The 288358-nt window shown below is 43.3% G+C and overlaps 3 protein-coding genes and 3 long non-coding RNA genes across 6 annotated transcripts; 5 read left to right on the forward strand and 1 right to left on the reverse strand.

Moving 5' to 3' along the window:
• The first annotated feature begins 62221 nt into the window (after positions 1 to 62221).
• On the forward strand, positions 62222 to 210839 carry LOC140103580 (uncharacterized). The gene is made up of 5 exons (XR_011850139.1): positions 62222 to 62349; positions 67143 to 67240; positions 80705 to 82073; positions 127104 to 127153; positions 210773 to 210839. It is a non-coding gene; the product is annotated as an uncharacterized lncRNA (long non-coding RNA).
• On the forward strand, positions 83172 to 89541 carry LOC140103579 (uncharacterized). The gene is made up of 2 exons (XR_011850138.1): positions 83172 to 87371; positions 87815 to 89541. It is a non-coding gene; the product is annotated as an uncharacterized lncRNA (long non-coding RNA).
• LOC140104791 (uncharacterized) lies at positions 105071 to 105714 on the reverse strand. Its single transcript, XR_011850411.1, has 3 exons — positions 105570 to 105714; positions 105353 to 105420; positions 105071 to 105252 (listed from the first exon to the last, which is right to left on the reverse strand). It is a non-coding gene; the product is annotated as an uncharacterized lncRNA (long non-coding RNA).
• Positions 127409 to 140290, forward strand: LOC140104609 (ranaspumin-like). The gene is made up of 15 exons (XM_072128228.1): positions 127409 to 127415; positions 127539 to 127642; positions 128767 to 128823; positions 128925 to 128981; positions 129990 to 130046; positions 130738 to 130803; positions 132186 to 132233; positions 132503 to 132547; positions 132894 to 132941; positions 133902 to 133946; positions 135848 to 135898; positions 136618 to 136686; positions 138565 to 138612; positions 139047 to 139126; positions 140124 to 140290. Exons 1-14 carry the CDS (start codon positions 127409 to 127411, stop codon positions 139086 to 139088), a joined length of 744 nt encoding a protein of 247 aa, XP_071984329.1. The 3' UTR covers positions 139089 to 139126; positions 140124 to 140290.
• A 205-nt stretch (positions 210840 to 211044) lies between the features above and the next one.
• LOC140105225 (ranaspumin-like) lies at positions 211045 to 224565 on the forward strand. The gene is made up of 15 exons (XM_072129175.1): positions 211045 to 211053; positions 212149 to 212181; positions 212273 to 212329; positions 213353 to 213409; positions 214417 to 214473; positions 215089 to 215154; positions 216528 to 216575; positions 216845 to 216889; positions 217235 to 217282; positions 218228 to 218272; positions 220126 to 220176; positions 220894 to 220962; positions 222840 to 222887; positions 223322 to 223401; positions 224399 to 224565. The coding sequence occupies exons 1-14, from the start codon at positions 211045 to 211047 to the stop codon at positions 223361 to 223363; spliced, it is 675 nt and encodes a 224-aa protein (XP_071985276.1). The 3' UTR covers positions 223364 to 223401; positions 224399 to 224565.
• Positions 224566 to 268962: 44397 nt separating this feature from the next.
• LOC140105226 (ranaspumin-like) lies at positions 268963 to 282512 on the forward strand. The gene is made up of 15 exons (XM_072129176.1): positions 268963 to 268971; positions 270067 to 270099; positions 270191 to 270247; positions 271208 to 271264; positions 272278 to 272334; positions 273046 to 273111; positions 274485 to 274532; positions 274802 to 274846; positions 275192 to 275239; positions 276213 to 276257; positions 278110 to 278160; positions 278879 to 278947; positions 280825 to 280872; positions 281269 to 281348; positions 282346 to 282512. Exons 1-14 carry the CDS (start codon positions 268963 to 268965, stop codon positions 281308 to 281310), a joined length of 675 nt encoding a protein of 224 aa, XP_071985277.1. The 3' UTR covers positions 281311 to 281348; positions 282346 to 282512.
• Positions 282513 to 288358: the final 5846 nt, after the last annotated feature.

Raw genomic sequence — 288358 nt, forward strand, 5'->3', positions numbered from 1 at the left:
TGTAGGATAACAGCTGACCATGCTTGGGGCGTCCTGCCAGACGTTTGAAAAAATGCCGGCTGGTGATTTTTCACCTTTTCGGGCGTCTGCTAGGGGTCTTGGAGTGTGGGAGGTTGTTTGAGTATTATTAAAATTTATTGATCCCGACAATTAGAGAAAAATGACTATGAAAAAGTGTTACAATGTCTCTGGTACCTGCTTTCTGGCATTTAAAGGGTTAACAAAAGGGTGGGGGCTGTTGGAGCTGTGTTTTGTTTTGTGAAGAACTGACATGTCTAAGGCCTTGCCTGAATGCTGTGTCTGTCTTATCTACGAGAGAGACAGTGACCTTGATGTTCACAGAAAACTGAATTTCTCCATATTGAGTTGCTTGGAATCTGTGTTCTGTTATCTCGTGGTTTACAGGCTAGTGAGAATATTTACAATTGGAAGGGGTAGATCGCTGCATTTAGAGTTCTCCCTGACAATCTAAAAAAGACTTGAAGGAATTTATTTGATTGTGGAACAAGAATACAGTATGATGTGATGTCCTCCTGTGTAACCCATGAACAGACTAAGCAAGAACGAGCCCCCCAACTGTATTACAGAGCCTATGACTGACTTTTGTTCCTTTTTGATTAACAACCAACACAAGTGTACCTGGATTTTGTTGAGATGTTGGAGTCTGGCCAGAACTTTATAGGAAGCACAGAACACTGGGCTGGAGATGTGGTGGAGGGACTCTGACACATTGACGTACAGAGGGAATAGAGGATGTTTCACAGACCACGCCAAAGTCTCAACTGACCAACCCAAGTGGGTGTTGCAGGGAGGTGACATTACTGTAGTGAGTGGCGAAGACGGCCCCAACAGGGCGGGATAGGAGGGTGGTAATGGACAGGGATGTCAACGAGAACAGCCCCCCCAAACAGAGTTATCGCCTTTCATTGTAGAACTCCCCCCTGCTAGCCCGATGATGATTTTAACCCATTTCCGGTCAAGAAGAAGACCCAGAAAGAACAGCCTGATGCATGTAGGATGGTCCATGACCTCCAAGCTGCCAATGAATGTACTGAAGCCCAGTGGTCCCTAGCCCAAACTGGCAGCAGTCCCCGATAGTGACATATTATTCACTGTTATTGATTTGGCAAATGTTTTCCTCTCTATGCCCCTACATAAAGATTGCCAGTACCTATTTGCCTTTACCAGTTCAGTATTCCAGTATATCTGGTGCAGATTCCCACAAGGGTGGGGGGTAAAACTCACCCAGCCAATACCCAAGGCCCTACAGGGAGTAGACTGGCAGACTAGCCCCTTACTGGATGTTCTCCTTTTCAGTATGCGGAGGACCTACTGTTTTTGTTTGCCAGGATGCATTTATTGACCATATGTGTTTTCTGTTCCAGAAGGGTTGCAAGGTTTCCAGAGACAAACTCCAGTACTGCCAGGAGAAGGTGGTCTTCCTAGGCCACTGCTTCTCAGCCACAGGCAGACACCTGACAGAGGAAAGAAAGCTGGCAGTCCAGAATGTGCCCCTGTCCTGAGGCCCTAAGCCTATTTACATGTTTCTAGCACTGGCCAGCTCCTGCAGGCCTGGGAAAAGGTCTTCTGGCTCCAGCCCAATGCTGCCCCTTTCTGACTGAATTGCCTCTTCCCCATTTGCCCTTAGTCAGGAGGCAATTGATGCATTCCATAGCCCTAAGCTGGCAAATCCTGTCTGCCCCGGCCCTAAACACATCCTATTGAATCAGACCTTTTATTTTATTTTGCACAGAGTATCTAGGCCACAGGTGTCCTAGCCCAGGAACATGGTGGCCTCCTCAGTGGCCCACTATTAGGCCCGGTTAGACTCAGTCGTGAGGGGAGCCCCTCAGCAGCCAGCAATCTGCTCAGCAAGGCCAGTGAGTTGATCCTAGACCCTAGATCACTTAGTTACAGTGTGAACCCCACATACCTTGCACAATGTCCTCACCCAAGTACAGCCCAAGCATCTGAGCAAAGGCCAGACAGCTCAGACTCCAGTGTGCACTCCTGATGCCCCAGGATACACTCATAAGGTGCACAGCTCTGAATCCTTCATTCTATCGCCAGTCTGCCAGGATTCAGAGAGGGAGGGAGAGAAGGGTGATTAACCCAGATGTTGAGTTTTTTCTCATAGATGGCTCCAGGTCTGCAGGAGAAGATGGTTCTACACTGGATATACAGTGGTCAGTGGCGCACCTGAGGTAGTACAAGCACAACCACTCCCTCCACAGGTCAGTGCAGCAGTTGGTTGAGTGATGGCACTCAGGGAAGCGCTACAGCTGGTGGAAGGGAAAAGGGCAAACATCTATACTGAAGGTATAGTTCTGGGGTCTAAACACGACTATGAACCCTTATGGAAGGCTAGAGATTTCCTCACCTCTGCAGGAACCCTCTTTAAGCATGGCACGCTGTTAAAGAGCTCATGGATGCTCTCTTACTTCCACAAGAGTTGGGGATAATAAAAGTAAAAGCACACGCAATTTGGTAACTCCACAAGCCAAGGACAAGTATGTGGCTGACGGGATGGCGAAGGCAGCTGCACAGATGGACCCAGAGACTGTCCTGAAGCCTCAGCGGTGAGTTCTGAGCTAAAAGTTTGATCCACAGGTGTTCCAGTCCCTGGTTGCCCGAGAGTCATCAGAAGTGAAGGAGGTGTGGAGGAAAGCTGGAGCCCAGATGCCGATGGGACCTGGATGCTGGGAGAGAGGGTGTGCCTGCCCGGAGCCCTGTACCCGACAGTAAGTCAAGTAGCCCATGGACATACACATATCCAAAATGGCCATGCTAGCGCTCATAAACTGCAAGTGGTTTGCCCGGGCATTACTAAACCTTTCACTAGACTAGTGAAAGCCTTTATAGTCTGTGCCCGCCACAACCCGGGTAAGGTGGTAAAGACCCCACAGAAGGTGACACCCAAGCTGCTGTATCCCTTCCAGAGACTGCAGATGGATTTTATCCAGCTACCAAAAAGTGGTACGTAGGAATACGTGCTTGTGTGCATTGATCTCTTTCCAGGGTGGCCAGAAGCTTCTCCCATGACCAAGGCTACTGCCAAAGCTGCAGCCAAGAAGGTGGTGAGTGAGATTTTTCTGCAGGTTTGGACTTCCAGAGACCATAGAGTCCGGTCGCAGAACCCATTTCACTGGACAGGTAAAGACTGAAACCTTGTACCTCCTGGGTGTAGAACAGACCCTGCACACCCCTTGCCCTTCCCAAGTTGCTGGTGCGTTTGAGATACTTTAAACGGCACTCTTAAGTTAGAGATTAGAGATGAGCGAACATACTCGTCCGAGCTTGATGCTCGTTCGAGCATTAGCGTACTCGAAACTGCTCGTTGCTCGGACGAATACTTTGCCCGCTCGAGAAAATGGCATCTCCCGCCGTTTTGCTTTTTGGCGGCCAGAAACAGAGCCAATCACAAGCCAAGAGACTCTGCACTCCACCCAGCATGACGTGGTACCCTTACACGTCGATAGCAGTGGTTGGCTGGCCAGATCAGGTGACCCTGGAATAGACTAGCCCCTGCCTGCGCTGCTCGGATCATTCTGTGTCTGGATGCCGCTAGGGAGAGAGATGCTGCTGGTCAGGGAAAGCGTTAGGGTGTTCTATTAGAATAGTGTTAGGCAGGAGTGATTCTACAAGAACCCAACAGCCCTTCTTAGGGCTACAATAACGTTATACTTTTTTTTTTTTTATTTGCTTGTGGCTGGGCTTGCTGGCACTAGTAGTGCAGCTCGTACCATATTGTGAAGAATTTGCAGGGGGACTTGCTACCGTTGTGTTTAGCTCTTAGTGACACGCATATCCACCTCAAACACCAAAGTGGGACAATTTATTAGGGGTTTGAGTAGAATTAGGCAGAGTCTGCTGATTTTTTTTTTTTTTAGCTGTATTTCATTTTATAGCTCAAACTCCTCTTGCAAAGCAGTGTGCTCTCATTGTAGGCTACAAAATAGCCATAGGAGAACCCCAACGGCTTACTTAGGCCTACAATAGCGTTATATTTTCCTTTTTTTTGTTTGCTTGTGGCTGGGCTTGCTGGCATTAGTAGTGCAGCTAGTACCATACTGTGAGGAATTTGCTGGGAGACCTGCGACCGTTGTGTTTAGCTCTTAGTGACACACATATCCACCTCAAACACCAAAGTGGGACAATTTATTAGGGGTTTGAGTAGAATTAGGCAGAGTCTGCTGATTTTTTTTTTTTTAGCTGTATTTCATTTTATAGCTCAAACTCCTCTTGCAAAGCAGTGTGCTCTCATTGTAGGCTACAAAATAGCCATAGGAGAACCCCAACGGCTTACTTAGGCCTACAATAGCGTTATATTTTCCTTTTTTTTGTTTGCTTGTGGCTGGGCTTGCTGGCATTAGTAGTGCAGCTAGTACCATACTGTGAGGAATTTGCTGGGAGACCTGCGACCGTTGTGTTTAGCTCTTAGTGACACCCATATCCACCTCAAACACCGAAGTGGGACAATTTATTAGGGGTTTCAGTAGAATTAGGCAGAGTCTGCTGATTTTTTTTTTTTTTTAGCTGTATTTCATTTTATAGCTCAAACTCCTCTTGCAAAGCAGTGTGCTCTCATTGTAGGCTACAAAATAGCCATAGGAGAACCCCAACGGCTTACTTAGGCCTACAATAGCGTTATATTTTCCTTTTTTTGTTTGCTTGTGGCTGGGCTTGCTGGCACTAGTAGTGCAGCTAGTACCATACTGTGAGGAATTTGCTGGGAGACCTGCGACCGTTGTGTTTAGCTCTTAGTGACACGCATATCCACCTCAAACACCGAAGTGGAACAATTTATTAGGAGTTTGATTAGAATTAGGCAGAGTCTGCTGATTTTTTTTTTTTTTACCTTTATTTCATTTTATAGCTCAAACTCATCTTGCAAAGCACAAAATCCAGTTGTGTGCTGTCAGTGTAGGTTAGAAACTAGCCATAGCAATAGGATAGCATCGTTTTGTTAAAAAAAAATAAAAAACTAAAAAAAAATAAACACAAATTTTTTTTTTTTTTGAAGTTTACACTTTAATTTGGAAAATGTTTAACCCGAGGGCTAGGGGTAGAGGACGAGGGCGTGGACGTGGGCGTCCAACTACTGCAGGGGTCAGAAGCCGTGGTCCTGGGCGGGGTGAGACACCACCTGCTGATGGGGGAGCAGGGGAACGCCGCAGAGGTACACTCCCTAGGTTCATCATGTCTCAAGTTACTGGGACTTGTGGTAGACCACTGTTGAGGCCAGAACAGTGCGAAGAGGTGATGTCGTGGATTGCGGACAATGCTTCTAGCCATTTGTCCACCAGTCAGTCTTCCACGCAGTCCACCCATGTCACCGAAATCGGCACTCCTCCAGCTCCTCCACCTCAGCCTCCTTCCCCCCAGTCTGCCCCCTCCCACCAAAATTTGGCATTTGCACCGGCATACTCTGAGGAACTGTTTTCTGGACCCTTCCCACAGTCACAAACCACTTGTCCTGCTGCTGCTGAGCTATTTTCCGATGCCCAGGTTTTCCACCAGTCGCAGTCTGTGGGTGATGACATTATTCACATAGTGGAAGAAGTGTGTAAAGAGGTGTCGGACGATGAGGAGACACGGTTGTCAGACAGTGGTGAAGTTGTTGTCAGGGCAGGAAGTCCGAGGGGGGAGCAGACTGAGGGATCGGAGGATGATGAGGTGACAGACCCAAGCTGGGTTGATAGGCCGGGTGAACACAGTGCTTCTGAGACGGAGGCGAGTGCTATAGCAAAACAGGTTGGAAGAGGCAGTGGTGGGGCCAGACGGAGAGGCAGGGCCAGAGCTGGTGCATCAGCGCCAAATGATGCCCGTAGTCAAGCTCCCGTGGCGAGGGCTAGATTTTCAGAAGTCTGGAGGTTCTTTAAAGAAACACCGGATGACCGACGGACTGTGGTGTGCAACCTTTGCCAAACCAGGATCAGCAGGGGTTCCACCACTACTAGCTTAACTACCACCAGTATGCGCAGGCATCTGAATGCTAAACACCCCACTCAATGGCACCAAGCCCGTTCACCTCCGGCCGGGCACACCACTGCTCCTTCCCCTGTGTCATCTGCTAGTCAGCCCCCTGCCCAGGACCCCGGCCCAAACACCTCCCGTGCGAAAACGCCATCTTCGCCTCCACGATCCTCCACAGCATCCACCAGCGTTCAGCTCTCCATACCCCAGACGCTGGAGCGCAAAAGGAGGTATAGCGCAACCCACCCACACGCCCAAGCCCTCAACGTCCACATCTCCAAGTTGCTTAGCCTGGAGATGCTGCCCTATAGGCTGGTAGAGACCGAGGCCTTTCGAAACCTCATGGCGGAGGCCGCCCCTCGGTATTCGGTCCCCAGCCGCCACTACTTTTCCCGATGTGCCGTCCCAGCCCTGCACAAGCACGTGCAGAGAACATCCTGCCCTGACCAACGCCGTTTCTGACAAGGTCCACCTGACCACAGACACGTGGACGAGTGCTGCCGGGCAGGGCCACTATATATCGCTGACGGCACATTGGGTTAACTTGGTGGAGGCTGCGACCGAGTCTGACCCTGGGGCTGGTCATATACTGCCGAGGATTGCGGGGCCTACCTCGGTCCAGGTCTCAAAGGCCTACTATGCCTCCTCCTCCTCCCACCCCTCCTCCACCTCCTCCTCTGAATTACCATCCGTGGGCATGGCGCCATCAGTCGGTAGCTCTAGGCACAGCAGCAGTGCCATCGCTAAGCGACAGCAGGCGGTGCTCAAACTGCTGAGCCTAGGCGATAAAAGGCACACCGCCCAAGAGTTATTACAGGGCATCACGGCGCAGACTGATCTGTGGCTGGCACCGCTGAACCTGAAGCCAGGCATGGTTGTGTGTGACAACGGCCGTAACCTGGTGGCGGCTCTGCAACTCGGCAGACTGACACATGTGCCATGCCTGGCCCATGTGTTAAATCTCATAGTTCAGCGTTTCCTCAAGACATACCCCAATCTGTCTGATTTGCTCACGAAGGTGCGCCGCATCTGATGCTGCCATTCTCAGGGCAGTGCAGCGCCGCCTCCAACTGCCCGCTCACCGACTGTTGTGCGACGTGCCCACGAGGTGGAATTCAACACTAACCATGTTATCCAGAGTTTACCAGCAGCGCAGAGCGATTGTAGACTGCCAGATGTCAACTTCCACCAGAACTGGTAGTCAGGTCAGTCAGCTTCCTCAAGTCTACAATGAGGAGTGGACGTGGATGTCTGATATCTGTCAGGTGCTGAGTAACTTTGAGGAGTCAACACAGATGGTCAGTGGTGATGCCGCCATCATCAGCCTCACCATCCCGCTGCTTGGCCTGTTGAAAAACTCTCTGGTCAGCATGAAGTCGGAAGCTTTGCGCTCGTCACAAGAGACGGGGGAAGAAGATTCCCTTGTTGATAGCCAAAGCACCCTTAGGTCTGTTTCTCAGTGCATATCGGAGGAGGTGGAGGAGGATGAGGAGGAAGAGGAGGAGAATGTTGGCGAGACAGAAGAGGGGACCATTGTTCAGTCCTTCACTGTTCAGCGTGTATGGGCAGAAGAAGAGGAGTTGGAGGAGGAGGAAATGGACAGTCAGGCCAGTGAGGGGAGTGAATTCTTGCGCGTTGGGACTCTGGCGCATATGGCAGATTTCATGCTAAGCTGCCTATCCCGTGACCCTCGCGTTCAAAGAATTTATTCCAGCACCGATTACTGGGTATTCACTCTCCTGGACCCACGGTACAAGCAAAATCTTTCCACTCTCATCCCTGGAGAGGAAAGGAGTGTGAGAATGCATGAATACCAGCAGGCCCTGGTGCACAAGCTGAAACAGTATTTCCCTTCTGACAGCGCTAGCGGCAGAGGGCGTACTTCTGCGGGACAAGTAGCGAGGGAGAGTAGGCGACCAGGCAGCTTGTCCAGCACTGGCAGGGGTACGCTTTACAAGGCCTTTGCCAGTTTTATGTCACCCCAGCAAGACACTGTCACCTGTCCCCAGTCTCGGCAGAGTAGGGCTGATCTTTACAGAAAGATGGTGAGGGAGTATATAGCTGACCATACCATCGTCCTAAATGATCACACAGCTCCCTACAACTACTGGGTTTCAAAGCTGGACATGTGGCACGAACTGGCGCTGTACGCCTTGGAGGTTCTTGCCTGCCCTGCCGCTAGCGTGTTGTCCGAGCGGGTTTTCAGTGCAGCTGGTGGCATCATCACCGATAAGCGTACACGCCTGTCGAGTGACAGCGCTGACAGGCTGACGCTTATCAAGATGAATAAAGCCTGGATTTCTCCGCATTTCCATTCTCCACCAGGTGAAAGAAGCTGAACCTGAATAATGTATGCACTCCTCCTCCTCATTGTCCTCCTTCTCCTCCTCTTTGTACACTAAAGCAGAGGAAACTGGCTATTTTTTTGCCAGGGCCAACTGGCTCTGGCTATAGTACTCTATGTATTTAATTTTTCTGGAGGGCCAACTACCCTGTCCTCTGTTTTAAACAATTTTTGGCAGTGCCACATACAGGCACTCAATCTATGTAATTTTTCTGGAGGACCAGCTACCTGCTCCTCTGGTTTGAAAACTTTTTTGGACTGCCACATACAGGTACTCAATTTATTTAATCTTTTTGGAGGACCAGCTACCTGCTCCTCTGGTTTGAAAACTTTTTTGGACTGCCACATACAGGCACTCAATCTATGTAATTTTTCTGGAGGACCAGCTACCTGCTCCTCTGGTTTGAAAACTTTTTTGGACTGCCACATACAGGCACTCAATCTATGTAATTTTTCTGTAGGACCAGCTACCTGCTCCTCTGGTTTGAAAACTTTTTTGGACTGCCACATACAGGCACTATCCAAATTAAATTGTCTCCATAGCAGCCTCCACACGTCGTCTTTTTAGCTGCCTTCACACGTTGTCTCCATTGCTACCTCCACACGTCATCGCCATAGCTGCCTCCAAAAGTAGTCCATATAGCTGCCTCCATACATGGTCCCCTTATCAAACGAGCTGTGTCAGGCAGAATTTTGGATTGTTTTCATGGCTTCCATGTTAACTTTGTCACCACCCTGCTGTGTAATCCACAAAATATACTGGCAAACTTTTATCATTTACCAATATTATTTCAGCGCTTCTTGCGCATCTGTTTACATTTCCCTCACCCGCCAGAACCCAAACTTATAAGAACGCTACTACACTTGATCTTATACAAAAGGTTCTTAGAAGTGCTGTTTGGGGAGTAGCCTAGAGACAGGGGCTTGGATTGGCGAAAGCTCGCCTGGCAGCGGAGCGCCAGCTCCATCCCAAGATCCAACTAACATAGTTTTACCTGCAGCACCTTTAATCTACTACTAGTTCACTGCCTCCATACATGGTCCCCTTATCAAACATGCTGTGTCAGGCAGAATTTTGGGTTGTTTTCATGGCTTCCACATCAAACTTGTTAACTTTGTCGCCACCCTGCTGTGTAATCCACAAAATATACTGGCAAACTTTTATCATTTACCAATATTATTTCAGCGCTTCTTGCGCATCTGTTTACATTCCCCTCACCCGCCATATCCTAAACTTATAAGAACGCTACTACACTTGATCTTATACAAAAGGTTCTTAGAAGTGCTGTTTGGGGAGTAGCCTAGAGACAGGGGCTTGGATTGGCGAAAGCTCGCCTGGCAGCGGAGCGCCAGCTCCATCCCAAGATCCAACTAACATAGTTTTACCTGCAGCACCTTTAATCTACTACTAGTTCACTGCCTCCACACATGGTCCCCTTATCAAACGAGCTGTGTCAGGCAGAATTTTGGGTTGTTTTCATGGCTTCCACATCAAACTTGTTAACTTTGTCGCCACCCTGCTGTGTAATCCACAAAATATACTGGCAAACTTTTATCATTTACCAATATTATTTCAGCGCTTCTTGCGCATCTGTTTACATTCCCCTCACCCGCCAGAACCCAAACTTATAAGAACGCTACTACACTTGATCTTATACAAAAGGTTCTTAGAAGTGCTGTTTGGGGAGTAGCCTAGAGACAGGGGCTTGGATTGGCGAAAGCTCGCCTGGCAGCGGAGCGCCAGCTCCATCCCAAGATCCAACTAACATAGTTTTACCTGCAGCACCTTTAATCTACTACTAGTTCACTGCCTCCATACATGGTCCCCTTATCAAACATGCTGTGTCAGGCAGAATTTTGGGTTGTTTTCATGGCTTCCACATCAAACTTGTTAACTTTGTCGCCACCCTGCTGTGTAATCCACAAAATATACTGGCAAACTTTTATCATTTACCAATATTATTTCAGCGCTTCTTGCGCATCTGTTTACATTCCCCTCACCCGCCATATCCTAAACTTATAAGAACGCTACTACACTTGATCTTATACAAAAGGTTCTTAGAAGTGCTGTTTGGGGAGTAGCCTAGAGACAGGGGCTTGGATTGGCGAAAGCTCGCCTGGCAGCGGAGCGCCAGCTCCATCCCAAGATCCAACTAACATAGTTTTACCTGCAGCACCTTTAATCTACTACTAGTTCACTGCCTCCATACATGGTCCCCTTATCAAACAAGCTGTGTCAGGCAGAATTTTGGGTTGTTTTCATGGCTTCCACATCAAACTTGTTAACTTTGTCGCCACCCTGCTGTGTAATCCACAAAATATACTGGCAAACTTTTATCATTTACCAATATTATTTCAGCGCTTCTTGCGCATCTGTTTACATTCCCCTCACCCGCCATATCCTAAACTTATAAGAACGCTACTACACTTGATCTTATACAAAAGGTTCTTAGAAGTGCTGTTTGGGGAGTAGCCTAGAGACAGGGGCTTGGATTGGCGAAAGCTCGCCTGGCAGCGGAGCGCCAGCTCCATCCCAAGATCCAACTAACATAGTTTTAACTGCAGCACCTTTAATCTACTACTAGTTTACTGCCTCCATACATGGTCCCCTTATCAAACGAGCTGTGTCAGGCAGAATTTTGGGTTGTTTTCATGGCTTCCACATCAAACTTGTTAACTTTGTCGCCACCCTGCTGTGTAATCCACAAAATATACTGGCAAACTTTTATCATTTACCAATATTATTTCAGCGCTTCTTGCGCATCTGTTTACATTCCCCTCACCCGCCATATCCTAAACTTATAAGAACGCTACTACACTTGATCTTATACAAAAGGTTCTTAGAAGTGCTGTTTGGGGAGTAGCCTAGAGACAGGGGCTTGGATTGGCGAAAGCTCGCCTGGCAGCGGAGCGCCAGCTCCATCCCAAGATCCAACTAACATAGTTTTAACTGCAGCACCTTTAATCTACTACTAGTTTACTGCCTCCATACATGGTCCCCTTATCAAACGAGCTGTGTCAGGCAGAATTTTGGGTTGTTTTCATGGCTTCCACATCAAACTTGTTAACTTTGTCGCCACCCTGCTGTGTAATCCACAAAATATACTGGCAAACTTTTATCATTTACCAATATTATTTCAGCGCTTCTTGCGCATCTGTTTACATTCCCCTCACCCGCCATATCCTAAACTTATAAGAACGCTACTACACTTGATCTTATACAAAAGGTTCTTAGAAGTGCTGTTTGGGGAGTAGCCTAGAGACAGGGGCTTGGATTGGCGAAAGCTCGCCTGGCAGCGGAGCGCCAGCTCCATCCCAAGATCCAACTAACATAGTTTTAACTGCAGCACCTTTAATCTACTACTAGTTTACTGCCTCCATACATGGTCCCCTTATCAAACGAGCTGTGTCAGGCAGAATTTTGGGTTGTTTTCATGGCTTCCACATCAAACTTGTTAACTTTGTCGCCACCCTGCTGTGTAATCCACAAAATATACTGGCAAACTTTTATCATTTACCGATATTATTTGAGCGCTTCTTGCTCACCTCCTTTGGTTCCTCTCTGCCACCCATTGGTTTTAAGCCTGAGTCCATTTGGGGTATGTTGCCAAGTCACTCTCTAGCCTGCCGCTGCTGCCGCTGCCTCTGCATAGTCCCCTATAGTGTCAGGGTCAATTATTGGATGTTTTAGATGCTATCTAGCCTCATTCGGTCACTCTGTCACTGCCATGCTGTTGCCCATACTTTTGGCATAATGGTGCGATTAAGCAGCCTCAGAGGCATCCATGCATGCTGCCCCTGCTGTTTCCTGTCCATTTCCGTGGTGTTTCCATCCTTTTCTGAGGTTCCCAGGTGCTTGGCCAAGCTTCCCTGTGCAGATCCTTGGTTTCCTTGAAAAATGCTCGAGTCTCCCATTGACTTCAATGGGGCTTGTTATTCGAGACGAGCACTCGAGCATCTGGAAAAGTTCGTCTCGAATAACGAGTACCCGAGCATTTTAGTGCTCGCTCATCTCTAATCGAAACCTTAAAAAGTTTTGGGGACGGGTCTTCCTCCTCCTCTGCGCTAGAATTAGATCTGGTCAGGTAGATTTCAGCTATAGCCTCCGCTAGTATTATGGTGCAGGCGATCATAAATATAGTGTATAGGTCAACAAAACCTTCCATAAAACTGGTGATAAATCTGCCCCAATATGTCTAACATTGTGAAACTGCCAATAATATCCAAGTTGGATTAATCAAAGCAGATGGTCTAAATACATACCTTGGTACTGCCACTTTTACTAGCCATGAGGATTGAGGTTCCAAAATCTCTAACAACACAATATACAGGACAGTGCCCGGATCACATTGATGTCATCTTATATTCTGGAAAGTCAGCATTATACCAAAAAGGAGGGAGTGGAACAATCTCCTGTAGTCCTGTCCTGGATAACAGGCTGTTAGTAGCTGTTGGACCTCTTGTATTTCCTTATGATAATTTTCCTATAAGCAGCCAGTACCCATGACATAATGCCAGCAAGTTACAGCGATACCAGAGGAACCTACCTGCAATCTAACATATCCTGGAGCAGTCTGACTAATGATCAGGGAATATGTCGTGTGCAGGTTGAGTTTCAGCATAATTCGCTGCTGTTCCCTTTTATCCCAGAGCGTTTTGGCAGACTGCCACCCACACACCAGTAAAACCAGAGTCCTAAGGCCATCAGATGTTTCAGCGTTTGTTCACATTTTTGGAAAACTTTAATGATCTATTTTTTAATGAAAACTAAACTCTTTCATTTGTATCTCTGCCTCATGTGCTTTACTTTCAGATTACAATAAAGTCTCCTATCAGAAAGCTGCTTTCAGTTTTTACCACTGACTTTAAGAATATGAAAGATGCATCTGTCAAAAATTAATCCATCAAAAAAATGGGAAAGCAGTCAAAAAGTCTAATTGCTTGAAATGTGAATGGAGTCTTGTATGTAGGGCGAGGACTACACCAAGGTTATAGTCATGTAACTGTAACCTTGATTGTGCGTTATCCAATACAATTCTATCAATCTATGAATTAATCTGGATCTAATAGGAATTTCTTTACAGTCAAGTGTAAAAATATTAAAAACTATATATCTTATTATTTCGGAAGTTTTTGTAGCTATCAATTGCTCTAATTCCCCACTGAACAACATTGTTGAAAACTATACAATGGGGGTCATTTACTAAGGGCCCGAATCACTATTTTTCGGCGTGTTTCCCAAATATTATCGATTTGCTCCGGTTTTTCCTGAATTGCCCCAGGGTTTTTGGTGCACGCGATCAGATTGAGGCGCATCGGCGCCAGCATGCATGCAACGGAAATGGGGGGCGTGGCTGTTGCAAAACCTGACGGATTCGGAAAAACTGCGCTTACCTACACCTAGAATAGTGAACTCCGGCGAACTCTGGCAGACTTCAGCGCAGCGGCGACACCTAGTGGACATCGGGCGCACTACCTTAGTGAATCGCCAGAAGACCCCAATCCTCGACGTATAACGCGCCACTGGATCGCGACAGGACCGGGTAAGTAAATGTGCCCCAATATATCCACTTTCATAGTTTACATTCCATAGAAATACAAATTCTATATCTGAATCACCCAGTAAGGGCCATGCTGTTCAATCACATTTAAAGGAAAAACTTACAAGCAATTTGAACAATTCACGAGCCACATCCTCCAGAGTCTTTCCAGCTGCTGCTAAGGGGAAATACATTTCTGAAAATATTACACAGTAGAAAAGTGGCTTCTATTTATTATTTTTAAATCTGACAGAAGTATGTCCTCAAAAGCTTAAAATTAAAAGGTATATTAAGCATTTTGAATAATTTGAGTAACTGTATATAAACATGTAACATATATAAGCAGCCACTTACATTTTCTATGAAGATAAGTGGATGGGTAATCCAGAAAGAAGGGATCATTTATCCCAATTGTCACATCCCAGAAGAATAATAGTATCAATTTACAGTGATAGAGCAGGAAGCACAAGGAAGAACTCTCCCTGCTCTGACTACAACGTGTGTGAGCCTGTACTAGGGAAGAAATGCACTAATGCTTCTCTTCTGCTGCTCCTGAGGGGTCCACCGTGGGTATAGGGGAATAAATGATAGCCAAGTATGGCAGAAGCAGACCTTGCACTTCCCTTCATCTAGCTCACTTTCCAAAAGGCCTGGAAGTGGATGATGGGAGGGGCGATGGTCTGAATTCTTGGCCCTCAGCCAGAGCACAGCAGAGGAGCAAAAGTGGATCAGGCCTGCTCCTCCCCTTCGTTTAGAGTACAAGAGAGTACTCACAAGTCCTTCCTTACTTCTAGCACCTCGGCCTGCTACCATGTAGAGGGTATAGGTGCAGGCCGCTTAGGAAACATTAGGATGTAGAATTGATTGGTGGTTTGGTTTGGGTGGTGATGCACCCAGAATGCCCTAATGGGGATCCACCATTGACCATCTCCCACAGCCATATATATAAGTAGTTGGAGCAGATGTCAGGCCTGTACACCAATTCTTCATTCTTAATGTTTTGATGGCATTTGACCTCATTTAACATCTGTTCTGTTGGCTTTCCAATTTTCTTTCTGTGAATTAAGTATACAGGCAGTCCCCGGGTTACATACAAGATAGGGTCTGGAGGTTTGTTCTTAAGTTGAATTTGTATGTAAGTCGAAACTGTATATTTTATAATTGAAGTTCTAGACAAATTTTTCTTTTGTCCCAGTGACAATTGGAGTTGAAACATTTTTGCTGTAATTGGACCAATGATTATCAATAAAGCTTCATTATAGACACCTTACAGCTGATCATTACAGCCTGGGACTATAGTAAAGCATCCAGAGAGCTTCACCAGAGGTCACAGTGGGCAGAGGGGTCCGTCTGTAACTAGGGGTCGTCTGTAAGTCGGTTGTCCTTAAGTAGGGGACCGCCTGTATTCTGTACTTTTAAACTGTATTCATCATTTTATAAGTGGAATCTCCTCCAGTCATATCTATACTTTCCATTTTATTTATCTTGAGATGTTAATGCAGAAGTGCACGTAGTCTTAAATATCTGTTAACTTACTAATGTCTGATCCTCAAAAATATTAAGAATTACATCCAAAGCACAACCGGAACATTTCTAGTAAGAGATTAGAAGAAAAGAGAACCTTTTATTTAGATCATCAGCTACAAACAATATGTTCTATGTCATATAACATCATTTATTATGTGCAGTAAACTATGTGGAACAGGGTTGTTTTTTTAGGAAACTGTGTTTTATACCAGTGTCAGGTATTGTATAATGTCATTGCCATCCTTAACTTGTATCACTATGACCCTGCACTGTGATAAATACAATAAAAATTAAAATCAATGAAATATGGTTCAGTCAGGGATTACTGGAACTGTTACACCTGGATATATAGTAAGTTTCTAACTAATACTCATAAATTATTTTTAATAAGCAAATTATACCCTAATAAATTATAACTGGGAGATATTACATTCACTAAACAACATCTATAATGGGAAATAGGAAACCATCCTAATCCTATAGCATCCCATGGTCTGTCCTGTCCTTTCAGTAGCTGATAAATATCATGACACTACTGATGGAGGGGAACGGAAAATTAAGATGGGACTTCCAGACATTTCTCTACAAATCTTTCCAAGAGAATTTAGCGCTGTTCCTTACTTATACCCTCTAAGGACTGTAACAGGAATTTGCATTTCCCAAATTATGAGAAATACATACAGTGCTGCAATAGAAAATAAGATGCTTCACTGCATAAGCCACCAAAAATATTAGAAACATAAAGCTCTACTGCAGAAATATCTATCAGTGTCCATTGGAACTTGACAAATGTCTAACCTCTCTCGCTATGTAAGCAATCTAGTGTAATTGTATGACTATATATGTACAATTTACAGCACATGTTCTTAAACAATGGCAATGTCATATCTTACCATACTGTGTGTAAGTTCTTTGGTAGCTGCCCTAAATTTATCTTCATTTCGTGGGATCTGTGGGTTAACAATTAGGAAAAAATAAAAATATGTACAATTATACAATTAACTAACACATTCTTTATTGATATTGATGATTGGCAAATATAATTTACTTACCTTTCCCTTGTAGATACACATACAAATTGCAAGATTTACAGTGAAAGCTGGAGCATGCTAGATAAGAAGAGACAATAGAAATATATCAGTCACTGTAGATCAGAACTACAAACCAGATCTAATACATATATTAATATTTTTATATTAAACAATGTGAGCTTTTCATCATTGTGGTTACAAAATGCTTATTACATCAACGGTGAACAAAGAGTTGTTATAGAGCACAAATAAATGCCTTCCCAACTGGACTATATGTGGCAGATAGCAGCGCGCCAGTCTGTGGAGCTGATGCCCGGTTATGCTCCTGCTTTCCTCAGCAACAGGGGCAGATTAAGACTGTCATGGGCCTTGTACAATGGGAATATTAAAGCTCCTATAAGCCCTAAATTAGCTTTATACATATAGTAGTAGATTCAAGCTTCTTATAGATTGGAGGATGTGTCCCTTCTGCCTGCTTTCAATACGCGGTTTCGGGACTTTTGGAGTACCTTAAAAGGTCTTGAAATGTCTGCTTATATTGAAATCATGAACAGATGTATAAGGATTTCATGGGTGAAGGTCCTTCTCAGTATAAAATTTGGTGGGTGCTTTGGGTGGCCATGGACCCCCTAGAAGGCTTGGGCCCCAGGCTGTCGACCAAATCACCTATTTTATAATCCACTACTGCTCAGCAATCACAGAGTATAAGCTTCAGGGTTTTTTTCTGCCTCTTTTACCAACAGTCTGGGTGTTTTCCTTGAGACATGATTGACTCAGGTCCTCATATAAGCACCTGGATCACAGGCAAGTGTTGTACTATAATGGCACAACATCAGTACAGGTATATGTAGAGGTCTTGCGGGCTGAGCTCTCTCCATACAGGGCAGGTGTTTGCTGTAAATTGCAGCAAACACCAAGGGGTAAATTTAAATCCTTATGGCGCATGAACACCACCATATTGGTTACAGTCAAGGGACAGCTATAAGTTACTACTTCAGCTGGAAGACAGCTAACCTTAACCTACCAGAGATAGTCGCTTGGAGCTTTGTCGGATAACTACCATATACTGCATATACTTCAGTATTGCAGTCTAAGGTAGAAGTGATCAAAACCCTAAAAGTTAAAGTGCCCTTGGAGGACAAATAGTAAAAAAGTAAAAGTTTACTTTTTTTTTTAAATAACAACAACCTAAAAATTAAAATCCCCTTTCTTTCACTAGAACACATATAAGTCCTGATCTATCAATGTTTCTACCTGACAGTGAAGCTTCTAACAGAAAATAGCATTCAAATCTCTGAACCGCCACTTTTTTGCTACGTCGCAGTATGAAATAGTCATTGGCATCAGAGGTTGGCAAAATTAAGAAATTATTTTTGTACAATAAGGGTAAAAATTTTTTAAATCTAATAAAATATATTAATACAGGCAGTCCCCGGGTTACATACAAGATAGGGTCTGTAGGTTTGTTCTTAAGTTGAATTTGTATGTAAGTCGGAACTGTATATTTTATCATTGTAATCCCAGCCAGAACTTTTTTGGTCTCTGTGACAATTGGATTTTAAAAATGTTGGGTTGTCATAAGAACCAGGATTAACAATAAAGCTTCATTGACACCTCTGATAACTGTTACAGCTGATCATTGTAGCCTAGGACTAAAGTACAGTAAATTACCAACATCCAGAGGTCTGTTTGTAACTAGGGGTCGTATGTAAGTCGAGTGTTCTTAAGTAGAGAACCGCCTGTAGTTATATAAACTTCATTTCCCTGTGATTGTAATGATCGAAGGAATAAACAGAAAGGGGGTCATTTACTAAGGGCCCGATTCACGTTTTCCCGACGTGTTACCTGAATATTTCTGATTTGCGCCGATTTTTCCTGTATTGCCCCGGGTTTTTGGCGCACGCGATCGGATTGTGGCGCATCGGCGCCGGCATGCACGCGACGGAAATCGGGGGGGCGTGGCCGTACGAAAACCCGACGGATTCGGAGAAACCGCCGCATTTTTTTAAAAAAAGGGTTGCGGGACACGCACTTAACTTCACCAAGTATAGGATCGTGAACTCTGGCGGGCCTCGGCGGACTTCAGCGCAGCAGCGATACCTGGTGGACGTCGGAGGAACTGCCTTAGTGAAACGCCGGAAGAGAATGCGCCGCTGGATCGCGAATGGGCCGGGTAAGTAAATCTGCCCCAAAGTGTCATTTGGAATGAAAAGTAAAGACCATAAATACAAATCCCACAAGAAAATGGCACAAATCATTTTTTTTTGCCAACTTCAACTTATTTGGAATATTTTTCCCAGTCCATGGTGTTAAGGAGGTCGCACTGGTTTCGGACGCCATCTTGACTACTGTCCGCCACCTTAGATACAGCGGCCACCTTGGGGGGAGGGGTATGCTGCCCTTTTTAATTCAGCTATTTTTCTCATTTAAACTGCTGTTTGCCTTTTCACAATATCCTTGGCATTTCTTACCGTCCTTCGGGCCTCTGTATTCTTGTTATTTATTTTGGTTATGAAGAAGCTTCTAGGAGCCATTGTGTAGATAAGCATGGATGTAAACAAGGCTTAGTCATTTTTCCCAGAATGTGCTGGTAAAAATACATAATGGCCAATAGAATCTAAGTCCTTATCAACACCCCAAATGCTGATCTCTATGTGCTAAAATATAGCTGTATCTGTTTGAAATAAACAGTTTGATTTAAGTGCATCGGAAGACCGACTGTGTCTTGCATTTACTCTGTCAGCTCGCTGCCGGCAGCTATCTCATCCTCCCTCAAAGGGTTAATTAGGACTCACCTTACAAAAGTCAAGAGGGCTGTTGGGGCCCTGCATAAAATATCCCTAACAATGGCCTGGAATATCAAATACAGTCACTAGAAAGTACAATTGTTTAACATAAAAAAACAAGCCCTGTACATGGAAATATAAAAAATATGGATTTTTGAAGGTGCAGAACAAAAAAAAAGAAACAAAAACTAGAAAAAAAAAGTCTTTAAGGGGTTAAACTTGCACAAGCTGAGCTGCTGAAAGCCTATGTTCAGGCCCCAGCAGCTATTTTATGTGCACATATACCTGTGATTTCCTTTCCTAATAATTTTTTGCCTGCTTTACCTTGACCCTATTGCCCTTGTACATAAATATTTCTGTACTTTGGTGATTATTATTACTTTTTTGCTGCTGCAGAACGCCGGTTATTTAGACGAGGAGCTGCGCGCCGAAGATGACATGGTAGGCGGAGGAAAGAGGCTACTGGGGCGTGGAGTAGCCGCGACAGTAGCCTCATGTCCGGCTAATCCACGCCCCAGTAGCCGCTTAAAAAATTTGCATACCCGCGGATTAAAGTTTACTAAAGGATAGCAGGGAATTGAGGATTAGCCCAAAAAAGGGCTATCCTCACGTCTCATTCATCCACCTACCACCCGTTCTACCTTTATAGGTAGAATCGTGGTGGTAGGTTCCTTTAAGTATAAGTCTAGGGTGGGAAAAGCATTTGTCACAGCCTCCAAACATTATATAGCCAGCCAGCCCCCTGCCACAGTATATAGCCAGCAGTCATTGTCCACAGTTTATAGCCAGCAAGCCCCTACCCCCAGTATATAGCCAGCAGCCACTGTCTCCAGTATATAGCCAGCAAACCCCTGACCCCAGTATACAGCCAGCTGGCCCCGTCCCTCAGTATACAGCCAGCTGGCCCTTGCCCCCTAGCATTTAGCCTGACAGCACCTGCCTCCTAGTATACAGCCAGCAGCCCCTGCCCCCAAGTATATAGCATGCAGCCCCTGCCCCACTATATAGCAATTAAAACCCTGTATATAGCCTGCAGCCCCTGCCCCCACTATATAGCCATTTATTCCCAGTATATAGGCTGCAGCACCTGCCCCCAGTATACAGCCTGCAGACCCTTCCCACCAGTACAGGCGGTCCCCTACATAAGAACACTCAACTTACATACGACCCCTAGTTACAAACAGACCTCTGGATATTAGTAATTTATTGTACTTTAGTCCTAGGCTACAATAAACAGCTATAACAGTTATCAAATGTGTCTGTAATGAAGCTTTAGTGTTAATCCTGGTTCTTGTGCCAACCTAACATTTTTTAAATCCAATTGTTACATGGACCAATAAAATTCTGTCTGGGGTTACAGTTATAAAATATACAGTTCCAACTTACATGCAAACTCAACTTAACGACAAACCTACAGAGCCTATCTTGTACGTAACCCGGGGACTGTCTGTACTAAAGTATATATAGTAATTGCCCATCACTGAGAGCCGGGCAGCTGTTTTGCTTTTCATCAAAATTTCATCCATCGCTGTGGATAAAAATGTTTAATTCTTAATCTATGTAATGATTGCTAAGTGCATTTTTAACCTTTCCTTTCCATTTATAACATGTTTTTTTCTAGTGCAAGAAGGAGCTGAAAGCCTTGGGGAGTTGAAAGAAACTACATGAATTATTAGAGGACTGGAAAGATTTTTGAATAAATATACTGGTTTGTCTTTAATCCTGCATCATGTCATTAGGCTTCCTAAAAGTCATGCTTGATGTTAAGGTGTTGCCCAGCAAGATAGTCGAGAGTCAATGCTTTGTCCCATTCTGGAAAACCTATTTGCATGTTTCCTGGAATCCCACAGTAGAGAATCCATGGTTGTAAGGCTGCATTTAGACAAACGTATATCTGCTCAGCTATGGGCGGGTGGGCATACGTCCACCACGATGGAGAAAAGGAGGGGTGTCCTCTCTCCATAGAAATGCACAGCATACGGCCATGCATACGGGGACATGTCCTATCTTTACCCTGTGTACGGAGCAGTGCTGAGTCGCACGTGTGTGGCACTGTATCACTCCATGTGGCTATTTCCGTCTATGGGGGATGTATATACAGCCGCAAGTTTGCAGACGTATATATGTCCCTAATAGGCTGGCAATGGGAGCGGCAGATGAGAGGAGGAGCATGACGTGTGCGACGTGCTGATGCACGAGGCAACGACGCCGGACTAAGGGCTTACGGTGGGCTGGAACATCGCCTCTCCGTTGCGGATGGCCGACACCGGATGAGCTGGGACCACAGCAACTTGTGCCGGGTACTGCGAGCTATTTGAGGAGCGTTGTGAGGACGGAGTAGCGGGCACAAACTGCTGCTGATGCGCGGTGGAAGCGTTGGAGCCCTCGTTGAAGGAGAAACGCCAGGTGATTGAAAGTGATGTGGATAGGTTGGAGGCCGGACCGGGCGAGGAAAAACATTCTGCGTTCTGTCAGGGGAGAGCTGTGCTTAAGTGCATAGTGTCTCCCTCACAGTGGAATCGCCGAGGTCAAACACAACAATTGGAAGTGCTCATGGTAAGCCTCCAGGGATAGACATCACCATAAGGATGGCCTGAATTGCGTCTTTACGGCTCCAGGAGGGGTAAGATCATGAGATGCTAATGTGCTCCCCTGCTCCGCTTTATTACACAACACTCTAACCCCGCTTTATTGTGACATCATTGTCACAGTGTGCTTAATCCCACTAATCTGAGAACTGTCCTGGTGTGATCCGAGACATTTTTTATGGTGTATTTGGTGGATATGCCGTGCTGTACTGGCTTGCATTAACAACGCTAACAACGCTGCCGCAACTCGTCTACATAATTGGCTAATCTGACTACATCGTGTGTTGTTCAAAACCACTAACCCGAGAACTGCCCTATTGAGAATTGAGTCATTTCTATATGTTATGCTCAATGGGTATGCTATGCTGTAGGGGTCTGTACTAACAACGCTCGGCTGCCGCAATCTCTCTACATAACTATTTAACTTGGATATACTGTGTGCTGCTTAATCTCACTAACCCGAGAACTGTCTTATTGAGAACTGAGACATGCTGCATGGTATGGTCGGTGGATATACGGTGCCGTACTGAATTAAAAACACCCTGATGTTGTAATCCTGCTGCATAACCGGCTAACCTGGCTACACTGTTTGTTGCTTAAATCGTATTAACCTGGATGGCCTATCGATAACTGCTGTTTTCTATACTGCGTGCCTGCTGAATCCTGCTCCGCTCTGTTATAGAAATCGTGTTATATTGTGATATCATTGCAAGAGTGTGTTTAACCTCACAAACTCGAGAACTGCTTTCCTGAGAAATGAGACATTTTGCATTATCATATGTATCATATGCTAGGTGATTATACTGTGTTGTATTGGTCGGTACTAATAACGCCTGGCTGCTGCAACCCTTCCTATATAACTGTTTAAATTGCCTAAACTAGCTTCACTGTGTAGTGTTCAAGCCCACTAATCTGAGGATTGCCCTACTGAGAACTGAGACATCTTGTATGTGTAAAACTCCCTAGGTGAATATGGGAAGTAAAAGACAAAATAAAGCAGGAATGAAGAGCAGATTATCAGAAGGGGGACTTTCCCCGGGAGCTAAATCAAAAGAGGGGAAGTTAGATAAATTCCTGCAATCTCCTGGGGTAACGAAAGATAAAGGGAATAAGATGGAAGAAAAACGGAAAAGTGGGGGTCCCTCGGAAAATCCTCAAGCTAAATCTATGTCAGGCCAGGAATCAACTGGTGTAGAGGATTCGATAGGTGGTGAAGAGCCCCTGTCTCTCAAGGATATCTCAGCCCAGATAGCACAATGTACATTGGCAGTAGGCGAGGTACTGAAGGAGATAGGGGGTATGAAAACCAAAATAGATGACATTGGCACTGAAATAAGTGCACTTAACGGCAGAATAGGTGAAGCAGAAACTAGAATAAGCAGTGTAGAAGATACAGTTGTTGAAATGGGAAAAAGGGTTAAAAAACTGGAGAAAGCAGAACAGTTAGTTCAACAAAAGCTGTTAGATCTCGAGAATAGATCAAGGAGAAACAACCTAAGAATAGTTGGGTTCCCGGAAGGGGTAGAAGGAGAGGAGGTGGTGGACTTTGTGTCCAAATGGCTGGAAAAAAATTTCTCGGAGGAGATACGTACCAGGGCATTCATGGTAGATAGAGCACATAGAGTGCCCTTTCAGACGCGAGTAGTGGGTGGGCCTCCTAGGAGTATCCTGGTGCGTCTCCTATCCCCAAGGGATCGGGATAATATTCTCAAGAGTTTGAGGAAAGTAGGGAAATTGGAATACAATTCATCCCCAATCATGATATTCCCAGACTATCCTCAAGAAATTCAGAAAAAAAGGGCCACCTATGTAGACCTTAAAAAGAGGTTGAGGAGTAGAGGGGTCCTCTACTCCTTGATGTATCCGGCAAAACTCAAGGTCATTCACGAAGGAAAAACCTTTTTTTTTGAGAACCCGATGGAGGCTAATGAATGGGCAGAGAGAGTCCTTAAAATTTAATATTAGGAGAGGCGGCCCATTAGTAGCTCTGGTCCGGCAGAGGTAGTGCTCTGGGATGAACTCAGGAAGGAAAAGTCCTGGGTATTGGGGGAGGGGAAACAGGGGTGGGAAGGGAGGGAAACGACTGGTGAACCTAGAACCTAGTGTAATGTTATATGATCCTATGCTCCTATGACCAAGCTACTCTCGTGGAATGTGCGAGGCCTGAATAATAGGACTAAAAATAGAGCAGTATTTGACCTGTGTGCATCGTACCAACCGGATGTTATATGTATTCAGGAGACTCACTTACTGAAGGAAACAACATATAAGGTAAAGAGGGCCTGGCTGAGTCATTATTTTCACTCAACCTTCTCTGCCTATGCACGAGGAGTTAGTTTAATGATAAATAAACGAGCAGGGTTCCATGAATTTTGGTCAAAAGTGGATCCACAGGGCAGATATGTAATTTTGCATTGCTTACTGAACGGGCAGGAAGTAGTGGTAGTGGGAATTTACCTGCCTCCATCTGCCCCTGTGGATGTACTTATTGAAGTATGGAACCAGATTGATGAGCTTAATAATATTCCAATATACTGGATGGGCGACTTTAATAAGGTGATGAATGAGAACGATCGAGTACAAAAAGGATCTAACCAGCGTGATAGTCATATTACAAAATTTGGTAGAACAATAGAAGAGTTAGGCCTGCGGGATGTATGGAGGGAGAGATTCCCGACTAGACAGTGCTATACATGCTACTCTAAAACACACAGCACTCTCTCAAGAATTGATCTAATTCTAGTAAATGAGAGGGGATATGGTCTTATTGATAAGGTGGATATAGGAGCAAGGGGATTGTCAGACCATTCCCCCATGTCATTGCTGTTGACTAATGGTGATAATACCGGGATTACATTTTATAAAATTAAACCTTTTCTGTTTGACTTGGTCAAGGGGGAAAGTAAAATACGTGAGGATATAGAGATCTTTTTGAAGAACTGGAAGGGGGAGCAAGATCAAAGAGTAAGTTGGGACGCACTGAAGGCATACTTGAGGGGCTCGGTACAGGGCTGTGTGAATTATTTTAAAAAAAAGGGAAAGGTAAATCTTGCCCAGGCTGAATTAAGGGTGCAGGAAATGGAGAAAAACTTTTTAGCAGACCCTACTGAAGAAAACAATAACCAATGGTTAGAGGCTCAGGAATATTTGAGACTATTATGTATGGAAAAGGCATCATTGATATTAAAAGGACAAACTCGGAGAATGATAGGGGGCAAATACACCTCAATGAAGAGAGTGGCATCCCTAATTAAAAATCAGACCCCTAAACAAATAATTAGTACCATAAAAGCAAGAGATGGGAAATTACTAAGAACTCAAGCAGATATTCGAAATGAATTTATGGAGTATTTTAAGGAGGTATATTCATCCGAACTTAGTATAGGGGAAGATAAAATTGAAGAGGAGCTGGCTAATATCCCAATGCCAAATATAACACTGGAAGAGGCAGCGATGCTGGACGGCCCAATCTCTCTCTCTGAACTAAGGGGTGCACTAAATAACTTATCTAAGGGTAAAGCGGTGGGGTCAGATGGAATCCCCCCAGAGGTGTATATGCAATTCTCTGATCTGCTCTTGCCGACCCTGTTGGAGGTATTTAATATTTCCCATAAAAAAAATAGGCTACCAGACTCAATGAGAGAGGCCCTTATCACCCTGATCTTGAAAGAGGGGAAAAATGCCCAGGAGCTTGAAGCATATCGACCGATCTCCCTGCTGAATACTGATTATAAGCTATTGGCAAAAATTTTAGCTAATCGGTTACAGAAGGTAATACCGGGTGTGGTGCATGAAGATCAGACAGGGTTTATGGCAGGGAGATCGGTTCGAAATAACATCTTAAAAACTTGGTGGAATATACAGACTCCATGTGAGAGAAAGGGCAGGAGGATGTTGGTCTCATTGGACGCGGTCAAAGCTTTTGACCGCGTCGAATGGGAGTACATCTGGGCTGTCCTTAAAAGGATGGGATTTGGCCCTCAGTATATTAGATGGGTCAGAGTTTTATATAGCGGGGCCGTAGCGAGAGTAAGCATTAGTGGGAGGGCCTCAGCTCCACTGAGTCTACATAGGGGAACAAGGCAAGGGTGCCCCCTGTCCCCCTTGTTGTTCGCGGTGGCACTGGAGCCCCTGGCTTGTAAATTAAGAGACAAGGGGGTGTTAAGAGGGTTCGTTAGAGGCCCGAATGAAGATAGATTGAATCTATATGCGGATGACATGCTCCTGTTTTTGGATCACTCAGGAAACATGCTCCAGACCGTAACTGACCTTATTGGTGAGCACGGTACTTTATCTGGTATAGCCATTAATTGGAGCAAATCCTCATGTCTCTTGTTGGATGACACTGAGGGGGAAATTCTCAAAACTGCGCAACTGAACAGGGTCTATGAAATGAAGTACCTCGGCATAGTGATTAGTAAGAACTTGAAGGACTATCTTAAATTGAATGTGTGGCCCATGTTGAATAAAATAAGACAAAAAATAGAAATATGGAAGAAAATGAACTTGCCACTGGCAGCTAGGCTGGTTATCTGTAAAATGGTAATATTGCCTCAGGTATTGTTTGTTTATCAGAATAGCCCAATAGTAATAATGAAAAAAGGCTCTAGGCTGCTCGAGAATCTTTTGAGGGATCTGGTTTGGGGGGGAAAACGGGCACGAATTAGTCTTAAGAAACTATACGCACCAATTGAGAGAGGGGGATTGGCCCTTCCCGAATTTAATAAATATTTTATTGCTACACAATTACAAAATATTATGGATTGTGATATTATGAAAATTAGGCACACACTTGGTAGGGAGTATAATTTTTTGGAGGGATATAATATATGGAGTGTGCTAGAGTCAAGAGTGTTGGCGAAGGAAGAATTTAAAGAACAATATCCACTGTTCACACTGATGCACTGGGTATGGGAAAAAATTAAGTTAGATTTAGGATGGGAGAGTTTTATAAAAGAAACCCCATTATGGGGAAATGGGGAATGGACACTAGCCCCACTGGATGGGTTAAGATTTTGGGGTGAAAAAGGGGTGAAATATGTGCACCAGATAATACACGAAAATAGATTTAAAACATTAGCAGAAATGACACAGGAATTCGAGCTGGAGGATAGGGATTGGCTACGATATGCCCAACTTAGGTCTGCCTTCAGTTCGTCCTTAACAAGAGTAAGCTTTAGGGAGACACGACATCCGATCTTGCACACGGTGAGGTTACAAAAAAACTCTAAAGGTTTGGTATCAAAATTATGTAAGGGTTTGGACAGCGACAAAATAGAGGGAAATGCACTATATTGTTATGAGAAATGGAAAAAGGACTTGCCGGATCTATCAATAGAGGAATGGAATGACTCATTGTGTATGATAAAGCGCTCAACCAAAAATCTGTCATATAGGATATCTCAAATATTTTTGGTGCATAGGGTGCACTATACACCAAAGTTGTTAAATAAATTTTGTAAATCGAGGAAAGAGAGATGCCCAAGGTGTGAGCTTGTGGATGCAGATTTAATACATATGATATGGAGGTGCCCAAAATTAGAACGATACTGGGAAACCATAATAGAGGGCATAAGAATGCTCAGTGGTTGCAGTGTCCCATATAGTGCTAAAAATTGTATCTTGGGAACAGAAATTGGGCTAAGTGGTACAAGGAAGGGCAAACGAGAGGCCCTGGAAGGGCTGTTAATGGCACGTAAAGTGATATTGTATAATTGGAAAAACAAAGACCCACCTAGGTCTCAAGTGTGGCGAACTAGAATGGATCATATGAGAACACTTGATGCTGAGGAAGCTCTGGAGAAATAAGAAGTGTATATAGGAATAGAGGAATTAGGGAAAGAGAGTATAGACAGGGGTTAACTAGGTTTCGCCAGTCGTTGGGGAGGGGGGGAGGGAGAAGTAGTGGGATATAATAATTAAAAAATGTATATATTTATATGTATTTGTGAAAGATTAATAATGTATTTTCATAATGAGCTGTTAAGGATTCTTATAATAGGTGTATATGGAAAATGTAAAAAGAATTTGCACCTGATGGAATGAAGTGTACTCCTATTGTTATAGTGTGTTGAAATATTAAAAACTCTTTTAAATAAAAAAAAAAAAAGGCTGGCAATGGGAGCACGGCGCGGCACCATACCGCTCCGTACAGGGGGAAAAGATAGGACATGTCCTCTCTTTTCCCATGTCACGGCACTGTGCACCGTGTATCTCTTTGCGAAGGGGAGGTAGTCAACCATCCTCCCCTCCATGGTGCTGGACATTTGTCCGCCCGGCTACGGTCCGGCGGACAGACGTTTTTGTAAATGCGCCCTAAGTCTCCACATGCCTGTAAGGCGGCCTTAATTGGCAAAGTGTCTAAGCAGAACTTTTACTTCCCTGACCAGGACTGGAAAGCGAAGTTCAAAACTATCTCATGTAGTTTGGACCTGAAAGAGAACGATATACACTCACCGGCCACTTTATTAGGTACACCATGCTAGTAACGGGCTGGACCCCCTTTTGCCTTCAGAACTGCCTCAATTCTTCATGGCATAGATTCAACAAGGTGCTGGAAGCATTCCTCAGAGATTTTGGTCCATATTGACATGATGGCATCACACAGTTGCCGCAGATTTGTCGGCTGCACATCCATGATGCGAATCTCCCGTTCCACCACATCCCAAAGATGCTCTATTGGATTGAGATCTGGTGACTGTGGAGGCCATTTGAGTACAGTGACCTCATTGTCATGTTCAAGAAACCAGTCTGAGATGATTCCAGCTTAATGACATGGCACATTATCCTGCTGAAAGTAGCCATCAGATGTTGGGTACATTGTGGTCATAAAGGGATGGATATGGTCAGCAACAATACTCAGGTAGGCTGTGGCGTTGCAACAATGCTCAATTGTCATCCGATTGTCGCAGCAGAAATCGAGACTCATCAGACCAGGCAACGTTTTCCAATCTTCTACTGTCCAATTTCGATGAGCTTGTGCAAATTGTAGCCTCAGTTTCCTGTTCTTAGCTGAAAGGAGTGGCCTTCTGCTGCTGTAGCCCATCTGCCTCAAATTTCGACGTACTGTGCGTTCAGAGATGCTCTTCTGCCTACCTTGGTTGTGACGGGTGGCGATTTGAGTCACTGTTGCCTTTCTATCAGCTCAAACCAGTCTGCCCATTCTCCTCTGACCTCTGGCATCAACAAGGCATTTCCGCCCACAGAACTGCCGCTCACTGGATGTTTTTTCTTTTTTGGACCATTCTCTGTAAACCCTAGAGATGGTTGTGCGTGAAAATCCCAGTAGATCAGCAGTTTCTGAAATACTCAGACCAGCCCTTCTGGCACCAACAACCATGCCACGTTCAAAGGCACTCAAATCACCTTTCTTCCCCATACTGATGCTCGGTTTGAACTGCAGGAGATTGTCTTGACCATGTCTACATGCCTAAATGCACTGAGTTGCCGATTGGCTGATTGTGATTGGCTGATTAGAAATTAAGTGTTAACGAGCAGTTGGACAGGTGTACCTAATAAAGTGGCCGGTGAGTGTATATGTAACGTCATCCCTCCTGACGAAGCCGTTTGGTGAAACGCGCGTCGAGGTGACTCCTGGGCTGAAAGTTCTCACTGTTGGCCGGCATAAATCTTTCCCCCCCTTAAAAAAGGTAAAACATGACTACGGCATTGTGCTTCTCTGAGATTAAGGTCATGTCTGAAAGATTTAGAAATGAGAAACACCCAAAACACTAAAAACTCTTGTTGTAAATAGATTAATCGTTGTGGCCGGGCAAACAATGGTGCAATACCTACTACTCCTACCCACCAGCCAGGATCCGTCATGCCCTGTGCATAGTTTTTAACATCTTTTCTTTTTCCTTTTTACCCCCTTTTTTTGTACCTACCTACACTTTTCTCAATACAAGAGAAGGGCATTGTTAAAAATGTGAACCATTAATGCAATTGAATTGACATGGTGTATTTTATCAGAATTTTTGAATAAAACTTGGATTTTTTAGCACTCTACAGCCATCTAGTGGTGTTACTGAGTAGGTGCGGCCGGAAGGACAAAATATGGTATAAAGTCTTTCTACATTGATAGACATATATGTGTCTGTGAGAGGACAATTTTTTGATGAAAATATGTAACAGGAGGACTTGAAAGATAACATGTGGGAAAGATGGACAGATCTGAAAAAGACTTGTGGCAGACCTAAAAGGAAGAGAATAGGTGGAATAGCAAAGAAACAATGAAAGAAGATCAGATCTTAGAACAACTGGAGCAAATCCGGAACAGGACTTCACATGCCCACTCAGTATATAGTTAGCTCCTGCACGTGACCACTCAGTATATAGAAAGCCCCTGTACGTGCCCACTCAGTATATAGATAACACCTGCACGTGCCCATTCAGTATATAGAAAGTCCCTGCATGTGCCACTCAGTATATAGATAGCCCCTGCATGTGCCACTCAGTATATAGATAGCCCCTGCATGTGCACACTCAGTATATAGATAGCACCTGTACATGCCCACCCAGTATATAGATAGCCTCTGCATGTGCCCACCCAGTATATAGATAGCCCCTGTGCGTGCCCTCTCAGTATATAGATAGCCCCACCAGTCCACAATCAGCCCCCCCAGTTCACAGCAGATGTCAACCCCAAAATGTCAACCCCGGACGCCCCCTTTAGTGAAATGTCCACCCCAGATGCCCCCCTTTAATGAAACGTCCTGTCAAATGCCCCTTTAATGAAATGTCAACCCCCAGATGCCCCCTTTAATGAAATGTCCACCCCATATGCCCCCTTTATTGAAATTTCCTGCTAGATGTCCCCTTTAATGAAATTCCAACCCCAGATGCCCCTCTTTAATGAAATGTCTTTCCAGATGCCCCCTTTAATGAAATGTCAACCCTAGATGCCCCCCTTTAATGAAATGTCTTGACAGACGCCCCCTTTAATGAAATGTCAACCCCAGGTGCCCCCTTTTGGCTTCTATTCCCCGGCCCCGCTGTTCCATCTTCTCCTCGCAGCTCCGTCTTCTGCTCTTCCGGTCTGGGCGCATCACTAAGACGCGGCGGTGTTGTGGCAGCGGGGCGTCATAGTGCAAGGGCCCGCGCAGCGCATACAATATGATGTTAGGCGGCCACGACACTGATGCGCCCGGGCCGGAAGAGCAGAAGACGGAGCCGCGGGACTGGGGAGAAGAAGCCGGAAGAGTACAGGTTTTTTTCCTTATATAGGGCCAGGGCTTTGGGGGTTTAATGGGTACTGTGAGCCCTTTGGGCCCCCTGTTTCATAGGAAAATGAGCGGGCCCTTGAGCACAGTCCCACTAGAACATAATGATGGTCCTGATGACTGGAGCCACATATTGTAATAGATTCTAAATAAGAATTACTGTTCCTTCAGCATATGGAAATACTAGTGACTCCCTAACATTTCCTGACAAATGTAATACTGAAGTATCACTAATATTAACATTAACACAGAGTCAGTAGCACAACTCCTTTTCTCTGTACTGTACACAATATTTCCATTTACTATCTCTAGTCATGCATTCACCTATTGATTTTTCCAAAATACTCCCAGATTATATATCTCTATCTCACCATGTTGTTACTTAATATAACATTAGGTTGTAACTTTGTTTATTATTATTATCAATTTTGTTTTAATTATTATTTCCTTTGTCTATTTTATTTATTTTATACATTTACCCATCTTTTCATTCTTTTTCTTCTCTACGGTATATATCTTGTTAGAATAGGAGGATGCACTTCCTCTACATCCAAAATGATGGTACCCAAAATCTTTTCCCACAGGTACAAAACCTCTCTCAAAATTTGTCTGCCCATATTTTAATGGTGTTTTATCGTTTTCAAAGATATCTCATAAAACGCATAAAATGTAACCTCACTTTCTATTTTGGTGCCATAGGAGCCTACATCCCGTATTTTGCAGACTTCCAGGGGGTCAGGGGTGGGTGTCAGTGGTTTGAGTGGAGTGTGGATGTCCTTGGAACACCAATCCAATCACTGACATTGCAGTGGTGTACATAGAGAAGTCCTGCATACTGAAATGGGTCCATAATTCCTGAAGGACACAGGATGCCACAGAAAAACCCAAGATCTTCTGCTGGCAGGTCAAATGATCTAAAGCTCCTATGGGCACAAGAAAAAGTTTACCTGGGTACAATAAGTACAGCATGGGTGGTTTCTTATTAGTGGTCAGCCCCTTTAAGTGGAGCACATTTAACTGTGGGCCATTATGGGTGTGGCCATTATTATGGGTGTGGGTGTGGCCATTATGTTATCTTGTAGGGCACCCCCAACAATGATTCCATTAAATTTTGAATCACTCTGTGGGAGACAAATGGGGGAATTTATTAGGCCTTTCAAACTCAAATTTTTTTCCTTTCTGCGCCTCATGCACCTAAATTATGAATGGTTGGCGCCATAATATTGGTGTTTATCCGACACGTTTTTTGGAGCTTTTTCATGCCACTGAAAATTATGGAAAGTTTCTAGCGCCACCCTGTGCCAAAAACAATAAATGGCCCTCAAAGTTTTGGGCAATCTGTTTTGATTTTATCTGCTTTTATTTGTCGACACTCTCGGGCACATTTTCTGCAGTCTATACTATGTGCAGTTTGCCGCTGTATAGTGCAGGGTGCACCAGATTCAGGATTTCTGGCCCTCGTTCTTCATGAATCTGGTGCCCTCTGCACACCTTCGACAGTGTGCACCACTTTTTTTGGTGCACCATTAAAATGGGCCGTGCAACACATTTCTGTTGCACTTTGCATGTTAAATCTGGTGCACGGTCCAACTGAGCTCCGGAACACCCCCTTCAGTGCAGAAATTTGTGTTGCATGAAGAATAGTGCAGCTCTGCCACAAAACGGTCATGTGTGACATAAATATGGCACAGGCACTTATTAAATACCCATGAAGCATTTTTCACTGTAAGTCCGACAGAAAACTGGACCTTAGTATAAGGTGTTGTTGGGCTGTTGACAAACATGGACACTTTCTTTCTTTCAAAAACAGCTTGGGTGCTCAGTAATGTGGGATTGCACCTAAACTCTGTTCCTTTCTATACAGCTGAAATGCACTCCCACCACAAAACACAGTTTTGTGGACATGCTTTTTAACCCCTTTTTGACCGGGTAGTATATAGGAAGCAATGGACAGACCTATTGGTGTAGCGAATGTGGCACCTGGGACAGCAGCAGACACAGAATATTTAATAACAACAGAAAACCTTTACTAAAGGGATCAAAACAGAAGCCATAGGCTAAGGATATCTCAGCCAAAAACTCTGCAGTGTTCAGAAGGGAATAAAATATAGATATGTATTCTATCTTTGGCTGTATCTGATCAGTACTGACCGTTATGACTTAAAAAACATAAACTGACTTACCCATCCACACTTATCCGCTGACTAAAAACTATATCACGAAACCTTATTGCAACCAGAATCCACTGGTAAGACTCAGAGACAGCTTTAGGAGGCCTTTATATCTACCTGGTTGGGGCATGGGTTATTTATCTAGTCTTCCTATAGGTCACAATACCCACCTAGACCCTGAATTGGTTCTTTGCTTCAACTGAGCCACCATTAATAGGACTTGTCTGCAAGATTCTTACACTTATGCCTTGAATTTTGATTTATTAAGGTTTGAATAATTGTACTATCCACTGTTACTTCAATGGACAAGAAGGAACCAATGCACTATGTGTATCTTGCTCTTTTGTATCTATTTCCAATCCCTTGTGATATTTTTAACTTGGAAATGAGTAAAAATTACATATTAGGCAATGGGCACACGGAATACTTCACCGTGCGCTATATATTACTATGAAGAGGGGCGGGGTGAGCGGCGCTCATACCCTCCTCCTCTCCCCAGCACCGATGTATGCCCGCTGTACTACTACATTGTGTGAATGTAGCCTTAGTTAGCAAATAACCTTTATATTATATAACCTCTCCTTGACTTAAAGAATAAATGGACTGAAAACTACTGTATACCGGATTCTCAAATTAAGTTTCTTTATGTTCATTCTTTACTCCAGATTTTATTCTTGTGTTGAAGATTTGGATACATATATATATAGAGCTCATACACAGCCACATCAAGCCTCTATTCTGTATGGAGCTACAACGAAGGTACACGAGACTTCTAATGTACTTGTTCTGAATTTGACTTTTTTTTCTAATAGATTCTGTGAATATGGCAGAAAGTAAAAAAAAAATACTTTTTAATTTTTTTTATGAGTTTTCTTAGTTACAAACCCCTAAAGCAAGTAAGACGTCTACTATATTTATTTTGTAAAGAGTAGTTTGTAGGAGTAGTTACACACAAAGAAACGGCTCTGATGGAAGAGGAAAGAAAAGACCAAAGCCCCAGGAAGATATGAAAAAACACAGCATCCAGGAGTACAATGTCCCAAGCAACTTTCACAGGGAACAAACATTAATAAAGGATTAAAAAATCACCTCTGACATGTTACAGATTGTAAATCAGAATATGGTTTAGTTTATCCAGAAGTCACTACTGTGATATGGTCAGTCTACAGCCCGGTCAGTGCATTGTGTCAGTGTTACAGGACAGGACAGCCCTGTGTATATGGACTATCAGTCAGTAATGAGATATATAAGAGAATAATGTGCAGGAGTGATGTATAATCAGCAGCAGAGCAGTGTGTTCTGCTAGTCTATTGTCTAACCTCACAGGGATTTAGTCACAACTAGTCATTCACATCCGTGCTGAACATAGTGGGTGAGGGTAACCGGATTTCAGCAAAAATTCAGGTTTGGCCACACACAGAAAAACTGGTTGGTGGGCAACCAACATTTAGCCCCTGATGGCGCCATTACAGTCAGGAGAGAGCTAGGAGAGAGATAGGGGGCGGCTGCAGCTGGAGGGACAGTGAGGGACAGAGTTTAGGTTTAATAATTGCCATTTTGAGGGAAGGTGGGCAGAGAGGACTGTGAGAGGCAGATGATAATTACATTCGTATAGTGCAAAAGTGCAGTCATAGTGATAACTGCATCTGTATATTAATAATAATAATAATAATAATCTTTATTTATATAGCGCCATCAAATTCCGTAGCGCTTTACAAATCATATTGCTAGATTGCTGGGATACTGGTAGCTACATCCATATATTGGTAAAATACAGTAATAGTGATAACTGCATCTGCTGATTTCTAAAGTACAGAGTCAGTGATAACTACATCTGTATATTGGGAAAGTGCAGAGTCAGTGATAACAAGTAGCTGCATTGGTTACTATGAGAAAAAACTTGCCCTTCCTCATAAAAGACAAGGCGGCACATTTACTAAGGTGCTTGCTCCAGTTTTCTGTCAGACTTTGCATCTTCTTTTAAGTGCAAACTACTTGCACCGGTATTGAAGAAGCGTCTGCACCACATTTTTGTCGCACACAACAGTTTTCTGGCGCGGCTGCAATCTTCTTCATGCAACACGAATTTCTACACTGATGGGGGCGTTTCGGTGCTCGTTCACACTGTGCACCAGATTTATCATGCAAAGTCTGACAAAAATGTGTGGCTCATCCCTTGTTAAATGTGCACCAAAAACAAAGTGGTGCACCCTGTCAGAGCAGTGCAGAGAGTGTCAGATTCATGAAGAACAGGCACCAGAAACCCCGAATCTGCCGTCCTCTGCACACTACACAGGCAAACTGCACATAGCACAGACTGCACTGTTCTCAGTAAATGTGGACCAAGGCAATTTGCGCATCAGTTCTGGCATGTCTACATAATTGGCTTGGAAGCTTTGCACCATCAAGTAGATGGTAAGGCAAGGGATGTCTTACATCTTGGCTTGGCCTAAGGCTGCTACTCAGTTCTGCCCATTGTCACACAGCATCTTACCAAGGTTTAGTGACATGGGAACAAAACTTTCTATAAATAGTTTGTGTAAATAGTTTGTGTTCTTTGAAAAATCTCATTTTTTTATTAAAGATTCTGCATTTTAAATAGTGTCTGTTGATCCTGGTAGTTACTCTGACTGCCATATTTGGGGTTGGGCAGGAAATTTTGCCTACTTCAGCTGCTATGTGGTCTTTTATCCAGACAAAAGAGTTTCGGCATGGCCTGCTGCCCTTCCCCCAGGGCTGTGCTGATATTGGTGGTGCTAGCTCTGCACTGACTGGATGAGATGTCAGAAGAGGAGGCAGTGAAGTAGGAGCAGGAGGCAACAGGATGATGAGTGATGTCTGCCAATCCTGGGTCGTGGAAAAAGTGCGCCAAATGCTTTCTTTCTCTGGCCAACCGCCACTATATTCGTTGTATCATAGTATATTAGGCCGGAAAAAGACGCAAGTCCATCAAGTCCAACCTTTAAGAATTAAATAAATGTTTTATCCCCATAACCCGTGATATTTTTTCTCTCCAGAAAGGCATCCAGGCCCCTCTTGAACATGTACATAGAGTCCACCATAACAACCTCCTGTGGCAGAGAGTTCCACAGTCTCACTGCTCGTACAGTAAAGAACCTTTGTCTATGTTGATGGTAGAGCCGCCTCTCCTCTAGGCGTAGAGGATGTGCATCGTAATGAGGTCTACTCTCAGTCGTCTTTTTTTTAAACTGAATAATCGTTAGAGAGGACAGTTTTTTGGTGGAATCATTTTATGTACCAACCTTTTATGCGGCATTGTGTCAAATGCCTTTGAAAAGTCCAGCTATACAACATCCACAGCGTCCCCTAGATGCAGTCTGGAACTTACTTCCTCGTAGAAGCCAATGAGATTAGTCTGACAGGAACGATCTCTCATAAACCTATGCTGATACTGGGTTATAAGGTTATGACAAAGTGAGATACTCCAGGATAGCATCTCTAACAAACCCCTCAAATATTTTCCCTACCACAGAAGTTAGACTCACAGGTCTGTAGTTTCCAGGATCGCTTTTTGATCCTTTTTTGTATATTGATACCACATTTGCTATGCTTTGTTTGTGAGACTTTTTATTCCACCAATCTTATTCCATCCCCCCATCCTCCCCCATGGACTATGACTCTTCCCAGCCCCCTTTCTATCCTGTCTTTTTGCACTGCACAAGTGTAGTTGCCCTCCCCCCAAGTCTCTAGTTTAAACACTCCTCCAACCGTTTAGCCATTTTTTCCCCCAATACAGCTGCACCCTCCCCATTGAGGTGCATCCCATCCCTACTGTAGAGCCTGTAGCCGACAGAAAACTCAAACCAGTTCTAATTTAGAGCATGTGATGCAGTGAGATGTCAAAGAAGGAGGTAGGTTTTCATATGCATTACACGCTACAAAGAAAACCTCTTCCCCTGCGTCCATGTTCTTGGTTCACTTCTAAGCAGATATAATGCCAGACCGGGCTTATATCTAACAGAATTAGGTGCAAGCTAAACACTGTAGGAACCCTGTTTCTCAGTGGCTAAAGGAAAGGGTCTTTTAGCCTTCCAGGGTTGTGGACAAGAGTTGTGTCAAACCTGCAATTTATGGTGACAACTCTAACTCCATTTCTATGAATTCTGAAATCAATAGTTAATTGACCTTGCTCCATGACTGCTCCGTGATTTGTGACTGTGAGATGGCCCCACTGTTTTAAAAGGGGTGGAGATAGAGGGCTCTGCACATTCAATAGAAGTGGAGGGGGTTGAATACAATCTAATGAAACTTAGGACACTGTTTCTGATTTAACTTTTCAATGCCTCAACTTCATGTGGCCTCTCTATTCTATTCTGTGGCCTGCAGGAATATGCTGCAAACACTGGTGCGTCCTTCACCAGAGGACGTTGTAGCAGGCAGGGATGTAAAAAGTCCTTTCCCTGCAGCAACAGCTCCATCACCACCAGCAGCAGTACCACGGCCACATTCCCAAAACCAGACCCCACATCGATGAGCTTTCTCAGGCAACCTAATGCCACAAGGAATGGAGCCAGGATGTATTTGCATAGGCTGCTTTGTATAATACATCAGTATGGCAGTGTATTAATTTGAACAAGTGAGCAGATGATCACTTGTACATGTCCCAGAGGGGGACAAAAACGTGTAAAAAACAGTAAAAAAAAAAAGTTTGATATTGTAAGAGATTTTTATCTAGGGCTTAAATTGCTCTTACTGCAGTTGCAAGGTGACTTTCTAATTAACCCTTTATAGCCAAAAATGGCTCCCCGGTATCGGGACAAGAGCACACACTAAGACACACCAGTCTCTTAGAAAATGCAGAATCTCCGTGTTTATTAGTGCGCAGCCGCATATTATAAAACATAAAAGCATCAGCATTGGGCGTGTAAAGGTGATAGAATACTGCAATGTTATTGGCCATAATGAATATACCAGAACATCCTCTAAGACATTCTTCCAAACTATAAACTATAAACCATTTCTTTCAAAGACCTTGTTCTAATACAAACAGAATGTTTATATTATCCCAGCTACAAAATGTACCAAGAATGGCTCCTAAAGCTTCTTGCTAACCAAAACAAGATAAGGGGAAGAAAAAGGGCTGAAGGACAACTATCTCTAACAAGTGTCAAGGAGAAGCTGGCAAACTAGCAAGCAGGTATCAAAATGGCTGAATCACGACATGGCTGACTGTGGTCATCATAACCCCGGGATTAGACTAAAATGGCGTCCATTTGGTTCGTTTGGTCCAAAATGGCATCTTGTAGAGGAATATATCTTTAACAATAAAAATAAAATTTAATACAAAATAAAAGTCCCCTAAATGCCCCATATAGCGTAAAACTCCCAAACACAAAAAAAGGGAAAATCACCATACAAACAGCACATATTGGGTATAGCCACGTCCGTAAAAACCCGAACAATAAAATAAAATAATTACTGAACCTGTGCCTTAAAAAAATTAAAATTAATTATGACTTTTGTGCATCCAACCTAACAAAAAACACCATAAAAAGTGATCAAAAAGTCACATTTACCCCTGTATAATACCAATAAAAAGTACAACTCGTCCTGCAAAAAATAATCCCCAAAACAGCTCTATCAAAAATAATAAAAATGTCACGCAACTTAGAAGTTGCAAAATCAAGAGATTTTTCTCTCCAACTGAGGTTTTAATCTGTAGAACATATCAAATATAAAACGCTATATAAATGGTATATCACCATAACTGTACTGACCCATAGAACATATGTAGCATTTTATCTATGCTATTTGGTGTATAAAACACAAAAAACACATAAAAATCAATTTCTGAATAGATTTTTTATTTTGCAATCCTTGAGGGGTTTAGTTTTTAAATTAGGTTAACTCTTTGGAGATTCTTACTGCTCTATGTATTAGGGGCTCATTAAATGGGACATAGCACCTGAAATCTGTTCCAGCAAAATCCGCTAATAGACGCTCCATCCAAGCCCTGCAGTGTGCCGGTACAGCACTTTGTGATCACATGGATCACATGGAATATTACTACATTCAGGAGAAACTGGGTAATAAACTAAGGGGTGTAATTACTTCTTTAACCCCTTCTAAAAATACTAAATTTGGGGGCCAAATCAAGGTTTTTTGGAAAAAGATTTCCACTTACACAAACCAATGTAAATACTTTCTATAAAATATCTCTGGTGGTAAAAAGCACAAAATAAACCTTTAGAAATCCCTGAGTGTTGCAGTTTCCAAAGTAGGATAATTTATAGAGGGTTCACTGTTCTTGTAGCTCAGGAACTTTTCAAAAATATAATGGCACCTGAAAATGTCCTCAAAATCTGCCCCCAAAAAGCTCAATGGCTCCTTCCGTTCTGCACCTGCTTTGAGCCCCTAAAGTAGTTTATATTTACATGTGGGGTATTGCCGTACTCGTAAGAATCTGCGCAACAAAATCTGAGATGTGTTTTCTTATTTTAAACTGCATGAACATGTAAATTTTATTGTCAAAATTTTTTAATTCCAAATAGAACCTACATATTGTTTCAAATCTTGTGAGATGCTTCAAGTGTTAACAAACTTTATAAGAGCATTTTTGACTAGTTTAAGGGGTGCAGTTTTAAAAATGGGTCGATTTGTGGGGAGTTTCTAATAAATGGAACTTTGAAAACCCTTACGAAGATTCTAAAAATATTGAATCTGAAATGTACCTAAAAATTTTGAAAATCACTTCACTAAGTCTATAGATTGGTAAAGTTACATTTTTTTTAGCATTTCAATCCCCTCTGTGTTAACAAAGAATATATCCTTAGTTTTAGTTTTCAGAAATGTGTGTTACAATTGACAATATATCAGGAGGACCACATCAAGCAGGGATGAGCACACGGGGGGGATTTCTTTCTATATTTTGTAGCTGCTCAGGTCCAATTTTGGGCAAAGTTCAGGAATTCTGCTGGCTTTACATTTTTGACTTAGTTTCTATAGATAAGTTTTGAATTTTTTTGAACTATTACAGCAAAACTCTAGGTCATTGTTCCATTGGTATAGTTACTTTAGGTATCAATTTCTGCAGAACAAACTTGTGATCTTCACCGTTAAAATTTTAGTTTTTATTGAAGTTTTTGTGAAGTAAAGTAGACAGAAAACGCTGATGGCAGCATGTTCGTCATTGTAAATTATGAAATGTATTGTGTAACCCTTTACTGCCACACCTGTTTGAGCCGTAATGACCAAGTTAGTGGTTTATTTTCTTTTTGAGTCAATGTCTACTACAAATTCACATTAATTTGTTTATTACAAATGAGGTCTTGTTTTTGGTGAATAAATTAAAGTTTTTAAAGGCACTATTTAATAACACAACCGGTCATCAGCTGCTCCAGGATCTGAAGTCCTGCAATCTTTGTTATAAAATTCTGTTGTAAAAAAGGCAAAACATCAGAAGAAGGCCCCTCAATGGCCAATATAAAAGCCCAATAGGACAGTTATTAAAAAAAGTTGGTTTCTATGAAACCAATCAGAATTAACTTCAATGTAAGTATACTCAATGTAAGTACTCTGATTTATAATGGCGGCATATACCATGGTCCTATGCCAATATTATACCCCCTAGGATTCACCTAAAGTCCCAGGGTAGAAGAAAATGTTACAAAATATTAATCTCATCAATTCATCAATTTTCCCAAAATTTGAGAAGGTAGGATTGAAGTAGGGTATAAGAGGGCCACAGCAGTAAGTGTCAGGTTCTGGTTTGGATGGTTGTCATTAGGACACTACATATACAGTATATATATATATATATATATATATTTCATTCAATTATGCTATTTATAGGGAGTGGTGATGAAAGGAGACATAGGGATAATAGGGATATCCATGGGTGAGAGCAGACTATTGTCCTTTATTGTCCAGGGTAAAAAAACAGGTAAAAATGTTTAAATGTTTTTATAATATAAAATAAAATTCTATTTAAACTATAAATCACCCCTCTATTACTCTTAAATATTTAAAATATTTTTAAGTTAATAAATTTAAAAAGTGTGTGAAAACGCACAAGTGAGGGAAATTGATTAAAAAGTAAAACGTACTCCATAAAATCATATCACAAAAGGGAATAAGTCAGTTTGGTCCCTGGGTATAAAGATGAAAATGTTACATCTTTAAGAGTGAGATACAAAATGATTTAAAGAAAATGGTTTTCATGGTTTAACATTCGCAAAGCAAGAAAATATATAAGTAAATGTGATATTGTTGGAATCTAGATAGTTGTATTTGTGTTACACACTGTCAGAGGGGCTAAGTACCTACCTGTATATATTCTCCATATGTCTGTATTGTTTTATTAAATCTCTGAATTTCAAAAGAATAAATTGGCTTTAACATTTAACTATGTACTGATACATACTTACTGATGTATTAGCGAACCGTCACATTTAAGACACATCTAAACCCCAAAATCTGCATTGCATGGAATGTAAGCCCCAAACCTAGACCTTAAGACATTAAATTGACTCTTAATTTAGCAAATTGTATTCAAATTTAGATAATTGTGTCACAGAATAAGGACACGTATGTCCTCTATGTGACACGTTGTTCCTCTATATGACACGTGTGTCCTCTATAACACTGTTCATATGGGAACACGTGTCTGATGTTCTCAGGAAGAGGTCACATCAGTGCAGAGCAAACATCTCATCATTTATTCCTGGCAATCCAACAGTCACTTCCAAAAGGAACAAACCCAATAATAAAATGCAAATAACAAGAGGAACAGTAAACAGTCTCCATCTTCCACTATGTGACACCTGGAGCCTGGAGGGATCTTAGTTCAGGAAATTAACTTCTTTGGTGGAAAGTTTTTTCGGCTTCTTGCATCAGTCTTCGATCATTATTCCAGGTGCTTAGCTTTTTCAGTCATACTATATGGCAGTGATGGAGAACCTTATAGAGACCGAGTGCCCAAACTACAACCCACTTATTTATCGCAAAGTGCCAGCATGACAATTTAAGCAGTAATTTATTGCTACCTGTTCTACCACAACTTTCAATCATTTCTACCTTTAGAAGCCATTAATACAGTTGAAAGATGGAGGGCAAATTTGCACTTTCATTGTAGCTTCTTGTAAGGGTCCCCCAGTTTATGAAAAAACGTGGGGTCAGCAGGAGCTGTACAGATAATAAGCCCCTTTCTACAAGTTCTGCCTCTTCCCAAGATACCAAGATACCAAGAATGTGTTGCTTTAAAATAGTCCTGAGTGGAGCATTTCTTGAGTTGCAACTGCAGGATAATTCTTTGAGTCCTATCTGAACTCCTTGCTACTAGACCTGCTACTGTTATATGAGAGATCACTGCTATGGATGAGATTGCTAATGTATCATTTCTCCTTTTGATAATTGCAGCACGCTGAATGCTATTCTAATAGCAATAGAAAAGACATTTCCTGTATTCCTATATTCCTGTACTGTAGTGTAATGATCCCTTAAAACAAAACTACCAACTGTGGTTTGTTCACCCCTGGTTTAGAATAATAAACAAATTATGTATTTTATTTAACTTGCCCTGTCACTAGACATTAGAGTACAATGGCTGACTGCTGTTATCTCTTTGTGTACTTCTCCTCATGCTGCCATTTAGGATTTCATCTTGGTTTGGGAATATGCTATATCTGTATAATCAATCTTTCTTTTCCACTCACCGAAGTAAATAAATTACAAGAGATAGGGGTATGGGAATATAAGGGGATTCATAGGGTGGGGCAAGTAGTATCCGATGGAGTGGAGAAGAGCTTTGAGCAGCTACGGGAGGAACATCAGTTGCCACATAACATGTTCTATAGATATCTCCAGTTAAGGCATGCCCTGGATACTTAAATGAAAAGTACCCCATTGATAATTAAAAACCATTTAGTCATTAACACTTTGATCTCCCAAGGAAATGGTAGGGGAATAATATCGCTTATATATAGACAACTACTAGATGAATACCATAAAAAATTCCCGTTAACAATCCGATCTAAATGGGAAGCCGATATTGGGCCCATATCAGACGAACAATGGACCTCCATTCTAGCTTGGACACCAGATCTGTCCCCAAGCGAGAAACATAGACTCTCACAGTTATTCCTATGCCACAGAACATATAAGACGCCGGTGTGGTTATGCAGAATTGGCATTAGGGGGGATGATTGTTGACCCAGATGTGGTAGAGATGGGGCACATTTGCTCCACATGATGTGGGAGTGTCCTGAACTGGGCACCTTCTGGAAGGCGGTACTGGGTCTTGTGAAAAAGGTATATGATGTGCAGATCCCTGCCACTCCTATGGTTTGCATTCTGGGTTGGGTAGATGAGGTAACAGATGAAAGGGGACCTCAACTGGGCATTGCCCGTATGCTGTATCAAGCGAGAAAACTGAACTGGCCGAAAAGCGATTTGAGAAAATATGGGGGCCCTGGCTTGATTCATCTGTGCACCTGCGCAGGAACCCGTTTCACACTTTGTAAGACACGGTTTAGAAAATATGGTGTAATTATTGCAAGCAGAAAATGGCTGTCATGAGCCTTATTGATGTGATTGTCATTAGAGGTCATGGATTTGGTCTGCTTTTGTGTACAAGGAGAACCCCATTACGCAATGTATAATGTATAATGTAAATTATATGTGAATAAGATCCTTTTATGCTGTACGGTCTCTGGAGGGTGGGGGGGTACCTGTTTTATGATGATTGTTGTAAACTGAAAAAAAATTTAATAAAAAAGAGTGGATTCAAAGAAAAATCTTTCTTTTCCAGACAGTTTATTCTTTCTTTTATCTTTCTATATAGATTTATGTTATATCTTCCTCAGTCCAATCCTGTTTTACCCTCAAATCTGTCCTATACCTCACTGTTAGATCTGATTTTCTCTTCCTATGAAATCAGATACATATTATTTTTGGTGGCAGATAAATGTTCTATTCCTTTCTAGTACATACATCTACCTCATTTCTATTATCTTAGTCTTTCCTTCTCTAATTTTTACCTCTGGTTTATCTGTGATGCATTTGTGCCGTGGCTGATTTATACCCAATGCTACACACAATTCTGCAGTGAAAGGGGCCTTTCAGTGCACAGTCGGACCGTTTGCCACATTTATCATGCAGTGTCTGACAGAATTGTGTTGCTTGATCTATGTTAAACATTCACCAAAAATATGGTGCTCTCTGTCAGAGCAGTGCTGAGGGTGCCAGATTCATGAAGAACAGGCACCACAATTTTAAAGTCTGGCGCACTCTGCACACTCCACAGGAAAACTGCACCTACTGTGGGTCAGTGTCTTTTCCTAAGCTAAGACAGTCAGGAAATGGTGGAGATTTTATTGTATCAGTGGTTTATAGTGGCTGTGACAGCCTGTGATGCTGCTCACTGGCTCTTAGTACCTCCTGACCCGTGATGTAGTTTTTCTGAGGTTTTCATATGCATGTCCTTTCACGTGTTTAATGTCATTTTAGCTTACATTTGTTATCATGCTGTACCCAGTATTCCTTTTCTCGCATTGTCTTTGTTATTCTATATAAAATAATTGAATAATATTATATTAAGGTCACCTTAAACTTTAGTTATTGTGAAATATTCTTCATTATCTGCCTTCTTGCAATTGCTTATGGAATAATATACGTTTGGTGTCACCTTCCCCTTTACTGTGAACTACACTGGATCTATGTGCACATAGAATAATAGTAATCTTCCCCGTCACTTACCGTGAACTACACTAAGTTATCTGCCCTGATAAAATTGCCTGTGAAATAAATGTATACTAGGGTCACCTTCCTCATTGGTTACTTTAACATCCACTGCTGTATTTTCTTTTACATGTTGCAATTCAAAATTACCGTATTTACTCGAGTATAAGCCAAGGCTAGGAAATGCATTGATCCCAGCCTGCCCCCAGTATAAAGCCAGCCAGCGCATGCCCCCCAGTATATAGCCAGATGCCCCTTATCCCCAGTATACAGCCTGCAGCCCCTGTCCCCAGTATACAGCCTGCAGCTTCCTGTCCCCAGTATACAGCCTGCAGCTTCCTGTCCCCAGTATACAGTCTGCAGTCTCCTGTCCCCTGTATAGAGCCTGCAGCCCCTGCCTCCCAGTATACTGCCTGCAACCCCCTGACCATTGTATACAGCCTTCAGCCCCCTGACCATAGTATACAGCCCACAACCCCTCTGCCCCCTAGTATACAGCCTGCAGCCTCCTGTCCCCTGTATACATCCTCCAGGCCTCTGCCCCTATTATACAGCGTGCAGCCCCTTGTCCCCTAGTATACAGCCTGCAGCCCCCTGTTCCCTGTATGCAGCCTGCAGACCCCTGTCCCCTGTATACAGCCTGCAACCCCCTGTCCCTGGTATACAGCCTGAAACCCCCTGTCCCTAGTATACAGCCTGCAGCCACTGCCTGCCAGTATACAGCCTGCAGCCCCCTGTCCCCTAGTATACAGCCTGCAGCCCCCTGTTCCCCGTATACAGCCTGCAGCCTCCTGTGCCTAGTATACAGCCTGCAGCCTCCTGTGTCTAGTATACAGTCTGAAGCCCCTTGACCCTATTTTAGAGCCTGCAGCCCCCTGTCCCTAGTATACAGCCTGCACCCCCCTGTTCCCTGTATACATCCTGCAGCCCCTGTCCCCCGTATGCAGTCTGCAGCCCCTTGTCCCTATTATAGAGCCTGCAGCCCCCTGTCCCTAGTATACAGCCTGCAGCCCCCTGTTCCCCGTATACAGCCTGCAGCCCCCTGTCCCTAGAATATAGCCTGCAGCCTCTTGTCCCCAGTATACAGCCTGCAGCCCCCTATTTCTCATATACAGCCTGCAGACCCCTATTTCTCATATACAGCCTGCAGACCCCTGTCCCTAGTATACAGCCTGCAGCCCCTGTCCCCCGTATACAGTCTGCAGCCCCTTGTCCCTATTATAGAGCCTGCAGCCCCCTGTCCCTAGTATACAGCCTGCAGCCCCTGTCCCCCGTATACAGTCTGCAGCCCCTTGTCCCTATTATAGAGCCTGCAGCCCCCTGTCCCTAGTATACAGCCAGCAGCCCCTGTCCCCCGTATACAGTCTGCAGCCCCTTGTCCCTATTATAGAGCCTGCAGCCCCCTGTCCCTAGTATACAGCCTGCAGCCCCCTGTCCCCAGTATACAGCCTGCAGCCCCTGCCCCCAGTATACAGCCTGCAGCCCCTGTCCCCCATTTACAGCCTGTAGCCCCCTGTCCCTAGTATACAGCCTACAGCCCTCTGTCCCTAGCATACAGCTCCTCACCGATGCCCAGTCTATAAGAAAAAAAAAGTGTAGCCACCTTCCGGCAACCTCCTGGTAGGTCCTTTTCTAGCCATCAATGTTCTGGCTCCGGCACCCTCTCTACGTGTGGTGCCGTTGCTCTAGTCGTGACTTCAATGTATGTGCCGATGCTGTTAAGGGGTTAATGACCAACCTAGTTGTTTATTTCCTCTTTGAGTCAATGCCCCCTGCAAAATCTAATTTAATTTTGTTTATTATAAATGAGGTCTTGTTTTTGGGGAACAAATTGGAGTTTTTAAAGGCACTATGTCAACATTTCTCAACCTGTGGGTCGCGACCCCAGAGGGGGTCGAACGACCAAAGCACAGGGGTCGCGATCCAATTACGTTTTTGCCGCGATTCGCGGCAAAAACGGAGTATAACATGTGTGATAGCTCACTGCTTGAGGACCTTCCTGCTGTATAGAGGGGAAGCTTGAGGACCTGTGGTGATGTCATCATCACATGACCCTCTTGCTCCTCCTCTATACAGACTCCCGCGGAACAGGACTGCAATGCTCACTGTGATTAGAACCTGAAGCAGCAGGGGGGGAAGCACTAGAACTGGGGGCAGGAGAAGGGGCAAAACTGGAGACAGGAGGGGGGGGGACACCAAAACTGGGGGCAGGAGGGGAAGCACTAGATCTGGGGACAGGAGAAGGGGCAAAACTGGAGGCAGCAGGGGGGGACACCAAAACTGGGGGCAGGAGAAGGGGCAAAACTGGAGACAGGAGGAGGGGGGGGGGACACCAAAACTGGGGGCAGGAGGGGAAGCACTAGATCTGGGGGCAGGAGAACGGGCAAAACTGGAGGCAGCAGGGGGGGGAAACCAAAATTGGGGGCAGGAGGGGAAGCACTAGAACTGGGGGCAGGAGAAGGGGCAAAACTGGAGGCAGGAGGGGAAGCACTAGAACTGGGGGCAGGAGAAGGGGCAAAACTGGAGGCATCAGGGGGGGCACCAAAACTGGCGGCAGGAGGGGAAGCACTAGAACTGGGGGCCGGAGAAGGGGCAAAACTGGAGGCAGCAGGGGGGGGACACCAAAACTGGGGGCAGGAGGGGAAGCACTAGAACTGGGGGCAGGAGAAGGGGCAAAACTGGAGACAGGAGGGGGGCGCACTACAACTGGGGCAGCAAATGGATGAACCAAAACTGGGGGAGGGGGGACAGTATTATAGTAGTTATATTCTTGTACATAGGGGGCAGTATTATAGTAGTTATATTCTTGTACATAGGGGGTAGTATTATAGTCGTTATATTCTTGTACATAGGGGGCGGTATTATAGTAGTTATATTCTTGTACATAGGGGGTAGTATTATAGTAGTTATATTCCTGTACATAGGGGGCAGTATTATAGTCGTTATAGTCTTGTACATAGGAGGCAGTATTATAGTAGTTATATTTTTGTACATAGGGGGCAGTATTATAGTAGTTATATTCCTGTACATAGGGGGCAGTATTATAGTCGTTATATTCTTGTACATAGGGGGCGGTATTATAGTAGTTATATTCTTGTACATAGGGGGTAGTATTATAGTAGTTATATTCCTGTACATAGGGGGCAGTATTATAGTCGTTATAGTCTTGTACATAGGAGGCAGTATTATAGTAGTTATATTTTTGTACATAGGGGGCAGTATTATAGTAGTTATATTCCTGTACATAGGGGGCAGTATTATAGTAGTTATATTCCTGTACATAGGGGGCAGTATTATAGTAGTTATATTCTTGTACATAGGGGCAGTATTATAGTAGTTATATTCCTGTACATAGGGGGCCGTATTATAGCAGTTATATTCCTGTACATAGGAAACAGTAATATAGTAGTTATATTCTTGTACATAGGGAGAAGTATTATAGTAGTTATATTCTTGTACATATTGGGCAGTATTATAGTCGTTATAGTCTTGTACATGGTTTGGGGTCACCGCAACATAAGGAACTGTATTGCGGGGTCACAGCATTAGAAAGATTGAGAACCACTGCACTATGTGATTACACAGCCAGTCATCAGCTGCTCCAGGATCCAGGGCCAGCAATATGGGTAGGCAAAGGGGGAAATTGCCCAGGGCCCCCTGAAAGGGGAGAATCTCTTCTTTCAAATGAATCTTGAATTTTGTTTCTAGGTGCCAGGGATCCAGAGATATTCAGGTTTAAAGTGAGAATATCAGGTGCCATTTTTATATATAAAAATCAATCCCAACGGCAGTTTAACAGTTAATATCTCAGTTTTCCTGACACTTAGAAACACATATTTATATTCATATAAAAGAGGAGACTCTCTTCTTTCATAAGAAAAAATAAGTGTCACAGAGCCAGAGATACAGCCCCCTGAAGTGTACCCCCCTCCAGATTCTTAGCCATCAGTCTACAGGGAGAATTTGCTGCACACAGGAGCTGCTGCACCTCACAGATAATGGAAATATTCACTTTATATGTTACTATATTCTAATAAGGAATAATATCAACTAATGTTCATGTTTTTAACCCTTCTCTATGCAGAACTATCCAAGAACACACTTGCTCTCTCATTGCCTTTTATTTTGTAATAGTTTTTTTTGTTGGGGAAATTGACTGATAGGATGAACATTTGATCCTCTTCGCCTAATGTGTCTACACCGCGACCAGAAAATGTCCATAAAGTTATATGTAACACCAAAAACACACACATGTTCTGGAATACAGTTTTTATTTCACCCCATTCTCCATTTTTACACCCATGTTATGATGTTCTCACTCAAATTCTTATAAATCGCAGAGGGTCCTGTTATTGTGCGGATAATACATGTGACTTTTATTATTAGCTTGGCTTATTGATATATAGTTATTTATTTGGGTGACCATTGTGTAAGGGAGAATACAATGATATGTGTGAGGCTCAGCGCAATTTTCTGCAGTTCCCTTTGCTGCATATTTTGGTGAATATATTGGTATCTGTATGATCTCCTCACATCTTACTGTTTTAGGACAGTTTATTTTCTTCATATAAGTATTCTGGATTTGTACATATTTTAGAGGAAATTTTGAATGTTAATTGCCAAATGCTTCGCCTGGTTGTCTGCTTTCGAAATTATATAGGTTTTATGGCGCCTTTACTTTTTATTCGGTTTTATTTCTATATTTTGCAGGTTGTGACTGTCTTAAAATTTCCAGCTGTAAAACAGATATCTAGTTATTACAGTTTTAGGGATATTATGTGGATTTATTTATGTGAACATATCTATATGGGACATTTGTGAACTCTACACATGTCCATCTATTACATTTAGGAGATGTGAAGGGAAATATTTTCTGTTTGGAACAAATTTTTTGCCATCAAAGTCAAATTTTAAGTATTTTTTATAAAATGTTTCAGTTTGAATCAAAATTGCATGAAGGCGCCTCTGTCTATAAACTGTTTGATGCAATTTTGAAAATGGGGCAAGTGTCTGCTTTCAGAAAATATTGGTCCCTGGCCTCACAGTCTAATCAACCTACGAGTAATTTTTTTGGAGTGTGGGAGGAAACCGGAGGACCCGGAGGAAACCCATGCAGAAACAGAGAGAACATACAAGCTCTTTGCAAATGTTGACCAGCGCTGCAAGGCTGTAGTGCTAACCACTGAGCCACCATGCTGCCCATCAATCTCCCTATGATCTATCTCGTGTAAAATTCTCCAAAATTACAGTTTGTTTTACCATACTAAAGGAAGCCTCTTGCTGACTGTGACTGGTCATAAAATAGTTTTATTTTGGGGCGCCACTTTTAGTTTTGCCCAGGGCCCCACTTTGTCTAGAACCGGCTATGCCAGGATCTGATGTCCTGCTATCTTTGTTATAAAGCTCTGTTGTAAAAAAAAGGTAAAACATCAGAAGAAGGCCCCTTAATGGAAAATGTAAAAGCCCAACAGGACAGTTACTTAACAAAAATGGTTTCTGTTAAGCCACTTAGGTGTCAGAATTAACTTCAATATAAGTATATACTCTGATTTATAATGGCGGCATACACCATGGTCCAACATCAATCTTATACCCCCTTGGATTCACAGAGTAGAAGAAAATGTTACAAAATATTCATCTCTCCCTGTAATCCTCTTTTTCCCCAAAGATTCTGGTTATCCTACTGCACTGTTGAAGTAGGGTATAAGAGGGTCACAGCAGTAATAGTCAGGCTCTGGTTGGGATGGCTCTCATTAGGACACTATATATTCAGACACATATAATATATATATATATATATATATATATATATATATATATATAGCAGTATATATTCAGTTAAGCTATATATAGCAGTCTGAGCTATACCCATCTCCCTGGCCACTTGATGGTGACCCAGGGAGTGGCGATGAAAGGAGACATGGGGATCTCCATGGGTGAGAGCCGACTATTGCAGTTTTATCACCAAAGGTAAAAAAAAAAAACAGGTAAACAATTTTTTTTATATTATTAAAACAATTAAATTTAAACTATAAATCACCCCTCTGTTACTTAATATTTTAAATATGTTAGTAATGAAAATTGATCAAAAAGTAAAATGTACTCCATAAAATCGTATCACAAAAGAGAATCAGTCAGTTTGGTCCTTTGGTATATAGATACGAATGTTACATCTTTTAGATGGAGATGCAAAATGATTTAAAGAAAATTGTGATTTAAAGTAAATGGGACATTGTTGGAATCTAGATCTAGTTGTATTTGTGATACACACTGTCGGAGGTGCTCAGTACCTACCTGTAGATATTCTCCATATGTCCATACTGTTTTCTTAAATCTCTGAATTTCAAAAGAAATGGTATATAAAGTGTTGCCACTGTATGCACAGCTTTGTGGATAAATTGGCTTTAACTTTTAACTATACCATGTTAGCAGGATCCCACATTTAAGAAAAAGAGACATCTACACCCCAAAATCGGCTTTGCGTGGAATTTAAGCCTAAACCCTTAAAGGGGTTTTCCCACCTGGGCATTTACATTTAATTGAATTCATTTGCCATATATAAACATTTCTTCAATTGGATGTTATTAAAAAAATGTTCCTGTATGAAGATAATATCTCATAAATGTAGTCATGTTGTCCCTTAGAATCAAGATGGCTTCCTCGGATATGACCACCTCACATTCTGGCAGCGGTGGCCAGACATGCGCTATTGTGTCCTGCCTGACCACCTGGATACAGCGATCATTACTACAGGACGGCTGTGGTGTTATGCAGTAACTCCCAGACATTTCATATACAAAAACAATTAGTTTCTTTGTGCAATCTCTCCAGCAGCGGTGGCCGTATCTGAGGAAGCTATCTCGTTTCTAAGGGACCATATGACTACATTTAAGAGTTATTATCTTCACACAGGAACATTTTTTTAATAACATCTAATTGAAGAAATGTTTATATATGGCAGATTAATGAAACAGAATGTGAATGTACAGACGAGAATACCCCTTTAACCTTAAGACACTAAAATGACTCTAAATTGTATTGTATTCAATTTTAGACAATTGTGTCACAAAATAAACTGCACAAGAAGTTAGACACAGAATAGGGACACGTAGACTTCTAAATGACACGTGGTTCCTCTATATGACACGTATGTCCTCTATAACACTGTTCATATGAGAACAGATTGTGGTGTCTGATGTTCTCAGGAAGAGGTCACATCAGTGCAGAGCAAACATCTCATCATTTTATTCCTGGCAATCCAACAGTCACTTCCAAAAAGGAACAAACCCAATAATAAAATGTAAATACTAAGTGGAACAGTAAACAGTCACCAATCTTCCACTATGTGACACCTGGTGCCTGGAGGGATCTCGGATTATTGAATTGACTTCCTTGCAGGAAGTTTTTGGCTTCTTGCATCAGTCTTCCAGGTCATCATTATTTGCATCATTAGTCCAGGTGCTTAGTTTTTTCAGTCATACTATATGGCAGTGATGGAGAACCTTTTAGAGACAGAATGCCCAAACTACAACTAACACCAACTTATTTATTGCAAAGTGCCAGCATGACAATTTAAGAAGTAATTTATTGCTACCTGTTCTACCACAACTTTCAATCATTTCTGCCTTTAGAAGCCATTAATACAATTAAAATATGGAGGGCAAATTTGCACTTTCATTGTAGCTTCTTGTAAGGGTCCCCCAGTTTAGGAAGAAATTTGGGGTCATCAGGAGCTCTACAGATAATCTGCCCCTTTCCACATGTTCTGCCTCTTCCTGCAGTCCCAAGCAACCAAGAATGTGTTGCTATAAAATATCCCGGAGAGCAGCATTTCTTGAGTTGCAACTGCAGGATATTTCTTTGAGTCCTATCTGAACTCTTTGCTGTGCTGATGGATTGGGTTCACCACCACTGCCATATGGGGAGCTACAGAAGTTCTTCTCACTACTCACCTACAAAACTAAAATAAACTTTTAAGCCAACTTCATATTAAATGTGGCCCCACATAAAGTAATATATTATAAAAAGATTTTGATTTCTCTGGAAGACCTGCTACTTATATATTAGAGATCACTGCTCTGGATGAATCTGTTAATTGAGAAAAGGATGTGGAAATGCTCACTAGTTGAAATATGGGGAGATAGTTGGGTGCAAAAGACTAGCCTTGGTGTCATCGGCAATATGCAAAAACTGAATAAAAACAACAAATGTCCTGCTACACCAAAATTTTCCAGGCAATAAAATGTTCTTGGTTATTTATTAGAGCATAATTGTTATATAAAACATCAACAATGAAAGTTCGCGGGGCCCGTGCGATATAAAGCTAAAATACAAAAAAGTATAATATATATGAATAATAAACTGTAAACAGGAGCGAAAAAATTATTGCACAATAAATTGTCACCAATGAGATTGTATCTCTGTATCATGGTAAACTTCTCCATAAAAAAAAAGGAATAATAAAAGATAAAATGTCCCAGATTAGTGTTAAAGCTGAAAGAACGAGAGACATATTTAGATTCCAAAAAACAGATGTAATCTTCTCTTAATCAGAAAAATATGTCATACCCAGTCTTTGAAGCAAGCATGTCGCGCTCCGATATGGCGTGTCTGTCTCAGTATATACTTTACCACTCGCTTCTCCGGACAAGGTTCAGAGATTGTTCACACCTGCACTGTGCAGATTCCTTGGTGTGCTGAGACCTGTAGTTCGATTCGGTTTTCCTTTCTTTGCGGATAGCCTTATTTAATCGCAGGCTGTGAATAGGCAATCAATAGGCAGATAGGTCAGAAGTAAGTACTCTTTCTTTCATTTGCAGGGAATTTCTTTAGCTTGGCGTTATTTCTAGAGATGAGCGAGCACTAAAATGCTCAGGTACTCGTTATTCGAGACGAACTTTTCCCGATGCTCGAGTGCTCGTCTCGAATAACGAGCCCCATATAAGTCAATGGGAGACTCGAGCATTTTTCAAGGGGACCAAGGCTCTGCACAGGGAAGCTTGGCCAAACACCTGGGAACTTCAGAAAAGGATGGAAACACCACGGAAATGGACAGGAAACAGCAGGGGCAGCATGCATGGATGTCTCTGAGGCTGCTTAATCGCACCATTATGCCAAAATTATGGGCAACAGCATGGCCATGACAGAGTGACAGAATGAAGCTAGATAGCATCTAAAACATCCAATAATTGACCCTGACACTATAGGGGATGGCATGCAGATGCAGCGGCAGCAGGCTAGAGAGTGTCATGGTGACATACCCTAAATGGACTCAGGCTTCAAACCAATGGGTGGCAGAGAGGAACCAAAGGAGGTGAGCAAGAAGCGCTCAAATAATATCGGTACATGATAAAAGTTTGCCAGTATATTTTGTGGATTACACAGCAGGTTGGCGACAAAGTTAACATGGAAGCCATGAAAACAACCCAAAATTCTGCCTGACACAGCTCGTTTGATAAGGGGACCATGTATGGAGGCAGTGAACTAGTAGTAGATTAAAGGTGCTGCAGTTAAAACTATGTTAGTTGGATCTTGGCATGGAGCTGGCGCTCCGCTGCCAGGCGAGCTTTCGCCAATCCAAGCCCCTGTCTCTAGGCTACTCCCCAAACAGCACTTCTAAGAACCTTTTGTATAAGATCAAGTGTAGTAGCGTTCTTATAAGTTTGGGATATGGCGGGTGAGGGGAATGTAAACAGATGCGCAAGAAGCGCTGAAATAATATCGGTAAATGATAAAAGTTTGCCAGTATATTTTGGGGATTACACAGCAGGGTGGCGACAAAGTTAACAAGTTTGATGTGGAAGCCATGAAAACAACCCAAAATTCTGCCTGACACAGCTCGTTTGATAAGGGGACCATATATGGAGGCAGTGAACTAGTAGTAGATTAAAGGTGCTGCAGTTAAAACTATGTTAGTTGGATCTTGGCATGGAGCTGGCGCTCCGCTGCCAGGCGAGCTTTCGCCAATCCAAGCCCCTCTCTCTAGGCTACTCCCCAAACAGCACTTCTAAGAACCTTTTGTATAAGATCAAGTGTAGTAGCGTTCTTATAAGTTTGGGATATGGCGGGTGAGGGGAATGTAAACAGATGCGCAAGAAGCGCTGAAATAATATCGGTAAATGATAAAAGTTTGCCAGTATATTTTGGGGATTACACAGCAGGGTGGCGACAAAGTTAACAAGTTTGATGTGGAATGCCCTGTTATAGCTCTTGGGCGGTGTGCCTTTTATCGCCTAGGCTCAGCAGTTTGAGCACCGCCTGCTGTCGCTTAGCGACGGCACTGCTGCTGTGCCTAGAGCTACCGACTGATGGCGCCATGGCCACGGATGGTAATTCGGAGGAGGAGGAGGTGGAGGAGGGGTGGGAGGAGGAGGAGGGGTGGGAGGAGGAGGAGGTATAGTAGGCCTTTGAGACCTGGACCGAGGTAGGCCCCGCAATCCTCGGCGTCGGCAGTATATGACCAGCCCCAGGGTCAGACTCGGTCCCAGCCTGCACCAAGTTAAGTGTAGTAGCGTTCTTATAAGTTTGGGATATGGCGGGTGAGGGGAATGTAAACAGATGCGCAAGAAGCGCTGAAATAATATCCCTAAATGGTAAAAGTTTGCCAGTATATTTTGTGGATAACACAGCAGGGTGGCGACAAAGTTAACAACTTTGATGTGGAATCCATGAAAACAACCCAAATTTCTGCCTGACACACCTCGTTTGATAAGGGGACGATGTATGGAGGCAGCTATATGGACGACTTTTGGAGGTAGCAATGGAGACAACGTGTGGAGGCTGCTATGGAGACAATTTAATTTGGATAGTGCCTGTATGTGGCAGTCCAAAAAAGTTTTCAAACCAGAGGAGCAGGTAGGTGGCCCTCCAGAAAAATGGAATAGATTGAGTGCCTGTATGTGGCAGTCCAAAAAAGTTTTCAAACCAGAGGAGCAGGTAGGTGGCCCTCCAGAAAAATGAAATAGATTGAGTGCCTGTATGTGGCAGTCCAAAAAAGTTTTCAAACCAGAGGAGCAGGTAGGTGGCCCTCCAGAAAAATGAAATAGATTGAGTGCCTGTATGTGGCAGTCCAAAAAAGTTTTCAAACCAGAGGAGCAGGTAGGTGGCCCTCCAGAAAAATTGAATAGATTGAGTGCCTGTATGTGGCACTCCCAAAAATTGTTTAAAACAGAGGACCAGGTAGGTGGCCCTCCAGAAAAATTAAATGCATAAAGTACTATAGCTAGAGCCAGTGGGCCCTGTCAAAAAATAGCCAGTTTCCTCTGCTTTAGTGTACAAAGAGGAGGAGAAGGAGGAAAATGAGGAGGAGGAGGAGTGCATAAATTATTCAGGTTGAGCTTCCTTCACCTGGTGGAGATTGGAAATTATGAGAAATCCAGGCTTTATTCATCTTAATAAGCGTCAGCCTGTCAGCGCTGTCAGTCGACAGGCGTGTACGCTTATCGTTGATGATGCCACCAGCTGCACTGAAAACCCGCTCGGACAAGACGCTAGCGGCAGGGCAGGCAAGAACCTCCAAGGCGTACAGCGCCAGTTCGTGCCACATGTCCAGCTTTGAAACCCAGTAGTTGTAGGGAGCTGTGTGATCATTTAGGACGATGGTATGGTCAGCTACGTACTCCCTCACCATCTTTCTGTAAAGATCAGCCCTACTCTGCCGAGACTGGGGACAGGTGACAGTGTCTTGCTGGTGTGACATAAAGCTGGCAAAAGCCTTGTAAAGCGTACCCTTGCCAGTGCTGGACAAGCTGCCTGCTCGCCTACTCTCCCTCGCTACTTGTCCCGCAGAACTACGCACTCTGCCGCTAGCGCTGTCAGAAGGGAAATACTGTTTCAGCTTGTGCACCAGGGCCTGCTGGTATTCATGCATTCTCACACTCCTTTCCTCTCCAGGGATGAGAGTGGAAAGATTTTGCTTGTACCGTGGGTCCAGGAGAGTGAATATCCAGTAATCGGTGCTGGAATAAATTCTTTGAACGCGAGGGTCACGGGATAGGCAGCCTAGCATGAAATCTGCCATATGCGCCAGAGTCCCAACTCTCAAGAATTCACTCCCCTCACTGGCCTGACTGTCCATCTCCTCCTCCTCCAACTCCTCTTCTTCTGCCCATACACGCTGAACAGTGAAGGTCTGAGCAATGCTCCCCGCTTGTGTCTCGCCAACATTCTCCTCCTCTTCCTCCTCATCCTCCTCCACCTCCTCCGATATGCGCTGAGAAACAGACCTGAGGGTGCTTTGGCTATCAACAAGGGAATCTTCTTGCCCCGTCTCTTGTGACGAGCGCAAAGCTTCCGACTTCATGCTGATCAGAGAGTTTTTCAACAGGCCAAGCAGCGGGATGGTGAGGCTGATGATGGCGGCATCGCCACTGACCATCTGTGTTGACTCCTCAAAGTTACTCAGCACCTAACAGATATCAGACATCCACGTCCACTCCTCATTGTAGACTTGAGGAAGCTGACTGACCTGACTACCAGTTCTGGTGGAAGTTGACATCTGGCAGTCTACAATCGCTCTGCGCTGCTGGTAAACTCTGGATAACATGGTTAATGTTGAATTCCACCTCGTGGGCACGTCGCACAACAGTCGGTGAGCGGGCAGTTGGAGGCGGCGCTGCGCTGCCCTGAGAGTGGCAGCATCTGTGCTGGACTTCCTGAAATGTGCACAGATGCGGCGCACCTTCGTGAGCAAATCAGACAGATTGGGGTATGTCTTGAGGAAACGCTGAACTATGAGATTTAACACATGGGCCAGGCATGGCACATGTGTCAGTCTGCCGAGTTGCAGAGCCGCCACCAGGTTACGGCCGTTGTCACACACAACCATGCCTGGCTTCAGGTTCAGCGGTGCCAGCCACAGATCAGTCTGCGCCGTGATGCCCTGTAATAGTTCTTGGGCGGTGTGCCTTTTATCGCCTAGGCTCAGCAGTTTGAGCACCGCCTGCTGTCGCTTAGCGACGGCACTGCTGCTGTGCCTAGAGCTAGCGACTGATGGCGCCATGCCCACGGATGGTAGTTCGGAGGAGGAGGTGGAGGAGGGTTGGGAGGAGGAGGAGGCATAGTAGGCCTGAAAGACCTGGACCGAGGTAGGCAGTATATGACCAGCCGCAGGGTCAGACTCGGTCCCAGCCTCCACCAAGTTAACCCAATGTGCCGTCAGCGATATATAGTGGCCCTGCCCGGCAGCACTCGTCCACGTGTCCGTGGTCAGGTGGACCTTGTCAGAAACGGCGTTGGTCAGGGAACGGATGATGTTGTCTGACACGTGCTGGTGCAGGGCTGGGACGGCACATCGGGAAAAGTAGTGGCGGCTGGGGACCAAATACCGAGGGGCGGCTGCCGCCATGAGGTTGCGAAAGGCCTCGGTCTATACTAGCCTATAGGGCAGCATCTCCAGGCTAAGCAATCTGGAGATGTGGACATTAAGGGCTTGGGCGTGCGGGTGGGTTGCACTATATTTTCTTTTCCGCTCCAGCGTCTGGGGTATGGAGAGCTGAACGCTGGTGGATGCTGTGGAGGATCGTGGAGGCGACGATGGGGTTTTTGTGCCAGGGTCCTGGACAGGGGGCTGACTATCAGCTGACACAGGGGAAGGAGCAGTGGTGTGCACGGCCGGAGGTAAACGGGCTTGGTGCCACTGATTCGGGTGTTTAGCATTCATATGCCTGCGCATACTGGTGGTAGTTAAGCTAGTAGTGGTGGAACCCCTGCTGATCCTGGTTTGGCAAAGGTTGCACACCACAGTCCATCGGTCATCCGGTGTTTCCTTAAAGAACCTCCAGACTTCTGAAAATCTAGCCCTCGCCGCGGGAGCCCTCGCCACGGGAGCTTCACTACGTGACACAGGCGCTGATGCACCTGCTCTGGCCCTGCCTCTCCGTCTAGCCCCACCACTGCCTCTTCCAACCTGTTCTAATCGAGGACTCTCCTCCGTCTCAGAAGCACTGTGTTCACCCGGCCTCTCAACCCAGCTTGGGTCTGTCACCTCATCATCCTCCGATCCCTCAGTCTGCTCCCCCCTCGGACTTCCTGCCCTGACAACAACTTCCCCACTGTCTGACAACCGTGTCTCCTCATCGTCGGACACCTCTTTACACACTTCTTCCACTACGTCAAGAAGGTCATCATCACCCACAGACTGCGACTGGTGGAAAACCTGGGCATCGGAAAATTGCTCAGCAGCAACCGGACAAGTGGTTTGTGACTGTGGGAAGGGTCCAGAATACAGTTCCTCAGAGTATGCCGGTTCAAATGGCAAATTTTCCTGAGAGGGGGCAGACTGGGGGGGAGGAGGCTGAGGTGCAGGAGCTGGAGGAGTGCCGATTTCGGTGACATGGGTGGACTGCGTGGAAGACTGACTGGTGGACAAATTGCTCGAAGCATTGTCCTGGCCTCAACAGTGCTCTACCACGAGTCCCAGTAACTTCAGACATGAACGTAGGGAGTGTAGCTCTGCGGCGTTCCCCTGCTCCCTCATCAGCAGGTGGTGTCTCACCCCGCCCAGGACCACTGCCTCTGACCCCTGCAGTAGTTGGACGCCCACGTCCCCGCCCTCGTCCCCTACCCCTAGCCCTCGGGTTAAACATTTTGAAAATGAAAGTTATAACTTTAATTTTTTTTTTACTTTTTTTTGTGTTTTTTTGTGTTTTTTTTTTTTGTGTGTGTTTTTTAGTTTTTAAAACCAAACGATGCTATCCTATTGCTATGGCTATTTTCTAGCCAAGTATGAAAGCACACTGCTATGCCAGATGAGATGACGCTGAGTTATGAACTGCAGCAAGGACAGCCCCCAGCAGATCAACCAGAAATAAAATATATATAACGCTATTGTAGGCATAAGTAAGCCGTTTGGATTCTCCTTTGGCTATTTTCTAGCCAAGTATGAAAGCACACTGATGAGATGATGCTGAGTTATGAAAAAATAAACGTAAAATAAAAAGAAACTGGCAGACTGTGCCTAATTGAAATCCAACCCCTAATAAATTTTCCCACTTCGGTCTTTGCGATGGATATGTGCGTCACTAAGCGCTAAACACAGCGGTCGCAAGTCTCACTACAAATTCCTCACAATTTGCTAGTAGATGCACTGCAGCAAGGACAGCCACCAGCAGATCAACCAGAAATAAAATATATAACGCTATTGTAGGCGTAAGTAAGCCGTTTGGATTCTCCTATGGCTATTTTCTAGCCAAGTATGAAAGCACTCTGCTATGCCAGATGAGATGACGCTGAGTTATGAAAAAATAAACGTTAAATAAAAAGTAAATGGCAGACTGTGCCTAATTGAAATCAAACCCCTAATAAATTTTCCCACTTTGGTGTTTGAGGTGGATATGTGTGTCACTAACAGCTAAACACAACGGTAGCAAGTCCCCCTGCAAATTCCTCACAATATGGTACTAGCTGCACTACTAGTGCCAGCAAGCCCAGCCACAAGCAAATAAAAAAAAAAAAAAGTATAACGTTATTGTAGCCCTAAGAAGGGCTGTTGGGTTCTTGTAGAATCACTCCTGCCTAACAGTAAGCTAATAGAACACCCTAACGCTTTCCCTGACCAGCAGCAGCTCTCTCCCTAGCGGCATCCAGACACAGAATGATCCGAGCAGCGCGGGCAGCGGCTAGTCTATCCCAGGGTCACCTGATCTGGCCAGCCAACCACTGCTATCGACGTGTAAGGGTACCACGTCATGCTGGGTGGAGTGCAGAGTCTCCTGGCTTGTGATTGGCTCTGTTTCTGGCCGCCAAAAAGCAAAACGGCGGGAGCTGCCATTTTCTCGAGCGGGCGAAGTATTCGTCCGAGCAACGAGCAGTTTCGAGTACGCTAATGCTCGAACGAGCATCAAGCTCGGACGAGCATGTTCGCTCATCTCTAGTTATTTCCCTTTCTCTTTCCAGTTTATGAATCTGTTAATGTATAATTTCTCCTTTTGATATTTGCAGCACGCTGAATGCTATTCTAATAGCAATAGAAAAGACATTTCCACTGTATTATGACACAATTTCTAATCTTTTTGTGCAAAAACTACAAAAGTGTAATGATCCTTTAAAAGAAAACTACCAACTGTGGGTTGTTAACCACTGTTTTCGAATAATAGACAAATTATTTTTATCTTTTATTAAACTTGCCCTGTCACTACATCAGAGCAAGGAGAGCAATGGCTGATGGCTGTTATCTCCTTGTGTACTTCTCCTCATGCTGCTATTTTGGGTTTCATCTTAGTTTGGGAATATGCTGTATCTGTATAATAAATCTTTCTTTTTCAGACAGTTTATTCTTCCTTTTACCTTTTTATAGAGATTTATGTTATATATTCTTCAGTCCATTCCTATTTTACCCTGGAATCTGTCCTATACCTCACTGTTACATCTGATTCTTTCTTCCTATGAAATCAGACAGATATTATTTTTGGTGGCAGATATATATTTTATTCCTCTCTAGCACATACATCTCCCTTCTCTCATCTCTTAGGCTTCTTTTTTCTGATTTTTACCTCAGGATTATAATATTTTATATCTTTGTTAAAAACTACCTCAGCTCAGATTCCTTTCCCGCCTTTTTTCTTATTGGTCAGGTCCAGTGAGCAAGGCATAACAAGAGTCACAGCTCTCCTCAGCTAAGCTTGGTTGCACCGTGCTCCAATTTTATCATTGAAAAAACTTCAGAAAGATGAACAAAATGTCGCACAGAGCAAATTGGTGCAATAAGTAAAGTGAGGTGCAAGATTACAATAATGCACAAAAGCTCAGGGCACACAACACAGCAAAAGGCATCCAGGTGTATAGTCACCAAAAATAAAGACTGATCGATTAAACTATGGCCAGTACACATCACACCAGACACAAGACTATCCCTTTCTATAGCACCACTGTCTCTACAGCCTGTGCTCTCCATGCAGACAGTGGCCCACATTTATTAAAGCCTCTGCACCATTTTTTGTCTGACTTTGCACATTCTTATCAGTGCAAACTGTTTGCACAACATTTATAAAGTGTCTATGACACATTTGTGTTGTGGCTGAACTATACCCAATGCAAAATACCACCTAGCAGCCTTGGGCCAAGACAAGATGTCAGACATCTGTTGCGTTGACATACCTCCCAACCGTCCCGCTTTTGGCGGGACTGTCACGCTTTTTAACCCCAGTCCCGCCGCCCCGGGAGGATAAGGGAATGTCACGCTATTCCCCGCATTGTCCCGGGCCAGGAGACTGAGTCCCGTCTCCTGGTCCCGGGACCAGGGTCCGACTTGCCTGGCTGAGAGTAACCGCGGTAACCGCGGTAACCGCGAGGGGGGGGGCGGGGGGTTCGGGTGGGCAGGGCACACCTGCTGGCTGCAGCACACACTACCTCTGGGGATCATCACAGCGGTGAATGTGGTCAAGGACCTTCGATGAGGTCATGACCATGTGACGCCTATGTGGGAGGAGCTACTGAAGACCCCGGTAGAGGTTGCTGCCATGCATGCCGAGGTATGTATGAGAAGTTATACAGAAGCAGTGCAAGGAGGTGAGACAGGTATATAATGTGTGGGGGGGCAGTGTGACAGGTATATAATGTGTGGGGGGGCAGTGTGACAGGTATATAATGTGTGGGGGGCAGTGTGACAGGTATATAATGTGTGTGGGGGGGCAGTGTGACAGGTATATAATGTGTGGGGGGGCAGTGTGACAGGTATATAATGTGTGGGGGGCAGTGTGACAGGTATATAATGTGTGGGGGGCAGTGTGACAGGTATATAATGTGTGGGGGGCAGTGTGACAGGTATATAATGTGTGGGGGGCAGTGTGACAGGTATATAATGTGTGGGGGGGGGCAGTGTGACAGGTATATAATGTGTGGGGGGGCAGTGTGACAGGTATATAATGTGGGGGGGCAGTGTGACAGGTATATAATGTGTGGGGGGCAGTGTGACAGGTATATAATGTGTGGGGGGGGCAGTGTGACAGGTATATAATGTGTGGGGGGGGCAGTGTGACAGGTATATAATGTGTGGGGGGGCAGTGTGACAGGTATATAATGTGTGGGGGGGGCAGTGTGACAGGTATATAATGTGTGGGGGGGCAGTGTGACAGGTATATAATGTGTGGGGGGGCAGTGTGACAGGTATATAATGTGTGGGGGGGCAGTGTGACAGGTATATAATGTGTGGGGGGGCAGTGTGACAGGTATATAATGTGTGGGGGGGCAGTGTGACAGGTATATAATGTGTGGGGGGGCAGTGTGACGGGTATATAATGTGTGGGGGGGCAGTGTGACAGGTATATAATGTGTGGGGGGGCAGTGTGACAGGTATATAATGTGTGGTGGGCAGTGTGACAGGTATATAATGTGTGGGGGGCAGTGTGACAGGTATATAATGTGTGGGGGGGCAGTGTGACAGGTATATAATGTGTGGGGGGGCAGTGTGACAGGTATATAATGTGTGGGGGGGCAGTGTGACAGGTATATAATGTGTGGGGGGCAGTGTGACAGGTATATAATGTGTGGGGGGCAGTGTGACAGGTATATAATGTGTGGGGGGCAGTGTGACAGGTATATAATGTGTGGGGGGCAGTGTGACAGGTATATAATGTGTATATATGTGATCTAGTGAAAGGGGGTTGCTTTAAAATTTTTCTTTTTTTTTCAATTTTTTTAAAAAAATGTTACCATTATTTTAGACTCTCTAATATAATATACTGGAATACTAGTGTATAGCAATATTACTGCTGATCTCTAATAGCCTCTCATCTGCTATTAGAGATCATTACACATGGCAGGCCTACTAGTCTCAATGGGACTTTAGGCTACCATGACAGCCGATCACCAAGAGTAGGAGTTTGGGAAATCAGGAGGCTGCTGGAGGAGGAGGCTGGGGACAGGAGGAGGAGGCTGGGGGACAGGAGGAGGCTGGAGCAGGCTGGGGAGCAGAAGGAGGAGGCTGGAGGACAGCAGGAAGATGGAGGATGCTCGAGGCGGCTGGGGGGCAGGAGGAGGCTGGAGGACAGGAGGAGTATGCTGGAGGAGGAGGCTGGGGGACAGGAGGAGTATGCTGGAGGAGGAGGCTGGGGGACAGGAGGAGTATGCTGGAGGAGTATGCTGGGGGACAGGAGGAGGAGGCTGGGGGACAGGAGGAGGAGGCTGGGAAATCAGGAGCAGGCTGGAGCAGAAGGAGGAGGCTGGAGCAGAAGGAGGAGGCTGGAGGACAGCAGGAAGATAGAGGATGGAGGGGCTGGGGGACAGGAGGAGGATGCTGGAGCAGGCTGGGGAACAGAAGGAGACTGGGGGACACGTGGAGGAGGCTGGAGGACAGGGGGGCTACAGGAGGAGGCTGGAGGACAGGGGGGCTACAGGAGGAGGCTGGAGGGCAGGGGGGCTACAGGAGGAGGCTGGAGGGCAGGGGGGCTACAGGAGGAGGCTGGAGGGCAGGGGGGCTACAGGAGGAGGCAGGGGGGCTACAGGAGGAGGCGACAGGAGGAGGCTGGAGGACAGGAGGAGGCTGGAGGACAGGGGGGCTACAGGAGGAGGCAGGGGGGCTACAGGAGGAGGCAGGGGGGCTACAGGAGGAGGCGACAGGGGGAGGCTGGAGGACAGGAGGAGGCTGGAGGACAGGAGGAGGCTGGAGGACAGGAGGAGGCGACAGGAGGAGGCTAGAGGACAGGAGGAGGCTAGAGGACAGGAGGAGGCTAGAGGAGGAGGCTGGAGGACAGGAGGAGGCTAGAGGACAGGAGGAGGCTACAGGAGGAGGCTGGAGGACAGGAGGAGGCTACAAGAGGAGGCTGGAGGACAGGAGGAGGCTGGAGGACAGGAGGAGGCGACAGGAGGAGGCTAGAGGACAGGAGGAGGCGACAGGAGGAGGCTAGAGGACAGGAGGAGGCGACAGGAGGAGGCTAGAGGACAGGAGGAGGCTAGAGGACAGGAGGAGGCTGGAGGACAGGAGGAGGCTAGAGGACAGGAGGAGGCTACAGGAGGAGGCTGGAGGACAGGAGGAGGCTACAAGAGGAGGCTGGAGGACAGGAGGAGGCTGGAGGACAGGAGAAGGCTGGAGGACAAGGGGATACAGGAGAAGGCTGGAGGACAAGGGGATACAGGAGGAGGCTGGAGGACAGGGGGATACAGGAGGAGGCTGGAGGACAGGGGGATACAGGAGGAGGCTGGAGGACAGGAGGCTACAGGAGGAGGACAGGGGGCTGGAGGCTACAGGAGGAGACTGGAGGACAGTCTATATGTTTTACATGTTACAGAGTTGCATTAGGGGATATTATATTGGTCCACGGGAAGGGGGGCAAATTAAGGGGCGTTGTAGCATTTGGGGACCATCAAGTCCGATATTATACTATGCTTGAGGGTGGGACAATGGGCGTGGCTTAGAAAAAGGGGAGGGGCTTTGTGTCCCTCTTTCTCTTCTCCAAAAGTTGGGAGGTATGCGTTGAGCATGAGCTCTACTTGGTGGTGTAAAGTTTTTTTCCTCATAATGCAGACATTCCAGAACTGGTGCACAAAGGGCCTTGTCTTTTATGACAGAGAGAGGAAGGGCAGGTTTTTTCCAATAACCACAAATGCAGCAACTTGTAATCACTCCGCGCTGCACTTCAGTAAAATATAGATGTAGTTATCAGTTTCAGTGCTCAGTCAGACCGTGAGCCAGATTTTACATGTAAAGTCAGACAGGAATGTTAACCCTTTGGTGTCTAAGGCATTTTATGTCTTTAGGACCAAGCACAATTTTTAAAATCTGTTGTGTGTCACTATTTGCAGTGATAAAATTAGAACGCTTTAACTTACCCAGGTGATTTTGAGATTGTTTTTTAATGATATGTTGTACTCCACATTAGTGGTATATTTTGGTTGATATGTTTTGAATTAATTTATTGAAAAGTGGTCATTTTGCTGACAATTTTGAAAAAGTATAGATTTTTTGGTTTCTAATTGTTATTCTCATTGTACAGTTAGTCCAACCACCCACATTTACTACTAATTAACATGTACCATAAATCTACTTTATGTTGGCATCGTGTTTTAAATGTTATAATATTTTATTAGGAGATTAGGTGCCTTTTTAATTGAACAGCAATTTTCCAAATTTTCATGAAAATGTAATGTTACAAGTTTGTTAACCCTTTATGTGTCTCATATAAATGAACAAGATAAAGGTTCTATTTGCAATTTTCACATTTTGACAATGAAGTTATTATTTAGCACTAAAATATATATGTTGATGCAGGATAAAAGGTAAATACCTCTCAGATTTTGTGCAGTTTCTTATTACTATGGCAATAATCCCCATGTGGATGTAAACCGCTTTATAGGCCCACAACATGGCAAAAAATAGAAGGAGCCCTATTGAGCTTTTGAAGGGAGATTACTATATATACTAGAGTATAAGCCGACCCGAGTATAAGCCGAGACCCCTAATTTTACCACCAAAAACTGGGAAAACCTATTGACTCGAGTATAAGCCACGGGTGGGAAATGCATTGGTCACAGTCTCCCAGTATATAGCCAGACAGCCCCTGCAGTATATAGCCAGCCCTCTGAAGTATACAGCCAGCCAGCCTCCAGTAGTATACAGCCAGTCCCTAGAAGTATACAGCCAGCCAGACCCCAATAGTATACAGCCAGTCCCCAGTAGTATACAGCCAGCCAGCCCCCAGTAGTATACAGCCAGCCAGCCCCCAGTAGTATACATCCAGTCCCTAGAGGTATACAGCCAGCCAGCCCCCAGTAGAATACAGCCAGCCCCCAGTAGTATACAGCCAGCCAGCCCCCAGTATTATAAAGCCAGCCCACAGTAGTATACAGCCAGCCAGCCCCCCGTAGTATATAGCCAGCCAACCAGCCCCCAGTAGTATACAGCCAGCCCCTAGTAGTATTCAGCCAGCCACCAGAAGTATACAGCCAGCCACCAGAAGTATACAGCCAGCCCACCCCCAGTAGTATACAGCGAGCCCGCCCAGCACATAAAAAACCCAAACTTTTTGCTCGTTGCAGCTCCCGATTTCTCGCCGCCACTCCTGGTGGCTCCTCCTCAGTCTTCTCTCTGCTCCATTAGCCGGCAGAGACGCTTCCTTGCGATCTGTCGGCGCAACACTATGATGCAGCGGTGTCACCGCAGATTACGTCATAGTGTTGCGCTGGGACGAGTAACGGGGCGCCGGAGTATGTAAGATTTTTTTTTCATTGACTCGTGTATAAGCTGAGGTGAGGGTTTTCAGCACATTTTTTGTGCTGAAAAACTCTTCTTACACACGAGTATATAAGGTAGGTGAAATTTGTTTTTCAGGTGCCTTGACACATTTGAAAAGTTCCTGAGGTTTCCAGAATGCTGAAACCCCCCAGAAATGACACCATTTTTGAAACTACACCCCTAAAAGAATTCAGGTATGGATATGATCAGCCTTTTGACGCTATGTTTTTTTTTTTACAGTTTTTTGTTAAAATGTAGTGAGAAAAATAAAATTGTGAAATGTTTCACAAACTCATCATTTATAGGATAGATTTCTCAGATCAGGAAAGTGAATTTTTATAGATATGCTTTATCTTCTGAGTTCAGAAATTCCCCCCAAAGTGGTATAAATATGTTCACTGCACATATGGCAGGGCCTACAAGTGAAGCAGCAACCTAAGGCTTTCAAGCACTACTATTTGAGTGATTGATTCGCCAGCCCAAAGTAATGTTTAAAGAGACTCTGGACCCCCAGAATGATGGAACCCCCCCCCCCCCAGAAATGGCACCATTTTTGAAACTAAACCTCTGAAAGAATATCTTTGGGATATTATGAGTGTGGCACTATTATGTTCTGGGGCAACAATAATAACATTATATTTGGAATCCCTCTGTGGGAGACAAAGTTGTGTTTTTGATGCTATCATCTTTTCAAACTGTGTGGAATAGCACAATATGGGCATAATAATTCAAGGTGTTGTTGGGTCACTTTCTTTCTTTCAAAAACAGCTTCTCTCCTGACCGTGGGTGCTCAGTAATGTTGGATTGCACCAAAACTTAATTCCTATTTATACAGCTGAAATGCAAACAAAACATAGTCAGAGGACGTGCTTTTAAACCCCTATTAACTGTGTAATATTTAGGAGGCTTTGGACAGACCTATTGGTGTATTGAATGTAGCACCTGGGACAGCAGCAGACACACTACATCCACGATTTTGTTAACAGGCACAGAATATTTGACAGCAGCAGAAAAGCTTTATTAACCCCTTAAGGACGTAGCCAGTTTATAGCTTAAAGGGGTATTCTCATTTCGACAAATTAATATTATTGTTTGTATGATGATAAAATATAAATTTTTCCAATATGCTTTTTGTATCAATTCCTTACAGTTTTCTAGATCTCTGCTTGCTGTCATTCTATAGAAAGCTTCTATGTTACTTCCAGTGGACAGAAATCTGACCATGATCACACAGGTGCACAGCTCGTTATAACACACGGCTCTGATTACTGTCTGTGATACTAACGAGCCGTGCACCTGTGTGATCATGGTCAGATTTCTGTCCACTGGAAGTAAACATAGAAGCTTTCTATAGAATGACAGCAAGCAGAGATCTAGAAAACTATTTGGAATTGATACAAAAAGTATATTTGAAAATTGTATAACTTTTCATTAAACAAACAATAACTTTTATTTGCTGGAATGGGAATACCCCTTTATGGCTCAGCCCCATTTTTTGTATTTTGACATGGGTCGCTGTTAGAGATGAGCGAACATGCTCGTCGGCTCGAGAAAATGGCAGCTCCCGCCGTTTTGCTTTTTGGCGGCCAGAAACAGAGCCAATCACAAGCCAGGAGACTCTGCACTCCACCCAGCATGACGTGGTACCCTTACACGTCGATAGCAGTGGTTGGCTGGCCAGATCAGGTGACCCTGGGATAGACTAGCCCCTGCCCGCGCTGCTCGGATCATTCTCTGTCTGGATGCCGCTAGGGAGAGAGCTGCTGCTGGTCAGGGAAAGCGTTAGGGTGTTCTATTAGCTTACTGTTAGGCAGGAGTGATTCTCCAAGAACCCAACAGCCCTTCTTAGGGCTACAATAACGTTCTACTTTTTTTTTTTTTTATTTGCATCTAGTACCATTTTGTGAGGAATTAGCAGGGGGACTTGCTACCGTTGTGTTTAGCTCTTAGTGGCACACATATCCACCTCAAACACCAAAGTGGGAAAATTTAGTAGGGGTTGGATTTCAATTAGGCACAGTCTGCCATTTTTCCTTTTTTATTTTACGTTTATTTTGTTTAATAACTCAGTGTCATCTCATCTGGCATAGTAGTGTGCTTTCATACTTGGCTAGAAAATAGCCATAGGAGAATCCAAACGGCTTACGCCTACAGTAGCGTTATATATTTGATTTCTGGTTGATCTGCTGGTGGCTGTACTTGCTGCAGTGCATCTACTAGCCAATTGTGAGCAATTTGTAGTGAGACTTGCGACCGCTGTGTTTTGCGCTTAGTGACGCACATATCCATTGCAAAGACCGAAGTGGGAAAATTTAGTAGGGGTTGGATTTCAATTAGGCACAGTCTGCCATTTGTCCTTTTTTATTTTACGTTTATTTTGTTTAATAACTCAGCGTCATCTCATCTGGCATAGTAGTGTGCTTTCATACTTGGCTAGAAAATAGCCATAGGAGAATCCAAACGGCTTACGCCTACAGTAGCGTTATATATTTGATTTCTGGTTGATCTGCTGGTGGCTGTACTTGCTGCAGTGCATCTACTAGCCAATTGTGAGCAATTTGTAGTGAGACTTGCGACCGCTGTGTTTTGCGCTTAGTGACGCACATATCCATTGCAAAGACCGAAGTGGGAAAATTTAGTAGGGGTTGGATTTCAATTAGGCACAGTCTGCCATTTGTCCTTTTTTATTTTACGTTTATTTTGTTTAATAACTCAGCGTCATCTCATCTGGCATAGTAGTGTGCTTTCATACTTGGCTAGAAAATAGCCATAGGAGAATCCAAACGGCTTACGCCTACAGTAGCGTTATATATTTGATTTCTGGTTGATCTGCTGGTGGCTGTACTTGCTGCAGTGCATCTACTAGCCAATTGTCAGCAATTTGTAGTGAGACTTGCGACCGCTGTGTTTTGCGCTTAGTGACGCACATATCCATTGCAAAGACCGAAGTGGGAAAATTTAGTAGGGGTTGGATTTCAATTAGGCACAGTCTGCCATTTGTCCTTTTTTATTTTACGTTTATTTTGTTTAATAACTCAGCGTCATCTCATCTGGCATAGTAGTGTGCTTTCATACTTGGCTAGAAAATAGCCATAGGAGAATCCAAACGGCTTACGCCTACAGTAGCGTTATATATTTGATTTCTGGTTGATCTGCTGGTGGCTGTACTTGCTGCAGTGCATCTACTAGCCAATTGTGAGCAATTTGTAGTGAGACTTGCGACCGCTGTGTTTTGCGCTTAGTGACGCACATATCCATTGCAAAGACCGAAGTGGGAAAATTTAGTAGGGGTTGGATTTCAATTAGGCACAGTCTGCCATTTGTCCTTTTTTATTTTACGTTTATTTTGTTTAATAACTCGGTGTCATCTCATCTGGCATAGTAGTGTGCTTTCATACTTGGCTAGAAAATAGCCATAGCAATAGGATAGCATTGTTTGGTTTTAAAAACTCAAAAACACAAAAAAAAAAAAAAAACACAAAAAAAAGTTAAAAAAAAATTAAAGCTATAACTCTCATTTTAAAAATGTTTAACCCGAGGGCTAGGGGTAGAGGACGAGGGCGGGGACGTGGGCGTCCAACTACTGCAGGGGTCAGAGGCCGTGGTCCTGGCCGGGGTGAGACACCACCTGCTTATGAGGGAGCAGGGGAACGCCGCAGAGCTACACTCCCTAGGTTCATGTCTGAAGTTACTGGGACTCGTGGTAGAGCACTGTTGAGGCCAGAACAGTGCGAACAGGTGATGTCGTGGATTGCTGACAATGCTTCGAGCAATTTGTCCACCACCAGTCAGTCTTCCACGCAGTCCACCCATGTCACCGAAATCGCCACTCCTCCAGCTCCTGCACCTCAGCCTCCTCCCCCCCAGTCTGCCCCCTCCCAGGAAAATTTGGCATTTGAACCGGCATACTCTGAGGAACTGTTTTCTGGACCCTTCCCACAGTCACAAACCACTTGTCCGGTTGCTGCTGAGCAATTTTCCGATGCCCAGGTTTTCCACCAGTCACAGTCTGTGGGTGATGATGACCTTCTTGACGTAGTGGAAGTGTGTAAAGAGGTGTCCGACGATGAGGAGACACGGTTGTCAGACAGTGGGGAAGTTGTTGTCAGGGCAGGAAGTCCGAGGGGGGAGCAGACTGAGGGATCGGAGGATGATGAGGTGACAGACCCAAGCTGGGTTGAGAGGCCGGGTGAACACAGTGCTTCTGAGACGGAGGAGAGTCCTCGACCAGAACAGGTTGGAAGAGGCAGTGGTGGGGCCAGACGGAGAGGCAGGGCCAGAGCTGGTGCATCAGCGCCAAATGCGTCAACTAGTGAAGCTCCCGTGGCGAGGGCTCTTGCGGCGAGGGCTAGATCTTCAGAAGTCTGGAGGTTCTTTAAGGAAACACCGGATGACCAACGGACTGTGGTGTGCAACATTTGCCAAACCAGGCTCAGCAGGGGTTCCACCACTACTAGCTTAACTACCACCAGTATGCGCAGGCATATGAATGCTAAACACCCCACTCAGTGGCAACAAGCCCGTTCACCTCCGGCCGTGCACACCACTGCTCCTTCCCCTGTGTCAGCTGATAGTCAGCCCCCTGCCCAGGACCCTGCCACAAAAACCCCATCGTCGCCTCCACGATCCTCCACAGCATCCACCAGCGTTCAGCTCTCCATACCCCAGACGCTGGAGCGGAAACGCAAATATAGTGCAACCCACCCGCACGCCCAAGCCCTTAATGTGCACATCTCCAGATTGCTTAGCCTGGAGATGCTGCCCTATAGGCTAGTAGAGACCGAGGCCTTTCGCAACCTCATGGCGGCGGCCGCCCCTCGGTATTCGGTCCCCAGCCGCCACTACTTTTCCCGATGTGCCGTCCCAGCCCTGCACCAGCACGTGTCAGACAACATCACCCGTGCCCTGACCAACGCCGTTTCTGACAAGGTCCACCTGACCACGGACACGTGGACGAGTGCTGCCGGGCAGGGCCACTATATATCGCTGACGGCACATTGGGTTAACTTGGTGGAGGCTGGGACCGAGTCTGACCCTGGGGCTGGTCATATACTGCCGACGCCGAGGATTGCGGGGCCTACCTCGGTCCAGGTGTTTCAGGCCTACTATGCCTCCTCCTCCTCCCACCCCTCCTCCACCTCCTCCTCCGAACTACCATCCGTGGGCACGGCGCCATCAGTCGGTAGCTCTAGGCACAGCAGCAGTGCCGTCGCTAAGCGACAGCAGGCGGTGCTCAAACTGCTGAGCCTAGGCGATAAAAGGCACACCGCCCAAGAGCTATTACAGGGCATCACGGCGCAGACTGATCTGTGGCTGGCACCGCTGAACCTGAAGCCAGGCATGGTTGTGTGTGACAACGGCCGTAACCTGGTGGCGGCTCTGCAACTCGGCAGACTGACACATGTGCCATGCCTGGCCCATGTGTTAAATCTGATAGTTCAGCGTTTCCTCAAGACATACCCCAATCTGTCAGATTTGCTCACGAAGGTGCGCCGCATCTGTGCGCATTTCAGGAAGTCCAGCACAGATGCTGCCACTCTCAGGGCAGCGCAGCGCCGCCTCCAACTGCCCGCTCACCGACTGTTGTGCGACGTGCCCACGAGGTGGAATTCAACACTGACCATGTTATCCAGAGTTTACCAGCAGCGCCGAGCCATTGTAGACTGCCAGATGTCAACTTCCACCAGAACTGGTAGTCAGGTCAGTCAGCTTCCTCAAGTCTACAATGAGGAGTGGACGTGGATGTCTGATATCTGTCAGGTGCTGAGTAACTTTGAGGAGTCAACAAAGATGGTCAGTGGCGATGCCGCCATCATCAGCCTCACCATCCCGCTGCTTGGCCTGTTGAAAAACTCTCTGATCAGCATGAAGTCGGAAGCTTTGCGCTCGTCACAAGAGACGGGGGAAGAAGATTCCCTTGTTGATAGCCAAAGCACCCTTAGGTCTGTTTCTCAGCGCATATCGGAGGAGGTGGAGGTGGAGGAGGATGAGGAGGATGAGGAGGAGAATGTTGGCGAGACACAAGAGGGGACCATTGTTGAGTCCTTTACTGTTCAGCGTGTATGGGCAGAAGAAGAGGAGTTGGAGGAGTTGGAGGAGGAGGAAATGGACAGTCAGGCCAGTGAGGGGAGTGAATTCTTACGCGTTGGTACTCTGGCGCATATGGCAGATTTCATGCTAGGCTGCCTATCCCGTGACCCTCGCGTTCAAAGAATTTATTCCAGCACCGATTACTGGGTGTTCACTCTCCTGGACCCACGGTACAAGCAAAATCTTTCCACTCTCATCCCTGCAGAGGAAAGGAGTGTGAGAATGCATGAATACCAGCAGGCCCTGGTGCACAAGCTGAAACAGTATTTCCCTTCTGACAGCGCCAGCGGCAGAGTGCGTAGTTCTGCGGGACAAGTAGCGAGGGAGAGTAGGCGAGCAGGCAGCTTGTCCAGCAGTGGCAAGGGTACGCTTTACAAGGCTTTTGCCAGCTTTATGTCACCCCAGCAAGACACTGTCACCTGTCCCCAGTCTCGGCAGAGTAGGGCTGATCTTTACAGAAAGATGGTGAGGGAGTACGTAGCTGACCATACCATCGTCCTAAATGATCACACAGCTCCCTACAACTACTGGGTTTCAAAGCTGGACATGTGGCACGAACTGGCGCTGTACGCCTTGGAGGTTCTTGCCTGCCCTGCCGCTAGCGTCTTGTCCGAGCGGGTTTTCAGTGCAGCTGGTGGCATCATCACCGATAAGCGTACACGCCTGTCGACTGACAGCGCTGACAGGCTGACGCTTATTAAGATGAATAAAGCCTGGATTTCTCATAATTTCCAATCTCCACCAGGTGAAGGAAGCTCAACCTGAATAATTGATCCACTCCTCCTCCTCCTCATTTTCCTCCTTCTCCTCCTCTTTGTACAGTAAAGCAGAGGAAACTGGCTATTTTTTGACAGGGCCCACTGGCTCTTGCTATAGTACTTTATGCATTTAATTTTTCTGGAGGGCCACCGACCCGGTCCTCTGTTTTAAACAATTTTTGGGAGTGCCACATACAGGCACTCAATCTATTCTATTTTTCTGGAGGGCCACCTACCTGCTCCTCTGGTTTGAAAACTTTTTGGGACTGCCACATACAGGCACTCAATCGATTCCATTTTTTTGGAGGGCCACCTACCTGCTCCTCTGGTTTGAAAACTTTTTGGGACTGCCACATACAGGCACTCAATCTATTCTATTTTTCTGGAGGGCCACCTACCTGCTCCTCTGGTTTGAAAACTTTTTGGGACTGCCACATACAGGCACTCAATCTATTCAATTTTTCTGGAGGGCCACCTACCTGCTCCTCTGGTTTGAAAACTTTTTGGGACTGCCACATACAGGCACTCAATCTATTCAATTTTTCTGGAGGGCCACCTACCTGCTCCTCTGGTTTGAAAACTTTTTGGGACTGCCACATACAGGCACTCAATCTATTCTATTTTTCTGGAGGGCCACCTACCTGCTCCTCTGGTTTGAAAAATTTTTGGGACTGCCACATACAGGCACTCAATCTATTCAATTTTTCTGGAGGGCCACCTACCTGCTCCTCTGGTTTGAAAACTTTTTGGGACTGCCACATACAGGCACTATCCAAATTAAATTGTCTCCATAGCAGCCTCCACACGTTGTCTCCATTGCTACCTCCAAAAGTCGTCCATATAGCTGCCTCCATACATCGTCCCTTTATCAAACGAGGTGTGTCAGGCAGAAATTTGGGTTGTTTTCATGGATTCCACATCAAAGTTGTTAACTTTGTCGCCACCCAGCTGTGTTATCCACAAAATATACTAATAAACTTTTATCATTTACCAATATTATTTCAGCGCTTCTTGCGCATCTGTTTACATTCCCCTCACCCGCCATATCCTAAACTTATAAGAACGCTACTACACTTGATCTTATACAAAAGGTTCTTAGAAGTGCTGTTTGGGGAGTAGCCTAGAGACAGGGGCTTGGATTGGCGAAAGCTCGCCTGGCAGCGGAGCGCCAACTCCATGCCAAGATCCAACTAACATAGTTTTAACTGCAGAACCTTTAATCTACTACTAGTTCACTGCCTCCATACATGGTCCCCTTATCAAACGAGCTGTGTCAGGCAGAATTTTGGGTTGTTTTCATGGCTTCCATGTTAACTTTGTCGCCACCCTGCTGTGTAATCCACAAAATATACTGGCAAACTTTTATCATGTACCGATATTATTTGAGCGCTTCTTGCTCACCTCCTTTGGTTCCTCTCTGCCACCCATTGGTTTGAAGCCTGAGTCCATTTAGGGTATGTCGCCATGCCACTCTCTAGCCTGCTGCCGCTGCCTCTGCATGCCGTCCCCTATAGTGTCAGGGTCAATTATTGCATGTTTTAGATGCTATCTAGCTTCATTCTGTCACTCTGTCATGGCCATGCTGTTGCCCATAATTTTGGCATAATGGTGCGATTAAGCAGCCTCAGAGGCATCCATGCATGCTGCCCCTGCTGTTTCCTGTCCATTTCCGTGGTGTTTCCATCCTTTTCTGAGGTTCCCAGGTGTTTGGCCAAGCTTCCCTGTGCAGAGCCTTGGTCCCCTTGAAAAATGCTCGAGTCTCCCATTGACTTCAATGGGGTTCGTTATTCGAGACGAGCACTCGAGCATCGGGAAAAGTTCGTCTCGAATAACGAGTACCCGAGCATTTTAGTGCTCGCTCATCTCTAGTCGCTGTATATGGTCATAACTTTTAAACACTGTCACTTATCAAAGCGATTATGAGATTGTTTTTTCCTCACATGTTGTACTTCATTTTAGAGGTAAATTTTGGCTGATAATTTTCGAGTTTATCAGAAACATCTTTTATGAAGATTGAGATTTTCATAGTAATTAAATAAAAATGGAGGTGATATTTAGAATGGTCCAATTTTGTCAGTTATATGTTTATTTAGCCCTAAAATTTACACATTTCCAAAAGATAAAAAAAAAACATCTTAAAATTTGTTATGCAATTTCTCCGGGTACAGAGACCCCCCCACATATGGACATTACTTGCTTTATGGGCGCACAGCAAGGCGCAGAAGGGAACGAGGACCCTGCAACTGCCAGGATTTTAGTTTTCTCATTGGCCCCTTTTGTAGGCTAATACATTTTAGTTTTTACATTATTGGGGCCATGTGACTGCATTTTTTTTGTGGGATGAGATGCCTTTTCCAGTGTTACCATTTTGGGGTTCGTATCCCTTATTGTTGAAAATTTATGAACTTTTTTTATGTTAGGGGAAGAAAAACATCAATTCTGCACTGGATTTTTTTTTTGGTGTTCACCGTATAGCCCAGTGATGGCTAACCTATGACACGCGTGTCAGTGCTGACACACGTAGCCATTTTCACTGACACACGGCTGCCTGAGAGTTAAGTTTCAACCTACATGACCAGGTGCAGGCTGAGAGATTGCACTGAGCTTCCGGCACTCCTCCCTCCTCCTCCTCCCCTGGGCCGGCCCCTCCCCATGTGTGAGCTTTGCCTAGTGTCTCCAGTCAGCACAGGTATCAGCATGGGGCACAGCAGGAGAGGTGACCCGGCCATACACCCAGGAGGCTCCTCTGCAGCTCCTGATAGTTGTGGTGGGGGGAAGATGGCATCACAGTCAGAGGTCACATCGCTGCTGCCTTGTGTGATGTCCCAGCAGCTGCCACCTCTACACTGACCATCTCCACAGCAGGGGCAAGGGAGGACAACAACTCTCATCATATAGTAAGTAAGGTCAGTGCACTGTATGATAGAAGACAGTCATCAGGGCTTGTGTGTCAGTTTTGTGATGTACAAGCCCAGACATTGCGATTCTTTTGCTCCTCACACCTTCTCCATGCCAAGAGGGCATGAGGGAGATGCAGACAGCGGCGCCTGTGCCCTCGCTATAACCTGTGAACTTTCATGACAGAAAGTTCACAGGTTACTAAGCATTTCCACACCTGTCTGATTGTAACCGATCTATTACAATGTGCGATTTGCACATAGTAATAGATGATTGGGAAAATCCCCATATACTGCCATATTGTAGTATGGCAGTACATGGTAGGATCAATCAGACAACCTACGGTTAAAGTACCCTAGAAGTTAAATAGTATACATATTTGTTATTTAAACTATAAATATCACAAAATTATGTTTTTTTTGTCAAGGTGACACACCACCCAAGTTATGCTTGGTTTTTTGGCGAATTTTGACACACCAAGTTTAAAAGGTTGCCCATCACTGGTATAGCCTATTAATCATGTTACATTTGTTCTTTAGGTCTATACGATTATGGGGGCACTTGAATATTCTTTCTTATGTTTTACTTAATTTGCCAAATAAAACCCTAATGTGGGGAAAAAATCTATCATTTTTGCATTTGCATTTTTCCAAGTGGCATAACATTGTTGCTTTTTTGGCTATGGAGCTGCTTGATGGCTTGTTTTTTGCAAGACATGTTGTACCTTGCAACAGTATCATTCTGGAGTACATATGTTTTTTTGATCAAGGTGTATTGCATTTTTTGTGGGATTAAAAAGGTAAAAATTGCAACTCCCGATTCCGGCTGAGCTCCGAGGCAGAGCACTAATAGCGGGAGCCCGCGCCGCACTAGTATGGTGCTGAGCACTAAGGGGTTAAAGGGGGGATATTGCAGAAGCCATAGGCTAAGGATATCTCATTCATAAACTCTACAGTGTTCAGAAGGGAATAAAATATAGATACCATATTTTTCGGACTATAAGGCACACCGGATAATAAGGTACATTATCAATAAAGGCCTGCTAAGACGTCTAGGTTCATATGTAAGGCACACCGGATTATAAGGAGCAGGTGGTTTCTTGGTGGCTGCTTGGGTTAGAAGGGGGGCAGTGTGGGCAGCCGATGAGTCCACTGCCCTTCTCCGATTTGCCTTCTCCCATCTCTGCCGAGTCCCCCGCTGGTAGTACTGCCGACTTCAGTCTCTCCATACTACTGCCCTGCTCCAATGCACGGAGGGAAACAATGTTGGTAATGCGGTGCCGGGGCACTTCAGGGGCCGGTGTGGGTATTGTGCCCGGTCTACAGTGCGCGCTGGTGCAGGATATTGGCAGGATATTGCTGACTTGGCCTGGAGCTCTTTTTAAACACTTCCATCTGTTTGTTGTTACATATATTAGGCGCACCAGACAATAAGGTGCAGTTTTGATTTCTGAGAAAATCATAGGATTTGTTGTGCGCTTTGTAGTCTGAAAAATACAGTAAATATTCTATCTTTGGCTGCATCTGATCAGTACTGACCACTATGACTTTAAAACATAAACCAACTTACCATTCCATACTTATCCGCTGAATAGAAACTGTCAATTATTGCAACCAGGACCCACTGCTAAGAGACGGCTTGTGGGGGCCTTTATTTATTTACCTGTGTGGGACATGGATTATAAATCTACCCTGGTTTCTATAGATTGCAATACCCACATATAGACCATGAATTAGGGCTTTGCTTCAACTAAACCACCATTAACAGGACCTGTTAGATTCTAACAATTATGACTTGCATTTTGATTTATTAAGGTTTGGATTATTATACTATCCAACGCAACAAGAAGGAACCAATGCACTATGTATATCTTTCTCTCTATTCTGTATCTATCCCTCTATTCTGTATGGAGCTACAATGAAGGTACATGAGACTTCTAATGTACTTTTTCAGCATTTGACTCTTTTTTCTAATAGACTGGAATATGCAAATATGGCAGAAAATAAAATAAGGTTTCCTTTATATGACTAGTATTATTTACTTTTTTTAAAACCAGTATTTGAGGTTACTTAGTTATAACTAGAGATGAGCGAGTATACTCGTCCGAGCTTGATGCTCGTTCGAGTATTAAGGTACTCGAAACGGCTCGTTGCTCGGACGAGTATTTCCCCTGCTCGAGATCGAGCATTTAATTAAAAAAACACAGTGAAGAACAATGAAGAATAGAATAAAAACAGTGAACACAGTGAACACAGGATCATTTAAGTGAAAAACACAGTGAAAAACACAGTGAAGATTAGATTACAGATGTTCGGCACATCTGCTTACCTGTCGGAAGATACGCGCGGAACGGTGCGAACAAAATAGTATGTGAAGAACAATATATATGTGTGAAGAACACTTTGAAGAACACAGGGAGCAGCACAGAGACACCGGGGAGCAGCACAGAGACACCGGGGAAGCGGCAGCACGGAGACATCGGGGGGCAGCACGGAGACATGGGGCAGCACGGAGACATGGGGCAGCACGGAGACATGGGGGAGCGGCACGGAGACATGGGGGAGTGGCACGGAGACATGGGGGAGCGGCACGGAGACATGGGGGAGCGGCACGGAGACATCGGGGAGCGGCACGGAGACATCGGGGAGCGGCGGCACGGAGACATGGGGCAGCGGCGCCACGGAGACATGGGGCAGCGGCGCCACGGAGACATGGGGCAGCGGCGCCACGGAGACATGGGGCAGCAGCGGCACGGAGACATGGGGCAGCAAAGGCACGGAGACATGGGGTAGCGGCGGCACGGAGACATGTGGCAGCGGCGCCACGGGGACATGGGGCAGCAAAGGCACGGAGACATGGGGTAGCGGCGGCACGGAGACATGGGGCAGCAAAGGCACGGAGACATGGGGTAGCGGCGGCACGGAGACATGTGGCAGCGGCGCCACGGGGACATGGGGCAGCGGAGGCACGGAGACATGGGGCAGCGGAGGCACGGAGACATGGGGCAGCGGAGTCACGGTGACATGGGGCAGCAAAGGCACGGATACATGGGGTAGCGGCGGCACGGAGACATGGGGCAGCAAAGGCACGGAGACATGGGGCAGCGTCAGCACGGAGACATGGGGCAGCAAAGGCACGGAGACATGGGGTAGCGGCGGCATGGAGACATGTGGCAGCGGAGTCACGGTGACATGGGGCAGCGGCGGCACGGGGACATGTGGCAGCGCCGGCACGGAGACATGTGGCAGCGGCGGCACGGGGACATGGGGCAGCGGAGTCACGGTGACATGGGGCAGCAGCGGCACGGGGACATGTGGCAGCGGCGGCACGGAGACATGTGGCAGCGGAGGCACGGGGACATGGGGCAGCGGAGTCACGGAGACATGGGGCAGCGGCAGCACGGAGAGATCGGGGAGACTTCAGTGGAAGAAGAGCAGCGGATCCCGGGACAGCGTATCTCCCGACAAGTAAGCAGATGTGCCGAACATCTGCAATCTATTCTTCACTGTGTTTTTCACTTAAATGATCCTGTGGTCACTGTTTTTATTCTATTCTTCACTGTTCTTCACATCTGCTAACTTGTCGGGAGATAATATACGCGCAAAACAGTGAAGAATAGATTGCAGATGTTTGTATACATCTACTAACTTATCAGAAGACATTCTTTTTCAGTTAATTAACACATTTTATTCCCGAACCATGGTCCCCTTGAAAAATGCTCGAGTCTCCCATTGACTTCAATGGGGCTCGTTATTCGAGACGAGCACTCGAGCATCTGGAAAAGTTCGTCTTGAATAACGAGCACTCGAGCATTTTAGTGCTCGCTCATTTGTAGTTATAACCCCTAAAAGTTAGTCCTACCAGATGTGACATTTTCATGCAAGTAAGATGTCTACTATATTTATTTTGTAGGTGTACACAGGAGTAGTTACACACAAAGAAACAGTTTGATGGAAGAGGAAAGAAAAGATCAAGGCTCCAGGAAGATATGAAAAATATAAAGCATCCAGGAGTACAAAGCCCCAAGCAACTTTCACAGGGAACAAACAATAAAGAATTAGAAAAAACCTTTATCACGTTGCAGATTGTAAATCAGAATACGGTGTAGTTTATCCAGAAGTCACTACTGTGATATGGTCAGTCTACAGCCCGGTCAGTGCATTGTGTCAGTGTTACAGGACTGGACAGCGCTGTGTATATGGACTGTCAGTCAGTAATGAGATATATAAGAGAATAATGTGCAGGAGTGATGTATAACAGCAGCAGAGCAGTGTGTTCTGCTAGCCTATTGTCTAACCTCACAGGGATTTAGTCACAACTAGTCATTCACATCCGTGCTGAACATAGTGGATTAGGGTCCCTGGATTTCAGCAAGAATTCAGGTTTGGCCACACACAAAAAATCTGATGATGATGAGCTGCCCATCAACCAGCAATTAGCCCCCGACAACCACAGCAATGCCCACCATAGGCCTGGTTGCGAGGGAGAACTGATAACTACATCCGAATCATTACATCATAGTGATAACTGCATCTGTATACAGTATTGTTACAGTGCAGGGCTCATGATAACTGCATCCATACATTGCTAAGCGCTGAATTCATTGTCAGTGATAACTACATCCGTTTATTGGTAAAATACGGAGATAGTGATAACTGCATCTGTTTATTTCTTCAGTGATTACAAGTAGCTGCCCTTCCTCTGTGTGTCATAAAAGACAAGGCCCTTTGTGCATCAGTTCTGGAATGTCTGCATTATTAGGAAGAAAACTTTACACCACCAAGTAGAGCTCATGCTCAACGCAAGGGATGTCTGACATCTTGTCTTGGCCCAAGGCTGCTACTCAGTTCTGCCCATTGTCACACAGCACCTTACCAAGGTTTAGTGACATGGGAACAAAACTTTGTGCAAATAGTTTCTATAAATAGTTAGTGTTGAAAATCTCAGTTTTTCATTATAGTTTCCACATTTTAAAGAATGTCTGTTGATCCCGGGAGTTATTCTGACTGCCATATTAGGGGTTGGGCAGGAAATTTTGCCTACTTCAGCTGCTATGTGGTCTTTCATCCAGACAAAAGAGTTTCGGCATGGCCTGCTGCCCTTCCCCCAGCTGTGCTGAAACTGGTGGTGCTAGCTCTGCACTGACTGGATGAGATGTCAGAAGAGGAGGTAGTGGAGTAGGAGCTGAAGGCAACAGGAGGCAGTGAGTGATGTCTGCCGTGTCCCCCCAGCCGCCACTAAAATAACCCAGAGTAGGTGATGCAGTGAGATATCAAAGGAGGTAGGATTTCATTTGCATTACACGCTACATAGAACGCCTTCTCTCTCATGTCCATGTTCTTGGTTTTATATACGCCACCTGTGTTCACCTCTAAGCCGGTATAATCTCGGACCAGGCTTATATCTAACAAAAGTAGGTGCAAGCTAAACACTGTAAGAGCTATGTTTTACTGCAGCTAATGGCAAGGGTTTTTCAGCCTTTTGGGGTTGTGGGAAATTGTTGTGTAATACCAGGGGTTTATGGTGACAACTCTAACTCCATTTCTATGAATTATGAAATCAGAAGTTAATTGACCTTGCTCCGTGACTGCTCTCTGACTCGTGACTGTGAGATGTCTCCTTTGCTTTGAAAGGGTTGGAGATGGAGGGCTCTGCACATTCAATAGAAGTGGACTGGGTTTGTTAAGGAGGTCGTACTGGTTTCGGACGCCATCTTGACTACTGTCCGCCATCTTAGATACAGCGGCCATGTTCCCTGACCATTGTCAAGTTAATGTCATGATTCAAACTTCATTTTATGTAACCTGTTTGCTGGCCTGTCAGCTAATACCCTTTGACATTTAATGAGAAGCCAGTCTGTCCTCGAAGCTGCATAATAATATGATTCTGGAGCCACTTATCTTCTTCTTAGTATAAACAATATCTGTGTACAAGGTCTCTGAGAACTGCGCACAATTAATTAACTTTCTTTTCCCAGAATTTGCTGATGACCAATAGCTTTGCAGTATACTATTCACGCCCCTTTGATGATTCTTCTGTTTGTTATATATTATGCATTTTCATTATTAAAGGAGAGAAGATCTTGACTAAGAGATTGACATGTCTTGGTCTCTATGTTCAATCAAGGGTTAATTAGGACTCACCTTACAAAAGTCAAGAGGGCTGTTGGGGCCCTGCATAAAAATCCCTAACAATATTTGGCGTCCTTTTCTGGGTGGGCTTAGAAGTAAACAACAACAACACCGAGGCAGCCTCCGTGAAGTGTCCCCGCCGGCTCCGTGAACAGAACTGACCAGAGAGCTCTCAGGGTAAGCTGTTTTTGTTGTCTACCTTGATATGTCACTTCTGTGTCACTGGTTGGACGGACCGGGTAAGACTGTCTCTGTGTTATGTATTTGCCACTGTTGTTCACTGTAACCTAAGCTCATAGTTTTTGGCAAAGAACCACTTTGTAAGGTGCTGGACAGAGACTGGACAGTGACGGATGGTCAGACAGTCTGTGATGTTAGCTGAAGCTGTGAGACGGGAAGTAGTAACCCTTAGATGTCTGCAATGCTAGAGTGGGAGAGTGGGAGATATTCTGTTGTGATTATCATAGTGTCTATAGTACTGTTTGACTGGTGCCAATAGGGTTGCCCATAGAGGTATAGAGCTCAATTTGTGCTCGTGCAGCGGAGACCCGCTCTGATCAAGTGTGTGTTTAGCTTTCTTTTGGGGAGTCTGAACAGCCTCGTGGGACTGTAAGAACTAGTAGTGACTTAGTAAAGAGTCGGTAAGAGAGTGGACTTGGTGTAGTCGGTGAAAGAATAGTGACAGGTCAGAGTTGACTTGGTGTAGAGTCCTCTGTGGATGTCTGGTATCTAGTTTCTTTGGGGTCGGTAAATCGAGGTGTTGGCATTCGCTGTGTCTGTGGGGACAAGTTTGGTTGTGTTGCAGTAGTAGGCATTTATGATGAGTTGTGAATTGGAATTGAGCCAAGTGCATTGCAGACAAAGAGATGTAGGTAGACAGAAGATTGGCATGATGTAAGTAGACAAAAGGTTGTTGAGTTAAGTAGGACTGATGGAAAAGTGCAAGTTGACATGATCAGACATAAGGGCTGGTAGTTTTGGGTTTGAAGTAAAAAGTATTGAAGGTTTGAAGGTTTTGGGATGTGTCAGATGATCTGATGATTGTACAAGTGAGAAAACTTTGCAAACAGACACTTATAGCCTCTGACTTTGACGGACGGACCAGGACAGAGGGACAGGAATCCTTCAGAGTGCCCAATGAAGAAAGAGACAGGCGATAAGGGACATTTCAAAGTTTTTGATGTGGAAAGAATTTGAGAAAAAGAGATTTAATTATATTTTCCTTGGAGTGAAAAATGGCCCCTGTAATCCAGACTCCACCCCTGTATCTGGTGGTTAGAGAAGATGACACGCCCTACCATTCTTCAGTGGCGGCCATCTTAAGACAGTTTATTTTTCAGTGGCGGCCATTTTAAGTTATATTCCCTTCAAGTCGATGAAAGTTGATTGCTGTTGGCAGCCATAAAAGCTGTTGTGGGGCTTTGTAGGATAACAGCTGACCATGCTTGGGCCGTCTGCTAGGGGTCTTGGAGTGTGGGAGGTTGTTTGAGTATTATTCAAATTTATTGATCCCGACAATTAGAGAAAAATTACTATGAAAAAGTGTTACAATGTCTCCGGTACCTGCTTTCTGGCATTTAAGGGGTTAACAAAAGGGTGGGGGCTGTTGGAGCTGCGTTTTGTTTTGTGAAGAACTGACATGTGCTGTGCCTTTCTTATCTACGAGAGAGACGATAGTGACCTTGATGTTCACGGAAAACTGAATTTCTCCATATTGAGTTGCTTGGAATCTGTGTTCTGTTATCTCGTGGTTTACAGGCTAGTGAGAACATTTACATTTGGGAGGGGTGGATCGCTGCGTTTGGACTTCTCCCTGACAATCTAGGAAGGACTTGAGGGAATTTGTTTGGTTGTGGAGTAGGAGTACGGTGTGATGTGGTGTCCTCCTGTGTGCCCCATGGGCGGGCTGGGCAGGATCGAGCCCCCCAACTGTATTGCAGAGCCTATGACTGACTTTTGTTCCTTTTTGATTGGAGACCATCTTAAGTGTACCTGGATTTTATTGAGACGTTGGAGTCTGGCCAGAACTTTATAGGAAGCACAGAACACTGGGCTGGAGATGTGGTGGAGGGACTCTGACACATTGACGTACAGAGGGAATAGAGGATGTTTCACAGACCACGCCGAAGTGAGATTGACAACATCTCCGGAAGTCTCAACCGGCCAACCCAAGTGGGCGTTGCGGGGAGGAGACATTACTGTAGTGAGTGGCGGAGACGGCCCCGACAGGGCAAGACAAGGGGGGGTGGTTATGGACAAGGATGTCAGCGAGAACAGCCCCCCCAAACAGAGTTATCGCCTTGCATTGTAGAACTCTCCCCTGCTAGTCCGATGATGATTTTAGCCCATTCCCGGTCAAGAAAAGACTCAGAAAGAACAGCCGGATACATGTAGGATGGTCCATGACCTCCAAGCTGCCAATGAGCTGAAGCCCAGTGGTCCCTAGCCCAAACTAGCAGCAGTCCCTGAGAGTGACATATTATTCACTGTTATTGATTTGGCAAACGTTTTCCTCTCTGTGCCCCTACATGAAGATTGCCAGGACCTATTTGCCTTTACCAGTTAAGTATTCCAGTATACCTGATGTAGATTCCCACAGGGGGGTAAAACTCACCCAGCCAGTAACCCACGGCTCTACAGGGAGTAGACTGGCAGACTAGCCCCTTACTGGATGTTCTCCTTTTAAGTATGCGGAGGACCTACTGTTTTTGTTTGCCAGGATGCATTTATTGACCTTATGTGTTTTCTGTTCCAGAAGGGTTGCAAAGTTCCCAGAGACAAACTCCGGTACTGCCAGGAGAAGGTGGTTTTCCTAGGCCACTGCTTCTCAGCCACAGGCAGATACCTCACAGAGGGAAGAAAGCTGGCAGTCCAGAATGTGCCCCTGCCCTGAGGCCCTAAGCCTCTTTACATGTTTCTAGGACTGGCCAGCTCCTGCAGGCCTGGGACAAGGTCTGCTGCCCCTTTCTGACTGAATTGCCTCTTCCCCATTTGCCCTTAGTCAGGAGGCAGTTGATGCATTCCATAGCCTTAAGCTGGCAAATCCTGTCTGCCCTGGCCCTGGGCACATGCCACTGAGCCAGACCTTTTATTTTATTTTGCACGGAGTATCTAGGAGACAGGTGTCTTAGCCCAGGAACGTGGTGGCCTCCCCAGTGACCTACTCTTAGGCCCGGTTAGACTCAGTCGTGCGGGGAGTCCCTCATGTGTTAGTAGCTGCAGCCAGCAATCTGCTCAGCAAGGCCAGTGAGCTGATCCTAGACCCTAGATCACTCGGCTACAGTGCAAACCCCACATACCTTGCACAGTGTCCTCACCCAAGTACAGCCCAAGCATCTGAGCAAAGGCCAGACAGCTCAGACTCCAGTGTGCACTCCTGATTCCCCAGGATAAACTGATAAGGTGCACAGCTCTGAATCCTTCGTTCTATCACCAGTATTCCAGGATTCAGAGAGGGAGGGAGAGAAGGGTGATTAACCCAGATGTTGAGTTTTTTCTCATAGATGGCTCCAGGTCTGCAGGAGAAGACAGACGGTTCTACACTGGATATACAGTGGTCAGTGGCGCACATGAGGTAGTACAAGCAGAACCATTCCCTCCACACAGGTCAGCGCAGGAGGTGAAGTGACGGCACTCAGGGAAGCGCTACAGCTGGTGGAAGGTAAAAGGGCAAACATCTATACCCAAGGTATAGTTCTGGGGTCTAAACACGACTATGAACCCTTATGGAAGGCTAGAGATTTCCTCACCTCTGCAGGGACCCCTGTTAAGCATGGCACGCTGGTTATAGAGCTCATGGATGCTCTCTTACTTCCACAAGAGGTGGGGATAATAAAAGGAAAAGCACACACAATTTGGTGACTCCACAAGCCAAGGGCAGGTATGTGGCTGACGGGATGGCGAAGGCAGCTGCACAGATGGAGCCCAGAGACTGTCCTGAAGTCTCAGCGGTGAGTTCTGAGCTAAAAGTTTGATCCACAGGTGTTCCAGTCCCTGGTGGCCCGAGTGTCATCAGAAGTGAAGGAAGTGTGGAGGAAAGCTGGAGCGCAGATGCCGATGGGACCTGGATGCTGGGAGAGAGGGTGTGCCTGGCAGGAGCCCTGCACCCGACAGTAAGTCAAGTAGCCTACAGACACATACACATCCAAAATGGCCATGCTAGTGCTCATAAACCATAAGTGGTTTGCCCGGGCGTTACTACCCCTGTCACTAGACTAGTGAAAGCCTGTATAGTCTGTGCCCGCCACAACCCGGGTAAGGTGGAAAAGACCCCACAGAAGGTGACACCCAAGCTGCTGTATCCCTTCCAGAGACTGCAGATGGATTTTATCCAGCTACCAAAAAGTGGTACGTAGGAGTACTTGCTTGTGTGCATTGATCTCTTTCCAGGGTGGCCAGAAGCTTCTCCCATGACCAAGGCTACTGCCAGAGCTGCAGCCAAGAAGTTGGTGAGTGAGATTTTTCAGCAGGTTTGGACTTCCAGAGACCATAGAGTCCGGTCGCAGAACCCACTTCACTGGACAGGTAAAGACCTGAAACCTTGTCCCTCCTGGGTGTAGAACAGGCCCTGCATACCCCTTACCTTTCCCAAGTTAGTGGTGGGGTTGAGAGACTAAACGGCACTCTTAAGTTAGAGATCCGGGAGGCCATGGAAGTAACAGGGAAACCATGGCGCGAGTGCTTTCCTGCTGACCATCATTCAGTTAGGACCACACCCCAACAGAAAGATGGGATTGTCCCCCTTTGAAGTACTTTTTGGCTGTGCACCCAGACTAGGCCTCTACTTTCCACAGATCCTATAGCTGACGGCAGGAAACCAAGTGGAATATGCCGCACAGTTGAGCCAGGCCTTGGAAAAGGTCAGCAAAAGTGTTTCTGATTCCTTTTTCAGATTCAGACAGAGACCTCAGGATGCATAACCTGGAGCCTGGAGACTACGTGGTGGTGAAGAGAGACACCAGAGAGAGAGAGAGAGAGTCTGGAGCCTTGCTACGATGGTCCTTTCCAAGTCCTGCTGACCAGTGCCACGTCTGTGAAGCTAGAGGGAAGTCAGCATGCTGCCACGCTTTCTATTGCAAACTTACTTATTCTTCTTGCTAGCTGGTCTCTTCTGACTGACTGTATGCTCAGGGACACCCCAACCATGACTATCACTGTATCTATAGGGGTGACCAGGATGCCCCCAGGGTAGGAGACTTTACCTACGGTTGGTGCAACACGACAATGACCTTCTTTACCATTGACAGCACAGATAACCCTGTCTTAGCAGTGTCTGATGTGTACAGGATTTGTGGGGAGAGGAGAGTCAGGTCAGGCCTAGAGGCTGGGAAGGTGAGTGTACGGTGATAAAACTTGTGCATTCCTTCCTCGTGATCCCCAGGGATAAGGTTGATCAGACACATAAGAAAAGGTAGAGAATCCCAAAGGATTCTGGAGGTCTGAGAAAGAAGCACCTAGATGACAACGTTTATATAGATACAGTGGGAGCACCAAGGGGGGTCCCAGATGAGTACAAGGCCCACAATCAGATATGGGCAGGTCTAGAGTCCATTATTCCCCAGAGAGCTATGAGCAAAGATGTTGGTTGGGTAACTGGTTTTTATTGTAATCAACATAGATTTGTGAATTATATCGGAGATGCTTCCCAAAACCGCGTGGCTTTGGACATGATCCTTGCTGAGAAGGGAGGAGTCTGTAAGATGGTGGGAGTGGCTTGTCGCATATACATCCCAGATGACATCACCCCCTATGGATCCATTACCCATGCTCGTGAAAAGATTGAAGGACTGCCCAGGGAACTCAAGAGAAACTCTGGGGTGGACACTTTGTCCTTCACTTTGTGGGTGGGGGATTTGAAGGGTTTCCTTTAAGCGGGGGTGATATTGGGGATTGTGATTTTGCTCTTGTCACTTACTGCGTGTTGTGTGGTCCCCCTCATCAAGTCCACCATGTCCCAGATGGCCGTCAGGAGAAATGCCCGGAGCGGAGGATGATGCTGCCTGTTTACAAACCTGTGAACTATGGGATCTCAGTGATGTGATTTGAGTGTGCAGGCCTGTAACCCCTGAGTGACCAGCCTCCAGGGGATCTGGTGAAGAGTTAACAAGTCCAGCAGGTAAGGGCTTAGCCTACCTGTGGGTACCTGGAGCTTGAGGAGGTCGCTCAGGATGGAGTTACAGGCCAGCAAAGCTCAAAGGGGGGAATTGTTAAGGAGGTCGCACTGGTTTCGGACGCCATCTTGACTACTGTCCGCCATCTTAGATACAGCGGCCATGTTCCCTGACCATTGTCAAGTTAATGTCATGATTCAAACTTCATTTTATGTAACCTGTTTGCTGGCCTGTCAGCTAATACCCTTTGACATTTAATGAGAAGCCAGTCTGTCCTCGAAGCTGCATAATAATATGATTCTGGAGCCACTTATCTTCTTCTTAGTATAAACAATATCTGTGTACAAGGTCTCTGAGAACTGCGCACAATTAATTAACTTTCTTTTCCCAGAATTTGCTGATGACCAATAGCTTTGCAGTATACTATTCACGCCCCTTTGATGATTCTTCTGTTTGTTATATATTATGCATTTTCATTATTAAAGGAGAGAAGATCTTGACTAAGAGATTGACAATTTGACATGTCTTGGTCTCTATGTTCAATCAAGGGTTAATTAGGACTCACCTTACAAAAGTCAAGAGAGCTGTTGGGGCCCTGCATAAAAATCCCTAACAGGTTGAAGCCAATGCGTTGGAACTTGGGACACTGTTTCTGATGGAATTTTTCAATACCTCGACTTCATGTGGCCTCTCTATTCTGATAGCTTGTGGCCTATAAGAATATGCTGCAAACACTGGTGCATCCTTCACCAGGGGAAGTTGTAGAAGGCATGGATGTAACATGTCCTCTCCCTCCAGCAACAGCTCCATCACCACCAGAACTAGTACCACGGCCATATTTCCAAACAAGACCCCACATCGATGAGCTATCTCAGGCAACCTAATGCCAAAGGGAATGGAGCCAGGAGCTGAAGGCTGTGAAGCAATTGTAGGGTTACTGCCACTAAGTTCTCATTACTTGCCTTGTGTTGCAGCTACTATAGAAAGGTTTTCTATAAATTGCATCTACCGTACATTGCTTTTTGAAACACAATATAAAGTGGAGGGGAGCTTGCCTCAATTCCATTGTGTTAACTATTTGTGAACAATGCAATTATGTGAACACAGTCTTTGACTTTGACTAAATTCAAACCTGTGTTTGCAGCTCCATTATTATCATTCATCGCTATTACTAACAACAAAAACTGAAGTCTAATAGACCTATTAATATGTCTATTGATTTCAATGGGCTTTAATTTACTTTAAGTAGTGTTCGTTTGCACCATTACCATTAGTGCCTCCATTATTTGTAGGTAAAATTTCAAGGAAATGACAGCAATATTTTTCTAATTCAAATAACTAGAGCCTAATGAAATGGTATAAACGTTTATTAAAAGACCATTAAAATAAAAAAACATTTTAACTATAGCGATAGACTGCAGTTATTGTTATTTAAAGTCCAAATGCAGGTGTGAACTGGGCCTATGTCAGATTAATTTAAACTTTTTTGAAAAAAAAATACTTTTGTAATTAAAAAAGTTTTTAAACTTGTTACCAAAGTTTGTTCCCTACAAAATAATACATTCAATTCATAAATATTTTAGCACAAATGAAAGAACTTGATATACATTGTGGTAGGGTATCAGATTTTGTGCAAGAAAGGTGTTTTTGTCCCGAAGGAAAAGCTGAGCAGGTGGCAGACCTGGGAAAGTTGGGTCTGTCTGATTAAGTTTTATTTGCATCCTGCTGGAAGTCCTGCATAACTACTTGGTGCAGGCTTCCCACAATGGCTCCACCATGGGGAAGAGACATGCTTAGGCTTTATTTTTGCCAAATTGTTTATCTTGTTTTACTGCCGAATAAAACTGGCTGAAGTCAGTTTTACCCAAATTGCACAGTGTGGACAGTGAACTTACTTGTGTGCTGGTGAATTGTGCCCGTCTACCCAAGGAGACGACGATCCCGGACCTAATTCCTTACAATATACATGATAATAATCTTTATTTATATAGCGCCATCAAAATCCACAGAACTTTCCAAATCATAGGGGACATATACAAATATAAAATTATATTACAGAGTACAATCAGTCATATGGTACAATAGGAGTGAGGTTACAGTCTATGAGTTTGAAGGAGGTGACACAACTTTTTAATTTCATTACATTTTCTCAATTCAATGAAACAGTTATTATTAGCAAACCAATGTTTTTTTTTTTTTCGTAGTTTTTGATCAGATTAAACTTAACCTGCCCTTCCTTCCACTCTCTAATTATTAATAGTCTGGCAATAAACAACTCCTTAAAATTAAAAACTGGAAAAAACTATAATGGACACTAAAAAATCAAAGTTCAGAAGGGACACCGAGGACTATGCCTTGGACCACGTATACACCTGGAATCGACATCGTATTCTTAACAATGTGAAACCGATTTTGAAGAAAAAAAATTATAAAAAGAAAAAACGTTCTGAAAGTAAAGTAAGTTTTTCGGACACTGAGATCTCATCACCTGTTACTTCAGAGGACTTTTCAGATTCTTCAGCAGGCTCGGTGCAAACGAGTAATACTGCGTCAACATCTAAAAAAGGTGCAAATAATACAAAAAATAAAAAGGCGAAACCGTCAAAAACGGAGGAGAGCGGGACGAAAGCACAAAAAATCGATATCCTCTGAGACAACAAAAGTAGAGGAAATTCCAATTTATAATTTATCCAGCTATATTTTGTCATCTGAAGAAATATCGGTTCTGTCAAAAGGTTTGGGATATTCCCCTTCTTGTAATTTTGACCTGTTTTCTACGCTTTTAGACATCAATAAGTTTGCAAGGTCTATAACCTTACGTATACAATTTGAACAGGATGTTCCGTTGGATAATGTTGTTCATGGTAATAGCAATGGTGTACATAACAATGTCAGTAGTGTACACATATCAGATAACGCAGAGTTAAGCCTTAACAAATATACTAATACTTTTTCTGATCAGTTACATATTGTTGAATTAAGACAATTGCAAAGTGAAGGCAATGTCAGTGAATTTGAATATATTGACCCTAATGTTTCTTTCAACATGCCGAATCCCTCTTTTTACCCTGTTCAATCACGTCCTGAGATATTGAACCTGTTCCAGGACAGGGTTGAACAGGAATTGGTTTCTCTACAAAATAATGTTATAAATGGTAAAGTTTCAACCAGGGGGAATCTCTCTTTTAAGATGAGAAAAGCTATCAAAGATTTGAATAACAATGAGGACCTGTTAATTCGTCAAGCGGACAAGGGGGGTGGTATTGTACTTATTAATGCAGGTCTATACAAAAAATTAAATTTGGAAATTTTGGAAGATCAATCAGTCTATAGGGAAATCTTGTATGATCCCACAAAAGATATTCAAGTCACTCTATCTAAGTTATTAGAGGAGAGGGTAAATATGGGTGCCATTTCCAGCAGGATTGCAGAATACATAAATGTTAAATTTCCTGTGATTCCCATATTCCATTCCCTCCCTAAAATACATAAAGAGAAATTCCTTCCCCCATTTAGACCCATTGTGGCAGGAATTGGATCCATTAACGAAAGATTGAGTGCTTGGGTGGACCATTTATTGCAGCCACTGGTTGTTTCTTTGCCAGGTCTATTAAAAGATACAAAACATGTCATCTCTTTGCTGGATGGTTACCCATGGAATAAGCCCACGTCCTTTTGGCTATCATGTGATGTCATAGGTCTGTATTAGAGATGAGCGAACACTAAAATGCTCGGGTACTCGTTATTCAAGACGAACTTTTCCCGATGCTCGAGTGCTCGTCTCGAATAACGAACCCCATTGAAGTCAATGGGAGACTCGAGCATTTTTCAAGGGGACCAAGGCTCTGCACAGGGAAGCTTGGCCAAACACCTGGGAACCTCAGAAAAGGATGGAAACACCACGGAAATGGACAGGAAACAGCAGGGGCAGCATGCATGGATGCCTCTGAGGCTGCCTAATCGCACCATTATGCCAAAATTATGGGCAACAGCATGGCCATGACAGAGTGACAGAATGAAGCTAGATAGCATCTAAAACATCCAATAATTGACCCTGACACTATAGGGGACGGCATGCAGAGGCAGCGGCAGCAGGCTAGAGAGTGGCATGGCGACATACCCTAATTGGACTCAGGCTTCAAACCAATGGGTGTCAGAGAGGAACCAAAGGAGGTGAGCAAGAAGCGCTCAAATAATATCGGTACATGATAAAAGTTTGCCAGTATATTTTGTGGATTACACAGCAGGGTGGCGACAAAGTTAACATGGAAGCCATGAAAACAACCCAAAATTCTGCCTGACACAGCTCGTTTGATAAGGGGACCATGTATGCTTACAGTTCATGCCAGTCGCTGCACTGGCTGCCAGTCTCCTTTCGAATACAGTTTAAAATAATAATAACCCTCATCCATAAAGCTCTGTATAATGCTGCACCCCCCTACCTCTCCTCTCTTATCTCAGTCTATCGCCCAACCCGTGCTCTTAGATCCGCCAGTGATCTTAGATTAACCTCTACCCTAGTGCGGACCTCCCACTCGCGTCTCCAAGACTTCTCTAGAGCTGCACCAATTCTATGGAATGCTCTGCCCCGGACTATCAGACTAATACCTAACCTCCAAAGTTTCAAACGTGCTCTTAAAACCCATTTCTTTAGGCAAGCCTATAACACTCATTAACTGCATGAAGTTTTAACTCTTCTACTAACCCGTCCTGTGTCGTCCTCCCATCTGTTATCCAGCAACCAACAGGCACCAGACTTCTCTGCAGTCCCATTCACCCTGGACCTGGTATATAAGATGACGGCTGAGTGGTTCAAGCGACAGCAATTCCATTTATTATATTTTTTTCTATTCCCTAAGAAGAATGGCTTGACCATTAAATATTCTTTTACCTCGTGTTACCCCATCATCTTCATAAACCGTAAGCTCTGGCGAGCAGGGACCTCACTCCTGTTGTTCCATACAAATGTTGTGCTCTGTTACATTACATTTGTATTTGTTTCCTATGATTTGTAAAGCGCTACAGAATATGATGACGCTATATAAATAAAGATTATTATTATTATTATTATGGAGGCAGTGAACTAGTAGTAGATTAAAGGTGCTGCAACTATGTTAGTTGGATCTTGGGATGGAGCTGGCGCTCTGCAGCCAGGCGAGCTTTTGCCAATCCAAGCCCCTGTCTCTAGGCTACTCCCCAAACAGCACTTCTAAGAACCTTTTGTATAAGATCAAGTGTAGTAGCGTTCTTATAAGTTTAGGATATGGCGGGTGAGGGGAATGTAAACAGATGCGCAAGAAGCGCTGAAATAATATCCCTAAATGGTAAAAGTTTGCAAGTATATTTTGTGGATTACACAGCAGGGTGGCGACAAAGTTAACAACTTTGATGTGGAATGCCCTGTAATAGCTCTTGGGCGGTGTGCCTTTTATCGCCTAGGCTCAGCAGTTTCAGCACCGCCTGCTGTCGCTTAGCGACGGCACTGCTGCTGTGCCTAGAGCTACCGACTGATGGCGCCATGCCCACGGATGGTAATTTGGAGGAGGAGGAGGTGGAGGAGGGGTGGGAGGAGGTATAGTAGGCCTTTGAGACCTGGACCGAGGTAGGCCCCGCAATTCTCTGCGTCGGCAGTATATGACCAGCCCCAGGGTCAGACTCGGTCCCAGCCTGCACCAAGTTAAGTGTAGTAGCGTTCTTATAAGTTTGGGATATGGCGGGTGAGGGGAATGTAAACAGATGCGCAAGAAGCGCATGATGCGCATGGAGCTGGCGCTCCGCTGCCAGGCGAGCTTTCGCCAATCCAAGCCCCTGTCTCTAGGCTACTCCCCAAACAGCACTTCTAAGAACCTTTTGTATAAGATCAAGTGTAGTAGCGTTCTTATAAGTTTAGGATATGCCGGGTGAGGGGAATGTAAACAGATGCGCAAGAAGCGCTGAAATAATATCCCTAAATGGTAAAAGTTTGCCAGTATATTTTGTGGATAACACAGCAGGGTGGCGACAAAGTTAACAACTTTGATGTGGAATCCATGAAAACAACCCAAATTTCTGCCTGACACACCTCGTTTGATAAAGGGACGATGTATGGAGGCAGCTATATGGACGACTTTTGGAGGTAGCAATGGAGACAACGTGTGGAGGCTGCTATGGAGACAATTTAATTTGGATAGTGCCTGTATGTGGCAGTCCCAAACATTTTTCAAACCAGAGGAGCAGGTAGGTGGCCCTCCAGTAAAATGGAATAGATTGAGTGCCTGTATGTGGCAGTCCCAAAAATTTTTCAAACCAGAGGAGCAGGTAGGTGGCCCTCCAGTAAAATGGAATAGATTGAGTGCCTGTATGTGGCAGTCCCAAAAATGTTTCAAACCAGAGGAGCAGGTAGGTGGCCCTGCAGTAAAATGGAATAGATTGAGTGCCTGTATGTGGCAGTCCCAAAAATTTTTCAAACCAGAGGAGCAGGTAGGTGGCCCTCCAGTAAAATGGAATAGATTGAGTGCCTGTATGTGGCAGTCCCAAAAATGTTTCAAACCAGAGGAGCAGGTAGGTGGCCCTGCAGTAAAATGGAATAGATTGAGTGCCTGTATGTGGCACTCACAAAAATTGTTTCAAACAGAGGACCGGGTAGGTGGCCCTCCAGAAAAATTAAATGCATGAAGTACTATAGCAAGAGCCAGTGGGCCCTGTCAAAAAATAGCCATTTTCCTCTGCTTTACTGTACAAAGAGGAGGAGAAGGAGGAAAATGAGGAGGAGGAGTGGATCAATTATTCAGGTTGAGCTTCCTTCACCTGGTGGAGATTGGAAATTCTGAGAAATCCAGCCTTTATTCATTTTAATAAGCGTCAGCCTGTCAGCGCTGTCAGTCGACAGGCGTGTACGCTTATCGGTGATGATGCCACCAGCTGCACTGAAAACCCGCTCGGACAAGACGCTAGCGGCAGGGCAGGCAAGAACCTCCAAGGCGTACAGCGCCAGTTCGTGCCACATGTCCAGCTTTGAAACCCAGTAGTTGTAGGGAGCTGTGTGATCATTTAGGACGATGGTATGGTCAGCTACGTACTCCCTCACCATCTTTCTGTAAAGATCAGCCCTACTCTGCCGAGACTGGGGACAGGTGACAGTGTCTTGCTGGGGTGACATAAAGCTGGCAAAAGCCTTGTAAAGCGTACCCTTGCCAGTGCTGGACAAGCTGCCTGCTCGCCTACTCTCCCTCGCTACTTGTCCCGCAGAACTACGCACTCTGCCGCTAGCGCTGTCAGAAGGGAAATACTGTTTCAGCTTGTGCACCAGGGCCTGCTGGTATTCATGCATTCTCACACTCCTTTCCTCTGCAGGGATGAGAGTGGGAAGATTTTGCTTGTACCGTGGGTCCAGGAGAGTGAACACCCAGTAATCGGTGCTGGAATAAATTCTTTGAACGCGAGGGTCACGGGATAGGCAGCCTAGCATGAAATCTGCCATATGCGCCAGAGTACCAACGCGTAAGAATTCACTCCCCTCACTGGCCTGACTGTCCATTTCCTCCTCCTCCAACTCCTCCAACTCCTCTTCTTCTGCCCATACACGCTGAACAGTGAAGGACTCAACAATGGTCCCCTCTTGTGTCTCGCCAACATTCTCCTCCTCTTCCTCCTCATCCTCCTCCACCTCCACCTCCTCCGATATGCGCTGAGAAACAGACCTGAGGGTGCTTTGGCTATCAACAAGGGAATATTCTTCCCCTGTCTCTTGTGACGAGCGCAAAGCTTCCGACTTCATGCTGACCAGAGAGTTTTTCAACAGGCCAAGCAGCGGGATGGTGAGGCTGATGATGGCGGCATCGCCACTGACCATCTGTGTTGACTCCTCAAAGTTACTCAGCACCTGACAGATATCAGACATCCACGTCCACTCCTCATTGTAGACTTGAGGAAGCTGACTGACCTGACTACCAGTTCTGGTGGAAGTTGACATCTGGCAGTCTACAATCGCTCTGCGCTGCTGGTAAACTCTGGATAACATGGTCAGTGTTGAATTCCACCTCGTGGGCACGTCGCACAACAGTCGGTGAGCGGGCAGTTGGAGGCGGCGCTGCGCTGCCCTGAGAGTGGCAGCATCTGGGCTGGACTTCCTGAAATGCGCACAGATGCGGCGCACCTTCGTGAGCAAATCAGACAGATTGGGGTATGTCTTGAGGAAACGCTGAACTATCAGATTTAACACATGGGCCAGGCATGGCACATGTGTCAGTCTGCCGAGTTGCAGAGCCGCCACCAGGTTACGGCCGTTGTCACACACAACCATTCCCGGCTTGAGGTTCAGCGGTGCCAGCCACAGATCAGTCTGCGCCGTGATGCCCTGTAATAGCTCTTGGGCGGTGTGCCTTTTGTCGCCTAGGCTCAGCAGTTTGAGCACCGCCTGCTGTCGCTTAGCGACGGCACTGCTGCTGTGCCTAGAGCTACCGACTGATGGCGCCGTGCCCACGGATGGTAGTTCGGAGGAGGAGGTGGAGGAGGGGTGGGAGGAGGAGGAGGCATAGTAGGCCTGAAACACCTGGACCGAGGTAGGCCCCGCAATCCTCGGCGTCGGCAGTATATGAGCAGCCCCAGGGTCAGACTCGGTCCCAGCCTCCACCAAGTTAACCCAATGTGCCGTCAGCGATATATAGTGGCCCTGCCCGGCAGCACTCGTCCATGTGTCCGTGGTCAGGTGGACCTTGTCAGAAACGGCGTTGGTCAGGGCACGGATGATGTTGTCTGACACGTGCTGGTGCAGGGCTGGGACGGCACATCGGGAAAAGTAGTGGCGGCTGGGGACCGAATACCGAGGGGCGGCCGCCGCCATGAGGTTGCGAAAGGCCTCGGTCTCTACTAGCCTATAGGGCAGCATCTCCAGGCTAAGCAATCTGGAGATGTGCACATTAAGGGCTTGGGCGTGCGGGTGGGTTGCACTATATTTGCGTTTCCGCTCCAGCGTCTGGGGTATGGAGAGCTGAACGCTGGTGGATGCTGTGGAGGATCGTGGAGGCGACGATGGGGTTTTTGTGGCAGGGTCCTGGGCAGGGGGCTGACTAGCAGCTGACACAGGGGAAGGAGCAGTGGTGTGCACGGCCGGAGGTGAACGGGCTTGTTGCCACTGAGTGGGGTGTTTAGCATTCATATGCCTGCGCATACTGGTGGTAGTTAAGCTAGTAGTGGTGGAACCCCTGCTGAGCCTGGTTTGGCAAATGTTGCACACCACAGTCCGTCGGTCATCCGGTGTTTCCTTAAAGAACCTCCAGACTTCTGAAGATCTAGCCCTCGCCGCAAGAGCCCTCGCCACGGGAGCTTCACTAGTTGACACATTTGGCGCTGATGCACCAGCTCTGGCCCTGCCTCTCCGTCTGGCCCCACCACTGCCTCTTCCAACCTGTTCTGGTCGAGGACTCTCCTCCGTCTCAGAAGCACTGTGTTCACCCGGCCTCTCAACCCAGCTTGGGTCTGTCACCTCATCATCCTCCGATCCCTCAGTCTGCTCCCCCCTCGGACTTCCTGCCCTGACAACAACTTCCCCACTGTCTGACAACCGTGTCTCCTCATCGTCGGACACCTCTTTACACACTTCCACTACGTCAAGAAGGTCATCATCACCCACAGACTGTGACTGGTGGAAAACCTGGGCATCGGAAAATTGCTCAGCAGCAACCGGACAAGTGGTTTGTGACTGTGGGAAGGGTCCAGAAAACAGTTCCTCAGAGTATGCCGGTTCAAATGCCAAATTTTCCTGGGAGGGGGCAGACTGGGGGGGAGGAGGCTGAGGTGCAGGAGCTGGAGGAGTGGCGATTTCGGTGACATGGGTGGACTGCGTGGAAGACTGACTGGTGGTGGACAAATTGCTCGAAGCATTGTCAGCAATCCACGACATCACCTGTTCGCACTGTTCTGGCCTCAACAGTGCTCTACCACGAGTCCCAGTAACTTCAGACATGAACCTAGGGAGTGTAGCTCTGCGGCGTTCCCCTGCTCCCTCATCAGCAGGTGGTGTCTCACCCCGCCCAGGACCACGGCCTCTGACCCCTGCAGTAGTTGGACGCCCACGTCCCCGCCCTCGTCCTCTACCCCTAGCCCTCGGGTTAAACATTTTTAAAATGAGAGTTATAACTTTATTTTTTTTTTAACTTTTTTTTGTTTTTTTTTGTGTTTTTTGTTTTTTTTTGTGTTTTTTGTTTTTTTTTGAGTTTTTAAAACCAAACAATGCTATCCTATTGCTATGGCTATTTTCTAGCCAAGTATCAAAGCACACTACTATGCCAGATGAGATGACACTGAGTTAGTGCCTAATTGAAATCCAACCCCTACTAAATTTTCCCACTTCGGTCTTTGCTATGGATATGTGCGTCACTAAGCGCAGAACACAGCGGTCGCAAGTCTCACTACAAATTGCTCAGAATTGGCTAGTACATGCACTGCAGAAAGTACAGCCACCAGCAGATCAACCAGAAATCAAATATATAGAACGCTACTGTAGGCGTAAGTAAGCTCTTTGTATTCTCCTATGGCTATTTTCTAGCCAAGTATCAAAGCACACTACTATGCCAGATGAGATGACACTGAGTTAGTGCCTAATTGAAATCCAACCCCTACTAAATTTTCCCACTTCGGTCTTTGCTATGGATATGTGCGTCACTAAGCGCAGAACACAGCGGTCGCAAGTCTCACTACAAATTGCTCAGAATTGGCTAGTACATGCACTGCAGAAAGTACAGCCACCAGCAGATCAACCAGAAATCAAATATATAGAACGCTACTGTAGGCGTAAGTAAGCTCTTTGTATTCTCCTATGGCTATTTTCTAGCCAAGTATCAAAGCACACTACTATGCCAGATGAGATGACACTGAGTTAGTGCCTAATTGAAATCCAACCCCTACTAAATTTTCCCACTTCGGTCTTTGCTATGGATATGTGTGCCACTAAGAGCTAAACACAACGGTAGCAAGTCCCCCTGCTAATTCCTCACAAAATGGTACTAGATGCAAATTAAAATAAAAAAAGTAGAACGTTATTGTAGCCCTAAGAAGGGCTGTTGGGTTCTTTGAGAATCACTCCTGCCTAACAGTAAGCTAATAGAACACCCTAACGCTTTCCCTGACCAGCAGCAGCTCTCTCCCTAGCGGCATCCAGACACAGAATGATCCGAGCAGCGCGGGCAGCGGCTAGTCTATCCCAGGGTCACCTGATCTGGCCAGCCAACCACTGCTATCGACGTGTAAGGGTACCACGTCATGCTGGGTGGAGTGCAGAGTCTCCTGGCTTGTGATTGGCTCTGTTTCTGGCCGCCAAAAAGCAAAACGGCGGGAGCTGCCATTTTCTCGAGCGGGCGAAGTATTCGTCCGAGCAACGAGCAGTTTCGAGTACCCTAATGCTCGACCGAGCATCAAGCTCGGACGAGCATGTTCGCTCATCTCTAGTCTGTATCCCTCTTTAGAACACTCTATGGTCCTTAAATCCTTGGCGTACCATTTAGAAAAATATAGTAAATATACCAATGAGATCCGGGAATTTTTGCTAGAATCTGTAGAGTTTTTTACTCAAAAATAATTATTTTCAATTTGACAATAGATTTTTTGTTCAAAAATGTGGTGCGGCCATGGGGGGGAGGTGTTCTCCCTCCCTGGCGAACATCTATATGTCATACTGGGAGGAAATCTTTTTGTTTTCCCCATCCAATCCGTTTCTCTCCCATATCAGGTGGTATGGTCGTTATATCGACGATCTCCTCCTGATATAGGAGGGACCGGTAAATGACATTACTCTTTTTGTGGATTTTGTTAGCAGAAATGACATGAATTTAAAGTTTACGTTTACCTATAATCATGATTCCATTAATTTCTTAGATATTAGCCTCAAAGGTACGGACCATGTGTCAATTTCCCCTTATATTAAACCTACAGCCACTAACTCTATTTTGGAGGCTACATCATGTCATCCACCTCACGTTATAAAAAATGTCCCTGTTGGGGAGCTTATAAGAACCAAAAGAAATTGTACAGACTTAGCCACATACAACACTGAAAAGGAAAATGTATGTAACAAACTTTCTAGAAGAAAGTATCCCAAATGGATGTTAGACAGGGCATGTCGTACTGTTGACGAGATTAATAGAGAGGATTTGATATATAGAACTAAACAACAGAAAAGGGATAGGCCAAAAGACAAGACATCAGTAGTGTTTTCAACCACCTACAGTAATCAATACAGAGAGGTGGTGGATATTGTACGTAAATATCTTCCATTACTGTACACAGATAACAAGGTATCAAAAGTTTTGGGAAACAAAGTGAATTTTATTTCTAGAAAAGCACCAACCCTTAACTCAATTCTTTCACCAAGTCTGTTTTCATCCAGTATTAAAAAATCAAAAGATACTTGGTTGTCCACTAAAGGCTTTTATGGATGTGGACATAACATCTGCTTATGTTGTAAATTTGCTAGTCCTTCAAAAGAATTTGTGTCTTGCAGTACAGGTTTGAGATATAAAATTTCCGGTTTCATAAATTGTAACACTTCAAATGTTATTTACACAATCATATGCAAAAGTTGTAACATTCAATATGTTGGATATACAGGAGGTCCCCTGAAAACTAGGATCAGAAAACACCTTCTAGATGCGAGAAATAGGGATGCAGTCAACATCTCTATGGCTTCTCGGCATTTTCAAGCTATGCATCATGGGGATTGTAGTTCCTTTGTTTTCATGGGCTTTGAAAAAGTATGGAAACCTGCTCGTGGTGGAGATCACAGACGGAAGTTGCTCAATCGTGAGACCTTCTGGATCTTCACTTTAGATACGAGAGTTCCCAGAGGCATGAATAAAAGGTTAGACATGATTTGCCACTATTAAGTATTTCCATTCTATTGTTAATATTTGTTCTCATATGTTTTTATGTGTATGCATTAGGCGCTATTGTTAAAAAACTGTATATTGAACATGTGAGGAAATCCACCCCATGTTTTCTCTCAAATGGTATATATTGCCTTGTATGCATCACAGAGGTAGTCATGAATAAGGATATGTGATATCCGAAACGCGTAGACCGCTATGCTGTGACATGTGTATCCCATGGCTATGATGTTCCTGTTTTATCTACTAATAAAGCCTTGAAGATTTTATTCCTGGTGTCTCCTTTAAGCTGGATCGTACAAAGAGATTTTTCCTTCTTGCTGTTCACAACTCCTTAAAATTGATGTTTCCTTGGTATTTTGAGCCCAGTAGCCCAGAGTTCTCCCCAATAGAGCTAATTATGTCTTTAAAGGGAAAGTGACCTTGGTTCTAGTAACCAGTATTATTATGGGTTTATTCCAAAAGTTCAACAGCGTTGGGCAGAACCATAAAATATGCAGAAAAGCTGCTTCATTTTTATGACAAGTTATAAATTTGCTAAGGTCTATTTAATATAGCCGGATAATAATAATAAAGTATTTAAACTGTATTGAATTCAATGGGGGTCATTTATCTTATCTCCGTTTGTTTTGGGTAGTTTTTGCCTGCCGTTTTTCTTCTGCTTCTTTATCAATCTCACTTTTTCCTTGTGTGAAATGGGGGATTTTTTTTAAAGATCTCTTTGAGAGACATTTGTTACAAATGTCTCAAAAATGTTGCACAAATGTCGCAAGTAACTTCTTTCCATTTTCTGAGTTTTCCTTAAATATAGTTTAGTCTGGAGTTTTTTGCGCCAAAAAATGTTGCAAATTTGAGACAATTTGAAATGATAAATGTCATTTGCGACATTTAGCACATCTGGAATAGAAGATAAATGTGTCTTACTGACGAAAAACAAATATCAGGCGAACATTTCAAAATGTCCCCCAAAAGGAGCAAATATTGCAATGCGCCAAAAAAAGTCTCAAAAAAGACAGAAAAAACAGGAATAAAAAAAAAGATAAATGACCCCCAATGAGTCTATGAGCATTATTAAAAGAATAGCAGAAATACTTTTGAGCACATTTTCCCATTTTCTTTTATGAGTCTATATATGAGTAAAGTTACATTTTTTGGTGATGTGAGTTTAGAAATAATTTAAATCTCCTCTGTGTTAACAAAGAATATATCCTTTATTTATATCCTGAACTTTTAGAGTAGAACCCTGGGTCATTGTTCTATTGATATAGTTACATTAGGTATCAATTTCTGCAGAACAACTTGTGATTTTCATTTGTTTATGTTTTTTTGACAGAAAAAGTTTGTGGCACCCTGTATGATATATTTTTATGTGTAACCCTTTACCGCACCTGTTTGAGCCTTCATGACCAAGCTAGTTGTCTCTGGATCTGTCTTCAGGTCCCTGCATGCTGAATCGCACACACCAATACGCCAGCAGTTTGCTGACATCATAGTGTGTACGCCGCCATTGGCACACACTATGATGTCAGCAAGCGGCTGACGTCATGGTGTGTGCGACGCAGCATGTGGAGACCCACAGCCAGAGCTGCAGAAGACAGAGGAGGATCTGCAGGGGGCATCCGAAAGCGTCTTTGGGCTGGCTATTTTACCAGGGGGCAGGGACTGGCTATATACTAGGGAGCATGTGCTGCTGGCAATATACTAGGGGGCAGGGGCTGTCTAGCTATACACTGGGGGGCATGTGCTGGTTATATACTAGGGGCAGAGGCTGGCTGCTATAATAGGAGGCTGCTGGGTATATACTAGGGGGCTTGCACTAGTTATATACTATGGGGCTGCTGGCTATATACAAGGGGGCTGCTGGATATATTTTGAGAGCTGATGGCTATATACCCAGGGGGCAGGGGCTGTTTATATACTAAGTGGCTACTATTTATATACTAGGGGGCTAATGGGTATATATAAGGGGGCTTGGGCTGGCTACATACAAGGGGGCTGCTGGCTATATACTAAGGGGCAGGGACTGGCTACATACTAGGGTGCTGCTGGCTATACAAGGGGGCTGCTGGCTATATACTGGGGGACATGGGCTGCTGGCTATAGGTTGGGGAACATGGGCTACTGGTTATATACTGGGGGAAGGGGCTGCCTGGCTATTTCCTAGGCAGCATGGGCTGCTGGCTATATACTAGGGGGCATGTGCTGCTGGCTATATACTAGGGGGCAGGGGCTGTCTGGCTATATACTGGGTGGCATGTGCTGGTTGGCTATATACTGGGTGGAGGCTGTGACTAATGCATTTCCCACCTAAGGCCTATACTCTAGTCAATATCTTTTCCCAGTTTTTTGAGTTAAAATTAGGTACCTTGTCTTATACTCAGGTCAGCTTATACTTGAGTATATCTGGAATGTGCAACACCCTCGCCACTGCAAGGCAGAGGAGTGGTTGCGAATACGTCCCACCATGTAGCTTGCAGCCTGTGTAGGGTCTGATTAGCCTCACAGCATGTCACTACATAACACAGATGAACTCTGCAGTGGTAGATCCTGCCTGGTAAGGCAGGAGTTAATTGCTTTATGTGATGTCATATTTGTCAGCCAATCACAGGTGTTATACTTTGTCTCTGTGAGCTGAGCTGTGAGCTGAGTACAAGGAAAGTGGAGGACCAATATAAAACTTAGCTTTTAATGCAAAATATCCTTAAAAATATTAAATACAAAAATAGATGTGTCAGTTACCAGTGTTCGTGAGGATGATGCCGTATAATGGGTGTAGGCACCGATGATGCAGAGTGGCACTCACAATTTTCTGGGTATATGTGGTTCTGCAGAGGTTATCCCATTGCGGGATGCCGAATGTCATGCAGAAAAGATACCGTCTGTGATAATGTATCGATGCTTAAAGAAGATGTGTGGTGCGGAAACTCCGAGAGAATGAGACAATGGTAAGAAGGGGTGGGGGGGGGGCACTCCAGGGTGTAGAGTGCGGGGTACCCTATAAGACCCTAGTATTAAAGATGAGTGGTCCCTGTCCAACCCTTCGAACCTCGCCACGGAGCCGCAGCCCTAGATGGCTGCCGCCCCGTCTGGAGCCTATCCCTACCAACGGCCCTCTGACCCTAATACAGGGGAGGGGGGAGGAGGGTGGGAAGGAGGTGTCCAGAAAAGAGTCTCTTGTGATGCAACAAGTACCCGACCTATCTAGAGGGGAAAGATAGATGTGTCCTCTATTGTGAAAATGGTGGGTATTAATGGCAATAGGCAGGTAAAAAATGTGTAGCTGCAGGGTCACATCTGGTCTTGAGAACCCTACATGTCATGTTTCGCCTCTTCAATTGGGCTCATCAGGGGCAAAAGGAGACCTGGTGGAGAGAGTCACAAAGGAGAAGCTTGTAATAACCTTCCACAGTGAGACTGCAAACCTGCATGCTAAAGCATATATAAATATAAGTATTATCTTACCAGAATAACCTGCTTCAAAAGCCTATATAGATGTCTCGGCTGAAGACAGCAAAATGGTGTTAAATAATCTGTGAACAGAGTGCATCAGGAACTTTTAGGGAAAGATGATCCATAATTGTAAACAATAGTAGACAATGTAAACAAATGTAAACAATGTAAACAAAACTAGTGGTGGTTGCAAACAGACAAGTGAAGTCTGTAGTGAGATCAATCTTACCTTGAGATAAATTAGGGCAGTGGCCGGATCAAGAGGGTCCGTTCCAAAGAATGGTTGGCATGGACCATAGGTGCCTGGACTTAGAAACGCCAGATGCTGCGCTTAGCGTCCGGCGTGGTGCCCAAGATGTCAGTGGAACACATGAGGCATAATGGAGCACTGGTGAGTGAGAGGCCCGGCCTTTTATTGAGAGGAAGCGTCATAACCACGCCCCTAAGGGGCGGGATCTGTGTGCCTAGTTTGGGCTACAGAAAGATGGCGCCCAGAGCGGACATGCGCAGTACGGGCGCAGGGGAAAACCGCGACGAAACTGGCGCAGTACGTCGCGGCGTGCGCCCAATTGAGCGCACCGCCACCCCAGGATGCGTCAATTCCTGCGCATCATCTCCCCGAGATAGGAGTCCAGGAATATAAGCGGGCAGTAAGGGGCACAGGTAGGTGACCCTTATAAGGCCAGAAATTGGCTGCAGAGAGGACTTAGTGTACAGGTGTCTTGTAAAACAGGATTTAAAAAGATACAATTGAGAACATATTTAGAATCAAAATCAAAGAATAATAGTCACATAGAGTGAGACTGGCACAACCATAAGTCAGCATGTGTAACCCATTGGGAGATAGTGCTAGTATGGGTAGATCTTTTTTGGAGATCGTAATGGGATGGGTACAATTATTGATGTGGACCAAGGTGGATCAAATAAAGCAGGCAAAGCTGAGTTGCTCGTTTAAGCCCGAGGGGGACATAGTTTTAAGGCGGTAAATCCATTGGGTCTCCTTCTGCAGAAGGATACGATCCCAGTCCCTGCCTCTAGGTGGAGGGTCCACTAGGTCAATTCCAATGAAGGTGAGTCCCTTGGTGTCACCGTGGTGTACTTCCATCATGTGTCTCGAAAGGGGTTTATCTCTCCCGTGTCTGATGTCCCCCAGGTGGTCGCCTATTCGACGACGGAATTCCCTGAAGGTTTTACCGATATATTCCTTCCCGCATATGCATGTTGCCCGGTAGATGACACCTCTAGAGTGGCAGTTGATGAACCTACGGATGTTGTAGGAAACGCCTGTCACATTGCTGGTAAAGCTACGTGCACTTTGAATTACGTTGCAGGCTATGCAGCCACTGCACCGAAAACATCCTTTGATCTCCCTGCTAAGCCAAGATGTAGGGGCAGCTGGCCGAGTGTAGTGGCTGTGGACTAACCTGTCCCTGATATTCCGACCGCGTCTAAATGTGATACTCGGGGTATCGGGTAAGTGGGAGGTAAGATCAGGGTCCATCCTGAGGATGTGCCAATGTTTTGATAGCACCTCCCTGACGTGATTCGAGGCGCTATCATAGGTGCCTATCAGACGGATAATGGAGTCCTCCTGGGGTTTGACCTTATGGACCAGGAGACTGGCACGGTTTGTGGTGAGTGCCCGTTGATAGGCTTGGCGCAGAATGTAGTCAGGATATCCGCAGTTGCGGAAGCGGGTCCTTAAGTCATTGGCTTGGTGTTTAAATTCGTGTGGAGTTGAGCAGTTCCTACGGATCCTCAGGTATTGCCCAAATGGGATACCCCTTTTAAGAGCTGGGGGATGATGAGATTCCCAGCGCAAAAGGGAGTTTGTGGCAGTGGGCTTACGGAAGATTGTGGTCTGTAGGTCGCCTGATGCTGCTTTCATAATTTGGACGTCAAGAAAGGGGAGACAGGAGGGGTGAATTTCATATGTAAAGCACAGGCCTATATTATTGTGATTAAGGTCCTGTACCAATTCTACGAATGCCTCCCTACTCCCTTCCCAGATGATAAAGACGTCATCAATGTACCTAGCCCAAAGGCTAGCGAACCCAATGCCGCGTGCCTGAGCGTCGTCGTTAAATACGCATGTGTGTTCCCACCAGCCCAGGAACAAGTTGGCATAGCTGGGGGCGCAAGCGCTCCCCATAGCTGTGCCCCTGAGCTGGTGGAACAAACGACTATTAAAGATGAAGAAATTATGCGTCAACGAGAACTCAAGTAATTGTAAAACAAACTCATTATGCATCTGGAACTGTGTCCCCCTGCCGTCCAAAAAGAATTTGACGGCCTTGAGGCCAAGTTCGTGCGGAATTGAGGTGTACAATGCTTCTACATCAATACTGGTGAGAAGACAGTGAGGAGAAATATTAAGGCCATCAATTCTCCTTAGAAGGTCAGTGGTATCGCGGGTATAGGAGGGGAGTGCAGTGACAAACAGGGCCAAAATTTTGTCAATATAAACCCCTAGGTGGTCACACAAGGATTGGACCCCTGAAACTATGGGTCGGCCCTTAAGGGGAGATGTGCCCTTATGGATTTTGGGTAACCCATAGAATGTTGCGATCCTGGGGTTTTTGGGAAGGAGAAATGAAAACTCATCTTTGGAGATAAGTTTCTTATCAAGTGCTAGGTTCAAGATGTCCCTTAGTTCCTTGAGGTAACGTTCTGTTGGGTCTGCTGAAAGGATGGCATAACTCTTCTTGTCTCTAAGTAGGGCGTCGCTGTGAGCTGAGATGTAATTGGAGGAGTAGCCACCACCTGACCAGGGGAGTAACAAGATCCCTGGGAACTTCCAGAAGAAGTTAGTCCTCTCTCAGAAGAGAGTGCAGTGTGAGGAGAGAGTTCACTCTCTCAGATTAGAGACTCAGAGGAGTCTGTGCAGTCAGCACACCAGACCAAGAGCAGGTGAGCCTAGCCCCTGCCTGAAGAGTGAAGCTAATAGCTAGTTAGTGAGGAAAGGGGTATCATCCTACCTTTAAGGGTGATACCTGAAGCACCCAGGAGAAAGCTGAAGCTTCCTATTAGGACACAGCTACCTCCCAGCCTGCCCTCTGCATCCAGGCTGGCGATCTACCTCCTGTGGCTTCCTCCACCTGCATCTCAGTACTCCACCATTCTGTTAAAGGCACGTTGCTGATGTTCCTGTCGGTTCCAATAAAGAACTGTAAGTGTTTCTGTTCAACCTCTGCCTCCGTCTGGTCCCTGCTACTCCGGCTGTCACCATCACGGGCACCCTGTCCACCACACAGAGACTCATACTCTAGACACCAAAGGGTTGCCCCAGGGAGATCCGCTATAGCAGCCTCTCCCTCATCATTTCTTGCCAACACCACCCTGCTGGAGACCTGCCAGGCTGGAGGACAGCCCTCCGGTTCCCCATACCAAGCACCGTGACACAAGCGTGCTTAGGCCGCAACCGCCAGCCACTCAGGTACTGCGGGCCCAGGCTGTCTCCAGGCCCCAAGAAAAAGGCTAGGCCCCGGTGGGGGATGTTGCAAGTGGCGTCACGATCACAGGATATATACTTCTGTGCCTTATCCTGGCACTAAAGACTGTACTTTATTAAGAAACTATTGTACTGCCTAACCCTGCTGCCATTCGGGTATAGGCCCAAGTGACTTTGTGTGTTTCACATTGAACTGTATTACTGCTGCCACGTGCTGTCGAGCTCCGCTCCAGCACTCAAGAGGTTAAACCCTGCAAAGAACTTTGTCAGCTCTGCTACATCCGGCGCTGCTGCGCCTGAAGCATTTTACCTCAGAGGCGTGTGGCGCAGCAAGTATTTCCATCCCGCCAAATCCTCGCCAGAGTCGTCACTAGGCTCCACCCCCTGCGCGAGTGGCGCGAAGCACCGTGGAGGAGGAGCTGGAGCGTGTGCGGCCGGCAACGAAGAGGGTTAATCGGCCATCTTGGATTTCGGTGCAGGCCGCGCCTGGAGCCGGCCTGCAGAGTGCGCCTCATCCGGAGTTCCGGCGCACGTGTCCTGCGACTGGAGGAGAACACCGCTGAGCATCACCGTGCCCCTGCTGCCTGCCGGACATCGGGAACGGAGACCTTCGTGCACCGCGGCTGATCCTGAGTGAGTACCGCTGGGGAAGTTAAAGGGGGGTAGAGATTGTTTCCGATGCTAGGTTATTGGCTCACCTCCCAGGGAATAGTGACTGTGTCTTAAAGTGCCCACGTTCCATTCTAGCCATCGCCCATAGCAACGGACATTGTGTAACCCTACAGGCTTCCCTCAGCTAGGCCAGTCATGTCCGCCCAGGACGAAGATACGGGACTGGAGCAAGTCCCGTCCCCTGGTCCCTCCTCAGGGTACCGGAGCATGTTAAGTCCTCCAGAGAGTCCTTTCAGCCCTGCTACAGCCAGGGTCCCTGGGACCCCCACCATGATGCCTCTGACTATGCCCTACTATCCGGGGGCCCCCTGGTTACCCCACTACGAGGGAGAATCACACAGTCTCCCTGAATTCAGAGACAAGTTGTTAGCCACCTTTGCCCTGTACCCGTTCACAGAGGAACAGAAAGTGGGCATCCTAACCGGGCAGTTGAAAGGACCCGCTCTCCGGGAAGTCAAGTCTTGGCCCCGAGAACAGTGTCAGAATGATAGCGCCTCGAATCACGTGCGAAGTCGTTAAGCACCTGGAGTCAGAAGGAACCCCGCCAGCGGTGCAGCTACTGCCGTAAATATGGGCATGAAGAGGATGGATGTTGTCAGTTAAACGACAAACCCTTGGAGCTAAGGGACGACCTCCAAGGGAAGAACATGTAAGTCCCCGAGATGCCAACTGGATGCCCAGGTTCGTGGGGACTCGCCCCATGGTTCATGTAACCATCAACGGAGTTACCCTACCGGCCTTAATTGATACCGGCTCTCAAGTGACCACCCTCCGGAGTGCTGCCTTCGAGAAATGCCGAGGAGGAGCATCCTTAGTCCAGCCTCCCAAGGCTTACTTGAACATTTTTGCTACGAACGGAGAACCCGTTCCCATCCGCGGCTACTGGGAGCTCACGCTAACCATTGGAGACACTGAGTTAACCAGACAGGGCGTAGTGGTGACGAGAGTGCCCGAAAACGGTAACTTCTCCCTGGTACTGGGTACCAATGTCCTCCGCAACTGCTACCCTGAAGTGCTGAAGGCTCTCCACGACTCCCTGCCAACAGTGCCCAACGGTTCCCGGAAGGTAATTCAGGAGACTATGCAGGTTCTAGTGGCGCAACAGAAGTTTTCTGGCCCTAATGGTGAAATCTGCAGAGCCCGGATCAAGGATCCCCAACCTGTTCGCCTTCAACCTGGGACTGAGACGTTAGTATGGTGTCGAGCCTGCATGGGCGTCCAAGGTCAAGACTACCAGGCGATAGTAGAACCTCTACCAGCTGATGAAGACCTGCCCATTCTAGCCGCCAGGAGCCTAGTCACGGTATCCCGAGGACAAGTACCCATTCGACTACTAAATGTGGGAGACTCCCCAGTGGATCTGAGAAAGTACCAAGCCGTAGCCACTCTCTTCAGCGTCCATCCTGAAGACTTGGTGGAAACCTCTCTGTCTGCCTCCCAACAGTTGGAACTGAAGCAAAGTGCTGAAGGTGAGCCTGCCGAGCAATCCTGGTGGCTTGAGCTCAATATTGGAGACGACGATTTTACTCCTGCAGACCAAGTACAAGGTGTCCTGGATGTCGTTATGAAGCACCACCAGGCCTTCAGCAAACACCCACTGGATTTTGGGCAGACTACCCTAATCCAGCATACCATCCCTACTGGCTCTCATCCTCCTATCAAGGAACGATACCGGCCCATACCTCCAGCCCGCTACCAAGAGGTGAAAAAGCTGGTACAAGAGATGAAGACAGCCAACGTTATCCGGGAGAGTCACAGCCCATGGGCTGCCCTGCTGGTCCTTGTGAAAAAGAAGGATGGAACCCTTCGATTCTGTGTTGACTATAGGAAGATCAACAATATCACCCACAAGGATGCCTATCCTCTGCCTCGAATCGAGGAATCCCTCGCAGCCCTAGGGTCAGCTGCCTACTTCTCTACCCTGGACCTGACCAGTGGCTACTGGCAAGTGGCCATGGCACCGGAAGACAGAGAGAAGACGGCTTTCACCACCCCAATGGGCCTGTTCGAGTTCAACAGCATGCCGTTCGGGCTATGCAACGCCCCAGGCACATTTCAACGGCTGATGGAGAGATGTTTGGGTCATCGCAACTTCGAGACCGTCCTGCTATATTTGGACGACATCATCATCTACTCCAAGACTTATGAAGACCACCTCCACCATCTGGCTGAAGTCTTCCAAATCCTGACCCAACATGGGTTGAAGGTCAAGCCATCCAAGTGCCACCTGCTACAACCTAGCGTCAAGTACCTGGGACATGTGGTGAGCGCTCATGGAATTGAGCCAGATCCAGAGAAGATTGCAGCTGTCCACGACTGGCCTACCCCATCAACCATACGGGACATCAAAAGCTTCCTGGAATTTGCCAGTTATTACAGGCGTTTCATCCCGAAGTTTGCCCAGCTGGCGGCTCCCCTGCAAGAACTTCTAAGGGGCCTGCCAAAAGAGAGCCAACGTTCCCGAGTATCCATTGAGTGGACAGCCGAACGAGAAGCTGCCTTCCAGATGCTCAAGCAACGGTTGACTGAGCCTCCGGTGTTGGGATATCCAGACTACAGTCTGCCTTTCACCCTATACACTGATGCCAGCAAGCAAGGCCTAGGGGCTGTACTATCCCAGCTCCAAAACGGAACTGAAAGGGTCATAGCCTACGCCAGCCGTTCCCTCCGAGAACCGGAGCAAAACGACCAGAACTACAGTTCCTTCAAGTTGGAGTTTCTGGCGTTAGTCTGGGCTGTGACCGAAAAGTTCAAGGACTACCTGGCTGCATCCTTCTTCACTGTCTTCACAGACAATAATCCCTTGGCGCATCTGAACACCGCTCGTCTTGGAGCACTGGAACAACGGTGGGCCTCCAGACTTGCCAACTTCAACTTTACCATCAAGTACCGGGCTGGTAAGACCAATGACAACGCCGACGCTCTGTCCCGTCTCCCTGACCAGTGGGAGGGACCCTCCACGGATGCTCAGTGGGAAGATGTTGAGATGCCAGCGTTCTATGCCCGGTTTGTGCGTCAAGATGCCCAGAGAGTTTACTCCTTACCGTCAGAGGCAGCGCCAGCTACTCCCCAAGAAGAGTCAGAGCCCCCTGCGGAAAAGGACCTCTGGATAAGTCTTCAGGCTGATAGCCGCGCCATAGGAGAAGTAATGGACTATCTCTCTAGTGGGCGAGTGCCTGAAAGAATCCGCCGCAGAAGAGCTGATGGAGAACTGTCTCAATTGTGGCGTCAGAGAAAGACTCTGAACATGCATCAGGGTCTGCTAAAGAGAAGAACTCTGGATCCTATCACTTATGACCGGCTGTACCAGATTGTGATTCCCAGGAGGGACGCCAAGATAGTACTGGATATGTACCATGACCAGTCCGGACACTTTGGCGCTCAGAAGACTGAAGCCACCCTCCGAAAGCGCTTCTACTGGGTCAACATGAAGCCCGACATCGAAGCCTGGTGTCGAGAATGCCCAGCCTGCGCCATCGCTCGAGGAGAGCGACACAATCAAAGGGCCCCTCTACATCCCATTGTGAGCCAACGGCCCTTAGAGATCCTGGCATTGGATCATGTGAAGTTGGAGCCCAGCAGATCCGGTCACAGTTATGCTCTCACGATCATCGACCACTGTACCAAATTTGTGGTTGCAGTACCTGTCAGAGACCTGTCTGCAAGGACCACCGCAGCGGCCCTGTGGAAGAGCTTCATCCTCCCCTATGGCTGTCCGGACCAGATCCTTACGGACCAAGGAACAGCATTTGAGTCCCAAGTCTTCCAGGAGCTGTGCACTCTATATGGCTGTAAAAAGCTGAGGACCACAGCCTATCATCCCCAAGGCAACGGGCTTTGTGAAAAGATGAATCAGACTCTAATCAATATGCTGAGGACTCTGACCCCTGCAAAAAGGGCTGACTGGCCAAAACTGTTGCCCGAATTAGTGTACCTGTACACCAATACCACTCATTACTCCACAGGATACACCCCGTATTATCTGATGTTCGGGAGGCACGGCCATCTCCCTGCGGATATGACCTGGGAAATGGAGTCCCCTGATTCCCAGTCTTTACTCCCCCAGACTGACTGGGTTCACGAACACCAGAGGCGCCTGGCGGATGCCAGAGAAGTTGTGGATCTGCGGTTGGAAGAGGCCCGGGAGAAACAAAAAAGGGACTTCGATCGTAATGCCTGTGCTGAGCCTTTTGCCCCAGGAGATCGAGTGTGGCTGCGCAACAACCATCCTAGCAGTAAGCTAGATGGGCGTTGGGAGCGTGAGCCATACCTAGTTAGGGACAATCTCTCCCCTGAAGTCTACGAGATTTCAAGAGGAGACCGTCCACCACTCCGGGTACATAGGAACCTGCTGAAGAGATGTCTTCGTCCTTTTGCCCCTATGTCCACACCTCTCACCTCGACCCCCAACTTACAGACCTCCTTGTGTTCACCTACCCCCAGTTTCTTAGAACTTGTGACTGTGCCTCAACTCTGTTTTGTTGTTTCCACTCCAGTAAGAGGTACCCCAGAGAGACCATCATCCCCACCGCAGTCTCCAATACTGCTGCCTGTGGAGGATGATCCGGCTCCAGAGTCTGCAACCCCTGAAGCATCAGAGGCAGCTGAGACTCCGACTCCAGCGCCTGACTCAGAGGAGGACGATGAGGAGGTTGTTATCTTCTCCCAGCCGGAACTTCGGAGGTCTCAAAGGGAGACAAAAGGTAAAGCTCCTGCGTACCTGCAGGAGTACCAGCTGGTGTCACACAGAAGGAGGAGGCAGGTACGCTTTTCTGACACCGAAGTACTTACCACCGAAGAAGATACTGAGTAACCCCTGATGGGCTGTAGCCCACTTCAGGTACTGTGAATACTGTGTACATATGTAAATATTATTTCCGCTAACCCTATAGAGCCAGAGACTTTCCTGAGACTCTCACCCTTATTTATCTCAGTCAAGAGACTCTCCTTGAACTGCCTACTGTCATGTGCTATGATAGCACCCCTTCCTCTGCCACAGCAGAAGATTCCTACAAAGGACTCTGTCCCTCTACACAAAGAGGAGACCCTTTGCATCTTTATTGCACTTTTCCCCACATCAAGGGCTGTACCCAGAAGATGGACTTTGCTATTAAAGACCTTCTGTGAGACTTTTGCCAACTCCAAGGAAAAGTTGCTACTTCATTGACTTATTTTTATATTGCACTTAATGCCTTCCTTTTAGGTATGGACATTCTGCCTGCACTTTTATGCCTTTTCCTTTTCAGGTAAAGAGACATTTTATCTTGCTACCCTGAGTAGCCTACCTCTGTAACGTTTGTAACGTTTTAAGATGTGTACCCATTGGGCTCCTAAGCCAATGAGAATTTACCAAAATGTTTGCATACTGTCAATTTATGCCAGTAGTTTGCACTAATCTTTTATAGGCTTTTCAGATTGTAGTGTGGCTGTGTCGGACCGTCTCTATGTAAAACCCTGACCGCTATCTTATCCCTCAAACCGAGGTTTGCACGTGGGGGTAGTCCGTAAACTGTGGGTCCTTAGGGGATCGGGGGTGTTACAGAGATAGCACCTGGATGCCACTCATACAAGGGTAAGAATGTCAGTCGGCAGGTACTTATACATTTGTATAATGTTTAATTGTGTCACATATGCCAATGTAATGCATATACACACTATATATTTGTCGCTAGGGAAGAAGTGTTTATATAACAAATATACAGGCCCTGGTGCAAGGAGTGGATTACAGGACATGACACCACACCTTTCCTACTGGACAGTTCGGTTTAATGGCGTTAGCGACCAACTGTCATACTTCACATTTACATGTCGTTGTTTTAGTCCGACACCAACCCAGGTGCCTGTCTCCAGGGCCATGGGCGGTTTGTCCCTACATATCCGATAGCCTGCACTTCCCAGAAGTGCCCTTATCTACCTCTGTGCCCCAATCCGTAGTCGAGCCGAGGGCGGCTCTTTCAATTGCCCCGGGGGTATGCAACACCCTCGCCACTGCAAGGCAGAGAAGTGGTTGCGAATACGTCCCACCATGTAGCTTGCAGCCTGTGTAGGGTCTGATTAGCCTCACAGCATGTCACTACATAACACAGATGAACTCTGCAGTGGTAGATCCTGCCTGGTAAGGCAGGAGTTAATTGCTTTATGTGATGTCATATGTGTCAGCCAATCACAGGTGTTATACTTTGTCTCTGTGAGCTGAGCTGTGAGCTGAGATGTAATTGGAGGAGTAGCCACCACCTGACCAGGGGAGTAACAAGATCCCTGGAAACTTCCAGAAGAAGTTAGTCCTCTCTCAGAAGAGAGTGCAGTGTGAGGAGAGAGTTCACTCTCTCAGATTAGAGACTCAGAGGAGTCTGTGCAGTCAGCACACCAGACCAAGAGCAGGTGAGCCTAGCCCCTGCCTGAAGAGTGAAGCTAATAGCTAGTTAGTGAGGAAAGGGGTATCATCCTACCTTTAAGGGTGATACCTGAAGCACCCAGGAGAAAGCTGAAGCTTCCTATTAGGACACAGCTACCTCCCAGCCTGCCCTCTGCATCCAGGCTGGCGATCTACCTCCTGTGGCTTCCTCCACCTGCATCTCAGTACTCCACCATTCTGTTAAAGGCACGTTGCTGGTGTTCCTGTCGGTTCCAATAAAGAACTGTAAGTGTTTCTGTTCAACCTCTGCCTCCGTCTGGTCCCTGCTACTCCGGCTGTCACCATCACGGGCACCCTGTCCACCACACAGAGACTCATACTCTAGACACCAAAGGGTTGCCCCAGGGAGATCCGCTATAGCAGCCTCTCCCTCATCATTTCTTGCCAACACCACCCTGCTGGAGACCTGCCAGGCTGGAGGACAGCCCTCCGGTTCCCCATACCAAGCACCGTGACACAAGCGTGCTTCGGCCGCAACCGCCAGCCACTCAGGTACTGCGGGCCCAGGCTGTCTCCAGGCCCCAAGAAAAAGGCTAGGCCCCGGTGGGGGATGTTGCAAATGTATGAGGTCTTTTGGTAAAAAATGACATTTTAAAGTTATTATACCATTACCTGTAACTAAAATTAAAATCAAAATACTTTTTTAGGTGATCCCTGCGTGTTAGGCTTAGAGAACACAAGAGAACGTCAGTGGGCTCCATTGGTATAAAGATAAAAATGTTACATCTTTAAAAGGGAGATGCAAAATGATTTAAAGAAAAAGGTTTTCATGGTGTAACATTAGCAAAGCAAGACAACATATAAATAAATGTGATCTTGTCTGAATCTAGATAGATACACACTGTCAGAGGTGCAATGTACCTACTTGTATTATTTTTCAAATGCTCATATTGAAAGGTCTTGTTTGAATAAAACACTGAATTAAAAAAAGAAATGGTATATAGTGCGTTGGCACTGAATGCACAGCTTTGTGATTGGCTTCAACTTTTAACTATACCGTACTAACAAAATGCTACGTTTAAGAAAAAGACACATCTGCACCCCAAAATCCGTTTTGCATGGAATGTAAGCCCCAAGCCTAACTTAAGACATTAAATAGACTCTAAATTTTACAAATGATATTCAAACTTTAGATAATTGTGTCACTAAATAAACTGCACAAGAGGTTAGACACCGAATAAGGACACGTAGTCCTCTATATGACACGTATGTCCTCTATAACACTGTTCATATGTGAACACGTGTCTGATGTTCTCTGGAAGAGGTCACATCAGTGCAGAGCAAACATCTCATCATTTTATTGTTGGCAATCCAACAGTCACTTCCAAAAAGTAAAGAACCCAATAATAAAATGCAAATAATAGGATGAACAATAAACAGTCACCAATCTTCCACTATGTGACACCTGGTGCCTGGAGGGATCTCGGGTGAGGAGATTGACTTCCTTGGAGGAAAGTTTTTTTGCTTCTTGCATCAGTCTTCATTCATAATAGCAGGTGCTTAGTCTTTTCAGTCATACTATATGGGTAGCTACAGAAATTGTGCCCGCTGCTTAATTAAAAACAAAAAATGACCTTTTAAGCCAAGTTTATATTAAATGTGACCCCACATAAAGTAGTGCTTTATCCAAGATTTTGATTTCTCTGTGAGACCTTCTACTTCTAAAACTTCTAGGGTATTATGGTGCAATTACAAATCTTTTTTTGCAAAAAAAATACAAAAGTGGAATAATCCTTATTAGAGATGAGCGAACATGCTCGTCCGAGCTTGATGCTCGGTCGAGCATTAGGGTACTCGAAACTGCTCGTTACTCGGACGAATACTTCGCCCGCTCGAGAAAATGGCAGCTCCCGCCGTTTTGCTTTTTGGCGGCCAGAAACAGAGCCAATCACAAGCCAGGAGACTCTGCACTCCACCCAGCATGACGTGGTACCCTTACACGTCGATAGCAGTGGTTGGCTGGCCAGATCAGGTGACCCTGGGATAGACTAGCCGCTGGCCGCGCTGCTCGGATCATTCTGTCTCTGGATGCCGCTAGGGAGAGAGCTGCTGCTGGTCAGGGAAAGCGTTAGGGTGTTCTATTAGCTTACTGTTAGGCAGGAGTGATTCTCAAAGAACCCAACAGCCCTTCTTAGGGCTACAATAACGTTCTACTTTTTTTATTTTAATTTGCATCTTTTACCATTTTGTGAGGAATTAGCAGGGGGACTTGCTACCGTTGTGTTTAGCTCTTAGTGGCACACATATCCATAGCAAAGACCGAAGTGGGAAAATTCAGTAGGGGTTGGATTTCTATTAGGCAATAACTCAGTGTCATCTCATCTGGCATAGTAGTGTGCTTCCTTTGATACTTGGCTAGAAAATAGCCATAGGAGAATACAAACAGCTTCTTGAAGCCTACAGTAGCGTTCTATATATTTGATTTCTGGTTGATCTGCTGGTGGCTTTAGTTTCTGCACTGCATGTACTTGCCAATTCTGAGCAATTTGTAGTGAGACTTGCGACCGCTGTGTTCTGCGCTTAGTGGCGCACATATCCATAGCAAAGGCTGAAGTGGGAAAATTCAGTAGGGGTTGGATTTCTATTAGGCACTAACTCAGTGTCATCTCATCTGGCATAGTAGTGTGCTTCCTTTGATACTTGGCTAGAAAATAGCCATAGGAGAATACAAACAGCTTCTTGAAGCCTACAGTAGCGTTCTATATATTTGATTTCTGGTTGATCTGCTGGTGGCTTTAGTTTCTGCAGTGCATGTACTTGCCAATTCTGAGCAATTTGTAGTGAGACTTGCGACCGCTGTGTTCTGCGCTTAGTGGCGCACATATCCATAGCAAAGACCGAAGTGGGAAAATTCAGTAGGGGTTGGATTTCTATTAGGCAATAACTCAGTGTCATCTCATCTGGCATAGTAGTGTGCTTCCTTTGATACTTGGCTAGAAAATAGCCATAGGAGAATACAAACAGCTTCTTGAAGCCTACAGTAGCGTTCTATATATTTGATTTCTGGTTGATCTGCTGGTGGCTTTAGTTTCTGCAGTGCATGTACTTGCCAATTCTGAGCAATTTGTAGTGAGACTTGCGACCGCTGTGTTCTGCGCTTAGTGGCGCACATATCCATAGCAAAGGCTGAAGTGGGAAAATTCAGTAGGGGTTGGATTTCTATTAGGCACTAACTCAGTGTCATCTCATCTGGCATAGTAGTGTGCTTCCTTTGATACTTGGCTAGAAAATAGCCATAGGAGAATACAAACAGCTTCTTGAAGCCTACAGTAGCGTTCTATATATTTGATTTCTGGTTGATCTGCTGGTGGCTTTAGTTTCTGCAGTGCATGTACTTGCCAATTCTGAGCAATTTGTAGTGAGACTTGCGACCGCTGTGTTCTGCGCTTAGTGGCGCACATATCCATAGCAAAGGCTGAAGTGGGAAAATTCAGTAGGGGTTGGATTTCTATTAGGCAATAACTCAGTGTCATCTCATCTGGCATAGTAGTGTGCTTCCTTTGATACTTGGCTAGAAAATAGCCATAGGAGAATACAAACAGCTTCTTGAAGCCTACAGTAGCGTTCTATATATTTGATTTCTGGTTGATCTGCTGGTGGCTGTAGTTTCTGCAGTGCATGTACTTGCCAATTCTGAGCAATTTGTAGTGAGACTTGCGACCGCTGTGTTCTGCGCTTAGTGGCGCACATATCCATAGCAAAGGCTGAAGTGGGAAAATTCAGTAGGGGTTGGATTTCTATTAGGCACTAACTCAGTGTCATCTCATCTGGCATAGTAGTGTGCTTCCTTTGATACTTGGCTAGAAAATAGCCATAGGAGAATACAAATAGCTTCTTGAAGCCTACAGTAGCGTTCTATATATTTGATTTCTGGTTGATCTGCTGGTGGCTGTAGTTTCTGCAGTGCATGTACTTGCCAATTCTGAGCAATTTGTAGTGAGACTTGCGACCGCTGTGTTCTGCGCTTAGTGGCGCACATATCCATAGCAAAGGCTGAAGTGGGAAAATTCAGTAGGGGTTGGATTTCTATTAGGCACTAACTCAGTGTCATCTCATCTGGCATAGTAGTGTGCTTCCTTTGATACTTGGCTAGAAAATAGCCATAGCAATAGGATAGGATTGTTTGGTTCTAAAAACTCAAAAAAAAACAAAAAACACAAAAAAAAACAAAAAACACAAAAAAACACAAAAAAAAACAAAAAAAAGTAAAAAAAAAAAAAAAGTTATAACTCTCATTTTAAAAATGTTTAACCCCAGGGCTAGGGGTAGAGGACGAGGGCGGGGACGTGGGCGTCCAACTACTGCAGGGGTCAGAGGCCGTGGTCCTGGGCGGGGTGAGACACCACCTGCTGATGAGGGAGCAGGGGAACGCCGCAGAGCTACACTCCCTAGGTTCATGTCTGAAGTTACTGGGACTCGTGGTAGAGCACTGTTGAGGCCAGAACAGTGCGAACAGGTGATGTCGTGGATTGCTGACAATGCTTCGAGCAATTTGTCCACCACCAGTCAGTCTTCCACGCAGTCCACCCATGTCACCGAAATCCCCACTCCTCCAGCTCCTGCACCTCAGCCTCCTCCCCCCCAGTCTGCCCCCTCCCAGGAAAATTTGCCATTTGAACCGGCATACTCTGAGGAACTGTTTTCTGGACCCTTCCCACAGTCACAAACCACTTGTCCGGTTGCTGCTGAGCAATTTTCCGATGCCCAGGTTTTCCACCAGTCACAGTCTGTGGGTGATGATGACCTTCTTGACGTAGTGGAAGTGTGTAAAGAGGTGTCCGACGATGAGGAGACACGGTTGTCAGACAGTGGGGAAGTTGTTGTCAGGGCAGGAAGTCCGAGGGGGGAGCAGACTGAGGGATCGGAGGATGATGAGGTGACAGACCCAAGCTGGGTTGAGAGGCCGGGTGAACACAGTGCTTCTGAGACGGAGGAGAGTCCTCGACCTGAACAGGTTGGAAGAGGCAGTGGTGGGGCCAGACGGAGAGGCAGGGCCAGAGCTGGTGCATCAGCGCCACTGTCAACTAGTGAAGCTCCCGTGGTGAGGGCTCTTGCGGCGAGGGCTAGATCTTCAGAAGTGTGGAGGTTCTTTAAGGAAACACCGGATGACCGACGGACTGTGGTGTGCAACATTTGCCAAACCAGGCTCAGCAGGGGTTCCACCACTACTAGCTTAACTACCACCAGTATGCGCAGGCATATGAATGCTAAGCACCCCACTCAGTGGCAACAAGCCCGTTCACCTCCGGCCGTGCACACCACTGCTCCTTCCCCTGTGTCAGCTGCTAGTCAGCCCCCTGCCCAGGACCCTGGCCCAAAAACCCCATCGTCGCCTCCACGATCCTCCACAGCATCCACCAGCGTTCAGCTCTCCATACCCCAGACGCTGGAGCGGAAACGCAAATATAGTGCAACCCACCCGCACGCCCAAGCCCTTAATGTGCACATCTCCAGATTGCTTAGCCTGGAGATGCTGCCCTATAGGCTAGTAGAGACCGAGGCCTTTCGCAACCTCATGGCGGCGGCCGCCCCTCGGTATTCGGTCCCCAGCCGCCACTACTTTTCCCGATGTGCCGTCCCAGCCCTGCACCAGCACGTGTCAGACAACATCATCCGTGCCCTGACCAACGCCGTTTCTGACAAGGTCCACATGACCACGGACACGTGGACGAGTGCTGCCGGGCAGGGCCACTATATATCGCTGACGGCACATTGGGTTAACTTGGTGGAGGCTGGGACCGAGACTGACCCTGGGGCTGCTCATATACTGCCGACGCCGAGGATTGCGGGGCCTACCTCGGTCCAGGTGTTTCAGGCCTACTATGCCTCCTCCTCCTCCCACCCCTCCTCCACCTCCTCCTCCGAACTACCATCCGTGGGCACGGCGCCATCAGTCGGTAGCTCTAGGCACAGCAGCAGTGCCGTCGCTAAGCGACAGCAGGCGGTGCTCAAACTGCTGAGCCTAGGCGACAAAAGGCACACCGCCCAAGAGCTATTACAGGGCATCACGGCGCAGACTGATCTGTGGCTGGCACCGCTGAACCTCAAGCCGGGAATGGTTGTGTGTGACAACGGCCGTAACCTGGTGGCGGCTCTGCAACTCGGCAGACTGACACATGTGCCATGCCTGGCCCATGTGTTAAATCTGATAGTGCAGCGTTTCCTCAAGACATACCCCAATCTGTCTGATTTGCTCACGAAGGTGCGCCGCATCTGTGCGCATTTCAGGAAGTCCAGCCCAGATGCTGCCACTCTCAGGGCAGCGCAGCGCCGCCTCCAACTGCCCGCTCACCGACTGTTGTGCGACGTGCCCACGAGGTGGAATTCAACACTGACCATGTTATCCAGAGTTTACCAGCAGCCCAGAGCGATTGTAGACTGCCAGATGTCAACTTCCACCAGAACTGGTAGTCAGGTCAGTCAGCTTCCTCAAGTCTACAATGAGGAGTGGACGTGGATGTCTGATATCTGTCAGGTGCTGAGTAACTTTGAGGAGTCAACACAGATGGTCAGTGGCGATGCCGCCATCATCAGCCTCACCATCCCGCTGCTTGGCCTGTTGAAAAACTCTCTGGTCAGCATGAAGTCGGAAGCTTTGCGCTCGTCACAAGAGACGGGGGAAGAATATTCCCTTGTTGATAGCCAAAGCACCCTGAGGTCTGTTTCTCAGCGCATATCGGAGGAGGTGGAGGTGGAGGAGGATGAGGAGGAAGAGGAGGAGAATGTTGGCGAGACACAAGAGGGGACCATTGTTGAGTCCTTCACTGTTCAGTGTGTATGGGCAGAAGAAGAGGAGTTGGAGGAGTTGGAGGAGGAGGAAATGGACAGTCAGGCCAGTGAGGGGAGTGAATTCTTACGCGTTGGTACTCTGGCGCATATGGCAGATTTCATGCTAGGCTGCCTATCCCGTGACCCTCGCGTTCAAAGAATTTATTCCAGCACCGATTACTGGGTGTTCACTCTCCTGGACCCACGGTACAAGCAAAATCTTGCCACTCTCATCCCTGCAGAGGAAAGGAGTGTGAGAATGCATGAATACCAGCAGGCCCTGGTGCACAAGCTGAAACAGTATTTCCCTTCTGACAGCGCTAGCGGCAGAGTGCGTAGTTCTGCGGGACAAGTAGCGAGGGAGAGTAGGCGAGCAGGCAGCTTGTCCAGCACTGGCAAGGGTACGCTTTACAAGGCTTTTGCCAGCTTTATGTCACCCCAGCAAGACACTGTCACCTGTCCCCAGTCTCGGCAGAGTAGGGCTGATCTTTACAGAAAGATGGTGAGGGAGTACGTAGCTGACCATACCATCGTCCTAAATGATCACACAGCTCCCTACAACTACTGGGTTTCAAAGCTGGACATGTGGCACGAACTGGCGCTGTACGCCTTGGAGGTTCTTGCCTGCCCTGCCGCTAGCGTCTTGTCCGAGCGGGTTTTCAGTGCAGCTGGTGGCATCATCACCGATAAGCGTACACGCCTGTCGACTGACAGCGCTGACAGGCTGACGCTTATTAAAATAAATAAAGGCTGGATTTCTCAGAATTTCCAATCTCCACCAGGTGAAGGAAGCTCAACCTGAATAATTGATCCACTCCTCCTCCTCCTCCTCATTTTCCTCCTTCTCCTCCTCTTTGTACAGTAAAGCAGAGGAAAATGGCTATTTTTTGACAGGGCCCACTGGCTCTTGCTATACTTCATGCATTTAATTTTTCTGGAGGGCCACCTACCCGGTCCTCTGTTTGAAACAATTTTTGTGAGTGCCACATACAGGCACTCAATCTATTCCATTTTTCTGGAGGGCCACCTACCCGGTCCTCTGGTTTGAACAATTTTTGGGACTGCCACATACAGGCACTCAATCTATTCCATTTTACTGGAGGGCCACCTACCTGCTCCTCTGGTTTGAAGAATTTTTGGGACTGCCACATACAGGCACTCAATCTATTCCATTTTACTGGAGGGCCACCTACCTGCTCCTCTGGTTTGAAGAATTTTTGGGACTGCCACATACAGGCACTCAATCTATTCCATTTTACTGGAGGGCCACCTACCTGCTCCTCTGGTTTGAACAATTTTTGGGACTGCCACATACAGGCACTCAATCTATTCCATTTTACTGGAGGGCCACCTACCTGCTCCTCTGGTTTGAAGAATTTTTGGGACTGCCACATACAGGCACTCAATCTATTCCATTTTACTGGAGGGCCACCTACCTGCTCCTCTGGTTTGAAAAATGTTTGGGACTGCCACATACAGGCACTATCCAAATTAAATTGTCTCCATAGCAGCCTCCACACGTTGTCTCCATTGCTACCTCCAAAAGTCGTCCATATAGCTGCCTCCATACATCGTCCCTTTATCAAACGAGGTGTGTCAGGCAGAAATTTGGGTTGTTTTCATGGATTCCACATCAAAGTTGTTAACTTTGTCGCCACCCTGCTGTGTTATCCACAAAATATACTGGCAAACTTTTACCATTTAGGGATATTATTTCAGCGCTTCTTGCGCATCTGTTTACATTCCCCTCACCCGGCATATCCTAAACTTATAAGAACGCTACTACACTTGATCTTATACAAAAGGTTCTTAGAAGTGCTGTTTGGGGAGTAGCCTAGAGACAGGGGCTTGGATTGGCGAAAGCTCGCCTGGCAGCGGAACGCCAGCTCCATGCGCATCATGCGCTTCTTGCGCATCTGTTTACATTCCCCTAACCCGCCATATCCCAAACTTATAAGAACGCTACTACACTTAACTTGGTGCAGGCTGGGACCGAGTCTGACCCTGGGGCTGGTCATATACTGCCGACGCAGAGAATTGCGGGGCCTACCTCGGTCCAGGTCTCAAAGGCCTACTATACCTCCTCCCACCCCTCCTCCACCTCCTCCTCCTCCGAATTACCATCCGTGGGCATGGCGCCATCAGTCGGTAGCTCTAGGCACAGCAGCAGTGCCATCGCTAAGCGACAGCAGGCGGTGCTGAAACTGCTGAGCCTAGGCGATAAAAGGCACACCGCCCAAGAGCTATTACAGGGCATTCCACATCAAAGTTGTTAACTTTGTCGCCACCCTGCTGTGTAATCCACAAAATATACTTGCAAACTTTTACCATTTAGGGATATTATTTCAGCGCTTCTTGCGCATCTGTTTACATTCCCCTCACCCGCCATATCCTAAACTTATAAGAACGCTACTACACTTGATCTTATACAAAAGTGCTGTTTGGGGAGTAGCCTAGAGACAGGGGCTTGGATTTGCGAAAGCTCGCCTGGCAGCGGAGCGCCAGCTCCATGCGCATCATGCGCTTCTTGCGCATCTGTTTACATTCCCCTCACCCGGCATATCCTAAACTTATAAGAACGCTACTACACTTGATCTTATACAAAAGTGCTGTTTGGGGAGTAGCCTAGAGACAGGGGCTTGGATTGGCGAAAGCTCGTCTGGCAGCGGAGCGCCAGCTCCATGCCAAGATCCAACTAACATAGTTTTAACTGCAGCACCTTTAATCTACTACTAGTTCACTGCCTCCATACATGGTCCCCTTATCAAACGAGCTGTGTCAGGCAGAATTTTGGGTTGTTTTCATGGCTTCCATGTTAACTTTGTCGCCACCCTGCTGTGTAATCCACAAAATATACTGGCAAACTTTTATCATGTACCGATATTATTTGAGCACTTCTTGCTCACCTCCTTTGGTTCCTCTCTGCCACCCATTGGTTTGAAGCCTGAGTCCATTTAGGGTATGTCGCCATGACACTCTCTAGCCTGCTGCCGCTGCCTCTGCATGCCGTCCCCTATAGTGTCAGGGTCAATTATTGCATGTTTTAGATACTATCTAGCTTCATTCTGTCACTCTGTCATGGCCATGCTGTTGCCCATAATTTTGGCATAATGGTGCGTTTAAGCAGCCTCAGAGGCATCCATGCATGCTGCCCCTGCTGTTTTCTGTCCATTTCCGTGGTGTTTCCATCCTTTTCTGAGGTTCCCAGGTGTTTGGCCAAGCTTCCCTGTGCAGAGCCTTGGTCCCCTTGAAAAATGCTCGAGTCTCCCATTGACTTCAATGGGGTTCGTTATTCGAGACGAGCACTCGAGCATCGGGAAAAGTTCGTCTCGAATAACGAGTACCCGAGCATTTTAGTGTTCGCTCATCTCTAATCCTTATCCTTCCCTTAGCATTGATAAACCAGGGACAGTTACTTATAGATCCTCGCACTGTGACTGTGGTAATCTTCTTATCATTGATGGCAGCTCTAATTGGTCTCTGTGAGCCGCAGAGTTTGAGCAGCAACCCAAAGTTTTGTAGATTGCAGGTTGTTCACCCCTGGTATTTTGGATTTCATCTTAGTTTGGGGATATGCTCCCATTTCAAGAAAATAGTCTAGTACTTTTAATAGATGTATATTGGTAAATTACAGAGGTTTACCCAATAAAACTTAGTAAAATTATGAAGTAAGTGGTTAAAAATGATCTTTATTGGGTAAACATCACTAGGAGATTAAAATTTGTGAACGTTCTTCCGGCTGCGCCCGGAAAATTATCGTTACATTGCATATCCCTATGGGTTTTTTTTCCTTTTTTTTAATTTTTACGTGGCTTTAACTCAAAATGTAAAAAAAATGTAAGGCTCTGTTTTTCTCTGCCTTAATAAAAAAGTTCTGATTTTTAAAAAGGAGTGATAGAGACAGGTTGGATTTATATCTGTGAAATGCAGTATATTTGTTAATAACATTGTATTAGAGAATGTGTTTTTTTGTTATCCTGTATATATTTAAGAATTTTGTCTTCATGGGAACACCCTTTTATATAGGATCCTGCTGCTGAGATAATAGAGTGGCCAACCCCTTTAACTTTTAATTTGTGCTAAAAACATTCACCCAATTCAGACTTTTATAGTTTAAAATTAGGATATTAAAACCTTTCTCAAATGCATTTATCCTACACAAGTTTTCGATGAGGGAAAAATATGACAGATAGAAAACTAAAGGGTAAAATCTGCCTTATGCTTTATTAATGTTTACATTCAAAGCAGGATGTGAAATTTTGGCAAATGTTAAATGTTTTCTTAACTATGCTAATAAATGTGATTAAAATAATGGAGACATCAAAGCTGTAGGCATTTAGGATCATTTCCAATGTGGGCAGTGCCGTCATGTGATCTTAGTGATGTCACCTTATTTTATCCTATAAAAGAAGAGCAGTGTCTTGTACCATTCACACCTTGATCTCCTCAATCTCCAGAATGAAGATCATCATACTCTTTGCTCTGGCCGGTCTCAGCCTGGCTGTGGGTATGTAGATATAATACATTGTAATTTAGATGCTAATGTATTAATACAATCTATAGATCATACATACAGTAAATGTATATTCAGCTGACTTGTGTCTTTTGTATTTTTTTCTTTTTGCATAGAAAGATCATGTTATGTTACATCAGGAAGTAAACCAACAAATGCTCAGTGCTTGGAATTTGCTGTAAATGTAAGTTTGAATAAATACTAATGCATTTAACTTTTTTTAATAACAAAATGTATATTTAGGCCTCAATGACAAGTATAAAATCTCAATATAGCTAAAGGTTATTTAAATCTAGACCCATAAAGCTGTTATTTTAAGGCAGTTTGTTCAAATGTCGGACAATAATTTTACCTTTAAATTTTTTGTGCAATTTTGCAGCCCATAAAAATGTTAACTGTAACTACAGCAGCAAAAAAGTAATAATAATAATAACCAAGGTCCAAAAATATTTATGTGACAGGGCAAAAGCAGATGCGGTCAAGGTAAAGCAGGCAAACATTACTAGAGGAAATCACAGGTTAATGTGCACATTACAAAGCTACTGGGGTCTAAACATAGAATTTCATCAGCTCAGCCTGTGCAAGTTTGCTATTAACTCTCTAATGACTTGTCCCGTTTTTGTTTCTGTGTTTTTGTTTATTGCTGCCCACCTTCAAAAATCCATGTTTTACTTTAAATATCCATGTACAGAGCTGTGTGAGGGCTTGTTTTTATGTTAAACAATTGTACTTTCTAGTGGCTGGATAATAATATTCTATATCATTTACTGAGAAAAAAAATATAAAAACGTGGAAACTAGTGAAAAAAAACACATTTGCACAATTTTCTTGTGTGCTCTGTATGTTTATGTATTTTAATTTTTATTCCAAATTAGACTTTCTTCATATTCCTTAATTGGTACAGTCACAGGAAATCCAAGTTTATCTAACTGTTAATATGTTCCAATAGTTATCTTTTTGTACCAAAATAAATTTTTTAGTTTTTCCATGTTCTATCACCAATGAATTTTTCATATTGCGGCATATAGACAGGTCTCATTTCTTGCAGGACAAGATTATGTTTTTATTGCTGCCATTGTCCTTACTATACAACCTTTTAGTCACTTTGTTTGAGTTGCAAATTAGCAATAAAGTGGCGGTTCATAGATTTGGCTGCTATTTTCTGGTACAGGCTTCACTGTTGGGTAGACACATTTTCTATTTTTAAAGAGCAGGATTTTGGGGGCACAGGGATATCTAACATTTTTATGATTTCATTTGTTTATTGTTTTATATATGTTCTAGTAAAAGAAAAGGGATTTAAATTTTTAAATTCTTGTAATTTTTTTTGCTTTTTTAAAACTTTTCTTTTACTATTTGTCCCCCAAGGGTACATTAAACCTTAGGGTTTTAATCACTTCTGCCATATAATGCAATACTGAAGCAAATGACAGTTATATGACTGAGGTCTAAGCAACTGTCTCTGGCAGGTTATGGTCAGGATAAATGACAGGCCTGGGAGTCTAGCATAGACATAGCTGTCATAGTAACTGATGGCCTCTGCCCCAATCTAAACCAAGTTCTGATCTACATTGACTGATATATTTCTATTGTCTCTTCTTATCTAGCATGCTCCAGCTTTCACTGTAAATCTTGCAATTTTTGTGTGTAGCTACAAAGGAAAGGTAAGTAAATTATATTTGCCAATATTTAATATCAATAAAGAATGTGTTAGTTAATTGTATAATTGTACATATATTTATTTTTCCTAATTGTTTACCCACAGATCACACGAAATGAAGAGAAATTTAGGGCAGCTACGAAAGAACTTATACTCATACTGGTAAGATATGACATTGCTATTGTTTAAGAACATGTGCTCCAAATATGTATATATATAGTCATACAATTACACTAGATTACTTACATAGCGAGAGAGGTGAAACATTTGTCAAGTTCCAATGGACACTGATAGACATTTCTGCAGTAGAACCTTGTGGGGCAGATTTATCAAACTGTCTAAAAGTAAGAATGTTCTTAATTGCCCATGGCAACCAATTAAAGCTCCCCTTTAAAATATTCATGAGCACTGGTAAAATGAAAGCTGAACTGTTATTGGTTTTAAGAACATTCTTACTTTTATACAGCTTGATAAATCTGCCCCTACGTTTCTAATGTTTTTGGTGGCTTATGCAGTGAAGCATCTCAATTATTGTTGCAGCACTGTATGTATTTCTCATCATTTGCAACCTTCAAAAGTATATTACTGCCGTTACAGGATATAAGTAAGGAACGGCGCTAAATTCTGTTGAAAAGATTTGTAGAGAAGTGTCTGGAAGTCCCATCTTAATTTTTAGTTCACTTCCATCAGTAGTGTCATGATATTTATCAGCTACTGACAGGACAGGACAGACCATGGGATGCTATAGGATTAGGATGGTTCCTATTTCCCATTATAGATGTTGTTTAGTGAATGTAATATCTCCCAGTTATAATTTATTAGGGTATAATTTGCTTACTAAAAGGAATTTATGAGTATTAGTTAGAAACTTACTATATATCCAAGTGTAACAGTTCCAGTAATCCCTGACTGAACCATATTTCATTGATTTTAATTTTTATTGTTGTATTTATCACAGTGCAGGGTCATAGTGATACAAGATAAGGATGGCGATGACATTATACAATACCTGACACTGGAATCAAAACGTGCCCTAAAAAAACTATTCTGAATCTTGTTCTACATAGTTTACTTTTAGAACATGATAAATGATGTTATATGACATAGAACATATTGTTTGTAGCTGATGACCTAAATAAAAGGTTCTCTTTTCTTCTAATCTCTTACTAGAAATGTTCCGGTTGTGCTTTGGATGTAATTCTTAATATTCATGAAGATCAGACATTAGTAAGTAAAGAACTGCATTAACACCTCATTCTAAATGTTGTGGAAAATATGGATATGAATGGACAAGCTTCCACAGAAACCAAAAAATTGGAAAGCCAACAGAACAGATATTAAAACAAAACATTAAGAATGAAGAATTGGTGTACAGGCCTGACATCTGCTCCAACTACTTATATATATGGCTGTGGGAGATGTTGCTTACAACTTCAACACTTTCTGCATTATTAGAACACAGACTATAGGGCAGTGGCCATAATAGTCAATGGTGGGTCCCCATTAGGACATTCTGGGTGCATCACCACCCAAAAAACCTATCAATTCTACAGCCTAATGTTTCCTAGAAGTGGCTTGTACCTGCACCCCTTGCATGGTAGTAGGCTAAGGGGCTAGAAGAAAGGAAGGACTTGGGAGTCACTGTAAATTGATACTATTATTCTTCTGGGATGTGACAATTGGGATAAATGATCCCTTCTTTCTGGATTACCCATCCACTTATCTTCATAGGAAATGTAAGTGGCTGCTTATATATGTTACATGTTTATATACAGTCACACAGATGATTTAAAATGTACATTTAATATATTTTACCTTTTAATTTAAGCTTCGGAGGATATACTTCTATGAAATTTAAAAGTAATGAATAAAACCATGTTTCTACTGTGTAAAATAGTTAAATGTATTTCCCCTACAGGAGGAAGCGTTAGCAGCAGCTGGAAAGACTCTGGAGGATGTGGCTCGTGAGTTGTTCGAATTGCTTGTAAGTTTTTCCTTTAAATGTAATTGCACAGCACAGCCCTTACTGGGGGATTCAGATATAGAATTTGTATTTCTATGGAATGTAAACTATGAAGGTGGATACATTTATAGTTTTCCACAATGTTGATCAGTGTGGAATTAGATCAATTGATAGCTACAAAAACTTCCAAAATAATAAGATATATAGTTTTTCATATTTTTACACTTGACTGTAAAGAAATTCTTATTAGATCCAGATTAATTCATAGATTGATAGAATTGTATTGGATAACGCAAAATCAAGGTTACAGTTACATGACTATAACCTTGGTGTAGTCCTCGCCCTACATACAAGACTCCATTCACATTTCAAGCAATTAGACTTTTTGACAGCTTTCCCATTTTTTTGATGGATTAATTTTTGACAGATGCATCTTTCATATTCTTAAAGTCAGTGGTAAAAACTGAAAGAAGCTTTCTGATAGGAGACTGTTTTGTAATCTGAAAGTAAAGCACATGAGGCAGAGATACAAATGAAAGAGTTTAGTTTTCATAAAAAAATAGATCATTCAAGTCCTGAAGTTTTCCAAAAATGTGAACAAACGCTGAAACATCTGATGGCCTTAGGACTGGTTTTACTGGTGTGTGGGTGGCAGTCTGCCAAAACGCTCTGGGATAAAAGGGAACAGCAGCGAATTATGCTGAAACTCAACCTGTACACAACATATTCCCTGATCATTAGTCAGACCGCTCCAGGATATGTTAGATTGCAGGTAGGTTCCTCTGGTATCGCTGTAACTTGCTGGCGTTATTGAATAGGTTGCTTGTCATAAGATAATACAAAAGGTTCAAAAGCTACTACCAGCCTGTTATCCAGGACAGTGACAGGAGGACAGGAGATTGTTCCACTCTCTGTTTGGTATAATGCTGAACTTCCAGAGTATAAGATGACATCAATGTGATCCGGGCGCCGTCCTGTATATTGTGTTGGTGGAGGTTTCTGAGCATCAATCTCATGGCTGGGTCAGCACAATGGTGTCACCTTAAAAGTAGTAAAAGTAGCAGCCCCAAGGTATTTATTCAGACCATCTGCTTTGTTTTTCCAATACTTATTTGTTCCAACTTGGATTTTATTGAAAATTTCACAATTCTGGAAGAGGCTATAGCTGATATCTTCCTGACCAGATGTAATTCTGTCCCCAAGACTTGTCCCCAAAACTTTAAGTTTTGAATAAATCTTGTTAAAGTTCTTAAAATACTTCCAGAAAAAACTACTGATACTTCCTATTATTATTTCTATGTAATATATATTTTTAAGACCAGGTATAATAACAGACTTACAACTTTTCTATGTAGAAAATGTAAATATACAAAATCCTCATCATCATCATTGTATTTTTCCAGGACACACTAAAACTGAGTGAAGGTGCAACACAAATACTATGTGCGCTGGTAAGTTTACCATTATGTGTTATAGCTCTCTCAGAGATTTATTTACACCATATTGTATGGCAGCTTAAAGTGTAAGAGACTGTGTAACCATTTAATTATTTGATTGATTATCTCTTTTTAATATAACAGTGGTGTTTAATATTATTATGAACTTTATTCTAATAATCTCTCTGGTAATGTGACACATATGGACATGTGTTAACAGAACAAATGATTATATCTGCAGAATTCATGATTTCTGATAAAATTATTTATATTTATAATTACAGGCCGATGATGCTTTGCTATCAACCTGTTTGGCAAAGGCCCTGACGGTATCACCAATTTATACTTACATATTTGTAGATAGAAAAATGAAATAAGTTCTAAAAGGTTTATTCAATCAACATTATTAATGGGAAAGTTTAGTAGAAATAAATATAATCGGATTATCTATTGTAATTCTCTACTCTTTGAATACACACACATGAACACTAATGTTATATATATGGAGGGGGAGCAGTGGATCAGTCGTGGTATTATTACAGTAACTTACACATATCACACAGAATTATCTTTTTTGTAGATTGATGGATATTATTTAAAATTGGACTGAAATAAATCCCTAGATCACATGACTTTAATAGCAACTACAACTTACTTGTATATTCTTTATTTTAGAAAAATGTGTCTCCATTGCCCGACAACCTAAAGGCCTTCATTTGTAAGGTAAAAATATAAATTTTAATGTAATGATAATTTTAATGTAATGATAAAAAAAAGTTTGGCTTTGGTCAGACTTTGGTCAGACTTGGTTTATCAAGATATAAAAGCCTGGATATCTACAGAAATGTTACTTGTGGGTATAGAACACTCAGGAGTAGGAAGTTCTTATAGAAGTCTGATATTCACAGCCATTTGGGGATGAGGCCACTAATGGGAGGATGGAATCAGTGTGACACATGGAAAGGTCTGTTCTTCCTCTTTTCTGGGGAAGTGACAGATCTGATCCCCCTGCACTGGTTTTCTCTTTAATAACTAAAAGATATCAAATATTTATATGATTGCATTTATTAGTGGTAAAAAAACATGTAATTTTAATGTACTGCTGAGAGCTTAATTCAATCAGAATTATTACTTTGTGAACTTTACAGATGTTTTACATGGACTAGGTCTGGTAATTATACATGATTCTATAGTATAGGTTATATATATTTTAATATACAGTTTGTCGTGAACAACCAATTGTCACAGACACCACCACATTCTGGCTGCTGAGACCCCCAGGCTATCTGCTTTAGAAGTTGTTAGAGGGGGTTTTCTATCCATTGTATGTAGGGCATATACAGAGGAAATGTCATAAATACATCATTGGAGCTTACTGTCCCCTTCCTGCGGCCGGGCTGATCGGAGAGCTTTCACCACATTTGCCTTCTCTCACCATTCAGACCTATGGCAGCGCTGAAAATAACTCGAATAGACTCGAATAGACTTGAATAGAGAGTGGCCACATATATATGGCAAACCTATATACTTTGTTCCTTATGCATGCCAAACTTTACAGCTGTACCAAGGGAGTCAAGGACCCGCACCTATGGAAAGGTCATGAATACACAAGATAGGAAAATCCCTTTAATTTATTAGAGATTATAGGAAATTCCCATGTAACTTGCTGCGTTTGCTTTCTAGGGAGATCGAAATGCAGTAACTGCAAAAGACGTTGTGCAGCTCTTGGTAAGTTTTAAAACTTCTAATTCACTGTAATGAGTAGAGACCTAGTCACACAAAACGGATGTGTCTATATACAGACACTAATTCATCTAGATACTGATCTCATTGGAAATAGAATAGTCAGATACCTTTACACATACAAGAACCATCTCTGCCTATGTGCTTTATACATGTGAATCTTATTCTTATCATTCTGTACACCAAAACTTAGTACAGAAAATGCAATGATAAATATCCCCTGTATAGCTCTGAAGGATAGAACAGGCTGCTACATCCACTACTATGGGCTTCCAAGGGACACAAACCCTTCATCATTAAGAAAAAAAACTTAACTCACCTTCAGCTTCTTCTCCCCCGCCCTGCGGCTCCATTTTCTCCTCTTTCTGCCTGGGCACATACACTATGATGCGGAGGTGTCATTAATAGTGTGGGAGAAATCTCTGCTGTGGACATTTATGTAAAGGGGCATCTGTTGAGGACATTTTATGAAAGGAGTGCATCTGCTGTGGAAATTTTATTCTAGGGGGGCATCTGTTGTGGACATTTATGTACAGGCGGTCCCCTACTTAAGAACACTCGACTTACATACGACCCCTAGTTACAAACGGACCTCTGGATATTGGTAATTTATTGTACTTTAGTCCTAGGCTACAATGATCAGCTGTAACAGTTATCACAGGTGTCTGTAATGAAGCTTTAGTGTTGATATTGATTCTTATGACAACCCAACATTTTTAAAATCCAATTGTCACAGAGACCAAAAAAGTTCTGGCTGGGATTACAATGATAAAATATACAGTTCCGACTTACATTCAAACTCAACTTAAGAACAAACCTACAGACCCTATCTTGTATGTAACCCGGGGACTGCCTGTAAATGGAAATCTGCTGCAGATACTTATGTATAAGAGGGCTCTGCTGTGGACATTTCATTAAAGGGGGCCCTGCTGAGGACATAACATTAAATGGGGCTCTGTTGTGGACATTACATCAAAGGGGGGCTTTACTGCTGATATTTCATTAATGTGGAGCTCTGTTGTGGACATTTCATTATAGGTAGCATTTGCTGTGGAATTTCATTAAATTTCCTACTCTTGGGCTTATTCTTGAGTCAATACCTTTTTTTTCTAAAATTGGGAGCCTTGGCTTATATGCAGTCTTGGATATCTGGTTGTGATGGTTTCCTGCAGTTATGGAATGAGATTGGCTTTACTTAAAAGATGGGTTTTAAGTGCTTGTTTGAAGTTTATCATGAAATTAGTTTTAGGAACAGTACGAGATTAACCATATAGATCAGTACCTAAGTCCTAACATCTGGGCACATGTTAGTTTAGATACCTAGGGGCCCTAGTCTTGTGAACAGCCCTGGGCCCATGGGACCCTTAATCCTCCACTTATATCTAGCATTGGTTGAACTCAATTAAACATTTACCCCTATTGGTGGCTCCAGTAAAATGATATGAATGTATGTTGAGATGTGTATGGAGGAAATGAAACCCTGGACAACCTTCTCTCCCAGCCCCATACCAGCTGCATGTTCTGCCTTTATGCTTACTCAAACTCTGTCATCGATAATCCTTCATTTTTCCAGATATGACACATACATCATACAATAGAACGGCTATATAATGCACAGTTATTGGAATCAAGTAGGAGAGAGAAAGCTATGGGTAGTTGTAGTTATTTCTTTACACTTGAAAACCTGAATCACAAGATCAAAATTGTTAGGCAAACTTATGGAAAAAAATGCCATGGATAACTAGATCAGTGACATCATTTTTAGCTATATAGACTATATTCCTAGGTGACCACTGGCTGATTATTGCTGTCATATTATTAAGTTGCTTCTATCGCTTCTAATACAAGAGGGTAACACAAGTTTTATTTTCTTTATTTCTCATTAGAAAAACGCTGCTTGCTTTGGGGACGATGCACTTGGCACTGGTGATACAGTGGTAAGAAATCTTGCTCTTATTAGTATATCTTAAAATCATTCCATTAGTCCAAATTATTCAGTTGATTCTTTGTGATAATGTGGGCTTGGTGTTCATACACTATAACAAAGCAGAAGAACAGAATCCTCAAAGGGAGCTGTAAAGGTCGCCCAAAACTGTAACATGTGGATATTTTCATATACAATAACTACACAAAGGGGCAGATTTACTTACCCGGCCCATTCGCGATCCAGCGGCGCGTTCTGTGCGGTGGATTCGGGTCTTCTGGTGATTCACTAAGGCAGTTCCTCCGACGTCCACCAGATGTCTCTGCTGCGATGAAGTTCCCCGAGGAACGCCAGAATGCACCATCCTATAACTGGTGAAGGTAAGAGCATGTCCAGCAACACTTTTTTTTTTTTTTTAAATGCGGCGGTTTTTCTGAATTCCTTCGGGTTATCGTTCGGCCACACCCCCTGATTTCCGTTGCGTGCATGCCGGCGCTGATGCGCCACAATCCGATCGCGTGCACCAAAAACCCGGGGCAATACAGGGAAAATTGGCTCAAATCGGAAATATTCGGGTAACACGTTGGGAAAACGTGAATCGGGCCCTTAGTAAATGACCCCCAAAGTGTTAGTTTCCTCAGTACAATAAAGAAAGGTTTCTACAGTCTGATAAAGATAATACAGTAAGATCACTTGTATAACTAACACATTTACATGACAAATGTATTACAGGAAGAATTAGTCACAAAGCTTGGAGAAAGTCTAGAAGGTTTAGTGCAGAAGGTCCTTGATTTACTTCAGGTAAGTTTCTTTTTACATTTTGAAAATATTTGTGTAATTATTGTATTGTTATAGTCTAATAAGATGTAATTATAACCCCCCCATCTGTGAAATACTGGTGAGAATCACAAATCTACAACATTTATAGTTATAGTACATGTTAGTATTCATTCACTTCTCTATTCATTTCACAATTCCCAACTGATTTAGAAGGAAGGAAGGAAGAATCTCCTTTTGAGTACAGGCAGTCCCCTACTTAAGAACACCCAACTTACTTTACTGTACTTTAGCCTTAGGCTACAATAAACAGCTATAACAGTTATCAAAGGTGCCTGCAGTTAAGCTTTATTGTTAATCCTGGTTCTTATGATAACCCAAAAGTTTTAAAATCCAATTCTCACAGAGACCAAAAAAAATTTTGGGCGGAGTTACAATGATAATATATACAGTTCCGACTTACATACAAATTCAACTTAAGAACAAACCTAAAGAACCTATCTTGTATGTAACCCAGGGACTGTCTGTAATGCGGGCAATTTGAAAGGAAATGTTCTATAGGACAGCAAAGCACTTTGAGATAATGTACAGAATAGATAATACTGCTGTACAGATCTAAGAATACAACTAGCACCAGGTTAAAATAATAATAGCAAGTGAATATACAGTAAAGTATTAGTATTTTTCCACTACAAATAGTTTATGGTTTTGTCGAGATCTCAAATTTACTTTTGGGATCCAGATTCCTATGTGGAGCTTGTTACTTGTCCACAGATTTACTACTGACTCCTAGAACAAGAGGCTGCAGCACAGTAATAATGAAAGAGCGAACAATCAGAGGTTTCTACATCGTTCCATCATTTATGGTTTAACCTCACAATAATATACTTGCAGAAGGTCACATTTACATACTGAACATATTACCTTGTAGGTGAGGTGCCCAAGTCTTACTTAGGAAAAACTGGTTTCAAACACAAGAAAGGCCTGCTTATGGCACTGGACATTTATCCAACTAGAACTTTGAAGCAAGATTATGTTTTCTTTTTTCTTTCTTACAATACAATGATTCTACTTCTTCTGAGATATACTCCTCTACATCTCTTGCCCATTTATTTTCTACCTTACAATTACAGTTATTCTTGTCCCCAGATGTCAAATTCATTCTAATGTTTATAATCGAAGGGTTTCCTCCCACTGAGTCAAATATTTTCCCAAAAAGTTCACAGTTACCTTTTCCTATCCTCTTCAAAAATCCTTTATCCATTAATGATCTGTAAATAATACAAAACATTCTGAGTCCCTTAAACCAAACTCACTCTTTACCTGGTCAAATAACTTCAATTACTTTCCCTTCATATCTATTATATCTCCAAGCCCATAGACTCCTTTCTTCTCCCAATTGGAAAGCCATCCCTGCTGTCCTTTCCATTTACCCATATAAAATAAGTCTCTTAGTAACAAAAATTCTGAAATATCCATTGGTAACTGGAATTTTTTTTCTAATAAGCCTCCAGACCACACTGGTATCTCTTAAAAGTATTGATGCTTTTCCTGGTATCTTTAAATTGGAATTATTTTCATGCACAAATCTTCCCAAAGTTAAAGAGGAAGCTAGAGTTTCCCCTCTAGTAGTAAGATTGTCTTAAGCACAAAAACTGTTGCAAAAGTGCAAATGCACCAAAAAAGTTTCAACTAAACAAAAAGAAGCCAAGCCAAATAAAAGATACATGTGTCCCCATAAGTTTATATATTGTCTAGAAGCTGACAGAATCTCATTTAGATTTCACCAATTTAGGAATTTATTAAATACTGCACAACAATATTATTAGATTTCAGTAAATTTGCCTTTAGTAAAACCATATAAAAAACAACAACTATTAAAAACTTTTTATGTTATTTCAGGCACTTATCGGACCATCTGGGGTTTTGAATGATTTGGCATGTAAAGTGGTAAGTGCACATGTATGATTGTCCTATAAATGGGATGAGGCTGGAGATAACACATTCAGGTCTTTAGGGTTTTTCTAGGATTGCTCTTTTCTTATGATTAGGAGTTTTATTTAGGATTGCTCTATGCAGATAGGAGGTGTAAATAAAATGTACCATCAAAGTGTATTCCGGTCACAACCACATATCTTCTCTTATAATCCCATAGGTGATGTAAATAGGGTGACTGTATATTTCACATCAGGATAATAATAATATCCTGCTGCAGGTCCCATTATACACAACCAGGAGTTCCACTAACATTTCTGCAGGTTTTTGTGGCGGTCAAGCAGCAGCTCGAGTCATGGAATCAGTGTTGATTTCTGTTTCTATGTTTTTAAACGTATATTTTGCTTCGCTATTACCTAATAATAACCAAATGATTCCCTTTTATTTAGATAAAGCTTCCAGATGTTGGTCTTGGTGGTATGATTGGCTGAGGTCTTGTTTCATTCAAAAACTAATCCCAACTTATCCGGTAAACTGTGCAAAATCTCATAACATTATCATTTCTTTTATATATGTTTATGTTTCATTGGTAATAGTGACCATTTGGAGGATACATTTCCTTACATATTCACCTTGCTCTGTAGTATTGTGCCTCAGTGTTACTAGGGACCTCTGTACATATATGGTAGAGCATACATTATATTAATCACACAGAGCTTATTAGATGGGGAAACAATGCAATATATACACAATTTATGGAAGTATTTGGCTAGTGAAATTTTTTTTTATAAATTTCCCTCTGTACACATATGGATTTGGAACAATGTCATCCAGATGTGATTGGGCAGTATTCACTCTTATTCCACATGAATGACTTTCTTGTCTGTGTGCTATCTTTTTTTTTGCAGATAGTACACTGACACATTTATTTCAATAGCCGCATGCACACAACTGGGTGTAGTCTGTAGAAAACTCAGAGCAGGTCCTATTCCTGCCCATGTTTACAACCCAAGCTGTCCCATAGAAGACTATGACAAAAATACTGACACCACCCGGGAGACACTCAGGAGTCATTTGATGCAGCTCATATGTGCAGATCACTTACTAGGTAACACAGTTATGTGACTCTTCTAGAGGATCAGATACGAGTAACACACAAACCTTTCCTGCTGACATACGGCTCGGCAATGGATTGCACACTGATGATATTTGAAGCACAAAAATAGATCACATATCTGTTATTCGTGGCCAGAGATCAGCACATGTTCACCTGCAGGGAGCCGATACCTGAGATTTAAGAGATTTAGAAAGCAGAACACAATCCTTTATATATCCGTGTTTTACACAATCCCTTCTCTTCCATCATCATCTCTCCTCCAAAATGTTTCACTAGTAAAGTAACCCTGCACCCAGACTTTATTATATCACTGGAGGTACAACTACTGTATTCTCCAAAAAAGGTTAAAGCTGTTTATATCATGTTAGATTTTACTTCATTATTTATCCTACATATCTATTTTTTTTAGGGACATTGGACCAAGAAAGTAGAAGAGATGAGAGCAAGCAATAAAAAAAGAATAAAAAATATAAAATCTTATGATTAATCCTTTTGATTTCCTTGATGATCAACCAATCTGTTTCTTATACATCTAATGTTTCATCCAATCAATAAATCTTTCTTCTAATCAATCCACTTGTGTTGTTTTATTTAGTTGTACGGAGATTTCTTGATTCCACCAGAGGAATAATTCTGTGGTTTGTCCTCAGTAACTCGTGTATACTAGAAAGAAGGCCAAGAGTAGAGGTTATAGGGTAACTCTGCTTTATATTAGATGTTATTGTGTGTTTTCTCACCATTGGTAGTAATACTTAGCACATAACTACTCTGTAGGCTCAGTAATATGGTACTAGGGGGAAGGCTGCTGCAGGCCTTCTCTACTTCCTGGAACCTTGTAGGGGTCAGTTGCTTGCAGTATCGCTGGTCTGTAAAACATGGACATCTACAATACCGAGGACTTTGTATGCCGCGATGCCCACCTCAATAACACTTTCACCAGTTGGAATTCTTTTTGCTTCCAGGTGTATTAAAAGTTTCAATTAAAAGGTTCTTTTAGGTAAAATAAAAGTTAAGGCTTCTTCAGGCTTTTTGAAGATATATTGATACATCATAGATGTCCAGGTTTCTGTGCGAGTCCCAAAAATCTAATAACTAAATCCCTTGATAAATGTGGTGCAAGGTGCTTTGTTGGAATAAATTATGGCAGATTTCTGTCATAAACAGATTGATTGATACCTATTTTTTAAATTTAGGTAAAACTAGGGATGGATGAAATTGTAGTCACATGTACAGGGCCACATTTACAGCTCAAGCTGCCCTAAGCGCTAAGCCTGGACACTCCCCTATTGTTTCCACTGGACTATTAGAAGGATTTACTTGTGCCTAATGAAAAATAATGGTTTTTGATAAGAGATAAAGTATTAAACTATCTGTTCGTGACAGTGATATCTCAACCGTGGCCTGAAGGTAAAATCCCACTCCTAATACCTATCACCATTTGTACCCTCATTGCTGTATATTATGACCCTGTGTGTAAGGCTATAGACCATTAAGTAATTGTATGAGACAAGCACGGATATGCTGAATTTGTGTTCAAATGTGTAACATCACTGCCTGAAAAATTAGAACACTTAAAATTTCAATATTTATTAAATATATTAAAAAGGAGCCACTCTTCAGCCACTTTCAGGTCACTGCACTAGTGCCGGATGACAGCGACAAATGCGGACGAAAACATGATATAATAGCGTGCATTTGCAATGTATCCTATAGGTTTCAATCTATATGCCTCTGATGACACACTACCCCTTTGGGGAGTGTAGAAACGCGTCAGGCGGAGGAGAAATATAGGATCAATACAGTGCATATCTTACCAATGTGAATAGCACTCGATGAGTGTGTGTTAATAGGCATTGTGCAGTGACCTGAAAGTGTTAAATCAGACTGCACCTTTGTGACACAAACTTTTTTCAGTAGTATGCAAGGGGGGATGCATGATTGGGATTGCTAAAGTGACAGATTTCTGATCCCCATACATACATTGAATTGCCTGATTCATGAATTTTGTGGCTGAAGAGTGGCCCCTTTTTAATATATTTAATAAATATTTAAATTTTTTAGTTTTCTAATTTTTCAAGCAGTGACCTATAGGCCATTAACCTCTTTATCCACACTACTATATACATTAAGAATCCCCTATGCCCCCACTCCTATACATTATCACTTTTCTACGCCCACACTTCTATACATTATTGTCCCATATGCCCCCACTTCTATACAATATCACTCTTCTATGCCCACACTCCTATACATTATCACTCTTCTATGCCCACACTTCTATACATTATGACTTCCCTGTGCCTTTATTCTTATAGACCATTTATTTCTCTGTCCATACTTCTATACACATGTACTCCCCTACCATGGCCCATTTCCCACCCTCCTTTAGATTATGACACCCCTGTGCCCCCATCTCTATAGACTTACTACTATGCCTTGACTCCTATACCTTATGACACATCTGTGCTCTCACTCTCTCTTAATCTCTTTGTGCACTCAAACTCTGTGACTCCCCAATTCCCCTTTTACCAAATATTATGACATCACTCTGCCCCCAATACTATGGACCATTATCCTCTGTGCTCTCATCCCTATATAATACAAACCTAATCTCTCCACTCACATATAGAATAAACCCCTCCTACATACTACAATGACTTTTTACTTTTTATTTGTCTTTACTTCTATAGTTTTACACACACCCTTACTCTCTGGAAGTAGTTGACAATGAGATTTTTTTTCAAAACAAAATATCTAAAAAAAGGACGTACCTGTTCCCCCCTAATGATGCCCTATCAATACCTGGTTGGCTTCAGGGTAGAGGGGGCACATTTTTGATGCCTTGCTAGGGCACCATAATAACTTGTCCAGGTCCTGCCCCCTGGGGGACTAATATGATTACACTCCCGGGAGTAGTGAGGAGTGAGTAAGGTAACAACTATATTATCAGTACTTTCTTTGGGTTAAAATAATAATATTAGTACAAGACTTCACTGTTTTTTAAATAATTAATCTACAATGAAATATAAGGTCACCTAAACCAAAAGTGCCAAAAAATGAGTCAGGATTATTATCAGAGAAATAAACATGAAATATAACTTTTTTTATACCCTTTTAGAATATCATTATATGTGAACTGCCGAATACTTTAAAAACAACATTGCCAGAAAATGAGCAATTGTCAATATGAATTAACTTATTTGGAGTTTGTTGGATTGTGCTCACCTGAGAGGAAAAAATTTGCATATTAAATACCGACAATCGATATTTATATGAGGTGCTATTTTATTATTTTTACACCAAAAGTTGTACTTGTACAGTATTCACGCCAGAGGGTGCACTCATACAGTATTTACACCAGAGGGTGTACTTGTACAGGATTCACACCACAGGGTGCACTTGTACAGTATTCACACCAGAGGGTGCACTTGTACAGTATTCACACCAGAGGGTGCACTCATACAGTATTTATACCAGAGGGTGTACTTGTACAGGATTCACACCAGAGGGTGCACTCATACAGTATTCACACCAGAGGGTGCACTTGTATAGGATTCACACTAGAGGGTGCACTCATACAGTATTCACACCAGAGGGTGCCCCTGTACAGTATTCACACCAGAGGGTGCACTTGTACAGGATTCACACCAGAGGGTGCACTTGTACAGTACTCACACCAGAGGGTGCACTTGTACAGGATTCACACCAGAGGGTGCACTTGTACAGTATTCACACCAGAGGGTGCACTTGTACAGGATTCACACCAGAGGGTGCACTTGTACAGGATTCACACCAGAGGGTGCACTTGTACAGTATTTATACCAGAGGGTGCACTTATACAGGATTCCTTATATAAAAGGAAAAAAATCCTCCTAATACTGTTATATTATTGGGAACTAGTTAATTTAGAGATACATTGAGGGAGATATATTATTCCCTCTCTGGCAGTTATTTTGACACGTAAATCTGTTTATCTCGTTTAGTTCAGAGCATTTTCTGATCACTGTGGAAATGAAAGGGGAAATGGGGAAGGTATGTGCTGCATGTGTTGTGGCTGCCTATCTACTGGGGGGCATGTGCCATGGCTACCTATCTACGGGGGGTCTTGTGCCGTGGCTGCCTATCTACGGGGGGATCATGTGCCATGGCTACCTATCTGCAGGGGGTTATGTGCCATGGCTGACTATCTATGGGGGGTCATGTGCCATGGCTACCTATCTACTCGGGGGGCATGTGTTGTGGCTAACTATCTACTCGGGGGCAAGTGCTGTGGCTACCTATCTACTGGGGGGCATGTAATCAATTGTTGCCGTCTCTTTTTATACAGTACACTAAATTACTAGTGTTACATAACATGAATTGACTTTATACACCTTATTATCCACTGGGTTAAAACATTCCTTCAGGTGTCACAAAAGAACATGTTTTGCACCTTGTAGACTCACCTTGTAGCACATATCAAATCCAGTGACTCTCATCCAATGGTCCCTTTTCTCATGATCCATAAAAAGATATGGTGACAGTTGATTACCTAATGTCACCTCTCTTTTGGTTGCTATTAGAGATGAGCGAGTATACTCGACCGAGCTTGATGCTCGTTCGAGTATTAAGGTACTCGAGACGGCTCGTTGCTCGGACGAGTATTTCCCCTGCTCGAGATCGAGCATTTAATTAAAAAAACACAGTGAAGAACAATGAAGAATAGAATAAAAACAGTGAACACAGTGAACACAGGATCATTTAAGAGAAAAACACAGTGCAGAACACAGTGAAGAATAGATTACAGATGTTCGGCACATCTGCTTACTTGTCGGGAGATACGCGCGGAACGGTGCGAACAAAATAGTATGTGAAGAACAATATATATGTGTGATGAACACGGTGAGCAGCACAGAGACATGGGGCAGCGGCAGCACGGAGACATCAGGGAGCGGCACGGAGACATCGGGGCACGGAGACATCGAGGGGCACGGAGACATCGAGGGGCACGGAGACATCGAGGGGCACGGAGACATCGAGGGGCACGGAGACATCGAGGGGCACGGAGACATCGAGGGGCACGGAGACATCGAGGGGCACGGAGACATCGAGGGGCACGGAGACATCGAGGGGCACGGAGACATCGAGGGGCACGGAGACATCGAGGGGCACGGAGACATCGAGGGGCACGGGGAGACATCGAGGGGCACGGGGAGACATCGAGGGGCACAGAGACATCGAGGGGCACGGAGACATCGAGGGGCACGGGGAGACATCGAGGGGCACGGGGAGACATCGAGGGGCACGGAGACATCGAGGGGCACGGGGAGACATCGAGGGGCACGGGGAGACATCGAGGGGCACGGAGACATCGAGGGGCACGGAGACATCGAGGGGCACGGAGACATCGAGGGGCACGGAGACATCGAGGGGCACGGAGACATCGAGGGGCACGGGGAGACATCGAGGGGCACGGAGACATCGAGGGGCACGGGGAGACATCGAGGGGCACGGAGACATCGGGGAGACTTCAGTGGAAGAAGAGCAGCGGATCCCGGGACAGCGTATCTCCCGACAAGTAAGCAGATGTGCAGAACATCTGCAATCTATTCTTCACTGTGTTTTTCACTTAAATGATCCTGTGTTCACTGTTTTTATTCTATTCTTCACTGTTCTTCACATCTGTTAACTTGTCGGGAGATAATATACGCGCGGAACAGTGAAGAATAGATTGCAGATGTTTGCATACATCTGCTAACTTATCAGAAGACATTCTTTTTCAATTAATTAACACATTTTATTCCCGAACCATGGTCCCTTTGAAAAATGCTCGAGTCTCCCATTGACTTCAATGGGGCTCGTTATTCGAGACGAGCACTCGAGCATCAGGAAAAGTTCGTCTCGAATAACGAGCACTCGAGCATTTTAGTGCTCGCTCATCTCTAGTTGCTATCCTGCAACAATAAACTCTCCATTATAGCATCATCCTTCAGTAAAGGCAAATGTTTCAACACTATTCTGTGTATGTCATCAAACTAAGAGTTATATTGTAAACCCAAGATTGGTATATTATTATTATTATTATTATTATCCTTTGATAATATTGCTTTTTTTTTCTTTCCCTTCTGATTGATTCTATTTCTTTTATCAACCAAGAATCTGGCTCTATTTAACCCCTTAAGGACCACACCCTTTTTTGTTTTTGCGTCTTTGTTTTTCACTCCCCACCTTCAAAAATCTATAACTTTTTTTATTTTTCCATGTAAAGAGCTGTGTATTCTGTGTAACAAATTGCACTTTATATTGACTGTATTTAATATTCCATGCCGTATGCTAGGAAGCAGGTAAAAAGTTCTGAATGCAGTAAAAATGATGAGAAAACGCATTTGCTCCATCTCTTGTAGGTTTGGATTTTACGGCTTTCACTGTGCGCCCCAAATGACAGGTCTACTTTATTCTTTTTTTCAGTACGATCACTGAGATAACAAATTTGTAGAGGTTTTATAATGTTTTCATACATGAACAAAAATTAAAACCTCCTGTACAAAAAAAAAACCTTAATTTTGTCGTCTTCTGGCACTAATAAGTTTTTCATACTTTGATGTACAGAGGTGTGCTCGGTGTCATATTTTGCTACTTTTGTTGATATTTTCAATGCTTCTCTTTTTAGGAATGTACAACCTTTTGATCACTTTTCATTGAATTTTTTATATTTTTCAAAGCCTCATACCCCTTCCTTTTCCTCCAGCTGTATGCCTGCCTCTCAGCACTTTACCTGGTAACTAGCAACTTTGTGCCTTGGTTTACCTTTTTCTGGACAAATCTCTCAAACGTGCTCTGGGGCTATTTACTGGCTGTGCACTAGCACTTTAGAAACTGATATCCGTTTGGCACCTTAAATACTAGGACATATGTATATGTGCCCTATAAACATCTTACCAATATACATTTTGTGCAAATTCTGTAAGGTAGGAATATTTTTTCACCATTGAGTGTTTTTGCAGGTGGTAGCACTGTGTTGACCCACACCACGGTCTCCAGTCGCATTCCATGTATATTACATGTTTTAAATGTTTTGAAATATATGTGCTATTTTTTGTTTCTGTTTGGACTTAAATAAAATGTATTTGATTGTGATAGTTGAACAGCTTTTGGTGCATTCTGTTTTCTTGTTGGATTGTTGATATATTTCATTGCACCAGCTCAGTTGTACTACAGGTTGTGCTGACCATTGCATTGTCTAATACCACTACTAGCTTAACCACCACCAGTATGCGCAGGCATATGAGTGCTAAACACCCCACTCAATGGAACCAAGGCCGTTCACCTCCGGCTGGGCCCACCACTGTTATTTGCTGCCCCTGCTAGTCAGCCCCCTGCCCAGGACCCCGGCACAAACACTTCCCGCTCGAAAACTACACCTTCGCCTCCACGATCCTCCACAGCGTCCACCAATGTCTCCATGCGCAGCGTTCAGCTATCTATACCCCAGATGCTGGAGCGCAAGAGGAAATACAGTTCCAACCACCCACAGCTGCCACTACTTTTCCCGATGTGCCGTCCAAGCCCTGCACCAGCGTGTGTCAGACAACATCATCCGTTCCATGACCAATGCCATTTCTGACAAGGTCCACCTAACCACGGACACGTTGGCGAGTGCTGCCGGGCAGGGCCACTATATGTCGCTGACGGCACATTGGGTTAACTTGGTGGAGGCTGGGACCGAGTCTGACCCTGGGGCCGCTCATATACTGCCGAGGATTGCGGGGCCTACCTTGGTCATGGTCTCTCAGGCCTACTATTAGCCCTCCTCCCACCCCTCCTCCACCTCCGAATTACCATCCGTGGGCATGACGCCATCAGTCGGTAGCTTTATGTACAGCAGCAGTGCCGCCGCTAAGCGACAGCAGGCGGTGCTCAAACTGCTGATCCTAGGCGATATAATGCACACCGCCCAAGAGCTATTACAGGGCATCACGGCGCAGACCGATGTGTGGCACCGCTGAACCTGAAGCCAGGCATGGTTGTGTGTGACAACGGCCGTAACCTGGTGGCGGCTCTGCAACTCGGCAGACTGACACATGTGCTATGCCTGGCCCATGTGTTAAATCTGATAGTTCAGCGGTTCCTCAAGCCATACCCCAATCTGTCTGATTTGCTCACGAAGGTGCGTCGCACCTGTGCGCATTTCAGAAAGTCGACCACAGATGCTGCCACTCTCAGGGCAGTGCAGCGCCGCCTCCAACTGCCCGCTCACCGACTGTTGTGTGACGTGCCCAAGAGTTCGAATTCCACATTAACCATGTTATCCAGAGTTTACCAGCAGCGCAGAGCGATTGTAGACTGCCAGATGTCAACTTCCACTAGAACTGCTAGTCAGGTCAGTCAGCTTCCTCAAGTCTACAAAGAGGAGTGGACGTGGATGTCTGATATCTGTCAGGTGCTGAGTAACTTTGAGGAGTCAACACAGATGGTCAGTGGCGATGCTGTCATCATCAGCCTCACCATCCCGTTCCTTGGCCTGTTGAAAGTCGGAAGCTTTGCGCTCGTCACAAGAGACGGGGGAAGAAGATTCCCTTGTTGATAGCCAGAGCACCCTCCGGTCTGTTTCTCAGTATGTATCGGAGGAGGTGGAGGAGGATGAGGAGGAAGAGTAGGAGAATGTCGGCGAGACACAAGAGGGGACCATTGCTCCGTCCTTTTCAACTGTTCAGCGTGTATGGGAAGAAGAAGAGGAGTTGGAGAAAATGGAGAGTCAGGCCAGAGAGGGGAGTGAATTCTCGCGCATTGGGACTCTGGCGCATATGGCAGATTTCATGCTAGGCTGCCTATCCCGTGACCTTCGTGTTCAAAAAATTTTTTCCAGCACCAATTACTGGGTATTCACTCTCCTGGACCCACGGTACAAGCAAAATCTTTCGACTCTCATCCCTGTAGAGGAAAGGAGTGTGAGAGTGCATGAATACCAGCAGGCCCTGGTGCACAAGCTGAAACAGTCTTTCCCATCTGACACCGCTTGCGGCAGAGGGCGTACTTCTGCGGGACAAGTAGCGAGGGAGAGTAGGCGAACAGGCAGCTTGTCCAGCACTGGCAGGGGTACGCTTTACAAGGCCTTTGCCAGTTTTATGTCACCCCAGCAAGACACTGTCACCTGTCCACAGTCTTGGCAGAGTAGGGGTGATCTTTACAGAAAGATGGTGAGAAAGCACGTAGTTGACCATACCATCGTCCTAAATGATTACACAGCTCCCTACAACTACTGGGTTTCAAAGCTGGACATCTGGCCCGAACTGGCGCTGTACGCCTTGGAGGTTCTTGCCTGCCCTGCCGCTAGCGTGTTGTCAGAGCGGGTTTTCAGTGCAGCTGGTGGCATCATCACCGATAAGCGTACATGCCTGTCAACTGACAGCGCTGACAGGCTGACGCTTATCAATATGAATCAAGCCTGGATTTCTCATGATTTCCATTCTCCACCAGGTGAAAGCAGCTCAACCAGAATAATTCTCATGTATGCACTCCTCCTCCTCATTATCCTCCTTCTCCTCCTCTTTGTACACTGAAGCAGAGGCAGCTGGCTATTTTTTGCCAGGGCCAACTGACTCTAGCTATAGTACTCTATCTATTTAATTTTTATGGAGGGCCACCTACCCGGTCCTCTGTTTTTGGACTGCCACATACAGGCACTATCCAAATTTAATTGTCTCCATAGCAGCCTCACTCGGCCACTCTGTCATCGCCGTGCTGTTGCCCATAATTTTGGCATAATGGTGCGATTAGGCAGCCTCAGAGGCATCCATGCATGCTGCCTCTGCTGTTTCCTGTCCATTTCCGTGGACATATATACAGCCCCCACAAATGGGTTTTCTATTATTAATATGGCCAGTATAAAAATAATAAAACTTTTACTTACCATATATACTTGAGTATAAGCAGAGTTTTTCAGCACAATTTTTGTGCTACAAATTCCACATTCGGCTTATACTCGGGTATACAAAAAAAAAATAAACTTAATACAGCCGGCATGAGGACAGAAGAGGCGCGGCCACTGAGCTGCCGCGGACCTGCGGCATGAAGATGAAGAAAACTGTCCGGGCCGTCGGAATGGTGAGTAGTAAGTTTATTTTTTACCAGCAACAGGGGGCTGGCATCCTATATACATACTGAAAAGGGGCTGGCAGGCTATATACATACTTAAAAGCGGTGGCAGGCTATATACTGAAAGGGGCTGGCAGGCTATATACTTAAAAGGGCTGACAGGCTATATATTTAAAAGGGGTGGTACGCTATATACTGAAAGGGCTGGCAAGCTATATACTTAAGGGGGCTGGCAGGCTATATACTTAAGGGGGTTAGCAGCTATATACTGGGAGGCTGTGACCAATGCATTTCCCACCCTCGGCTCATAATCAAGTCAATAGGTTTTTCCAGTTTTTGGTGGTAAAACTAGGTACCTCGGCTTATACACGGGTCGGCTTATACTCGAGTATATACTGTACAGTACCTCCTCCCACGCTCCCGGGTCTTCTGCTGGGCAGCGCTGCTGGGAATGGACACAGGCGTCGTCCTCTAAATCCATAGAGCAGGACAGACAAATGGTTGCTTCACTGTACAACACTGTTCCGCTTGCCTGGTAATCATGGTAATCTGGTAGTTCCGCTAGTGGGGGATTGGGACGAGCGCACGGATCACATAAAACCGTTTCGCCGCCTCCTTCAGGGCACCGCATCTGCTGTCTGAGGTGGAATTTTCATCTTGGCAGATTCGGCCCTGCATGTAAGTGTAACCAAATGTGAGTGTGTGGGGGGAAAGAGGAATCTACCATAAGTCAATCTGATGGTAGATTCCCTCTGCCTGCCGCTTCCCTAATCTCTTTAATCTTTTTAATCACTTTAATAATCCTGTAACCTAAACCTACCTGTCTTGGATCACGGGCGCACCCCTGTTCCTCCGCGTGCCTCGCTCGAGCCTGTGCCGTGGACTCACCTGTCCCTGCTCCGGTTCCCCAGCAGAATGCTGTGTGCGCACGTCCCCGCCTCCCTGAAAAATGACATTTAGTAATATGAAAATTAACTGCTGAGGCTCCTGGGGCGTGAAGTAGCCTTAGCTCCCAGTGCCCATTCAGGCCAGTACACGGTCCAGTAGCCTCTGCAGGTAATTTACTTCAACGATGGTAAAGGTATGATGCGTATTTTATAGAGATGCCTGTTTGATCAGTATCTTGGTTAAGGAGTTTTGATATCTGCAAGTACTATATAGGGATCAGGGGTGTACCTGATTGATAACCAACAATGTGATGTTGTTTAATGTTTTAGTGATTTTATGGGGCAGATTTATCAAGAGTCAGAATATTTCCAGTTTCCTATTACAACCAATCAAAGCTCCCCTTGAAAATTTTCATGAGCACAGGTAAAATGAAAGCTGAGCTGTGATTGGTTGCCATGGGCAACTGGAAATATTCTGACTTTCAGAACTTGCTAAATCTGCCCCTATGTGTATAGATTTTGGTATAATTCATAAAGTGACACTTTCTTAAAAAAATAAAAAAAATGACTTCATTACAATTATTGCTGCATTCAAAGGTAAATAAAGGGGCAAAGTGAGGACCATATATTACCTGGTGTTCAGCACCCGACGTGCGTAGAAAGACCAGCAGGATGAAACGTCGGGGGCTGAATTCCAGGTAATATATGGCCCTCATTTTGCCCCTTTATTTACCTTTGAATGCAGAAATAACTGTTTATCTGTATGTACTTTGGGGACAGAATTGTTACTGTGATGGAGACTGCACACTACTCTTAATATAGTATAATATGCTTTTTAGTGCCCTCCATTGTACTTGTTAACATTGATTTTGTGAACACATTGGGCAGATTTACTTACCCGGCCCATTCGCAATCCAGCGGCGCGTTCTCTGCACAGGATTCGGGTCCGGACGGGATTTATGAAGGTAGTTCCTCCGCCGTCCACCAGGTGGCGCTGCTGCGATGAAAATCATCTGAACGCGCCGGAATACACCGAGCTGGACCAAGTGAAGGTAAGCGCTTCCCAAGCGACACATTTTCGGTTTTTAAATGCGGCGTTTTTTCCGAATCCGTCGGGTTTTCATTCGGCCATGCCCCCCGATTTCCGTCGCGCGCATGCCGGCGCCGATGCGCCACAATCCAATCGCGTGCGCCAAAATCCCGGGGCAATTCAGGTACAATCGGCGCAAATCGGAAATATTCGGGTAACACGTCGGGAAAACGCGAATCGGGCCCTTAGTAAATGACCCCCATTGTTTGGCCTGTTCTTTTTGTCTCTCCTGATATTTACACTTTTTTTCTCATTTAAACGGAATTATGTATTACATAAAGACTATGGGGCATATTTATCATACACTGATCTTGCTGATCTTGCTCAGCGCGATAATGGAAAAATGCACTCAAATGTCTGAATCTCCACTTTTTTGTGTTTTGTCGCACATAAAAAATGTAATTAAAACTGATCTAAAAGTCACACAGTCCCCAAAACGATAATAATGTCACCTCGTCCTGGAAAAAATGACACTTTAGCCAACTCCGCACTCCTAAGTATGAAAAAGTTATTGGAGTCCAAATATGGTAAAATAAATAATTTTTCTTTTGGCACAAAAGGTTTTTTTGTAAAATCTATTAACACCTAATAAAACCTTTACAAATTTGGTATCCCTGTAAGTGTACTGAACCAAAGAATAAATTAGAGAAGCCATTTTGAATGTAAATACCGAGCCCACAAGAAAATGGCACAAATTACCACATTTAAAACTTTTCCACTCCCCAGCACACGGGATGGAATATAAAATACTATCACTAGGAAGTACAATTTGTCACAGAGAAACCAAGCCCTCATACAGCCCTCATAACTCAAAAAGTTATTGATTTTTTAAAGTGGGAAACGATAAAAAGAAAGTAAAATGGAAAATGCCCATCAGGGGCAAGGGGTTAAAATGGTGCCCATATCACATGATAACAGTTTACAAATTCTTTGGGATAAAGGATTTTGGTACTTGAGGACTTGTTCACACAAGGCATTTTGGTTGCGTTTGGAAAAGGTTTAGAAAAGGTTTGTGGCAGCACGTACATCATTGTAAATTATTATGAAGTATTTTATTGTGTAACCATTTACTACCACACCTGTATGAGTCTTAATGACCAAGCTTGTTGATCAAAGGAAACATGGGGATGTCCATAGGTGAGAGCAGACTATTGCACGTAAGGTAAAAAAAATGTACATTTTCAATAATATAAAATTTTATTTATACTATAAATCTCTCCTTTATTACACTTAAATATTTTGTTATGCTAATATATTCAAAAGTGTCTGAAAACGCACAAGTAATGAAAATTGAACAAAAAGTAAAACGTACTCCATAAAATCATATCACTAAAGAGAATCAGTCAATGAGATCCATTGGTATAAGGATAAAAAAGTTTCCATCTACAAGAGGGAGATGCAAAATGATTTAAAGAAAATAGTTTTCACCGTACAACATTAACAAGGCAAGAAAATATATAAATAAATGTGATATTGTTGGAATCTAGATAGTTGTATTTGCGATACATACTGTCAGAGGAGCTAAGTACCTACCTGTAGATATTCTCCATATGTCCATATTGAAAGGTCTTGTTTTCATAAAACTCTGAATTTTGAAAGAAATGCTATATAAAGTGATGTGCTTTGTGATTCCTGTTAATAAATAGTTTTTAACATTTAAATATGATGTATTAGCGAAATGCAACGTTTAAAAAAAAAGATGGACCTGCATCCCAAAATCAGGATGCATGGATTGCAAGCCCCAAACCTGAACCTTAAGATATCAAATTGACTCTAAATTGTATTGTATTCAATTTTAGATAATTGTGTCACAAAATAAACTGCACAAAAGATTAACCACAGAATAGGGACACATAGTGTGTGCTCTATCTTTATTTCTGCTAGTCAAATTGTCTCATTTTTGTGACTTTTGTTGTATTTGCAACTTTTTTGCGACTTTTCACTCGCCGTTTTTCAAGTGCACTTTGGTCTGCACCTTGTGCAGTGCCTTACGTATCTTTGTTTCCCAGATGTTCCGTGCAACTTTTCACTTTTTTAACTTATTTTTGAGACTTTTTAGGTGCAAATCTGCACCTGGTCCAGGGCAGGTGCAAAGGAAGGATTTTTTTCATGGACCCTACTTTAACATGTAAATTGGAATTATTTCACATGCTTTAAATGTTTAAAATTCTGCACAGAAACCTGTTTTTTTAAAACTCTGAAATTTTTGCATTTACATTTTTTTTTATTTATTGGTTACTTCTAAGGGTGAGGTCACACATAGCGCTTTAATTGCATTTTGAAACCTATTACACAGCTGAGGAGAGGTGATGTGCCTAATTACATTACTGTTAAATACAGTTACAAACGTGACACATGTGTTAACATTGCGTTTACTATGCGTTTTTTAAATGCAAATGTTAACAGTAATGTATTTAGGCAAATCACCTCTCCTCAGCTGTGTATTAGGTTTCAAAAAGCAATCCTTACATGACTTGTGTCCATGTGGATTTGAGACATTTGCAACAAAAAGTCTCATAAAAAAAAGCCAAAATGTGCACCTGCTAGGGAAGGAAAAACTGAACATGTATCACAAGTAAAAATACATGATCATACATAAGGGGCAAAAAAAGAGCTGTCAAATGTCTCAAAAATTCACCACAGAGAGACAAAACTATGATACATGTCCCCATAGTCCTCTATATGACACGTATGTCCTCTATAACACTGTTCTTATGAGAACATAATGTGGTGTCTGATGTTCTCAGGAAGAGGACACATCAGTGCAGAGCAAACATCTCATCATTTTATTCCTGGCAATTCAACAGTCACTTCCAAAAGGAACAAACCCAATAATAAAATGTAAATACTAAGTGGAACAGTAAACAGTCACCAATCTTCCACTATGTGACACCTGGTGCCTGGAGGGATCTCGGATAAGTAAATTGACTTCCTTGGAGGAAAGTTTTCGGCTTCTTGCATCAGTCTTCGGTCATTATTCCAGGTGCTTAGTTTTTTCAGTCATACTATATGGCAGTGATGGAGAACCTTTTAGAGCCCGAGTGCCCAAACTACAACCAACACCCACTTATTTATCGCAAATTGCCAGCATGACAATTAAGTAGTAATTTTTTGCTACCTGTTCTTCCTCAATCATATCGGCATCTTGAAGAAGGATCCGCCAGTTTATGAAGAAACGTTTGGTCAGCAGGAGCTCTGCAGATAATACGCCCCTTTCCACATGTTCTACCTCTTCCTGCAGCCCCAAGCAACCAAGAGCCCTGAGAGCAGCATTTCTTGAGATGTACCTGCAGCACCCTTGTCATAGGTTCACCACCACTGCCATATGGGGAGCTACAGGAGTTCTGCTCACTAATTGCCTAAAAAACTAAAATGACCCTTTAAGACAACTTTATATTAAGTGTTGTCCCACATAAAGTAATATATTATAAATAGATTTTGATTTCTCTGGGAGACCTGCTACTTTTATATGAGAGACCACTGATATGGATGAGACTATTAATGTATCATTTCTCCTTTCGATATTTGTAGCACGGTGAATGCTATTCTAATAACAATAGAAAATACATTTCCACAGTATTATGACACAATTACAACGGTGACAATGTGTGGCAATCTTCTTATCATTGATGGCAGCTCTCATTGGTGCCTACGGGCTGCGGGTTGTTCACACCTGGTTTAGAATAATAGGTTTTAAGACAAATTAACTCTTTTATTCAACTTGCCCTGTCACTAGACATTAGAGCAGGGGTAGGGAACCTATGGCTCGGGAGCCAGATATGGCTCTTTTGTTGGCTGCATCTGGCTCTCAGGCAGATCGTTAATAAATAGTGATGGCTGCTGTGTGCCGCTTAGACTGATCACTGGACACTGGCAGCGATGTTACATCTGATTACGTCCTTTGCACGACCCAGGTGCCATCGCCGCCATTGTCTAAGCCTGGGTCAAAGAGAAATGCTGCCATTTTGGATTCCATCTTAGTTTGGGAATATGCTGTATCTGTATAATAAATCTTTCTTTTTCAGACAGTTTATTCTTCCTTTTACCTTTTATAGAGATTTATGTTATATCTTCCTCAGTCCAATCCTATTTTACCCTCGAATCTGTCCTATACCTCACTGTTATATCTACTTTTCTCTTCCTATGAAATCAGATACATATAATTTTTGTTGGCAGATATATATTTTATTCCTCTCTAGTACATACATCTCCCTTCTCTCTCATCTCTTAGTTTTCCAGTCTCTGATTTTTACCTCAGGATTATCTGCTGACTGGCTCTTAGCACCTTCTGACCTGTGACATAGTTTTTCTGAGTTTTTCATTTGTGTGTCCAGTCACGTGTTTGATGTCATTTTAGCTTACATTTGTTACATAAGTTGCCTGGAAATTTGCATTGTGCCAACGCAAATTTATCTGAAGCTCACATCAAATTCTACTTTGTCCGAATGGCATTGCTCATCTCTACTGCACACCATGGAGGACTGAAAGCAGGGCAGGGAGGTTCTCAAGTCTGAGAACAATTACCATAAAAACACAGATATAGCCACTGGTGTGGGCAGACAGGTAGATGGAAAACACCTATAGCAAAATATAAATTATCCCAAAAACTTGGACCCAAAAGAAGATATACCAGAATGTATCAAGTATAAAAAATACACTTTATTAGTAAATCAAAATCAATATATCAATACACAAATCCAACAATGATAGCTAGGAATCAGGAGCAGAACATTAAAAATGTGTGTATCCAAAGAGTATACATCTATCAACCAAAGTAGTGGTAGGAAATCAGTAGGTAACGTCATAAAATACACGCCTAGGTAAACCTTAGACCAAGATTATAATTATGGCATAGAATTGGATGCCAGTGCAAGCGACCTCCATGAATTCACAGAAAGGGCAGGGAGCCTCCTGATGTATCCGATGCACAAGCACTGCTGCTGCTGCCGGCGACTTTTCATACGTGAAAAGTCGCCGGTTGCATTTTTTCTACGCCAGGCCCTGCCTCTTCATGTATCGGGCTGCAAAATTTGCAGCGGCGGGGCTATCATACGCTGGCGCACGAGCGCCAGCGTATGATAAATATCCCCCTTCATCTAATATTCTTGCCTCAGGCGGAAGAAGGGCTTGATGTGCCCCTTGGTCCAGTGCTATTTTCTTCTAGCAAAATGTTGGGCGGTTCCAGACAGCATAACTTGATGTCACCAAAAGGGCTTTAAATCGTGCCCATGTTTTTTAACCCCTATGCGCACCTGGACGTTATATTACCTCAATGCGGGAAAATACTTCCCACACGGGTACATTCTATAATGTCCCACTTCTGGCACTGGATAATGAACGAAGCCAGCATCATAAGCAGCGTCTGTCAGCTGACACCATGTTCTAACACTCGCGATCGGAGCTGGCTCTGATCACGAGTGCTAACCCCTTACATGCCATGGTCTTCCCCCTATGGATCAGATCCCCCATGCCACTTACTGGGAGATCCGATCCTCTTCTGGGCTGCCCCAAGGTCTGCCAAGTGCCCTAGGGCTGCCCGATGTTCTTAGCAGTCATACCCCTTCCGGGCATAACTCTAAACTGTCTTTGCATGCGTCTGCATGCCAGATAATTCACACTGTTCTACAATGAATTAGTATTGTAGAGCAGTTTATTGGACTTGAACCAGTGATCAGAGCATCATTTATAAAGTTTAAGCATTAGAATAAATAAAAAATTAATAAATAAGAATATAAGCCCATAAAATGTCACTTTCCCATACAAACACTTAATAAAGCATAAAAAACACAAATAGACAACCCCCCCACACACATATTTGGTATTGCTGCTTCCATAACAATCTGTATAATAAAAGCGGATGAATACTGGACCGCCACGGTAAATGCTGGGGGAAAATGCAAAAAAAAATGTTCTGAAAAAAGATAATTTTTAATGAATACCTTTAAATAAATGCTCTAAAAGTGATTTAAAAACCGTTACGCACTCTCATATAAGACCAATAAAAATAACAACTATTCTTGCCCTAAGCCCTAAACCAGATACGTCCGCTGAAAAATAAAAAGTTATGCATATGAAAAGAGGTGATGCTAAAACTAACAATATTTTTGCCAAATATTTTTTTCCCATTTTTAGTGAATAAAAAGTATGTAAAAATTCCATATAAATTAGGTAATTTCGTAATCGTAGCAACCCATAGAAAAAAATAATATACTATTTTTATGGTATGGTAAGCAGCCAAAATAAAAACAAATTAAAAAACTTCCTAAAAATGGATGATTTTCATTTCCTCCACCAACAAAGAGTTAATAAAATCTCACCAATTAGCTATAGATGCCCCAAAAATATGTACCAGAAAAGTGCATCTTATGTGGCAAAAAAATTAAGCCTTTATAGGTCCACATTAAAAAAAGAAAAAAATGATAGCCTGTAGAATTTGACAATGCAGATCTGCTCTGGATGGCGCTCCTTCCATTCTATGCCCGGCCGTGAGGGGCACTCGGGAGAAATTAGATATCAAACCTTGTGGAGCCTTTTTTCATTTAATCCATTACAAATGTTTAATTTTCCACCCAAAGTGAGTGTATTGTCAAAAAATATTACAATCTGTAGACCACACCTCCATTTTGTTTTAACCTCTATAAAACACTTAAATGGTCATACGTTGCGGGGTGTAGTTTCCATAATGGGGTAATTTACGAGTCTAGCTCTTACTTAAGCCTCTCACAGTCAATTAAAAGTTGACAGGTTCAATCTAAATATAGGTTTTGGTGATTTTCCAAAAAAAGTAAAAAATGTAAAAAATGGCCCCCAAATTCTGAGCCTCATAACATTCTGGTAAATACAATGAATCTTAAAAAACCATGGCAACATAAAGCAGACATTTGGGAAATGTAAGTTATGAATTTATTTGGGTGCTATGACTATCTGCATCAAAAGTAGAGAATTTAGAACTTTGAAAATAAAGAATTTTTCCAAATTTTTGCCAAATTTAGTTTTTTTCATAAATAAACACAAAAGATTACATCTAAATGTTTACACTAATTTGAAGTACATCTAAACATTGTCAAAATCCCCTGGATATCTTATAGCGTTCCAAAGCTATAAGCACTTCTGGTGACACAGGGCTGATTTGAAAAATGGGGCCGTGTCCTAGAGGCCAAAATAGGCTGAATACCGAAGGGGTTAAGCAATTCAACCTAGTGATTTATTCGTTTTTTTTTAAACAATTCAAATAATTATAAAAAATCCACGCTGCCCATATTTACCACTCCCCAAGGACCCTAGGCAATCTATCTGCATACCCTTGTGCTGAATAGGCGTATGGGCTCACACATTCTTAATAATATCTTAATATAAATTTTTTATTTTTGGTCAATGCAGTCATCTAATTAAAAATTACAATCTTTTACAAAAGGGTCAAAATTTCTGTTTTCAATTAAACCAAGTTTTTTAAGAAACAGTTCAGTCACAGATGATTCATTTTACTTACTGTGAACTACACTGGATCTATGTGCACATAGAATAATAGTAATCTTCCCCTTCACTTACTGTAAACTACGCTTAGTTATCTGCCCTGATAAAATTGCCTGTGAAATAAATGTATACTAGGGTCACCTTCCTCATTGGTTACTTTACCATCCACTGCTGTATTTTCTTTTACATGTTGCAATTCAAAATTAAAAATATTTTAAGGTCAACTTTTTGGCTACTCTGACAGCCCCCGCACTGCATCAGTGCATCTAATTGGTTCATTATATACTTGGGCCAATCTAATATGTCATACCCAGGGGTGAGAGGGAAAAGGGAAAAGAGAATGAGCCCTGAGAAATCCTGAGAGTGAGAGGAAGATGTGGACCAAGATCCTTTGTGCATCAGTTCTGGAATGTCTGGAAAATAATTTTTGTCCTTTAAAAAAATTCCCTTTTTTTTCATAGTTTCTGAATTTTAAACATTATCTGTTGCGTCCAGGGAGTTACTCCGGCAACCATATTAGGGTTTGGGCAGGAAATTTTGCCTACTTCAGCTGCTATGTGCTATGCGGCATGATGGCTGAGTGGGTAGCACTTCTGCCTTGCAGCGTTGGGATCCTGGGTTCGAATGCAATGTCTCTCCGTATTTGTGTGGGTTTCCTCCAGGTACTTTGGTTTCCTCCCACACACCAAAACATACTGTTAGGTTGTTTAGATTGTGAGCCCCATTGGGACAGGGACCAAATTGACATGCTTTGTGCAGCGCTGCATAACCTGTGTGTGCTATATAAAGAATAAAGAATTATAATTTCATCCAAACAAAAGAGTTTCGGCATGGCCTGCTGCCATTCCCCCATGGCTGTGCTGAAACTGGTGGTGCTAGCTCTGCACTAACTGGATGAGATGTCAGAAAAGGAGGAAGCCCTCAACAAGCCCTAAAAAAGCTCAATCAACAAAATAATAAAAATGTTACACTGCTTAGTACATGTCAAAGCAAATCAAGGGATTTTTCTCTTTAAATGTGTTTTTAATCTGTAGAACATGTCAGGCATAAAAACGCTATGTAAATGGGATATCATCATAACCGTACTGACCCATAGAACATATATAGTATTTTATCCAGGAGAAAATATTAATGAAGCAGCACTCCGTGAATGCAGTCAAGTGAGTTTATTCCACCTTCATTATGCAACGTTTCGTCTTTTCAATCAAGACGAAACTTCGCATCATGAAGGTGGAATAAACTCACTTGACTGCATTTACGGAGTGCTGCTTTGTTACTATTTTCTCCTGGATATACGGTGTCGGACCCTCTTCTGAAGACCTGCACCCAAGTTTTTCTCCCTTGACGCGGTGCTGCTCCTTAGCCTCCCTTTGGTTTTATAGTATTTTAGCTATGCTATTTGGTGTATAAAACCCAAATAAATCAATTACTGAATAGATTTTTTTTGCAAACCACCCCTCAAAAAAAGCTAATAAAGGTTAAACAATGGGCTAGGGGTCTAGTTTTTAAATTAGGTTCTTACTGCCTTGGAGGTTCTTGGAGGTTCTTACTGCCCTAGTATATTATGGGCTCAGCCGATGGGACATAGCACCTGAAATCTGTTAAAGCAAAATCCGCCAATGGACGCTGCCTCCCTTCCAAGCCCCGCCGTGCGGCCGTACAGCAGTTTGTGATCACATGTGGAGTGTCACAGTCTATGGGGAATAGTCCTTTAGGACTAAGTAAGTGGACTCCCTGGACCACCGCAGGAGATAACAACCTTAGCCGCACCCGGGAGCGGAGTCTAAGTGAACTCCTGGTCTTCGCCAGAGCCCACCGCAAAGCGGGATGGTCTTGCTGCGGCGGGGAGTCACCAGGTCGCTCCGCGGGTGCGACTAGGCCCACGGTGGCAGCCAAGGTAGGGACACGGGGACCATGGGAAGGCAGGCAGAACCACGGGAAGGCAGGCAGGCAGGACCACGGGAAGGCAGGCAGGCAGGACCACGGGAAGGCAGGCAGGCAGGACCACGGGAAGGCAGGCAGGACCACGGGAAGGCAGGCAGGCAGGACCACGGGAAGGCAGGCAGGACCACGGGAAGGCAGGCAGGCAGGACCACGGGAAGGCAGGCAGGACCACGGGAAGGCAGGCAGGCAGGACCACGGGAAGGCAGGCAGGCAGGACCACGGGAAGGCAGGCAGGCAGGACCACGGGAAGGCAGCAGGACCACGGGAAGGCAGGCAGGACCACGGGAAGGAAGGCAGGACCACGGGAAGGAAGGCAGGACCACGGGAAGGAAGGCAGGACCACGGGAAGGAAGGCAGGACCACGGGAAGGCAGGCAGGACCACAGGAAGGCAGGCAGGACCACGGGAAGGCAGGCAGGCAGGACCACGGGAAGGCAGGCAGGACCACTGAAGGAATAACACAGAACAAGGGAACACAGGAAACCAGGAACACGGAATCACAGAATCCACAGAGGCGTCTGGGAACGCTCGTGAACGCGGGAACTCAGAGGCGTCTGGAAACGCTCAAGAAGGCTTTCTCCTCAGAAGAGTGAACTGAAGATCCGGCAGGGGATGCTGGGAGTCGCCAGGCTATATAGCCGAGCCTGGAATGCCAGAGCCAATAAGGAGGACGCTGGCTCTTTAAGGCTGGGAGAAGTCCGCGCGCGCTCCCTCTAGTGGCAGGAGCACGCGACTGCATGGAAGAAGCATGCGGCCTACACGCTGGGAGCAAGAGTGCAGGCCGGAGCCTGGAGAGGTAAGTGAGAGCTGGGGGAGCGGGGACTGCGGCAGCAGGCACGGGTACACCCTCAATCCGTACCGAGGATGGCGGGTGTAACCGTGACATGGAGTATTACTGTATTCACGAAAAACTGTGTAACAAACTATTGGGTGCGATTACTTCTTTAACCCCTTCTAAAAATGAAAGCAAAACAAGGTTTTGTAAAACCCTTACAAAGATTATTTGAATCTGAAATTTACCTAAAAATTTAGAAAATCACTGTTCAAAATGTAAGCCTCCTAACATCCTAATAAAATAAATTAACATATAAAAATGATGTTGGCATAAAGCTGACATATGGTTTATATTACTTACCAACCAATTTGGGCAGTTAGACTAACTGTATGATGAGTATAACATTTAGAAATTAGAAAATTAGGAAAAAATTTTAAAATTTTCATCAAATTTCCATTATTTTTTACAAATAAGTGGAATATATTTAAACTAAAATATAGCATTAATGTGAAATACAACATCTGATGAAAAAACAGTCTGAAAATAAACTCGGCAAGATAAAGCGTATCAAAGTTATAACTGCATATCGTGAAGGGTTCTAAGTGTGATAATGAGCTTAATCCTTAGGGGGTTAATAGTCTGGCAATAAATTACCTCTTAGAAATTATGTTTTCTTGGCACTTTTAGCCAGAGTGCTGCCCAATAGAACTAATTCTATCTTTAAAGGGAAAGTGACCTTGGTTCTAGAAACCAGTATTTTATCGGTTTTATTCCAAAAGTTCATCAGCCTTAGGCAGAGCCATAACATATGCACAAAAGTTGCTTAATTTTTATGACAAGTTATAAATTTTGCATACATTTTGCTAAGGTCAATATATCCGGATCATAATAAAGTCTGTAAACTATATTGAATTGAATGAGTCTATGAGCATTATAAAAACAACAGCAAAAATATTTCTGAGCACATTTTCCCAACAGATTTCTTTCTCTATACCAAAATCCCCTTCCCACTTTCTCTGACTAACATATACTTAACTTTTATTAACCTTATCTATTATGGGGGATATTAGTCAGGGTCTCTGCACCTCGTCAGTGACATAGAAGCCCTGAAATAATCATGAATGTTAGCTTTATGCTAGCACTTGCGATTATTTACCCCAACCCACCACCTTCACGACAGTGGGGCGTGAAGGAGCGTGAAGGGGGGGTGCGGTCGGCCGAGCAGAGGGTGCCGCCAACGGGGAGTGGGCCGGCATGATGCGTTACTGTCCCCACGCCTGCGCGCTTGCTTCAGCCGGTGACTTTTCACATGTGAAAATTCACTGTCTGCGTCCCTTTTTACGCCAGGCAGGGCCTGGTGTTGAGATGTGTGCTGCGCAGGACCCCGCTGATACAACAAGAGGCTGAAGCCTCTAGATGTATCAGGCTGCGCAAGAGCAGCAGTGGGGCGATCATTCGCCGGCACACGAGCACCACCGTATAATAAATATCCCCCTATAAGTCTCTATATAATGGTAAATAAAATTTTTTAGCATTTCAGCCCCCTCTGTGTTAACAAAGAATATATCCTTATTCTTAGTTTTCTGGAATGTGTGTTGCAATTGACAATATATTAGGAGAACCACATCAAGCAGGGATGAGCACAAGGGGGGATTTCTTATTCAAAATGTTTTCTATATTTTGTAGCTACTCAGGTCCAATTTTCATCAAGGTTCAGGGATTCTGCAGGCTTTACATTTTTCAGTTTCTACAGCTAAACTTTGGAATATTTTTGAACTATTACAGAAGAACTCTGGGTCATTGTTCCATTGATATAGTTTTTTGCATATAATTTTTGCAGAACAACCTTTAAAATTTTTGTTTTTATTGATGTTTTTGTGAAGTAATGTAGACAGAAAACAAAATGGCAGCATGTACATCATTGTAAATTACTATGAAATTTATTGTGTAACCCTTTACTACCACAGCAGTTTGAGCATGCATCTGATGTAGGTGCATGGAGAAGACTCATGGGCTGAGCACTCTCCCTAGCAAGATTTCATCTGGGACACGAGGATGTCTCGTTATAACTAGAGATGAGCGAGATGACGAGTATTTCGCCCGCTCGAGAAAATGGCAGCTCCCGCCGTTTTGCTTTTTGGCGGCCAGAAACAGAGCCAATCACAAGCCAGGAGACTCTGCACTCCACCCAGCATGACGTGGTACCCTTACACGTCGATAGCAGTGGTTGGCTGGCCAGATCAGGTGACCCTGGGATAGACTAGCCGCTGCCCGCGCTGCTCGGATCATTCTCTGTCTGGATGCCGCTAGGGAGAGAGCTGCTGCTGGTCAGGGAAAGCGTTAGGGTGTTCTATTAGCTTACTGTTAGGCAGGAGTGATTCTACAAGAACCAACAGCCCTTCTTAGGGCTACAATAACGTTATACTTTTTTTTTTTATTTGCTTGTGGCTGGGCTTGCTGGCACTAGTAGTGCAGCTAGTACCATATTGTGAGGAATTAGCAGGGGGACTTGCTACCGTTGTGTTTAGCTCTTAGTGACACACATATCCACCTCAAACACCAAAGTGGGAAAATTTATTAGGGGTTTGATTTCAATTAGGCACAGTCTGCCATTTCCTTTTTTATTTTACGTTTATTTTTTTAATAACTCAGTGTCATCTCATCTTGCATAGTAGTGTGCTTTAATACTTGGCTAGAAAATAGCCATAGGAAAATCCAAACGGCTTACTTACGCCTACAGTAGCGTTATATATATTTGATTTCTGGTTGATCTGCTGGTGGCTGTAGTTGCTGCAGTGCATCTACTAGCAAATTGTGAGCAATTTGGAGTGAGACTTGCGACCACTGTGTTTTGCGCTTAGTGACGCACATATCCATCGCAAAGACCGAAGTGGGAAAATTTATTAGGGCCCGGGGTTGGATTTCAATTAGGCACAGTCTGCCATTTCCTTTTTTATTTTACGTTTATTTTTTTCATAACTCAGCGTCAACTCATCTGGCATAGTAGTGTGCTTTAATACTTGGCTAGAAAATAGCCATAGGAGAATCCAAACGGCTTACTTATGCCTACAGTAGCGTTATATATATTTGATTTCTGGTTGATCTGCTGGTGGCTGTAGTTGCTGCAGTGCATCTACTAGCAAATTGTGAGCAATTTGGAGTGAGACTTGCGACCACTGTGTTTTGCGCTTAGTGACGCACATATCCATCGCAAAGACCGAAGTGGGAAAATTTATTAGGGCCCGGGGTTGGATTTCAATTAGGCACAGTCTGCCATTTCCTTTTTTATTTTACGTTTATTTTTTTCATAACTCAGCGTCATCTCATCTGGCATAGTAGTGTGCTTTAATACTTGGCTAGAAAATAGCCATAGGAGAATCCAAACGGCTTACTTACGCCTACAGTAGCGTTATATATATTTGATTTCTGGTTGATCTGCTGGTGGCTGTAGTTGCTGCAGTGCATCTACTAGCAAATTGTGAGCAATTTGGAGTGAGACTTGCGACCACTGTGTTTTGCGCTTAGTGACGCACATATCCATCGCAAAGACCGAAGTGGGAAAATTTATTAGGGCCCGGGGTTGGATTTCAATTAGGCACAGTCTGCCATTTCCTTTTTTATTTTACGTTTATTTTTTTCATAACTCAGCGTCATCTCATCTGGCATAGTAGTGTGCTTTAATACTTGGCTAGAAAATAGCCATAGGAGAATCCAAACGGCTTACTTACGCCTACAGTAGCGTTATATATATTTGATTTCTGGTTGATCTGCTGGTGGCTGTAGTTGCTGCAGTGCATCTACTAGCAAATTGTGAGCAATTTGGAGTGAGACTTGCGACCACTGTGTTTTGCGCTTAGTGACGCACATATCCATCGCAAAGACCGAAGTGGGAAAATTTATTAGGGCCCGGGGTTGGATTTCAATTAGGCACAGTCTGCCATTTCCTTTTTTATTTTACGTTTATTTTTTTCATAACTCAGCGTCATCTCATCTGGCATAGTAGTGTGCTTTAATACTTGGCTAGAAAATAGCCATAGGAGAATCCAAACGGCTTACTTACGCCTACAGTAGCGTTATATATATTTGATTTCTGGTTGATCTGCTGGTGGCTGTAGTTGCTGCAGTGCATCTACTAGCAAATTGTGAGCAATTTGGAGTGAGACTTGCGACCACTGTGTTTTGCGCTTAGTGACGCACATATCCATCGCAAAGACCGAAGTCGGAAAATTTATTAGGGCCCGGGGTTGGATTTCAATTAGGCACAGTCTGCCATTTCCTTTTTTATTTTACGTTTATTTTTTTCATAACTCAGCGTCATCTCATCTGGCATAGTAGTGTGCTTTAATACTTGGCTAGAAAATAGCCATAGGAGAATCCAAACGGCTTACTTACGCCTACAGTAGCGTTATATATATTTGATTTCTGGTTGATCTGCTGGTGGCTGTAGTTGCTGCAGTGCATCTACTAGCAAATTGTGAGCAATTTGGAGTGAGACTTGCGACCACTGTGTTTTGCGCTTAGTGTCGCACATATCCATCGCAAAGACCGAAGTGGGAAAATTTATTAGGGCCCGGGGTTGGATTTCAATTAGGCACAGTCTGCCATTTCCTTTTTTATTTTACGTTTATTTTTTTCATAACTCAGCGTCATCTCATCTGGCATAGTAGTGTGCTTTAATATTTGGCTAGAAAATAGCCATAGGAGAATCCAAACGGCTTACTTACGCCTACAGTAGCGTTATATATATTTGATTTCTGGTTGATCTGCTGGTGGCTGTAGTTGCTGCAGTGCATCTACTAGCAAATTGTGAGCAATTTGGAGTGAGACTTGCGACCACTGTGTTTTGCGCTTAGTGACGCACATATCCATCGCAAAGACCGAAGTCGGAAAATTTATTAGGGCCCGGGGTTGGATTTCAATTAGGCACAGTCTGCCATTTCCTTTTTTATTTTACGTTTATTTTTTTCATAACTCAGCGTCATCTCATCTGGCATAGTAGTGTGCTTTAATACTTGGCTAGAAAATAGCCATAGGAGAATCCAAACGGCTTACTTACGCCTACAGTAGCGTTATATATATTTGATTTCTGGTTGATCTGCTGGTGGCTGTACTTGCTGCAGTGCATCTACTAGCAAATTGTGAGCAATTTGGAGTGAGACTTGCGACCACTGTGTTTTGCGCTTAGTGACGCACATATCCATCGCAAAGACCGAAGTGGGAAAATTTATTAGGGCCCGGGGTTGGATTTCAATTAGGCACAGTCTGCCATTTCCTTTTTTATTTTACGTTTATTTTTTTAATAACTCAGCGTCATCTCATCTGGCATAGCAGTGTGCTTTCATACTTGGCTAGAAAATAGCCATTGCAATAGGATAGCATCGTTTGGTTTTAAAAACTAAAAAACACACAAAAAAAAGAAAAAACACAAAAAAAAGTTAAAAAAAAAATTAAAGTTATAACTCTCATTTTCAAAATGTTTAACCCGAGGGCTAGGGGTAGAGGACGAGGGCGGGGACGTGGGCGTCCAACTACTGCAGGGGTCAGAGGCCGTGGTCCTGGGCGGGGTGAGACACCACCTGCTTATGAGGGAGCAGGGGAACGCTGCAGAGCTACACTCCCTAGGTTCATGTCTGAAGTTACTGGGACTCGTGGTAGAGCACTGTTGAGGCCAGAACAGTGCGAACAGGTGATGTCGTGGATTGCCGACAATGCTTCGAGCAATTTGTCCACCAGTCAGTCTTCCACGCAGTCCACCCATGTCACCGAAATCGGCACTCCTCCAGCTCCTGCACCTCAGCCTCCTCCCCCCCAGTCTGCCCCCTCCCAGCAAAATTTGCCATTTGAACCGGCATACTCTGAGGAACTGTTTTCTGGACCCTTCCCACAGTCACAAACCACTTGTCCGGTTGCTGATGAGCAATTTTCCGATGCCCAGGTTTTCCACCAGTCGCAGTCTGTGGGTGATGATGACCTTGTTGACGTACTGGAAGAAGTGTGTAAAGAGGTGTCCGACGATGAGGAGACACGGTTGTCAGACAGTGGGGAAGTTGTTGTCAGGGCAGGAAGTCCGAGGGGGGAGCAGACTGAGGGATCGGAGGATGATGAGGTGACAGACCCAAGCTGGGTTGAGAGGCCGGGTGAACACAGTGCTTCTGAGACGGAGGAGAGTCCTCGACCAGAACAGGTTGGAAGAGGCAGTGGTGGGGCCAGACGGAGAGGCAGGGCCAGAGCTGGTGCATCAGCGCCAAATGTGTCAACTAGTGAAGCTCCCGTGGCGAGGGCTCCTGCGGCGAGGGCTAGATTTTCAGAAGTCTGGAGGTTCTTTAAGGAAACACCGGATGACCGACGGACTGTGGTGTGCCACATTTGCCAAACCAGGATCAGCAGGGGTTCCACCACTAATAGCTTAACTACCACCAGTATGCGCAGGCATATGAATGCTAAACACCCCACTCAGTGGCAACAAGCGCGTTCACCTCCGGCCGTGCACACCACTGCTCCTTCCCCTGTGTCAGCTGATAGTCAACCCCCTGCCCAGGACCCTGCCACAAAAACCCCATCGTCGCCTCCACGATCCTCCACAGCATCCACCAGCGTTCAGCTCTCCATACCCCAGACGCTGGAGCGGAAACGCAAATATAGTGCAACCCACCCGCACGCCCAAGCCCTTAATGTGCACATCTCCAGATTGCTTAGCCTGGAGATGCTGCCCTATAGGCTAGTAGAGACCGAGGCCTTTCGCAGCCTCATGGCGGCGGCCGCCCCTCGGTATTCGGTCCCCAGCCGCCACTACTTTTCCCGATGTGCCGTCCCAGCCCTGCACCAGCACGTGTCAGACAGCATAATCCGTGCCCTGACCAACGCCGTTTCTGACAAGGTCCACCTGACCACGGACACGTGGACGAGTGCTGCCGGGCAGGGCCACTATATATCGCTGACGGCACATTGGGTTAACTTGGTGGAGGCTGGGACCGAGTCTGACCCTGCGGCTGGTCATATACTGCAGACGCCGAGGATTGCGGGGCCTACCTCGGTCCAGGTGTTTCAGGCCTACTATGCCTCCTCCTCCTCCCACCCCTCCTCCACCTCCTCCTCCGAACGACCATCCGTGGGCATGGCGCCATCAGTCGGTAGCTCTAGGCACAGCAGCAGTGCCGTCGCTAAGCGACAGCAGGCGGTGCTCAAACTGCTGAGCCTAGGCGATAAAAGGCACACCGCCCAAGAACTATTACAGGGCATCACGGCGCAGACTGATCTGTGGCTGGCACCGCTGAACCTGAAGCCAGGCATGGTTGTGTGTGACAACGGCCGTAACCTGGTGGCGGCTCTGCAACTCGGCAGACTGACACATGTGCCATGCCTGGCCCATGTGTTAAATCTGATAGTTCAGCATTTCCTCAAGACATACCCCAATCTGTCTGATTTGCTCACGAAGGTGCGCCGCATCTGTGCGCATTTCAGGAAGTCCAGCACAGATGCTGCCACTCTCAGGGCAGCGCAGCGCCGCCTCCAACTGCCTGCTCACCGACTGTTGTACGACGTGCCCACGAGGTGGAATTCAACACTGACCATGTTATCCAGAGTTTACCAGCAGCGCCGAGCGATTGTAGACTGCCAGATGTCAACTTCCACCAGAACTGGTAGTCAGGTCAGTCAGCTTCCTCAAGTCTACAATGAGGAGTGGACGTGGATGTCTGATATCTGTCAGGTGCTGAGTAACTTTGAGGAGTCAACACAGATGGTCAGTGGCGATGCCGCCATCATCAGCCTCACCATCCCGCTGCTTGGCCTGTTGAAAAACTCTCTGGTCAGCATGAAGTCGGAAGCTTTGCGCTCCTCACAAGAGACGGGGGAAGAAGATTCCCTTGTTGATAGCCAAAGCACCCTTAGGTCTGTTTCTCAGCGCATATCGGAGGAGGTGGAGGAGGATGAGGAGGAAGAGGAGGAGAATGTTGGAGAGACACAAGAGGGGACCATTGTTGAGTCCTTCACTGTTGAGCGTGTATGGGCAGAAGAAGAGGAGTTGGAGGAGTTGGAGGAGGAGGAAATGGACAGTCAGGCCAGTGAGGGGAGTGAATTCTTACGCGTTGGTACACTGGCGCATATGGCAGATTTCATGCTAGGCTGCCTATCCCGTGACCCTCGCGTTCAAAGAATTTATTCCAGCACCGATTACTGGGTGTTCACTCTCCTGGACCCACGGTACAAGCAAAATCTTTCCACTCTCATCCCTGGAGAGGAAAGGAGTGTGAGAATGCATGAATACCAGCAGGCCCTGGTGCACAAGCTGAAACAGTATTTCCCTTCTGACAGCGCTAGCGGCAGAGTGCGTAGTTCTGCGGGACAAGTAGCGAGGGAGAGTAGGCGAGCAGGCAGCTTGTCCAGCACTGGCAAGGGTACGCTTTACAAGGCTTTTGCCAGATTTATGTCACCCCAGCAAGACACTGTCACCTGTCCCCAGTCTCGGCAGAGTAGGGCTGATCTTTACAGAAAGATGGTGAGGGAGTACGTAGCTGACCATACCATCGTCCTAAATGATCACACAGCTCCCTACAACTACTGGGTTTCAAAGCTGGACATGTGGCACGAACTGGCGCTGTACGCCTTGGAGGTTCTTGCCTGCCCTGCCGCTAGCGTCTTGTCCGAGCGGGTTTTCAGTGCAGCTGGTGGCATCATCACCGATAAGCGTACACGCCTGACGACTGACAGCGCTGACAGGCTGACGCTTATCAAGATGAATAAAGCCTGGATTTCTCCTAATTTCCAATCTCCACCAGGTGAAGGAAGCTCAACCTGAATAATTTATCCACTCCTCCTCCTCCTCATTTTCCTCATTCTCCTCCTCTTTGTACAGTAAAGCAGAGGAAACTGGCTATTTTTTGACAGGGCCCACTAGCTCTAGCTATAGTACTTTATGCATTTAATTTTTATGGAGGGCCACTGACCCGGTCCTCTGTTTTAAACAATTTTTGGGAGTGTCACATACAGGCACTCAATCTATTAAATTTTTCTGGAGGGCCACCTACCTGCTCCTCTGGTTTGAAAACTTTTTTGGACTGCCACATACAGGCACTCAATCTATTCCATTTTTCTGGAGGGCCACCTACCTGCTCCTCTGGTTTGAAAACTTTTTTGGACTGCCACATACAGGCACTCAATCTATTCCATTTTTCTGGAGGGCCACCTACCTGCTCCTCTGGTTTGAAAACTTTTTTGGACTGCCACATACAGGCACTCAATCTATTCCATTTTTCTGGAGGGCCACCTACCTGCTCCTCTGGTTTGAAAACTTTTTTGGACTGCCACATACAGGCACTCAATCTATTCAATTTTTTTGGAGGGCCACCTACCTGCTCCTCTGGTTTGAAAACTTTTTTGGACTGCCACATACAGGCACTATCCAAATTGAATTGTCTCCATAGCAGCCTCCACACGTTGTCTCCATTGCTACCTCCAAAAGTCGTCCATATAGCTGCCTCCATACATCGTCCCTTTATCAAACGAGGTGTGTCAGGCCGAAATTTGGGTTGTTTTCATGGATTCCACATCAAAGTTGTTAACTTTGTCGCCACCCTGCTGTGTTATCCACAAAATACACTGGCAAACTTTTACCATTTACGGATATTATTTCAGCGCTTCTTGCGCATCTGTTTACATTCCCCTCACCCGCCATATCCTAAACTTATAAGAACGCTACTACACTTGATCTTATACAAAAGGTTCTTAGAAGTGCTGTTTGGGGAGTAGCCTAGAGACAGGGGCTTGGATTGGCGAAAGCTCGCCTGGCAGCGGAGCGCCAGCTCCATGCCAAGAACCAACTAACATAGTTTTAACTGCAGCACCTTTAATCTACTACTAGTTCACTGCCTCCATACATGGCCGCCTTATCAAACGTGCTGTGTCAGGCAGAATTTTGGGTTGTTTTCATGGCTTCCACAACAAACTTGTTAACTTTGTCGCCACCCTGCTGTGTAATCCTCAAAATATACTGGCAAACTTTTACCATTTACGGATATTATTTCAGCGCTTCTTGCGCATCTGTTTACATTCCCCTCACCCGCCATATTCCAAACTTATAAGAACGCTACTACACTTAACTTGGTGCAGGCTGGGACCGAGTCTGACCCTGGGGCTGGTCATATACTGCCGACGCAGAGGATTGCGGGGCCTACCTCGGTCCAGGTGTTTCAGGCCTACTATGCCTCCTCCTCCTCCCACCCCTCCTCCACCTCCTCCTCCTCCGAATTACCATCCGTGGGCATGGCGCCATCAGTCGGTAGCTCTAGGCACAGCAGCAGTGCCGTCGTTAAGCGACAGCAGGCGGTGCTCAAACTGCTGAGCCTAGGTGATAAAAGGCACACCGCCCAAGAGCTATTACAGGGCATTTCACATCAAACTTGTTAACTTTGTCGCCACCGTGCTGTGTAAGCCACAAAATATACTGGAAAACTTTTTTCATTTACGGATATTATTTCAGCGCTTCTTGCGCATCTGTTTACATTCCCCTCACCCGCCATATCCCAAACTTATAAGAACGCTACTACACTTGATCTTATACAAAAGGTTCTTTGAAGTGCTGTTTGGGGAGTAGCCTAGAGACAGGGGCTTGGATTGGCGAAAGCTCGCCTGGCAGCGGAGCGCCAGCTCCATGCCAAGATCCAACTAACATAGTTTTAACTGCAGCACCTTTAATCTACTACTAGTTCACTGCCTCCATACATGGTCCCCTTATCAAACGAGCTGTGTCAGGCAGAATTTTGGATTGTTTTCATGGCTTCCATGTTAACTTTGTCGCCACCCTGCTGTGTAATCCACAAAATATACTGGCAAACTTTTATCATGTACCGATATTATTTGAGCGCTTCTTGCTCACCTCCTTTGGTTCCTCTCTGCCACCCATTGGTTTGAAGCCTGAGTCCATTTAGGGTATGTTGCCATGACACTCTCTAGCCTGCCGCTGCTGCCGCTGCCGCTGCCTCTGCATGCCGTCCCCTATAGTGTCAGGGTCAATTATTGGATGTTTTAGATGCTATCTAGCCTCATTCGGTCACTCTGTCATGGCCATGCTGTTGCCCATAATTTTGGCATAATGGTGCGATTAAGCAGCCTCAGAGGCATCCATGCATGCTGCCCCTGCTGTTTCCTGTCCATTTCCGTGGTGTTTCCATCCTTTTCTGAGGTTCCCAGGTGTTTGGCCAAGCTTCCCTGTGCAGAGCCTTGGTTCCCTTGAAAAATACTCGAGTCTCCCATTGACTTCAATGGGGCTCGTTACTCGAAACGAGCACTCGAGCATCGGGAAAAGTTCGTCTCGAATAACGAGTACCCGAGCATTTTAGTGCTCGCTCATCTCTAGTTATAACCCATTCATTACAATGTGCGATTTGCATATTGTAATTAAAGAGGAAGAAAATCCCCATATAATGCCACAGTATATGGTAGGATCAATCAGATGACCTAGGGTTAAAGTACCATAGGTTGTCTAAAAAATAGTAAAGTAAAAATAAAAAAAAGTCAAAAAAAATTATAATAAAAAACCTAAAGATTCGAATCCCCCCCCTTTCCCTAGGGCAGTGATGGCAAACCTTTTGGAGACCGAGTGCCCAAACTACAACAAAGACCCGCTTATTTATCGCAAAAGTGCCAACACAGAAATTTAATTTGTGATTTATACTCCCTTCTCTGTCACAGTTTTCATTGATACCAGCACCTGAGGCACCAATAAAGCAGAAAATAGTCCCAGGTAGAGCTGTCACTTTAAAATAGCTCTGTGCACAGCAAGTCCTGGGCTGTCTGGGGCTGCAGAAAGATACCTGGAGTCATCTCTGGTGATGGCCTGAGTGCCCACAGAAAGGGCTCAGAGTGCCACCTCTGGCACCAGTGCCATAGGTTAGCCATCACTGCCCTAGGGGATATAAATATAAATAAACAGTAGAAATCATTTTGCCATTTCAAAAAATATAAAGATTCTATAAAAAGTTCATACAGTCCAAAAAATGGTAGCATTGAAAATTTCATCAAAATTCCTAAAAAATGACTAAAAGCTTCAGAAGATTGCAAAATCCCTCCAAAATTTTTTGAAAAGGAGTTTTTAGTTTTTGGAAATGTAAATGAACACATTATAAAACCTATACAAATTTGCTATCTCCGTGATCACACCGACCCAAAGAATAAAGTAGACATGTCATTTGGGGAGCAAAGTGAAAGTCGTAAAATCCAAGCCCACAAGAAAACAGCGTAATTTGTTACACAGAAAACAAACCCTTACAGAGCTCTTTAAGTGTAAAAATAAAAAAAAGTCATAGATTTTTGAGTTTGGGGACTGAAAATAGGAAATGAAACAACAAAAAAAGGGCCAGGTCGTTAAGGGGTTACTGACCAGGCTAATTGTTTATTTTTAGAGATGAGCGAGCACTAAAATGCTCGGGTACTCGTTATTCGAGACGAACTTTTCCCGATGCTCGAGTGCTCGTCTCGAATAACGAACCCCATTGAAGTCAATGGGAGACTCGAGCATTTTTCAAGGGGACCAAGGCTCTGCACAGGGAAGCTTGGCCAAACACCTGGGAACCTCAGAAAAGGATGGAAACACCACGGAAATGGACAGGAAACAGCAGGGGCAGCATGCATGGATGCCTCTGAGGCTGCATAATCGCACCATTATGCCAAAATTATGGGCAACAGCATGGCCATGACAGAGTGACAGAATGAAGCTAGATAGCATCTAAAACATGCAATAATTGACCCTGACACTATAGGGGACGGCATGCAGAGGCAGCAGCGGCAGGCTAGAGAGTGTCATGGCGACATACCCTAAATGGACTCAGGCTTCAAACCAATGGGTGGCAGAGAGGAACCAAAGGAGGTGAGCAAGAAGCGCTCAAATAATATCGGTACATGATAAAAGTTTGCCAGTATATTTTGTGGATTACACAGCAGGGTGGCGACAAAGTTAACATGGAAGCCATGAAAACAACCCAAAATTCTGCCTGACACAGCTCGTTTGATAAGGGGACCATGTATGGAGGCAGTGAACTAGTAGTAGATTAAAGGTGCTGCAGTTAAAACTATGTTAGTTGGATCTTGGCATGGAGCTGGCGCTCCGCTGCCAGGCGAGCTTTCGCCAATCCAAGCCCCTGTCTCTAGGCTACTCCCCAAACAGCACTTCTAAGAACCTTTTGTATAAGATCAAGTGTAGTAGCGTTCTTATAAGTTTGGGATATGGCGGGTGAGGGGAATGTAAACAGATGCGCAAGAAGCGCTGAAATAATATTGGTAAATGATAAAAGTTTATTAGTATATTTTGTGGATAACACAGCTGGGTGGCGACAAAGTTAACAACTTTGATGTGGAATCCATGAAAACAACCCAAATTTCTGCCTGACACACCTCGTTTGATAAAGGGACGATGTATGGAGGCAGCTATATGGACGACTTTTGGAGGTAGCAATGGAGACAACGTGTGGAGGCTGCTATGGAGACAATTTAATTTGGATAGTGCCTGTATGTGGCAGTCCCAAAAATTTTTCAAACCAGAGGAGCAGGTAGATGGCCCTCCAGAAAAATAGAATAGATTGAGTGCCTGTATGTGGCAGTCCCAAAAAGTTTTCAAACCAGAGGAGCAGGTAGGTGGCCCTCCAGAAAAATAGAATAGATTGAGTGCCTGTATGTGGCAGTCCCAAAAAGTTTTCAAACCAGAGGAGCAGGTAGGTGGCCCTCCAGAAAAATGGAATCGATTGAGTGCCTGTATGTGGCAGTCCCAAAAAGTTTTCAAACCAGAGGAGCAGGTAGGTGGCCCTCCAGAAAAATGGAATCGATTGAGTGCCTGTATGTGGCAGTCCCAAAAAGTTTTCAAACCAGAGGAGCAGGTAGGTGGCCCTCCAGAAAAATGGAATCGATTGAGTGCCTGTATGTGGCAGTCCCAAAAAGTTTTCAAACCAGAGGAGCAGGTAGGTGGCCCTCCAGAAAAATGGAATCGATTGAGTGCCTGTATGTGGCAGTCCCAAAAAGTTTTCAAACCAGAGGAGCAGGTAGGTGGCCCTCCAGAAAAATAGAATAGATTGAGTGCCTGTATGTGGCAGTCCCAAAAAGTTTTCAAACCAGAGGAGCAGGTAGGTGGCCCTCCAGAAAAATGGAATCGATTGAGTGCCTGTATGTGGCAGTCCCAAAAAGTTTTCAAACCAGAGGAGCAGGTAGGTGGCCCTCCAGAAAAATAGAATAGATTGAGTGCCTGTATGTGGCAGTCCCAAAAAGTTTTCAAACCAGAGGAGCAGGTAGGTGGCCCTCCAGAAAAATGGAATCGATTGAGTGCCTGTATGTGGCAGTCCCAAAAAGTTTTCAAACCAGAGGAGCAGGTAGGTGGCCCTCCAGAAAAATTGAATAGATTGAGTGCCTGTATGTGGTACTCCCAAAAATTGTTTAAAACAGAGGACCGGGTCGGTGGCCCTCCAGAAAAATGGAATCGATTGAGTGCCTGTATGTGGCAGTCCCAAAAAGTTTTCAAACCAGAGGAGCAGGTAGGTGGCCCTCCAGAAAAATGGAATCGATTGAGTGCCTGTATGTGGCAGTCCCAAAAAGTTTTCAAACCAGAGGAGCAGGTAGGTGGCCCTCCAGAAAAATAGAATAGATTGAGTGCCTGTATGTGGCAGTCCCAAAAAGTTTTCAAACCAGAGGAGCAGGTAGGTGGCCCTCCAGAAAAATGGAATCGATTGAGTGCCTGTATGTGGCAGTCCCAAAAAGTTTTCAAACCAGAGGAGCAGGTAGGTGGCCCTCCAGAAAAATAGAATAGATTGAGTGCCTGTATGTGGCAGTCCCAAAAAGTTTTCAAACCAGAGGAGCAGGTAGGTGGCCCTCCAGAAAAATGGAATCGATTGAGTGCCTGTATGTGGCAGTCCCAAAAAGTTTTCAAACCAGAGGAGCAGGTAGGTGGCCCTCCAGAAAAATTGAATAGATTGAGTGCCTGTATGTGGTACTCCCAAAAATTGTTTAAAACAGAGGACCGGGTCGGTGGCCCTCCAGAAAAATGGAATCGATTGAGTGCCTGTATGTGGCAGTCCCAAAAAGTTTTCAAACCAGAGGAGCAGGTAGGTGGCCCTCCAGAAAAATGGAATCGATTGAGTGCCTGTATGTGGCAGTCCCAAAAAGTTTTCAAACCAGAGGAGCAGGTAGGTGGCCCTCCAGAAAAATGGAATCGATTGAGTGCCTGTATGTGGCAGTCCCAAAAAGTTTTCAAACCAGAGGAGCAGGTAGGTGGCCCTCCAGAAAAATAGAATAGATTGAGTGCCTGTATGTGGCAGTCCCAAAAAGTTTTCAAACCAGAGGAGCAGGTAGGTGGCCCTCCAGAAAAATGGAATCGATTGAGTGCCTGTATGTGGCAGTCCCAAAAAGTTTTCAAACCAGAGGAGCAGGTAGGTGGCCCTCCAGAAAAATTGAATAGATTGAGTGCCTGTATGTGGTACTCCCAAAAATTGTTTAAAACAGAGGACCGGGTCGGTGGCCCTCCAGAAAAATTAAATGCATAAAGTACTATAGCTAGAGCCAGTGGGCCCTGTCAAAAAATAGCCAGTTTCCTCTGCTTTACTGTACAAAGAGGAGGAGAAGGAGGAAAATGAGGAGGAGGAGTGGATCAATTATTCAGGTTGAGCTTCCTTCACCTGGTGGAGATTGGAAATTATGAGAAATCCAGGCTTTATTCATCTTAATAAGCGTCAGCCTGTCAGCGCTGTCAGTCGACAGGCGTGTACGCTTATCGGTGATGATGCCACCAGCTGCACTGAAAACCCGCTCGGACAAGACGCTAGCAGCAGGGCAGGCAAGAACCTCCAAGGCGTACAGCGCCAGTTCGTGCCACATGTCCAGCTTTGAAACCCAGTAGTTGTAGGGAGCTGTGTGATCATTTAGGACGATGGTATGGTCAGCTACGTACTCCCTCACCATCTTTCTGTAAAGATCAGCCCTACTCTGCCGAGACTGGGGACAGGTGACAGTGTCTTGCTGGGGTGACATAAAGCTGGCAAAAGCCTTGTAAAGCGTACCCTTGCCAGTGCTGGACAAGCTGCCTGCTCGCCTACTCTCCCTCGCTACTTGTCCCGCAGAACTACGCACTCTGCCGCTAGCGCTGTCAGAAGGGAAATACTGTTTCAGCTTGTGAACCAGGGCCTGCTGGTATTCATGCATTCTCACACTCCTTTCCTCTGCAGGGATGAGAGTGGAAAGATTTTGCTTGTACCGTGGGTCCAGGAGAGTGAACACCCAGTAATCGGTGCTGGAATAAATTCTTTGAACGCGAGGGTCACGGGATAGGCAGCCTAGCATGAAATCTGCCATATGCGCCAGAGTACCAACGCGTAAGAATTCACTCCCCTCACTGGCCTGACTGTCCATTTCCTCCTCCTCCAACTCCTCCAACTCCTCTTCTTCTGCCCATACACGCTGAACAGTGAAGGACTCAACAATGGTCCCCTCTTGTGTCTCGCCAACATTCTCCTCCTCTTCCTCCTCATCCTCCTCCACCTCCACCTCCTCCGATATGCGCTGAGAAACAGACCTAAGGGTGCTTTGGCTATCAACAAGGGAATCTTCTTCCCCCGTCTCTTGTGACGAGCGCAAAGCTTCCGACTTCATGCTGATCAGAGAGTTTTTCAACAGGCCAAGCAGCGGGATGGTGAGGCTGATGATGGCGGCATTGCCACTGACCATCTGTGTTGACTCAGCACCTGACAGATATCAGACATCCACGTCCACTCCTCATTGTAGACTTGAGGAAGCTGACTGACCTGACTACCAGTTCTGGTGGAAGTTGACATCTGGCAGTCTACAATGGCTCGGCGCTGCTGGTAAACTCTGGATAACATGGTCAGTGTTGAATTCCACCTCGTGGGCACGTCGCACAACAGTCGGTGAGCGGGCAGTTGGAGGCGGCGCTGCGCTGCCCTGAGAGTGGCAGCATCTGTGCTGGACTTCCTGAAATGCGCACAGATGCGGCGCACCTTCGTGAGCAAATCTGACAGATTGGGGTATGTCTTGAGGAAACGCTGAACTATCAGATTTAACACATGGGCCAGGCATGGCACATGTGTCAGTCTGCCGAGTTGCAGAGCCGCCACCAGGTTACGGCCGTTGTCACACACAACCATGCCTGGCTTCAGGTTCAGCGGTGCCAGCCACAGATCAGTCTGCGCCGTGATGCCCTGTAATAGCTCTTGGGCGGTGTGCCTTTTATCGCCTAGGCTCAGCAGTTTGAGCACCGCCTGCTGTCGCTTAGCAACGGCACTGCTGCTGTGCCTAGAGCTACCGACTGATGGCGCCGTGCCCACGGATGGTAGTTCGGAGGAGGAGGTGGAGGAGGGGTGGGAGGAGGAGGAGGCATAGTAGGCCTGAAACACCTGGACCGAGGTAGGGCCCGCAATCCTCGGCGTCGGCAGTATATGACCAGCCCCAGGGTCAGACTCGGTCCCAGCCTCCACCAAGTTAACCCAATGTGCCGTCAGCGATATATAGTGGCCCTGCCCGGCAGCACTCGTCCACGTGTCCGTGGTCAGGTGGACCTTGTCAGAAACGGCGTTGGTCAGGGCACGGGTGATGTTGTCTGACACGTGCTGGTGCAGGGCTGGGACGGCACATCGGGAAAAGTAGTGGCGGCTGGGGACCGAATACCGAGGGGCGGCCGCCGCCATGAGGTTGCGAAAGGCCTCGGTCTCTACTAGCCTATAGGGCAGCATCTCCAGGCTAAGCAATCTGGAGATGTGCACATTAAGGGCTTGGGCGTGCGGGTGGGTTGCACTATATTTGCGTTTCCGCTCCAGCGTCTGGGGTATGGAGAGCTGAACGCTGGTGGATGCTGTGGAGGATCGTGGAGGCGACGATGGGGTTTTTGTGCCAGGGTCCTGGGCAGGGGGCTGACTAGCAGCTGACACAGGGGAAGGAGCAGTGGTGTGCACGGCCGGAGGTGAACGGGCTTGTTGCCACTGAGTGGGGTGCTTAGCATTCATATGCCTGCGCATACTGGTGGTAGTTAAGCTAGTAGTGGTGGAACCCCTGCTGAGCCTGGTTTGGCAAATGTTGCACACCACAGTCCGTCGGTCATCCGGTGTTTCCTTAAAGAACCTCCACACTTCTGAAGATCTAGCCCTCGCCGCAAGAGCCCTCACCACGGGAGCTTCACTAGTTGACAGTGGCGCTGATGCACCAGCTCTGGCCCTGCCTCTCCGTCTGGCCCCACCACTGCCTCTTCCAACCTGTTCAGGTCGAGGACTCTCCTCCGTCTCAGAAGCACTGTGTTCACCCGGCCTCTCAACCCAGCTTGGGTCTGTCACCTCATCATCCTCCGATCCCTCAGTCTGCTCCCCCCTCGGACTTCCTGCCCTGACAACAACTTCCCCACTGTCTGACAACCGTGTCTCCTCATCGTTGGACACCTCTTTACACACTTCCACTACGTCAAGAAGGTCATCATCACCCACAGACTGTGACTGGTGGAAAACCTGGGCATCGGAAAATTGCTCAGCAGCAACCGGACAAGTGGTTTGTGACTGTGGGAAGGGTCCAGAAAACAGTTCCTCAGAGTATGCCGGTTCAAATGCCAAATTTTCCTGGGAGGGGGCAGACTGGGGGGGAGGAGGCTGAGGTGCAGGAGCTGGAGGAGTGGGGATTTCGGTGACATGGGTGGACTGCGTGGAAGACTGACTGGTGGTGGACAAATTGCTCGAAGCATTGTCAGCAATCCACGACATCACCTGTTCGCACTGTTCTGGCCTCAACAGTGCTCTACCACGAGTCCCAGTAACTTCAGACATGAACCTAGGGAGTGTAGCTCTGCGGCGTTCCCCTGCTCCCTCATAAGCAGGTGGTGTCTCACCCCGGCCAGGACCACGGCTTCTGACCCCTGCAGTAGTTGGACGCCCACGTCCCCGCCCTCGTCCTCTACCCCTAGCCCTTGGGTTAAACATTTTTAAAATGAAAGTTATAGCTTTAATTTTTTTTTAACTTTTTTTTGTGTTTTTTTTTTTTTTTTTGTGTTTTTGAGTTTTTAAAACCAAACAATGCTATCCTATTGCTATGGCTATTTTCTAGCCAAGTATGAAAGCACACTACTATGCCAGATGAGATGACGCTGAGTTATTAAACAAAATAAACGTAAAATAAAAAAGGACAAATGGCAGACTGTGCCTAATTGAAATCCAACCCCTACTAAATTTTCCCACTTCGGTCTTTGCAATGGATATGTGCGTCACTAAGCGCAAAACACAGCGGTCGCAAGTCTCACTACAAATTGCTCACAATTGGCTAGTAGATGCACTGCAGCAAGTACAGCCACCAGCAGATCAACCAGAAATCAAATATATAACGCTACTGTAGGCGTAAGCCGTTTGGATTCTCCTATGGCTATTTTCTAGCCAAGTATGAAAGCACACTACTATGCCAGATGAGATGACGCTGAGTTATTAAACAAAATAAACGTAAAATAAAAAAGGACAAATGGCAGACTGTGCCTAATTGAAATCCAACCCCTACTAAATTTTCCCACTTCGGTCTTTGCAATGGATATGTGCGTCACTAAGCGCAAAACACAGCGGTCGCAAGTCTCACTACAAATTGCTCACAATTGGCTAGTAGATGCACTGCAGCAAGTACAGCCACCAGCAGATCAACCAGAAATCAAATATATAACGCTACTGTAGGCGTAAGCCGTTTGGATTCTCCTATGGCTATTTTCTAGCCAAGTATGAAAGCACACTACTATGCCAGATGAGATGACGCTGAGTTATTAAACAAAATAAACGTAAAATAAAAAAGGACAAATGGCAGACTGTGCCTAATTGAAATCCAACCCCTACTAAATTTTCCCACTTCGGTCTTTGCAATGGATATGTGCGTCACTAAGCGCAAAACACAGCGGTCGCAAGTCTCACTACAAATTGCTCACAATTGGCTAGTAGATGCACTGCAGCAAGTACAGCCACCAGCAGATCAACCAGAAATCAAATATATAACGCTACTGTAGGCGTAAGCCGTTTGGATTCTCCTATGGCTATTTTCTAGCCAAGTATGAAAGCACACTACTATGCCAGATGAGATGACGCTGAGTTATTAAACAAAATAAACGTAAAATAAAAAAGGACAAATGGCAGACTGTGCCTAATTGAAATCCAACCCCTATTAAATTTTCCCACTTCGGTCTTTGCAATGGATATGTGCGTCACTAAGCGCAAAACACAGCGGTCGCAAGTCTCACTACAAATTGCTCACAATTGGCTAGTAGATGCACTGCAGCAAGTACAGCCACCAGCAGATCAACCAGAAATCAAATATATAACGCTACAAAATAAACGTAAAATAAAAAAGGAAAAATGGCAGACTGTGCCTAATTGAAATCCAACCCCTACTAAATTTTCCCACTTCGGTGTTTGAGGTGGATATGTGTGCCACTAAGAGCTAAACACAACGGTAGCAAGTCCCCCTGCTAATTCCTCACAAAATGGTACTAGATGCAAATAAAAAAAAAAAAAGTAGAACGTTATTGTAGCCCTAAGAAGGGCTGTTGGGTTCTTGGAGAATCACTCCTGCCTAACAGTAAGCTAATAGAACACCCTAACGCTTTCCCTGACCAGCAGCAGCTCTCTCCCTAGCGGCATCCAGACACAGAATGATCCGAGCAGCGCGGGCAGCGGCTAGTCTATCCCAGGGTCACCTGATCTGGCCAGCCAACCACTGCTATCGACGTGTAAGGGTACCACGTCATGCTGGGTGGAGTGCAGAGTCTCCTGGCTTGTGATTGGCTCTGTTTCTGGCCGCCAAAAAGCAAAACGGCGGGAGCTGCCATTTTCTCGAGCGGGCGAAGTATTCGTCCGAGCAACGAGCAGTTTCGAGTACGCTAATGCTCGAACGAGCATCAAGCTCGGACGAGCATGTTCGCTCATCTCTATTTATTTTCTTTTTGAGTCAATTCCCCCTACAAATTCTAATTAATCTTTATTTATTATAAATGAGGTCTTGTTTTTAGTGAACAAATTGAAGTTATTAAAGGCACTGTTCGATTACAGAGCCGATCATCAGCTGCTTCAGGATCTGATGTCCTGCTATCTTTGTTCTAAAACTCTAAACTGTTGTAAAAAGGCAAACATCAGAAGAAGGCTCCTCAATGCCCAATATAAAAGCCCAATAGTTACTAAACAAAAATGGTTTCTGTTAAGCCACTTGTCAGAATTAACTTCAACATAAGTATATACTACTTTTCGGGAGGCGCCGATTATTGCTATGGCAGCCCTGGGGTCCGATCGGCAGTGCCTTTAAGATGGCATCTTAAAGGCACAGTGTCAGCCTATGCACGTGCATAGGGTGACACTGCTAATACCCTGCAATACATAAATATTGCAGAGTATTATCAAGAATAAGCAATCAGATGATTGCTTGTTTATGTCCCATGGTGGAACTAGTAAAATCACAGCTTACTAGTTACTACCTTGTGTGGAAACCAGCTATTGTATAAGTCCAATACTGCAATTCATGTTTTATCCTTTTGTACTGGAAAATTTTCAATAAAAATAGTTTGGAAAAAAAGTTAAATTATAACACAAACCCCACATATATAGTATATATAGTCCGTAACAACCCGTAAATTAAAAGCAAATAATTATTGAACCCGTACAATGAACAAGAGAAATTATAGAACAAATTGTATGGTAGGTTTTCTCTTTTTATCTTTTGAAAATGTGTAAATTTTGCTAAATGAACGTTTAAGCGTCAAAATCGGACCATTCTAAATTTCACCTCCATTTTCATCAAAATAAATTATCCTGACAGTAAAAAAATTAGGAAAATGTAAAGTAGACATATGGGAAATGTTATTCAGCAACTTATTGAGGTGGTAAAACTATCTGCCTGAAAACACAATGATTTCGAATTTTGAAAATGGCAATTTTAAAAAAAAAATTAATCATCAGCCAACATTTACCACTAAAATGAAGTACAACATGTGGGGAAAAAACTATCTCAGAATCACTTTGATAAGTAACAGTGTTCAAAAGTTATAACCATATAAAGCGACGCAACTCAGAATACAAAAAAAGGGGCTGAGCCTTAAGCTATAAATCGGCTGCGTCCTTAAGGGGTTAAAACTCTGAATTTCAAAAGAAATGGTATATAATGTGTTGGCACGGTATGCACAGCTTTGTGAATAAATTGCCTTTAACTTTTAACTAGGATGTATTAGCAAAATGCCACATTTAAGAAAAAGACACATCTGAGCCCCAAAATCGGCTTTGCATGGAATGTAAGCCCCAAACCTAAACCTTAAGACAATTAAATTGACTCAAAATTTAACAAGTTGTATTTTAGATAATTGTGTCACAAAATAAACTGCAGAAGAAGCCAGACACAGAATAAGGACACGTACATCCTCTATATGACACGTGGTTCCTCTATATGACACGTGTGTCCTCTGTTCATTTGGGGACACGTGTCTGATGTTCTCAGGAAGAGGTCACATCAGTGCAGAGCAAACATCTCATCATTTTATTCCTGGCAATCCAACAGTCACTTCCAAAAGTAAAGAACCCAATAATAAAATGCAAATAACAAGAGGAACAGTAAACAGTCCCCGATCTTCCACTATGTGACACCTGGTGCCTGGAGGGATCTTAGGTCAGGAAATTAACTTCCTTGGTGGAAAGTTTTTGGCTTCTTGCATCAGTCTTCGGTCTACCACAACTTTCAATCATTTCTGTCTTTAGAAGCTATTAATACAATTGAAAGATGGAGGGCAAATTTGCACTTTCATTGTAGCTTCTTATAAGGGTCCCCCAGTTTAGGAAGAAACGTGGCAGCGTGGTCAGCAGGAACTCTACAGATAATCCGCCCCTTTCCACATGTTCTACCTCTTAATGCAGTCCCAAGATACCAAGAATGTGTTGCTTTAAAATATCCCTGAGAGCAGCATTTCTTGAGTTGCAACTGCAGGATATTTCTTTGAGTCCTATCTGAACTCTTTGCTGTGATGATGGATTTGGTGCCCAAAAAGAGGGTTCTGAGTGCCACCTCATGCACCCTTGTCATAGATTTGCGACCACTGCCATATGGGGAGCTACAGGAGTTCTGCTCACTACTCCCCTACAAAACTAAAATGACCTTTTGAGGCAACTTCATATTAAATGTGGCTCCACATAAAGTAATATATTATGAATAGATTTTGATTTCTCTGGGAGACCTGCTACTTTTATATGAGAGATCGCTGCTATGGATGAGATTGTTAATGTATCATTTCTCATTTTGATATTTGCAGCACGCTGAATGCTATTCTAATAGCAATAGAAAAGACATTTCCACTGTATTATGGTGCAATAACAAATCTTTTTGCACAAAAACTTCAAAATTGTAATGATTCCTTAAAAGAAAACTACCAACTGTGGGTTGTTAACCACTGGTTTAGAATAATAGACAAATTATTTTTATCTTTTATTAAACTTGCCCTGTCACTACATCAGAGTAAGGAGAACGATGGCTGACGGCTGTTATCTCCTTGTGTACTTCTCCTCATGCTGCTATTTTGGATTTCACCTTAGTTTGGGAATATGCTGTATCTGTATTATAATCTTTCCTTTTTTTTCCCATTTTTTTATTTTTCCAATACGTAGATTCCCTTCTCTCTCATCGCTTAAGCCCGTTCCACACTTGCGAGTGTGATGCGATGAACTCTCATCACACTCGCAGCGCATTCAGCCAGGATCGCACGGCCCCGAACGCTGCACACCATGAGTGAACTGACATGCTGATTCGGCGTTCGGGCCGTGCGATCACGTCAGCATGCGCTGCGATTGTGATGCGAGTTCCTATCTCTGATTTTTACCTCAGTATTATAATATTTTAAATATTTGTTAAAAACTACCTCAGCTCACATTCCCTTTCCGCCTCTTTTCTTATTGGTCAGGACTAGTGAACATGACCTAACAAGAGTCACAGCTGTCTTCAGCCAAGCTTGGTTGCACTGTGCTCCAATTGCACAGACATAAGCACACATACACTACATATGTATAATACACGTATATAAACACTGCACCATATAAACTCTACACACACTATATACATGCTACATATACAAATTCACACACACACCCAGGGGTGGACTGGGAATTTAAAGTTGTCCTACAATAGCTACTACTACAATAGCTTCTCCGACAAACAAGAATGTAACTACTAAAATACTTCCCCCTATGTACAAGAATATAACTACTATAATACTGCCCCCTATGTACAAGAATATAACTACTAAAATACTTCCCCCTATGTACAAGAATATAACTACTATAATACTGCCCCCTATGTACAAGAATATAACTACTAAAATACTTCCCCCTATGTACAAGAATATAACTACTATAATACTGCCCCCTATGTACAAGAATATAACTACTATAATACTGCCCCCTATGTACAAGAATATAACTACTAAAATACTTCCCCCTATGTACAAGAATATAACTACTATAATACTGCCCCCTATGTACAAGAATATAACTACTAAAATACTTCCCCCTATGTACAAGAATATAACTACTAAAATACTTCCCCCTATGTACAAGAATATAACTACTATAATACTGCCCCCTATGTACAAGAATATAACTACTATAATACTGCCCCCTATGTACAGGAATATAACTACTATAATACTGCTCCCTATGTACAAGAATATAACTACTATAATACTGCCCCCTATGTACAAGAATATAACTACTATAATACTGCCCCCTATGTACAAGAATATAACTACTATAATACTGCCCCCTATGTACAGGAATATAACTACTATAACAATGCCCCCTATGTACAAGAATATAACTACTATAATACTGCCCCTATGTACAAGAATATAACTACTATAATACTGCCCCCTATGTACAAGAATATAACTACTATAATACTGCCCCTATGTTCAAGAATATAAAAACCTTTGTTTTTGTGGTAAAAGTAGGGGCATCAGCTTATATTCGGGTCAGCTTATACTCTAGTATATACAGCACATTATTTTAGTGGCCACTGCATATTGAAAATAGTTTTACAAGTTATATTTGTAGCACTCCGCTCAAATCATTCCATTTTTCTAATTGCCCTTTATGTGTCTTATATGAATTAAAACAAGACAGAGGCTCCATTTTGAATTTTCACATTTTGACTAATTAGCACTAAAATATATATGTTGATGTAGGATAAAAAGTAAAATCTTCTCAGATTCTTCTTACTATGGCAATAATCCCCATGTGGAATAGAAGGAGCCCTTATGAGCTTTTGGAGGGCAGATTAGGTAAAATTGGTTTTTCAGGCTTGAGGTTTGAAAAGTTCCTGAGGTTTCCCTAATGGTGGACCCCCCCGGGAAATGACATTTTTGAAACTACACCCCTGAAAGAATTCAGGTATGGTTATGATCAGCCTTTTGACGCCATGGGTTGTTTTTTTTTACAGTTTTTTGTTATGTAGTGTGAAAAATAAAATTGTGAAATGTTTCACAAATTCATCATTTATAGGACACATTTCACAGATCAGGAAAGTGAAGAAATGCGCTTTATTTTTATAGTGCTTTTTCTTCTGAGTTCAAAAATTGCCCCCAAAGTGGCATAAATATGTTCACTAAACATATGCCAGGCCTAGAAGTGAAACAGCAACCTAAGGCTTTCAAGGAACAATATTTGAGTGATGGCACTATTATGTTCTGGGGCACCCCCAACAATGATACCATTATATTTTTGGAATCCCTCTGTGGGAGACAAAGTTTTCTATTAAGGAGATCGCACTGGTTTTGGACGCCATCTACCAGATGTGACATTCTCATGTCACAGAAGCGAGTAAGACGTCTACCAGTGGCGTAACAATAGCCGTAGCAGCCGTAGCGGTTGCTACGGGGCCCGTGCTGCTAGGGGCCCGGGATGGATGTGAAACAAAAATGTACTAGTGCTGTTCTTCCGGGCCCCTCCCCCGCCTCTGAACAGCACAGCAGTAACGCCTGCTGTGCCAAACATGGAGCCGCCCACTCTCCCGCACCCCCTGACATGACAGTCGGCAACATAATGTACCCCTGCCGGCATATTCCCCCTCCCGTCTGCCCGCCTCCACGTCCTCCTACCCAACCACCCGGCCGCCTCCACAATCCCCTGCCCACCTCCATGCCATCCTACCCAATCGCGCGCAAGCCTCCACGATCCCCTGCCCGCCCACCGGCATCTCTACCCTGCAGCCCCGCCCCCTCCACTTGCCCACCATCGGGTATGTCCTCCCGCGCGCCAGCACTTCCGCCCACGTGCCTGCCGCCACAGCCTCGCGCCCGCCTCCATCAGCCACCCGCCGCCCAATTTACAGCCCCACCTCACCCCCAGGGCAGGACATCACTACTGCCCGAACAGGAGGGGAGCCCTCCCCTCCCGAAACCACCGCCCACCAGGACCATAAGGTAAGTTAGAAATTTGATCTGTGCATGTATATGTGTGTATATATGTGTATGTATATGTGTGTATGTATATGTGTGTGTATATGTATGCATATGTGTGTCTGCTGCATGAGTATTTATGTATATTCTGTGTGAGTGTATATGGTGTGTATGTATATATGCTGTATGTGTATGCGTAGATGCTGTATGTGAATAGATGCTGTATGTGTATATATGCTGTATGTGTATGCGTAGATGCTGTATATACTGTATGTGTGTATATATGCTGTATGCGTACATGCTGTATATACTGTATGTGTATATATACTGTATGTGTATGCGTAGATGCTGTATATACTGTATGTGTGTATATATGCTGTATGCGTACATGCTGTATATACTGTATGTGTATATATACTGTATGTGTATGCGTACATGCTGTATATACTGTATGTGTATATATACTGTATGTGTATGCGTAGATGCTGTACATGCTGTATGTGTATATATGCTGTATGTGTATATATGCTGTATGTGTATATATGCTGTATGTGTATATATGCTGTATGTGTATATATGCTGTATGTGTATATATGCTGTATGTGTATATATGCTGTATGTGTATGCGTAGATGCTGTATATACTGTATGTGTATATATGCTGTATGTGTATATATGCTGTATGTGTAGATGCTGTATATACTGTATGTGTATATATGCTGTATGTGTATGCGTAGATGCTGTATGTGAATAGATGCTGTATGTGTATATATGCTGTATGTGTATATATGCTGTATGTGTATGCGTAGATGCTGTATGTGAATAGATGCTGTATGTGTATATATACTGTATGTGTATATATGCTGTATGTGTATGCGTAGATGCTGTATGTGAATAGATGCTGTATGTGTATATATGCTGTATGTGTATGCGTAGATGCTGTATATACTGTATGTGTGTATATATGCTGTATGTGTATATATGCTGTATGTGTATATATGCTGTATGTGTATGCGTAGATGCTGTATATACTGTATGTGTATATATGCTGTATGTGTATGCGTACATGCTGTATATACTGTATGTGTATATATACTGTATGTGTATGCGTACATGCTGTATATACTGTATGTGTATATATACTGTATGTGTATGCGTACATGCTGTATATACTGTATGTGTATATATACTGTATGTGTATGCGTAGATGCTGTATGTGTATATATGCTGTATGTGTATGCGTAGATGCTGTATATACTGTATGTGTGTATATATGCTGTATGTGTGTATATATGCTATATGTATACACAGTATGGGGGGTATTTATCAGGACCATTGCACCCTAATGCGCCAATTTGCCACCTTCATGCAAGTGGGGCGTGGAGGGGCACGGCGGGGAGTGGGCCCGGCGTGGGGCGTTCCTGTCCCCGCGCCTGTGCACTTACTGCTACTGGTGAACTATCATATGTGAAACTTTGCTGGCTGCGTTTATTTGTATGCCAGGCCCTGCCTGGCATACAGATAGACACTGCCCAGCATCCCGCCGGATACATCAAGAGGCCGAAGGCTCTTGATGCATGCCTGCTGAGCTGGAGCAGCGGCCAGCGTATGATAAATCACTGTGAGTGTATACTGTATGTATATGATGTGTATATATAATATATGTATGTATATAACGTGTATGCACTATACAGTATGTGTGCAAATTGCATGTGTATGCATGGTATGTGTGTATATACTGTATGAGTTTGTGTAATCTGCATGTATTAGTGTATAAATGTATATCTAAGTGCAGAAATGTGTGCGTATAAGTGTATATAAGTATATAAAAGTGAGTGAATGATTTTAGAAGTTTACCTGTGTGTAGATAATATAAATGTGTGTACATGAGTGCGTAAATGTGTGTGATTGTATAAACGTGTCTGTACCAATATGTATATATATTTTTTTTTTTAAGGGGAAGGGGGGCCCCATGCAGAAATCTGCTATGGGGCCCAAGCTCTCCTAGTTACGCCACTGACGTCTACTATATTCTGTAGGTGTACACAGGAGTAGTTTTTTTTTTTTTTTTTTTTTTTTTTATTAATCTTTTTATTAATATTTTATGCATACAAAATTAATAAGAACAAGAGTTATCAAAGACATTCATTGTCAAAAAAATATATATACAGTTTGTATCACATACATGTTGTTTAAATATCGATGTCATTATAATCTGCAATAATCTAGACACTCTATATGTTTCCAATTATAAACCGCTAATTCTAGCCTTAATGTTTATATTGTAACATTCGATGTGGAATTATTAATACGGATATCCAGTTCTGAATACAATGAATGTCTTATCATATATTGATATACAATACCCATCCCCCCCCCCATTCCCACCCTCCCTCAGTCAAGAAAAAGAGAAAAAAAAAAAAAAAAAAAAAAAAAAAAAAAAAAAAAAAAAAAAAAAAAAAAGGGGGAATGGAAGAAATTCCGCTCTATTTCACACATAACCATTTTTTCTGCCAGATTTCTCTTTTCCCTAGGTCTGCAAATTTGATCTCCTCAAACTTTTTTATTTTATTTAGCCTATTTTCCCACTCTACTATGTTAGGCTTTTTCGGGGACTTCCAGACATAAACGATTGTACAACGTGCTACTTGTAGTGCCATCCCCACCCATCTGATTAATTGTGTAGGGCCAACAACATCACTCGTGTTACCAAGCACCAAAACATCAGGAGTCTTAGGGACCTTCAAGTTTGTTGCTCGACAGACCTCCGTGTGTACTTCCTCCCAAAATTCTAAAACTTCTACACAATTCCACATCATGTGGAGGAAGTCTGCTTTTGGATCCTGGCATTTTAAGCACTTTACTGAATGTGTCTTCCTGAAACGATTTACCGCCTCAGGGGGATAATAGAGTCTGTATATGATTTTAAGTTGGGTTAATCGGATTGATTCGGAGCTAACTATATTCATGTTTTGATATATACTTAACCATTGTTTTGTTGATAATATACCGACTTCCCTTTCCCACTTTCTTCTACTTATGTGAAACTCTACATTTTTTAAGTTCATGATTGTATATTTATATATTTTAGATAATAGTTTCTTCCCACCGTTAAGCTTTGCAAAATAATCTATTACGTGATAGTACCTAACTTCTAGTGTCTTCTTCTTCTCTCCTAAACTTTTTATTCTGTGAGTCAACTGGATATATTTATAAAAATTTTGGTTATTTACATTAAACATATCTTTCAAAGTCTCAAAAGACATTAACCTACCTTCTGTGCAAATTTGTGAGATTAAGTGAATACCTCTGTGTTCCCAGAAGGCTCTACCCTGGAATTGTTCCAACTCTTTTAACTCTTTATTTTGCCATATTGGCGAGAATTTCGTACTAGTGACTATATCAAAATTTATTTTTACCCAGTCCCAAACTTTCCTAAAACAATTACATAACGGTATCCCCCTGGCTACTAGTGAATCTAACCGTCCTGACTCTAATAATATTAATCCATTATTCGTGTTCATCCCTACTACTTGTGATATAGCTTTGATTATATTCCCATCCCCTCCTCCTATTAAATATTGTAACATTGTGGATATGAAATAAAGAAAAAAGTTAGGTAATGACCATCCCCCCTTATCTCTTAATTTATAAAATACATCAATTTTAATTCTAACTCTCTTCCTTCCCCAAATGAGGTCATTCATCAGCCTTTCAATAATCTTAAAAAATTTTTTATTAATCCATATTGGTGAAGCTGTGATGACATATAATAATTGTGGTAACACTATCATCTTTATAAGTCCTAGTCTGTCTGCTTGAGAAAGCGGTAATTTCGTCCAAATTTTAATTTTCTTCCTAAGACGTTGTATTAATGGTGATAGATTATCCTCTAGGTAAGTCCTAGGTTTTACTCCTACTTTTATCCCCAAATAATCGAGACATTCCCCTCTTGGCAAAACCTCTAACTCCTCTATGCAGTCTATATCAAAGTCATCCAGGGGAAGGAGGTGAGACTTAGACCAATTCACTTCAAACCCTGTTTGATCTCCAAATTCCTGAATTGTTTCCATTATCACCGGAATAGATCTCTCGGATTGATTCACTGTAAACAGCATGTCATCCGCATATAGCAGAAGTTTATCATGGCGACCGCTACATCCCCAACCATGTATGCGTGGGTTATTTCTGCATTTAATGGCTAACGGCTCTAGAAACAGAACAAACAAGATAGGGGAAAGCGGACATCCCTGTCTTGTTCCCCTGGCAATCTTGAATTCGTTTGTTAATCCACTACTTAGTCTTATCCTGGCCGAAGGTTGAGTATACATCAGTTTAATATATTCGATAACTGTCTGCCCAAATCCAAAGCTTCTCAAGGCTTCCCAGAGGAAGACCCACTCCACCCTGTCGAATGCTTTCGCTGCATCTATCGACAGGATGGAGCGGGATCCCCCCCGGCTCATCTGAATACCTGCAAATACCCTTCTTAAATTACTGGCAACCTGTCTGCCTGGTATAAAACCAGATTGATCTGGGTGTATGATATCCCCTATTACTATTCCTAATCTCCGAGCCAGAACCTTTGCATACAGTTTGACATCTGTATTCAACAAAGAGATGGGGCGGTACGATTCAACATCCAGTGCATTTTTATTTTTTTTTAATATCAGGGTGATTGTGGCTTGTCTCATAGAGGCGGGTAGCTGTCCCACCCGGGAGGAGTATGTAAACACCTCCTCCAGAATGGGCAACAGCACCCTCCTACATCTGCGATATAGTTCAAAGGGCAACCCATCTGATCCAGGGGTAGTGTTACCCGATATAGAGTCCAATGCCTCCCCAATTTCTTTCACCGATATTTGTTCGTCCAGCCCCTCCCTTTGTTGTACTGTTAATTGTGGAAGGTCTATACCCTCCAAGTATTCCTGAATTTCCCTTACTCCAGTTCCTTTTTGTGATGCATACATGTTTGAGAATGCATTAACAAACTCTTCCTGTATTTCTCCAGGATCATTAGTGACACTACCCTTACTAGTTTTAATCGCAGTAATTCCTAGATTGGGTTCCTGATTTTGAATAATCTTAGCTAATGTCTTACCTGGTTTCCCCCCTTCATAAAATTTTTTATAACCTGCAAAAAAGGTTGCATGCTGTGCTTTATCTAACAGGAGTTGTGTATAGTTCTTATGTGCTTCTTTTAAGTTGGCAAAATTTTCATCCGAGGGATTAGAGCTGAATTCGCTTTTGCGTATCTGTATTTGGGATTTCAATGATTCCTCCTGTAGTTTGTTTAGTTTCTTTATCCATTGAATCTTGTTGAATAGATATCCGCGAATGTAGGCTTTGAGTGAGTCCCATGCGACTCTAATATCTATTTCCTTCTTATTCTTAAGCCAAATCTCCTCGATTACCCCTGTCAACTCCTGGTCAATATTCAGTATGGCAAACCAATGTGCATTAACCCGAAAAGGCCTTGGGCTACCAATTGTTGCTTTTTTTGACCTAATATCCACTACCATAATATAGTGGTCCGATATGGTGTTCGGTTCATATTTCATCTTTTCAATATAATCCAGACAGCTACTATTACACAAGGCGAGGTCAATTCTTGACATCGCCTTGTGTGTATTACTGAAACATGAGAAAGCTACCTTGTTTAAATATTTCCCCCTCCAAACATCAATCAGGCCAACTTCGTCGCATAGTCTTTTCAGCGGGGAAGTTCCTACCGCTTTCATAGAGCCATCCGCTGATATTCTATCAAAGTGACCGTCCATCACGCAGTTATAATCCCCGCATGATAGAACTGGACAGTCAGAACATTTTTCCATAAATAAAACTAATTGGTTTATCACCTCAGAGGAATATGGTGGGGGGATATATACCAGGGATAATATACACCTGAGACCCTCCAATATTCCTTCAATAAAAATATAGCGACCATAGTCATCTATTTTAATTTTCAATATTTTTAGATCTATTCTCTGATGAACCAACAAACTCACTCCTCTTGATAGGGGTGTATAACACGAGTGATATTGTATACCCACCCAACTACGTCTAACTCTCCAAAGGGTTTCTGGCGTGAGATGTGTTTCAGTTAGGACAATTATGGCTGGTAGGTGTCTCTGGATACAATCAAATATAGCTGTTCTTTTAATAGTGTCCCCAAGACCTCTGACATTCCATGTCATAATTTTAACACTCATGTATTAGGGAAAGAGAGAAAGAAAAGCGGAGAAAGAAAAGAAAAAAAAAAAAAAAAAAAAAAAAAAGGAACACTTGACTGAGTGACCCACCCCCCAACTCCCTCCCACCCCTCTTCTTGGCCCACAAAAACTTGTAGGTCTCTACCCATTCAACCCCACTTCTCCATCCTCCCCACCCCACCCCATCTCCCCACGTCATCACCCATACGCTTAATTTAGCAGTATTAATTACATCATAAATCTGTATCTACGGAGCAAATCAACAAATGTCTAAGCTACCATCTACCGTCTACCCTCCCTTCCCCCCTTCCTCAGGCCAAACATTACCACCCTTTGGAGTCCAACCACTCCACAGCCTCCTCTGGGGTATCGAGAAAAATAGCTTTATCTTGATATATAACTCTGAGTTTGGAGGGAAATAGTAAGGAATATCTCAGATTGGCTTTCTGTAATCTCTTTTTTATATCCTGAAATTTTTTCCTTTTTTCTTGTGTAGCCTTAGCATAATCTGGGAAACACATGATCTTAGAGCCCGCAAGGGTCACTTCCCCTTTTTCCCTCATTCTCCTCAGTATACTGTCTCTATCTTTAGATATTAATAATTTCACCAGGAAATGTCTTGGTCTAGCACCCGGGGGAGGGGATTTCCCTGGGACTCGGTGAGCTCTTTCTACGCAAAAAAGTGTTGATAAATGCTCACTCCCCACAACCTCCTTTAACCAACTTTCTATAAATTCTAGGGGTTTTTTCCCCTCTACCCCTTCCGGCATACCAATAATCCGTATATTGGTTCTGCGTGACCTATCCTCTAGCTCAATAATTTTATTCTGTAAAAGTATATTTCCCTCCTTTAGAACATTGATTTCTTTTTTTAAAGCTGTCATGTTATCCATCAATTCAGTTACTTTAGAGTCACTTTCTTTCATTTTTTCCCTGATTTTTTTTAGATCTCCTCTTATCATTGTGGTCTCTGTGTCGAATTTATTAGTGAGATCCATTATAGAAGTATTACAATCGCGTATTGCTTGCAATATTTCCGAGACAGAGCTTTTTTCAAGTGTCATAATACCCTCCTGGTTATGACCTGTATCTACCTCTTCTATGGGCAAATTATCCGAGGAGGCATGTGCAGTTGTCATTCCTGCCACCCCTGCCTTTGCTGCCCCTTTAGTTTCTCCCCCTATTTTTTGGCTCACTTTTGTCCTAGTTTGTGGGGATTGCCACATTTTGTCTAGTTTATATTCATTTTTACTTGATGCTTTATCTTTAGGGGAGGTAGCGCCTTGTGATTTGCGCTTCTCTGTTTTCTCACCCTTGGGGGCCATGGTATGATCCGAGATAGGGGGAGGCAATTTGTTTTTAACAAAAAAAACTTATCAAATACAGTGGGACAACGCTAGTTGCGCAATAGAGGGAGTATCGGGCCAGAAGATTACTAGTTGCAATATATGCAGAGGGGTATCCGCACTACACAAGGCTGAACATATAATCCACCAGTACATCCGTTGATCCGTAATCTGGCATTAGTCAGTTAAAATACGCAGTTGCAAATTGAGCGACAGAAAAAAAAAAAAAAAAAAAAAAAAAAACTCTAACAAACAATTGTATATGCCCATACAACCAGATTATATCTGTTAATAGAAGTTGTTAGTGTAACCAAACTGCATTAGTAAATTAATAAGCAGATAATTAAACAGATTGAGGTAAGAGCTTTAGCAAACAGTTATATATGTCTATAAAGTAAGGTTGTTAATCGGACAAGTTGGTTCAGTCGCAGGTAATCGGGCAATCAAAACTTGATTAACGCCTGGTAAGGCAGGTTCGATCGGAGGAAGTACTATCACTTCAAGTTCACTTAACCTGGTATTATCGCTTATCTCAGATTGACTGAGAGAGGTAACTGATAAGCGATTATCTACACAGGTATTAATATAAACAGCAAGCAGATATTCACACAGGTTACTTATATATGCAGAAGGATATCAGGACTACCCAAAAATGAACCTGTGTTCCAGTATCAATGTGTCCATGCGTATTCAGACAATGATCAAGTAAAACAAGCGGTTACACATTGGGCAACAGGAGAAAAAGCTCTGGAAACCAGTTGTGTATGCCTACACAACCAGGTTGTATCCATTAATGAAAGTTGTTAGTGTGACCAAGCTGCGTTAGTAGGTTAATGAGCAAATAGTTAGAGAAGCAGAGGTTAGTCAAAGAGCTTCAGAAAACAGCTTTGTCAAACAGCTATGTATATCCATTCAACAATGTTGTACACGTTGAAGGAAGTTATTGATATGTCCAAACTGTGCGAGTTGGCCAGATAGCTGTTAATCCAGCAGGTTGGTTAAATAGCAGATGATCGGGGAAGCGGAAATTAGTTAACATCCAACAAACAGTTGAATATTCATCAAGAAAGGTGTGCCACACAGAAAACGTTGTGGCACAACTAAATCATTTATAGAGACATCTCACCACCTCTGGACACAGGTGACCTTATTTCCCGTAGGCCCCAATATTCCAGCCTTCTCTTCAGAATCGCGTTCTTCAGGGGGCACTGAAGGGGTCCGGCAAGACGATCTTCAAGCCATCTGTATCGAGCGGCTCTCTCCTTAATCCAGATTCCGGACTCTCGGGGGCTCCAGCAGCTCCAACAAGTCCCAGGGCTCCTGCGGCGCTGAGCCTCAACAGCGGTGCGTCCAGATGTCACGGATCCCCCTGCAGTTGCAGCAGCGCCACACAGCAGGCTGCGGGCACCGCGACAGCCAAATGCCACTGCCCCACAGAGCCACCTGTATCTCCCAATGCCGATGCTGGGGACGCCAGACGCCTCGGCAAAAGAGTGGAGCTCCGGTGTCTCCAATATATAGTCCCAGGTAAGGGACCCGACAATAACCCGCCGGTAACCCCAGCCGCAATCGCCAGCGGCACCACAGACTCCAGGCTCCGCAGATTAACGCGGCGTATGGGGATGGAGAGACGGGGCTACAGCATGGAGCGGGGAGGAGAAGCGTGCAGCATCTTACGTCATGCTGCTTCCGGTTCCGGTACACAGGAGTAGTTACACACAAAGAAACGGCTCTGATGGAAGAGGAAAGATAAGTCAATGTCAGTCTCCAGGAAGATACGAAAAAAACACAGCATGGCCCGGTCATGGCCCCCAGTAGTATACAGCCAGTCCAGCCTGCCCCCAGTAGTATACAGCCAGTCCAGCCTGCCCCCAGTAGTATACAGCCAGTCCAGCCTGCCCCCAGTAGTATACAGCCAGTCCAGCCTGCCCCCAGTAGTATACAGCCAGTCCAGCCTGCCCCCAGTAGTATATAGCTAGCCCAGCCTACCCCCAGTAGTATGTAGCCAGCCCAGCCTGCCCCATGTAGTATACAGCCAGCCCAGCACTAAAAAAAAACAGGAAAAAAAAAACTTATATACTCACCATCCGGCGGCCTCGATGCGCAGCACTGCTCCCCCGATGTCAGCGCGGGTCCTCTTCTGTCTTCAGTAACATCCTGCAGGGCGCGGCCATGGTCTTTCCGGCCACTGCTGACGTCATTCTATGCGCCGGTCAGCAGAAAAACATGGCGGTGCCCTGCAGGATGTTACCGAAGACAGAATAAGACAGGAGACAGAAGAGGACCCGTGCTGTCATCTGGGGAGCAGCACTGCATATCGGGGCCGCCGGGGGGTGAGTATATAAGTTTTTTTTTAAGTGCTGGGCTGGCTGTATTGACTCGTGCATAAGCCGAGTTAAGTATTTTCAGCACATTTTTTGTGCTGAAAAACTCGGCTTATACACAAGTATATATACGGTAATTATCTTACCAATTATATGGACCCCATACCAGGAAATGTTACGCTTTACAGGGGCAGTCACCCTCTTTATGAGGTCCCCGACCGAAAACACAGACACAAACTTCTGGATCTGGCTCTTAAACAGACTGCACCATGGCTTCACCTGTGAGCTCTTACAAAATGAAACATTTTTCATCAAAAACATTAGATTATAGAAAAGCTCAGGACATGGCATGGAGAGACCACCCTCTTTATGAGGAAGATAAACAACGTTCCTCCTAACCAAATTGACTCTACTACCCCACAAAAAGTGGAAAAAGACGTTGGTCAGTCTGGGAAGTAAATTGTCTGGCACAGGGAACAACACACTGACATACAAGAAGATGGGGAGTAGGAAGGTTCTCACAAGGCTAATCTTCTCACTGTACGTGAGCTTCCAGTGCCCTTAGCTCCGCACCTTCCGCTCACACACGGCCAGCTTCTCATCCCAGTTTACTTTCCCTTCATCTATAGCTCCAAACACAACTCCCAGAATCTTTATCTTCTCCTCTACTGTTCTGAAGGGAAGCGAGAAGACCCCATTTCCATTACCCAGCCACAGAGCCTAGCTCTTCTCCATGTTCACGGCTGAGTTAGACACCTTGGAGAAAGCTGCTATTTCCTGCTGTAGAGCCACACAGTCATTTCTAGAAGACACAAAGACTGTCACATCATCTGCATCATAGGCACAGAACTTTACCGTCTCAACTTTACTCTGCAAATGACACTTCAGTCCTGTAAATTCCTTATTGCCAAGCAATTTTCTTAAAAAGGGGTCTAAACTAAAGACATATAGCAAGGGGCTGAGGAGGCAGCCTTGTCTCACACCCAACATGATCCGGAAAGGGTGTCCAAGGTGACCATTAACTAAAGGCTGACTCATTGCCTCCTTATAGAGGACCTGTAGCCATTGGACAAAATGTGGAGGAAGGCCATACTCCAACAGCACTTGGTACAAGTAGCCATGGTGGACTTTACTCTGGTCTAGGCCAACAATGTATGCCCCAACATGATGCTGCTTGACATAGGCCACCGCTTCTCTCACCAGCAGTAATGAGTCCTCTATAGTCCGACCTCTCACACCACATGTCTTGTTATCACTCTGCCTGAAATATAAGATCTTAGCCAGGATTTTATAATCTGTATTAAGCAGAGACAACGGCCACTAGTTCTTTAAGTTTTTCAGGTCTCTCTTCTTTGCCAAGAGAACAAGTACAGAATTATACTGGGAGGGAAGAAGCTTCCCAGCACACAGACAGTCATTACAGACCAGCCATGACTAAGGGTGCGTACAGCACCTGAAACGCGTAGGCTTGATCCCGCACTTTTGTAATGACCGGTGTTGCCATTGGGTTGTCATCTTTTACATTTTAATCAAAAGAGAATAAAGATTGAACAAGATTTTAAATGAGCCACGCCGGTGCCGGAGTGAATTTGTTTTTTTCCTATTACAGACCAGCGTCAGGTCCGGATCCAGCAAGTCCCTGAACTCTTTGTAGAATTCACTGGTGAGACCATGCAACCCCAGACTCTTCTTGTCTTTTAAGGAGTCAATGCTCCTCTTCACCTCCTCCTTTGTTATGGGCTCAGCCATACTATCAGCCTGCACTAGGTCTAGATTTGGCAGAGTCACACTATTCAGATAGCTCTGGATGGTATCACTGCTCATCTGAAGAGATAATAGTCTCCAATGAACTTCTGAAGACTGCTCTGCTCAGACTGCTGCAGCCCATTCTCATCTAATAAGACCGTCCCTGCTTTTACAGGCAATAAAAGGGTCTGGGTTGTGAGCCCCCCAATTATCGAACTGGCTTTCTGCTTTGAGGGATTTGAGGCGATTGTACTGCACCTGTCTCATCCTCTGCTTCATCTGATGGACAATCTCACTGTCCACGGTCTCACCACTATTCATCCTGCTGTAGAGGCGGCTGAGCTGTAGTACCCAGAATAAAGTGCTTGATTTCACCTTTCATACACTCCCTCCACTCTCCCGTACCATCAAGCATACACTGGGTGGTCTTCCGGTCATTATAGATGGTGATAAATGACTCCTTAAACTCCAGGTCCTGGAAGAGGAAGCTGTTAGCCTTCCAGTATCCCCTACTACAAACCACAGCAATCTTAAGCTCCAGGGACACACTTACCATACAATGGTCAGAGAACTCTATGGGGTTGATATTGTACTGGGTGGTTCTCATACCCCTCTTTGTGTATACCCTGTCTATACAGGTGGCATTCCCGCCCTTATGATAAGTGTAGGCCTTATGGTTACATTGTTGATTAAAAGGGTCCACTAAATGGGCCTGCTGGACTATGTTATTAAGGAAGGTCTCATCATATCTCAAGCTCTTGTGACTACTGGAGCGATCTAAGTTACAGGAGACGCTATTAAAGTCACCACACATCATAAACACTTTAGATGTAAAGCACTATGGCTTGATACTCTGAAACAACTACCTTCTCTCCTTCCTAGTCTGAGGAGCATATACATTAACAACTCTATAATGTACATTGTCCAAGATAAAGTCCAGCATTAGGCAGCGGCCGGGGCAGATCTCCAGGACTCGCTCCACCTGAATGTCCATATCATTGAAGAGAACTCCCACACCATCATTCCTTTCTTGACCAAAGGACCAGAAGGATGGCCCGTGTCTCCAGTCTCTCTTGGCTGCATACACCTTGGTATTACTCTTCAGGTAAGTCCTGTAAGAAGATGTCAGACCTCTCCTCAGCCAGACGCTGGTAGATGGCCTGCCGCCGGCTACTGGTCCTTACATTGTTCAAATTGATAGAGCTGATCCTCAGCTGCATTACTTAGGTGTTTTCAGCTTTTTCCTCCTCCCGCTTCTGTGACCATTAGTTCCCCATCTTTTGGTGGAAATTCTGGGATCAGGTTCATCTTCCTGAAGTTCCTCATCAGAGATGAGTGGAGGGGTTTGATCCATCGCTGTGGTCTTCTCTTCCACTCCCAGTGCACTATAACGCCCGGATGTTATGGCCAGCACTGGCGCCTCTACTGGTTTATCCAGCGTGGTGACTTTCCTAGAGGGATGGGCAACGGCATTATTCCTCTTCACACTCTGGAAGCCTTCCTCATCCACACTGGTTCCTGCCCCCGGATCAGTGGTCTTAGTAGAGGTGCTGGGCAGCTGCTTGGATCCCTCATGGACAGAGGACTTAGATGTTTTAGTTGTGGTAGGAACTGACGTTCCAGTGACTGCCGATACCTGTGGTGCAGCCTCTACAGATGAGACACCAGCCTCTATTGCAAGGGTTCTGGGCACTTTGCTCTTAGCACTGGATGTAATTTCTGTGATTGCTGGTACTTGTAGTGCCGCCTCCACCAATGGTACTCTTTACAGCAGGAGTTTTGGACACTTTCCGATTGGCACGATGAGTCTCTTCAGTGGCTGGTGAGACTTGTGGTGCAGTAATTATAGATGATACATCAGTCTCTCCTGCAGGATCACTACACTCGTGGCTGGGACCTGCACTGGTGTCACTGGTTCTTGGTGCAGCCTTTGCCTCCTCACTGGTCTGTGAAGACTCATTATTGTGTTGAGCCTGTGGACACTCAAGGAACGTGTTCCCAGACTGGGAGCACAGGTTACAGACAACCTGTCCTGTACATTCCTTCTTCATATGTCCCAGTTGTCCACATAAGGATCACTTCATACGGGAACAGTTTATAGCAACGTGGCTGCCCACAGTAGAAGCATATCCCTCTCTCTGATCCTAGATAGAAAGAATGAGGCAGATGTCTAGTAACACTATTGTGGTGCAGCAGGGTGATCCTCACAGTGTAGCCTCCATTCCAGAGATCCTCCTCATCATAGATCTTGACTGGGTTACTCCTCACCATACACAGTCTACTCAGCCAGAGCTCCAGATCTGCCAGAGCCACCACCTCATACTGGAGTAAGATGGTGGCCGTTATCACCTCTGGTTTGGACAGTGGGATCACCTGCAGATGTTCCCAGATCTCATTATTTTTGGTGTCGTTATGGATGCCTCAGAACAAGTCCAGATTGTACTATAGTTTGAAGTTGATATCAAATATCCTGCTTGAGGGAACATGGATCAGGGCATAGATGTCATACGCATCAAACCCCATTAAGTCCTTCAGTAGATCTCTTCCAATGTAGAGGGGACGTCCTGTTCTAAGCCGGTGTATCTAATCCTCACAGCGTTCTTCCTCTGTGGCGGGGGGTTAGCCGGCCTGGTGACATTGGAGAAGAGTCTCCTCTGCTTGGGCTGCTCAGCTGATGGTTCAGTGCTGGGCCTCTCCCCAGATGATTGCTCTGCAGAGACACCTGATGCTGTGCAGCCTGCTCCCCACTCACTGATGCTGTGCACAGATGAGGGTTCTGTACAGTGCCCACTCCTGACTGCTGTGCAGCCTGCTCTCCACTCACTGGAGCTGTGCACAGCTGAGGGTTTGGTACAGTGTCCACTCCTAACTACTGTGCCACCTGCTCTCCACTCACTGGAGCTGTGCACAGCTGAGGGTTTGGTACAGTGTCTACTCCTAACTACTGTGCCACCTGCTCTCCACTCACTGGAGCTGTGCACAGCTGAGGGTTTGGTACAGTGTCCACTCCTGACTACTGTTCCACATGCTCTCCACTCACTGGAGCTGTGTACAGCTGAGGGTTTGGCACAGTGTTCGCTGCAGTCTGTGAAGATGGCTGTTGTGATAATGATGTTTCACTCACAGCACTGAGCGAGATCTCACTAACAAAGTCTGTACAAGGGGAACTCTCCGGGTCACACATAGGAGATCCATTCCCCTCAGACATAGTGCACACAGAGTCTGCTGGAGTTAACCTTGTTTTACCAGGATCACATGCAGTGTCCATCTTTACACATACAGGGTTTCCCTGCTCCACAATGTTGTACACAGTCTCATAATCAATGTTCTTCTCTCCAATAATGTCCTTTCTCTGTACAGTCTGAGCTCTGGCCGCTCTCTACTTCTCCATTGCCCAACTTTCTACTTTAGGTACAGGCTTTGTATCTGGATTCAGTCTCTCTTTTTAATAAAGTCAATTCACGTGTCAGGTTATCCAAGCGCTCACATTTTATCAACTTTTCTTTTGGGTCAGTCTCATTCTTAATATCATCTCTTAATCTGCTTATTTGCATCTCCATCTTAAATACAACCTTCTTAGAAACACTTGAGCTCAATCCAGAAACACCACAAACTTCACTTGACTCACCAGCCACCATTACATCTCCTCCATGATCTCCATGCTGCAGGCCGCACTCCAGGCTCTGGGCTTTCCCAGGATCCTCAGCCCAGCTACCCTCTCCTCCTCCTGGGTCAGAGGCCATGCCTCCACCCTGCAGGGAGCTCACACAGACACGTCTATCCTCTCCTATGGACAAGAATAGAACTACAATAATACTACTATAAAACTGCCCCCTATGTACAAGAATATACCAACTATAATACTGCCCCCCATGTACAAGAATATAACTACTATAATACTGCCCCCTATGTAAAAGAATATACAGAGAACATAAACGCACTTCACAGGAGGGGTCAGAGCAGGCTACACCTGCTGAGGAGGCTGAGGGCATTCGGAGTGCGGGGGGCTCTTCTTAAGACCTTCTTCAACTCTGTAGTGGCATCAGCCATCTTCTTTGGTGTAGTCTGTTGGGGTAGCAGCATCTCAGCTAGGGAGAGGAGCAGACTGGACAAACTGATTAGGAAAGCCAGTTCTGTCCTGGGGGGTCCTCTTGACACAGTGCAGGTGGTAGCTGAGAGGAGGACACTGTGTAAGTTGAAGTCTATTCTGGAGAATAGATCCCATCCCTTGCATGACACTGTGGTGGCACTGGGGAGCACTTTCAGTGACCGGCTGCTTCACCCCAAATGTGAAAGGGAGCGTTATCGTAAGTCATTCCTCCCCGCTGCCATCAGGCTGTTCAACAAACAAGGCCCAAACAGAAGTAACCTGCGGCCCCCACCTAACCAGTCCCTGTAAGTCCCACCCATAGACTAAACATCAAACTGCCGATCATTGCTTGTCTCTTTTTTGTCTTTTTATCCCCCATTTCTTTTTGTTCATTTATCCCTAAAATTATTGTTGTCATATAACTACTATAATATTGCCCTCTATGTACAAGAATATAACTACCATAATACTGCCCCCTATGTACAAGAATATAACTACTATAATACTGCCCCCTATGTACAAGAATATAACTACTATAATACTGCCTCCTATGTACAAGAATATAACTACTATAATACTGCCCCCTATGTACAAGAATATAACTACTATACTACTGCCCCCTATGAACAAGAATATAACTACTATAATACTGCCCCCAAGTACAGGAATTGTAGTAATTATATTCCCCCAAGTACAGGAATATAACTACTATAATATTGCCCCCTATGTACAAGAAAATAATTACTACAATACTGACCCCTATGTACAAGAATATAACTACTATAATACTGCCCCCTATGTACAAGAATATAACTACTATAATACTGCCCCCTATGTACAAGAATATAACTACTATAATACTGCCCCCTATGTACAAGAATATAACTACTATAATACTGCCTCCTATATACAAGAATATAACTACTATGATACTGCCCCCTATGTACAAGAATATAACTACTATAATACTGCCTCCTATGTAAAGGAATATAACTACTATAATACTGCCCCCTATGTACAAGGATATAACTACTATAATACTGCCTCCTATGTACAAGAATATAACTACTATAATACTGCCCCCTATGTACAGGAATATAACTACTATAATACTGCCCCCTATGTACAGGAACATAACTACTATAATACTGCCCCCTATGTGCAAGAATATAACTACTATAATACAAGTACAGGAATATAACTACTATAATATTGCCCTCTATGTACAAGGATACAACTACGATAATACTGCTTCCTATGTACAAGAATATAACTACTATAATACTGCCCCCTATGTACAAGAATATAACTACTATAATACTGCCCCCTATGTACAGGAATATAACTACTATAATACTGCCCCCTATGTACAAGAATATAACTACTATAATACTGCGCCCTATCTACAAGAATATCACTACTATAATACTGCCCCCTATGTACAAGAATAAAACTACTGTCTATAATATACTGTACAAAACCAACCTGTGTATCAGTACATAAAGACCAAGGTTTAACTGGCAGCAAAGTGTCATCCACTATTACTGTAACCCCCTAGTGTTTGGAGAGCCCTCTATAAGCACCCGCAGCCGACCTGTGACATGCTGTTACGTAACGGGTCGTGCAAGGGTTAATAAAACTCTGAATTCAAAAAGAAATGCTATAACAAGTGTTGGCACTGTATGCACAGCTTTGTGATCCCTGTGAATTGATAGGCTTTAACGTTTAACTATCCGGTATTAGCAAAATGCCACATATTAAAAAAAAGACACATCTGCACCCCAAAATCTGCTTTACATGGAATGTAAGCCCCAAACCTAAACCTTAAGACTCTTATTTTAACAAATGGTATTCAGTGTTGGATAATTGTTTCACAAAATAAACTGCACAAGAGGTTAGACAACGAATAAGGACACGTATGACAACAGCGGAGCCATAGGCGAAGCAGGAACATGACGGTGGTAAGGGGGGACCTATAACGACTGAATTTAGATGATAGTATTGATGTAAGATGATGGTCCTTGTTAAAAGTACAGAGTGGGTGGGATAGTGTAGTGATGTAAGAACAGAGTGGGTGGGATAGTGTAGTGATGTAAGAGGGGAGGGGCTCAGGAGTAGATGTCACTCCCTGTCCTGTATCTCTCTTTCTCTTTCTCTCTCTAGAAGCACAGAAAGAAACATGTCCCTCCCACCCGCCCTTTACTATCATTAATTTACAACTGGTTATTTACCAATTACATGTATAATGCTATGAAAATGATTGTCTGTTTGTTTTTTGAACTTTGACACTGTTTATCTTGTATCATGTAAATTTCTTAATTGACTGTTGATGAGATGAAGTTGGCGTTATCCTCCTAAGCCCAGGGGAAGGGCAATTCTTCAGCCATGGGTTCCCTAGAGGTTTCCTCCACAGGGGGTTTTTCCTCTCCTGAGCGCTGTGGGATGACTCTTTGTGAGTCGGAGGTTGCACATATTTAAAGTTTCTGCCTGGAGATTAAAAATTCTCAATGTTATGCTCCTGGCTTTAAAATGGAAGAAGAAAGAAATATCTAAATAAAAATGTAGATATAAAATTAAAAACAAATAAATAAAAGAATATGTATTTAAAAAAAAAAAAATAGAATGGGAGTCAAAGTTTGGCATTTTGTTATCTGTCGCAGCTTTTATTTTGCGGTGGAGGAGTCAGGTGGAAGGTGCAGGCAAGTTATTGGTGGACTAATTTAACTTATAGAGGATGTAAAAGCTCATGGTGGTCAACAGCCTGAGCTTTGGAAGTGGCCAGCCTCAAGGCTCTGGTAATGGTAAAAGCAGCCAGGGGCGGGCACGGTGTTGAAGCACACAATGGATAATCTTCACCAGGGTCATTGGTGCCCTTAAAGTGTACTGGCTCTGCTAGAATGGCAAGCCAGAGCGTGCCACCCCCCTTTGTTGATGTCTGGCCGGGGGCTGTATGTCAGGCAACTTTAGATTGGGGTATTGGGGAATCCCACCCCTAGCATGTCACCTGACTCCTCCTCTGATTGTTTTATTCCTGTGATTCAAATAAAGCTGTGGCCATTTCACCCATTACGTTATGTGGTTGTGTATTTTTTCCATACACCGTGTTCCATACACTGTTTTAAAATAAAGTGGGGGTCCATCCCATATCCACACGTCATGTCCTCTATATGACACGTGGTTCCTCTACATGACACGTATGTCCTCTATAACACTGTTCATATGGGAACAGAATGTGGTGTCTGATGTTCTCTGGAAGAGGTCACATCAGTGCAGAGCAAACATCTCATCATTTTATTCCTGGCAATCCAACAGTCACTTCCAAAAGGAACAAACCCAATAATAAAATGCAAATAATAAGTGGAACAATAAACAGTCCCCATCTTCCACTATGTGACACCTGGAGCCTGGAGGGATCTCGGGTGAGGAGATTGACTTCCTTGGAGGAAAGTTTTTTGCTTCTTGCATCAGTCTTCATTCATAATAGCAGGTGCTTAGTCTTTTCAGTCATACTATATGGGTAGCTACAGAAGTTGTGCTCGCTGCTTAATTAAAAGCAAAAAATGACCTTTTTAAGCCAAGTTTATATTAAATGTGCCCCCACATAAAATATTGTATTATCCAAGATTTGAATTTCTCTCTGAGACCTTCTACTTCTACAAAGAGATCACTGCTATGGATAAAACTGTTAAGATACAATTTCTCCTTCTGATATTTGCATTACGCTGAATGCTATTCTAATAGAAATATAAAATACATTTCCAGGGTATTATGGTGCAATTACAAATCTTTTTTTGCCAAAAAAATACAAAAGTGGAATAATCCTTATCATTCCCTTAGCATTGATAAACCAGGGACAGTTACTTATAGATCCTCGCACTGTGACTGTGGTAATCTTCTTATCATTGATGGCAGCTCTAATTGGTCTCTGTGAGCAGCAGGGTCTGAGCCGCAACCCAAAGTTCTGTAGATTGCGGGTTGTTCACCCCTGGTATTTTGGATTTCATCTTAGTTTGGGAATATGCTCTCATTTCAAGAAAATAGTCTAGAACTTTCAATAGATGTATATTGGTAAATTACAGAGGTTTACCCAATAAAACTTAGTAAAATTATGAAGTAAGTGGTTAAAAATGATCTTTATTGGGTAAACATTAGAGATGAGCGAGCACTAAAATGCTCGAGTGCTCGTTATTCGAGACGAACTTTTCCAGATGCTCGAGTGCTCGTCTCGAATAACGAGCCCCATTGAAGTCAATGGGAGACTCGAGCATTTTTCAAAGGGACCATGGTTCGGGAATAAAATGTGTTAATTAATTGAAAAAGAATGTCTTCTGATAAGTTAGCAGATGTATGCAAACATCTGCAATCTATTCTTCACTGTTCCGCGCGTATATTATCTCCCGACAAGTTAACAGATGTGAAGAACAGTGAAGAATAGAATAAAAACAGTGAACACAAGATCATTTAAGTGAAAAACACAGTGAAGAATAGAGTACAGATGTTCTGCACATCTGCTTACTTGTCGGGAGATACGCTGTCCCGTGCCCCGCTGCTCTCCGTGCCCCGCTGCTCTCCGTGCCCATGTCTCCGTGCCCCATGTCTCCGTGCCCCATGTCTCCGTGCCCCGCTGCTCTCCGTGCCCCGCTGCTCTCCGTGCCCCGCTGCTCTCCGTGCCCATGTCTCCGTGCCCCATGTCTCCGTGCCCCGCTGCTCTCCGTGCCCATGTCTCCGTGCCCCATGTCTCCGTGCCCCATGTCTCCGTGCCCCGCTGCTCTCCGTGCCCATGTCTCCGTGCCCCATGTCTCCGTGCCCCGCTGCTCTCCGTGCCCATGTCTCCGTGCCCCATGTCTCCGTGCCCCATGTCTCCGTGCCCCGCTGCTCTCCGTGCCCCGCTGCTCTCCGTGCCCCGCTGCTCTCCGTGCCCCGCTGCTCTCCGTGCCCATGTCTCCGTGCCCCATGTCTCCGTGCCCCGCTGCTCTCCGTGCCCATGTCTCCGTGCCCCATGCCTCCGTGCCCCATGTCTCCGTGCCCCGCTGCTCTCCGTGCCCCGCTGCTCTCCGTGCCCATGTCTCCGTGCCCCATGTCTCCGTGCCCCGCTGCTCTCCGTGCCCATGTCTCCGTGCCCCATGTCTCCGTGCCCCGCTGCTCTCCGTGCCCATGTCTCCGTGCCCCATGTCTCCGTGCCCCGCTGCTCTCCGTGCCCATGTCTCCGTGCCCCATGTCTCCGTGCCCCGCTGCTCTCCGTGCCCATGTCTCCGTGCCCCATGTCTCCGTGCCCCATGTCTCCGTGCTGCCGCTGCCCCATGTCTCCGTGCTGCCGCTGCCCCATGTCTCTGTGCTGCCGCTGCCCGATGTCTCCGTGCTGCTCCCCGGTGTCTCTGTGCTGCTCCCCGGTGTCTCTGTGCTGCTCCCCGTTGTCTCTGTCCTGCTCACCGTGTTCTTCAATGTGTTCTTCCTACATATATATTGTTCTTCACATACTATTTTGTTCGCACCGTTCCGCGCGTATCTTCCGACAAGTAAGCAGATGTGCCGAACATCTGTAATCTATTCTTCACTGTGTTCTTCACTGTGTTTTTCACTTAAATGATCCTGTGTTCACTGTTTTTATTCTATTCTTCATTGTTCTTCACTGTGTTTTTTTAATTAAATGCTCGATCTCGAGCAGGGGAAATACTCGTCCGAGCAACGAGCCGTCTCGAGTACCTTAATACTCGAACGAGCATCAAGCTCGGACGAGCATGTTCGCTCATCTCTAGTAAACATCACTAGGAGATTAAAATTTGTGAACGTTCTTCCGGCTCTTGACAACGTTCTTGTGTCGTTACATTGCATTTCCCTATGGGGTTTTTTCCTTTTTTTTAATTTTTACGTGGCTTTAACTCAAAATGTTAAAAAATGTAAGGCTCTGTTTTTCTCTGCCTTAATAAAAAAGTTCTGATTTTTAAAAAGGAGTGATAGAGACAGGTTGGATTTATATCTGTGAAATGCAGTATATTTGTTAATAACATTGTATTAGAGAATGTGTTTTTTTGTTATCCAGTATATATTTAAGAATTTTGTCTTCATGGGAACACCCTTTTATATAGGATCCTGCTGCTGACATAATAGAGTGGCCAACCCCTTTAACTTTTAATTTGTGCTAAAAACATTCACCCAATTCAGAATTTTATAGTTTAAAATTAGGATATTAAAACCTTTCTCAAATGCATTTATCCTACACAAGTTTTCGATGAGGGAAAAATATGACAGATAGAAAACTAAAGGGTAAAATCTTCCTTATGCTTTATTAATGTTTACATTCAAAGCAGGATGTGAAATTTTGGCAAATGTTAAATGTTTTCTTAACTATGCTAATAAATGTGATTAAAATAATGGAGACATCAAAGCTGTAGGCATTTAGGATCATTTTCAATGTGGGCAGTGCCGTCATGTGATCTTAGTGATGTCACCTCATTTTATCCTATAAAAGAAGAGCAGTGTCTTGTACCATTCACACCTTCATCTCCTCAATCTCCAGAATGAAGATCATCATACTCTTTGCTCTGGCCGGTCTCAGCCTAGCTGTGGGTATGTAGATATAATACATTGTAATTTAGATGCTAATGTATTAATACAATCTATAGATCATACATACAGTAAATGTATATTCAGCTGACTTGTGTCTTTTGTATTTTTTTCTTTTTGCATAGAAAGGTCATGTTATGATACATCAGGAAGTAAACCAACAAATGCTCAGTGCGTGGAATTTGCTGTAAATGTAAGTTTGAATAAATACTAATGTATTTAACTTTTTTTAATAACAAAATGTATATTTAGGCCTCAATGACCAATATAAAATCTCAATATAGCTAAAGGTTATTTAAATCTAGACCCATAAAGCTGTTATTTTAAGGCCGTTTGTTCAAATGTCGGACAATAATTTTACCTTTAAATTTTTTGTGCAATTTTGCAGCCCATAGAAATGTTAACTGTAACTACAGCAGCAAAAAAGTAATAATAATAATAACCAAGGTCCAAAAATATTTATGTGACAGGGCAAAAGCAGATGCGGTCAAGGTAAAGCAGGCAAACATTACTAGAGGAAATCACAGGTTAATGTGCACATTACAAAGCTACTGGGGTCTAAACATAGACTTTCATCAGCTCAGCCTGTGCAAGTTTGCTATTAACTCTCTAATGACTTGTCCCGTTTTTGTTTCTGTGTTTTTGTTTATTGCTGCCCACCTTCAAAAATCCATATTTTACTTTAAATATCCATGTACAGAGCTGTGTGAGGGCTTGTTTTTATGTTAAACAATTGTACTTTCTAGTGGCTGGATAATAATATTCTATATCATTTAGTGAGAAAAAAAATATAAAAATGTGGAAACTAGTGAAAAAAAACACATTTGCACAATTTTCTTGTGTGCTCTGTATATTTATGTATTTTAATTTTTATTCCAAATTATACTTTCTTCATATTCCTTGGTTGGTACAGTCACAGGAAATCCAAGTTTATGTAACTGTCAATATGTTCCAATAGTTATCTTTTTGTACCAAAAAAAATTTTTTAGTTTTTCCATGTTCTATCACCAATGAATTTTTCATATTGCAGCATTTAGACAGGTCTCATTTCTTGCAGGACAAGATTATGTTTTTATTGCTGCCATTGTCCTTACTATACAACCTTTTAGTCACTTTGTTTGAGTTGCAAATTAGCAATAAAGTGGCGGTTCAGAGATTTGGCTGCTATTTTCTGGTACAGGCTTCACTGTTGGGTAGACACATTTTCTATTTTTAAAGAGCAGGATTTTGGGGGCACAGGGATATCTAACATTTTTATGATTTCACTTGTTTATTGTTTTATATATGTTCTAGTAAAAGAAAAGGGATTTAAATTTTTAGATTCTTGTAATTTTTTTTGATTTTTAAAAACTTTTCTTTTACTATTTGTCCCCCAAGTGTGCATTGAACCTTAGGGTTTTAATCACTTCTGCCATATAATGCAATACTGAAGTATATGACAGTTATATGACTGAGGTCTAAGCAACTGTCTCTGGCAGGTTATGGTCAGGATAAATGACAGGCCTGGGAGTCCAGCATAGACATAGCTGTCATAGTAACTGATGGCGACTCCCCCAATCTTAACCAAGGTTATGTAGTTCTGATCTACATTGACTAATATATTTCTATTGTCTCTTCTTATCTAGCATGCTCCAGCTTTCACTGTAAATCTTGCAATTTTTGTGTGTAGCTACAAAGGAAAGGTAAGTAAATTATATTTGCCAATATTTAATATCAATAAAGAATGTGTTACCGTATATACTCGAGTATAAGCCGACCCGAGTATAAGCCGAGACACCTAATTTTACCACCAAAACTGGGAAAAACTACTGACTCGAGTATAAGCCGAGGGTGGGAAATGCATTGGTCAAACCCCCCAGTAGTATACAGCCTGCCAGCCCCCAGTAGTATACAGCCTGCCAGCCCCCATGTAGTATTTAGCAGCCCCTAGTAGTATACAGCAGCCCCTAGTAGTATACAGCAGCCCATAGTAGTGTACAGCAGCCCCCAGTAGTGTACAGCAGCCCCCTAGTAGTGTACAGCAGCCCCCTAGTAGTATACAGCAGCCCCCTAGTAGTATACAGCAGCCCCCTAGTAGTATACAGCAAGCCCCTAGTAGTATACAGCAAGCCCCTAGTAGTATGCAGCAAGCCCCTAGTAGTATACAGCAAGCCCCTAGTAGTATACAGCAAGCCCCTAGTAGTATACAGCCTGCCTGCCCCCACGGCCCTTAAAAAAAAAAACTTATATACTCACCCTCCGATGTCAGCGCGGCTCCCCGATGTCGGCGCAACTTACCGATGTCCCCGATGTCAGCGTGTCCCGTCTTCTTTCTTCTCCGCGGCTCCTCTTCTCTCTTCTATCTTCCGGCATGGACGCGGCCATGTTTTCTTCTAGCATGCGCATACTATGACGCGGCCGCTGCTGACGTCATAGTATGCGCGGCCACTAAGAAAACATGGGCGCGTCCATGACAGAAGAAAGAAGAGAGAAGAGGAGCCGCGGAGAAGAAAGAAGACGCAACGCGCTGACATCGGAGGGTGAGTATTTAAGTTTATTTTTTTTAAGTGGGTAATTTTTTTTTTTGTTATAGACTCGTGTATAAGTCGAGGGGACATTTTACAGCACATTTTTTGTGCTGAAAAACTCGGCTTATACGCAAGTATATACGGTAGTTAATTGTATAATTGTACATATATTTATTTTTCGTAATTGTTTACCCACAGATCACACGAAATGAAGAGAAATTTAGGGCAGCTACGAAAGAACTTATACTCATACTGGTAAGATATGACATTGCTATTGTTTAAGAACATGTGCTGTAAATATATATATATATAGTTGTACAATTACACTAGATTACTTACAGAGAGGGGAAACATTTGTCAAGTTCCAATGGACACTGATAGACATTTCTGCAGTAGAACCTTGTGGGGCAGATTTATCAAACTGTCTAAAAGTAAGAATGTTCTTAGTTGCCCATGGCAACCAATTAAAGCTCCCCTTTAAAATAGTCATGAGCACTGGTAAAATGAAAGCTGAACTGTTATTGGTTTTAAGAACATTCTTACTTTTATACAGCTTGATAAATCTGCCCCTACGTTTCTAATGTTTTTGGTGGCTTATGCAGTGAAGCATCTCAATTATTGTTGCAGCACTGTATGTATTTCTTATCATTTGTAACCTTCAAAAGTATATTACTGCCGTTACAGGATATAAGTAAGGAACGGCGCTAAATTCTGTTGAAAAGATTTGTAGAGAAGTGTCTGGAAGTCCTATCTCAATTTTCCGTTCCCCTCAAACAGTAGTGTCATGATATTTATCAGCTACTGACAGGACAGGACAGACCATGGGATGCTATAGGATTAGGATGGTTTCCTATTTCCCATTATAGATGTTGTTTAGTGAATGTAATATCTCCCAGTTATAATTTATTAGGGTATAATTTGCTTACTAAAAGGAATTTATGATTATTAGTTAGAAACTTACTATACAGTATATCCAAGTGTAACAGTTCCAGTAATCCCTGACTGAACCATATTTCATTGATTTTAATTTTTATTGTTGTATTTATCACAGCGCAGGGTCATAGTGATACAAGATAAGGATGGCGATGACATTATACAATACCTGACACTGGAATAAAAAAGTGCCCTAAAAAACTATTCTGAATCTTGTTCTACATAGTTTACTTTTAGAACATGATAAATGATGTTATATGACATAGAACATATTGTTTGTAGCTGATGACCTAAATAAAAGGTTCTCTTTTCTTCTAATCTCTTACTAGAAATGTTCCGGTTGTGCTTTGGATGTAATTCTTAATATTCATGAAGATCAGACATTAGTAAGTGAAGAACTGCATTAACACCTCATTCTAAATGAAGTGAAAAATATGGATATGAATGGACTAGCTTCCCGGAAACCAAATAATTGGAAAGCCAACAGAACAGATATTAAATGAGGTCAATTGCCATCAAAACATTAAGAATGAAGAATTGGTGTACAGGCCTGACATCTGCTTCAACTACTTATATATATGGCTGTGGGAGATGTTGCTTACAACTTCAACACTTTCTGCATTATTAGAACACAGACTATAGGGCAGGGGCCATAATAGTCAATGGTGGGTCCCCATTAGGACATTCTGGGTGCATCACCACCCAAAAAACCTATCAATTCTACAGCCTAATGTTTCCTAGAAGTGGCTTGTACCTGCACCCCCTGCATGGTAGTAGGCTAAGGGGCTAGAAGAAAGGAAGGACTTGGGAGTCACTGTAAATTGATACTATTATTCTTCTGGGATGTGACAATTGGGATAAATGATCCCTTCTTTCTGGATTACCCATCCACTTATCTTCATAGGAAATGTAAGTGGCTGCTTATATATGTTACATGTTTATATACAGTCACACATATACAGTCACACTGTGTAAAATAGTTAAATCTATTTCCCCTACAGGAGGAAGCGTTAGCAGCAGCTGGAAAGACTCTGGAGGATGTGGCTCGTGAGTTGTTCGAATTGCTTGTAAGTTATTCCTTTAAATGTGATTGCACAGCACGGCCCTTACTGGGGGATTCAGATATAGAATTTGTATTTCTATGGAATGTAAACTATGAAGGTGGATACATTTTATAGTTTTCCACAATGTTGATCAGTGTGGAATTAGATCAATTGATAGCTACAAAAACTTCCAAAATAATAAGATATATAGTTTTTCATATTTTTACACTTGACTGTAAAGAAATTCTTATTAGATCCAGATTAATTCATAGATTGATAGAAATGTATTGGATAACGCACAATCAAGGTTACAGTTACATGACTATAACCTTGGTGTAGTCCTCGGCCTACATACAAGACTCCATTCACATTTCAAGCAATTAGACTTTTTGACTGCTTTCCCATTTTTTTGATGGATTAATTTTTGACAGATTTATTCTTAAAGTCAGTGGTAAAAACTGAAAGCAGCTTTCTGATAGGAGACTGTTTTGTAATCTGAAAGTAAAGCACATGAGGCAGAGATACAAATGAAAGAGTTTAGTTTTCATAAAAAAATAGATCATTCAAGTCCTGAAGTTTTCCAAAAATGTGAACAAACGCTGAAACATCTGATGGCCTTAGGACTGGTTTTACTGGTGTGTGGGTGGCAGTCTGCCAAAACGCTCTAGGATAAAAGGGAACAGCAGCGAATTATGCTGAAACTCAACCTGCACACAACATATTCCCTGATCATTAGTCAGACCGCTCCAGGATATGTTAGATTGCAGGTAGGTTCCTCTGGTATCGCTGTAACTTGCTGGCGTTATGGAATAGGTTGCTTGTCATAAGATAATACAAAAGGTTCAAAAGCTACTACCAGCCTGTTATCCAGGACAGTGACAGGAGGACAGGAGATTGTTCCACTCTCTGTTTGGTATAATGCTGAACTTCCAGAGTATAAGATGACATCAATGTGATGCGGGCACCGTCCTGTATATTGTGTTGGTGGAGGTTTCTGAGCATCAATCTCATGGCTGGGTCAGCACAATGGTGTCACCTTAAAAGTAGTAAAAGTAGCAGCACCGAGGTATTTATTTAGACCATCTGCTTTGTTTTCCAATACTTATTTGTTCCAATTTGGATTTTATTGAAAATTTCACAATACTGGAAGAGGCTATAGCTGATATCTACCTGACCAGATGTAATTCTGTCGCCAAGACTTGTCCCCAAAACTTTAAGTTTTGAAAAAATCTTGTTAAAGTTCTTAAAATACTTCCAGAAAAAACTACTGATACTTCCTATTATAATTTCTATGTAATATATATTTTTAAGACCAGGTATAATAACAGACTTACAACTTTTCTATGTAGAAAATGTAAATATAGAAAATCCTCATCATCATCATTGTATTTTTCCAGGACACACTAAAACTGAGTGAAGGTGCAACACAAATACTATGTGCGCTGGTAAGTTTACCATTATGTGTTATAGCTCTCTCAGAGATTTATTTACACCATATTGTATGGCAGCTTAAAGTGTAAGAGACTGTGTAACCATTTAATTATTTGATTGATTATCTCTTTTTAATATAACAGTGGTGTTTAATATTATTATGAACTTTATTCTAATAATCTCTCTGGTAATGTGACACATATGGACATGTGTTAACAGAACAAATGATTATATCTGCAGAATTCATGATTTCTGATAAAATTATTTATATTTATAATTACAGGCAGATGATGCTTTGCTATCAACCTGTTTGGCAAAGGCCCTGACGGTATCACCAATTTATACTTACATATTTGTAGATAGAAAATGAAATAAGGTCTAAAAGGTTTAGTCAATTAACATTATTAATGGGAAAGTTTAGTAGAAATAAATGTAATCGGATTATCTATTGTAATTCTCTACTCTTTGAATACACACACATAAACACTTATGTTATATATATGGAGGGGGAGCAGTGGATCAGTCGTGGTATTATTACAGTAACTTACACATATCACACAGAATTATCTTTTTTGCAGATTGATGGATATTATTTAAAATTGGACTGAAATAAATCTCTAGATCACATGACTTTAATAGCAACTACAACTTACTTGTATATTCTTTATTTTAGAAAAATGTGTCTCCATTGCCCGACAACCTAAAGGCCTTCATTTGTAAGGTAAAAATATAAATTTTAATGTAATGATAAAAAAAGTTTGGCTTTGGTCAGACTTGGTTTATCTAGATATAAAAGTCCTATAGACACAGCCTGGATATCTACAGATATGTTACTTGTGGGTATAGAACGCTCAGGAGTAAGAAGTTCTTATAGAAGTCTGATATTCACAGCCATTTGGGGATGAGGCCACTAATGGGAGGATGGAATCAGTGTGACACATGGAAAGGTCTCTTCTTCCTCTTTTCTGTGGAAGTGACAGATCTGATCCCCCTGCACTGGTTTTCTCTTTAATAACTAAAAGATATCAAATATTTATATGATTGCATTTATTAGTGGTAAAAAAACATGTAATTTTAATGTACTGCTGAGAGCTTAATTCAATCAGAATTATTACTTTGTGAACTTTACAGATGTTTTACATGGACTAGGTCTGGTAATTATACATGATTCTATAGTATAGGTTATATATATTTTAATATACAGTTTGTCGTGAACAACCAATTGTCACAGACACCACCACATTCTGTCTGCTGAGACCCCCAGGCTATCTGCTTTGGAAGTTGTTAGACGGGGTTTTCTATCCATTGTATGTAGGGCATATACAGAGGAAATGTCATAAATACATAATTGGAGCTTATTGTCCCCTTCCTGCGGCCGGGCTGATCGGAGAGCTTTCACCACATTTGCCTTCTCTCACCATTCAGATCTATGGCAGCGCTGAAAATAACTCGAATAGACTCGAATAGACTTGAATAGAGAGTGGCCACATATATATGGCAAACCTATATACTTTGTTCCTTATGCATGCCAAACTTTACAGCTGTACCAAGGGAGTCAAGGACCCGCACCTATGGAAAGGTCATGAATACACAAGATAGGAAAATCCCTTTAATTTATTAGAGATTATAGGAAATTCCCATGTAACTTGCTGTGTTTGCTTTCTAGGGAGATCGAAATGCAGTAACTGCAAAAGACGTTGTGCAGCTCTTGGTAAGTTTTAAAACTTCTAATTGACTGTAATGAGTAGAGACCTAGTCACACAAAACGGATGTGTCCATATACAGACACTAATTCATCTAGATACTGATCTCATTGGAAATAGAATAGTCAGATACCTTTACACATACAAGAACCATCTCTGCCTATGTGCTTTATACATGTGAATCTTATTCTTATCATTCTGTACACCAAAACTTAGTACAGAAAATGCAATGATAAATATCCCCTGTATAGCTCTGAAGGATAGAACAGACTGCTACATCCACTACTATGGGCTTCCAAGGGACACAAACCCTTCATCATTAAGAAAAAAAACTTAACTCACCTTCAGCTTCTTCTCCCCCGCCCTGCGGCTCCATTTTCTCCTCTTTCTGCCTGGGCACATACACTATGATGCGGAGGTGTCATTAATAGTGTGGGAGAAATCTCTGCTGTGGACATTTATGTAAAGGGGCATCTGTTGAGGACATTTTATGAAAGGAGTGCATCTGCTGTGGAAATGTTATTCTAGGGGGGCATCTGTTGTGGACATTTATGTACAGGCGGTCCCCTACTTAAGAACACTCGACTTACATACGACCCCTAGTTACAAACGGACCTCTGGATATTGGTAATTTATTGTACTTTAGTCCTAGGCTACAATGATCAGCTGTAACAGTTATCACAGGTGTCTGTAATGAAGCTTTAGTGTTAATATTGATTCTTATGACAACCCAACATTTTTAAAATCCAATTGTCACAGAGACCAAAAAAGTTCTGGCTGGGATTACAATGATAAAATATACAGTTCCAACTTACATTCAAACTCAACTTAAGAACAAACCTACAGACCCTATCTTGTATGTAACCCGGGGACTGCCTGTAAATGGAAATCTGCTGCAGATACTTATGTATAAGAGGGCTCTGCTGTGGACATTTCATTAAAGGGGGCCCTGCTGAGGACATAACATTAAATGGGGCTCTGTTGTGGACATTACATCAAAGGGGGGCTTTACTGCTGATATTTCATTAATGTGGAGCTCTGTTTCCTACTCTAGGGCTTATTCTTGAGTCAATACCTATTTTTTCTAAAATTGGGAGCCTTGGCTTATATGCAGTCTTGGATATCTGGTTGTGATGGTTTCCTGCAGTTATGGAATGAGATTGGCTTTACTTAAAAGATGGGTTTTAAGTGCTTGTTTGAAGTTTATCATGAAATTACTTTTAGGAACAGTACGAGATTAACCATATAGATGAGTACCTAAGTCCTAACATCTGGGCACATGTTAGTTTAGATACCGAGGGGCCCTAGTCTTGTGAACAGCCCAGGGCCCATGGGACCCTTAATCCTCCACTTATATCTAGCATTGGTTGAACTCAATTAAACATTTACCCCTATTGGTGGCTCCAGTAAAATGATATGAATGTATGTTGAGATGTGTATGGAGGAAATGAAACCCTGGACAACCTTCTCGCCCAGCCCCATACCAGCTGCATGTTCTGCCTTTATGCTTACTCAAACTCTGTCATCGATAATCCTTCATTTTTCCAGATATGACACATACATCATACAATAGAACGGCTATATAATGCACAGTTATTGGAATCAAGTAGGAGAGAGAAAGCTATGGGTAGTTGTAGTTATTTCTTTACACTTGAAAACCTGAATCACAAGATCAAAATTGTTAGGCAAACTTATGGAAAAAAATGCCATGGATAACTAGATCAGTGACATCATTTTTAGCTATATAGACTATATTCCTAGGTGACCACTGGCTGATTATTGCTGTCGTATTATTAAGTTGCTTCTATCGCTTCTAATACAAGAGGGTAACACAAGTTTTATTGTCTTTATTTCTCATTAGAAAAACGCTGCTTGCTTTGGGGACGATGCACTTGGCACTGGTGATACAGTGGTAAGAAATCTTGCTCTTATTAGTATATCTTAAAATCATTCCATTAGTCCAAATCATTCAGATGAGTCTTTGTGATACTGTGGGCTTGGTGTTCATACACTATAACAAAGCAGAAGAACAGAATCCTCAAAGGGAGCTGTAAAGGTCGCCCAAAACTGTAACATGTGGATATTTTCATATACAATATCTACACAAAGGGGCAGATTTACTTACCCGGCCCATTCGCGATCCAGCGGCGCGTTCTGTGCGGTGGATTCGGGTCTTCTGGCGATTCACTAAGGCAGTTCCTCCGACGTCCACCAGATGTCGCTGCTGCGCTGAAGTTCCCCGAGGAACGCCAGAATGCACCATTCTATAACTGGTGAAGGTAAGAGCATGTCCAGCAACACTTTTTTTTTTTTTAAATGCGGCGGTTTTTCTGAATTCCTTCGGGTTATTGTTCGTCCACACCCCCTGATTTCCGTTGCGTGCATGCCGGCGCTGATGCGCCACAATCCGATCGCGTGCACCAAAAACCCGGGGCAATACAGGGAAAATACGCTCAAATCGGAAATATTCGGGTAACACGTTGGGAAAACATGAATCGGGCCCTTAGTAAATGACCCCCAAAGTGTTAGTTTCCTCAGTACAATAAAGAAAGGTTTCTACAGTCTGATAAAGATAATACAGTAAGATCACTTGTATAACTAACACATTTACATGACAAATGTATTACAGGAAGAATTAGTCACAAAGCTTGGAGAAAGTCTAGAAGGTTTAGTGCAGAAGGTCATTGATTTACTTCAGGTAAGTTTCTTTTTAGATTTTGAAAATATTTGTGTAATTATTGTATTGTTATAGTCTAATAAGATGTAATTATAACCCCCCCATCTGTGAAATATTGGTGAGAATCACAAATCTACAACATTTATAGTTATAGTACATGTTATTATTCATTCATTTCTCTGTTCATTTCACAATTCCCAACTGATTTAGAAGGAAGGAAGGAAGAATCTACTTTTGAGTACAGGCAGTCCCCTACTTAAGAACACCCAACTTACTTTACTGTACTTTAGCCTTAGGCTACAATAAACAGCTACAACAGTTATCAAAGGTGCCTGCAGTTAAGATTTATTGTTAATCCTGGTTCTTATGATAACCCAAAAGTTTTAAAATCCAATTCTCACAGAGACCAAAAAAAATTTTGGGCGGAGTTACAATGATAAAATATACAGTTCCGACTTACATACAAATTCAACTTAAGAACAAACCTAAAGAACCTATCTTGTATGTAACCCAGGGACTGTCTGTAATGCGGGCAATTTGAAAGGAAATGTTCTATAGGACAGCAAAGCACTTTGAGATAATGTACAGAATAGATAATACTGGTGTACAGATCTAAGAATACAACTAGCACCAGGTTAAAATAATAATAGCAAGTGAATATACAGTAAAGTATTAGTATTTTTCCACTACAAATAGTTTATGGTTTTGTCGAGATCTCAAATTTACTTTTGGGATCCAGATTCCTATGTGGAGCTTGTTACTTGTCCACAGATTTACTACTGACTCCTAGAACAAGAGGCTGCAGCACAGTAATAATGAAAGAGCGAACAATCAGAGGTTTCTACATCGTTCCATCATTTATGGTTTAACCTCACAATAATATACTTGCAGAAGGTCACATTTACATACTGAACATATTACCTTGTAGGTGAGGTGCCCAAGTCTTACTTAGGAAAAACTGGTTTCAAACACAAGAAAGGCCTGCTTATGGCACTGGACATTTATCCAACTAGAACTTTGAAGCAAGATTATGTTTTCTTTTTTCTTTCTTACAATACAATGATTCTACTTCCTCTGAGATATACTCCTCTACATCTCTTGCCCATTTATTTTCTACCTTACAATTACAGTTATTCTCGTCCCCAGATGTCAAATTCATTCTAATGTTTATAATCGAAGGGTTTCCTCCCACTGAGTCAAATATTTTCCCAAAAAGTTCACAGTTACCTTTTCCTATCCTCTTCAAAAATCCTTTATCCATTAATGATCTGTAAATAATACAAAACATTCTGAGTCCCTTAAACCAAACTCACTCTTTACCTGGTCAAATAACTTCAATTACTTTCCCTTCATATCTATTATATCTCCAAGCCCATAGACTCCTTTCTTCTCCCAATTGGAAAGCCATCCCTGCTGTCCTTTTCATTTACCCATATAAAATAAGTCTCTTAGTAACAAAAATTCTGAAATATCCATTGGTAACTGGAATTTTTTTTCTAATAAGCCTCCAGACCACACTGGTATCTCTTAAAAGTATTGATGCTTTCCTGGTATCTTTAAATTGGAATTATTTTCATGCACAAATCTTCCCAAAGTTAAAGAGGAAGCCAGAGTTTCCCCTCTAGTAGTAAGATTGTCTTAAGCACAAAAACTGTTGCAAAAGTGCAAATGCACCAAAAAAGTTTCAACTAAACAAAAAGAAGCCAAGCCAAATAAAAGATACATGTGTCCCCATAAGTTTATATATTGTCTAGAAGCTGACAGAATCTCATTTAGATTTCACCAATTTAGGAATTTATTAAATACTGCACAACAATATTATTAGATTTCAGTAAATTTGCCTTTATTAAAACCATATAAAAAACAACAACTATTAAAAACTTTTTATGTTATTTCAGGCACTTATCGGACCATCTGGGGTTTTGTATGATTTGGCATGTAAATTGGTAAGTGCACATGTATGATTGTCATATAAATGGGATGAGGCTGGAGATAACACATTCAGGTCTTTAGGGTTTTTGTAGGATTGCTCTTTTCTTATGATTAGGAGTTTTATTTAGGATTGCTCTATGCAGATAGGAGGTGTAAATAAAATGTACCATCAAAGTGTATTCCGGTCACAACCACATATCTTCTCTTATAATCCCATAGGTGATGTAAATAGGGTGACTGTATATTTCACATCAGGATAATAATAATATCCTGCTGCAGGTCCCATTATACACAACCAGGAGTTCCACTAACATTTCTGCAGGTTTTTGTGGCGGTCAAGCAGCAGCTCGAGTCATGGAATCAGTGTTGATTTCTGTTTCTATGTTTTTAAACGTATATTTTGCTTCGCTATTACCTAATAATAACCAAATGATTCCCTTTTATTTAGATAAAGCTTCCAGATGTTGGTCTTGGTGGTATGATTGGCTGAGGTCTTGTTTCATTCAAAAACTAATCCCAACTTATCCGGTAAACTGTGCAAAATCTCATAACATTATCATTTCTTTTATATATATTTTTGTTTCATTGGTAATAGTGACCATTTGGAGGATACATTTCCTTACATATTCACCTTGCTCTGTAGTATTGTGCCTCAGTGTTACTAGGGACCTCTGTACATATATGGTAGAGCATACATTATATTAATCACACAGAGCTTATTAGATGGGGAAACAATGCAATATATACACAATTTATGGAAGTATTTGGCTAGTGAAATTTTTTTTTATAAATTTCCCTCTGTACACATATGGATTTGGAACAATGTCATCCAGATGTGATTGGGCAGTATTCACTCTTATTCCACATGAATGACTTTCTTGTCTGTGTGCTATCCCTTTTTTTGCAGATAGTACACTGACACATTTATTTCAATAGCCGCATGCACACAACTGGGTGTAGTCTGTAGAAAACTCAGAGCAGGTCCTATTCCTGCCCATGTTTACAACCCAAGCTGTCCCATAGAAGACTATGACAAAAATACTGACACCACCCGGGAGACACTCAGGAGTCATTTGATGCAGCTGATATGTGCAGATCACTTACTAGGTAACACAGTTATGTGACTCTTCTAGAGAATCAGATACGAGTAACACACAAACCTTTCCTGCTGACATACGGCTCGGCAATGGATTACACACTGATGATATTTGAAGCACAAAAATAGATCACATATCTGTTATTCGTGGCCAGAGATCAGCACATGTTCACCTGCAGGGAGCCGATACCTGAGATTTAAGAGATTTAGAAAGCAGAACACAATCCTTTATATATCCGTGTTTTACACAATCCCTTCTCTTCCATCATTATCTCTCCTCCAAAATGTTTCACTAGTAAAGTAACCCTGCACCCAGACTTTATTATATCACTGGAGGTACAACTACTGTATTCTCCAAAAAAGGTTAAAGCTGTTTATATCATGTTATATTTTACTTCATTATTTATCCTACATATCTATTTTTTTTAGGGACATTGGACCAAGAAAGTAGAAGAGATGAGAGCAAGCAATAAAAAAAGAATAAAAAATATAAAATCTTATGATTAATCCTTTTGATTTCCTTGATGATCAACCAATCTGTTTCTTATACATCTAATGTTTCATCCAATCAATAAATCTTTCTTCTAATCAATCCACTTGTGTTGTTTTATTTAATTGTACGGAGATTTCTTGATTCCACCAGAGGAATAATTCTGTGGTTTGTCCTCAGTAACTCGTGTATACTAGAAAGAAGGCCAAGAGTAGAGGTTATAGGGTAACTCTGCTTTATATTAGATGTTATTGTGTGTTTTCTCACCATTGGTAGTAATACTTAGCACATAACTACTCTGTAGGCTCAGTAATATGGTACTAGGGGGAAGGCTGCTGCAGGCCTTCTCTACTTCCCGGAACCTTGTAGGGGTCAGTTGCTTGCAGTATCGCTGGTCTGTAAAACATGGACATCTACAATACCGAGGACTTTGTATGCCGCGATGCCCACCTCAATAACACTTTCACCAGTTGGAATTCTTTTTGCTTCCAGGTGTATTAAAAGTTTCAATTAAAAGGTTCTTTTAGGTAAAATAAAAGTTAAGTTTTCTTCAGGCTTTTTGAAGATATATTGATACATCATAGATGTCCAGGTTTCTGTGCGAGTCCCAAAAATCTAATAACTAAATCCCTTGATAAATGTGGTGCAAGGTGCTTTGTTGGAATAAATTATGGCAGATTTCTGTCATAAACAGATTGATTGATACCTATTTTTTAAATTTAGGTAAAACTAGGGATGGATGAAATTGTAGTCACATGTACAGGGCCACATTTACAGCTCAAGCTGCCCTAAGCGCTAAGCCTGGACACTCCCCTATTGTTTCCACTGGACTATTAGAAGGATTTACTTGTGCCTAATGAAAAATAATGGTTTTTGATAAGAGATAAAGTATTAAACTATCTGTTCGTGACAGTGATATCTCAACCGTGACCTGAAGGTAAAATCCCACTCCTAATACCTATCACCATTTGTACCCTCATTGCTGTATATTATGACCCTGTGTGTAAGGCTATAGACCATTAACTAATTGTATGAGACAAGCACGGATATGCTGAATTTGTGTTCAAATGTGTAACATCACTGCCTGAAAAATTAGAACACTTAAAATTTCAATATTTATTAAATATATTAAAAAGGAGCCACTCTTCAGCCACTTTCAGGTCACTGCACTGGTGCCGGATGACCGCGACAAATGCGGACGAAAACATGATATAATAGCGTGCATTTGCAATGTATCCTATAGGTTTCAATCTATATGCCTCTGATGACACACTACCCCTTTGGGGAGTGTAGAAACGCGTCAGGCGGAGGAGAAATATAGGATCAATACAGTGCATATCTTACCAATGTGAATAGCACTCGATCAGTGTGTGTTAATAGGCATTGTGCAGTGACCTGAAAGTGTTAAATTAGACTGCACCTTTGTGACACAAACTTTTTTCAGTAGTATGCAAGGGGGGGATGCATGATTGGGATTGCTAAAGTGACAGATTTCTGATCCCCATACATACATTGAATTGCCTGATTCATGAATTTTGTGGCTGAAGAGTGGCCCCTTTTTAATATATTTAATAAATATTTAAATTTTTTAGTTTTCTAATTTTTCAGGCAGTGACCTATAGGCCATTAACCTCTTTATCCACACTACTATATACATTAAGAATCCCCTATGCCCCCACTCCTATACATTATCACTTTTCTACGCCCACACTTCTATACATTATTGTCCCATATGCCCCCACTTCTATACAATATCACTCTTCTATGCCCACACTCCTATACATTATCACTCTTCTATGCCCACACTTCTATACATTATGACTTCCCTGTGCCTTTATTCTTATAGACCATTTATTTCTCTGTCCATACTTCTATACACATGTACTCCCCTACCATGGCCCATTTCCCACCCTCCTTTAGATTATGACACCCCTGTGCCCCCATCTCTATAGACTTACTACTATGCCTTGACTCCTATACCTTATGACACATCTGTGCTCTCACTCTCTCTTAATCTCTTTGTGCACTCAAACTCTGTGACTCCCCAATTCCCCTTTTACCAAATATTATGACATCACTCTGCCCCCAATACTATGGACCATTATCCTCTGTGCTCTCATCCCTATATAATACAAACCTAATCTCTCCACTCACGTATAGAATAAACCCCTCCTACATACTACAATGACTTTTTACTTTTTATTTGTCTTTACTTCTATACTTTTACACACACCCTTACTCTCTGGAAGTAGTTGACAATGAGATTTTTTTTCAAAACAAAATATCTAAAAAAAGGACGTACCTGTTCCCCCCTAATGATGCCCTATCAATACCTGGTTGGCTTCAGGGTAGAGGGGGCACATTTTTGATGCCTTGCTAGGGCACCATAATAACTTGTCTAGGTCCTGCCCCCTGGGGGACTAATATGATTCCACTCCCGGGAGTAGTGAGGAGTGAGTAAGGTAACAACTATATTATCAGTACTTTCTTTGGGTTAAAATAATAATATTAGTACAAGACTTCACTGTTTTTTAAATAATTAATCTACAATGAAATATAAGGTCACCTAAACCAAAAGTGCCAAAAAATGAGTCAGGATTATTATCAGAGAAATAAACATGAAATATAACTTTTTTTATACCCTTTTAGAATATCATTATATGTGAACTGCCGAATACTTTAAAAACAACATTGCCAGAAAATGAGCAATTGTCAATATGAATTAACTTATTTGGAGTTTGTTGGATTGTGCTCACCTGAGAGGAAAAAATTTGCATATTAAATACCGACAATCGATATTTATATGAGGTGCTATTTTATTATTTTTACACCAAAAGTTGTACTTGTACAGTATTCACGCCAGAGGGTGCACTCATACAGTATTTACACCAGAGGGTGTACTTGTACAGGATTCACACCACAGGGTGCACTTGTACAGTATTCACACCAGAGGGTGCACTTGTACAGCATTCACACCAGAGGGTGCACTCATACAGTATTTATACCAGAGGGTGTACTTGTACAGGATTCACACCAGAGGGTGCACTCATACAGTATTCACACCAGAGGGTGCACTTGTATAGGATTCACACTAGAGGGTGCACTCATACAGTATTCACACCAGAGGGTGCCCCTGTACAGTATTCACACCAGAGGGTGCACTTGTACAGGATTCACACCAGAGGGTGCACTTGTACAGTACTCACACCAGAGGGTGCACTTGTACAGGATTCACACCAGAGGGTGCACTTGTACAGTATTCACACCAGAGGGTGCACTTGTACAGGATTCACACCAGAGGGTGCACTTGTACAGGATTCACACCAGAGGGTGCACTTGTACAGTATTTATACCAGAGGGTGCACTTATACAGGATTCCTTATATAAAAGGAAAAAAATCCTCCTAATACTGTTATATTATTGGGAACTAGTTAATTTAGAGATACATTGAGGGAGATATATTATTCCCTCTCTGGCAGTTATTTTGACACGTAAATCTGTTTATCTCGTTTAGTTCAGAGCATTTTCTGATCACTGTGGAAATGAAAGGGGAAATGGGGAAGGTATGTGCTGCATGTGTTGTGGCTGCCTATCTGCTGATGGTCATGTGTTGTGGCTGCCTATCTGCTGGGGGGCATGTGCCATGGCTACCTATCTACGGGGGGGTCATGTGCCATGGCTACCTATCTACGGGGGGTCTTGTGCCGTGGCTGCCTATCTACGGGGGGGTCATGTGCCATGGCTACCTATCTGCAGGGGGTTATGTGCCATGGCTGACTATCTATGGGGGGTCATGTGCCATGGCTACCTATCTACTCGGGGGCATGTGTTGTGGCTAACTATCTACTCGGGGGCATGTGCTGTGGCTACCTATCTACTGGGGGGCATGTAATCAATTGTTGCCGTCTCTTTTTATACAGTACACTAAATTACTAGTGTTACATGACATGAATTGACTTTATACACCTTATTATCCACTGGGTTAAAAAATTCCTTCAGGTGTCACAAAAGAACATGTTTTGCACCTTGTAGACTCACCTTGTAGCACATATCAAATCCAGTGACTCTCATCCAATGGTCCCTTTTCTCATGATCCATAAAAAGATATGGTGACAGTTGATTACCTAATGTCACCTCTCTTTTGGTTGCTATCCTGCAACAATAAACTCTCCATTATAGCATCATCCTTCAGTAAAGGCAAATGTTTCAACACTATTCTGTGTATGTCATAAACTAAGAGTTATATTGTAAACCCAAGATTGGTATATTATTATTATTATTATTATTATTATCCTTTGATAATATTGCTTTTTTTTTCTTTCCCTTCTGATTGATTCTATTTCTTTTATCAACCAAGAATCTTGCTCTATTTAACCCCTTAAGGACCACACCCTTTTTTGTTTTTGCGTCTTTGTTTTTCACTCCCCACCTTCAAAAATCTATAACTTTTTTTATTTTTCCATGTAAAGAGCTGTGTATGGGCTTGTTTTCTGTGTAACAAATTGCACTTTATATTGACTGTATTTAATATTCCATGCCGTATGCTAGGAAGCAGGTAAAAAGTTCTGAATGCAGTAAAAATGATGAGAAAACGCATTTGCTCCATCTCTTGTAGGTTTGGATTTTACGGCTTTCACTGTGCTCCCCAAATGACAGGTCTACTTTATTCTTTTTTTCAGTACGATCACTGAGATAACAAATTTGTAGAGGTTTTATAATGTTTTCATACATGAACAAAAATTAAAACCTCCTGTACAAAAAAAAAAACTTAATTTTGTCGTCTTCTGGCACTAATAAGTTTTTCATACTTTGGTGTACAGAGGTGTGCTCGGTGTCATATTTTGCTACTTTTGTTGATATTTTCAATGCTTCTCTTTTTAGGAATGTACAACCTTTTGATCACTTTTTATTGAATTTTTTATATTTTTCAAAGCCTCATACCCCTTCCTTTTCCTCCACCTGTATGCCTGCCTCTCAGCACTTTACCTGGTAACTAGCAACTTTGTGCCTTGGTTTACCTTTTTCTGGACAAATCTCTCAAACGTGCTCTGGGGCTATTTACTGGCTGTGCACTAGCACTTTAGAAACTGATATCCGTTTGGCACCTTAAATACTAGGACTTATGTATATGTGCCCTATAAACATCTTACCAATATACATTTTGTGCAAATTCTGTAAGGTAGGAATATTTTTTCACCATTGAGTGTTTTTGCAGGTGGTAGCACTGTGTTGACCCACACCACGTCTCCAGTCGCATTCCATGTATATTACATGTTTTAAATGTTTTGAAATATATGTGCTATTTTTTGTTTCTGTTTGGACTTAAATAAAATGTATTTGATTGTGATAGTTGAACAGCTTTTGGTGCATTCTGTTTTCTTGTTGGATTGTTGATATATTTCATTGCACCAGCTCAGTTGTACTACAGGTTGTGCTGACCATTGCATTGTCTAATACCACTACTAGCTTAACCACCACCAGTATGCGCAGGCATATGAGTGCTAAACACTCAGCCCCCTGCCCAGGACCCCGGCACAAACACTTCCCGCTCGAAAACTACACCTTTGCCTCCACGATCCTCCACAGCGTCCACCAATGTCTCCATGCGCAGCGTTCAGCTGTCTATACCCCAGATACTGGAGCGCAAGAGGAAATACAGTTCCAACCACCCACAGCTGCCACTACTTTTCCCGATGTGCCGTCCCAGCCCTGCACCAGCGTGTGTCAGACAACATCATCCGTTCCATGACCAATGCCATTTCTGACAAGGTCCACCTAACCACGGACACGTTGGCGAGTGCTGCCGGGCAGGGCCACTATATGTCGCTGACGGCACATTGGGTTAACTTGGTGGAGGCTGGGACCGAGTCTGACCCTGGGGCCGCTCATATACTGCCGAGGATTGCGGGGCCTACCTTGGTCATGGTCTCTCAGGCCTACTATGAGCCCTCCTCCCACCCCTCCTCCACCTCCAAATTACCATCCGTGGGCATGGCGCCATCAGTCGGTAGCTTTATGTACAGCAGCAGTGCCGCCGCTAAGCGACAGCAGGCGGTGCTCAAACTGCTGAGCCTAGGCGATATAATGCACACCGCCCAAGAGCTATTACAGGGCATCACGGCGCAGACCGATGTGTGGCACCGCTGAACCTGAAGCCAGGCATGGTTGTGTGTGACAACGGCCGTAACCTGGTGGCGGCTCTGCAACTCGGCAGACTGACACATGTGCTATGCCTGGCCCATGTGTTAAATCTGATAGTTCAGCGGTTCCTCAAGACATACCCCAATCTGTCTGATTTGCTCACGAAGGTGCGTCGCACCTGTGCGCATTTCAGAAAGTCACCCACAGATGCTGCCACTCTCAGGGCAGTGCAGCGCCGCCTCGAACTGCCCGCTCACCGACTGTTGTGTGACGTGCCCAAGAGTTCGAATTCCACATTAACCATGTTATCCAGAGTTTACCAGCAGCGCAGAGCGATTGTAGACTGCCAGATGTCAACTTCCACTAGAACTGCTAGTCAGGTCAGTCAGCTTCCTCAAGTCTACAATGAGGAGTGGACGTGGATGTCTGATATCTGTCAGGTGCTGAGTAACTTTGAGGAGTCAACACAGATGGTCAGTGGCGATGCTGTCATCATCAGCCTCACCATCCCGTTCCTTGGCCTGTTGAAAGTCGGAAGCTTTGCGCTCGTCACAAGAGACGGGGGAAGAAGATTCCCTTGTTGATAGCCAGAGCACCCTCCGGTCTGTTTCTCAGTGCGTATCGGAGGAGGTGGAGGAGGATGAGGAGGAAGAGTAGGAGAATGTCGGCGAGACACAAGAGGGGACCATTGCTCAGTCCTTTTCAACTGTTCAGCGTGTATGGGAAGAAGAAGAGGAGTTGGAGAAAATGGAGAGTCAGGCCAGTGAGGGGAGTGAATTCTCGCGCATTGGGACTCTGGCGCATATGGCAGATTTCATGCTAGGCTGCCTATCCCGTGACCTTCGTGTTCAAAAAATTTTTTCCAGCACCAATTACTGGGTATTCACTCTCCTGGACCCACGGTATAAGCAAAATCTTTCGACTCTCATCCCTGTAGAGGAAAGGAGTGTGAGAGTGCATGAATACCAGCAGGCCCTGGTGCACAAGCTGAAACAGTCTTTCCCATCTGACACCGCTTGCGGCAGAGGGCGTACTTCTGCGGGACAAGTAGCGAGGGAGAGTAGGCGAACAGGCAGCTTGTCCAGCACTGGCAGGGGTACGCTTTACAAGGCCTTTGCCAGTTTTATGTCACCCCAGCAAGACACTGTCACCTGTCCACAGTCTTGGCAGAGTAGGGGTGATCTTTACAGAAAGATGGTGAGGGAGCACGTAGTTGACCATACCATCGTCCTAAATGATTACACAGCTCCCTACAACTACTGGGTTTCAAAGCTGGACATCTGGCCCGAACTGGCGCTGTACGCCTTGGAGGTTCTTGCCTGCCCTGCCGCTAGCGTGTTGTCAGAGCGGGTTTTCAGTGCAGCTGGTGGCATCATCACCGATAAGCCTGTCAACTGACAGCGCTGACAGGCTGACGCTTATCAATATGAATCAAGCCTGGATTTCTCATGATTTCCATTCTCCACCAGGTGAAAGCAGCTCAACCAGAATAATTCTCATGTATGCACTCCTCCTCCTCATTATTTTCCTTCTCCTCCTCTTTGTACACTGAAGCAGAGGCAACTGGCTATTTTTTGCCAGGGCCAACTGACTCTAGCTATAGTACTCTATCTATTTAATTTTTATGGAGGGCCACCTACCCGGTCCTCTGTTTTTGGACTGCCACATACAGGCACTATCCAAATTTAATTGTCTCCATAGCAGCCTCACTCGGTCACTTTGTCATCGCCGTGCTGTTGCCCATAATTTTGGCATAATGGTGCGATTAGGCAGCCTCAGAGGCATCCAATGCATGCTGCCTCTGCTGTTTCCTGTCCATTTCCGTGGACATATATACAGCCCCCACAAATGGGTTTTCTATTATTAATATGGCCAGTATAAAAATAATAAAACTTTTACTTACCATATATACTTGAGTATAAGCAGAGTTTTTCAGCACAATTTTTGTGCTACAAATTCCACATTTGGCTTATACTCGGGTATACAAAAAAAAATAAACTTAATACAGCCGGCATGAGGACAGAAGAGGCGCGGCCACTGAGCTGCCGCGGACCTGCGGCATGAAGATGAAGAAAACTGTCCGGGCCGTCGGAATGGTGAGTAGTAAGTTTATTTTTTACAAGCAACAGGGGCTGGCATCCTATATACATACTGAAAAGGGGCTGGCAGGCTATATACATACTTAAAAGCGGTGGCAGGCTATATACTGAAAGGGGCTGGCAGGCTATATACTTAAAAGGGCTGACAGGATAAAAGGGGTGGTACGCTATATACTGAAAGGGGCTGGCAAGCTATATACTTAAGGGGGTTGGCAGCTATATACTGGGAGGCTGTGACCAATGCATTTCCCACCCTCGGCTTATAATCAAGTCAATAGGTTTTTCCAGTTTTTGGTGGTAAAACTAGGTACCTCGGCTTATACACGGGTCGGCTTATACTCGAGTATATACTGTACAGTACCTCCTCCCACGCTCCCGGGTCTTCTGCTGGGTAGCGCTGCTGGGAATGGACACAGGCGTCGTCCTCTAAATCCATAGAGCAGGACAGACAAATGGTTGTTTCACTGTACAACACTGTTCCGCTTGCCTGGTAATCATGGTAATCTGGTAGTTCCGCTAGTGGGGGATTGGGACGAGCGCACGGATCACATAAAACCGTTTCGCTGCCTCCTTCAGGGCACCGCATCTGCTGTCTGAGGTGGAATTTTCATCTTGGCAGATTCGGCCCTGCATGTAAGTGTAACCAAATGTGAGTGTGTGGGGGGAAAGAGTAATCTACCATAAGTCAATCTGATGGTAGATTCCCTCTGCCTGCCGCTTCCCTAATCTCTTTAATCTTTTTAATCACTTTAATAATCCTGTAACCTAAACCTACCTGTCTTGGATCACGGGCGCACCCCTGTTCCTCCGCGTGCCTCGCTCGAGCCTGTGCCGTAGACTCACCTGTCCCTGCTCCGGTTCCCCAGCAGAATGCTGTGTGCGCACGTCCCTGCCTCCCTGAAAAATGACATTTAGTAATATGAAAATTAACTGCAGAGGCTCCTGGGGCGTGAAGTAGCCTTAGCTACCAGTGCCCGTTCAGGCCAGTACACGGCCCAGTAGCCTCTGCAGGTAATTTACTTCAACGATGGTAAAGGTATGATGCGTATTTTATAGAGATGCCTGTTTGATCAGTACCTTGGTTAAGGAGTTTTGATATCTGCAAGTACTATATAGGGATCAGGGGTGTACCTGATTGATAACCAACAATGTGATGTTGTTTAATGTTTTAGTGATTTTATGGGGCAGATTTATCAAGAGTCAGAATATTTCCAGTTTCCTATTGCAACCAATCAAAGCTCCCCTTGAAAATTTTCATGAGCACAGGTAAAATGAAAGCTGAGCTGTGATTGGTTGCCATGGGCAACTGGAAATATTCTGACTTTCAGACACTTGCTAAATCTGCCCCTATGTGTATAGATTTTGGTATAATTCATAAAGTGACACTTTCTTAAAAAAATTAAAAAATGACTTATTGCTGCATTCAAAGGTAAATAAAGGGGCAAAGTGAGGACCATATATTACCTGGTGTTCAGCACCCGACGTGCGTAGAAAGACCAGCAGGATGAAATGTCGGGGGCTGAATTCCAGGTAATATATGGCCCTCATTTTGCCCCTTTATTTACCTTTGAATGCAGAAATAACTGTTTATCTGTATGTACTTTGGGGACAGAATTGTTACTGTGATGGAGACTGCACACTACTCTTAATATAGTATAATATGCTATTTAGTGCCCTCCATTGTACTTGTTAACATTGATTTTGTGAACACATTGGGCAGATTTACTTACCCGGCCCATTCGCAATCCAGTGGCGCGTTCTCTGCACAGGATTCGGGTCCGGACGGGATTTATGAATGTAGTTCCTCCGCCGTCCACCAGGTGGCGCTGCTGCGCTGAAAATCATCTGAATGCGCCGGAATACACCGAGCTGGACCAAGTGAAGGTAAGCGCTTCCCAAGCGACACATTTTCGGTTTTTAAATGATTTTTCCGAATCCGTCGGGTTTTCATTCGGCCATGCCCCCCGATTTCCGTCGCGCGCATGCCGGCGCCGATGCGCCACAATCCAATCGCGTGCGCCAAAATCCCGGGGCAATTCAGGTACAATCGGCGCAAATCGGAAATATTCGGGTAACACGTCGGGAAAACGCGAATCGGGCCCTTAGTAAATGACCCCCATTGTTTGGCCTGTTCTTTTTGTCTCTCCTGATATTTACACTTTTTTTCTCATTTAAACGGAATTATGTATTACATAAAGACTATGGGGCATATTTATCATACACTGATCTTGCTGATCTTGCTGAGCGCGATAATGGAAAAATACACTCAAATGTCTGAATCTCCACTTTTTTGTGTTTTGCCGCACATAAAAAATGTAATTAAAACTGATCTAAAAGTCACACAGTCCCCAAAACGATAATAATGTCACCTCGTCCTGGAAAAAATGACACTTTAGCCAACTCCGCACTCCTAAGTATGAAAAAGTTATTGGAGTCCAAATATGGTAAAATAAATAATTTTTCTTTTGGCACAAAAGGTTTTTTTGTAAAATCTATTAACACCTAATAAAACCTTTACAAATTTGGTATCCCTGTAAGTGTACTGAACCAAAGAATAAATTAGAGAAGCCATTTTGAATGTAAATACCGAGCCCACAAGAAAATGGCACAAATTACCACATTTAAAACTTTTCCACTCCCCAGCACACGGGATGGAATATAAAATACTATCACTAGGAAGTACAATTTGTCACAGAGAAACCAAGCCCTCATACAGCCCTCATAACTCAAAAAGTTATTGATTTTTTAAAGTGGGAAACGATAAAAAGAAAGTAAAATGGAAAATGCCCATCAGGGGCAAGGGGTTAAAATGGTGCCCATATCACATGATAACAGTTTACAAATTCTTTGGGATAAAGGATTTTGGTACTTGAGGACTTGTTCACACAAGGCATTTTGGTTGCGTTTGGAAAAGGTTCAGAAAAGGTTTGTGGCAGCATGTACATCATTGTAAATTATTATGAAGTATTTTATTGTGTAACCATTTACTACCGCACCTGTATGAGTCTTAATGACCAAGCTTGTTAATCAAAGGAAACATTGGGATGTCCATAGGTGAGAGCAGACTATTGCACGTAAGGTAAAAAAAAAATGTACATTTTCAGTAATATAAAATTTTATTTATACTATAAATCTCTCCTTTATTACACTTAAATATGTTGTTATGCTAATATATGCAAAAGTGTCTGAAAACGCACAAGTAATGAAAATTGAACAAAAAGTAAAACGTACTCCATAAAATCATATTACAAAAGAGAATCAGTCAGTGAGATCCATTGGTATAAGGATCAAAAAGTTTCCATCTACAAGAGGGAGATGCAAAATGATTTAAAGAAAATAGTTTTCACCGTATAACATTAACAAGGCAAAAAAATATATAAATAAATGTGATATTGTTGGAATCTAGATAGCTTTATTTGCGATACACACTGTCAGAGGAGCTAAGTACCTACCTGTAGATATTCTCCATATGTCCATATTGAAAGGTCTTGTTTTCATAAAACTCTGAATTTTGAAAGAAATGCTATATAAAGTGATGTGCTTTGTGATTCCTGTTAATAAATAGTTTTTAACATTTAAATATGATGTATTAGCGAAATGCAACGTTTAAAAAAAAAGATGGACCTGCATCCCAAAATCAGGATGCATGGATTGCAAGCCCCAAACCTGAACCTTAAGATATCAAATTGACTCTAAATTGTATTGTATTCAATTTTAGATAATTGTGTCACAAAATAAACTGCACAAAAGATTAACCACAGAATAGGGACACATAGTGGGTGCTGTATCTTTATTTCTGCTTGTCAAATTGTCTCATTTTTGTGACTTTTGTTGTATTTGCAACTTTTCCCAGATGTTCTGTGCAACTTTTCACTTTTTTTACTTATTTTTGAGACTTTTTAGGTGCAAATCTGCACCTGGTCCAGGGCAGGTGCAAAGGAAGGATTTTTTTCATGGACCCTATTTTAACATGTAAATTGGAATTATTTCACATGCTTTAAATGTTTAAAATTCTGCACAGAAACCTGTTTTTTGAAAATTCTGAAATTTTTGCATTTACATTTTTTTTTTTTATTTATTGGTTACTTCTAAGGGTGAGGTCACACATAGCGCTTTAATTGCATTTTGAAACCTATTACACAGCTGAGGAGAGGTGATGTGCCTAATTACATTACTGTTAAAAATTTGCAGTTATAAACGTGATGCATGTGTTAACATTGCATTTACTATGCGTTTTTTAAATGCAAATGTTAACAGTAATGTAATTAGGCAAATCACCTCTCCTCAGCTGTGTAATAGGTTTCAGAACACAATCCTTACATGACTTGTGTCCATGTGGATTTGAGACATTTGCAACAAAAAGTCTCATAAAGAAGCCAAAATTTGCGGCTGCCAGGATAGGAAAAACTGAACATGTATCACAAGTAAAAATACATGATCATACATAAGGGGCAAAAGAGCCGCCAAATGTCTCTAAAATTCCCCACAGAGAGACAAAACTATGATACATGTCCCCCATAGTCCTCTATATGACACGTATGTCCTCTATAACACTGTTCTTATGAGAACAGAATGTGGTGTCTGATGTTCTCTCGAAGAGATCACATCAGTGCAGAGCAAACATCTCATCATTTTATTCCTGGCAATCCAACAGTCACTTCCAAAAGGAACAAACCCAATAATAAAATGCAAATACTAAGAGGAACAGTAAACAGTCACCAATCTTCCACTATGTGACACCTGGTGCCTGGAGGGATCTCGGATAAGTAAATTGACTTCCTTGTAGGAAAGTTTTCGGCTTCTTGCATCAGTCTTCCTTCATTATTCCCGGTGCTTAGTTTTTTCAGTCATACTATATGGCAGTGATTTAGAACCTTTTAGAGCCCGACTGCCCAAACTACAACCAACACCCACTTATTTATCGCAAATTGCCAGCATGACAATTAAGTAGTAATTTATTGCTACCTGTTCTTCCTCAATCATATCGGCATCTTGAAGAAGGGTCTGCCAGTTTAGGAAGAAACATGGGGTCAGCAGGAGCTCTGCAGATAATACGCCCCTTTCCACATGTTCTGCCTCTTCCTGCAGTCCCAAGCAACCAAGAGCCCTGAGAGCAGCATTTCTTGAGATGTACCTGCAGCACCCTTGTCATAGGTTCACCACCACTGCCATATGGGGAGCTACAGGAGTTCTGCTCACTAATTGCCTAAAAAACTAAAATTACCTTTTAAGACAACTTCATATTAAGTGGGGCCCCACATAAAGTAATATATTATAAAAAGATTTTGATTTCGAGGGAGACCTGCTATTTTTATATGAGAGATCACTGATATGGATGAGAATGTTTATGTATAATAGGTTTTAAGACAAATTAACTCTTTTATTCAACTTGCCCTGTCACTAGACATTAGAGCAGGGGTAGGGAACCTATGGCTCGGGAGCCAGATATGGCTCTTTTGTTGGCTGCATCTGGTTGTCAGGCAGATCGTTAATAAATAGTGATGGCTGCTGTGTGCCTCTTAGACTGATCACTGGACACAGGCAGCGATGTTACATCTGCCTACGTCCTTTGTACGACCCAGGTGCCATCGCCGCCATCGTCTAAGCCTGGGTCAAAGAGAAATGCTGCCATTTTGAATTCCATCTTAGTTTGGGAGTACGCTGTATCTGTATAATAAATTATTATTTTTCAGACAGTTTATTCTTCCTTTTACCTTTTATAGAGATTTATGTTATATCTTCCTCAGTCCAGTCCTATTTTACCCTGGAATCTGTCCTATACCTCACTGTTAGATCTACTTTTCTCTTCCTATGAAATCAGATACATATAATTTTTGATGGCAGATATATATTTTATTCCTCTCTAGTACATACATCTCCCTTCTCTCTCATCTCTTAGTTTTCCCTTCTCTGATTTTTACCTCAGGATTATCTGCTGACTGGCTCTTAGCACCTTCTGACCTGTGACAGAGTTTTTCTGAGTTTTTCATTTGTGTGTCCAGTCACGTGTTTGATGTCATTTTAGCTTACATTTGTTACATAAGTTGCCTGGAAATTTGCATTGTGCCAAAGCAAATTTATCTGAAGCTCACATCAAATTCTACTTTGTCCGAATGGCACTGCTCATCTCTACTGCACACCATGGAGGACTGAAAGCAGGGCAGGGAGGTTCTCAAGTCTGAGAACAATTACCATAAAAATACAGATATAGCCACTCTCATATAAGACCAATAAAAATAACAACTATTCTTGCCCTAAGCCCTAAACCAGATACATCCGCCGAAAAATAAAAAGTTATGCATATGAAAAGAGGTGATGCTAAAATTAACAACATTTTTGCCAAATTACTTTTTATGCACTAAAAATGGGAAAAATATATAAAAATTCCATATAAATGAGGTAATTTCGTAATCGTAACAACCCATAGAAAAAAATAATATACTATTTTTATGCTATGGTAAGCAGCCAAAAAAAAACAAATTAAAAAACTTCCTAAAAATGGATTATTTTCATTTCCTCCACCAACAAAGAGTTAATAAAATCTCACCAATTAGCTATAGATGCCCCAAAAATATGTACCAGAAAAGTGCATCTCATGCGGCAAAAAAATTAAGCCTTTATAGGTCCACATTAAAAAAAGAAAAAAATGATAGCCTCTAGAATTTGACAATGCAGATCTGCTCTGGATGGCGCTCCTTCCATTCTATGCCCGGCCATGTGGGGCACTCGGGAGAAATTAGATATCAAACTTTGTGGAGCCTTTTTTCATTTAATCCATTACAAATGTTTAATTTTCCACCCAAAGTGAGTGTATTGTCCAAAAATATTACAATCTGTAGACCACACCTCCATTTTGTTTTAACCCCTATAAAACACTTAAATGGTTAACTAACATCTTAAAAATGCTTTTTCATACATTGAGGGGTGTAATTTCCATAATGGGGTAATCTAGCTATTACTTAAACCTCTCACAATCAATTAAAAGTTGATCAGTTCTATCTAAATGTAGGTTCTGTTTAAAAGTAAAAAATAGGCTGCATACCCACTCTTTTTTATATGTTTTTTTTTACTTTTTTGCATAAAAAGGTGGAGAGTCAAACCACTGAAAAGGGCGAGCACCCAAACTAAGTTTCTTAAAGTGGTGCAGCTGTGAACTTGATTAATAAATGTAGGTTTTGGTGATTTTCCCAAAAATGTAAAAAATGGCCCCCAAATTCTGAGCCTCATAACATTCTGGTAAATACATGGAATCTTAAAAAACCATGGCAACATAAAGCAGACATTTGGGAAATGTAAGTTATGAATTTATTTGGGTGCTATGACTATCTGTATCAAAAGTAGAGAATTTAGAACTTTGAAAATAAAGAATTTTTCCAAATTTTTGCCAAATTTAGTTTTTTTCATAACTAAACACAAAAGATTTAATCTAAATGTTTACACTAATTTGAAGTACAATGTGTCACAAGAAAACATTCTCAAAATCCCCTGGATATCTTATAGCGTTCCAAAGCTATAAACACTTCTGGTGACACAGGGCTGATTTGAAAAATGGGGCCGTGTCCTAGAGGCCAAAATAGGCTGAATACCGAAGGGGTTAAGCAATTCAACCTAGTGATGTAGTGACGTTTTTTTTTTAAAAAAATCAAATAATTATAAAAAATCCACGCTGCCCATATTTACCACTCCCGAAGGACCCTAGGCAATCTATCTGCATACCCTTGTGCTGAATAGGCGTATGGGCTCACATGTTCTTAATAATATCTTAATATAAAATTTTTATTTTTGGTCAATGCAGTCATCTAATTAAAAATTACAATCTTTTAAAAAAGGGTCAAAATTTCTGTTTTCAATTAAACCAAGTTTTTTAAGAAACAGTCCAGTCACAGATGATTCATTTTACTTACTGTGAACTACACTGGATCTATTTGCACATAGAATAATAGTAATCTTCCCCTTCACTTACTGTGAACTACGCTTAGTTATCTGCCCTGATAAAATTTCCTGTGAAATAAATGTATACTAGGGTCACCTTCCTCATTGGTTACTTTAACATCCACTGCTGTATTTTCTTTTACATGTTGCAATTCAAAATGAAATATATTTTGAGGTCAACTTTTTGGCTACTTTTTGGCAGCCCCCGCACTGCATCAGTGCATCTAATGGTTTCATTATATACTTGGGCCAATCTAATATGTCATACCCAGGGATGAGAGGGAAAAGAGAATGAGCGCTGAGAAATCCAGAGAGTGAGAGGAAGATGTGGACCAAGATCCTTTGTGCATCAGTTCTGGAATGTCTGGAAAATAATTTTTGTTCTTTAAATAAAAACACTTTTTTTTCATAGTTTCTGAATTTTAAACATTATCTGTTGCATCCAGGGAGTTACTCGTGCTACTATATTAGGCGTTGGGCAGGAAATTTTGCCTACTTCAGCTGCTATGTGCTATGTGGCATGATGGCTGAGTGGGAAGCTCTTCTGCCGTGCAGTGCTGGGGTCCTGGGTTCGAATCCCACCCAGGTCAACATCTGCAGAGTTTGCAATGTCTCTCCGTATTTGTGTTGGTTTCCTCCAGGTACTCCGGTTTCCTCCCACACTCCAAAACATACTGTTAGGTTGTTTAGATTGTGAGCCCCATTGGGACAGGGACCAATTTGACATGCTTTGTGCAGCGCTGCGTAACCTGTGTGTGCTATATAAAGAATAAAGAATTATTATTTCATCCAAACAAAGGAGTTTCGGCATGGCCTGCTGCCATTCCCCCATGGCTGTGCTGAAACTGGTGGTGCTAGCTCTGCACTAACTGGATGAGATGGCAGAAGAGGAGGAAGCCCTCAATAAGCCCTAAAAAAGCTCAATCAACAAAAATAATAAAAATGTTACACTGCTTAGTACATGTCAAAGCAAATCAAGGGATTTTTCTCTTTAAATGTGTTTTTAATCTGTAGAGCATGTCAGGTAAAAACGCTATATAAATGGGATATCATCATAACCGTACAGACCCATAGAACATATCTGTTAAAGCAAAATCCGCCAATGGCCGCTCCCTCCCTTCCAAGCCCCGCAGTGCACCCGTACAGCAGTTTGTGATCACATGTGGAGTATTGCTGTATTCAGAAAAAACTGTGTAACAAACTATTGGGTGCGATTACTTCTTTAACCCCTTCTAAAAATAAAAGCAAAGCAAGGTTTTTTGGAAAAAGATTATCACTTACACGAGCCAATGTAAATACTTTCTATAAAATATCTGTGGTGGTAAAAAGCTCAAGATAAACCTTGACAAATAGGTTAAAAATAGGATCATTTATAGGGAGTTTCACTGTTCTTGTAGCTCAGGAACGTTTCATATATATAACGGCACCTGGAAACGTCATCAAAATCTGCTCCCTAAAAGCTGCAATGGCTCCTTCCGTTCTGGGCTTTGCTGTAAACCCCTAAAGTAGTTTGCATTTACATGTGGGGTATTGCCATACTTGTAAGAAACTGCAAAACAAAATCTGAGCTGTGTTTTCTCATTTTATTCTGAATGAACATGTAAGTTTTAGGACTAAATAATCATTTTGTTTTCAAAATTTGAAAATTCGGAATAGAACCTCCATTTTGTTTTAATTCTTGTGAGATGCTTAAAGTGTTAACATCCTTGATAAAGGCTGTGTTGAATAGTTTAAGGGGTGCAGTTTTAAAAATGGGTCAATTTGTGGGGAGTTTCTAACAAATAGAACATTGAAAACCCTTACAAAGATGATTTGAATACGAAATTTACCTAAAACTTTCGAAAATCACTGTTCAAAATGTAAGCCTCCTAACATCCTAATGAAATAAATTAACATATAAAAATGATGTCGGCATAAAGCTGACATATGGTTTATATTACTTACCAACCAATTTGTACAGTTAGACTAACTGTATGAAGAGTATAACATTTAAAAATTAGAAAAATAGGAACATTTTTAAAAATTTTCATCAAATTTCCATTATTCTTTACAAATAAGTGGAATATATTTCAACTAAAATATAGCATTAATGTGAAATACAACATCTGATGAAAAAACAGTAAATAAACTCGGCAAGATAAAGCGTATCAAAGTTATAACTGCATATCGTGACAAGTTTTAAGTGTGATAATGAGCTTAATCCTTAGGGGGTTAATAGTCTGGCAATAAATTACCTCTTAGAAATTATGTTTTCTTGGCACTTTTAGCCAGAGTGCTGCCCAATAGAACTAATTCTATCTTTAAAGGGAAAGTGACCTTGGTTCTAAAAACCAGTATTTTATCGGTTTTATTCCAAAAGTTCATCGGCCTTAGGCAGAGCCATAACATATGCACAAAAGTTGCTTCATTTTTATGACAAGTTATAAATTTTGCATACATTTTGCTAAGGTCAATATATCCGGATCATAATAAAGTCTGTAAACTGTATTGAATTGAATAAGTCTATGAGCATTATTAAAACAACAGCAAAAATATTTCTGAGCACATTTTCCCAACAGATTTCTTTCTCTATACCAAAATCCCCTTCCCACTTTCTCTGAATAACATATACTTAACTTTAATTAACCTTATCTATTATGGGGGATATTAGTCAGGGTCTCTGCACCTCGTCAGTGGCATAGAAGCCCTGAAATTAGCCCTGAAATAATCATGAAATAATCACTTGCGATTATTTACCCCAATCCACCACCTTCACGACAGTGGGGCGTGAAGGAGCCTGAAGGGGAGGTGCGGTCGGCCGAGCAGAGGGTGCCGCCAACTGGGAGTGGGCCGGCATGATGCGTTACTGCATGTTGAAAATTCACTGTCTGCGCCCCTTTTTACGCCAGGCAGGGTTTGATGTTGAGATGTGTGCTGCGCAGGACCCCGCTGATGCAACAAGAGGCTCCACATAAGCAGCAGTGGGGCGATCATTCGCCGGCACACGAGCACCAACGTATAATAAATATCCCCCTATGAGTCTCTATGTAATGGTAAAGTAACATTTTTTTAACATTTCAGCCCCCTCTGTGTTAACGAAGAATATATCCTTATTCTTAGCTTTCTGAAATGTGTGTTGCAATTGACAATATATTAGGAGAACCACATCAAGCAGGGATGAGCACAAGGGGGGATTTCTTATCCAAAATGTTTTCTATATGTTGCATAAAAACACAGTGGTTCGTGGTGCACAGTTTGCCCCTTAAGGAGCTACTCACGGTATAAGACCGGTCCACACAGTCTTTGAAAAAGTCCACAAAATAGAGAAAAAGATTTTCACTATGACCGGAGCTCCAAGGATTCTTCATCATACTCACAAAAATCCATTAAAAATGCGCATATCACAAATTCACATAACGGGACGCAAGGGGCGGATAGAAAGCTAGCGTCCCGTTATGTGAATTTGGGATATGCGCATTTTTATGGATTTTTGTGAGTATGATGAATTGGAATAAATTTTAACCTTGTTGGAACGTACCACACCATCTGCCTGCATATTTTCTTCCAGTTACAATATAATAAAGGAGGAGAATGAGAGTGCGATGGTGCTAGTCTGAATGGTGACATACTTTCAGCAGGAGAAATTGAAGATTGGTGCTGTTCATCGAAGTTTTAAGATAAAATAAGAGGGAGAAGAAGAATCCTTGGAGCTCCGGTCATAGTGAAAATCTTTTTCTCTATTTTGTGGACTTTTCTATATGTTGTAGCTACTCAGGTCCAATTTTCATCAAGGTTCAGGGATTCTGCAGGCTTTACATTTTTCAGTTTCTACAGCTAAACTTTGGAATATTTTTGAAATATTACAGTAGAACTCTGGGTCATCGTTCCATTGATATAGTTTTTTGCATATAATTTTTGCAGAGCAACCTTTAAAATATTAGTTTTTATTGAAGTTTTTGTGAAGTAATGTAGACAGAAAACGAAAAGGCAGCATGTACATCATTGTAAATTACTATGAAATTTATTGCGTAACCCTTTACTACCACAGCAGTTTGAGCGTGCATCTGATGTAGGTGCATGGAGAGGACTCACGGGCTGAGCACTCTCCCTAGCAAGATTTCATCTGGGACAAAAGGATGTCTTGTTTTAACCCTTTCATTACAATGTGCGATTTGCATATTGTAATTAAAGAGGAAGAAAATCCCCATATAAGGCCATAGTATATGGTAGGATCAATCAGACGACCTAGGGTTAAAGTACCATAGGTTGTCTAAAAAATAGTAAAGTAAAAATAAAAAAAAGTAAAAGAAAATTATAATAAAAAACCTAAAGATTTGAATCACCCCCCTTTCCCTAGGGGATATAAATATAAATAAACAGTAGAAATCATTTTGCCATTTTGAAAAATATAAAGAATTCTATAAAAAGTTCATACAGTCCAAAAAATGGTAGCATTGAAAATTTCATCAAAATTCCTAAAAAATGACACCACCCACAGCTCTGTAAAAATGTATAAAAAAGTTATTAGCTTCAGAAGATGGCAAAATCCCTCCAAAATTTTTTGAACAGGAGTTTTTAGTTTTTGTAAATGTAAATGAACACATTATAAAACCTATACAAATTTGCTATCTCTGTGATCACACCGACCCAAAGAATAAAGTAGACATGTCATTTGGGGCGCAAAGTGAAAGTCATAAATTCCAAGCCCACAAGAAAACAGCGCAATTGTGTTTTTTCACCATTTTCACTGCATTTGGAATTTTTTACGTGCTTGGAATATTAAATACTGTCACTTTGAAGTGCAATTTGTTACACAGAAAACAAACCCTTACAGAGCTCTTTACGTGTAAAAATAAAAAAAATCATAGATTTTTGAATTTGGGGACTGAAAATAAGAAATGAAACAACAAAATAGGGCCAGGTCATTAAGGGGTTACTGACCAGGCTAATTGTTTATTTTCCTTTTGAGTCAATGCCCCCTACAAATTCTAATTAATCTTTATTTATTATAAATGAGGTCTTGTTTTTGGTGAACAAATTGAAGTTATTAAAGGCACTGTTCGATTACACAGCCGATCATCAGCTGCTTCAGGATATGATGTCCTGCTATCTTTGTTCTAAAACTCTGCTGTAAAAAGGCAAACATCAGAAGAAGGCTCCTCAATTGCCAATGTAAAAGCCCAATAGTTACTAAACAAAAATAGTTTCTGTTAAGCCACTTGTCAGAATTAACTTCAACATAAGTATATACTACCTTTCGGGGGGCGCCGATCATTGCTATGGCAGCCCTGGGGTCCGATCGGCAGTGCCTTTAAGATGTGTCAGCCTGCACGTGCATAGGATGACACTGCTAATACCCTGCAATACATAAATATTGCAGAGTATTATCAAGAATAAGCAATCAGATGATTGCTTGTTTATGTCCCATGGGGGAACTAGTAAAACAACAGCTTACTAGTTACTACCTTGTGTGGAAACCAGCTATTGTATAAGTCCAATACTGCAATTCATGTTTTATCCTTTTGTACTGGAAAATTTTCAATAAAAATTGTTTGGAAAAAAAGTTAAATTAAAACACAAACCCCACATATATAGTATATATAGTCCGTAACAACCCGTAAATTAAAAGTAAATAATTATTGAACCTGTAAAATGAACAAGAGAAATTATAGAACAAATTGTATGGTAGGTTTTCTCTTTTTATCTTTTGAAAATGTGTAAATTTTAGGGCTAAATGAACGTTTAAGCGTCAAAATCGGACCATTCTAAATTTCACCTCCATTTTCATCAAAATAAATTATCCTGACAGTAAAAAAATTAGGAAAATGTAAAGTAGACATATGGGAAATGTTATTCAGCAACTTATTGAGGTGGTAAAACTATCTGCCTGAAAACACAATGATTTCGAATTTTGAAAATGGCAATTTTAAAAAAAAAATTCATCATCAGCCAACATTTACCACTAAAATGAAGTACAACATGTGGGGAAAAAACTATCTCAGAATCACTTTGATAAGTAACAGTGTTCAAAAGTTATAACCATATAAAGCGACGCAACTCAGAATACAAAAAAAGGGGCTGAGCCTTAAGCTATAAATCGGCTGCGTCCTTAAGGGGTTAAAACTCTGAATTTCAAAAGAAATGGTATATAATGTGTTGGCACGGTATGCACAGCTTTGTGAATAAATTGCCTTTAACTTTTAACTAGGATGTATTAGATAAAATGCCACATTTAAGAAAAAGACACATCTGAGCCCCAAAATCGGCTTTGCATGGAATGTAAGCCCCAAACCTAAACCTTAAGACAATTAAATTGACTCAAAATTTAACAAGTTGTATTTTAGATAATTGTGTCACAAAATAAACTGCAGAAGAAGCCAGACACAGAATAAGGACACGTACATCCTCTATATGACACGTGGTTCCTCTATATGACACGTGTGTCCTCTGTTCATTTGGGGACACGTGTCTGATGTTCTCAGGAAGAGGTCACATCAGTGCAGAGCAAACATCTCATCATTTTATTCCTGGCAATCCAACAGTCACTTCCAAAAGTAAAGAACCCAATAATAAAATGCAAATAACAAGAGGAACAGTAAACAGTCCCCGATCTTCCACTATGTGACACCTGGTGCCTGGAGGGATCTTAGGTCAGGAAATTAACTTCCTTGGTGGAAAGTTTTTGGCTTCTTGCATCAGTCTTCGGTCTACCACAACTTTCAATCATTTCTGTCTTTAGAAGCTATTAATACAATTGAAAGATGGAGGGCAAATTTGCACTTTCATTGTAGCTTCTTATAAGGGTCCCCCAGTTTAGGAAGAAACGTGGCAGCGTGGTCAGCAGGAACTCTACAGATAATCCGCCCCTTTCCACATGTTCTACCTCTTAATGCAGTCCCAAGATACCAAGAATGTGTTGCTTTAAAATATCCCGGAGAGCAGCATTTCTTGAGTTGCAACTGCAGGATATTTCTTTGAGTCCTATCTGAACTCTTTGCTGTGATGATGGATTTTTTTGCCCAAAAAGAGGGTTCTGAGTGCCACCTCATGCACCCTTGTCATAGATTTGCGACCACTGCCATATGGGGAGCTACAGGAGTTCTGCTCACTACTCCCCTACAAAACTAAAATGACCTTTTAAGGCAACTTCATATTAAATGGTGCCCCACATAAAGTAATATATTATAAATAGATTTTGATTTCTCTGGGAGACCTGCTACTTTTATATGAGAGATCACTGCTATGGATGAGATTGTTAATGTATCATTTCTAGAGATGAGCGAACATGCTTGTCCGAGCTTGATGCTCGGTCGAGCATTAGGGTACTCGAAACTGCTCGTTGCTCGGACGAATACTTCGCCCGCTCGAGAAAATGGCAGCTCCCGCCGTTTTGCTTTTTAATTCCAATAATTTTTATTGAAGAATTTTTAAAATTTTTGAACACGTACAAAGGCAATACAAGATAAGATAAAATAAAATCGAAACAAGACAGGTATTGCAATGTTGCCGTTTTGCTTTTTGGCGGCCAGAAACAGAGCCAATCACAAGCCAGGAGACTCTGCACTCCACCCAGCATGACGTGGTACCCTTACACGTCGATAGCAGTGGTTGGCTGGCCAGATCAGGTGACCCTGGGATAGACTAGCCGCTGCCCGCGCTGCTCGGATCATTCTGTGTCTGGATGCCGCTAGGGAGAGAGCTGCTGCTGGTCAGGGAAAGCGTTAGGGTGTTCTATTAGCTTACTGTTAGGCAGGAGTGATTCTCAAAGAACCCAACAGCCCTTCTTAGGGCTACAATAACGTTCTACTTTTTTTATTTTAATTTGCATCTAGTACCATTTTGTGAGGAATTAGCAGGGGGACTTGCTACCGTTGTGTTTAGCTCTTAGTGGCACACATATCCATAGCAAAGACCGAAGTGGGAAAATTTAGTAGGGGTTGGATTTCAATTAGGCACTAACTCAGTGTCATCTCATCTGGCATAGTAGTGTGCTTTGATACTTGGCTAGAAAATAGCCATAGGAGAATACAAAGAGCTTACTTACGCCTACAGTAGCGTTCTATATATTTGATTTCTGGTTGATCTGCTGGTGGCTGTACTTTCTGCAGTGCATGTACTAGCCAATTCTGAGCAATTTGTAGCGAGACTTGCGACCGCTGTGTTCTGCGCTTAGTGACGCACATATCCATAGCAAAGACCGAAGTGGGAAAATTTAGTAGGGGTTGGATTTCAATTAGGCACTAACTCAGTGTCATCTCATCTGGCATAGTAGTGTGCTTTGATACTTGGCTAGAAAATAGCCATAGGAGAATACAAAGAGCTTACTTACGCCTACAGTAGCGTTCTATATATTTGATTTCTGGTTGATCTGCTGGTGGCTGTACTTTCTGCAGTGCATGTACTAGCCAATTCTGAGCAATTTGTAGTGAGACTTGCGACCGCTGTGTTCTGCGCTTAGTGACGCACATATCCATAGCAAAGACCGAAGTGGGAAAATTTAGTAGGGGTTGGATTTCAATTAGGCACTAACTCAGTGTCATCTCATCTGGCATAGTAGTGTGCTTTGATACTTGGCTAGAAAATAGCTATAGGAGAATACAAAGAGCTTACTTACGCCTACAGTAGCGTTCTATATATTTGATTTCTGGTTGATCTGCTGGTGGCTGTACTTTCTGCAGTGCATGTACTAGCCAATTCTGAGCAATTTGTAGTGAGACTTGCGACCGCTGTGTTCTGCGCTTAGTGACGCACATATCCATAGCAAAGACCGAAGTAGGAAAATTTAGTAGGGGTTGGATTTCAATTAGGCACTAACTCAGTGTCATCTCATCTGGCATAGTAGTGTGCTTTGATACTTGGCTAGAAAATAGCCATAGCAATAGGATAGCATTGTTTGGTTTTAAAAACTCAAAAAAAAACAAAAAACACAAAAAAAAACAAAAAACACAAAAAAAAACAAAAAACACAAAAAAAAACAAAAAAAAGTAAAAAAAAAAATAAAGTTATAACTCTCATTTTAAAAATGTTTAACCCGAGGGCTAGGGGTAGAGGACGAGGGCGGGGACGTGGGCGTCCAACTACTGCAGGGGTCAGAGGCCGTGGTCCTGGGCGGGGTGAGACACCACCTGCTGATGAGGGAGCAGGGGAACGCCGCAGAGCTACACTCCCTAGGTTCATGTCTGAAGTTACTGGGACTCGTGGTAGAGCACTGTTGAGGCCAGAACAGTGCGAACAGGTGATGTCGTGGATTGCTGACAATGCTTCGAGCAATTTGTCCACCACCAGTCAGTCTTCCACGCAGTCCACCCATGTCACCGAAATCGCCACTCCTCCAGCTCCTGCACCTCAGCCTCCTCCCCCCCAGTCTGCCCCCTCCCAGGAAAATTTGGCATTTGAACCGGCATACTCTGAGGAACTGTTTTCTGGACCCTTCCCACAGTCACAAACCACTTGTCCGGTTGCTGCTGAGCAATTTTCCGATGCCCAGGTTTTCCACCAGTCACAGTCTGTGGGTGATGATGACCTTCTTGACGTAGTGGAAGTGTGTAAAGAGGTGTCCGACGATGAGGAGACACGGTTGTCAGACAGTGGGGAAGTTGTTGTCAGGGCAGGAAGTCCGAGGGGGGAGCAGACTGAGGGATCGGAGGATGATGAGGTGACAGACCCAAGCTGGGTTGAGAGGCCGGGTGAACACAGTGCTTCTGAGACGGAGGAGAGTCCTCGACCAGAACAGGTTGGAAGAGGCAGTGGTGGGGCCAGACGGAGAGGCAGGGCCAGAGCTGGTGCATCAGCGCCAAATGTGTCAACTAGTGAAGCTCCCGTGGCGAGGGCTCTTGCGGCGAGGGCTAGATCTTCAGAAGTCTGGAGGTTCTTTAAGGAAACACCGGATGACCGACGGACTGTGGTGTGCAACATTTGCCAAACCAGGCTCAGCAGGGGTTCCACCACTACTAGCTTAACTACCACCAGTATGCGCAGGCATATGAATGCTAAACACCCCACTCAGTGGCAACAAGCCCGTTCACCTCCGGCCGTGCACACCACTGCTCCTTCCCCTGTGTCAGCTGATAGTCAGCCCCCTGCCCAGGACCCTGCCACAAAAACCCCATCGTCGCCTCCACGATCCTCCACAGCATCCACCAGCGTTCAGCTCTCCATACCCCAGACGCTGGAGCGGAAACGCAAATATAGTGCAACCCACCCCCACGCCCAAGCCCTTAATGTGCACATCTCCAGATTGCTTAGCCTGGAGATGCTGCCCTATAGGCTAGTAGAGACCGAGGCCTTTCGCAACCTCATGGCGGCGGCCGCCCCTCGGTATTCGGTCCCCAGCCGCCACTACTTTTCCCGATGTGCCGTCCCAGCCCTGCACCAGCACGTGTCAGACAACATCATCCGTGCCCTGACCAACGCCGTTTCTGACAAGGTCCACCTGACCACGGACACGTGGACGAGTGCTGCCGGGCAGGGCCACTATATATCGCTGACGGCACATTGGGTTAACTTGGTGGAGGCTGGGACCGAGTCTGACCCTGGGGCTGCTCATATACTGCCGACGCCGAGGATTGCGGGGCCTACCTCGGTCCAGGTGTTTCAGGCCTACTATGCCTCCTCCTCCTCCCACCCCTCCTCCAACTCCTCCTCCGAACTACAATCCGTGGGCACGGCGCCATCAGTCGGTAGCTCTAGGCACAGCAGCAGTGCCATCGCTAAGCGACAGCAGGCGGTGCTCAAACTGCTGAGCCTAGGCGACAAAAGGCACACCGCCCAAGAGCTATTACAGGGCATCACGGCGCAGACTGATCTGTGGCTGGCACCGCTGAACCTCAAGCCGGGAATGGTTGTGTGTGACAACGGCCGTAACCTGGTGGCGGCTCTGCAACTCGGCAGACTGACACATGTGCCATGCCTGGCCCATGTGTTAAATCTGATAGTTCAGCGTTTCCTCAAGACATACCCCAATCTGTCTGATTTGCTCACGAAGGTGCGCCGCATCTGTGCGCATTTCAGGAAGTCCAGCCCAGATGCTGCCACTCTCAGGGCAGCGCAGCGCCGCCTCCAACTGCCCGCTCACCGACTGTTGTGCGACGTGCCCACGAGGTGGAATTCAACACTGACCATGTTATCCAGAGTTTACCAGCAGCGCAGAGCGATTGTAGACTGCCAGATGTCAACTTCCACCAGAACTGGTAGTCAGGTCAGTCAGCTTCCTCAATTCTACAATGAGGAGTGGACGTGGATGTCTGATATCTGTCAGGTGCTGAGTAACTTTGAGGAGTCAACACAGATGGTCAGTGGCGATGCCGCCATCATCAGCCTCACCATCCCGCTGCTTGGCCTGTTGAAAAACTCTCTGGTCAGCATGAAGTCGGAAGCTTTGCGCTCGTCACAAGAGACAGGGGAAGAATATTCCCTTGTTGATAGCCAAAGCACCCTCAGGTCTGTTTCTCAGCGCATATCGGAGGAGGTGGAGGTGGAGGAGGATGAGGAGGAAGAGGAGGAGAATGTTGGCGAGACACAAGAGGGGACCATTGTTGAGTCCTTCACTGTTCAGCGTGTATGGGCAGAAGAAGAGGAGTTGGAGGAGGAGGAAATGGACAGTCAGGCCAGTGAGGGGAGTGAATTCTTACGCGTTGGTACTCTGGCGCATATGGCAGATTTCATGCTAGGCTGCCTATCCCGTGACCCTCGCGTTCAAAGAATTTATTCCAGCACCGATTACTGGGTGTTCACTCTCCTGGACCCACGGTACAAGCAAAATCTTCCCACTCTCATCCCTGCAGAGGAAAGGAGTGTGAGAATGCATGAATACCAGCAGGCCCTGGTGCACAAGCTGAAACAGTATTTCCCTTCTGACAGCGCTAGCGGCAGAGTGCGTAGTTCTGCGGGACAAGTAGCGAGGGAGAGTAGGCGAGCAGGCAGCTTGTCCAGCACTGGCAAGGGTACGCTTTACAAGGCTTTTGCCAGCTTTATGTCACCCCAGCAAGACACTGTCACCTGTCCCCAGTCTCGGCAGAGTAGGGCTGATCTTTACAGAAAGATGGTGAGGGAGTACGTAGCTGACCATACCATCGTCCTAAATGATCACACAGCTCCCTACAACTACTGGGTTTCAAAGCTGGACATGTGGCACGAACTGGCGCTGTACGCCTTGGAGGTTCTTGCCTGCCCTGCCGCTAGCGTCTTGTCCGAGCGGGTTTTCAGTGCAGCTGGTGGCATCATCACCGATAAGCGTACACGCCTGTCGACTGACAGCGCTGACAGGCTGACGCTTATTAAAATGAATAAAGGCTGGATTTCTCAGAATTTCCAATCTCCACCAGGTGAAGGAAGCTCAACCTGAATAATTGATCCACTCCTCCTCCTCCTCATTTTCCTCCTTCTCCTCCTCTTTGTACAGTAAAGCAGAGGAAAATGGCTATTTTTTGACAGGGCCCACTGGCTCTTGCTATAGTACTTCATGCATTTAATTTTTCTGGAGGGCCACCTACCCGGTCCTCTGTTTGAAACAATTTTTGTGAGTGCCACATACAGGCACTCAATCTATTCCATTTTACTGCAGGGCCACCTACCTGCTCCTCTGGTTTGAAACATTTTTGGGACTGCCACATACAGGCACTTAATCTATTCCATTTTACTGGAGGGCCACCTACCTGCTCCTCTGGTTTGAAAAATTTTTGGGACTGCCACATACAGGCACTCAATCTATTCCATTTTACTGGAGGGCCACCTACCTGCTCCTCTGGTTTGAAACATTTTTGGGACTGCCACATACAGGCACTTAATCTATTCCATTTTACTGGAGGGCCACCTACCTGCTCCTCTGGTTTGAAAAATTTTTGTGAGTGCCACATACAGGCACTCAATCTATTCCATTTTACTGCAGGGCCACCTACCTGCTCCTCTGGTTTGAAACATTTTTGGGACTGCCACATACAGGCACTTAATCTATTCCATTTTACTGCAGGGCCACCTACCTGCTCCTCTGGTTTGAAACATTTTTGGGACTGCCACATACAGGCACTCAATCTATTCCATTTTACTGGAGGGCCACCTACCTGCTCCTCTGGTTTGAAAAATTTTTGGGACTGCCACATACAGGCACTCAATCTATTCCATTTTTCTGGAGGGCCACCTACCCGGTCCTCTGTTTTAAAACATTTTTGGGACTGCCACATACAGGCACTCAATCTATTCCATTTTACTGGAGGGCCACCTACCTGCTCCTCTGGTTTGAAAAATTTTTGGGACTGCCACATACAGGCACTCAATCTATTCCATTTTACTGGAGGGCCACCTACCTGCTCCTCTGGTTTGAAAAATGTTTGGGACTGCCACATACAGGCACTATCCAAATTAAATTGTCTCCATAGCAGCCTCCACACGTTGTCTCCATTGCTACCTCCAAAAGTCGTCCATATAGCTGCCTCCATACATCGTCCCTTTATCAAACGAGGTGTGTCAGGCAGAAATTTGGGTTGTTTTCATGGATTCCACATCAAAGTTGTTAACTTTGTCGCCACCCTGCTGTGTTATCCACAAAATATACTGGCAAACTTTTACCATTTAGGGATATTATTTCAGCGCTTCTTGCGCATCTGTTTACATTCCCCTCACCCGGCATATCCTAAACTTATAAGAACGCTACTACACTTGATCTTATACAAAAGGTTCTTAGAAGTGCTGTTTGGGGAGTAGCCTAGAGACAGGGGCTTGGATTGGCGAAAGCTCGCCTGGCAGCGGAGCGCCAGCTCCATGCGCATCATGCGCTTCTTGCGCATCTGTTTACATTCCCCTCACCCGCCATATCCCAAACTTATAAGAACGCTACTACACTTAACTTGGTGCAGGCTGGGACCGAGTCTGACCCTGGGGCTGGTCATATACTGCCGACGCAGAGAATTGCGGGGCCTACCTCGGTCCAGGTCTCAAAGGCCTACTATACCTCCTCCCACCCCTCCTCCAGCTCCTCCTCCTCCGAATTACCATCCGTGGGCATGGCGCCATCAGTCGGTAGCTCTAGGCACAGCAGCAGTGCCGTCGCTAAGCGACAGCAGGCGGTGCTGAAACTGCTGAGCCTAGGCGATAAAAGGCACACCGCCCAAGAGCTATTACAGGGCATTCCACATCAAAGTTGTTAACTTTGTCGCCACCCTGCTGTGTAATCCACAAAATATACTTGCAAACTTTTACCATTTAGGGATATTATTTCAGCGCTTCTTGCGCATCTGTTTACATTCCCCTCACCCGCCATATCCTAAACTTATAAGAACGCTACTACACTTGATCTTATACAAAAGGTTCTTAGAAGTGCTGTTTGGGGAGTAGCCTAGAGACAGGGGCTTGGATTGGCGAAAGCTCGCCTGGCTGCAGAGCGCCAGCTCCATCCCAAGATCCAACTAACATAGTTGCAGCACCTTTAATCTACTACTAGTTCACTGCCTCCATAATAATAATAATAATAATCTTTATTTATATAGCGTCATCATATTCTGTAGCGCTTTACAAATCATAGGAAACAAATACAAATGTAATGTAACAGAGCACAACATTTGTATGGAACAACAGGAGTGAGGTCCCTGCTCGCCAGAGCTTACGGTTTATGAAGATGATGGGGTAACACGAGGTAAAAGAATATTTAATGGTCAAGCCATTCTTCTTAGGGAATAGAAAAAAATATAATAAATGGAATTGCTGTCGCTTGAACCACTCAGCCGTCATCTTATATACCAGGTCCAGGGTGAATGGGACTGCAGAGAAGTCTGGTGCCTGTTGGTTGCTGGATAACAGATGGGAGGACGACACAGGACGGGTTAGTAGAAGAGTTAAAACTTCATGCAGTTAATGAGTGTTATAGGCTTGCCTAAAGAAATGGGTTTTAAGAGCACGTTTGAAACTTTGGAGGTTAGGTATTAGTCTGATAGTCCGGGGCAGAGCATTCCATAGAATTGGTGCAGCTCTAGAGAAGTCTTGGAGACGCGAGTGGGAGGTCCGCACTAGGGTAGAGGTTAATCTAAGATCACTGGCGGATCTAAGAGCACGGGTTGGGCGATAGACTGAGATAAGAGAGGAGAGGTAGGGGGGTGCAGCATTATACAGAGCTTTATGGATGAGGGTTATTATTATTTTAAACTGTATTCGAAAGGAGACTGGCAGCCAGTGCAGCGACTGGCATGAACTGTAAGCATACATGGTCCCCTTATCAAACGAGCTGTGTCAGGCAGAATTTTGGGTTGTTTTCATGGCTTCCATGTTAACTTTGTCGCCACCCTGCTGTGTAATCCACAAAATATACTGGCAAACTTTTATCATGTACCGATATTATTTGAGCGCTTCTTGCTCACCTCCTTTGGTTCCTCTCTGACACCCATTGGTTTGAAGCCTGAGTCCAATTAGGGTATGTCGCCATGCCACTCTCTAGCCTGCTGCCGCTGCCTCTGCATGCCGTCCCCTATAGTGTCAGGGTCAATTATTGGATGTTTTAGATGCTATCTAGCTTCATTCTGTCACTCTGTCATGGCCATGCTGTTGCCCATAATTTTGGCATAATGGTGCGATTAGGCAGCCTCAGAGGCATCCATGCATGCTGCCCCTGCTGTTTCCTGTCCATTTCCGTGGTGTTTCCATCCTTTTCTGAGGTTCCCAGGTGTTTGGCCAAGCTTCCCTGTGCAGAGCCTTGGTCCCCTTGAAAAATGCTCGAGTCTCCCATTGACTTCAATGGGGTTCGTTATTCGAGACGAGCACTCGAGCATCGGGAAAAGTTCGTCTCGAATAACGAGTACCCGAGCATTTTAGTGTTCGCTCATCTCTAATCATTTCTCATTTTGATATTTGCAGCACGCTGAATGCTATTCTAATAGCAATAGAAAAGACATTTCCACTGTATTATGGTGCAATAACAAATCTTTTTGCACAAAAACTTAAAAATTGTAATGATTCCTTAAAAGAAAACTACCAACTGTGGGTTGTTAACCACTGGTTTAGAATAATAGACAAATTATTTTTATCTTTTATTAAACTTGCCCTGTCACTACATCAGAGTAAGGAGAGCAATGGCTGACGGCTGTTATCTCCTTGTGTACTTCTCCTCAAGCTGCTATTTTGGATTTCACCTTAGTTTGGGAATATGCTGTATCTGTATTATAATCTTTCCTTTTTTTTCCCATTTTTTTATTTTTCCAATACGTAGATTCCCTTCTCTCTCATCGCTTAAGCCCGTTCCACACTTGCGAGTGTGATGCGATGAACTCTCATCACACTCACAGCGCATTCAGCCAGGATCGCACGGCCCCGAACGCTGCACACCATGAGTGAACTGACATGCTGATTCGGCGTTCGGGCCGTGCGATCACGGCAGCATGCGCTGCGATTGTGATGCGAGTTCCTATCTCTGATTTTTTCCTCAGTATTATAATATTTTAAATATTTGTTAAAAACTACCTCAGCTCACATTCCCTTTCCGCCTCTTTTCTTATTGGTCAGGACTAGTGAACATGACCTAACAAGAGTCACAGCTGTCTTCAGCCAAGCTTGGTTGCACTGTGCTCCAATTGCACAGACATAAGCACACATACACTACATATGTATAATACACGTATATAAACACTGCACCATATAAACTCTACACACACTATATACATGCTACATATACAAATTCACACACACACCCAGGGGTGGACTGGGAATTTAAAGTTGTCCTACAATAGCTACTACTACAATAGCTTCTCCGACAAACAAGAATGTAACTACTATAATACTGCCCCCTATGTACAAGAATATAACTACTATAATACTGCCCCCTATGTACAAGAATATAACTACTAAAATACTGCCCCCTATGTACGAGAATATAACTACTATAATACTGCCCCCTATGTACAAGAATATAACTACTAAAATACTTCCCCCTATGTACAAGAATATAACTACTATAATACTGCCCCCTATGTACAAGAATATAACTACTAAAATACTTCCCCCTATGTACAAGAATATAACTACTATAATACTGCCCCCTATGTACAAGAATATAACTACTATAATACTGCCCCCTATGTACAGGAATATAACTACTATAATAATGCCCCCTATGTACAAGAATATAACTACTATAATACTGCCCCTATGTACAAGAATATAACTACTATAATACTGCCCCCTATGTACAAGAATATAACTACTATAATACTGCCCCTATGTTCAAGAATATAAAAACCTTTGTTTTTGTGGTAAAAGTAGGGGCATCAGCTTATATTCGGGTCAGCTTATACTCTAGTATATACAGCACATTATTTTAGTGGCCACTGCATATTGAAAATAGTTTTACAAGTTATATTTGTAGCACTCCGCTCAAATCATTCCATTTTTCTAATTGCCCTTTATGTGTCTTATATGAATTAAAACAAGACAGAGGCTCCATTTTGAATTTTCACATTTTGACTTTAAAGTTATTAATTAGCACTAAAATATATATGTTGATGTAGGATAAAAAGTAAAATCTTCTCAGATTCTTCTTACTATGGCAATAATCCCCATGTGGAATAGAAGGAGCCCTATTGAGCTTTTGGAGGGCAGATTAGGTAAAATTGGTTTTTCAGGCTTGAGGTTTGAAAAGTTCCTGAGGTTTCCCTAATGGTGGACCCCCCCGGGAAATGACATTTTTGAAACTACACCCCTGAAAGAATTCAGGTATGGTTATGATCAGCCTTTTGACGCCATGGGTTGTTTTTTTTTTTTACAGTTTTTTGTTATGTAGTGTGAAAAATAAAATTGTGAAATGTTTCACAAATTCATCATTTATAGGACACATTTCACAGATCAGGAAAGTGAAGAAATGCGCTTTATTTTTATAGTGCTTTTTCTTCTGAGTTCAAAAATTGCCCCCAAAGTGGCATAAATATGTTCACTAAACATATGCCAGGCCTAGAAGTGAAACAGCAACCTAAGGCTTTCAAGGAACAATATTTGAGTGATGGCACTATTATGTTCTGGGGCACCCCCAACAATGATACCATTATATTTGGAATCCCTCTGTGGGAGACAAAGTTTTCTATTAAGGAGATCGCACTGGTTTTGGACGCCATCTACCAGATGTGACATTCTCATGTCACAGAAGCGAGTAAGACGTCTACTATATTCTGTAGGTGTACACAGGAGTAGTTACACACAAAGAAACGGCTCTGATGGAAGAGGAAAGATAAGTCAGTCTCCAGGAAGATACGAAAAAAACACAGCATGGCCCGGTCATGGCCCCCAGTAGTATACAGCCAGTCCAGCCTGCCCCCAGTAGTATACAGCCAGTCCAGCCTGCCCCCAGTAGTATACAGCCAGTCCAGCCTGCCCCCAGTAGTATACAGCCAGTCCAGCCTGCCCCCAGTAGTATACAGCCAGTCCAGCCTGCCCCCAGTAGTATACAGCCAGTCCAGCCTGCCCCCAGTAGTATATAGCTAGCCCAGCCTACCCCCAGTAGTATGTAGCCAGCCCAACCTGCCCCATGTAGTATACAGCCAGCCCAGCACTAAAAAAAAACAGGAAAAAAAAAACTTATATACTCACCATCCGGCGGCCTCGATGCGCAGCACTGCTCCCCCGATGTCAGCGCGGGTCCTCTTCTGTCTTCAGTAACATCCTGCAGGGCGCGGCCATGGTCTTTCCGGCCACTGCTGACGTCATTCTATGCGCCGGTCAGCAGAAAAACATGGCGGTGCCCTGCAGGATGTTACCGAAGACAGAATAAGACAGGAGACAGAAGAGGACCCGTGCTGTCATCTGGGGAGCAGCACTGCATATTGGGGCCGCCGGGGGGTGAGTATATAAGTTTTTTTTTAAGTGCTGGGCTGGCTGTATTGACTCGTGCATAAGCCGAGTTAAGTATTTTCAGCACATTTTTTTGTGCTGAAAAACTCGGCTTATACACAAGTATATATACGGTAATTATCTTACCAATTATATGGACCCCATACCAGGAAATGTTACGCTTTACAGGGGCAGTCACCCTCTTTATGAGGTCCCCGACCGAACACACAGACACAAACTTCTGGATCTGGCTCTTAAACAGACTGCACCATGGCTTCACCTGTGAGCTCTTACAAAATGAAACATTTTTCATCAAAAACATTAGATTATAGAAAAGCTCAGGACATGGCATGGAGAGACCACCCTCTTTATGAGGAAGATAAACAACGTTCCTCCTAACCAAATTGACTCTACTACCCCACAAAAAGTGGAAAAAGACGTTGGTCAGTCTGGGAAGTAAATTGTCTGGCACAGGGAACAACACACTGACATACAAGAAGATGGGGAGTAGGAAGGTTCTCACAAGGCTAATCTTCTCACTGTACGTGAGCTTCCAGTGCCCTTAGCTCCGCACCTTCCGCTCACACACGGCCAGCTTCTCATCCCAGTTTACTTTCCCTTCATCTATAGCTCCAAACACAACTCCCAGAATCTTTATCTTCTCCTCTACTGTTCTGAAGGGAAGCGAGAAGACCCCATTTCCATTACCCAGCCACAGAGCCTAGCTCTTCTCCATGTTCACGGCTGAGTTAGACACCTTGGAGAAAGCTGCTATTTCCTGCTGTAGAGCCACACAGTCATTTCTAGAAGACACAAAGACTGTCACATCATCTGCATCATAGGCACAGAACTTTACCGTCTCAACTTTACTCTGCAAATGACACTTCAGTCCTGTAAATTCCTTATTGCCAAGCAATTTTCTTAAAAAGGGGTCTAAACTAAAGACATATAGCAAGGGGCTGAGGAGGCAGCCTTGTCTCACACCCAACATGATCCGGAAAGGGTGTCCAAGGTGACCATTAACTAAAGGCTGACTCATTGCCTCCTTATAGAGGACCTGTAGCCATTGGACAAAATGTGGAGGAAGGCCATACTCCAACAGCACTTGGTACAAGTAGCCATGGTGGACTTTACTCTGGTCTAGGCCAACAATGTATGCCCCAACATGATGCTGCTTGACATAGGCCACCGCTTCTCTCACCAGCAGTAATGAGTCCTCTATAGTCCGACCTCTCACACCACATGTCTTGTTATCACTCTGCCTGAAATATAAGATCTTAGCCAGGATTTTATAATCTGTATTAAGCAGAGACAACGGCCACTAGTTCTTTAAGTTTTTCAGGTCTCCCTTCTTTGCCAAGAGAACAAGTACAGAATTATACTGGGAGGGAAGAAGCTTCCCAGCACACAGACAGTCATTACAGACCAGCCATGACTAAGGGTGCGTACAGCACCTGAAATGCGTAGGCTTGATCCCGCACTTTTGTAATGACCGGTGTTGCCATTGGGTTGTCATCTTTTACATTTTAATCAAAAGAGAATAAAGATTGAACAAGATTTTAAATGAGCCACGCCGGTGCCGGAGTGAATTTGTTTTTTTCCTATTACAGACCAGCGTCAGGTCCGGATCCAGCAAGTCCCTGAACTCTTTGTAGAATTCACTGGTGAGACCATGCAACCCCAGACTCTTCTTGTCTTTTAAGGAGTCAATGCTCCTCTTCACCTCCTCCTTTGTTATGGGCTCAGCCATACTATCAGCCTGCACTAGGTCTAGATTTGGCAGAGTCACACTATTCAGATAGCTCTGGATGGTATCACTGCTCATCTGAAGAGATAATAGTCTCCAATGAACTTCTGAAGACTGCTCTGCTCAGACTGCTGCAGCCCATTCTCATCTAATAAGACCGTCCCTGCTTTTACAGGCAATAAAAGGGTCTGGGTTGTGAGCCCCCCAATTATCGAACTGGCTTTCTGCTTTGAGGGATTTGAGGCGATTGTACTGCACCTGTCTCATCCTCTGCTTCATCTGATGGACAATCTCACTGTCCACGGTCTCACCACTATTCATCCTGCTGTAGAGGCGGCTGAGCTGTAGTACCCAGAATAAAGTGCTTGATTTCACCTTTCATACACTCCCTCCACTCTCCCGTACCATCAAGCATACACTGGGTGGTCTTCCGGTCATTATAGATGGTGATAAATGACTCCTTAAACTCCAGGTCCTGGAAGAGGAAGCTGTTAGCCTTCCAGTATCCCCTACCACAAACCACAGCAATCTTAAGCTCCAGGGACACACTTACCATACAATGGTCAGAGAACTCTATGGGGTTGATATTGTACTGGGTGGTTCTCATACCCCTCTTTGTGTATACCCTGTCTATACAGGTGGCATTCCCGCCCTTATGATAAGTGTAGGCCTTATGGTTACATTGTTGATTAAAAGGGTCCACTAAATGGGCCTGCTGGACTATGTTATTAAGGAAGGTCTCATCATATCTCAAGCTCTTGTGACTACTGGAGCGATCTAAGTTACAGGAGACGCTATTAAAGTCACCACACATCATAAACACTTTAGATGTAAAGCACTATGGCTTGATACTCTGAAACAACTACCTTCTCTCCTTCCTAGTCTGAGGAGCATATACATTAACAACTCTATAATGTACATTGTCCAAGATAAAGTCCAGCATTAGGCAGCGGCCGGGGCAGATCTCCAGGACTCGCTCCACCTGAATGTCCATATCATTGAAGAGAACTCCCACACCATCATTCCTTTCTTGACCAAAGGACCAGAAGGATGGCCCGTGTCTCCAGTCTCTCTTGGCTGCATACACCTTGGTATTACTCTTCAGGTAAGTCCTGTAAGAAGATGTCAGACCTCTCCTCAGCCAGACGCTGGTAGATGGCCTGCCGCCGGCTACTGGTCCTTACATTGTTCAAATTGATAGAGCTGATCCTCAGCTGCATTACTTAGGTGTTTTCAGCTTTTTCCTCCTCCCGCTTCTGTGACCATTAGTTCCCCATCTTTTGGTGGAAATTGGGGGATCAGGTTCATCTTCCTGAAGTTCCTCATCAGAGATGAGTGGAGGGGTTTGATCCATCGCTGTGGTCTTCTCTTCCTCTCCCAGTGCACTATAACGCCCGGATGTTATGGCCAGCACTGGCGCCTCTACTGGTTTATCCAGCGTGGTGACTTTCCTAGAGGGATGGGCAACGGCATTATTCCTCTTCACACTCTGGAAGCCTTCCTCATCCACACTGGTTCCTGCCCCCGGATCAGTGGTCTTAGTAGAGGTGCTGGGCAGCTGCTTGGATCCCTCATGGACAGAGGACTTAGATGTTTTAGTTGTGGTAGGAACTGACGTTCCAGTGACTGCCGATACCTGTGGTGCAGCCTCTACAGATGAGACACCAGCCTCTATTGCAAGGGTTCTGGGCACTTTGCTCTTAGAACTGGATGTAATTTCTGTGATTGCTGGTACTTGTAGTGCCGCCTCCACCAATGGTACTCTTTACAGCAGGAGTTTTGGACACTTTCCGATTGGCACGATGAGTCTCTTCAGTGGCTGGTGAGACTTGTGGTGCAGTAATTATAGATGATACATCAGTCTCTCCTGCAGGATCACTACACTCGTGGCTGGGACCTGCACTGGTGTCACTGGTTCTTGGTGCAGCCTTTGCCTCCTCACTGGTCTGTGAAGACTCATTATTGTGTTGAGCCTGTGGACACTCACGGAACGTGTTCCCAGACTGGGAGCACAGGTTACAGACAACCTGTCCTGTACATTCCTTCTTCATATGTCCCAGTTGTCCACATAAGGATCACTTCATACGGGAACAGTTTATAGCAACGTGGCTGCCCACAGTAGAAGCATATCCCTCTCTCTGATCCTAGATAGAAAGAATGAGGCAGATGTCTAGTAACACTATTGTGGTGCAGCAGGGTGATCCTCACAGTGTAGCCTCCATTCCAGAGATCCTCCTCATCATAGATCTTGACTGGGTTACTCCTCACCATACACAGTCTACTCAGCCAGAGCTCCAGATCCGCCAGAGCCACCACCTCATACTGGAGTAAGATGGTGGCCGTTATCACCTCTGGTTTGGACAGTGGGATCACCTGCAGATGTTCCCAGATCTCATTATTTTTGGTGTCGTTATGGATGCCTCAGAACAAGTCCAGATTGTACTATAATTTGAAGTTGATATCAAATATCCTGCTTGAGGGAACATGGATCAGGGCATAGATGTCATACGCATCAAACCCCATTAAGTCCTTCAGTAGATCTCTTCCAATGTAGAGGGGACGTCCTGTTCTAAGCCGGTGTATCTAATCCTCACAGCGTTCTTCCTCTGTGGCGGGGGGTTAGCCGGCCTGGTGACATTGGAGAAGAGTCTCCTCTGCTGGGGCTGCTCAGCTGATGGTTCAGTGCTGGGCCTCTCCCCAGATGATTGCTCTGCAGAGACACCTGATGCTGTGCAGCCTGCTCCCCACTCACTGATGCTGTGCACAGATGAGGGTTCTGTACAGTGCCCACTCCTGACTGCTGTGCAGCCTGCTCTCCACTCACTGGAGCTGTGCACAGCTGAGGGTTTGGTACAGTGTCCACTCCTAACTACTGTGCCACCTGCTCTCCACTCACTGGAGCTGTGCACAGCTGAGGGTTTGGTACAGTGTCTACTCCTAACTACTGTGCCACCTGCTCTCCACTCACTGGAGCTGTGCACAGCTGAGGGTTTGGTACAGTGTCCACTCCTGACTACTGTTCCACATGCTCTCCACTCACTGGAGCTGTGTACAGCTGAGGGTTTGGCACAGTGTTCGCTGCAGTCTGTGAAGATGGCTGTTGTGATAATGATGTTTCACTCACAGCACTGAGCGAGATCTCACTAACAAAGTCTGTACAAGGGGAACTCTCCGGGTCACACATAGGAGATCCATTCCCCTCAGCCATAGTGCACACAGAGTCTGCTGGAGTTAACCTTGTTTTACCAGGATCACATGCAGTGTCCATCTTTACACATACAGGGTTTCCCTGCTCCACAATGTTGTACACAGTCTCATAATCAATGTCCTTCACTCCAATAATGTCCTTCCTGTGTACAGTCTGAGCTCTGGCCGCTCTCTACTTCTCCATTGCCCAACTTTCTACTTTAGGTACAGGCTTTGTATCTGGATTCAGTCTCTCTTTTTAATAAAGTCAATTCACGTGTCAGGTTATCCAAGCGCTCACATTTTATCAACTTTTCTTTTGGGTCAGTCTCATTCTTAATATCATCTCTTAATCTGCTTATTTGCATCTCCATCTTAAATACAACCTTCTTAGAAACACTTGAGCTCAATCCAGAAACACCACAAACTTCACTTGACTCACCAGCCACCATTACATCTCCTCCATGATCTCCATGCTGCAGGCCGCACTCCAGGCTCTGGGCTTTCCCAGGATCCTCAGCCCAGCTACCCTCTCCTCCTCCTGGGTCAGAGGCCATGCCTCCACCCTGCAGGGAGCTCACACAGACACATCTATCCTCTCCTATGGACAAGAATAGAACTACAATAATACTACTATAAAACTGCCCCCTATGTACAAGAATATACCAACTATAATACTGCCCCCCATGTACAAGAATATAACTACTATAATACTGCCCCCTATGTAAAAGAATATACAGAGAACATAAACGCACTTCACAGGAGGGGTCAGAGCAGGCTACACCTGCTGAGGAGGCTGACGGCATTCGGAGTGCGGGGGGCTCTTCTTAAGACCTTCTTCAACTCTGTAGTGGCATCAGCCATCTTCTTTGGTGTAGTCTGTTGGGGTAGCAGCATCTCAGCTAGGGAGAGGAGCAGACTGGACAAACTGATTAGGAAAGCCAGTTCTGTCCTGGGGGGTCCTCTTGACACAGTGCAGGTGGTAGCTGAGAGGAGGACACTGTGTAAGTTGAAGTCTATTCTGGAGAATAGATCCCATCCCTTGCATGACACTGTGGTGGCACTGGGGAGCACTTTCAGTGACCGGCTGCTTCACCCCAAATGTGAAAGGGAGCGTTATCGTAAGTCATTCCTCCCCGCTGCCATCAGGCTGTTCAACAAACAAGGCCCAAACAGAAGTAACCTGCGCCCCCCACCTAACCAGTCCCTGTAAGTCCCACCCATAGACTAAACATCAAACTGCCGATCATTGCTTGTCTCTTTTTTGTCCTTTTATCCCCCATTTCTTTTTGTTCATTTATCCCTAAAATTATTGTTGTCATATAACTATTATAACATTGCCCTCTATGTACAAGAATATAACTACCATAATACTGCCCCCTATGTACAAGAATATAACTACTATAATACTGCCCCCTATGTACAAGAATATAACCACTATAATACTGTTCCTATGTACAAGAATATAACTACTATAATACTGCCTCCTATGTACAAGAATATAACTACTATAATACTGCCCCCTATGTACAAGAATATAACTACTATACTACTGCCCCCTATGAACAAGAATATAACTACTATAATACTGCCCCCAAGTACAGGAATTGTAGTAATTATATTCCCCCAAGTACAGGAATATAACTACTATAATATTGCCCCCTATGTACAAGAAAATAATTACTACAATACTGACCCCTATGTACAAGAATATAACTACTATAATACTGCCCCCTATGTACAAGAATATAACTACTATAATACTGCCCCCTATGTACAAGAATATAACTACTATAATACTGCCCCCTATGTACAAGAATATAACTACTATAATACTGCCTCCTATGTACAAGAATATAACTACTATGATACTGCCCCCTATGTACAAGAATATAACTACTATAATACTGCCTCCTATGTACAAGAATATCACTACTATAATACTGCCCCCTATGTACAAGAATAAAACTACTGTCTATAATATACTGTACAAAACCAACCTGTGTATCAGTACATAAAGACCAAGGTTTAACTGGCAGCAAAGTGTCATCCACTATTACTGTAACCCCCTAGTGTTTGGAGAGCCCTCTATAAGCACCCGCAGCCGACCTGTGACATGCTGTTACGTCACGGGTCGTGCAAGGGTTAATAAAACTCTGAATTCAAAAAGAAATGCTATAACAAGTGTTGGCACTGTATGCACAGCTTTGTGATCCCTGTGAATTGATAGGCTTTAACGTTTAACTATCCGGTATTAGCAAAATGCCACATATTAAAAAAAAGACACATCTGCACCCCAAAATCTGCTTTACATGGAATGTAAGCCCCAAACCTAAACCTTAAGACTCTTATTTTAACAAATGGTATTCAGTGTTGGATAATTGTTTCACAAAATAAACTGCACAAGAGGTTAGACAACGAATAAGGACACGTATGTCCTCTATATGACACGTGGTTCCTCTACATGACACGTATGTCCTCTATAACACTGTTCATATGGGAACAGAATGTGGTGTCTGATGTTCTCTGGAAGAGGTCACATCAGTGCAGAGCAAACATCTCATCATTTTATTCCTGGCAATCCAACAGTCACTTCCAAAAGGAACAAACCCAATAATAAAATGCAAATAATAAGTGGAACAATAAACAGTCCCCATCTTCCACTATGTGACACCTGGAGCCTGGAGGGATCTCGGGTGAGGAGATTGACTTCCTTGGAGGAAAGTTTTTTGCTTCTTGCATCAGTCTTCATTCATAATAGCAGGTGCTTAGTCTTTTCAGTCATACTATATGGGTAGCTACAGAAGTTGTGCCCGCTGCTTAATGAAAAGCAAAAAATGACCTTTTTAAGCCAAGTTTATATTAAATGTGCCCCCACATAAAATATTGTATTATCCAAGATTTGAATTTCTCTCTGAGACCTTCTACTTCTACAAAGAGATCACTGCTATGGATAAAACTGTTAAGATACAATTTCTCCTTCTGATATTTGCATTACGCTGAATGCTATTCTAATAGAAATATAAAATACATTTCCAGGGTATTATGGTGCAATTACAAATCTTTTTTTGCCAAAAAAATACAAAAGTGGAATAATCCTTATCATTCCCTTAGCATTGATAAACCAGGGACAGTTACTTATAGATCCTCACACTGTGACTGTGGTAATCTTCTTATCATTGATGGCAGCTCTAATTGGTCTCTGTGAGCAGCAGGGTCTGAGCCGCTACCCAAAGTTCTGTAGATTGCGGGTTGTTCACCCCTGGTATTTTGGATTTCATCTTAGTTTGGGAATATGCTCTCATTTCAAGAAAATAGTCTAGAACTTTTAATAGATGTATATTGGTAAATTACAGAGGTTTACCCAATAAAACTTAGTAAAATTATGAAGTAAGTGGTTAAAAATGATCTTTATTGGGTAAACATCACTAGGAGATTAAAATTTGTGAACGTTCTTCCGGCTCTTGACAACGTTCTTGTGTCGTTACATTGCATTTCCCTATGGGGTTTTTTCCTTTTTTTTAATTTTTACGTGGCTTTAACTCAAAATGTTAAAAAATGTAAGGCTCTGTTTTTCTCTGCCTTAATAAAAAAGTTCTGATTTTTAAAAAGGAGTGATAGAGACAGGTTGGATTTATATCTGTGAAATGCAGTATATTTGTTAATAACATTGTATTAGAGAATGTGTTTTTTTGTTATCCAGTATATATTTAAGAATTTTGTCTTCATGGGAACACCCTTTTATATAGGATCCTGCTGCTGACATAATAGAGTGGCCAACCCCTTTAACTTTTAATTTGTGCTAAAAACATTCACCCAATTCAGAATTTTATAGTTTAAAATTAGGATATTAAAACCTTTCTCAAATGCATTTATCCTACACAAGTTTTCGATGAGGGAAAAATATGACAGATAGAAAACTAAAGGGTAAAATCTGCCTTATGTTTTATTAATGTTTACATTCAAAGCAGGATGTGAAATTTTGGCAAATGTTAAATGTTTTCTTAACTATGCTAATAAATGTGATTAAAATAATGGAGACATCAAAGCTGTAGGCATTTAGGATCATTTCCAATGTGGGCAGTGCCATCATGTGATCTTAGGGATGTCACCTCATTTTATCCTATAAAAGAAGAGCAGTGTCTTGTACCATTCACACCTTCATCTCCTCAATCTCCAGAATGAAGATCATCATACTCTTTGCTCTGGCCGGTCTCAGCCTGGCTGTGGGTATGTAGATATAATACATTGTAATTTAGATGCTAATGTATTAATACAATCTATAGATCATACATACAGTAAATGTATATTCAGCTGACTTGTGTCTTTTGTATTTTTTTCTTTTTGCATAGAAAGGTCATGTTATGATACATCAGGAAGTAAACCAACAAATGCTCAGTGCTTGGAATTTGCTGTAAATGTAAGTTTGAATAAATACTAATGTATTTAACTTTTTTTAATAACAAAATGTATATTTAGGCCTCAATGACCAGTATAAAATCTCAATATAGCTAAAGGTTATTTACATCTAGACCCATAAAGCTGTTATTTTAAGGCCGTTTGTTCAAATGTCGGACAATAATTTTACCTTTAAATTTTTTGTGCAATTTTGCAGCCCATAGAAATGTTAACTGTAACTACAGCAGCAAAAAAGTAATAATAATAATAACCAAGGTCCAAAAATATTTATGTGACAGGGCAAAAGCAGATGCGGTCAAGGTAAAGCAGGCAAACATTACTAGAGGAAATCACAGGTTAATGTGCACATTACAAAGCTACTGGGGTCTAAACGTAGACTTTCATCAGCTCAGCCTGTGCAAGTTTGCTATTAACTCTCTAATGACTTGTCCCGTTTTTGTTTCTGTGTTTTTGTTTATTGCTGCCCACCTTCAAAAATCCATATTTTACTTTAAATATCCATGTACAGAGCTGTGTGAGGGCTTGTTTTTATGTTAAACAATTGTACTTTCTAGTGGCTGGATAATAATATTCTATATCATTTAGTGAGAAAAAAAATATAAAAATGTGGAAACTAGTGAAAAAAAACACATTTGCACAATTTTCTTGTGTGCTCTGTATATTTATGTATTTTAATTTTTATTCCAAATTATACTTTCTTCATATTCCTTGGTTGGTACAGTCACAGGAAATCCAAGTTTATGTAACTGTTAATATGTTCCAATAGTTATCTTTTTGTACCAAAAAAAATTTTTTAGTTTTTCCATGTTCTATCACCAATGAATTTTTCATATTGCAGCATTTAGACAGGTCTCATTTCTTGCAGGACAAGATTATGTTTTTATTGTTGCCATTGTCCTTACTATACAACCTTTTAGTCACTTTGTTTGAGTTGCAAATTAGCAATAAAGTGGCGGTTCAGAGATTTGGCTGCTATTTTCTGGTACAGGCTTCACTGTTGGGTAGACACATTTTCTATTTTTAAAGAGCAGGATTTTGGGGGCACAGGGATATCTAACATTTTTATGATTTCACTTGTTTATTGTTTTATATATGTTCTAGTAAAAGAAAAGGGATTTCAATTTTTAGATTCTTGTAATTTTTTTTGATTTTTAAAAACTTTTCTTTTACTATTTGTTCCCCAAGTGTGCATTGAACCTTAGGGTTTTAATCACTTCTGCCATATAATGCAATACTGAAGTATATGACAGTTATATGACTGAGGTCTAAGCAACTGTCTCTGGCAGGTTATGGTCAGGATAAATGACAGGCCTGGGAGTCCAGCATAGACATAGCTGTCATAGTAACTGATGGCGACTCCCCCAATCTTAACCAAGGTTATGTAGTTCTGATCTACATTGACTAATATATTTCTATTGTCTCTTCTTATCTAGCATGCTCCAGCTTTCACTGTAAATCTTGCAATTTTTGTGTGTAGCTACAAAGGAAAGGTAAGTAAATTATATTTGCCAATATTTAATATCAATAAAGAATGTGTTACCGTATATACTCGAGTATAAGCCGACCCGAGTATAAGCCGAGACACCTAATTTTACCACCAAAACTGGGAAAAACTACTGACTCGAGTATAAGCCGAGGGTGGGAAATGCATTGGTCAAACCCCCCAGTAGTATACAGCCTGCCAGCCCCCAGTAGTATACAGCCTGCCAGCCCCCATGTAGTATTTAGCAGCCCCTAGTAGTATACAGCAGCCCCTAGTAGTATACAGCAGCCCATAGTAGTGTACAGCAGCCCCCAGTAGTGTACAGCAGCCCCCTAGTAGTGTACAGCAGCCCCCTAGTAGTATACAGCAGCCCCCTAGTAGTATACAGCAAGCCCCTAGTAGTATACAGCAAGCCCCTAGTAGTATACAGCAAGCCCCTAGTAGTATACAGCCTGCCTGCCCCCACGGCCCTTAAAAAAAAAAACTTATATACTCACCCTCCGATGTCAGCGCGGCTCCCCGATGTCGGCGCAACTTACCGATGTCCCCGATGTCAGCGTGTCCCGTCTTCTTTCTTCTCCGCGGCTCCTCTTCTCTCTTCTATCTTCCGGCATGGACGCGGCCATGTTTTCTTCTAGCATGCGCATACTATGACGCGGCCGCTGCTGACGTCATAGTATGCGCGGCCACTAAGAAAACATGGGCGCGTCCATGACAGAAGAAAGAAGAGAGAAGAGGAGCCGCGGAGAAGAAAGAAGACGCAACGCGCTGACATCGGAGGGTGAGTATTTAAGTTTATTTTTTTTAAGTGGGTAATTTTTTTTTTTGTTATAGACTCGTGTATAAGTCGAGGGGACATTTTACAGCACATTTTTTGTGCTGAAAAACTCGCCTTATACGCAAGTATATACGGTAGTTAAATGTATAATTGTACATATATTTATTTTTCGTAATTGTTTACCCACAGATCACACGAAATGAAGAGAAATTTAGGGCAGCTACGAAAGAACTTATACTCATACTGGTAAGATATGACATTGCTATTGTTTAAGAACATGTGCTGTAAATATATATATATATAGTCGTACAATTACACTAGATTACTTACATAGCGAGAGAGGGGAAACATTTGTCAGGTTCCAATGGACACTGATAGACATTTCTGCAGTAGAACCTTGTGGGGCAGATTTATCAAACTGTCTAAAAGTAAGAATGTTCTTAGTTGCCCATGGCAACCAATTAAAGCTCCCCTTTAAAATAGTCATGAGCACTGGTAAAATGAAAGCTGAACTGTTATTGGTTTTAAGAACATTCTTACTTTTATACAGCTTGATAAATCTGCCCCTACGTTTCTAATGTTTTTGGTGGCTTATGCAGTGAAGCATCTCAATTATTGTTGCAGCACTGTATGTATTTCTTATCATTTGTAACCTTCAAAAGTATATTACTGCCGTTACAGGATATAAGTAAGGAACGGCGCTAAATTCTGTTGAAAAGATTTGTAGAGAAGTGTCTGGAAGTCCTATCTCAATTTTCCGTTCCCCTCAAACAGTAGTGTCATGATATTTATCAGCTACTGACAGGACAGGACAGACCATGGGATGCTATAGGATTAGGATGGTTTCCTATTTCCCATTATAGATGTTGTTTAGTGAATGTAATATCTCCCAGTTATAATTTATTAGGGTATAATTTGCTTACTAAAAGGAATTTATGATTATTAGTTAGAAACTTACTATACAGTATATCCAAGTGTAACAGTTCCAGTAATCCCTGACTGAACCATATTTCATTGATTTTAATTTTTATTGTTGTATTTATCACAGTGCAGGGTCATAGTGATACAAGATAAGGATGGCGATGACATTATAGAATACCTGACACTGGAATAAAAAAGTGCCCTAAAAAACTATTCTGAATCTTGTTCTACATAGTTTACTTTTAGAACATGATAAATGATGTTATATGACATAGAACATATTGTTTGTAGCTGATGACCTAAATAAAAGGTTCTCTTTTCTTCTAATCTCTTACTAGAAATGTGCCGGTTGTGCTTTGGATGTAATTCTTAATATTCATGAAGATCAGACATTAGTAAGTAAAGAACTGCATTAACACCTCATTCTAAATGAAGTGAAAAATATGGATATGAATGGACTAGCTTCCCGGAAACCAAATAATTGGAAAGCCAACAGAACAGATATTAAATGAGGTCAATTGCCATCAAAACATTAAGAATGAAGAATTGGTGTACAGGCCTGACATCTGCTCCAACTACTTATATATATGGCTGTGGGAGATGTTGCTTACAACTTCAACACTTTCTGCATTATTAGAACACAGACTATAGAGCAGGGGCCATAATAGTCAATGGTGGGTCCCCATTAGGACATTCTGGGTGCATCACCACCCAAAAAACCTATCAATTCTACAGCCTAATGTTTCCTAGAAGTGGCTTGTACCTGCACCCCCTGCATGGTAGTAGGCTAAGGGGCTAGAAGAAAGGAAGGACTTGGGAGTCACTGTAAATTGATACTATTATTCTTCTGGGATGTGACAATTGGGATAAATGATCCCTTCTTTCTGGATTACCCATCCACTTATCTTCATAGGAAATGTAAGTGGCTGCTTATATATGTTACATGTTTATATACAGTCACACATATACAGTCACACAGATGATTTAAAATGTACATTTAATATATTTTACCTTTTAATTTAAGCTTCGGAGGATATACTTCTATGAAATTTAAAAGTAATGGATAAAACCATGTTTCTACTGTGTTAAATGTATTTCCCCTACAGGAGGAAGCGTTAGCAGCAGCTGGAAAGACTCTGGAGGATGTGGCTCGTGAGTTGTTCGAATTGCTTGTAAGTTATTCCTTTAAATGTGATTGCACAGCACGGCCCTTACTGGGGGATTCAGATATAGAATTTGTATTTCTATGGAATGTAAACTATGAAGGTGGATACATTTTATAGTTTTCCACAATGTTGATCAGTGTGGAATTAGATCAATTGATAGCTACAAAAACTTCCAAAATAATAAGATATATAGTTTTTCATATTTTTACACTTGACTGTAAAGAAATTCTTATTAGATCCAGATTAATTCATAGATTGATAGAAATGTATTGGATAACGCACAATCAAGGTTACAGTTACATGACTATAACCTTGGTGTAGTCCTCGGCCTACATACAAGACTCCATTCACATTTCAAGCAATTAGACTTTTTGACTGCTTTCCCATTTTTTTGATGGATTAATTTTTGACAGATTTATTCTTAAAGTCAGTGGTAAAAACTGAAAGCAGCTTTCTGATAGGAGACTGTTTTGTAATCTGAAAGTAAAGCACATGAGGCAGAGATACAAATGAAAGAGTTTAGTTTTCATAAAAAAATAGATCATTCAAGTCCTGAAGTTTTCCAAAAATGTGAACAAACGCTGAAACATCTGATGGCCTTAGGACTGGTTTTACTGGTGTGTGGGTGGCAGTCTGCCAAAACGCTCTAGGATAAAAGGGAACAGCAGCGAATTATGCTGAAACTCAACCTGCACACAACATATTCCCTGATCATTAGTCAGACCGCTCCAGGATATGTTAGATTGCAGGTAGGTTTCTCTGGTATCGCTGTAACTTGCTGGCGTTATGGAATAGGTTGCTTGTCATAAGATAATACAAAAGGTTCAAAAGCTACTACCAGCCTGTTATCCAGGACAATGACAGGAGGACAGGAGATTGTTCCACTCTCTGTTTGGTATAATGCTGAACCTCCAGAGTATAAGATGACATCAATGTGATGCGGGCACTGTCCTGTATATTGTGTTGGTGGAGGTTTCTGAGCATCAATCTCATGGCTGGGTCAGCACAATGGTGTCACCTTAAAAGTAGTAAAAGTAGCAGCACCATGGTATTTATTCAGACCATCTGCTTTGTTTTCCAATACTTATTTGTTCCAATTTGGATTTTATTGAAAATTTCACAATACTGGAAGAGGCTATAGCTGATATCTACCTGACCAGATGTAATTCTGTCCCCAAGACTTGTCCCCAAAACTTTAAGTTTTGAATAAATCTTGTTAAAGTTCTTAAAATACTTCCAGAAAAAACTACTGATACTTCCTATTATAATTTCTATGTAATATATATTTTTAAGACCAGGTATAATAACAGACTTACAACTTTTCTATGTAGAAAATGTAAATATAGAAAATCCTCATCATCATCATTGTATTTTTCCAGGACACACTAAAACTGAGTGAAGGTGCAACACAAATACTATGTGCGCTGGTAAGTTTACCATTATGTGTTATAGATCTCTCAGAGATTTATTTACACCATATTGTATGGCAGCTTAAAGTGTAAGAGACTGTGTAACCATTTAATTATTTGATTGATTATCTCTTTTTAATATAACAGTGGTGTTTAATATTATTATGAACTTTATTCTAATAATCTCTCTGGTAATGTGACACATATGGACATGTGTTAACAGAACAAATGATTATATCTGCAGAATTCATGATTTCTGATAAAATTATTTATATTTATAATTACAGGCAGATGATGCTTTGCTATCAACCTGTTTGGCAAAGGCCCTGACGGTATCACCAATTTATACTTACATATTTGTAGATAGAAAATGAAATAAGGTCTAAAAGGTTTAGTCAATTAACATTATTAATGGGAAAGTTTAGTAGAAATAAATGTAATCGGATTATCTATTGTAATTCTCTACTCTTTGAATACACACACATAAACACTAATGTTATATATATGGAGGGGGAGCAGTGGATCAGTCGTGGTATTATTACAGTAACTTACACATATCACACAGAATTATCTTTTTTGCAGATTGATGGATATTATTTAAAATTGGACTGAAATAAATCTCTAGATCACATGACTTTAATAGCAACTACAACTTACTTGTATATTCTTTATTTTAGAAAAATGTGTCTCCATTGCCCGACAACCTAAAGGCCTTCATTTGTAAGGTAAAAATATAAATTTTAATGTAATGATAATTTTAATGTAATGATAAAAAAAGTTTGGCTTTGGTCAGACTTTGGTCAGACTTGGTTTATCTAGATATAAAAGTCCTATAGTCACAGCCTGGATATCTACAGAAATGTTACTTGTGGGTATAGAACGCTCAGGAGTAGGAAGTTGTTATAGAAGTCTGATATTCACAGCCATTTGGGGATGAGGCCACTAATGGGAGGATGGAATCAGTGTGACACATGGAAAGGTCTGTTCTTCCTCTTTTCTGTGGAAGTGACAGATCTGATCCCCCTGCACTGGTTTTCTCTTTAATAACTAAAAGATATCAAATATTTATATGATTGCATTTATTAGTGGTAAAAAAACATGTAATTTTAATGTACTGCTGAGAGCTTAATTCAATCAGAATTATTACTTTGTGAACTTTACAGATGTTTTACATGCACTAGGTCTGGTAATTATACATGATTCTATAGTATAGGTTATATATATTTTAATATACAGTTTGTCGTGAACAACCAATTGTCACAGACACCACCACATTCTGGCTGCTGAGACCCCCAGGCTATCTGCTTTAGAAGTTGTTAGAGGGGGTTTTCTATCCATTGTATGTAGGGCATATACAGAGGAAATGTCATAAATACATCATTGGAGCTTATTGTCCCCTTCCTGCGGCCGGGCTAATCGGAGAGCTTTCACCACATTTGCCTTCTCTCACCATTCAGACCTATGGCAGCGCTGAAAATAACTCGAATAGACTCGAATAGACTTGAATAGAGAGTGGCCACATATATATGGCAAACCTATATACTTTGTTCCTTATGCATGCCAAACTTTACAGCTGTACCAAGGGAGTCAAGGACCCGCACCTATGGAAAGGTCATGAATACACAAGATAGGAAAATCCCTTTAATTTATTAGAGATTATAGGAAATTCCCATGTAACTTGCTGTGTTTGCTTTCTAGGGAGATCGAAATGCAGTAACTGCAAAAGACGTTGTGCAGCTCTTGGTAAGTTTTAAAACTTCTAATTGACTGTAATGAGTAGAGACCTAGTCACACAAAACGGATGTGTCCATATACAGACACTAATTCATCTAGATACTGATCTCATTGGAAATAGAATAGTCAGATACCTTTACACATACAAGAACCATCTCTGCCTATGTGCTTTATACATGTGAATCTTATTCTTATCATTCTGTACACCAAAACTTAGTACAGAAAATGCAATGATAAATATCCCCTGTATAGCTCTGAAGGATAGAACAGACTGCTACATCCACTACTATGGGCTTCCAAGGGACACAAACCCTTCATCATTAAGAAAAAAAACTTAACTCACCTTCAGCTTCTTCTCCCCCGCCCTGCGGCTCCATTTTCTCCTCTTTCTGCCTGGGCACATACACTATGATGCGGAGGTGTCATTAATAGTGTGGGAGAAATCTCTGCTGTGGACATTTATGTAAAGGGGCATCTGTTGAGGACATTTTATGAAAGGAGTGCATCTGCTGTGGAAATGTTATTCTAGGGGGGCATCTGTTGTGGACATTTATGTACAGGCGGTCCCCTACTTAAGACACTCGACTTACATACGACCCCTAGTTACAAACGGACCTCTGGATATTGGTAATTTATTGTACTTTAGTCCTAGGCTACAATGATCAGCTGTAACAGTTATCACAGGTGTCTGTAATGAAGCTTTAGTGCTAATATTGATTCTTATGACAACCCAACATTTTTAAAATCCAATTGTCACAGAGACCAAAAAAGTTCTGGCTGGGATTACAATGATAAAATATACAGTTCCGACTTACATTCAAACTCAACTTAAGAACAAACCTACAGACCCTATCTTGTATGTAACCCGGGGACTGCCTGTAAATGGAAATCTGCTGCAGATACTTATGTATAAGAGGGCTCTGCTGTGGACATTTCATTAAAGGGGGCCCTGCTGAGGACATAACATTAAATGGGGCTCTGTTGTGGACATTACATCAAAGGGGGGCTTTACTGCTGATATTTCATTAATGTGGAGCTCTGTTTCCTACTCTAGGGCTTATTCTTGAGTCAATACCTATTTTTTCTAAAATTGGGAGCCTTGGCTTATATGCAGTCTTGGATATCTGGTTGTGATGGTTTCCTGCAGTTATGGAATGAGATTGGCTTTACTTAAAAGATGGGTTTTAAGTGCTTGTTTGAAGTTTATCATGAAATTACTTTTAGGAACAGTACGAGATTAACCATATAGATGAGTACCTAAGTCCTAACATCTGGGCACATGTTAGTTTAGATACCTAGGGGCCCTAGTCTTGTGAACAGCCCTGGGCCCATGGGACCCTTAATCCTCCACTTATATCTAGCATTGGTTGAACTCAATTAAACATTTACCCCTATTGGTGGCTCCAGTAAAATGATATGAATGTATGTTGAGATGTGTATGGAGGAAATGAAACCCTGGACAACCTTCTCGCCCAGCCCCATACCAGCTGCATGTTCTGCCTTTATGCTTACTCAAACTCTGTCATCGATAATCCTTCATTTTTCCAGATATGACACATACATCATACAATAGAACGGCTATATAATGCACAGTTATTGGAATCAAGTAGGAGAGAGAAAGCTATGGGTAGTTGTAGTTATTTCTTTACACTTGAAAACCTGAATCACAAGATCAAAATTGTTAGGCAAACTTATGGAAAAAAATGCCATGGATAACTAGATCAGTGACATCATTTTTAGCTATATAGACTATATTCCTAGGTGAGCACTGGCTGATTATTGCTGTCATATTATTAAGTTGCTTCTATCGCTTCTAATACAAGAAGGTAACACAAGTTTTATTGTCTTTATTTCTCATTAGAAAAACGCTGCTTGCTTTGGGGACGATGCACTTGGCACTGGTGATACAGTGGTAAGAAATCTTGCTCTTATTAGTATATCTTAAAATCATTCCATTAGTCCAAATCATTCAGATGAGTCTTTGTGATACTGTGGGCTTGGTGTTCATACACTATAACAAAGCAGAAGAACAGAATCCTCAAAGGGAGCTGTAAAGGTCGCCCAAAACTGTAACATGTGGATATTTTCATATACAATATCTACACAAAGGGGCAGATTTACTTACCCGGCCCATTCGCGATCCAGCGGCGCGTTCTGTGCGGTGGATTCGGGTCTTCTGGCGATTCACTAAGGCAGCTCCTCCGACGTCCACCAGATGTCGCTGCTGCGCTGAAGTTCCCCGAGGAACGCCAGAATGCACCATTCTATAACTGGTGAAGGTAAGAGCATGTCCAGCAACACTTTTTTTTTTTTTTAAATGCGGCGGTTTTTCTGAATTCCTTCGGGTTATCGTTCGGCCACACCCCCTGATTTCCGTTGCGTGCATGCCGGCGCTGATGCGCCACAATCCGATCGCGTGCACCAAAAACCCGGGGCAATACAGGGAAAATACGCTCAAATCGGAAATATTCGGGTAACACGTTGGGAAAACATGAATCGGGCCCTTAGTAAATGACCCCCAAAGTGTTAGTTTCCTCAGTACAATAAAGAAAGGTTTCTACAGTCTGATAAAGATAATACAGTAAGATCACTTGTATAACTAACACATTTACATGACAAATGTATTACAGGAAGAATTAGTCACAAAGCTTGGAGAAAGTCTAGAAGGTTTAGTGCAGAAGGTCCTTGATTTACTTCAGGTAAGTTTCTTTTTAGATTTTGAAAATATTTGTGTAATTATTGTATTGTTATAGTCTAATAAGATGTAATTATAACCCCCCATCTGTGAAATATTGGTGAGAATCACAAATCTACAACATTTATAGTTATAGTACATGTTATTATTCATTCACTTCTCTATTCATTTCACAATTCCCAACTGATTTAGAAGGAAGGAAGGAAGAATCTACTTTTGAGTACAGGCAGTCCCCTACTTAAGAACACCCAACTTACTTTACTGTACTTTAGCCTTAGGCTACAATAAACAGCTATAACAGTTATCAAAGGTGCCTGCAGTTAAGCTTTATTGTTAATCCTGGTTCTTATGATAACCCAAAAGTTTTAAAATCCAATTCTCACAGAGACCAAAAAAAATTTTGGGCGGAGTTACAATGATAAAATATACAGTTCCGACTTACATACAAATTCAACTTAAGAACAAACCTAAAGAACCTATCTTGTATGTAACCCAGGGACTGTCTGTAATGCGGGCAATTTGAAAGGAAATGTTCTATAGGACAGCAAAGCACTTTGAGATAATGTACAGAATAGATAATACTGGTGTACAGATCTAAGAATACAACTAGCACCAGGTTAAAATAATAATAGCAAGTGAATATACAGTAAAGTATTAGTATTTTTCCACTACCAATAGTTTATGGTTTTGTCGAGATCTGAAATTTACTTTTGGGATCCAGATTCCTATGTGGAGCTTGTTACTTGTCCACAGATTTACTACTGACTCCTAGAACAAGAGGCTGCAGCACAGTAATAATGAAAGAGCGAACAATCAGAGGTTTCTACATCGTTCCATCATTTATGGTTTAACCTCACAATAATATACTTGCAGAAGGTCACATTTACATACTGAACATATTACCTTGTAGGTGAGGTGCCTAAGTCTTACTTAGGAAAAACTGGTTTCAAACACAAGAAAGGCCTGCTTATGGCACTGGACATTTATCCAACTAGAACTTTGAAGCAAGATTATGTTTTCTTTTTTCTTTCTTACAATACAATGATTCTACTTCTTCTGAGATATACTCCTCTACATCTCTTGCCCATTTATTTTCTACCTTACAATTACAGTTATTCTCGTCCCCAGATGTCAAATTCATTCTAATGTTTATAATCGAAGGGTTTCCTCCCACTGAGTCAAATATTTTCCCAAAAAGTTCACAGTTACCTTTTCCTATCCTCTTCAAAAATCCTTTATCCATTAATGATCTGTAAATAATACAAAACATTCTGAGTCCCTTAAACCAAACTCACTCTTTACCTGGTCAAATAACTTCAATTACTTTCCCTTCATATCTATTATATCTCCAAGCCCATAGACTCCTTTCTTCTCCCAATTGGAAAGCCATCCCTGCTGTCCTTTTCATTTACCCATATAAAATAAGTCTCTTAGTAACAAAAATTCTGAAATATCCATTGGTAACTGGAATTTTTTTTCTAATAAGCCTCCAGACCACACTGGTATCTCTTAAAAGTATTGATGCTTTTCCTGGTATCTTTAAATTGGAATTATTTTCATGCACAAATCTTCCCAAAGTTAAAGAGGAAGCCAGAGTTTCCCCTCTAGTAGTAAGATTGTCTTAAGCACAAAAACTGTTGCAAAAGTGCAAATGCACCAAAAAAGTTTCAACTAAACAAAAAGAAGCCAAGCCAAATAAAAGATACATGTGTCCCCATAAGTTTATATATTGTCTAGAAGCTGACAGAATCTCATTTAGATTTCACCAATTTAGGAATTTATTAAATACTGCACAACAATATTATTAGATTTCAGTAAATTTGCCTTTAGTAAAATCATATAAAAAACAGCAACTATTAAAAACTTTTTATGTTATTTCAGGCACTTATCGGACCATCTGGGGTTTTGTATGATTTGGCATGTAAATTGGTAAGTGCACATGTATGATTGTCCTATAAATGGGATGAGGCTGGAGATAACACATTCAGGTCTTTAGGGTTTTTGTATCTGCTCTATGCAGATAGGAGGTGTAAATAAAATGTACCATCAAAGTGTATTCCGGTCACAACCACATATCTTCTCTTATAATCCCATAGGTGATGTAAATAGGGTGACTGTATATTTCACATCAGGATAATAATAATATCCTGCTGCAGGTCCCATTATACACAACCAGGAGTTCCACTAACATTTCTGCAGGTTTTTGTGGCGGTCAAGCTGCAGCTCGAGTCATGGAATCAGTGTTGATTTCTGTTTCTATGTTTTTAAACGTATATTTTGCTTCGCTATTACCTAATAATAACCAAATGATTCCCTTTTATTTAGATAAAGCTTCCAGATGTTGGTCTTGGTGGTATGATTGGCTGAGGTCTTGTTTCATTCAAAAACTAATCCCAACTTATCCGGTAAACTGTGCAAAATCTCATAACATTATCATTTCTTTTATATATATTTATGTTTCATTGGTAATAGTGACCATTTGGAGGATACATTTCCTTACATATTCACCTTGCTCTGTAGTATTGTGCCTCAGTGTTACTAGGGACCTCTGTACATATATGGTAGAGCATACATTATATTAATCACACAGAGCTTATTAGATGGGGAAACAATGCAATATATACACAATTTATGGAAGTATTTGGCTAGTGAAATTTTTTTTTATAAATTTCCCTCTGTACACATATGGATTTGGAACAATGTCATCCAGATGTGATTGGGCAGTATTCACTCTTATTCCACATGAATGACTTTCTTGTCTGTGTGCTATCCCTTTTTTTGCAGATAGTACACTGACACATTTATTTCAATAGCCGCATGCACACAACTGGGTGTAGTCTGTAGAAAACTCAGAGTAGGTCCTATTCCTGCCCATGTTTACAACCCGAGCTGTCCCATAGAAGACTATGAGAAAAATACAGACACCACCCGGGAGACACTCAGGAGTCATTTGATGCAGCTCATATGTGCAGATCACTTACTAGGTAACACAGTTATGTGACTCTTCTAGAGAATCAGATACGAGTAACACACAAACCTTTCCTGCTGACATACGGCTCGGCAATGGATTACACACTGATGATATTTGAAGCACAAAAATAGATCACATATCTGTTATTCGTGGCCAGAGATCAGCACATGTTCACCTGCAGGGAGCCGATACCTGAGATTTAAGAGATTTAGAAAGCAGAACGCAATCCTTTATATATCCGTGTTTTACACAATCCCTTCTCTTCCATCATTATCTCTCCTCCAAAATGTTTCACTAGTAAAGTAACCCTGCACCCAGACTTTATTATATCACTGGAGGTACAACTACTGTATTCTCCAAAAAAGGTTAAAGCTGTTTATATCATGTTAGATTTTACTTCATTATTTATCCTACATATCTATTTTTTTTAGGGACATTGGACCAAGAAAGTAGAAGAGATGAGAGCAAGCAATAAAAAAAGAATAAAAAATATAAAATCTTATGATTAATCCTTTTGATTTCCTTGATGATCAACCAATCTGTTTCTTATACATCTAATGTTTCATCCAATCAATAAATCTTTCTTCTAATCAATCCACTTGTGTTGTTTTATTTAGTTGTACGGAGATTTCTTGATTCCACCAGAGGAATAATTCTGTGGTTTGTCCTCAGTAACTCGTGTATACTAGAAAGAAGGCCAAGAGTAGAGGTTATAGGGTAACTCTGCTTTATATTAGATGTTATTGTGTGTTTTCTCACCATTGGTAGTAATACTTAGCACATAACTACTCTGTAGGCTCAGTAATATGGTACTAGGGGGAAGGCTGCTGCAGGCCTTCTCTACTTCCCGGAACCTTGTAGGGGTCAGTTGCTTGCAGTATCAGTGGTCTGTAAAACATGGACATCTACAATACCGAGGACTTTGTATGCCGCGATGCCCACCTCAATAACACTTTCACCAGTTGGAATTATTTTTGCTTCCAGGTGTATTAAAAGTTTCAATTAAAAGGTTCTTTTAGGTAAAATAAAAGTTAAGGCTTCTTCAGGCTTTTTGAAGATATATTGATACATCATAGATGTCCAGGTTTCTGTGCGAGTCCCAAAAATCTAATAACTAAATCCCTTGATAAATGTGGTGCAAGGTGCTTTGTTGGAATAAATTATGGCAGATTTCTGTCATAAACAGATTGATTGATACCTATTTTTTAAATTTAGGTAAAACTAGGGATGGATGAAATTGTAGTCACATGTACAGGGCCACATTTACAGCTCAAGCTGCCCTAAGCGCTAAGCCTGGACACTCCCCTATTGTTTCCACTGGACTATTAGAAGGATTTACTTGTGCCTAATGAAAAATAATGGTTTTTGATAAGAGATAAAGTATTAAACTATCTGTTCGTGACAGTGATATCTCAACCGTGACCTGAAGGTAAAATCCCACTCCTAATACCTATCACCATTTGTACCCTCATTGCTGTATATTATGACCCTGTGTGTAAGGCTATAGACCATTAACTAATTGTATGAGACAAGCACGGATATGCTGAATTTGTGTTCAAATGTGTAACATCACTGCCTGAAAAATTAGAACACTTAAAATTTCAATATTTATTAAATATATTAAAAAGGAGCCACTCTTCAGCCACTTTCAGGTCACTGCACTAGTGCCGGATGACCGCGACAAATGCGGACGAAAACATGATATAATAGCGTGCATTTGCAATGTATCCTATAGGTTTCAATCTATATGCCTCTGATGACACACTACCCCTTTGGGGAGTGTAGAAACGCGTCAGGCGGAGGAGAAATATAGGATCAATACAGTGCATATCTTACCAATGTGAATAGCACTCGATCAGTGTGTGTTAATAGGCATTGTGCAGTGACCTGAAAGTGTTAAATTAGACTGCACCTTTGTGACACAAACTTTTTTCAGTAGTATGCAAGGGGGGGATGCATGATTGGGATTGCTAAAGTGACAGATTTCTGATCCCCATACATACATTGAATTGCCTGATTCATGAATTTTGTGGCTGAAGAGTGGCCCCTTTTTAATATATTTAATAAATATTTAAATTTTTTAGTTTTCTAATTTTTCAGGCAGTGACCTATAGGCCATTAACCTCTTTATCCACACTACTATATACATTAAGAATCCCCTATGCCCCCACTCCTATACATTATCACTTTTCTACGCCCACACTTCTATACATTATTGTCCCATATGCCCCCACTTCTATACAATATCACTCTTCTTTGCCCACACTCCTATACATTATCACTCTTCTATGCCCACACTTCTATACATTATGACTTCCCTGTGCCTTTATTCTTATAGACCATTTATTTCTCTGTCCATACTTCTATACACATGTACTCCCCTACCATGGCCCATTTCCCACCCTCCTTTAGATTATGACACCCCTGTGCCCCCATCTCTATAGACTTACTACTATGCCTTGACTCCTATACCTTATGACACATCTGTGCTCTCACTCTCTCTTAATCTCTTTGTGCACTCAAACTCTGTGACTCCCCAATTCCCCTTTTACCAAATATTATGACATCACTCTGCCCCCAATACTATGGACCATTATCCTCTGTGCTCTCATCCCTATATAATACAAACCTAATCTCTCCAGTCACATATAGAATAAACCCCTCCTACATACTACAATGACTTTTTACTTTTTATTTGTCTTTACTTCTATAGTTTTACACACACCCTTACTCTCTGGAAGTAGTTGACAATGAGATTTTTTTTCAAAACAAAATATCTAAAAAAAGGACGTACCTGTTCCCCCCTAATGATGCCCTATCAATACCTAGTTGGCTTCAGGGTAGAGGGGGCACATTTTTGATGCCTTGCTAGGGCACCATAATAACTTGTCCAGGTCCTGCCCCCTGGGGGACTAATATGATTACACTCCCGGGAGTAGTGAGGAGTGAGTAAGGTAACAACTATATTATCAGTACTTTCTTTGGGTTAAAATAATAATATTAGTACAAGACTTCACTGTTTTTTAAATAATTAATCTACAATGAAATATAAGGTCACCTAAACCAAAAGTGCCAAAAAATGAGTCAGGATTATTATCAGAGAAATAAACATGAAATATAACTTTTTTTATACCCTTTTAGAATATCATTATATGTGAACTGCCGAATACTTTAAAAACAACATTGCCAGAAAATGAGCAATTGTCAATATGAATTAACTTATTTGGAGTTTGTTGGATTGTGCTCACCTGAGAGGAAAAAATTTGCATATTAAATACCGACAATCGATATTTATATGAGGTGCTATTTTATTATTTTTACACCAAAAGTTGTACTTGTACAGTATTCACGCCAGAGGGTGCACTCATACAGTATTTACACCAGAGGGTGTACTTGTACAGGATTCACACCACAGGGTGCACTTGTACAGTATTCACACCAGAGGGTGCACTTGTACAGTATTCACACCAGAGGGTGCACTCATACAGTATTTATACCAGAGGGTGTACTTGTACAGGATTCACACCAGAGGGTGCACTCATACAGTATTCACACCAGAGGGTGCACTTGTATAGGATTCACACTAGAGGGTGCACTCATACAGTATTCACACCAGAGGGTGCCCCTGTACAGTATTCACACCAGAGGGTGCACTTGTACAGGATTCACACCAGAGGGTGCACTTGTACAGTACTCACACCAGAGGGTGCACTTGTACAGGATTCACACCAGAGGGTGCACTTGTACAGTATTCACACCAGAGGGTGCACTTGTACAGGATTCACACCAGAGGGTGCACTTGTACAGGATTCACACCAGAGGGTGCACTTGTACAGTATTTATACCAGAGGGTGCACTTATACAGGATTCCTTATATAAAAGGAAAAAAATCCTCCTAATACTGTTATATTATTGGGAACTAGTTAATTTAGAGATACATTGAGGGAGATATATTATTCCCTCTCTGGCAGTTATTTTGACACGTAAATCTGTTTATCTCGTTTAGTTCAGAGCATTTTCTGATCACTGTGGAAATGAAAGGGGAAATGGGGAAGGTATGTGCTGCATGTGTTGTGGCTGCCTATCTGCTGATGGTCATGTGTTGTGGCTGCCTATCTGCTGGGGGGCATGTGCCATGGCTACCTATCTACGGGGGGGTCATGTGCCATGGCTACCTATCTACGGGGGGTCTTGTGCCGTGGCTGCCTATCTACGGGGGGGTCATGTGCCATGGCTACCTATCTGCAGGGGGTTATGTGCCATGGCTGACTATCTATGGGGGGTCATGTGCCATGGCTACCTATCTACTCGGTTGCATGTGTTGTGGCTAACTATCTACTCGGGGGCATGTGCTGTGGCTACCTATCTACTGGGGGGCATGTAATCAATTGTTGCCGTCTCTTTTTATACAGTACACTAAATTACTAGTGTTACATGACATGAATTGACTTTATACACCTTATTATCCACTGGGTTAAAAAATTCCTTCAGGTGTCACAAAAGAACATGTTTTGCACCTTGTAGACTCACCTTGTAGCACATATCAAATCCAGTGACTCTCATCCAATGGTCCCTTTTCTCATGATCCATAAAAAGATATGGTGACAGTTGATTACCTAATGTCACCTCTCTTTTGGTTGCTATCCTGCAACAATAAACTCTCCATTATAGCATCATCCTTCAGTAAAGGCAAATGTTTCAACACTATTCTGTGTATGTCATCAAACTAAGAGTTATATTGTAAACCCAAGATTGGTATATTATTATTATTATTATTATTATTATCCTTTGATAATATTGCTTTTTTTTTCTTTCCCTTCTGATTGATTCTATTTCTTTTATCAACCAAGAATCTGGCTCTATTTAACCCCTTAAGGACCACACCCTTTTTTGTTTTTGCGTCTTTGTTTTTCACTCCCCACCTTCAAAAATCTATAACTTTTTTTATTTTTCCATGTAAAGAGCTGTGTATGGGCTTGTTTTCTGTGTAACAAATTGCACTTTATATTGACTGTATTTAATATTCCATGCCGTATGCTAGGAAGCAGGTAAAAAGTTCTGAATGCAGTAAAAATGATGAGAAAACGCATTTGCTCCATCTCTTGTAGGTTTGGATTTTACGGCTTTCACTGTGCGCCCCAAATGACAGGTCTACTTTATTCTTTTTTTCAGTACGATCACTGAGATAACAAATTTGTAGAGGTTTTATAATGTTTTCATACATGAACAAAAATTAAAACCTCCTGTACAAAAAAAAACCTTAATTTTGTCGTCTTCTGGCACTAATAAGTTTTTCATACTTTGATGTACAGAGGTGTGCTCGGTGTCATATTTTGCTACTTTTGTTGATATTTTCAATGCTTCTCTTTTTAGGAATGTACAACCTTTTGATCACTTTTCATTGAATTTTTTATATTTTTCAAAGCCTCATACCCCTTCCTTTTCCTCCACCTGTATGCCTGCCTCTCAGCACTTTACCTGGTAACTAGCAACTTTGTGCCTTGGTTTACCTTTTTCTGGACAAATCTCTCAAACGTGCTCTGGGGCTATTTACTGGCTGTGCACTAGCACTTTAGAAACTGATATCCGTTTGGCACCTTAAATACTAGGACATATGTATATGTGCCCTATAAACATCTTACCAATATACATTTTGTGCAAATTCTGTAAGGTAGGAATATTTTTTCACCATTGAGTGTTTTTGCAGGTGGTAGCACTGTGTTGACCCACACCACGGTCTCCAGTCGCATTCCATGTATATTACATGTTTTAAATGTTTTGAAATATATGTGCTATTTTTTGTTTCTGTTTGGACTTAAATAAAATGTATTTGATTGTGATAGTTGAACAGCTTTTGGTGCATTCTGTTTTCTTGTTGGATTGTTGATATATTTCATTGCACCAGCTCAGTTGTACTACAGGTTGTGCTGACCATTGCATTGTCTAATACCACTACTAGCTTAACCACCACCAGTATGCGCAGGCATATGAGTGCTAAACACCCCACTCAATGGAACCAAGGCCGTTCACCTCCGGCTGGGCCCACCACTGTTATTTGCTGCCCCTGCTAGTCAGCCCCCTGCCCAGGACCCCGGCACAAACACTTCCCGCTCGAAAACTACACCTTCGCCTCCACGATCCTCCACAGCGTCCACCAATGTCTCCATGCGCAGCGTTCAGCTGTCTATACCCCAGATGCTGGAGCGCAAGAGGAAATACAGTTCCAACCACCCACAGCTGCCACTACTTTTCCCGATGTGCCGTCCAAGCCCTGCACCAGCGTGTGTCAGACAACATCATCCGTTCCATGACCAATGCCATTTCTGACAAGGTCCACCTAACCACGGACACGTTGGCGAGTGCTGCCGGGCAGGGCCACTATATGTCGCTGACGGCACATTGGGTTAACTTGGTGGAGGCTGGGACCGAGTCTGACCCTGGGGC

Source organism: Engystomops pustulosus, chromosome 10 (genome assembly GCF_040894005.1).
Source record: "Engystomops pustulosus chromosome 10, aEngPut4.maternal, whole genome shotgun sequence".
Classification (NCBI taxonomy): Eukaryota; Metazoa; Chordata; class Amphibia; order Anura; family Leptodactylidae; genus Engystomops; species Engystomops pustulosus.

Bases quoted from the DNA above. Each gene is read 5' to 3' on its own strand.
- LOC140104609 (XM_072128228.1), top strand. The intron at 128,982-129,989 runs GTAAGATATGAC...ATCTCTTACTAG, and splicing joins AAGAACTTATACTCATACTG to AAATGTTCCGGTTGTGCTTT. The intron at 132,548-132,893 runs GTATCACCAATT...TCTTTATTTTAG, and splicing joins GTTTGGCAAAGGCCCTGACG to AAAAATGTGTCTCCATTGCC.
- LOC140105225 (XM_072129175.1), top strand. The intron at 215,155-216,527 runs GTAAGTTATTCC...GTATTTTTCCAG, and splicing joins GTGAGTTGTTCGAATTGCTT to GACACACTAAAACTGAGTGA. The intron at 220,963-222,839 runs GTAAGTTTCTTT...ATGTTATTTCAG, and splicing joins AGGTCATTGATTTACTTCAG to GCACTTATCGGACCATCTGG.
- LOC140105226 (XM_072129176.1), top strand. The intron at 271,265-272,277 runs GTAAGATATGAC...ATCTCTTACTAG, and splicing joins AAGAACTTATACTCATACTG to AAATGTGCCGGTTGTGCTTT. The intron at 274,847-275,191 runs GTATCACCAATT...TCTTTATTTTAG, and splicing joins GTTTGGCAAAGGCCCTGACG to AAAAATGTGTCTCCATTGCC.